The sequence below is a fragment of the Xenopus laevis genome, chromosome 1L, assembly GCF_017654675.1.
Source record: "Xenopus laevis strain J_2021 chromosome 1L, Xenopus_laevis_v10.1, whole genome shotgun sequence".
NCBI lineage: Eukaryota > Metazoa > Chordata > Amphibia > Anura > Pipidae > Xenopus > Xenopus laevis.
In genome coordinates this window covers 187,078,047-187,366,404 of record NC_054371.1, presented here as the reverse complement: position 1 = coordinate 187,366,404, position 288,358 = coordinate 187,078,047, and the positions used below count along the sequence as shown (strand labels likewise).

Below are 288,358 nucleotides of genomic sequence, written 5' to 3'. Positions count from 1 at the left end.
AAATAAGGGGGAAGGTATGTGAGGTTGGATACTGGGAATTATCTGCATCACAAGTGCCAAACATGAAGTACTTTCAGTTCCTCTATACTTGGATATCCCAGCAGACAGGCCTAATATAAAAGCACAGGTAGAAGTACTGCCATTATTAGACTCTACATTCATTTTTATCTGTGATGTATTTTTCAACAATACATATTGCACAGATGACATGCAGGTTTCTCATTTTGATCACCCGCAAGAGCTGTGCGTTATATCAATTTTGAGGAAAAAAAGCATGTTGTTTCATATAGAGAACACACACCAGATTATATATATATATTGTTTTATGAGAGTTGGCAAAAACATGTCAAGCAATTAGTGATGGGCGAATTTGGGGCGTTTCGCCGAAAAATGTGTGAATTTCCTGCAAAATTCACGAAATGTCAAAAAATTAGCAAAACGGCACCGGCGTCTAGTTTTTGACGGCGCCGTATGTTTTTTGGATGCATTCGAATTTGTGCCTGGCGGATAAATTCGCCCATCACTACAAGCAATGAGTTTGTCTGAGGCTCAAAAATTAATTGGTTTCATATGTATAAGACAACAGCTGCATTGGCTTCTGAGAATATATTACTGTTTCCACCAACTCCTATTTGTATCAGCACCACTGGCGTAGCTATAGAAGAAGCAGACCACGTGGTCGCAGGGGGGCTCGGGCCTATAGTGTTAAAATCCCCCTCCCTGCCATTTTCTTCTTCTTTAAATTGACGCGATCACACCTTAACAAGTGTGCAAACGGTGCGCGCAGGGGGGAGTCGGGGTGCGCGCAGTTCTTATGCACACCCTCTGAATAATTTTCATTTTTTACACCCCTGACCAGCACAATATAATCACATCTATGCATTTCAATCCCACATGGATCGTCATCAGGATTTTATATATGTATACAGTTTATATATATATATATATATAGTACTGCTGCCCAGCACTGGTAAAACTTGTGTGTTTGCTTCAGAATCACTGCTATTGTGTTTATAAACAAGCTGCTGTGTAACTGTGGAGTCAGCCATTCAAGTACAGGGTATATAGTGATATAGTAGATAACAGATAAGCTCTGTAGAATACCACTGTATACAACAAAACATATCTGTTATTTAACCTGTGCCTTTTCTCCTTGAATGGCTGCCACATGACAGCAGCTTGTTTATATAAACTATAGTAGTGTTTCTGAAGCAAACACACCCATTTCACCAGTGCAGAGCAATAGGAATGTACATCATATTGTCATTACTTTAAAACACGTGTCAAACTCAAGGTCCGCGGGCCAGGACCAGCCCACAAAGGGATTATCTTTAAGCTGTGACAAGTGGAACAGGGAGTCCACACTATTAGAACTGCAAGTCCCACACTGCTAGTGTGATGCAACGTCAATCAAAGGCTCACGAGTCCCTGTTCCGCTTGTCACAAGTGGCTTGTGGAGCTAGCGTTGCTCCTCTCCCTCAAAAATATCGGCTAAACGGAAGGTAGACTTTGAAAACAGGGGTTTTCAAAGAAGGTGGGAGGTAGAGTATATGTTCACTGATATGAAGGGCAAAGCTGTTTGTCTTCAGTGCGGAGACAGTGTGGCTGTAATGAAATAATATGGCATAAGAAGACACTACGAAACGAAACACTGTGACAGTTAAAAGGATTTGGACATGAAACAAAGGCGCCAGAAGGTAGAAGAGTTGAAAATTGAGATTTATGTTGTTTTATAGGAAATCACTTCTGTGCTGTGTTAGTTCCAGATTCAATATATACAACAAGGTAATTTCAAATTGTTTCTAATAAACACTGAACCTGTCCGGCCCTCGACTTGGAGCATTTTTAAAATTTTGGGTGTATTTGAGTTTGACGCACCTGCTTTAAAACAATTACATTTTTTGGTGTTACTGTTCTTTTAAAATAGTGTAATTCAACAATCTTCTTTCCAAGGTAAAGAAAACAGGAAAAATGAGAAAAAAGAGCAATAATAAAAACGTACATCTCTAACACTCGGTACCATGCTTTATAGACTGTATATCTGTTGCAGCAAGAAAGACCACAATGTGACCTCAAGGGTAAGCATTATTGATAACATGATAAGGACACTGCATTGACGTCTTTCCACAGCAATCTGGCAAATGGCAGCTCCTTTTGCAGCTGGAATCCCTGGAGGCAGATGAGTCAAATATCTGTCATATTTTGTGAATGACATGAAAGCTGGCAGGCTAACAATAACAGTACGCAAACCAAGTAAGAAATTCTTCTTAGCTTTGCAGTGTCTGCACTTGATTTTTTTCCTCTCTTTGTTATATAATAAAGTATTCAATAAATTGATAAGCATTGATAGAAAGTTCAACATTAGGTTTATTGTCATTCAAACATCTGCACCAGTGTTCTCCAACCAGTGGTTTGCAAGCAACATGTTGCTCTCCGATCCCCTTGGACGTTGCGGACAGTGGCCTCAAAGCAGGTGCTTATTTATGAATTCCAGATTTGGAGGCAAGTTTTGGTTGCATAAATAGTAGGTGTATGCCACTCCTATGTAAGGCCTACTGGCCAGAGGCCCTGGCTCTGTGAGAACCTCAGTGGGTTACTAAGGAAGGTTTGGGCCACAGTGCACCAATTAATTGAATTCCAACCCCACCATCCACTTAACCAGTTAACAACAACATACGTTTCCCTGCCATGAGGTGAGTTACACTACCTCCAATATGGTCAAAACTAGAGCTATGCTATATAGGTAGCATCTGGTAATCAACCAGTCCAATACCCTTCGCAGCCCTTAGAGCTAACACTTGCCTCCCCAGCTCACAATGGCTAGTATACAGTAGCCTAAGCTCAGCCGTTGTAACCGACTCACTCCAATTCAAATAGAAAGCTCACCATTAGCCAATGAAATAGCTGCTAACAAGAATAAAGGACTAATGTCCAAAATATACAGGATTATACAAAAGCACAAAGCTGAAAAGAGGGCACTAAAGTCATGTGTCAAGTGGGAACAGGACCTACACTGCCTAACAGAAAACCAACGTTCTCAGGCACTTTTGACCCTCTCCCGGGTATCCCTTAACTACAAGTTCAGACCCATTCAGTTTTATTTTATTCACAGAGCCTACTATACCAAGACTAGACTGCATAGAATTAATCCCACTATTTCCCCCCTTTGTAACCGCTGCAACCTGCAGCATGGTACCCTCTTCCACACTCTCTGGACATGTACAAAGCTGGAGATCTACTGGGCCAAGATCTTAGAAACACGATCTCTGCAGTTAAGGACCCACTTGCCAAAAGATCCCATGTTGTGTTTCCTTGGTATCACTACCTCTCTGGTGCTCCATTCACCACTAGTAACATATTTGCACAAAATGCTATTTTTGGCTAGGAAATGGATAACTTTCTGTTAGAAAAATCCGGACCCTCCGTCATATGATCAATGTTATAACTCTGTGAAAGACCTGGCAAAAATTTAAAAAGTTATGTACACTAAGAATGGGCACTGTCAGTCCTATACTGAAATATAGAAAAAGTGTAACACATCACAAGTCATTTTAAATGAATAATGTCTTCCTAAATTGATACTACTGTGTATACAGTATGTATGGATAAATGCCATGTTAAATTGTGAGAAGTAAACATCTGATTGCACTGTGATTACTCCTTATTTTGGATGCATGTTCAGTAATTTCAATAAACTTTCTGAGCAAAAAAAAAATAGAAAAAAGTAGCTACTGTAAGTGTGTACTGCCAAACAGAACCTCCTGTAGGCTACCAGTCCACATAGTGGCTACCAAATAGCCAATCACAGCCTTTATCTGGCATTCCCCGGTATTATTATTTTATTATTATTTGAATGTGGCTCACAGGTACCTGTGGATTACACTGTTTTGCGCCAAGTAAATTAGACACAAATTTTGTTAAGCTGTGTGATATAAGTGCCACCATTCTAACATATCATGGGGAAATTGCATCCATCCCAACTTTCAAGGGAATTAGATTGTAAGCTCCCCTGGAGCAAGGTTTGGTTGGGAAAAATAGCTATTCTTTGTAAAGAGCTGTATAACATTTGTAATACGTAAATAAAGGTAATAGTATTAAATTAATGTCAATGGTTTTATTGATTAGGACAGCTTGTCCAGCATCCACCTCTCCAACTGTTATGAACTACAGTCACCAGCCACTCGAGCTAATGTGCCCCAAGTCTGTTACCCCTGATACAAAAGCAGAACTAGTAGTCCATAGATAATATAGGGAGGACAGAAAACATAACCTACCCGCCAGCATGTTCTTCCCGCTGCAGATAAAGAAATTGAACTGCAGATTAGTAGTTATCTCACGCAGGTTTTACATTTAGTGAATCCATCGACTGAATCTATTCATGATTCCGCTTCACTTACGCCTGGCAAACGTTAAAGCGCTGCAGGCAGCGAGAGCGATTGATTATGTCATTGAAATGGCTGAAGCTGTGATTGAACTAAATGTACTCATAATGTCTTCAAAGTCAAGGGTTAAGATTACCTTAATTATCATTCAGTTGGCAATGCGTTGGTGTATTCTGTTCATTACATGGTAATTTTGTGCCATTTCACTTGACTTTCAAACAGCAAAGTGTATTTTGTTTTCAATGTACTAAAAGGTAAATTGCTGAATCCCAATGATGTCTTAATTGAATCAAAAGATTTCTCTTGGACTTTACCAGTTGCTCTGCTTTTCACTCTCCAGACAGCATGATTTCCATCTTTCAGTTTAATGGTGCTAGACATCAAGAAATGGAAGGGACAATAAAATATCTCTTGATGCTTTCATTCATTGCATCGCAAATTAGCCTGCTGCCTCATTAGCATATAGAGTGCAAGCACGTTTGCACTAGATACATGGGTCAGAATGGATGATTTTTTTTCTTTTTAGCAGATGGTCAGATATTGGCAGACATTTCACTTGTCTGGAATACAAATTCCATAACAAAGTGACTGGCAAGGATTTTGGAAACGTGATTGAGACAAACAGGGAGGGAAAAAAATATGCAAAAAGCATAGGACGTAAACAAGTGTCTAAGGGGAATGCTGGGAATTGAAGCAGAACATAATTTGATTTAATCCCTGATTTCAGTGTCTCTGCCCCACATCTACAGCTTACATTGTCTCCTTTATCGGATCTAAGTGGCTGTGTACTGGTGTCAAACAAGGTCCTTTCTCCCTAAACAAACACACAACTGTGATGATATTTGGTTGGGATATTGTTGCTGACACATATGAATATTGTATAGGTGGATGCAGACATACAAACATCCTGCTCTGTCTTTTAGCAGTGACCAAGCTGTGTCTTTTGTACAGACTAATATTGTTCCTGGCCTTCAGCTATGTTCTCTGCACTTATGGTAAGGGACTGCTAAAAGGAGGGGATGTAAGACATTTGGGAGGCAATCCTGCTGCAGAATACAGAGATAGAAAACCCTAAAATGGTGGAATATAAGATAGGAATAGGCAGGAAATCTGTGTGGGGGTAATAGATATAAATAGCTGCAAGAATGGTGGGATAAAACTGTTGTTGCTTCTAGTTTATCTGATCTGGATATTAAAGGGGTAATTCACCTTTGAGTTAACTTTAAGTATGATGTAGAGGGTGATATTCTGGGACAAGTTGCAATTGGTTTTAATTTTTTATTATTTGTAGTTTTTTTTTGTGTTATTTATCTTTTTATTCAGTAGTTCTCCAGTTTGCAAATTAACTTAGCAACCTCACATTGAATAAGAGACTGAAATATGAATAGGAGAGGGCCTGAATAGAAAGACGTGTAAAAAAAAACAGTAGCAGTAACAATAATTTTTTACCCTTACAGAGCATTTGTTTTGAGATGGGGTCAGTGACCCCCATTTGAAAGCTGGAAAAATTCAGAAGAAAACGGCAAATAATCAAAAAACTATAAAAAAATAAATAATGAAGACCAATTGAAAAGTTACTTAGAACTGACCATTCTATAGCATACTAAAAGTTAAAGGGCATGTAAAGTCTTAAATAGAATAAGGCTAGAAATGCTGTATTTTATATACTAAATATAAACATGAACTTATTGCACCACAAGCCTAATCAAACAAATAATTTATGCTTTCAAAGTTGGCTACAGGGGGTCACCATCTTGTAACTTTGTTAAACATCTTTGCAAGACTAAGACTGTGCACATGCTCAATGTGGTCTGGGCTGCTTAGGGATCGACATAAACAAAGCAGCTTGAGTTCTGCATGGCTGGGAAGTAAGGCGGGGGCTCCCCCTGCTGTTCATAAGTATGATTGTTTCCCTGCTCAGCAGTTAGGGACCATCTGACAATTCCTATCCACAGCAGTAAATGAACGGAGAATTTCACTGCATACAGTCAGGTTTCTTATAAAAACGGTACACATTTTTTAGCTGAAGTATATTGGAGATAGGTTTCTTTTTCATTAAATTAAAAATTGGATTTTATTTTTGTTGCCTTTACATGCCCTTTAAACTTGAACCATCCCTTTAACGATATCGAGAGAGTGCAGAGAAGTGCCTGTAGACTGCTAAAAAGAATTGGAAGAATTAAAATATGAGGAAAAACTGTGACGGTTAGGGTTGTTTTATCCAGTGAAAAGGTGTTTCCGACTGAACATGATAACTCTTTACATTATAGACAAATAGTAGGGGAACAAGAGGCCACCCCTATAGGAAGTGAACTTTCATTTGAAGCAGTGTAGGTGGCAGTGTTGGACTGGCCCACAGGGATACCAGGAAAACTCTCGGTGGGCCCAGGTGTCAGGGGGCCCTTGTGCTACTAAATATTTGGCCTATTTCATGGCCATTTCCTATTTGTTTGAGAACAAAGATGCTAAATAGATGGAATAATAAATTATAGTACGTAAAGAATAGAGACTAGGAGAATAGAGGCTGAGTGAGGAGAGAAATAATAATAGTACAGAGAGTGGACCCCTGGTCTATGGTTCTTTGGTGGGCCCCTGGGGTCCCAGCCCGACACTGGTAGACTGGTAGGGGGTTCTTCACAGTGAGGACAGTGGGGTTCCAGAATTCCCTGCTAGGTGATGTTGTGATGGCAGATTCTATTAACATCTTTAAGGGGGTTATTTAATAAAACCTGAATTTCTCTCATATAAAATTGGTATGCCACCAGTCCTAACTATTAACATTCGATCATTTTATCCATAGGCTGACAGTTGCCTGCATGATCACATATCTTGGGAAGAGAGATGACCAAGGCATTGCTCTCAGTCACAGGCTTAATTCTCCCCACCATTAGTATTTATAGGAGAGAGAGATTACTAAATCTCAGCATTGCTTTCACATGTAGTGATGGGCGAATTTATTCGGCAGGCACGAATTCACTGCGAATTTGCGCGATTCGCTGCCGGCGAATAAATTCGTGAAACGCCTGCAAAAATTTGCATTTTCACCAAAACAAATAGACGCCATTGTCAAAAAACGGACGCCAGTGTCAAAAACGGACGCCAGCCTCAAAAACGAGACGCCGGCGCTGTATTGAGAATTTTTTGCCATTTCGCAAATTTCGCGAATTTTCCGGCGAAGCGAGACGGCGCAAATTCGCCCATCACTATTCACAAGCTTATTCCCCCACAGTTGTTAAAAGAGAGAGGTCACACAATTTTATGATCATAACTTTGTAGCTAAAACTCGTTTTTTTAAAACTATATTCAGATACTAAATGACTAATGAATAAATAAAAGGGGACCAGGGAATGTGCATTGATTAATTCCCTCAGTTTTGTCTGCTGGCTTGGATAATATCCAAGGTTATATTGATCTCAAGATCTACATTCAGTTTAGTATATGCATATGTATGTATAGCTTTATTTATATCAGTGTAGTTGGGTCATTTGAAGAGGTTGAACATGATGGACTTTTGACTTATTCAATCCAAATGAACTATATCTACAGTATGTAGAAGGGAAAACATTTGCTTCCCAACTTCCCTTGTGGCTCACTTGCAAGTCTTATAAGGATCATCATTTCGGTAGAAATATTTCAGCTGAACAAGGCCAGGCTGTGGGCTGTGATGAGCAAGTGAAGCTGCTTTGAACTGTATTACCATCTGCATAATGTCACTGTATCTTTGCTAGGATCATTGTGATTGCCTTCCCTGACCATCTGGAATGTTAGATAGAGTAATACTGCATTTTAATAAACTTGAAATGTATCATTTCTTGTTTCTCTTCTTTTGTTTCTCCTCTGTCTCCATTTTTGTAGAGGATTTTGAGGATGTCATCTCTAGTGATGGGGGAATAAATTCGGCGAATTTCCACATTTCAACGCCAACGAATAAATCGATTGCGTCAAAACCATCATGAGTCAACATTATTCGGACACCCATTGACTTTAATGCCGGCATCTAAATTGACGCGGGAGTCAAAATTTGCGTTTCCTGAATATGTCGCCCATCATGAATTTGTCGCCGATCACTAGTTATCTCCCCTTTTGATGTTTGCTCCTTTATGGTTTATGTCATCTCCCTTCATCACAATCTTACTCATAACCTTTTCTCAAATGATTACATTCACAAGAGAAGAAAATGAAAGCCCTGAAAAAACTGGAAGAAAGATTGAAATACAATAACAGTAAAAAAAAAAACATTATTTGTTCATGGAAAAACATGTTTGTTTCAAAACGCATCAGTTAATAGTGCTGCTCCAGCAGAATTCTGCACTGAAATCCATTTCTCAAAAGAGCAAACAGATTTTTTTTATATTCAATTTTGAAATCTGACATGGGGCTAGACATATTGTCAGTTTCCCTGTTGCCCCAGTCATGTGACTTGTGTCTGCACTTTAGGATGGAACTGCTTTCTGGCAGGCTGTTATTTCTCCTACTTAAAGGGATGCTGTCATGGAAAAAAAAGATTTTTTCAAAATGAATCAGTTAATAGTGCTGCTCCAGCAGAATTCTGCACTGAAATCCATTTCTCAAAAGAGCAAACAGATTTTTTTATATTCAATTTTGAAATCTGACATGGGGCTAGACATATTGTCAATTTCCCATCTGCCCCAAGTCATGTGACTTGTGCTCTGATAAACTTCAATCACTCTTTACTGCCATACTGCAAGTTAGAGTGATATCACCCCCCTCCCTTTCCCCCCCAGCAGCCAAACAAAAGAAGAATGGGAAGGTAACCAGATAACAGCTCCCTAACACAAGATAACAGCTGCCTGGTAGATCTAAGAACAACACTCAATAGTAAAAACCCATGTCTCACTGAGACACATTCAGTTACATTGAGATGGAAAAACAGCAGCCTGCCAGAAAGCATTTCTCTCCTGAAGTGCAGGCACAAGTCACATGACCAGGGGCAGCTGGGAAATTGACAAAATGTCTAGCCCCATGTCAGATTTCAAAATTGAATATAAAAAAATCTGTTTGCTCTTTTGAGAAATGGATTTCAGTGCAGAATTCTGCTGGAGCAGCGCTATTAACTGATTCATTTTGAAAAAAATGTTTTTTCCCATGACAGTATCCCTTTAATGTAACTGAATCAGTCTCAGTGGGACTTGGCTTTTACTATTGAGTGCTGTTCTTAGATCTTCCAGGGAGCTGTTATCTTGTGTTAGGGAGCTGCTATCTGGTTACCTTCCCATTGTTCTGTTGTAAGGCATCTGGGGGGGGGGTAATATCACTCCAACTTGCAGTAATGCAGTAAAGAGTGACTGAAGTTTATCAGAGCACAAGTCACATGACTGGGGGCAGCTGGGAAACTGACAATATGTCTAGCCCCATGTCAGATTTCAAAATTAAATATATAAAAATCTGTTTGCACTTTTGAAAAATGGATTTCAGTGCAGAATTCTGCTGGAGCAACACCATTAACTGGTCCCATGACAGGATCCCTTTAAGCTACACAGTGATTTACAAGGTGTAAACACAAACGGGTATAGTTATAATAAATGAAACAGTGAGAATAAATACATGTGATACCCTGGGGGCTTTCACTCACCGTAACTCAGAAATAAAGGCCCCTGATGGTGGTGTAATTGTGTGCCGCACTTTCCCATGGCAAGTGAGCAGTAGAAACTCTTACTTTTAACAATCTATACATCACCATGCTCCCTCAACTGTGGATCCGACATGATCTTAAGCCAACCTATAAATAAATACATAATAAATAGAAGGTGGAAGGTTAGCAACCAATCAGCTGGTAGTATTTCTTTGTCACTTGTTTAAAAGTAAACATCTTACTGGTTGCTGTGGGTTACTGCCCCAGGGCAATCCTTGTGCCTTTTATTACATATGGGGGATAGAGTACCATGAGCTAATGATTAAGTGCCACTTCCAGGTATAAAATGTGTAAGGAATAGTCTTATAACATGGTCCTTTTAGTAAACCTAGTTTTTTGATCCACATTTGCTTATTAGATAAGCCTATTTGTCGTTTATCTTCTACTCCCCCTGCTACTTGTGGAAGACTTCAGCATCTTTGAGGTTTTCAGCATATTTGAGGTTTTTACTCAGATGGACATTTCTGCAACTTTAGAAACTTCAATCATTGAAAGAGAAACCAAACCAGACTGGAGCATCCAGGACAATGTTCTTGTAAGGGTATGGGACCTGTTATCCAGAATGCTCGGGACCTGGCGTTTTCCAGATAATGGTTCTTTCTGTAATTTGGATCTTCATAACCTAAGTCTACTAGAAAATCATATACATTATTAAAAAAACCCAATAGGCTGGTTTTACTTCCAATAAGGATTAATTATATCTTAGTTTGGATCAAGTACAAAGTACTGGTTTATTATTACAGAGGAAAAATACATGTATTATTTGATTATAATGGAGTCTATGGGAGATGGTCTTATCGTAATTCGGAGCTGTATGTATAATGGGTTTCCGGATATCGGATCCCATAATGTAGTATAATTATCTGATTTTTACTTTTCAATTTAGAAATGTCCTTATGGCACACATTTGAGGCAAATGACCTTACTAACATGTTTAAAAAATAGTGACCCTGTAGACACCCCCACAAAAAGTTTAAGAAAGATGGATAATGGAATAGAGCTTTTAGTAAATGTCATTCATTAAAATTATTTCAGACTTTATGAATACAGCAATGACACATAGTACAATCTAAGCATCTATTAAGGAAAGGACATTTACCAGTGGAAGAATAGTCCTCTGCTGATGATAAACAAACCCACAGTAAATGCCTGGGAGAAGCTTTTGCATATGATCCTTTCCTTGTGTTATTAACCAACATCTAATTAAGGCTGTGCAGCAGTTATCCAAATAGCAATCTATCCTCCTGTGACAAGGAGACAACTACATCAAAGAGCCTTGTACTTTCTTGGGGACCATAACTCAGTTTTTGCGATGTGTTATTGCTGCTTACTGGCTTTCTCTTCTGTAGATACACAGGATTGACCTTGCAGGAAAGTAATTAAGTCTTTGTATTTTATTATAATAACTTGGAATATGTCATTGAATATTAATGACATGGAATTTAAAGTTAGATGAGTCAGTACCGCTGGGAATGTTTTTTAATGCACCTTTACCCATGCCTCTGTCTAGTGACACCTCAAAAGTCCAACACAAGTGCAGTTACTAGAGCTTCATGTCATATTGGGCTGAGAACTGTGCAATGCTTTGTTAGGCTCAATTTAAATAGTATTGTAGACAGCACTCCATCAATTGCGCCACTTGTGACCCAGAGCGACTGACCAGCATGAATCTATGGCATCTGCATACTAGTATGGGAGTTGGACTGGTGAAGGAACATGATATAGCATCATTGTGCATTATATGCAGCTAAGTGCAATACTCAGTTCTGCATCTCTCACCTGACATTGCCTATTCCCAACCATGGGCCTGATTCAGTTCAGTGAGAAAAGGTTATGTCATGGTTTATAACATGAAGACGCATGGAAAAAATTCAGTTTGAGGAGAAAAAACTTTTCTCCTGATTCAGTTCCAGTTTTTTCCTATAGACTTCAACAGAGTTTTCACGTGATAAACCATAATATAACTTTTTAAATTGAATTGCATCTCAAATTGAATCTAGTCCATGAGTTTTTAAGTGAGAAACCTTTTTCTCACTGAATTGAATCCAGCCGCTTGTGTCTTAATTCCATTTGTAAACTCTTTTGGGCAGGGCCCTCTTTACCACTTCTAGAGGCCCATTTATCGAAGTCTGAATTTATCTCAAAATTTTATGAAAACAACTCTGACCAAATCCGCACAGTTATTTTCTCCTTACTTATTAATTCACATTCCCTAAAATTTTGTTTGCTGGAAAAAAAACCCCCAAAAATCATGAAAAAAGTAATTGTACAAATGTTTCAGATTTTCCATGTACAATTTTCCATGTTTTTTTCAGATTTTTGCCTGAAAACCACAAAATCTTCAGATTATTGCATCAAACCCAGTGCAGATCAAAATATCTTTGAGAATTCTCCCATTGACTTATATGCAACCTCGGCAGGTCTGATATGCTTGATGTTCGGATTCTGACTTTTTCCATATTTGGGGTATAATAAATCCTGAAAAAGATCCAAATATTGTAATACTGTAATTTGCTATTGGTAGCCCCTATGTGGACTGGCAGCCTACATGAGGTTCTATTTGGCAGAACACTTAGTTTTTATGCAACTAAAACTTGCCTCCAAGCTGGGAATTAAAAAATAAGCACCTGCTTTTTGGCCACCGGGAGCAACATCCAAGGAATTGATGCGCAACATGTTGCTCTCGAGCCACCGGATTAACTGTGTTAAAAACATTTCTGCAGAGACAACCAAATCTTCCATATTGCCAGCTGTCAGCTGATATAGTATGGAGAAGGAAGTTTTTATCAAGCACTATTCCCAAACCAGTGTAGTTCTTTAGCGTGGGAATATATAGGGCTCACTATTAGACAATCCTACAATAAATTAAAAAAGAAAATTGCTCTGTATTATTGCTATTCAGAGCTCAATGTAGAAAATATGTTCATACATTCCTGTATACTTGTTCCCCTAAACTTGCATATTGGAAATTCTGACTATATATTCACGTGCCCCTTTGCCCTGAAATTGTATTTCCTCCCAGAAAACCTCAAATGAGAGTTCTTGCTGGACATGCTGCTGATTGTTGCTGCCTTGATTCGTGTTGCTTTCATCAGAATACTGCAAGCACAACACAAAGATCTGTTACCTCAGCAGGAAAAGCAATCTGAATTATGTGAAACCATCGACAACTCCATAAAACATTGTATTTTTCATTGATAGCAGGGTTTTACATGGTCAAAAGCACAACGAGGGCACAATAGTTAATATATGAATGCATACATTTATTAGGACATCTGGAATGTGTTTATACATTGCATTTTTTTTGCTTCAAAGTAATCTAAAAGATCAGAAGCAATGTTCCCAGTGCCCTTTTAAATGAACTCCAGCAGTGCTCATGTTGCACACATAAAATTCACTAATGAAATTCAAAGGGATAAAGTCATTTATTTGTAGTCCATATTTGTTTTATTTGTTGTTAAATTCAATAGCAATCCTCCTTCCAAAGATTACATTTAGAAAAGACCACAAACCTACAATATGTGAGATGCCTGTCACTTACCTGCACTACTTTTAATACATTTACAGTACCTGAACTTAATATGAGAACTCCCCCACATTTATTCCTTTGCCCCCAGCTTATTGGCTGCAGTTTCCAACAATCTTAAACTCCAAAGGCTGTTAAGATAATGGAGGTCACGGAAGCTATTCAATGGCATTATAAAAATCTGGATAGCATAATAACCTATAAAGTCATGAATGACATAGGCAGCATTCTAATATGATCATGAGGATAGGAGGTTGGGATAAATGGATCTTTTCCATGTGGAATTACTGCAGAGGAGTATTTATTGATGCGCTGGTGGGTATGATGAGCAGGATGCTTTACTAATGGGGTGTTCATTCGGGCACAAATAAACACACTTTTACTCTGGTTCGCTATATAGGTTTCATATGAGGTGAACACTGAGAACTGTGGCAAGAGTTTAACACCTTGGGAGGCATTTACTATGCCCCTGGGCAAACGTGCAAGAGAACTAAGGGGCACAAGAGGGTGCTCACACCCAGAGCACTTCTGGGTAAGGTAAAGAGCACAATGTTGGGGGGTGCAGGCCTTAGTCTGCCCCTGGTAAGGACAGTGCCCTGCTGTGGCCAGCGTCCTCTGCCACTCCCTAATTTGCACCTCTCTCTTCCCTTATGAGTACACTGTTGCCGAATGCAGGCAACACTGTATTCATTAAGGCAGTCACAGGTCTCTGCGGTCCAAAACAGAGCACACAGACCTGCAACAATTCAGCAATGAAGGGGTGCAGCATGCAAAGTGGCAGATAGAGCCTATTTATTGAACTTTGACACTGCCTGGGAAGTAATAATTCCTCTTATATATCAATCAAAAGGACACTAGAATATAGTAGTTTAATGTGTGCGCCCCCCATAGATATATCTTTTTGCCAACTGGTGCTGAATCCTACAGGAAGGATATAAGATGGAAGCTGCGTTATTCTATCAAGATTTACATTTATACGGTATATACATATAACTGCATAGTTAGATGCACAGAAGAAATTTATATTGTTATTCTATGTTGCAGTAGACAACTTCACTGTATTCAGGGGGATCATGGAGAGCCACTAGAGATGGGCGAATTTGCGTCGTTTCGATTTGCCGGAAAATTTGCGAATTTATTTGCTGGCGGCGAATCGCGCAAATTCGCTGCGAATTTTCGCCTGGCGAATAAATTCGCCCATCACTAAGAGCCACCATAAACAGCACTGGGTCCCATTTTTGCACCCCCCCACCCATAGTTTAATAATCCCTGCTATGAGTGTCAAGAAGCATTAGCATTTTGTCTATTCAAGTATCCCCTTGCAGTGTGCATGTTGGAATGTAAGATATGCTTTCCGCACACTGTAAAATCTATAATATCAACCTGACCCTTATGTTCTCTTTCTTTTTGCTAAAGAAATTACAGTTACAGTGAGCAGTTGGAATGAATTATGATAAACAAGTATGAAGCCAAAGAGAAAGCTCTTTCTGGTTTTGAAATGTGATGGAACATGTTCTTACATGTCAATTTAATACCAGGGTAGATAATGGGAAAGCTCAGCAGGCTTGGCCTTCTGTCTGGAAATTAAATGATATGCTCTAATGATTACTGTCAGAAATTTTGCTCCTCAGCTCTAGTCTGTGCTGACGCAATCCACTCTGCAAACAGATTCAAGGCTTGATTTAGTGCAAGAATTATTGTGACAGTCAATCTATACCTGGTCTGCTCTATCCATCCCTTAAAAGGGTGAATAAAATGAGACTCCTATAAATCAAAGTGGACAGGGCAGGTGGGTGAAATTCAGAACACAATGTGAGGAAGTGTATCCACTTTTGTTATCAAACAACAATAAATATTAAGTCTGTGTGTAAAATCCTGCAGGGGGCGCCATGACACAGAGGTGTGTGTGTCTTCTGAGTAAGACTTTATTTGATATTGCCAGCTGCACTGATAGTAGGTTCTACTTAATCAGCTCACTCTAAAGGTGTCAATATATGGGCTGATAAAAGCTGCCAACTTAGTCTGGTTGATATGTAGCTGAAAATGAACTTGAAATCCTCTCTTCTTGATGGCCTGTCTTGGCAATAATTATGATTAAAGCTTTACTCACGGAGTGTCAATGGCGGAGCTCACCCGGACCAAAGTGCCTTCCTACTTGATCGCTGCTCTTGCGATATGCCGGTCACTCCTCACCGGCTATTACATCCAATTCTAACGCGTTTCATGCCCGATAGCTGGGCACTTCATCAGAGTGAAGTGCCCAGCTATGGGGCATGAAACGCATTAGAATTGTACATCCTCCACTGTTATCCTTTTTATGTGCGAATAAAGCTGAATCTTGATGTTAATTGTGCCGGATTCCTGATATTCTTGGTCAGCGCCTTGACAGCGGTCTGTGGTTTTGGTTTGGAACAATTATGATTAGCCAGATATTGCCCACCTTTAGTAGGCACGTTGTAGGAAAATCCACTCTTTTGGTGACCTCATTAGGTGTAAAACCAGTTTAAGTTTGTCTGGATTAGAAAGTAAAGCTGGGCCTACATTTAAAGATCTGCTTGTTTCAGGAGGCTCAGGAATGTCTTCTGGTTTGGTGCCGCCCTAGGCACAGGCCCTCTTTGTGTCCACTGGCACATGTGTGTGACATCAACGATGCACCGCGTATACACATGATGTCACTTTCTCTCCGACCCAAACCTGATACCCCTTACCCCCTCCTCTGCCATCACATTTCATGGTACTATATCCGGAGGAAGGGGAAGACATTTTTTTTTTTTGCAAAATAATTTATTTACCATATTGTCATTCGAAGACCACCCTAGGCATAGGCCTTTGAGTAAGTCTGACAAATGAGTGTATCTTTCCCTGATATGCCCACCTTGAGGTGCAAAACAATTGGATCACAATGACAGTAATGCAGGCCATTGGGACGAGGACCATTTTCAGTGAGTCACCGAGGTCCTCAGCATGTCGGGAATTTTTAAACCTGCACTTTCAACATCAAGGCAAAAATTGGCAAGATATTGGTTGGACAGGCCAGTCAGAGGGTCCCTTACACAGGACAATAAGCTGCCAAGTCTGGAAGGACTGAATGGGCAGTTTTTATCAGCCCCTGTATGACCACCTTTAGTCTGCCAATGGCTTTCTTGGTGCTGTTTTAACTTTTTATTTTAAAAAGAGTTTCACTTCTAAGTATACCATTTCCTTTATTTCTTAAGAGTATTGCTTAGTCACCAACTAACCCAGCAGGACTATTAGCTGGTCAGTGTGTGGCCACCTTAACCCGTACTTTTTATTCCTTCTAATTCTGTCCATATGTAGCATCAGCCCCTATTTCTGCATTTAGCTAGAATCTTGCCTGCTGTGACATCTCCATTACTCAGTGGCTCTTTGTGTAATTTCAGGTAGGAAGTTGTTCAGTAGCAGAGGACAGCTCTCTATGCCAGCCTTGTTAGAGCCCATTTAGAAATAATAACCATCTTTGTAATTTAGGGGGAAATAAGGCTACATAAGATTTCCTTATCAGCGACCATTTGTGCAGAGACACAGCTCCCTTTTCTTGCTGATGCAGAACACGGTGGCTATTTGCTTTACTATCGTCTTTTCTATTATATTTTTATGGATATCTTTCTTTTTTTATGGAACAACTTAGTTAAAGGGAAATACATAAACCCATAACACAGTGGAAAACATAAAAAATAATATTAGTTTTCAACTAAAAGGTATAACGCTTTTATGGATATAAAAATGGTTGTCTTGTGGAAAAGAAGCAGATCAATAGTGTTGTCGTTTCGTCATATTTATTAATACATTACTTCAGTTATCAAATATAAACCCTCATGGTTTTTTGTTCAAGGATTTTTTTTCTTACTAGATTTTGGACTATATGTAAATCTCTTAGATCTGAAATGTATTTCAACACTACGGCTCATGAGTTACACATCTCTCTGATACTCTGGGGACACACACAAAGCACAGTCACTATGCTAAGTAACAAGGTTTGTTATGTGCCCCACTATTTCCAACGAGCACTTATATGTATAGATAATTGATCAATTGCATTGAATGCAACCTCCCAACATAGTTCCCCCTGGAGACCCCTTCAATAGCAAAGCTCTTGCCTGTGTATCTACTATAGGTGTCAGACATTTAATTTATGACCATAATAGTCTATGTTTCAATCATTGGCAATTAGTGAAATAACACAAGTGAATTCAGTAGCTGTGGTGCAACTGCCTCCATAATCAACACTTTGAGTGAGGTTTATATGTAGCACTATAAAGTCATTACTAATATCCTTATTTAGGGCTTGGAGCAGCCAGTTGTACATCCTGTAAGTACTGTCTTCTCATTTATAGGCATTATGGTTTGCACGGCTAACACTCTGATAGCTACAGGTTAATTGTCCTTCCCTCTTAAAGAACCACCAAACTCAATATAATCACATACAGCCTCCTAATGCAAATCAGGCACAGAAGAAGGAAGATATCTATAACAGTAGATTTATAAATGTAGTTTACAAATACAGCTATGGAACCTGCTTTCCAGAAAGCTCTGTATTACAGATAGGGCATCTCCCATAGACCATATTTTTTAAAAATGTTTTCTTTTTCTCTGTAATAATAAAACAGTAGCTTGTACTTGATCCCAACTAAGGTATTATTAATCCTTATTGGAAGCAAAACCAGCCTAATTACATCCAAATGATGGAAAGACCCCTTATCTGGAAAACCCCAGGCGGTCTGGATAACAAGTCCCATACCTGTACAGTGATCTGGCATGTACCACTGATTAAAAAAGTTAATTTATTTTGTCTCAAGGCTCCAGGGTTTGTGGTAGACCAACGAGTAATGGGCAGGTACAATAGGACCGTGGAGACACATCACTGTTTGATCTGAAAGAATACTGCGCAAATGGCAAAGGTTAAATCAGATAGCTCAACCCAGCACAGATATGGAATCTACTATTGACTATGCTTGGGACGTAGGGGCTTCCAGAGATTTTTTCACAATCTGGATCTCCATACGATAAGGGGCCTATTTATCATGCTGTATAAAAGTAGAGTGAAGTATTTCTAGTGATGCTGCCCAAAGCAACCAATTTCAGTTAGAAAACAAAAGCAAATATCTGATTGGTTGCTATGAGCCACATCACCGGTAATGTTTTACTCCATGATTTTACAGTATGATAAATAGACAATTTCCTGTACAAAAACCATTAGATTAGCTTTTTTACCAATATCTATTTTTACTACATAGTTACCATCACGTAAAATATACTGTTATATTATTACAGAGAAAATGTAAATATAATTTACATAAATAATAATTTAAAACAGTTTGCTTAAAATTTGGATCTTTCCAGATATCAGGTTTCTGGTAAAATATCCTATACCTGCTAAGTTTTATATCATGCAAACACAATAAATGTTTTTGGCTTAGCCCATTATCAAGTGTAACAGGAACAAAAGCTTTGTGGGTATATTAACCTTTAATGTGTCACCATCATTCTCAAATTGTTTGCATTTAAAGATACAGTTATAATGCAGAATACAGGTAGGGCATTTATTATGCAGAATGCTCAGGACCTGGGGCTTTCTGGATAAGGGATCTTTATGTAATTCAGATCTCCATACCTTAACGGGGCTGTTTACCTTTAAATTAACATTTAGTATGTTGTATTGAGTGACATTCTGAGACACTTTGTACTTAATTTATTATTTGTAGTTTTTGAGCTATTTAGCTTTTTATTCAGCAACTCTCCAGTTTGCAATTTTAGCAAACCATATTATGATCAGGGTCTATATTACCAAACAACCATGCATTGATTTGAATAAGAAACTGCAATATGAATAGGAGAGGGTCTGAATAGAAAGAAAAGTAATAAAAAGTAACAATAACAATACATTTGTAGCCTTACAGAGCATTTGTTGACCCCCACTTGAAAGCTGGAAAGAGTTAGGCAAATAATTCAAAAATTATAAAAATAAGAAAAAATTAAAGTCAATTAAAATTTACTTCGAATTAGAAATTCTATAACATATTAAAAGTTAACCTAAAGGTCAAACCCCTTTTTAAATGGGTAGTTCACTTTTCAGATAGACCAGAAATAACTACTTTTTCCAATTACTTAATATTGAAATGTAAAGTGTAATTTTTCACCTTGTAAAGCAGGTGTGTGTGGGGGGGGGGGGGTCACCGACCCTGTAAACTTTTCTAAATTGATACATATAGTTGATACATTTCTTATCTTTGTCCCTGCTGAGTAGAATCTCTGGGTTTCATTACAGGCAGCTGTTAGAATAGAAATAATAGTTGCTAATACTCCAGAGATGCTGCTGAGAAATGTATCAACTCAATGTTGAAAAATTATAACAGTTTAGAGTCTGCACCTGAATTACTGAGCTGCCAGACTGAAACACCAGAGACAGGGACATTCAACTTTAATCTTAGATTTTGGAAAAACAGTAAAAAATAAATAATGGAAAGTAATTGAAAAAAGTATTTATTTCTGGGGAACAATCTGAGAGCAACTGAACTGAAAAAAAAGTGTTTGGAAGGTGAACAACCCCTTTAAGTCTAATAAAAATCATTTCAGCATGGAATAAATACAATAGGATTATTTTGCTTCCACTAGGGATAAATTCTGGTTTAGGATCAAGTACAAGGTACTGTTTGTTTATTAAAGAGAAAAAGGAAATATTTTTTAAAATAAATCCGTCTGATTTAATCTTTACTAAAGGCTCACTGAATCCTGTGCAGACACCGTTAAATCAGCAGCATAAGTACGATAAACTAACGTCAGCAGTGAGACTGATGTGCTTTACACTGATCTGAAAGGTAACACTTGCCAAGCAAGGATTTTAGCTGTTGGTTTCTGCAGATGCTGAAAGCAGTACAAGAATGGCTTTTTCTACTCTTGGCTACACATGCAATGAAGCAGCATTAGTAGCTATGGTGAGAATAAGTGCTAGGTCTTCAGACTTTGTTGTTATTAATACTTTACCCCACTAAATATAGTTATTAAAACGTTCTGCATTGGTCAGTATGCCCCCCTGCTATAATGAACCAAAAAGCCATTCCCATTTGGATATGAGGTTAAAGGGATTCACAAAGTTAAGAATGAAATCCCCAGTGTTGCCCACGCATGTGTGTGAACCACTTACTTCCGTTATGCAGTAAATCAGGCCATTGGTCTGGATTTCCATTTCCATTTGGCCAATCAGCTTTGGCACATGAGCTTTATGTGCCAAATCTATTAATTTAGAACCCGTGAGATACACAAGAGAAACTGGCTGAATTTTCTTATTTGTAGTCAGACCAAAAAAAACCATTGTCTCCCTCCAACAGCAAGAATTGAAGAGAGTCCTTCTCATCAGCGGCTGATTAAGAGTCTTGGTCCAAGAAATGTGCCCAACATATTTTAGATTCTAACTCGATTGTAACCTTTTGTATGGATCAGCAAGTGGAGGAGTATGGAGGGATTTTTTCATTTTAGTCTAAGCACAATGTATGTAATGTATATGGATGGCAAATTGATTCCCCCAAAATTCCATCATTTTGGGCTTTGAGAAGTATGAATATAAATTATACTTTAAATTTGGCTTCTTTAAGGGGACCCTGACAATTTATCAAGCAATGCAATGATTGGCGTCAATTTAGTAACGGACTGCGTAACTGTGACTTTTTGTATAAAATTATCAGAACTATTATATATATATATATATATATATATACATATATATATATATATACATATATATATATATATATATATATATATATATATATATATATATATATAATATAATTGTGGATACGGAAAATAAAATGAATTTGAACACTTGAGAATCTGGTGTGCTGGTCCATTTTGAAGGCTATATATATATATATATATATATATATATATATATATATATATATAATCTGTGTCAAGCGACCGCACTCTGTAGACCGGACTTTGCTTAATCTTTGTGGGTGCTCGGTCAAAAAAATCATATAGAGATTTGATTGCAAAGACCCGCACACCAAAGTTATTTTCTTCAAAATTAGTGATTTTATTTAGTACATAAATCCGACGTTTCGGCCCACATTTGGGCCTTGAAAAATGTGGGCCGAACGTCGGATTTATGTACTAAATAAAATCGCTAATTTTGAAGAAAATAACTTTGGTGTGCGGGTCTTTGCAATCAAATTCTCTCTCTCTCTCTCTCTCTCTCTCTCTCTCTCTCTCTCTCTCTCTCTCTCTCTCTCTCTCTCTGATATGCTATATATATATATATATGGTTGAGAGTGCACCTTACAAGACTGACTATATATATATATTTATATATATAACAAACAAGGGAAAGTTGTGCTCACCACTAGTTTCCAAAACCATTAGGCGAGGGTGCAATGAGGGTGTGACCACAAAATACATATAGACAAATACAAGATTCCTCTGCACTCAACCCATTATCAATATATTTAAGACAGCGACATTTTGTGCATACTGCTACTGAAAAATACCTTACCCTTTAAACAAAACAGGGATTGTTTGTCCATATATTGCAATATATTTAAGCTGGCCAACTACGTCAAAGTCATCCCATATCTGGCCAGTCCTATGCTCAATTTTCATCTGATTCATTAAGAATTCTATGGTTTAATTATACATTTTATAAAAGGGACGAATACGTTTTACCTGCAACTTACTAGCTGCTTTCAAAGTAAAACTCCCAAACTTGGCTGCCCTTTTATTAGACACCAGTGGGATCACCTGACTATAGTTGGAGAGGGTGGGAGCTACAACATGGAGCTGGTCACTGCTCCTGTAGAACTATAACAAACAAGGGAAAGTTGTGCTCACCACTAGTTTCCAAAATCATTAGGCGGGGGTGCAATGAGGGTGTGACCACAAAATACATATAGACAAATACAAGATTCCTCTGCACTCAACCCATTATCAATATATTTAAGACAGCGACATTTTGTGCATACTGCTACTGAAAATGCCTTACCCTTTAAACAAAACAGGGATTGTTTGTCCATATATTGCAATATATTTAAGCTGGCCAACTACGTCAAAGTCATCCCATATCTGGCCAGTTCTATGCTCAATTTTCATCTGATTCATTAAGAATTCTATGGTTTAATTATACATTTTATAAATGTATTTTATGGTCACACCCTCATTGCACCCCCGCCTAATGATTTTGGAAACTAGTGGTGAGCACAACTTTCCCTTGTTTGTTATAGTTCTACAGGAGCAGTGACCAGCTCCATGTTGTAGCTCCCACCCTTCCCAACTATAGTCAGGTGATCCCACTGGTGTCTAATAAAAGGGCAGCCAAGTTTGGGAGTTTTACTTTGAAAGCAGCAAGTAAGTTGCAGGTAAAACGTATTCGTCCCTTTTATAAAATGTATAATTAAACCATAGAATTCTTAATGAATCAGATGAAAATTGAGCATAGGACTGGCCAGATATGGGATGACTTTGACGTAGTTGGCCAGCTTAAATATATTGCAATATATGGACAAACAATCCCTGTTTTGTTTAAAGGGTAAGGCATTTTTCAGTAGCAGTATGCACAAAATGTCTCTGTCTTAAATATATTGATAATGGGTTGAGTGCAGAGGAATCTTGTATTTGTCTATATATATATATATATATATATATATATATATATATATATATATATATATATATATATATATACACAACATATACATACTGTATATATATTTATATCTTAGTTAGGATCAAGTACAAGGTACTGCTTTATTATTACAGAGAAAATGTTTGGTTACAATGGAATCTAAGGGAGATGGTCTTCCCATAATTAAGAGCATTCAGGATAACGGGTTTCTAGATAATGGATCCTATACCTGTATAAATTATATTATATAAATAATTATAATTATAATTATAGGAAGCCCCTAGACACCACGATAGAGGGAAAAACAAATAACGGAAAGCAAAAAAAAAGGTGTTGTACTTTATTATAAAAACCTTCAAAAGAGCTTGACTCCAGTTTGATATAATTTTTCCAAGCCCAGATGAGGGGTACATGTACAATGTGTTTTGCTTCATTCATTGGGAGATAGAACTGTTACCTTAAATGTTAATTTAATGACAAATCAGTCAAACCTGGAGAAACGTGGCTTGTCAAGACCTCTTAAATGGAAAAAATGAACAGCCCACATATGGGACTAACATCAAAGTACGCTTAATATAATATAAGAGATATCAGAACACACAGGAAAAGGAATATGTAATATGATGTGAAGAGAGACAAGATGTTTACCCTTAAGCTACCCCTTTCTATTCTGTACATTTCACATTACAAAGCACTTCAACACCTGCTTTAATCATGTATTCAATAGTGTCAAACTACACCAACTAACTTCAGGGCCTGTCTGTTTGCTTACTATCCCCGAGGAATATTCAGCATAGAGAATAACTAGCACTTGACTTTTTTACACCTTTATTACTCTGTGTACTGTAGTCAGGTGAAAAGCTTGGCTCCCGGGCAGCATTTGGAACTAATGAGGCTGAACTTGTTCAGGAAAGTGCATCATCAATCTGGATTTCTGCCTGGATTATCAGAGACAACAACTACACTTTGCTGATCTGTGTGTAAGTATTCAGTAAGAGATCTCATTACTGTGCATCACATCAAGCAACCTACAATACATTTGGGGGACCATTTAGCTGAGCTGGTATTATTGGGCGGTTTTAACTTTAGACTTTTAGCGGTTTTTGGATTTTTTTTTTATTTGTTTGAGATTTTAGATTTATTCTTTGTTTTCAGATCGTTCAGCATAATTTTCCATTCATACATTTTTATTCGGATATTTTAATAAATTCCATGGCATTCGTGTTTTAGAGAAAATTAGTTTAAATGTGGTTTCAAAATCCACGAAAATTTCACAGCTATCCAGAGCGCGTCTGCAATTCATTACACCAAATATTGAATCTGATAGAATTGTATTGGAATTAAAACGAGTCCCACTGACTTGCTCTAAATTGATCTAACTCTGATCAATAACTTAGGAAAATGCATCTAGGCTTCAATGAAAGTGCATTTCATCAACAATATTGATTGAATGAACTGGAAAAACCTTGAAAAAAAGGTAACATTGTCCATTGCTTTGGGGTTTTAAAACATTGAATTCCTAAAGGCTCAGGCAATGATTGATAACTATTTTATTTAAATCGATCAAATTGGCCTATTGCTTGGAATGACTTAATAGACTTTCCAACACTGAATTGCTAGAAATCCTGCAGGGTTCCCAAACCAACCTTCCAATATGGTTTCTCTTTTAACTGACTAACACAGAAATCACCTGACATAAGGGGGACCTACAAGCAGGAGGAGTTGTCCTTATCACTAAAGGTTTTGACATTTATTTAAATTTTTTTTAAAAAAATTAAATAGTGGGGGGTGCATTGCTATATTGTCATTTAAAATGTTTATTGGTGAACACAGTGGGGGTCATTTATCAACACCGGGCAAATTTTCCCATGGGCAGTAACCTATGGCAACCAATCATATTGCTGCATTCATTGTTCTACTTGCAGCTGGCTTTAAAAAGCTATTCACTGATTGATTATGGGTAACTGCCCATGGGTAAATTTGCCCTTGAAGTGCAGGCACAAGTCACATGACTTGGAGCAGCTGGGAACAGAACACTACTTCCTGCTTTTTAGCTCTTTAGCTCTTTAACTCTGAGTTAGTCAGCAATTTGAAGGGGGGGGCCTCTCAAGTCACTGATTGGTTACTGCCTTGTAACCAATCAGTCGAAACCAAGAGAGCTGAAAAGCAGGAAGTACATGTACTATTCTGGCTATTATGATTTTCCCACTTATAAACAGCCTTACTAAAATAGACCACTAAAGCACCAATTCAAGTTTCAGCTTCAAAATATGCAAGAACAATAGCACTTTCTTATATATTTTGCAACTCCTGAGCAGCTGCATTGTGGGCCAGAAACACAAAAATATAGTGCTTTGTGCCCTTTTTTTAGGAACTTTTTCCTTGCCCACCGGTAATAAATGAACCCTTCTTTGTCTTTAAAAATCCTCTGCAGTTTTATGTCATGAAAATATGACTAATTACAATCCTTGCTGCAATAAATCAAGCTCATGCAATAAGCAAATACATTGATGATTAAGTATTTCTTATTAATTACAGATCAAATAGCTGGAATTGGAATAGCTAGGTTTTTTTTAAAATAGATCTGAGCTAATTATAAAAAAATGATAAATCATTGTAATTAAGAATAACCGATAAGCCAGGAACTTTTTATCTCCACGTTTCAAATGTCTTTCATCCACAATTGGAAAGGTCAGTTTATGTATCACTGTTTCGGTTTTAGCATTGCTTTCTTTCTTTAGTGTTGCCTATTTCTAAAAATAATTATTATAATAACGTCAAAGTCATTCACACTTAGCTTGTAGTTCTGCATGTTAGAGTAATGTATCTTGCATTTACATCCTGTTTACCCATTGCCCCATTATCCTTAATGTGTTTATCAAGGATAAACCCATTGCTGTCTGTTCTCTACTTTGCTTGAGTCTATTCCAAACCCACACCCAACATGCATTATCTGGCACATCCACCAACCTCTTTTGCTTTGCTGAAATTGTCAGGTCTTTGTGCTGCCACTGGAATTGATCCCCCTTGTGTGCCCCCCCCCACGAGAAAGTCAGCCTGCTGTGACTGCTTACATTGTTCACACCTCATACAGACAGAAGAAGGGGGCACAGGCATTTTGTCACTATATATTACATACTGTTCTTAGAGTGGTAAAATAGATTACTTGCATGGTCTCCTGCCCTGCTCTGCACACTCTGCCTCCCTACATTCTATGTGTATGCCAAACTCTGCCTGCCCTATGATCCCCATATGTGCTATACTGTGCCTTCCCTATGCTCCCTGTGTGTGCCATACTCTGCCTGCCCTATGTTCCCTGTGTGCGTCATACTCTGCCTTCCCTATGCTCCCTGTGTATGCCATACTCTGCCTGCCCTATGCTCTCTGTGTGCGTCATACTCTGCCTTCCCTATGTTCCCTGTGTGTGCCATACTGTGCCTGCCCTATGCTAGTTGTGTGCCATACTCTGCCTTCCCTGTGCTCCCTGTGTGTGACATACTCGACTTACCCTATGCTCCCTGTGTGCCATTCTCTGCCTTCCCTATGCTCCCTGTGTGTGCCATACTCTGCCTGCAATATGCTCGTTGTGTGCCATACTCTGCCTGCCCTATGCTCCCTGTGTGTGTCATACTCTGCCTTCCCTATGCTCACTGTGTGTGCTATACTCTGCCTTCCCTAGGCTCCCCTGTGTGTGCCATACTCTGGTTGCCCTATGCTCCCTGTGTGTGACATACTCTGCCTTTCCTATGCTCCCTGTGTGTGTCATACTCTGCCTTCCCTATGCTCCGTGTGTGTGCCATACTCTGCCTGCCCTATGCTCGTTGTGTGCCAAACTCTGTCTGCCCTATGCTCCCTGTGTATGTCATACTCTGCCTTCCCTATTCTAACTGTGTGTGTCATACTCTGCCTTCCCTATGCTCCTGGTGTGTGTCATACTCTGCCTGCCCTATGCTCGTTGTGTGACATACTCTGCCTGAACTATGCTCCTGGTGTGTGTCATACTCTGCCTTCCCTATGCTCCCTGTGTGTGCCATAATCTGCCTGCCCTATGCTTGTTGTGTGTCATACTCTGCCTTCCCTATGCTCCCTGTGTGTGCCAAACTCTGCCTTCCCTATGCTCCCTGTGTGTGCCATACTCTGCCTCCCTTTGCTCCCTGTGTGTGCCATATTCTGCCTGCCCCATGCTCGTTATGTGCCATGCTCTGCCTGCCCTATACTATCCTTGTGTGTGTCATACTCTGCCTGTGAGAGATGAGCATGATGGGGGTTTGTTAGCATTGGAAATAGTCCCTAAGGTATTTAATAATGTTCTGGGTGAAAAATTCTGGCCCCCAGTTTCACAGAAGCTGCCTTAACAGATAGAATGAATGAAAGAGTGAGCAAATGCAATTGTATGACATTCTATATAAGCACATAATATATTAAGATTATTTTGGTACATTGTAATAACGTACACTACAATGTCATGAAATGTCATGAGTGGCATGAAATGTGATGTAGAAAATACAGTTTCAGGACTTTTTTTTTCTAGGGTTCCAACCTACATTCTGGATTCCACAATAGTGATTAATTAGTGAATTTACCATATTCCAGTACAAAGGAATTCTTGTGCAGCATATGACAGTGACACATTTAGAATTTTACAATATATATATATATATATATAATCTGAGTAGATAAAAAGACTGGAATGGGTACATAAGGAGAAACAAGTCCTGGGAATGTTTTCCTTCAACTCCATCTGTCCTCACTTGCGATAAGTCTAACTGCTCCTGGAAAGAAGCTATTAAATAGGCTCTTGCTTCTAGATTTTATGCTCTTCTGTGCCTGAGAGAATAGTTGCGCTTGTGTTCGATAATTAGTTGGTGCCCTGGGTGACTTGATTTACTAATTATGCTTTTAATTCTATTTTTGCATCTGTAAATGTCAAGATCAGATAGTGATGGAAGTTTGGAGGCCTATTTATCAAAGGTCGGATTTGAGTGGTTTTAGAAACACAACTAAACTCACTTTCTCTAAAACCACGAATGTCACATTTATTAAAAGATCCGAATTAAAAAAAAAAAAAAAAGTTTGAACAGAAAATAACTTAACGATCTGAAAAAATATGAATCCCTCTAAAAATGTAAGTTTTTCTGATAGTTTCTAGCAAAATAAAAATCCAAAACTCTCTAAAACTCCAAACTGATTTAAAACAGTTAGGATCAGCGCAGCTCCAACTGACTTCTATAGGACCTCGACAACTTTTGTATTAGAGGTTTTCGTCGTTTTTACACTAAGTAATTCTGAAATTTTTAGAGCTTTTTAAAAAAAAACAGGAAAACCACAAATGTTCAGAGATTTGTGGGAACATAAAATCGAAATTTGATTGTAAATTAATCGGCCCTTAGTGTTGATAAGTCATTCAGCAGTTCTGACCATGCTATGAAGAGTATGTTTTTCCTTTGTGCCACACACTTCCTCAATGAGGTGATTGAAAAATTTTACTCAGGCTTCAGTGCTGAGCATATTACCAGGGGCGGCAAAAAGGTGAATTTCTTCTTTTTAAAGTGGAAATTTGTGTGGAGCACACCAATGCCACACCAATATGCTGCTGGTTAAAATGCTTTGAGTCAGGGGCGTAACTACCGGGGGAGTAGGGAGTGCAAATGGGCCAGGGCCCGCACCCCTGCAGGGCCCCCCCGGAAGATCGTGCGCGCTGCAGCCGGCTGGAGTCGGCTGCAGTGGCAGAGAAAAATCGCGCAGACGAGGGTGGGGGCGGGCCTGTCTGCATGGCCCACACCAGAGCCCGCCCCCACCAAGTTACGTTACTGCTTTTAGTTATAGCTTTATAATAAGTAGTAAGTATAGTATAGTATAGTAAGGTCATCTTGTTTACTTCACAATGCATACGTTTTCTGAGGAAATGGAGGCGTTGATGGATTTTGCTGGTTGTGGCCTTAATGTTGTCGGCCGACTTTGAGAATTTGAGATTATGTAGACCTAGACATTTAACAGTGTTCACCTACTCACTTTTGTCACCATTGCTTCCTAAAATCTATGATCATCTCTTTGGGGCAGATTTATAAAAGGGTGAAGTGGCTAACGCTAGCATCAATTCGCTAGCATTACCACCTGCAAGGACATCGGCAATTTACTAACGGGCGCAGGCGCCAATTCGCTAGGGAAGAGACAGGCACTATCGATCATTTGCACTCTGTCGCCAGGCGACAATTTGCTCTGGCAAATAGACGTTACTTCGCAAATTCAGTAAAGTGCGGATTTTACTGAACGTTACCTCTTTTGCCAGAGTTGCCTTCACCACCTAAGACCAGGCGAATTGCATTAAAGTAACTAGAGCTTCCTCAATCTTCCGTCACTTACATTTTATTCTGTGAGCTGAAATTGCATCAAAGCCTGATTGCCTGCAAAAGACCTAACAAACTTTTTTTTGGGTAACTGGTTTTCCCCATACATGTGCAAACATATAGCACATTAATTTTACAGTGGGCCATTCGAATACTTGTCTATATTGTCTTTATTAAGGTTCCCTGCACATGTGTTTATAAAAGTGTAATTTGTAAGTACAGGTATAGGATCCCTTATCTGGAAACCCGATATCCAGAAAGCTCCAAATTAAGGAATGGCTGTCTCCCATAGACTCCATGTTATCCAAATAATCCAAATTTTTAAAAATGATTTCCTTTTTCTCTGTAATAATAAAACAGTAGCTTGTACTTAATCCCAACTAAGATATAATTAATCCTTATTAGAAGCAAAACCAGCCTATTGGATTTATTTAATGTTTAAATTAATTTCTAGTAGACTTAAGGCATGAAGACCCAAATTACGGAAAGATCCGGAAAACCCCATGTCCCGAGCATTTTGGATAACAGGTCCCATACCTGTATATGCACCAACATTTAACATAAAGACATCCATGCAACTTTAAATTTTCTGCTCTATGCTAGATCCCTAGATCCCTAGATCCCTAGTTTCGCTAGGCAGAAATAAACACTAGCGTATCTTCACTATCAAATGCTCATATTGCCGTAGTAACGCTAGCGATAAGTCGCCAGCGTTTGGCTCCCATGACAAAACTCTGCATTGCAGTGAATTAGCGTAGTCTGAGCGAATTTTCGCCTGGCAAAGTGTTGTGCTGGGATGCGAAGTGGATGCTGGCGAATATTCGCTGGTTAGTAAGTCTTCCCCTTTGTTTTCTCTGTGTTAAGAGCGAGCTCGTGGTTCCTGCAGTACAGAATAATGTCAGAGACTTGTTGTCTCTATCTTATTTTGTCGTCATTCAGGATGAGCCCAACCACTATAGTGTCATCTGCAAACTTGTAAACTTTGCAGTTATCTACCAAATACTTTACGCAGATAATTAGTTTAGTGAGGGACCAAAATGATCCAGCATTAAAAATAGATTATTACATATTACAACAATCAGCATATTTTCATGAGCGGTAGCACTAGTAAAAAGATACCAAATAAATTGGTCCCTTAGCTTCTTGTGTAGCTTCCTGCTCATTTCTCAGGAACCCTCAGCTAACAAAAGTGATACCAGAGGAAAAAATATGTTCAAAAACTACATTTTTTTCATAGGATTTTCAGTTCAGTTTCTGTTGGGAAAGGCCATACCAGCTTTAGCCTTTCCACAAAAAGCCTAAAATTAATTGGTCTGATTACAATGCATCAGTCATGCAAACAATCATAATAATACATCACTCCCAATAAAACTCTCTGTATTTTTTTCTGAGTATGCCCTACCAGAGCTTCCTTCATAGACATTTGCTGCATCTTGATGTGTACAAAACATTATTCTTTATCTCTTCTAGAAATTATACAATATTTCTTGGTTACAAGTGATGAATTTTCATAGCATGAACATAATGCATTGTACTCTTTCTCTTATTTCACAAATACCTTGGGAAATATAATAAATTGTTACAAGATGTCCCCTGATTGGATGAATTACCCCTATATTACAATGGGGTACAACAGAAAGTAATAATGTCCTATGTCAGAAATGAATCTACTGTATAAAGTAATCTATCTAATGTGTTCTTTTCTCTTCTTATTAGCTCTCAACATGGGTTTTAAGTAAGCACATCAGTAGAGAATCCATTTATCCAAAAGCATTTTTACAAGATCCTGCATCCCATCCAACTTTAAAGTTGGATGGGGTGCAGGAAATGAAAATGGCTTAAATGTATGTCACATTCATGTAATCTACACCTTGGAAATTCTGAATAGTTTCTAGAAAACTTGATCATTTTATTTCAAATCTGTAGCTTAGTTTGGAGAGTTAGGGGCAGGTGTCAACATGATTAAATTTATTAAAGCAAAAGTAAACCTTAAAACGTTTAACATAAAAGTGCTTTTTTAAGAGCTTTTGCAATTTAAAATTTATTTTAAATATATATTTTATTTTCTAAACTGTTCTGGTGTGGTTCTGCTCAGAAAAAAAGCCCTTTTCGTGCTGAAATTATATCACAAGAACTGACCAGCAGGTCTCAGAAGGCAGATATGGATGTCACCTTTCCACAGCTCCCTGGTGAGATATGCAGTCAAGGGTCTCATTGCGAGCCTGAGACCAAGTATTTCCAGTGTTAACTCTTATGATGCCAGAGCAATACTACCCCGGCATGAAACTTCCCCCTTCAAGAGTGCGCAAGGTTTCAAGGCCCACAAGACTAAACCAACCATCGCACTAGCAGGGTACATTAATCCATTACACAAATCCAGGTCAATACCAAAATAAATCCTTACTGAACAATGTTAGAGATTATTTTACCTTCCAGGCCTAAAATCTTTTTCCCTGGGATCATTATCTGCATGATCCAAGGGACTGTTTTGGTAAAACTTGGGTACACTTCTCACCCACCCATTGTTAGTGCGGTCACTGCATGGGTTGTCCTGTACCTCTGGGCAAACTGTCTTATTGTTAGTGGTCTTGGGGGGCAACAACTGGCACCGGTACTGTCAGCAGTCCTTCCTGGACCTCGACTACCTACCCCCCTCCCAGTACTGGTTCTGGTACTATAGCTATACCTGGCCCCAAGCTACCATAACTGCCCTCAGTCCTGAGTGCTACTATCTACAAGGACTTTACTCTGAGTCCTAACCACCTGTCCCCACACTCCTGCACTGACTCCTGAGTCTGGCCTGTCCTCTGAACCCCACTCAAGACCTCAGGCAGTCTGGGTACAGGATCAGGGATCATACTCTGGATATCCCTCACTGCTGGTACACTTCCTGGCTGCACTAGGGATACATCTAGGGAAAACCTCTCCTCCCCCTCTCCCATCCTCTCCCATCCTGTCCCCACTTTGGGACACTATTGGTTCAGGCTCTGGTTGACACTCTTGTCTGTCTCCCAGTCCTCCCTCCCAGCTACTTTACCTTACCGGTGGCAGTTACTGATTGAGTGATCACGTTCCAGCGCACCTGGACCTAGTGAGACCTGGTCATTGGGCACAAAAGCAGAGAGCACATTCCCCAAATCATTCCCCAGCAATACATCAACAGGAATTTCATTGGAAACTCCCACTTCCCTTAGACCTCTCCCCACAACCCAATTCAAGTGAACTTTGGCCACAGGCACCTTTGGGTGGCTCGCCGACTTTGTACATATTGCTACTCACCTTAAGCTACGGGCTCGGGGTGATGCACCCGGCCACCCTCTTCATTTGGTGAGTATGCTTCTTCCCCTGCTTGTATTCCCTCAGCAAGTTAGCAGCAACAGCTGACCCAGGAGCGGGACCTGGGGTTCATATACACCCGGGTCACTGTGTTCAATGGGTGAGCAGATTTTTAGTCTTGGGATGAACTGCTCTCATATATATGTATATTAAACTAATAATGCTTGCACTTGGCAAAGTTCCATAAGATGTATCAGCGGTAATCCCTTGACGATCCCTTAGACGAGCTGGACCGAGCAAAAACCCCATTTTCTTCGTTCATTGGCTCCCCAAAGGTGCCAAAGTCTTCCCAGGAATAATGTCCCCAGTGTTGATAATCTCTGGACTCACCAGAGAAAAATTAGACCCTGAGTCCCTTAGTCCCCGAGTCACTTTGTTACCCACAATCACAGATTGCATATGGTGAGATAAAATTCTGCCTTACCAGACACAAACATTACTACTGGCTGTACAGGTGGGGTTGTTCCCTTCAGTTCAGGGCAGGCAGCCCTTACATGGCCCACCTGATCACAGGAAAAACATCTGCGGGCAGCTCCACGGTCCATGTTGGCATTAGGCCCCCCAAAAGAACTCTCAACGGACTCGGTGTGCTGGGCTGAACCCCCTGTATGATGCACAGTGCTGTGAAATATGCTGGAGCTATATAAATAAATGTTGATAATGTTAATAATAAGGGAAGTAAGGTCACAAATTTAAAGGCTTACAGAATAGACAATACTGCAAGCTTTCAGGACACTAAGGTCCCACCTTCAGGCATGGTTACCCAAGCTGAACTCTTAGTTAACCAGAACAAAACCTTATAAAATGTACAAGCAAAAATAGTTTTTTGAACTTACGACAGCTGGGACTCATCATTCAGTTTGTGCTGATTATAGCTTTAAAATAAATTTTTTGGATTGATTTGCTGATTTATTATGTGCCTTAGCAAATATCAAATTTTTCAACTGAATGGAACAGTGTGATCTTCTTTACAATTGTTTTTTCCAGACTGGAGTATTTTTGTAAAAAATATTAGCAGTATTTAAAAATGTAAGCACTCTCAGGAAAAAAACAGTGAATTGCAATAATTCAATAATTGATATTTTGGCTTCCCTGAAACAGATATATTGTCAAAGGTCATTTTTGTGCATCATAAAGAATAAGCAAGATTGATTATTGGTTGTTTTTTTTTATTTTCCACAATCGTTTTTTCAAATCCACGACTGGGTTTTTTGAAAAGCCAAAAAGTTGGCCAGGTTTTAGACCGCAATCGATACATAAAAAGGTTATTCTAAACAGCATTCCAATAATCATTTAAACATTTTCATTTATTCTAAAGCAGATAAATAGCTACAGTGAATGGGTAGTTTGGGTGGGTTACATTTCATAAGGGATGTATAGAGTTAAAACATAAATAAAAAGAGTAAGTTTAGAAAAAAAAATATTTAGTGATATTGCTTGTTGGGAAATATCACTAAACAAAGCTGGAAACATATGTTTGCCTTTCTCAAAATACTTATTGCAGGCATGTGATCCCTTATCCGGAAACCCGTTATCCAGAAAGCTCTAAATTACAGGAAGGCCATCTCCCATAGATTCCATAATAATTTTAATTTTTAAAAGCGATTTCCTTTATCTCTGTAATTATAAAACAGTACAGGGATGGGATCCATTATCTGGAAACCCTTTATCCAGAAAGCCCTCAAGTACAGGAAGGCCATCTCCCATAGATACCATTTTATCAAAATAAAACAAATTTGTAAAAATAATTTCCTTTTCTCTGTAATAATAAAACAGTACCTTGTACTTGATCCAAACTAAGATATATTGAATCCTTATAGAAAGCAAAACCAGCCTATTGGGTTTATTTAGGGGGTTATTTACTAAAACTTGAATTTTTCTGGCCGGCCTTTTTGGGGCAAAAATGTAAATTTTTCATGGAAAAAAAACTTGAATTTTTGAAATTTATTATACCCTGATGCTACAGAAAGCTAGAGTCTGAAAATCCACCATATCAAACCTGTTGAGGTATGTATAAGTCGGTGGGAGATGTCCCTATCTCATGTTGAAGATATTGTGTTTTGCATTGGGTTTAGCTCGATAATCTGATAAATTCTGGATTTTTGGAGACCCGAAAAAAAAAAAATCAAGCAATTCTTGTTTTCGCTACAATTTATTTAAGTTATTTTATTACTAAAAAAGACAAAATCTGGGATGGGAGTTTGGTTGAGCTTTTTTATTTAAATCATAAATTCATATTTTAGGAAATAACTCTCTAAATGTTTAGATGATTTTTTAGTAGATTTAAGGTATGAAGAATTATGAAAAGATCTGTTATCCGGAAGAGCCCAGGTCCAGCATTCTGGATAACAGGTCCCATACCTTTACCTTGTACTTGATCCTAACTAAGATATAATTAATCAATATTGGTGGCCAAATCTGATTGGGTTTCATTAATGTAAATGATTTTTTAGTAGGTATGGAAAGCTATCTGGATAATAGATCCTTTACCTGTAGAAAAAGATCATGTTGGCAATTTAGGACTATTAATTGTATTGACTTTGAAAGACTTATTTCACACAATCCACAGTTATATTTATCAGCTGCCTCATTTTGATAAGTAGCCATGTTATAATATAACCAAATGTCACCATTTGTCCTGGATGGACTATTAGACCAGCTGAGATATGACAGCCATGTCTTATCCTAGGCACAAATACTGTTGCAGAGCATGTTTAATGTTCCTTGAGTCATTTCGAGACACATGAAGAATAACAGAAGACATACATGAATGTCAAACTGACCTCTAGAGGCTACATGCCCAAGGGTTACAAAATTATGTATGACCGTCTATGGGGAAGAGCAGTGAAGGGGACAAAACATAACCAGTCTGACATAAAGGCTAATAAATCACAGAATATCATTTTTATTGCATTATTTATTAGATGCAGAAAAAAAGATTATTGATTGTGAAAAACTTGGTTCATTAATCCTATTTAAATATGTATATATACATAATTAATAACATCATAAAGGCTGATTTATTCATTTAATTTGTCGATCAAACCTCTTGACTCCTCCATGTTTTACAGCTGTAACCCTTCACCTTCAGGAACGAAGGTTGAATATCACCCAACACAGCAGCATCTGCAAAATCATTAGAACTAGTGATGGGCGAATAAATTGGGCAGGTATAAATTCGCCACCAGTGAATACATTTGTGAAACTGGGGCGAATCCGCCACGACAAAAAATTTCACCTTTCAATTAACCTTTAACATGGTCTACACAGTGATAGTCTGAGACAATTTGCAAATGGCTTTAATTTTTTGTGTTTTTTTAAAAATCATTTTACTTTTTGTTCAGCAGCTTTCATGTTTGGAATTTTAGCAGCTATCTGGTTGTACCCTAGTAACCAGGCTGTGGTTTAAATGAACAGATGAAATATGACTAGGTAAGGCCTGAATCAGTGTCGGACTGGCCCACCGGGATACCAGGAAAAATCCCAGTGGGCCCAAGTGTCAGTGGGCTATCTTGAATCTAACCATTTGGTCTATTTCATGGTCATTCCCTATTTATTTATGGGGAAAAAGAGGATTAATAATGGAAGAATAGAGTATAGTATGTAGAGATAAAAGACTAGGAAAATAAAGAGGTTGAGTGAGGAGAGGAGGAATAATAGTTTGGAAAGAGGGCCCTCAACCTAAGGTTTCCTGGTGGGCCCCTGGCATCCCAGTCCGACACTGGCCTGAATAGAAATATAAGTAATAAAAAGTATCAATAACAGTAAAATTCTAGGGTCAGTGATTCCCATTGAAAGGTGGATAAAGCAGAAGAGACAGGCAAAGAAAAATCTATAACAAATAAAGATTAATGAAAAAGCTTTGAAAATTAGGACATATCATAACATACTAAAATGTAACCTTTAAAGGAAAAGTTCATTTAGCTATAGAGTGACAAGAACGAAAGCAATGATGCAGTAGAGTCATCTCCAGAGCAAGGTACTGATTTGAGCTAGTGCGAGGCCAAGCCTGTGTAATAACAGGGTAATTAGCATGGGCAGCTATAGCCCTTACATGGAGTGAGTGGGCATAGTGACCCAGCGGGTACCCCACTAGTCAGGGCAGAAGAGGATAGGTAGAACCAGAAAGGAAAACCTGTGAAGGGCGTGAGATTTCCACTGGAACCCTCTAGTGAGGGCGGTGTCAGGGCAAGTCCTGGGAACAGAGGAGAAGTGATGACTGGACCCCCTGGTGGGACACTACAGGCTGAGATGAGAGTGGGAAGGGACACCGGAGAACTGAGAAGTGCACCTGAGGTGCATGAGGTGTGTATATCGCCCCTGACTGAGTATAATTACTAAAGTACCATGAGAGGAATTAATGGAAGATCTGAAGTGTTCTTGCTTGTGTTGGGACAAAACAAGTTTGGTTCAACAGCAACTCCCATCATCTCGTCTTTCTACTGTAAGCTGCCTTCTCGACAAACAGCTTACACCTTGATAAAGTGAGAGTTAGAGCCATGAAAAAAAGATAAAGGGTATTGTTCACTTTAAAAATACTTTTTCAGTTCAAGTGCTTTCCTTATAATGTTTTACCATTTCTCCAAAATTGAAGTTTAAAGTTTAATGCCTGTCTCTGTGTCACGATCTGCACCCTCGGCTCTTGCTTCTGCCTAAAACACTCACTTCATTAGAAGCCCTCCACTAATTGGATGCTGCCAGGTCTTAATAAGAGAGGAGCAAAGTAAAAGATCTGGACCAGCAAAGGGGCACGATCGTTTCACCAAGGATACTGGATGGAAGGCAACACAGCTCAAAAGACACAAATAGTAAAAAAAACCTAACAAACGCTGACTGCCTCCAGTGCATTTGGCATGAAAAATAAATGCATGGAAAAAAATCCGCCCATTGGCTCCAATGCATTTGATTCGGAAAAAAGTCTTCATAAACTCGGCCACATTCAGTTGCCATTCACAAAGGCATAAGGGCCAGTGGTGTTATGACTCAACTTCTCAAGTATTCTTAGTAATTATTCGTTCGCCAAGAAGACCTTCAATGGCATTCATCCCCCACTTGAATTTCACTGGCTTCATTTGGGCTTATAGAATGGATATTCACAGAAAATGCTTGAGACATTTAGCTGTGTTCTTAGTCGGATAAAAGTAATGCTTGTAACTTCATTTATGTGTTATGTTTCATAAAGAATACTTTGTATTTATCTCCTGATTTGTACAAATAAAATTGTGCAAACGAATGTTGTATGTACAGTATAACATTGTGGTTTACTATAAACGCCATTAAATACTGTATAAAAGAAAAAGAAAGAGAAGTTCAGCTGCAAGATAAGATCTTTTAATAACTTTACTTAATTTTTCAGGATTCATTGAGATCTGGCATAATGCCGAGTGACGTGCAACTAAATTGGTTAGAGGGATGGAAGACTTAAATTATGATAGTAGACTGTCAAGGTTGGGGTTGTTTTCTCTGACTTTGTATTTTTTGAATCCGATTTAACTATGTAACTAATAACTGCTATTGTGTGATTGTACGACCATGATTAAAGACTACTGTAAGTGCCCTTTACGAAAAAAACCTTCTTTTCATCTTCCAAACTCTCATTTACACCCTTGCCTGGTTGCTAGGGAAAATTGTACCATAGCAATGAAAGAGCTGCAAAATTCTAAACTGGAAAGCTGCTAAACAAAAAGCTAAATAATCTAAACACCACACAATAATAAAAAGTTATAATAAACTTAACTTTAGACAAACTACCGTACCCCTTTAAGTAGGTGCACAGTGTTTCATAAACATACTTTGCAATAGTGAAGTTGGACATATGTAAATGAATGTTCAGAAATGCAGTTTCCTGCCAAAATCAGCTAAAAGGCTGGAAGACGTTCCGTGTTACAGATTTGTTTTCACCCATTTGATTGTGTCACATTGTATTATATCAGCTGAGCAAGATCTTTCAGAGTATGAATTGTGAAATTAATTTGTGGGGTTGCATCTCATTTCAAAGCTGACATTCCAAATGTTGTAAGAGAACACGGCCTCTTTATCATAGGACAAATCTCATTAAACTTATCGATGCTGCTTCTTTTGTTCTCAGATGATTTCATAATTAAATTTTATTGCCCCTCAGACAACAGTCACATTGCCTTAATATTAGCCACAATATTAGTCACAATGCGAAGGGAGACGTGGGAATTATGAGATATTGCAGTTGACTGTTCTTAATATTCAGCAAATTAGAATGCTATACTTTAAAAATAAATGAATAAAATGTACCCTGATACTCTGGGTGTCATAAAGACCCAGTGCATTGGTCTGTAGTGAGGGGCAAGCTGTGCATTAAAATGAAGCTAGTTTGGGCAACTTTTATTCCTATCAGCAGTAAATTCCATAATGGGAATGAAAGCATCTTTCATGCAAGTGTATATATATATATATATATATATATATATATAGGTATGGGATCTATACAATGAATCCTTATTGGAAGCTGAACCAGAGTAGTGGGTTGATTTTTACATGATTTTCTAGTATGAAGATCCAAATTACGGAAGGATACGTTATTTAGAAAACCTTTTAGACTTCTTAATTGATTGTCTCCTTACTTTCGCCAATAAGAGGTAGCCACCAGTTGTGCATAAGGCTTTAGAATCATGTATTCGAGGAACTAATTTTGGATACAGAAAAAATGCACACAGGGCCAGAACTAGGGGTAGGCAGAGTAGGCACGTGCCTAGGGCTCAAAGCTGGGGAGCGCCAGGAATGTACCTGTTCTGTAGCCTACCCCATGTCTGGTCCCCTCTTTCTCCGTTTTTGTGCCCTCTTTTCCATGCACTTCCCTACATGTGTACTCGCCAATTCACGAGCAAAAGCATGAAAATTTATAAACTACAGTAATGGGGTACATTATGCATTATAATCTACAGTTTCTGGGTGCATTGTCTTGTTTCTTAAAGATCTCTGGCTTTGCTTTAATTATTACAAAATGTGGCTGTTCTGCTTCTGTCCACCCATGCTGTAGTCTATCCCCAGTAGTCCTGTACCTGTGCTTGAATTCTTTGAATTGCTTTTTTGTACCCCTAAACCAGGACCAGAGAGTGAAAATGGGAGGGGGAGCGAGATTTGAGATTGAGGTAGTATGGAATTTAAGATGGTGGGTGTAAGGGAGGGGAACTATAAGGGAGAGAGAGAGACCATGCTAGGGTAGGGTTGCCAACTGTCTAGCTTTCACCCGGACAGCACAGTTTTCGAGAGGGCTGTCAAGGTGAAAAGTGCTAATTTGGAAATCCGAACAGGTCTTTTAAAGGAATGGTGCAGTGATCAGCCATTTGGCGATTGCCACATCATAACACTGCCTCCGACCTCACGGGCACACCCCCAGATAGGAAACTGAGCTTCCCCCTGAGGTCATCTGCCCGCCCAGATATCACCGCACGCACCCCCTGCCCAGTTTCTCTGCCAGCAAATGGTGCCAACCCTATGTTAGGGGGAGGGGGAGTAGAGATGCATCATGGTGGGGGGGCCCAGACAGAGCGGACACGGAGAGACAGAGAGAGAGACTTGAGATGGTGGGAGAGTAGGGTTGCCACCCGGCCGGTATTTTACCGGCCTAGCCGGTAAAATACCAGCCAGGGCCGGGGCCGGTATTACAAATTTACCGGCAATGTAGCTGCCGGTAATTTGTAATACCTATAACAAAAGCCCTTGGCCCTCCGACAGAAACTTACCCCTCCTTCGTCTTCTGCCCCTCTTGTGATGGGGCTCCGCCCCTTTTGTGTCACGCTGCATGTGGCTCCGCCCCTTTTTACGTCACGCTCCGCCCATTTACCCGTGACCCGCCCCTTTTTCGTCACGGCGACCCCCCATCACTGGCTGGTAAATTTTTTTAAAATAGGTGGCAACCCTATGGGAGAGAGGGGGAGCGAGATCAGAGAGAGACCATGCGAAGGAGAAAGGGGGCCGATGAGGCATCATGGGAGGGGGGAGCCAAATGGAGTAGACATGGATGAGCAGGGGGAGTGAGACCTGAGATGGAGCTACGGGAGACGGCCTTTCAGTAATTCGGAGATTTCTGGATAAATGGTTTTCGGATAACGGATCCTATATCTGTATATATATATATATATATATATATAATGAGCTCCAAACCAGGAGTCCCTTTATAATGTGGATCTTCATTTTTTATATAATGTGGTTCTTCATTTTTTACAAATTATACAGAAGTCTAACGTTTAGGTAGGTCCTCAATATGAACTTTATCAAGTTCAAGTTGATATGAACGTTATCAAGGAGCTAGTGATAAACATCTTTGATATAGGTCCAAATGAGGACAAAATTAAGGAACTGCATTATACAATGCTAAAATTTGTTGGCCCCCAATTTGGAATAAATCAAATTAAAGTACATCCACAAGCAGTGGCAATTTTTGCAAATAGTACAAATCCAAACTTTTACATTAACCCACGTAAAATGTCCCTATTAAATGCATCAATGTGTATTATAGAGACAGATAATAGAGAGTGCTACTGTGACTACCACCTTTCTATGTGCTGGAACATGAGAGAGGGAATACAAAGGCAATGTGGTAGTCATGGCTTTAAGTCACTTTGAACAAGCCGCCTTTCTGTTAGATGTGTCTCTTTTGTGCGCCTAACATTTTTCCCTTCTGCAAGCATCTGCAGTCGCCTAAACTGGTAAAGGATTATTTAAGAGCACTTGAAGCCTCTATGCCCTAAATACATTATTATTGCAAAAAGAAACCTCTTTTATATGCTTTATAACTTTTTGTCCACATTTCTCCGGCAGAAAAGATTTCGTCCTGTTTGATTATCTTTCTCTGGCTCTTTATTCCCACTGCATAAAAGAGCCTTTGAACTTAAAATTACGTAAAACACAATAATGGTTGTACAATGCAGATTAGATTGAAATCCATCTCCTCTGCAAACTGTAGAACATTACTCCTCAGGACAGAGTTATCTCGGCAAGAAGCTGACAAACACATCTGTCTTGGAGCTGGATATTATCTAAGAATGGAGAAATAACAAATGGTAAGTGTAAACGGAGCTGCTATAATATTATAGACCTAACATCAACATATAATATTATAGACCTTTATTAAGATTTTTGTGGCAGAGCTAGGTATGATGGAAAATGATATTTGTTGTTGCATTCCTATTAAATCATTGCCTTGATCTGCCTTTTTTAATTGCAAATGGCAATTTTGTTTTTTAGGTTTAATGGCTGTTTCCTAACTTAGCGAACAGCAAACCAATTTGTACTCATGTGTTGATTATAAAGCTTTTAAAAATAAATTTGCATGACTATTTGTTTTTAAAATCTTACAGACTGATTAAAACAGCATTTGTATCCTAAGCAGAACACATACACATATAGTTCATCTGTACTGATGCACCACCATATAGACCGGTGCCTCAATATTGATGGTAAAAGCACGAAATTGATATTTTAATATGTTGTTTACATATGTAGAAATGATATTTTAAACATAGTTAGCAATTTTCGATTAATGTTTTTATTTTCTATACTAAAGGGAAAAAGTATGACATGAGCTCATTGAGTTAGGCTTATTTAAAAACAGCACATTTTGAGCACAGACATAATTGATTCCACAGATTGAAAGGAAGCCATGATACTCATGACTTATTTCCCAACCCCCCTTAGGCTCACTTGTTCCATTACAAAATGAAGGACTTTGGTACTTAAAGTACTTCTGCTTTCCATAGTACATAGAACACAGATTCTCTAGAAAGCAGAGGCACTTCAAATCCCAGAACCCATCGCTTCACAATGGAGCAAGGTGGGGGAGGGGTTGCATTACACTGTGAGCCTAACTGGGAGTAGGGATCTGGTCCCAGTGAGCACACACACAGACTATCATAAATTCAAACTGTGGAATCAGGTATGTCTGTGCATCTTTTCTACAAAAGCCCAACTGAATGAACTCGTGTCACAAAGGGGTTATCGTTTAATACGAAGATGCATTTACATTTTGGTGAAGGGTGTGCTTTCTGGGGTGCTGGGGCACAACTGCCAATACATTCTTTTGGTAAAGATTCGGTAATATACTGTTGCCTAAGGGCAGAGACACACACTGCTATTTCGGGAGATTAATCACCCAGCGACAAATCACTTCTTCTTCGAGCCACTAATCTCCCCGAACTTCGGGGGATTTTGGAAAGCCGAAGTGATCCGAATGCCATCCCGCTGGCGATTTACATTCTAGCTGGCGAGAAGGCAGTTCAGGAAGATTAGTCGCCTGAAGAAGAAGTGATTTGTCACTGGGCGACTAATCTCCCGAAATATCAGCGTGTGTCTCTGCCCTAAAATGATGCCTTTCCAACTACTCTCTCGGGTGCAACATATGGTTCTAGTTAAAGAGCCAGCAAAATCGAGAAATTAAGTTAAACATTTCTAGAAAGAATATAATTTTAATATTTTATCAGTAGTTTCCTTTGGCAGCACTTTCTGGGGGAAGGCCACAAATATGTATATATATTATATACAGTTGATATGTAATAATAACTAGTACTCATGCATCAAAGATAGAATATTTACATGTCCAGGATCCAGTGGGTCAGGTCATATTAATAATTTTAAATTGTTGTGCTATTGGTCCTTTAAAAGTTCAGTAATATACTGTGAAATCCAAGACTCAACATTACTATTTATTACAGATTAAACGATTACTCTTACTCTTTTTTATATTTTACCAATCTCTTTTTTTCTGTCTCATATGTTACATGCTGCAAATGATTGTATCACCAGAGCATAATTTGGAAGCCAATTTAATTCCCCATGAGTTACAGGTAGGAAAGAAGGCATATACCCTACATTATCATCATAAAAATAAATGTTTGTAGCAAAATGTCTAGATTTGATGCCACCAACAGCAGCCCCTCATTGAGGAAAATAATAAAGCCAGCCCTAAGAGACAAATAATACAGCAGCTGTTCCTGCCAAAAACAGACCATGTTTTAACTCATACTAACACACAGCTGTTTCCTGCAGCAAAGCCGATCAATCTGATATGCAGCCAAAGCTGGACTAAAATAGAGCACAATGAGCTCTTACCCAGAAGATGAACATGACAATGATGGCTGATTTTGTTTATAGACTAAATGAATTACAATTACAGGGTAAATATAATTAAAAATGTAATTTGTGAAGCTGGCTGTGATTTTGCATCCTAGAAAAACCACTCCTACATGTTTTCTGTATTTGTGATAATATAGACTACATTAGGGGGTCTTAATCTGTGGGTCGGGTTCCAAAAGTGGGTCACTGTGCTACTTGGTGTGGGACCCCATTATCCCAGTTGATACAATTTAAAACAGCAAGGAAAGTAAGTAACTACTTATATTATCCATCTAAAATTATTATCTGGGCAGGCTGCCACACTCCGTTTAATCTGCTTGGGGCACCATCCGCTTCCTGATAGAGGACTATAAATAAAGTGTTAGACCTATATAAGAACAGGGTGGAAACTGAAATCAATGGTATTTAGCTATAACTTGCAAATAGGGTATGGTTTAGAGTGGTGATCCCCAGCCAATGGCTAACAAGCAACATGCTGCTCACCCCCCTCTCCTTTGAGGTTGCTCCAAGTGGGCCCAAGTAGGTGGTCAATTTAAATTATAGACATAGGGGCAGATTTACTAAAGAGCGAAGTGGCTAACGCTAGCGTTTTATCGCCAGCGTTGCCACCTGCAGGGACATTGCCAATTCACTAGCAGGCGCCAATTCGCTAGTGAATGGGACCGTCGCTAATGGTCATTTGCACTCTATTGCCAGGTGACTTTTCACTCTGCCGAACGATCATTACTCCGCAAATTCACTAAAGTATGGATTTTACCAAATGTTACCTCTTTTGCCAGAGTTGACTTCGTCACCTCAGACCAGGCGAAGTGCTAAAAAGAAGTCAGATCTTCCTCAATCTTCTGTCACTTACATCATATCCTGTGTGCTGAAAATGCATTAAAGTTCAAAAAACGTTGGGACTTTTCTTTTTTTTTATGCGGGATTGCCTGCAAAAGTCCTAAATTACTTTTTTAGGTAAGCGGTTTTCTCCATGGGAACAATTGGGAACGTCCTATATAAGGTATTATCCGATGAGAAGAACATGTTTTGTTCACTCTACTGCTTGCTGAAAATTATGACTATCTTACCTTCAATGTATGTAAAAGGGCTACAGAAGATTAAGGCGGTCATAAATGTATGATCCTAGGGCTATCCAAGTAAACAACAAGAGAGCCATCCATTAAAATATTGTTTGTTGTGAGATTTGACCAAGTAGCATTTTTCCAGCTGACTTCTGCTACAAACAGGGGAGCCCAAAAGGTATATCGGGATCTACCAGTAGACCTTTAGCTGGTGATCAGTAGATCTCAAGACACTGTAAACAAACAGCTTGTCTAAATCACCCTCCTGTTTAATGCTTTTCATTCTGATTATTATGTTAAGGTCACATAAGAAATAGGTATTTCTTAAATATAGCAAAATACGTTTTCCCATTTATCGGTATTTAAGTAATATTTTTCAAGTAATATTTTTCATGGAACAGAATGCTAACAATGTTTTTGTAGATGTAGATCATAATGGGGCAACGTCACTAAAAGTAGACCTCGCATTAGTACAGTATGGCCACTCCGACATGCTTTCAATAGTCAGAAGCTGCAGTGCAGAGAATGGCAAGACAGATACTGGTTTCAATAGCAATTCCATCAACAAAGCCTGCAAATGTTGAATTGCATGTAAACTGCAAAGCTGTTTAGAATTATATTTGCTTCCTTTAAGCTAAATATTATTTTTTGGTTTACAACTTAAACCAGTGTTAAGATTGAGAGTGGGATTGATGGGCTGTAGCTTGTTCCGTATTATCTGTAAGAGATAGAAATATATTGTATTAGATTACATTTTTTAATTTCCATTGAAATTTGGTTTTGAGTTACATAGGGTGTTAATATATAAAGGTCCTGCATTTGTGCACTTCCAGAAACTTGTGTAAGGAACAATGATTTACAGTAGTATATCCTTTTCCAGTCATTCATTTAGGGGCAGATTCACTAAGGGTCGAATTTCGAAGTTAAAAATACTTCGAAATTCGACCCTCGAATTGAAATCCTTCGACTTCGAATATCGAAGTCAAAGGATTTAGCGCTAAATGTTCGTTCGATCGATCGAACGATTTTTCGTTCGATCGAACGATTAAATCCTTCGAATCGAACGATTCGAAGGATTTTAATCCAACGATCGAAGGAAAATCCTTCGATCAAAAAAAGGTTAGCAAGCCTATGGGGACCTTCCCCATAGGCTAACATTGACTTCGGTAGGTTTTATCTGCCGAAGTAGGGGGTCGAAGTTTTTTTAAAGGGAAAGTACTTCGACTATCGAATGGTCGAATAGTCGAACGATTTTTCGTTCGAAACGTTCGATTTCGTTCGAATTCGAACGAATTTAACCAATTCGATGGTCGAAGTACCCAAAAAATACTTTGAAATTCGAATTTTTTTCATTCGAATCCTTCACTCGAGCTTAGTGAATCGGCCCCTTAATGTTTTGGAATAAACTGATACATGTGTAAACTTTCAATGATCACCTCAATATAATCTATATGATAAGGATTTTAATGCATATCATTATCCTTATGCAGCATTTCATTACTTCAGAACATGCAGGCAGCATAAAACATTGCTTGCTATTGCCAAACCTGTACGAGGAAATGTCTTTTTGTGGTTCCATTTGCAGTATAACTGAAGCTAAAAGTGAATTGACAACCTTAATAAGCCAATTACTAAGCCTTCCAAAAGTGTCATTAAAATAGCATCATACTTTTCTACCTCTTTGTAGACTTAAATGTACTTGATGCCTCTATGTGTTGGGTCTGTAAAATAATATAGAGCTATAGAGCAGCAGTTTACTTTCTGATGTATCAGTATATTTTGGTATGCAGAAATTCCTTAGATTGACTCTCAACACTTTAGCTGCATGATCCTAACACCACTTACAGGATTAGTGAATATATAAAAGGACTTGGGAAGCATCGCCCATTATCGGGCCATAATGGAAACCAGTGTTGACCACTCCCGGTTTTAAAACCACACCAACATTAAACCACAGCCATGTTATCACAAGGACTTTTAAGACCATATCCACATTTATAATGGTAGCACCTGCAGTGGTTGGTGCTTGCTGCAGGAATGTCACTCATTATTCATATTTGAAGAGACATACTCTTAAATACAAATGCCACCTATATATATATACACACATAGTCAAATACAAGAGTCCTCTGCACTCAACCCATTATCAATATATTTTGTGCATACTGCTACTAAAAAATGCCTTACCCTTTAAACAAAAACAGGGATTGTTTGTCCATATATTGCAATATATTTAAGCTGGCCAACTACGTCAAAGTCATCCCATATCTGGCCAGTCCTACGCTCAATTTTATCTGATTCATTAAGAATTCTATTGCTTCATTATACATTTTACAAAGGGACTAGGTTTTACCTGCAACTTAACTTGCTGCTTTCAAAGTAAACCTCCATACTTGGCTGCCCTTTTATTAGACACCAGTGGGATCACCTGACTATAGCTGGGAAGGGTGGGAGCTACAACATGGAGCTGGTCACTGCTCCTGTATAACTATAACAAACAAGGGAAAGTTGTGCTCACCACTAGTTTTTAAACATATATGGACAAACAATCCCTGTTTTGTTTAAAGGGTAAGGCATTTCTCAGTAGCAGTATGCACAAAATGTCGCTGTCTTAAATATATTGATAATGGGTTGAGTGCAGAGGACTCTTGTAGTTGACTATATGTATTTTGTGGTCACACCCTCATTGCACCCCCGCCTAATGGTTTTAAAAAATAGGGGTGAGCACAACTTTCCCTTGTTTGTTATAGTATATATACACACAGATATGGGACCTGTTATTCAGAATAGTTGGGACCTGGGGTTTTCTGGATAACGGATATTTCCATAATTTGGATCTTCGTATCCTAAGAAAATCATGTAAACATTAAATCCCAATAGACTGCTTTTGATTTCAATAAGGATAAATGATATGTTACTTGAGAACCCATATAAGGTACTGTTTTATTATTACAGAGGAAAAGGAAATCATTTTCAAAATTTTGGATTATTCGATTAAAATGGAGTCTATGAGAGATTGCCTTTCTGTAATGCAGAGCTTTCTGGATGACGGGCTTGCAGATAATGAATTCGATACACACACACACTCTCTTAATTATAGAGGCTGTGCTCATTCATACCTGCTTTGCCTAGTTAAACATAACTTTAAAATGCAGCAACATTGCACGTTCCTTTTTTAGACAGATGTTACAGATAAGTTTACTACAGATTCTGAGCAGAGGGATTATTAAACTGCTGGCAAATGTCATTTGTGGTACACAGTGAGCTCTGATTGCACTGATCTCATAGCTGGCAGACTGTGAAGATGGTACCTGCACTCAAACTCCAACTTCTGTTTGTGGGTGCTGCTGGGTCAAATTCAAATGTATAATTCTTATACTGTAGATGGACCCGCACTCTATAAGAATTATATATATATATATATATATATATATATATATATATATATATATATATATATATATAGAACTAAAAACCATATATACTTTCCTTTCCCCAATCTAAAGTTGTGCTGGAGCCTCAGTCAGGACGTCTTCACATGAACAAGTAGCAAACTGGAATGGGAATAGGATTGACAGCTGCAAGAAGAAAGAGGGCCTTGTGAGTCATTTCAATTCCCTTCCCATCCCTTCTATTTCATAAGTAAAGGATGCGTATGTCATATATTTTACAGCCTGCTGCAAAAAGCATACACAGAATATTCTAGAGACAGAAGACCTACTTTATACTGCCTGAAATATATCAGCCTTTCAGCTTCATGGCACCATGAAGAAATCAAAATTAGTTCCATAACTTATGCGTTATTAGGAAAAAATGCTGAGCAGTAATACGGGAAGGTAAACGGATACAGAGCCTTGAAGTAACTGCTGTGAGCTGAGAGGTTAAATACTTTTTTTATCCATTTGATATAATACACAAAGTAAACCTGTCAGATTGGCCACACTATAAAAATATTGGAACCATTCAATTAGTGCTTCCTTGGTTTCCAAGCTTGCAGCTGTCTCCAGATTCCAGAGCAGGATGATATACAGCAATGTGTCTATAAAAGGCCTGCCAGTTGTCACACAGGGTGAGAGCTTGCTTGTAGTGGAACTAATTAGCGTTTCAATCACTTCAACATGCTTTTCAAATCACTTTTTATTCTTTTATAAGGGAAAATGGACTATAGGATGTTGTTTGAAACAACATATAATATGGTATTGCTCTAGAATAATCTTATATAGGTATGGAATCTGTAACCCCCAAAAGCGTTATCCAGAAAGCACCGAATTATGGAAAGGCCATTTTCCATAGACTCAATTTTATCCAGTTAATCCAAATTTTTAAAATGATATCCCTTTTCTCTGTAATAATAAAACAGTACCTTGTATTTGATCCAAACTAAGATATAATTAATCCTTATTGGAAGCAAAACCTGCTTATTGGGTTTATTTAATGTTTACACGACTTATTAGTAGACTTAAGGTATGAAAATCCAAATTATGGAAAGATTCCGAGCATTATGGATAACAGGTCCCATACCTATACAGACAACCTGCCTTGCAGTGCTAATAAGCAGGTGTAGTATCAGGGCAACACCAACATAAACTCACATAAGTGAAAATGTACAATGAATTATTACCACCCATGTTTTACTTATACCAAGGTACCGACCAATCCATTTTAATTAAACTTTCAGTTGGTTTTAGCACCCCCAAAATCCACCTATTGGTTTTATCCCCTTAGATATGGTTTCTCAAGATGTTTTCACTATAAAAATCTACAGTAGGGAACAGCCTGCCCAATATAATGCAACTAAGCAGGAAGGTTCCAGCCAATAAAGAACATCACCAAAAGCAAATGGTTAGAAACATTCGTAGTGTTTACCTAGATGTGGTATGGTAGTTTGGCAATCATATCATTGTACCCTTCCTATGAGATCCCTTATCTGGAAACCCGCTATCCAGAAAGCTTCAAATTAAGGGGATGCCATCTCTCTTATAGCCCACTTTGAGCAAATAATTAAAATTTTTATAAATCATTTCATTGTTCCTAATTAATAAACCAGTACCAATATTTATTATTTCTAGCAGATTACAGGTATAGAGATCCAAATAAGGAAAAGACCCCTCGGCCCCAATCATTCTGTATAATAGATACTAATTAAAATCCATTGTAGGAGTGATATGAGAAACTGGCAGTGGCTGATTTTCTCCTTGTTTAGGATTAAAGGAAGATATGGAAATTGAAACATGGTTTATAATGGCGTTCATAATATTGTAATATAATTAAATTATGAAAAGAAAGCACAATGTGTAGAAAGTTAAATTTTGTAGTTTGTTTCCAATTGATAATGTTATAAACATACAGTAACTAAACTTTTACTAAATAGAGAAGTATAATTTAAAGTGCAACTAAAACTCAGACTTAGGGGCAAATGTATTAAAGATCCTGCTGAGGAATCTCGAAAGCGTTCCTAAAAGGTCCTCTCCCATTTTTGATGTATTAAAATGTTTTTACACAAGGGAGTACTAGTGCTCAGCGCAGTTCATCAGTAGCACGGAACACTTATACCCATCCAAAAAGTAATTCCCTAAATAAAACCGTATGTGGGGTTCAATGATTTGGACAATTATTTTGCTCACTGGAATTGTCAGGAAATTACATTTTTAAATACCAAATCATACTTAAGTGATTTATGATCACAATGCATGCTTACTGCGTGGAAGAAAAAACAATAGTTGATAAATCAGGCCTTTTGCGGTTTCAAGTCATTGCACAGAGCTTAGATATAATGAGTGTAATAAATTCCACAGAAAACTTCTCCTCGCAAGTAGCCAGAAGCTGCAACAACTAGGGACCCTTCTGTAGACCAGCGTCAAGTGCACTTTTTTTTTACAGATCTAAACTGGTAACATCTGCCCAGTGGTCTTGTTTGATTTCAACAAGTACCTTATATCCATGTTAGATGTTAAGTGCTCTGTATCATCAGAGAATTTTCTTTTAGATCTAGTCAATTTCCACCTGTGCCCTTCTATCCTGCTGAACTCAACTGACCCTTTGTTAGGTTATCGAAATTGCATTCACTACCAGATTAATATTGAGTTAATAATCTCAATTAATATTGAGTGATTGGTGGAAGAAGTCTAGGGACAGATTTGTCAAAAAGCAAGTATCCACGTTTAAGAAAAAAGACACAAAGTATGAATACTTTAGAAGATGATGAGTTTCTATAAAAGTAAATAAAATACATGGCCGCTGTATAAGGTTGCATGTGTTTTGTCAAGATTTAGCCTATTTTTCATTTTAATTATAGGTATAGGATCTATTATGCAGAATGCTTTGGTCCTGGAGTTTATCGGATAAGGGATTATACCATAATTTGGATTTCCATACTGATGTCAGATAAAAATCATTTAAACATTAAATAAACCCAATTGGATTTGTTTGTCTCCTAATACGAATTCATACAGCTTAGTTACCATCAAGTAACCTTTGATTATTACAAAGAAAATTATTTTTAAAAATTTGAATTATTTGTTTAAAATGGAGTCTGATGGCTGTCATGTAATTCAGAGCTTTCTGGATAATGGGTTTTTAGATAAGGGATTGAAGGGAGAGGAGCCAACCTGTGATCTATAGTGTCAATCCCTTGAAGCTGTTGCTTGTTCCTTATGAACACTGCTAGGGATGAGCACATTGTTGGTGTGATACAGTTTCAGGATGTAATTCACAGCTTTGCCATTGTAGAAATGTTTGTGTTTTTAAGCCATCTGTTTTGTTTCTCCGGAAATAAAAAATCGTTTGTGTGTCGGAAAAATATGAGCAAAAAATTCCAATTACATTTATTTGGTACAGGTATGGGATCCGTTATCTGGAAACCCAAATTACGGAAAGGCTGTCTCACATAGGGGCAAATTCACTAAGATGCGAAGTTGCGCCAGGGGCAACTTCGCCGCACTTCGCCGCACTTCGCCAGGCGTAGTTTCGCCAGGGCTCCGCAAATTCACTAAAATCCGAAGTTGCGCACAGGGGTAGCGTAAGGTTGCGAAGTTGCGCTAGCGTTGATTCGCTATATAAAGCGAAGTTACGCTAGCGAAGGCTAATTTGCATACGGCGCGAAATTCAAATTTCAATGGAGGAATACGTATCTGCACTACAAATGCCTAGAAAACCTTCAAATCAGCAAATAAAAATTTTATTTTGCCCTACACATGTGCCCACTGTCTAGGTAAGTTGCCATGAGTCAGGAAATGTAGGGGGGAGGAAGGGGAGCCCCAAAAATTTTTCGATCTTTTTCAGCCTATCAGTCATCATGTAGAAAACACACCAGCGTTTTTTGGGACTTAGAAAAAAAATTTACTTTTTTTTTAACAATCCCTATCTACTCTATTGCGCTTCGCCAGGTCTGAGGTGGCAAAGAAAGTCTAGCGTAAAAGGTAGCGTTCAGTACACTGCGCAAGTTAGTGAATTTGCGTAGTTTCGTCGCTAGCGAAGATTCGCCTGGCGTAAGGTTGCGAAGTAACACTAGCGAAACTACGCCAGCGTTCGTTAGGGAATTTGCGCAGTAGCGAAAATGCCAAACGCTAGCGAATTAATGCTAGCGTTCGGCGCTTCGCGGCTTAGTGAATTTGCCCCATAGACTCTATTTTAATTAAATAATTATTATTTAAAAAAAAAAAAAAAAGATTAATCCTAATTGGAAGCAAACCCAACCTATTCTATTCTATTTACATAATTTTCTAGTAGACAAAGTATGAAAATTCAAATTAAGGAAACCCCAGGTCCCGAGCATTCTGGATAACAGGTCCCATACCTGTATTTGTTGTTTTCTCCAGAAAAAAATCAGTTGTTGTGGCAGAAAAAATGACAGAAACAAAATGCAGCGTTATTAGAAATTCTCCAGGCAACGTTTTTAGCTGAAATAAAGGCCCATTGACTCCAATCAATTTGACTCCACAATGCATTTGGTGAAATCATGGCATTTGCAATTTTTGCAGGAAAGTGAAACCGGCACCATACAAAGCAAAAGACATACAGAATGTCATAGGTTTATAGAGATTTCTATGCCAGGCTGTACAGATACACTATATTATGATTTTACTTTGGAGCTCTAGGACAGACCTACCTAACTAGAGGCCCACAGATTGAATGTAGCCTTCCAATGGGTTTTATGGCTCCCAATGTGTCCACAGACTTCATGTAGGACCTTGTCATGCCACTATAAATGGAAACATGATCTATTTTAAAAAATAAAGTGCAAATTTAAAACCTCTCTAAAAATGTACAGTTAACAACATTGCAGGGGTTCTAGTTTCTACTGATCCAAATGATTTCCCTTCTGATACATTCTATTTGATTATCGGTGTATACGGCAATAAAAGAGTGGCCCCCTTTGATTCGGTCTCCTTCAGTTTAATGAATAAGAAATATTATTGAAGATATTTTTGTCACAACACAATGCAGACATGCCGCGGTAACTGTAGCTTTACTTTCTTTGACAGATAAATAAGCATCACGCTTTCAAAAGAAAACACATCCCTTTGAAATGGTTATTATCTCTGATCATCTTTGGCATTGGGTTTGCTAGCTGGCTTGTGCTAAGATGATAGAAATTAATTCTTTCTTGTGTCCTTTCATTCGCTCATATTCCCAATCAAACATCTGCTGTTGAATCAGAGCCTTTAGGGTGGATTTCCAAGCATTCAGTGGCAAATCTAAGAGGGTTAATCAGGCCGGCTGCATCTGAGGTTATTCTTGAGCAGGGTATTTTCTGTGCACACAAAAGCTTTCTAGAGGCACTTGCTTTAATATAGAAGGATGAACCTAAAAGGTCTAAATGTTGTATAATGCTACACAATAGCATACATATCCAGGAAAACACAGCTTTGTCACCGGGGGGTCGTTTTTAATGATATGAGTTTACCCTGCTCATTATGTCACGTCTTAAAGGACCACTATAAGCAGAAATAGATATCATATATTGGTATGGAAGTACAAGTTAACTCTTTCTTGTATTAATAAAAATATGTTATATGAAGCAAGAGTACTTGACTGTATTACAGTTCAGCTTCGGATGCCTCCACATAGCTTTTAAGTTGCCTATGATGCTCAGTAAGATAATGCAAAATATATTTCATGGCTTTAGTAAGAACATTTTGCCCTTTATTGGCACAAATAATATAGCACTTACGCTATATTTATATACACTTATATTGGGACACCAGGGTGCAAGGCACAGAAGCCTTGGGTGTAAGGGAGCCCTGTAATTAACACCAGCCAATTCTACATATGCACTCTGGAACAAAACAGCTGCTGTATTTTTACTACAATATTTTATGCTTAGTTACCCTTGTTCTTTTAGAATTGTATTACAGGACAAGAAGTCCTGTGGTGGGGCAGATAGATACAGATAATAAATTATAATAAAATAATATATAACATTTAGCATAAGCCTCCAAGTATATAACTGTCATACAGTTTAATCAAGATGTAAAGATACAGCAATCAGTAGAAAACAGGCCAACAACAGATAATACAGTATAAGGTCTTTGGTGTATATTCCTTTGGGGGTCCCAACCTATCATACCCGTGAGCCACATTCAGATGTAAAAAGAGTTGGGGAGCAACACAAGCATGAAAAATGTTCCTGGGTGGTGCGAAATAAGGGCTGTGATTGGACATTTGGTAGCCCCTATATGGACTGGTGGCAACCTATAGGAGGCTCTGTTGGCAGTACACCTGTTTTTTATGCAACCAAAATATGTACAAACCAGGAATTCAAAAATAAGCACCTGCTTTCAGGCCACTGATAGAAACATCCAATGGGTTGCTGAACCCATTGCTTCATGAGCCACTGGTTTGAGACCACTGATCAAGCTAATGCTGTTACTAATACTGTTGTTGGGTAGATGCTATTTATACCTGGTTAGAAATGTATTTGGGCACATGGCCTTGCATGTTCCATTTCATTCATTCCTTGGTTTGAGGTTAAAAGGCAAGCCACATGTAACTACATAACAATTCTTACTCTGCCCATGGGTCTGATCTCCCCAAACCAATTAATATAAACACACAGTGATCTCAGGGAGTAGACAACTGCTTTCTTCAGGGCGTCTCATATCAAACAGTTTAAATCCCTTTGAATACATTTGAATTAAAAGGGGGCACATAAAAAAATAAACACAAACACACCAGATGTGTGTTCGCATCTAATATATCCTCACGCAGTCAGAACATCATGGAAGCTACTTATACCAGAGACCTTGTCATTGACCCTCATGAATTGTAGAAAAAAAAAGCGTGCCAACTGAAGTGATCCTGTTTCTATAAAAACAGTCATATGCTGCATTAGCATTTTAAGTGGCAGAGGAATGTGAGGAGCCACTGAGACGCAGCTGCACTGCAACAGTTTTAATGCTAAGAATGTAAAAGTTGGAAAGAAAGCATAATTCCCGCTGGCAATAATTAGCATATTCTTGGGAGAATAAATGTTGTTGGTTATTGGTTGTGAATTGCAAAACCAGATGTTATTGTTTTAAATACTAGCTGTTTCTGTGTTCCATTTGCCTGGTGTGATCATGTTAACTGCATTGCAATTAATTGGTGATTTGGGAACAATGTCAGGGACACCATGAAAGAGAGAGAGAATGAAACTTATTTCTAGTGTATTTTTAAGTGTCTTACAAAATTCTGCCTAAAAAATATGATATTCTGTACCAAATGTGCATGAATCCTATTGGCTAACGAGCCTCAGGAGGAAACTTTGGAAATCGAATCGCCACGTGTGATTAGCGCAGGCGTTTTCTCATTTAAGCCGGGGCAGAGTGAGGGAAGGCGTTTGGGGAGATTGGTCACCGCAAAGACGAGGCGATTAGTCGCCAGGCGACCAAATCTCCCCAAAATGCCCAGTGTGGCCTTACCTTAATAGATCACATGCTTGAGAAGCTCAATATCATCAATATTTATCAAAATATACATTCTGTCCATATTAAATTGATGGGAAGAGTTAAGGAATATAATGACTGTAGTAACATCTGTTGATTGTAATGGATCTTTAGGGATTGATTATTCCACAATGCTAAATAGTAAATCTGTCCCACGTAGTTTACAGATATTAATCCACAAATTATTATTTTTCTCATTTACTTTCTACTTACCTTCTATTTTAGTTTTTTTCTTACAGTTAGTTTTTTTCCTGCTCACCAACTGTTACAGTTTGATACATTACTTACTGTAGGGTTTCATTTTATTTAGGGGACCCAAATTATGTTTGGGACTCGGCTCTGTGACCCAAAAGAATTGGTTTACATTGAATGATGCGTCTTATTTGATTATTATTGACTACTGTAGCACAATATTTCACTTTACTAAAGACGATCATAGCAATCCAATTTTGGATCTGAGCCATAAGTTAATAATTATTGAATTAAGCCCCCTCCAGCACATATTATACAAGCAGTGGCTACTGATCATAGGCAATACTTGATCCTACTGAATCCTAATAGAGCAGTTTAAGAAAAGTGGCCCGAGATTCCATTCAAAGTCTATAATTTCCTTCACTGCAGGATTTTCAGCCCTCTCAGCTATCCCACAGTCACAGTCTTTTCCCAGAGTCTATTACCCCCCCCGCTACTATAGGCACCATCTCTCCCTACTATACCTGCTATCTCACAGTCACACTCCCTTCCCAGAGACTATTATCCCACTGCTACTATAGGCACCATCTCTCCCTACTATAACTGCTATCCTATAGCCACAGTACTTTCCCAGAGACTATTATCTCCACTGTTACTATAGGCACCATCTCTCCCAACTATACCTGCTATCCCACAGCTACAGTCCCTTCCCAGAGACTATTATCCCACTGCTACTATAGGCACCATCTCTCCCTACTATAACTGCTATCCTATAGCCACAGTACTTTCCCAGAGACTATTATCTCCACTGTTACTATATGCACCATCTCTCCCTACTATACCTGCTATCCCACAGTCACACTCCCTTTCCAGAGACTATTTTCCCACTGCTAGACTAGGCACCATCTCTCCCTACTATACCTGCTATCCCATAGCCACAGTACTTTCCCAGAGACTATTATCTCCACTGTTACTATATGCACCATCTAACTCTACTATACCTGCTATCTCACAGCAACAATAAGAAACAGCCCAGTAAGAAACAGAGGACACCTTCCTATACAGATCGAGTGATGTACAAGAGCTAGCATGATGATGACATCCATGTATTCAAATATGGCCCTTGCCCACTTATGAAGCAATCTGACCACAGACCTGTTTTTGATCTGTTTAAAGTAAGGCTAAGGCCTGGCTAAAACAACTTTCCCATGGCCATATTGTTTAAGTACTTTATGAAGTTTGTAACAATTCCGATCTTTTCTTGAAATAAATTATTTTTATAACAAAACAGCCACATTGACTTTCTTTCTTTCTTGTTAAATTGTATCTAATCGCTTCATTCCAGCTTGCAATTTATAAAAAAAACTGTTGTTGAAGGTTGTATTGTAAGAATGTTGTTTCTGCCAAAATTTTTTTTTTAAATGTTTACATTTTATCCTATTCATCTAATAGTCCATCGTTCAAACCACTGCCAGCTAGCTAGGATAAAATGGACCAGCAATCCGATAGCTGCTGAAATTCCAAACTAGAGAGCTGCTGAACATACAGCTAAACAATGTAAAATACACATCCATAATAAATTAAGACTGACTGCAAAAGGTTAACTTTTGTTAAAGTTAACGTAGAGTAGAACTAAATCCTAAAAATGAATACAGTTAGGTTGAAAAAAGACCCTGCCTGCCTAACCTGCTAATTGATCCAGAGGAAAACATTTGAAGCCTCTCCAATTTGCCTCAGAGGGGGAAAAAAATCCTCCCTGATTCCAAGATGGCAATTGGACCAGTCCATGGATCAACTTGTTGCATGAGATATCTTAATCCTGTATTCCCTCATTTGCTAAAAAGCCTTCCAACCCCTTAAAGCTGTCTAATGTATCAGCAAGTATGACTGATTCAGGGAGAGAATTCCACATCTACACAGCTCTCACTGTAAAAAAAACTCCTTCCTAATATTTATGTGGAACCTCCTTTCATTTAATTGGAACGGGTGCCCTCTTGTCAGCTGGAGGGACCTACTGGTAAATAAAGCATTAGAGAGGTTATTTTATGATCCCCTTATATATTTATACATAGTTATCATATCATCCCTTAAACATCTCTTCTCCAGCATGAACAACCCCAACTTTCCAGTCTTTCCTCAACGCTGAGCTTTTAGCAGCTTAGTTGCCCTTCTCTGTACCCTCTCTAATTCTATAATTTCCTATTTGAGCGCTGGAGACCAAAACTGCATGGCATATTCTAGATGGGGCCTTACCAGTGCTCTATACAGTGGAAGAATGACTCCCTTCTCCCCAGAATCGATGCCCCTTTTAATACAGCTCAAAACCTTGTTTGCCCTTAAAGCTGCTGACTGGCATTGCTTGCTACAGCCAAGTTTATCATCTACAAGGACTCCAAGGTCCTTTTCCATTCTTGATTTGCCTAGTGCAGTCCCATTAAGGTTATAAGTGGTTGGATATTTTTAGATTCCATGTGCATGACTTTACATTTATCAACATTGAATGTAATCTGCCTATTAGCTGCCCAGATTACCAGTTTGTCAAGAGCCTGCTGCAAGGGTGTGCATTTTGGGTCATCTGCAAACACTGATACATTACAATACCCTCCCCTAAGTTAAATAAAAGTGGGCCCAATAAATTGCCCTGAGGGACCCTACTTAGAACCTTACTCCAAGTAGAGAATGTTCCATTAAGAACGATACCCTGTACCTGATCCTATAGCAAGTTTCCTATCCATGTGTAAACGACTAAAGCCATGCTGATTGCTGATCATAATGCCATTCACTAGGACAAAATTTTGAATGTGATCCTTTAACAAACCTTCAAATATTGTGCCCACCACCAGTTTCAAACTTACTGGCCTGAGAATGTAATCCCTTTTTAAATATAGGAATGATATCAGCTTTCCTCCAATCCACACGTACCAATTGAAAGCCAGTTTTAGAAAATCAGAAATAGGGGCTGGTTTAAAACTGAACTAATCTATCTTAGAACCCGAGGGTGTATTCCATCTGGCCCTGGCACCTTGCTCACATTAATTTTTACTAAAGCTTTATGAACCATATCTTGAGTCAGCCACTGACTAGATTGAGCTGAACCAACGGTGCAGCTATGAGGTGGGTCTGGGAAATCTGATTACACTGTTGTAAACACTGAAGAAAAGAACTGCCTTGTTTTACAACATTTATTATAGTGCTTTTATTCGTTAAATGCAGCTTCTGTCCCCACAAACTTGTAGTTTTTAAATGCCGTTCTCTTTATTCCTATTAACTTTACTTCTGTATTAAGCCACATAGGGTGGTTCCTGGTGCTTCTACAGTATATTTACTTATAAATAGAATAAATTCAGATCAGTAACGGTTTAATATATTTTTAAATGACAACCATTGCTGTTCTGTGTTTTTAGCTGAAAACATCATGCCCTATTCTATGCTCTGAAGGGCAGCCCTTAAGGCGCAAATAGTTGTTTTCTGAAATTCAGCATATTTGTTTCCCCCAGTATATATTTGTTTTTTGCACCAGACATTAAATACGATCACATTATGGTCACTATTATCCAGGGGTTCAATTACTTGCACATTTGCTATAAGTTTTGGGTCATTAGAGATCACTAGATCCAGAATAGCATTTTTCTGGTTGGCTCCTCAACAACCTGCACCATAAAATAGTCATGCAACAACTTTATAAACTTGTTCCCATTAACTGTCCTGGCAGAACTGTTGCCAGTATCTGGGAAATTTAAATTTCCTATTATCATTACTTTCCCCAAACTAGCAACATTTTCTGTTTGCATCAGGAGCTTAGCCTCCTCCTCACTTACATTAGGGGGTCTATAGCATACTCCTACAATTAATTTGCTGGACTCTTCACAATTGGTAAAGCACTCCACCCATAAGACTTCTGCCCCTTCATTTTCTAACATCACCTCCTCCTTTATATAAGCCTTTAAATCCTGCCTAACAAACAGACACACCTATCCTTTTCTATTGCCTCTTTCCTTCCCAAACAAAGTATAGCCACAGATATTAACTGCCCAGTCATGCGACTCATTCAACCACAGCAATCACATAATTTTTTCCCTCTAGCGCCAGCACCAGACTCCTTGCATTTGAAAACATGAAATGTTATACTGGAACCAGCGTGAGAATTTTGTAAATGTAACATATGGTCCTCGCTGTTCTTAACAGTACCCACAACCAAATCACCTCCCCCATTTTCCCTTTCTATTCCCACTACCTCATCTAACCTATCTTCCACGGAATCCTTTAGTGCACCCTTCCCCCCCCCCATGCCTAGTTTAAAATCTCCTCCAAACTTCTAGCCATCTTCTCCCCCACAACAGCTGCACCATCATCATTGAGGAGCAACCCATCCCTGGCAAAGAGCCTGTAGCCGATTGAGAAATCAGCCCAGTTCCCCAAAAACCAAAAACCCTTCTCCCTACACCAATCTCTCAGCCATGCAACTCCGAAACTCCCGATGTCTTTTTAATGTTGCTCATGGCACAGGTAATATCTCGGAGTAAATTACCTTGGAAGACCTCACCCTCAACTTTTCACCTAGTTTTTAAAAATCATTATTGAGGACTTCCCTCCTTCTCTAACTTATGTGTACCAAGACCACTGAGTCTTCCCCAGCCCCACCCAATAATCTGCCACCATATGCGAACCGTAGCACCAGGCAAGCAGCAGACTGTTTGGCATGAAGGGTCCTTAGGACAGATTATTCTGTCCACCTTTCTAATAATTGAATCCCCTATAAATAAACCTGCCCTTCCTCCCTAACAAAGCAGTATTTTAGATGCTAAACTTGCTGCATTAGCCTAAAGGATTAGCATCTCTATTATAGTAAAGATCAAGGCCCTCACAACTGTGCCCAGGAGTGCAGTCATATGTATAGGGCCTATGTATGTATGGAAGTGTGTGTGTGTGTGATTGAGTGAGTGAGTGAGTGTGAGAGAGAGAGAGAGAGAGAGAGAGAGAGATATTAATATATTATATCTGTACTTACACATGGTACCTAAGGTTTGGACACAGCTGTATACATTAATTTATACATTTTTTAGTTCCTGACTACTTCAAAATATTTTATAACCCCATGTCTAGTCTGGAGAGGTTCTTTATCATTTCAAATGGAACTAGTTGTGTAGCTGTTTAATAGTAAAACAACGTCTAATGGAATTAACTTGACTAAAAAAAATGCCTGATTAAAATGTTGTCAGAAATCCTACCCAGGTCAGTGCAAATAAAATAATATAACAATGAGGCAGGTTTGCAGATTTGTATATGGAAGGTCGGGGAATAGTCTACTGAAGGCTGTTCTCTATACAATATAACCTGTGGGCACATTCTGAAACATCTGTTACCACTTGCTATCTCTGGACTGGAAAATCTTAATAAATTGCTTCAGCTCTAGAAAAGAGTCAGTGGTAATTGTAAAATCTATATTTCACCCGCTATATTCATGGCCACAAGGAATAGCCAGCTTGGATTTTGTTAGGAGTGTCAGTGGCACTGCACATGCTCAGTGTGATCTGGGCCACTGTTGAAAAGCAAAATTTAGGAGTTGCTGCAAATCATCAAGTAAAAAATAAGGTTCACATGTAGTAGAAGCTGATGCTACAGGGCTATTCGTTAAATTCGAATGCTAATTGCACTGGATTCTGAGCTGTAATGAGAATCTGGATTAATTATCAATCAGCCTTGTATTTTAACTTTTATATTCCACATACTTTATATTGTGCATCGGTCCCTAAGATCAGGTAACTGACCATGTGTTGTGAATCAGCAGAAAAGAAGATGGGGAACTACTGTCATATTTGGAAGTAAAAAAAACTTCACTACTGAAGGGCTGTGGTTGCCTTGGGCTGGTACAAAATCCTAAAATATAAATTCAGCAGTTCTACTTCTTTGTTACACCTTTGAGTTAACTTTTAGTATGACGTAGGATGCAATTGGTTTTCATTTTTATAATTTGTGGGATTTTGGTTATTTAGCTTTTTATTCAGCAGCTCTCCATTTTGCAAATTTAGCTCTGGTTGCTAGGGTCCTAATTACTCTAGCAACCATGTATTGATTTGAATAAGAGACCGGAATATGAATACGAGAGGGCCTGAATAGAAAGATAATTAAGAAAAAGTAGCAATAACAATACATTTGTGGCCTTACAGAGCATTTGTTTTTAGAAGGGGTCTAAAACCCCGATTTGAAAGCTAGAAAGTTAGAAGAAAAAGGCAAGTAATTAAAAACTATAAATAATGAAGACCAATTGAAAAAGTTACTTAGAATTGACAATTCTATAATTCTATTAAAAGTTAACTTATAGGTGAACCACCCCTTTAAACTTTATTTTTTCCTTTAAAGGTGATCAATTCTTTTATTCAGTGGCTGGTAATATTTTGCAGTTACTGGGAAATGATAGCAACTAATGTATCAGATTGTAACAGTTTAGAGAGTTCATGACCAAGCATTCTAAATAGATGATTTTGATGACATTTTTAAAAATACACTTGGGAACAATTGCGACTTTTTCAGTTGCTTTCTGTTTGCAGTGTAGTATATGATATACGCTGGAGGTAAATGCAAAGGCTTTCTGTATGCTAGTAATTGTCTTTAACGAGATGATGTGTTTCAAAAAGTCAGGTTAGATAAGAAATACAGAGGTATAATGTAGCACAGACATTAACATTCTTTGCAGACAGTATTACTGTCTGACATGCCTCAGGAATAATTGCAAAGAAATGATATAACTAGACTTGTAGAACTATGGAATACGTCCAAAGCCAGCGCTGTGTTCTGCCAGAAGATAAATATGCTACATTTGTTCTAAAAGTCATAATATAAATGCCAGTGCGGCTGAATCAATCAAAGCACCAAAAGTGCCATAGTTCAAATAAGTTCAAAGCAACAGCATATATAAATACATAATACAATACTTATCTATATCAGAGAGGGTAAAAAAGGACATGGGCCATAATCCTCATTCATGTGCAGCGAATGAAAAACCAAGAAACAGGAGACAGAAGACATACATTCAGTATGTAGGATATTTCTATGGGTGGTTTATTTTACAAAGCTCTATTTGGTACAGGTATGCGATCGGTTATTATCGAGAAAGCTCCATATTACGGAAAGGCCATCTCCCATAGACTCTGTTTTATCCAAATAATCCAAATGTTTTCCTTTTACTCTGTAATAATAAAACATGACATTGTACTTAATCCAAACTAAGATTATCTGTTATCTGGAAAATCCCAGGTCCCGAGCATTCTGGATAACAAGTCCCATACCTGTACTTTATTTTTAATAAATGTAAATTCATAGACTTTTATATAAATTGTCTTTGAAACAGGAATCCATTACTCTTATCCACTGAATTTCATACCACTTCCCGCCTCACACGGACGACTGGAGGAATGTGTGAAAGTTGGTTGGTTATTTATTAATAACTATAAGATGAGGGATCAAGTCTAACTCGAGGAATGTCTATTTCATGAAAACGACCCTAAATATTAAAGGAGAACTGATCTCTAGAATACCCTGTTTGTGAAATGACTGGCTAACATGGTACAACAACTTTACCTGCAATGGAAATATTCTATATGCCCGAGCTCTGCATTCTAGCATTAATATTTGGAGATTCTGCTATAATACAATGAGGGTTTAATGATCAATGGGAGATGGGCAGCATGCTCTGCAGCATGGAGGTTCTAGTTTTTAATGCTGTCAGGGCACTGTCTGCAAAAAATGTGTATGTTCTCCCTGTATCTGTGTGGTTTTCCTCCAGGTACTCCTGTTCTCTCCCACACTCCAAAAGGATACAGGCAGGTTAAATTGCTAACACAAGTCATAATGTGTGTTTGAATATGACAGGGACCTTAGATTGTAAACTTCACTGGGGCAGGGCTGATGTGAATAATATATAATCTCTATAAAGAGCCTCAGATTATATCAGCGCTATAAATAATTATGTGCAGGTTCCTTTATCACTTCCATCTGCCTCCTTTACAATTCTGTTTCACTCTAAACCACTGCCAAACTTGATTTACAAATGTATTTTAGTGTGTAAAGTAAATATAATTATTCTGACGTTGTTAAATAGCCACATTAAAGACAGATACATGTCTTGCTATTTCTATTATGTTTAAAAGGACGAGTATCTCCTGTTATAGTTGCTTTACTGAATATCATTCATTCGCTCAGCTTTAAAAGAAAAGGATCAGCACCTAGGAGAGCTCCTTTCTGTTTTCTGTTCATCTGAACTGCTCAGTGGGTGTACTGTGTACTAAGTATATTATTGCTCAAAAAAGTTATTTTAAAGATATGAGAAATGCTAAAATTGTATTTGTATGTTGAAAAATTATAAGAATACCAGCAATTTTTTTTTATTAAATGTTAAATATAGTGGGTCCCAATCATGAAAACGAGTTTGTATTTATACTAGAAAAGAATGTTAAATATTTAGAAAATAATGCTAATGCATTAAAAAAAATATTTCAATTTGGAAAACGTTATCTCTTTTTTTGATTGCATAGGGAGGAACCATTATTTTGTTTAGTTACCATTCTTCTTGATACAATGTCAATGGCAATTCCAACATTTACCATATCTGAGGTTCTTGCTATATCCTTAATAAGAAAGCATGCTGTTACAGTGGTTAATAAGAATAAGAATCAAGTTGGTCTTCTGTCAAAAGTTGTAGTGATATTGATGATATGGGTTCCTGTTATTTACATCAATGGATAGAAGTGGGAGTGAGCTCAATCCAGGAAATAGGAATCATTACACTCTGTATATAGCAGTACTGAGGGTAAATAATAGCCCTGTCTAAGTTGGGTCTTATGCTGCCAGATGTAGGCTAAAATGTAGTGCAGATTGCTGTGTGTCAAAATCATCCATCTACAACGTAAACTGCATTTGATCCTTAACATGATCCTTAGTATGCAGGTCAGATTCAAAAACAGTTATGACCCATTTGGCTCCCCCTCAAATCATTGATTGGTTACTGACCAATCAACAAGAGAGCTGCAAAGTAGGAAGTTGGCTTTTATGTTAGACATCCAGTCACTCCAGCCTTTATAGGTTAAATTTTGGTTAACTTACTATATTGAAATCGTTTTTTTATTATGCACAGCCTATACATTTACCCAGTTTTTATTTTTACAGCGAACTGGTCCTTCAAAGAGGGATAATATGGGACAACAGTATCACTTTTAATAGTTTTGATAACATTAGTAGGTTAATATGTTATATATAACCATTGCTAAACAGGGTTGTCATTTTACATTTTACATTTATTTTCATCATTTATATTATTACTGTTAGCAGTATATTTAGCCCCAAAATATAATTTTTTGTGTGTGCAAGCATGCATTTTTTTAATTACATAATTAAAAAAAATAAGGAAAAAAGGGGAAATGATAGTTTTAGGTAGGGCAGAGAAATCTTTAAGTGCTAATGAACCTTGGAATTCTGTATTAAAATGCATTTTGTATGCTCTATATACAATACTTAAGTACCTCAGAGATTTACAACTACGTCAGTTTAGCTCAATAATTATTTGTAAGAATATATTTTTTTTACTTGTGCTTTCAGATATGCACAGTACACTAGGGGGGTTATTTACTAAACTCCGAATTCAAAAATCACGAAAAAGAAAAAATGTCATAATTTTTTCGAAAATGTATTAAATCCCGAAAGGATGGATAAGTCAGAAAATCCGGCATCTCAGACCTGTCGAGGATGCCTATAAGTCAATGGGAGAAGTCCCAATGTTTTTTTTAATGTGTGCTGGGTTTTCAGAGTTTTCGGGCAAAAATTTGAGTTTTCAGGTGAAAATCCAAAAAAAAACGTGAAAATAATATGAAAAATCGTGAAAATCTGATTTTTTTCAGCAAAGCAAATTATCGGGAAAATGTAATAATAAATAAGCGTAAAAAAACTGATTTCATCGCCGTCTGTAGCAGAAAATGTTGAGATAAATGAGGACTTTGATAAATAACCCCCTAAGTGACTGAATGTTCTCATAGAACCAAAACATTGCGGTTGTAAATATGGGATATAGATCATAAAACCAGACTGTAGCTATCAGAGATGCTGACCCTGATTTATTACATTTAGGTCTTACCCCTGTAAACTTTTCTGCCCTGGGTGAGAAGTTTTACCCATAACTATGACTCGACCTGGACTACAATGCCATGTCACTTATTATAAGCAACATCTTTACAGGGGAACAAGTCATTGTGGTGAGTACACTTGGGTTCATTGACTGCAACCAGTTCTATAAATATTGACTCATTACTACTGAAATAGATGCAGCCCCCCCCTCCTAAACAGGACGTGGAGCTGCCGGGCATTAATTACATCAAAACAAATCAAATTATATGTTACTGGCAAGTTTTTTGACTCACAATGCAACCGGTTCCATAATTCCTTGTAATTATGGCACCTAACACAATTGTGGCTTACATGTCAAAATTCATGTAAAAGTCGCTGAGCAACCTCAGAGGATAAAAACAAGAAAAAATATAGTGCAGCATTCTAATTAAGGTAAATACCCTTCATTGCCAACACTTGCCCTTATCAGTGCTGAGAAGCTCCCACAACATATAACATCAAATGGGTAAAAAAATAAAGGCATCACTGGCTGTGATGGAGAGGTGAGGAAGCATTCTGGTATATAGCGGAGATATGCGCAGTGAGGTCTGAAGGATACATTACTGTGGGGAATTTTAATGATTTTAAATGCAATTACAGAGATATTTACAGTAATTATTTATTGATAAACACTTCTACACATCAATCTTTATTGTCCACGATGAAAGAAAGATATTGCAAGGCATTCACCCTTTGGAAATGATTTGAGCAATTTACTGCATGTGTCTGTGAGTATAATCAACTACCACAGCTACTGTGAATCGGAGGATGGGTACCAACTATATTCTATTTCTCTCTTCTTTTTTTATGTCACTTACATCATATCCTGTCTTCTGGAAATGCATTAATGTTATAAAATTGCTGGAGACCTGTCCTTTTTTAAGCGGGATTGCCTGCAAAAGTCCTAACTATTAAACTTTTTTGGGTTAACATTTTTCCACAGACATTTTAAACTTTAACATGCTTTAACCTTGATCTTGCCTTGTCTTCCTTGCTACTCTGAACCTTGCTCTGTTCCTCACTCTGATCCTGACCTTGAATTGTGCTGCCTTGACCTTACATTGCACCTCACCCTGTTTCTGTTTTGCCCTTCAGTTCCTTGTCAGTCCCTGCCTGAAAGACTCACCCTTTTCTCATCTGCCTCCACAGCGCCCCCTACATTATCCCTTACAGGTAGAATCATACGCTGCAGATATGAGTAGTTCAGCTCCTCAAGCAGTGTTATAGGTTCACCACTTCCACAGCAGATTATCGTGTATAATGAAAGATTCACTGGAGAGCTAAGTAGTGCAATTCATTTTTTAGTTTATTGGAGATGCATAGTACAACATGTTTCGGACCACATGGAAGGACCCAAGTGGTCCAAAACATGTTGTGCTATGTATCTCCAATAAACTAAAAAATAATTGCACTACTTAGCTCTCCAGTGAATCTTTCATTATACACTAGAACCATAATGGTCCCTTGCTTGGAAATGGTTCTTTGTAAAGAAACAAACATACAAATAATAATAATTTGGTAAAGAATTTAAATTTATCCTTCATCGGGGATGTCAAACCGAGTATTGGTAAGAGTTCTACCTGGATTAACTAGTTTTTCTTCACTCATTCTGACTATGAGAAGTTTAAAATAACTGGGTGTCAGTGCTGAAATTTTAAAAATATAGAGCAAACAAAGGAACTCATAGGAATTTGGACAAAAATGTCTCAGAAAGCTAAGTTGAGGGTTTATTCATGAAGGGGCAATACAACAATGGATCAATAAACCTGATATTTACTTTCTGAAACATTTGTGTAAATTTCTGTGGGTGTCACAATTTTCTCTCTATATCATTCTCTCTCTCTATGTATATATATATCCATATATGTTTATTTGTACAAGGCCAATGCTACATTAAGGTGATATACACCACATTATTCTATGTGAATTTTCAGCAGAAGCATATGGTGTAAACTGATTCTTCAGGGTTTATAACGTTGCCCTTGTAAAACAGTTTTGTGTCTCCATTTTTAGAATGAAGGAAGCAAAGGTTGCAAGAAGAATGCGAGTGTGTGCAGTCCCATCAGCAGGATGCACCACCTGGGCAACACTTGCCTGACACAGCTAAATCACATTACAAGGTTTAGTGCAGAAGAAAATAAGAATGCCAAGCCCAGCAATAACTGGCAGTATCCTGCAGAAAAAAAAGTGCTATGGGATCAAGATCATTATCTCCCCTTTTCATTTCCCATTCACTTGCTAACACTCTCCATACATAAATTGCTGCTGTCACTTTGTCTGCTTCAGGGGTTTTCTATTCTAATGATTAATATCAGCCATGAGGTCAATGGCTCATTTATTCATATATTGATTATTGTCGTCATGCTGCGGATAATTGGCACTATGACTAATGTTCCAGGATCTTAACAAAAATGTAAATACATATATACTGTATATGATTTAAATAAATTCACTGGCACAGGTTATAAAAACCAACTGTCAGCATGGCTGCATAGGAAATTAGAATGAAACTTTTTATAGCTCCAGCGCCATGATTATTTTTACCCATTGGATCGATATTTAATAACTAGTATGGCATGGTGCAGAGCTAGCACTGTGAATCATACCTGTTGCATGGTAAGCAATATAAAGTAGGTTTCATTTAGAAATTATATTTCACTGAAATGCAATCCAGTGTTGTACTTCAATAAGCTTCTATTGTCAATTCTGATTTATTTCTGCTTAAATATCAATACATATCCTTGTACTTTGCATGCAATATATTGGTATTACAAACATGAAACCATGATTGATATGCCAGTATATACACCTTATGCTCTGAACATAATAACAGGAACATTTTACATAGACTTAACACCTTGACTGCCATGAAAGCTGTAATAGATCTTTCCAATTCAGCAGAGGCCTCATAAGTTTCAAAATTCCTTCAGCGGTATCTCCTCTGAGCAGAAAACACAGAAGGAGATGATTGTGTGATGAGAACTGTCTGCTCTGCTTGCCTAAAATAACTTTACTATATCATTAGAATCAGAGTTATACTGGCTATCAGATTCAAGGGAACTTTTACTGACAATGACACAAGAGTCTAATATAAGTCGCTATTCTTGGATTTGTTTTACTTCTGTATTGGAAACAGGTCTTAGTACCCACTGGGGGATTAGGTAACATGCATAAAGTTTGGTCCAGCAACAAATATAAACTTAAATTAAATGATTGATTAATTAAATGTTTTGATTTGTCATTCTAACTACATTAGGCTGCTTGAATGGTTGCTATGGGTTACTAGACTGGGACAATTTTACAGACATTGTTACATAGTTTAAACGGGTTGAAAAAAGACAAAGTCCATCAAGGCCAAGCCCTCCAAATGAAAACCCAGCATCCATACACACACCCCTCCCTACTTTTAATTAAATTCTATATACCCATATCTATACTAACTATAGAGTTTAGTATCACAATAGCCTTTGATTTTATGTCTGTCCAAGAAATCATCCAAGCAACTCTTAAAGGCATTTACTGAATCAGCCATCACAACATCACCCGGCAGTGCATTCCACAACCTCACTGTCCTGACTGTGAAGAACCCCCTACGTTGCTTCAAATGAAAGTTCTTTTCTTCTAGTCTGAAGGGGTGACCTCTGGTACATGATCCACTTTATGGGTAAAAAGGTCCCCTGCCATTTGTCTATAATGTCCTCTAATGTACTTGTAAGACATTCTAAACATACCCCACGCCCTGGAAGATTCACCAAGTTTTAAACAAGCAACATGAGTATTAATGACATTCTTGAAAGGCCAGAGATCAGTATTTCAAAGTAGTTCAAAAGACAAGATTACAAGCATAAATAACAGAACACAGCAGGCAGCAGATATTCGACTGTACAGTTGTTGAATACCAAACTTGTACACATATAACACCCAGTCCTCATTGTCTGTATTGCACTTTAACAGCAGTTGCATTAAATTAATTATCTCCATATAAGGCATATGGGTGTATATATATCTATATATATATATATATATATGTTTGTATATATTTTGTGGAGTTTATTTAATATTATTCTCGCACAGTTGCGCTTTCCTGAGCTGTAATTCACTCCAGCCTCTCACCGAACAGTGTTTCTTCATCAGCTACAGTATATGCTAGTACTGGTCATTCCAATTTTGTATCATTTAGTAAACCTACCAGATCTCTGGGTGTGTCTTTATCAGACAGGATGCTGGGAAAAACTTTGTAGAGTGATGCCATACAGGTGTGCCTTTTATACCTGTCCATCACTTGAATAGCAGAGATGGTGACCTTTATTTTGCAGATGAGGTAGCAAAATCTAATTTCTGGTAAACAAGCAGTCAAGGTGGACATATACTTTAAAATCTTACAAAGTAATCAGAAGTGGAACCCGAAAATTGGATTTTTGAAAACAAAGAAGCATTGTTTCATACATCAGTTGAATCTTGATTCTTGACTTATTCATTAGAATGACTAATTCATAAGAATTACCATTACAGGGCAGATTTTAAAAATGTTGGTAAAGAAAGAGAAGAGAAGGCACTTTGGGGCTGATGATCTATAAATAGCAATACAAATTTAATGAATTGTTATTCATCTGAATCTCTTATTAAACACTGTAGACTGAGCTGGCATCCGTCATATGTGGTTTGGAACTGTATTATATGTTCCGACATCAATCTGTTTGCACGTCTCACCCACGCGCTGTGGTTTCTTTATGTTTTATATGTTGCTGGTTTGTTGATTTGGGGCATTGACGTCATCGGGGAACAACCAATACTGGGTTATATATTGATTTGTGATATCTGGTGACATTGAAAAAGATGTTCTGTCCAATCAAGCATGGAGTTTAAAAGACCTGTGCGTGCTGCTTTACTAGTTTTTTCTATACGGGTATCGGACCTGTTATCTAGAATGCTTGGGACCTGGGGTTTGCCTGATAAGGGATTTTTCTGTAATTTTTGATCTCCATGCATTGCCTATTTAATATTAATGTAAACTTTAAATAAACATAATGGGATTGTTTTGCCTCTAATAAGGATTAATTATATCTTAGGTTGGATCAAGTCAAAGGTACGGTTTTATTACAGAGAAAAAGAAAATCAATTTTAAAAATCGCAATAATTTTATTAAATTTATGGGAGACTGCCTTCCCATAATGCAGAGCTTTCTGAATAACAGGTTTCAAGATAACAGATCCCATACCAGTATTATATATACAATAAGGGGCACATTTACTTAGCTCGAGTGAAGGAATAGAATAAAAAATACTTTGAATTTCGAAGTATTTTTTTGGCTACTTCGACCATCGAATTGGCTACTTTGACATTCGACTACGACTTCGAATTGAACGATTCGAACTAAAAATCGTTAGACTATTCAACCATTCGATAGTCGAAGTACTGTCTCTTTAAAAAAAACTTCGACCACCTACTTCGCCACCTAAAACCTACCGAACATCAATGTTAGCCTATGAGGAAGGTCCCCATAGGCTTTCTAGCCAATTTGGGATCGAAGGAAAATCGTTCGATCGATGGATTAAAATCTTTCGAATCGTTCGATTCGAAGGTTTTAATAGTTCGATCAAACGATTTTTCCTTCGATCGTACGATCGCAAGAATTGGGGTAAATCCTTCGACTTCGATATTCGAAGTCAAAGGATTTTACTTTGACGGTCGAATATCGAGGGTTAATTAACCCTCGATATTCGACCCATAGTAAATGTGCCCCTAAGTATACAATGAATATATACAATGAATACGAATTTGGCACTTCTCAGAGCTTTCCAAGTTTTATTTTCTAAACCTTATTTGTTAAGAAAATTGTAAGACCTGCTATAATTTAATGTAATGCACTGTGGAACAGGGCTATATAAATAAATGATGCTGATGATGATTCATGCACAATTTCATAAACGCATATCATGCCCTGGTGCTGTAGCTATGGCATAATCTCCTAGAGTGAGAAAGAAAATGGCCCATGACCATATTTATAAGTAAATTGAGATTTTTTTAAGACCTTGGTACACAGCATTTTCCCCATATACCTCTAAATCAACACCAAAAGTTTTGCTAGGAGTTGAAAGCAGCCACAATATTCAAATATAAGAAGCCTGAATCTGCCATGCACTGTGGTCCAAATCATGTTAGCTTTTTGATAGAGATTCTAGCCTTTTTTCTTATGACCATATCAATGGAATTATTGGAAAACAGAATATTAGTTGATTAAGAAATGCTTCAAGTACATGCTCTAATAAAGCCTCACCTAGTAAAAATAGATCCTGATAAATGTAAAGAGTAGATATTCGATGCTGTTTCATAAAGGGGCTCTTGTTTCGAGTTTCAGATATGGTTTATTTCCCAGCTGATGGTTTGTGCTCTCAAGATAGGGTGCTGAATAATTCACTCTGTGCATAATGAGAATACTTGAGTATAGACGAACAATTTATATCGAAATTAGCCACATCAATTTTATAGAATCCATTACCTTGAGAGTTACAATTTGTAAAAATCTGATGATATGATGCAGTAGATTTTTTTTCCCCGGTAGGTAAACAGAATTAAATTACAGTGAATGATTACTCTTGTTTATGTAGCCTGCATAACAAAGTCACCCAGAGAGGCAAGACTTGTGTGGCTTTAATAAGGGGGGTGTTTCTTTGCCCTAGATTCCTGAATGACGCACCCACTGTAATTAGGTTAAAGAGGCATCATATATATTTCTATGATCTGTTGTCATCTATATAGAATTCTCATGGATAATTATTCTATATTCCCAAAAGTATCACCTTCTTGACTTACGTTTAAGAGGTATAATGAATATTTTATTAGCAGCACACTAAGTACTTTATGGAGAATATTTCATAATCAGTTTCAGCAGCCTGGAAAGAATTACATATTATATATTCAACTCTTTAATTAATATAAAGTTTCTGAAGCAGCTTATTCATTTGATGTTAAAATGGAAATCCGGATTAAATACAAAAAAATGACAGCTACACAAGAAAAATGCGACTGTGCAAAGGCAGGTGTATATAAGTTATGCTACTTGAATAATTCTGGGAAATTGTGCAGAAACTTGATGGTAAAACGTAACTTTTGTCATTATTATTATACATTAGAATAAAAACACAAAGTATTTACATTAGCTTTAGACTGTATTCAAGATTCACGTGGCCATTATATCATATATTTATAGCAAGACTGGGTTTAGATGTATTTTGCTCGATATTACAATTACTAATATATACAAGTATTAGGAGGGATCTAAATAGCTCAAGGCCAAGACTTTTTCAGATGAGGGGTCATTAGAAAAACTTGCAAAAAACCTGACATTGATGCAACCTGCGAGATGCATCATAAATGGTCCAAACGTTGGATATTTGGGGGCAGATTTACATATGGTCAAATATCGAGGGTTAATTAACCCTCAATATTCGACTGCCGAATGTAAATCCTTCGACTTTGAATATCGAAGTCGAAGGATTTACCACAAATAGTTAGATCGAACGTTGGATAGGATTTTAATCCATCGAACAAACGATTTTTCTTCGACCAAAAAATTGTTAGAAAGCCTATGGGGACCTTCCCCATAGGCTAACATTGCACCTCGGTAGGTTTTAGGTGGCGAAGTAGGGGGTCGAAGTTTTTTTTAAAGAGACAGTACTTCGATTATCGAATGGTATATTTGAACGATTTTTAGTCGAAGGTTGAATTAGCCAATTCGATGGTCGAAGTAGCCAAAAAAAACATTCGAAATTCAAAGTTTTTTTTATTCTATTCCTTCACTCGAGCAAAGTTAATGGGCCCCCTAGTGTTAAGGTGAGGAGTTTAGCTATGGTTCTATGGATAACTGCACTTTTCATGCAATTACGTAGATGGATTATAACTAACAATAATGTATTACGTTATAACTAACATTATAGCTAATATAATAAAAGGAGCGGTCATTGCAGGCTGTAATGTTATCATAATCACATATTTAGAAAGTGTCAACATATTTCACAAAGTATAAATCTTATCTGCAGAGCCAGGCCAGACCCGCCAGGCGCCCTAGGCAACCTGGCTGGTCATGGCGCCGGCTGGGAGTGTGCATGCGCAAATCAACGCTAGTGCACTCGCACGCGCGCATGCGTGAATTGATGCTCACACACTTCAACGAGTGCACGGAAGCGCGAAATGGCAAGGAGAGAGGGCACGTGCCTACTCTGCCTACCCCTAGTTCCGGCCCTGCTTATCTATACCACACCAGATGAAAAAAGTCAATAAAACCCCACAAACAAACATAGTTGCACATGTATAAATATAATTCAAGTTGTATGGCATAGGTTCTTTATGGAAAATATTTCTCAGTATCATTGCATCAGATGAGATTATAGAAGGATGATACTAACTAGTGCTTAAATAACATCTAGTGCACCAAATGATTGCCAAACCCTTGTATGTTACAGCGCTGTAGCTACAATTTGATAGGCTACATAAAACCTTTTAAGGGCCCAGAACCAAGATGATCTTTTAAACATACAGTATATAATAATATTAATATAATAATATACATTTCTTATTAGTCAGGAGGACCCCACTGTATCCTTTATTCTCCTGGTTTCCCAGTAGCTACTGGTCCTAAAGTCTGTTTTACAATATCCATGGTACAGTGAAAGCTGGAGCACTAATTCATGGGAAAGTTTTTCTTTAAAATAAAAGTTTTAGCAACCTATTAAATGGTGCAGGTTTGGATCAGTTATCCGAAAACCCGTTATCAAAAAAAGCTCAGAATTACGGAAAGGCCGTCTCCCATAAACTCCATTTTATCCAAATCATCCAATTTTTTTTTAAAAGCTTTCCTTTTTCTCTGTGATAATAAAACTGCACCTTGTACTTGATCCAAACTAAGACATAATGGGGCAAATTCACTAAAGGATTTTTGCCAGCAACCAACTCACCACACTTCGCACCACTTCTCCAGGCGCAAATTCGTTACCACTACACTAATTTTCTATAGTGTTACTGGGCGAGCATTTCGCTAGCGTTCACTTCTGCCAAGGGAAACTTCACTAGCACTCTTAAGCTTAGGACAATTTGAATGGGGCGGGGGTACCTAAAAGTGGTATGGATGTTTTTATTAGTAAATTTTGGTGCAAATACTTGAAGTGGCCGCTTTTTCAAACACATGTACAATGAGCTATAATAAAGACAGAAGAGATCCTCTAATGCCCTAGACATGAGCCCACTTTTAAACAAATGTGGCATGCCCCTCAAATTAGTTTAAAATCTTAAATCTTTAATAGTTTGGACTTTTGAAGGCAATCCCGCTTTAAAAAAGAAAAGACGCCAGCGTTTTTTTACAACTTTAATGCATTTCTGGCATACAGGATATGATGTCACTGACATAAGATTGAGGAAGATGTTGCTTCATTTTATCAGTTTCCCTGGTCTGAGGTGGCGAAGTAAACTCTGGCGAAAGAGGTAACGTTCAGTAAAATTCACGTCTAAATGATTTTGCGGAGTAACATTCGTTCGCCAGAGCGAAAAGTCGCCTGGCAATAGGTTGAGAACGAACACTAGCGACGGTATCGTTCACTAGCGAATTGTCCTCTATGCCTGTTAGTGAATTGGCGATGTCCCTGCGAATGAGATTTCTGGCAAAATGTCGTTAGTGTCAGCCACTTCGCACTTTAGTGAATCTGCCCCAAAGAAACCTTATTGGAAGCAAAACCAGCCTACTGGGTTAATTTAATGTTTACATGATTTTCTAGTAGAATTAAGGTATGAAAATCCAAATTACAGAATGATCTGTTATACGTAAAACCCCAGGTCCTGAGCATTCTGGATAACAGGTCCCATATCTGAAGTTACAAGCACTGCCAAAGTAAATAAAGCTCAATACATTAAGCAACCACCACCAGTGCATTACAAGTGTGCCCCATGCCCATGAAGAGGTTGTGCCATTGCTTGAACACAGCACAAAACTCAAGAGCACAAGGTAGCCTTGAACTTACTACTTGTCTTAAAGGGGTTGTTCACCTTTAAGTTACCTTTTAGTATGATATACAGAGTGATATTCTGAGACAATTTGTTATTTGTGGGTCTTGAGTTATTCAGCAGCTCTCCAGTTTGCAATTTAAGCCATCTGGTTGCTAGGGTCCTAATTACCCTAGCAACCATGCATTGATTTGAATAGGAGACTGGAATATGAACAGGAGAGGCCTGAATAGAAAGATTAGTAATAAAAATGAGCAATAACAATTAATGTGTAGCCTTACAGAGTATTGTTTCTTTGACCCCCATTTGAAAACTGGAAAGAGTCAAAAGAAAAAGCCAAATAATTCCAAAACTATAAAAAAAAAAAAATAAAGAAGACCAACTGAAACATTTCTATAACTTACTAAAAGTTAACTTGAAGAAACTGCAAAAAGTACATGGCTCCAGATGCTCCAGACACCCCTTCCTGTCTGTCGAAAGACACACCATAGTGGGTGCAAGGATACATCTACTTTACACCCACGTGTGGCCACCTACATAGAGGATGCAAATTGTGCCTATCTGCCTGTGTGCAGCAAAAACCATGGTGATTTGAGCCAATACTTGGCATTTATTTATTTGTTTATTGTAGTTTGTTAGCAACTTGCTATTCTGCAACCAAGAAGTTTGAGGTTTGATTGTGCTTTGAACATATTTCTGTTTAGGTACTTCATTATTTAGCCTTGGTTCTAACACTGAAATGCCAAGTTGCTAACCATCAGAAAGGAATATAACAAAAAGTTTAAAATGTTTAAAAATAAAACTCTAAATATCTTTAATGGTCACTGTCTACATTAAGATTCAGTACAGTCAACTGATTTTAAGGTTTTGGATTCGGTTTGGCCAGGCTCTTAGATTCGCCAAATCCTGCTGAAAAATCGTCCGATTTGGCCGATATACTGTAAATCTTAAGTGGCTGGCCAGCCTACTAAACTACAATGTATTATACAATAAGAATAATTCACAGATAATAATATTTGAATTAAGAAATTGTATTCATGTCAAATGTTAAATAATCAATGTCCATGTGCAAATTCATAAAATCTTATTCAAGCAGAGATAACAATCCAATGCAAAAGCAATCTTTTATATCAAATGAAACAGGAAGGCAAAGACTGTGAAACATTAAACATTAAAGTCAGAGCAATAATAGAAAGCTCTCAGCAACATAGTGAAATAGCAATCACCATGAATGATATATAATTTCAAGCAACTTCGCAATAAACATCAATTAAAAAATATGTAGACTTTTCATGACTTTTAATGGTTTGGAACAGTTCCCTAAATCTTGCCCCCTGCTCTCCTGCTGATTTGTCTGACTACTTTGCTGAGCTGACTGACTGATGTTACTTTGTATCAGCAGCCATCTGTTCTTAGCCTGCATCCTCCAAACCCCAAAATTCCCTGCACACATGATTCAAATAAGAAAAGGAACATCACACTGCAATGCATTGTGGGTTATGTAGTTCCTGCATGCTGTCTGTAGTAGTCACAATTGTAACATCTTTGTTTAGTCCCTCCTTCCCTGCCAGGATTTCAAATGATACAGAAAGAGAAGAACTGTTAAACAGCTGGTTTTCAGCATAAAAAGTTGCATTTATTCATAATTTTTTGAAGAAACAGGTAACTGTGATGGGTATATTAGGCGTTTCTGTGTTATGTGGGCCTCTTTATCAAATTTTGTTTTGAAGCTAGAGTTCCCCTTTAAGGTTGTTTGGCACAGCACGGTTATAGAACAATATCACTCATGAAGACCACATTGAAGTATATAATTCACCATGGATACAGAGACAATTGTTGGCACTTGCTGCCTTATTTATTTTACCACGTAATTATTTTGAGATTTTTTGAAGACAGGTTTGCAGTAAGACTAAACCAGGCTTCTTGTGGGATCCTGCATAGAAAATAATATTTTATTATTTTGGAATTACTAGAGATTGTAATTTGGATAATTATTATGTTATATTGTTTAACTGAAAGGTTAACATTGAGTTTATTAACATAACATGAATTTTACACATTCAAATTAGCCCCCCCCCCCCGGAGGGAAGGAATATCTCTACCTGAATGCTTTATGAGGCACATCAAAGTTCAGTAAAAGCCAGTATTAGGTGTGCGAACTGATTCTCTGTCCACAAAGTCAAAGCCATGCTGGTACACCTTGGAAGAGCACTTTGGAGAATTTAATATTGGTAGTTACTAGACTGAATTGCACTAAAAGTGGCTGATGTATGTTTCATAGGGATTTCGACTTCCAGTGGACCAATTAACTTGAGTTTGTTGGTTTGCATTTGTTGTATAAAACTGAAAATTGCCATCTAGTGCAGAATCCTGCCATGGATAAAACACAGATCTGTTTAAAAATTAACAGGATGCCAAGGGCAAGAGCATGCCCCTTAATGCACGCCTCCATGGTGCCACTGGCTGCCTCTTTTGAATAAAATGCTGCCTTATGCAGTCCACAGGTCTGAAATGAAGTACACGGTGTGAATAGCCTGTGGCTGATTGCAACTTTTTTTTTGCAATTTGCATACTGCATGGGAAATCGTAAATTATTATGAAATATAAAATATATATTATATATTATACTAACCTAATCATATGGCTTATGGTGTATAAAAGGTGTATTTTGGCTGTCCTGCTTGCCCTACTCCCTGCAAGTGCATAGGTTCCATACCTAAAACTCATACAGATCTTAGTAGTCCCCTGCAGTATATTAAAAGAAATGTATTTATTCATAATATGCTGCACTTTGAACAAAAATTACCTTAAAGAAAAATGCTTAATTTACTGTAGAATTTACAGTACTGCACTTCACATGTGACCCAGAGCTACTGTCAACCCAGTCAAACCGACTATCTGGTACCACTAAGGCAGATTCAGAATAATTTTGTGTGTTACTTACACAGCTAGGAATTTTTGCCATGGTTTTCTCAATTTTGTCATCTAAAAGGAGCATTAAGACATGTGATATCTATGTGAATACAACACTGGATGCATTTGGCTGCACTGTATTCATGAGGGGCAAACGGTGAAAGATTATTTGTAAAAAAAATGATTGATAAAAACACGCAAAACATATCTTTTAAATGGTATATAAACCCAATAATATTTTTTCCCCTAATGAAATGAAGTTATTCAAAGCAACTATCTAATACACTATATTAGAAATGTTCATTGGTTTTAGAGTGGTTTGCTACTGAAAGCAGCATCTGACGGCCCATTTTAATTCTCCAGCTCTTGTGAATCTGACTCAGAATGTAGCAGAAGCTGTAACCAGAAAAAGAACTTTTAAACCATCGGATATATTGAATAAATATATAGTGTAAAGTTAATTTGACTGGCATTCTTGCAAGCCTTGCCTTTTATGTTAAATCTATAATACTGCAAGTTTTATGAAATGTTAATTAAAAGAAAAACATACAGCTAAAACAAAATAGAGTTTGTAGAACTGTAAATATGGACTATAATTTCTACTTTCAGCTCTAAAAAAAAAACATCTTGTGTTCGGAGTGTCCCAGTGTGTGCACACATTTGGCATCAAGCTGCATTGCTATTGACTAAAACCTGTCAAAGTGATTGACACAAGCAGCAGCAGCAGCCGCGTAGGCTGTCACAGATTCGCACTACAGATGACTGTACAAATGACTTGAGCTAGCAGGACCTCTTGTGTTTAACTGTGGGATTCTTTGCTGCTACAGCAAGAGACAATTGTTAATTCATGCAAGCAACAAGAACAAATAACACAAATGCAGGCACAGTACAAACTATGAAACTAAAAAAAGTCATATACACAATGACAGCTTGGTGTTCCTGCTCAGATGTAGAACTATATATTAGGCATGCAACGAATGCACTATTTTCGATTTGGCTGAACCCCTGAATCCTTTGTGAAAGATTCAGCTGAATACCGAAACGAATTAGAACCCTCTTTTGCATATGCAAATCAGCGAAGGGAAGCAAAAAAGTGAAATTTCTTTACTTCCTTGTTTCGTGACAAAAAGTCACACGATTTTAAGAATTCGGATTGGGTTCGGCCAGGCACACGGATTTAGCTGAATCCGAATACTGCTGAAAATGGCGGAATCCTGAATACCGAACCGAATCCTGGATTTGGTGCATTCCTACTATACAGTGTCGGACTGGGATGCCAGGGGCCCACCAGAAAACCTTAGCCCATGGGCCCATTCTTCAAGCTAATTTTCTTCTACTTCTCACTCAACATTTTTATTTTCTTAGTACTTTTCTTTGGCCCTTTGTTTCCATGAAGAATTAAGGAATGAACATGAAATTGTTACATGATTTGAAGCAGGAGGGCCCACTGACACCTGGGCCCACCGGGACTTTTCCTGGTATCCTGGTGGGCCAGTCCGACACTGCTACTATACAGTATATTATTATCTTTGCCAGCCTGATATAGTACAGCTTTATATGCAATTACATAACAATCATTATAAATCAGTACATATTCTGATCCATCTGAAGTGCTGTAGGTAGATGGCATAAGCCGAATATTGGTAAACAAAGCAATATTCCAAATCCGAATACACATGCAATGCACAAAGCTCTTAGCTTTTGCTTTGTGCATTGCTTGGTCAACTTAAAGCTGACAGCTGCATTTGTAATACTGTTAATCGTAACTGATATATTAGTATTGTCTATTCAGTTTGATGTGAGCAGACTTTACCTGCTTCATATACTGCATTCTTCGTGGGTTCTGCTAAAATAAATTATTCAGCTGCAGCTGTAAAATGGACAGAGGCGTCTGAGCACCAGCTTTAAAGGTGACGGAGAGTAGGATTTCAGGAAATTGAATCCAGGTCAGAAATTCAATTACTTAATGACAGTTATTTTGTTTCAGTCAGTGGTACTGTAGGAAGGGGTGCACTGTTTAGTCAACAGAAAATACAATTTGTTAAGAGAAAATCAGCACATGATTTGTTCATTCTTTTTTTGTTAACTAATAATTCATAAGCAATGTGGCTACGGAATATTAAGATACTCTGCTCCCTTTAGTCCTCTCATTAAAGAGGTATTGCAATCACACTATGCCCTTTCATGCACAACTTCTCTGAGCCAAAATAAAACTGCACTGCAGGTTACTACACAATTAATTTTTTTGACATGAATTGGTTTGCATTATTCGTACTTGTTCTGAGTTTATCAGATAGCAAACAAGAGTTGTGCACTCACAAAAGCTAACATTTTAAAAATAAATTTCATTGCAACTATTATGAAAATGATTAATTTGGATTATTTGCAATTAGAAAGACAGTTAAAATAAGCATTTACTGTAAGATGCAATTTTTGAGTGCAGCTTGGTTTGCAAGAAAGTTAACATTTTAGGAGCCATAAGTATAATCAAACAGATGCTTCTCATATTTTTCTATACAACTATTTCACTACAGCATGGGCGTCCACAAATAGGGGCAAGGCATGGCACTTGCCTCCCTTGTGAGTTTCTGACCTGAACTGAAGCTGTTTGAAGCCTGTTGCCTGTAGATACAATCTCAGTGTCTAAGTTCCGGTAAAGCTGAACACGTGCCAATCACTGTGCAGCTGTACACGATTGGACAGACCGGAAGGATTCACTCTGCAGTTAGGATTGCCACCTTTTCTGGAAAAAAATACCGGCCTTCCTATATATTTATCTATTTTCCCTATTAATAACATTGGGATCAGCCATAATTTTTACCAGCCAGGCCGGTAAAATATCTGCCAGGTGGTGACCCTATCTGCAGCCTAGCCAATCCCTGTGCAGCTCTACTGGGACTTAAGGTCCCCATACATTGAGAGATCCGCTCGTTTGGCGACTGGGACTTAAGGTCCCATACATGGAGAGATCCGCTCGTTCGGCGATGTCGCCAAACGAGCGGATCTCCCTCCGATATGCCCACCTTGAAGTGGGCAATATCGGGCTGATCTGATCGTGGGCCCTAGGGCCCAACGATCGGATCCTAGCGAACACAAACGGGCGGTCGGATTGCGGGACCGCATCAACGAACAGATGCGGCCGCGATCCGACGGGATTTTCAATCCCATCCGATCGAGATCTGGCCGACTTTCGGCCAGATCTCGATCGGGGAAGCCTGTCGGGGGCCCCCATACACGGGCCAATAAGCTGCCGACTCGGTCTGTCGGCAGCTTTTATCGGCCCGTGTATGGCCACCCTTAGACTGAGGGGAAGATGAGCAGTTTCTGCAGGCAGCAACAGGCCTGGAATAAGGTAATAGAATTAAAGTTTATTATCAGTAAAAACTCCTGAATCGTCCTAATCTGCTAATGTCTTGTGTTGTGTTACTGCCAAAGTGCACTTGTGTGTGTTTTTAGTATATCTGATATTTAGTATATCTGATTCTGTATTTGTGTGTCTAGACCTGACCCAGATCTCATTGTGTAGAATTCTGTGGGCTATTAAACCCCACAACCATTTAAGCTGTCCAATAGTTCTCTCTTTCAAGTGTTTTAACAATTCCAGTCTTCGATGTGTGTCTTTGCCACCAAAATATTTTGTGGACATGTAAAAAGATGAGTAATCAAAAGTAGCTGTAACAATTAATTCCTTGCTTTACAGTGCATTTGTTTTTTTAGATGGGGTCAGTGACCCCAATTTGAAAGTTGGAAAGAAGAAGGCAAAGAATGAAAAAAACAATAAAAATACACAATGAAGACCAACTGAAATGTTGCTTAGAATTGACCATTCTATAACAAACTAAAGGTTAATAGTAAAGGTGAACCACCCCTTTAAGATAACTACAACTGAAACTATGCTTCCCATTCATAAGGTTTCTCACTATTCTCCATTGGGGTGTTTCAGCAAAGCGAAGACCCTTCCATTCCAATGCATGCAAATTAAACTAGAAAAGGCATATGAAATAGCGGGTCATGCAGGAACTTAGTTTTGGAGTATCCCATACATTTCTCAGCAGCATCAGAAAAAAAATAGCAACAACTAATATGTCGGTTGTAACAGTTGCTCTGTGAAAGCCTCTGTGACAGACTTTAGTAAAGCTTGAGGAACATGCTCATTAGAGGCTAAAGCTGCTGAGAAATGTTTCCAGTACTGTATCCAACTGTAACAGTTTAGCGATTCAGCAACCTGACTACTGAGCTGCTACTGGGAAACATGAGAAGGGGAAAAACAGAACTAATTTATTTTTAACTTGCATTTTATACAAATGACAAATTGTAAAAAACAAAACAGTAACATTTTATTGGATGTATGCAGGACCATACTAGCATGTATCTTTTTCTGACCATGCACACCATTACTGGGACTCTGATTAATACTGTTCTGCCGACAGATATGATCTCAATTCTTGTAGCCACACTGAGTTTGTAAATAGCCTCTGCGTGATGACATAAATAATTCTCTATAATTTTATAAATATATATATATATATATATATATATATATATATACATATATATATAATTAGTTCAAGTAAGTGTTTTATGCCAATTTTAATCCACTGTCAACATCAAAGTTATCTTTCAACATATAGTTAGTATCCAGGGGGAGTCTTGCTATAAAGCAAGGGGGTAAAATCTATATAATAAAAAAAACACTTCCATAAGACAAAGTTGCAGGTGTTCCATGACTGCCCATTAGCTTTCACTCCATATGTAAAGAATTGACCCATAGAAGAAGGCTAACATCCCCTGGGTGCTAAGCAAAAGCCTGTAAATAAGGTACAAAAAGAAAAGGTTTATTTACTCACTGGACTCATTAAATTACAATATACATTACATGTAAAATAATCTTTCATTTAGAACAGTGAACTCTTAAAAAGATCTGTACTGATAAAGGCTCACTGTTGTAGAGGGAGCACTGATATTTATCCATTTATACATAACATTGCTTTCTTTAACAGTCTTGTGAGTTCAGACTTGTATACACTGTTCCTTTTAAAGGTAATGTCAACCCCCAAAATAATTTTGGCCTAATAAAAGAAAACATAATTCTAAGCAACTTTGCAACATACATTCATTACGATTTGTCTATGTTTTTTAAGTTATTTGTATATGTTATGCTATTGAAAGCAGTGTTTATCCCTTTCTAGTTTCTGCCTTGGTGGCTCAGACTGTTGAACAAGACAAGGCAGTTGATTACAGACCTGTCTTTGCTGGGGAACGAAGACTTCTGCAACATTTAAGAAGTAACATCCAGGTGTTTAGTAAATTCTGCTTTCAAAAGCAAGTGTTTTTGCAAATCACTTTAAGGGGCAGATTTATCAATGGTCGAATTTCGAAGTGATAAATACTTAGAAATTCGACCCTCTAATTAAAATACTTCAATATCGAAGTTGAAATATTTTTCACAGATTTTGGCCGTTGAACGATTCGAACAATTTTAGCGTACGATCGAACGATTTTACTTCGATGTGTGAAGACTTAGAAAAATAGTCTAGAAGGTCCCCATAGGATAACATAGCACTTCGGCAGGTTTAATTTGGTGACGTATTGAAGTCGAAGTTTTTTTAAAGAGACAGTACTTCAGTTATCAAATATTCGAATATTATAACTATTTTACTTCGAATCGAATTTGAAGTAAATTCAAAGTCGTAGTATCCTATTCGATGGTCGAAGTCTCCAAAAAATTACTTCGAATTTTTTTACTTTGAAAATTCCCTTGAATTCTCTTTGACCCTTGATAAATCTGCCCCTAAAAGTACTGCAAATTGTTATGAAATGTTAAATTGGAAAGTTGCTTTGAATTATGTTTTCTTGTATTAGGCAAATTTTTATTTTGGGATTGATTTGCCCTTTAAGCAGTGCTTGCTCACACACATATTGAGGACAGCAGAAGACACTTATGACTAAGTACCGGAGGGTATGATTATTGGATTATTGGAGGGTCAGTATGTTCCATTTTTTTTTACTATGTCTACTGAATAAAGATATTCTTAGACTTTTATATTTAGAAGCTTCTGTAATGTATTTATTTAGCAAAAAACAAAACAAAAAGATGATGTAGCACTTAATAAAAACATACACAAGTTCATTTTGCGCACATCACTAACTAAATAAGTGCTGAAACAATTAATTTAAGACAAAGTTGTAATGAAGCCCCTATCCAGAGGAATGAAAGAGATGAATGTAGGAGTTGCAGTTCAACAATTGCAGGGGCACAGGTTACACCTGTCTAACTGGTCTGTTAGTTGCTAGACTTTGCATTCTGTTCTGTTGCTGATACTATAACACAATTATGGTGGGTTTCTTGCAGGTGCCTCTGTCTCCGGCTGCCAATGGGATTATGAGAAGAGAAAGATGAGGTTGGAAATGGTGAAGGCCCAGCATTGGATTTGGCAGCAGTGTGTATGACTTCCAGCAGGATCACACACAAGAGCAACTCTTGCACCAAATAATAACCTGTAAGACTGATTAGCAAGGACTGACATTAGACATCAGATGTACACGCGGCCTGTGTCCTGGGCAGCACCGAACCTCTCCTTCTAATGCAGTGACCTGGGCTGCAGCTGTACTAGCGACACCAGAGCAGACATGAAGGCTCGAGCAAGTCTCCTGATCAAGAGGCCACGGGCAGCCAACAGACTCTGATAAACATCTCCCGGACAATGAAGCCTCCAGCCAGTCACCCAGTATCAAACAGTCGCTCCCCTTTCCTGCCCACTTCCATGGCGCCGCTGCATTTACTCTAATCCGACCTGAATGCATGGAATCCCCTCCGGGCAACAGGCTTGGTCCCATGGCAGCGCTGAGCAGTCTGAAGGATCTCCCGTCCCCAGGGATTCCGGAGGTGGGGGCAGACGAGCAGGCAGAGTGCCCGGGAAATGCTGGGGGAATCCCCTGTCCCCAGTAACCCTCCTCCCGCCACAGCAGCCTGTCAGCACCGCTACTCTCTCTCTCTATCTCTCTCTCACTGAGGCACTCCGCTTCTCCCTGCCCAAGCGCTGACGTCATGCCAGTTGTTTTGGTCCGCCCGACCAATCGGACGCGCTGCCTGGATTCTACGGGTGCCGACATGGCCCCTTCCTCTCGGGTTGATGGCTTCGCCTTCCCTAGCAGCGCGCATTACGCTGGGCTCAGTGCCTGGCAAGACTCCTGCAGCTTTAACAGATCTGACATGGACACATCGCTGCAGTTCCAGCGCGGCTTCTCCCCAGAGCAGCAGCACAGTCTCCCCCGGCCGCAGCACCTGCACTGCCAGAGCCCGGACGAGCAGCTCCTGTTCCAAGCGGACGGTCCTTGTGTGCAGTGCAACAGCTGCTCCTTCCACGGGGATAATCTGCCTCTTCTCCGCACTTCTTCCCCTATTGCCGGCGCTTTCCGCACCGGCTCCTCTCCACTCTCGTCCGGCTCCTCCAGGCAGGGCAGCCAGCTGAACGTCAATGAGCTCACTCCTTCCAGCCATGCCAGTTCGTCCCGACACCCCCAGTACCAGTCTCAGTACCAGTGTCAGTACCAGTCCCAGTACCACCAGTGCCACAGCCGACAGCAGGCGAGTCCGAGCAGCAGCAGCCAGCGCCGGGAGAGTAACGCTTTCACTGAAATAGCCATGAGCAGCTGCAGGTACAACGGCGGGGTCATGCGACCCCTCAGCAACCTGAGCGCGTCCCGGAGGAACCTGCACGAACTCGACTCTGAGTCGCAGCCCTTACAGCCGGTGTCTAGCGGCAGCGCCGCTCCGGAGATAGTGGTGTCCAAGCCCGAGCACAACTCCAACAGTCTGGCCCCGTATGGCTCCGGCGATCGGTCAGATGGGCAGCAGAACAGCGGGTCTAAGTCTGGGAAGAAGAAGAACCAGAACATTGGCTACAAGCTGGGCCACCGGAGGGCTCTGTTCGAGAAAAGGAAACGACTGAGCGACTATGCGCTTATCTTTGGGATGTTTGGCATCGTGGTGATGGTGATAGAAACCGAGCTCTCGTGGGGAGCCTATGACAAGGTAACATAGTAATCAGGCTTCTCTGTTGGGTCGAAACGTCGGCTGCAGCATGGGTAAGATGGTTAGATGTCTGCAGGGATCCTCAACCCGTAATGCTCCAGCTGTTGATGAACTGCTGTACAACTTCCAGTTGAGAACCTGGGAGCTGTAGTTCAAGAACGGCTGGTGAGCCACAGGTGGAGGCTGCTTAGTATTCTACAGCTACTGCTTTGAGAACAGTTTAGAGAATACAATATGTAATGCATGCCAGTATATTCATCAGCCTTATTATTTACATTACTACCACTGGTAGCGATACTATGTCCCTTCTCCAAGTCTTTGCATAAACTTTCAGCTCTCTTTTCTAACATTTGCTACTGAAGCTAGCATCTCCCTAGACTCGTGAAATTAGGATATATTAATTCAAGAAATGTATTTTAACTGTTGCTTAAGTAGAAGTAGCCGGTGGCAGTGTGGAATGCTGGGAGCTCTAGACGAACAACAGCTACACCTTCAAGTGCTGCAAACAATAAATAGTTTGGGGGCATTTTGTTAATTTTAGTCTGTTCTAATGTACATGAATCTGCCTCAACAAGACCTCATGTACTGAGTTTGCCACCCCGTCGTTCAGGTGCCCACCCCTCCATTCTAACTAGTGACTCACAAGATTCCATCATCCTTGCCATGACTCAACTTTAGTCAACAGATAATCTAATGGGATGCTAAGTAAGTGCACCATCGCTTTGGTTTAGTATTCCCATTGCACAGAAGCACACCTTCAGCCTCCCTCATCCCAGCTTGTGGCTTATAAGTAAGAGCTCACTCAGCCTGTGCAGTTAGTCTTTAGTTTAGGCTGCCCAGGTTGACTTATTTTCTTTAAAGTAAACTCTCAATATTCTGACGCAAACTATTTCTGTTGCAGGGATCGCTGTATTCATTAGCTCTAAAATGCCTTATAAGCCTTTCCACGATTATCCTGCTTGGTCTTATTATTGTGTACCACGCCAGGGAAATTCAGGTAAAGTGTATTTTCTTTTAAATTTACTGTGCCTGTAAGGATATGCAAAAAGTGTATAATGCATATAACAAAGATTTTTGTGGTGATATGACTTGCCCTTTACTGGATTTTGCCACGTGAAATTGAGCTGTCAGTTTAACTACAGTTTTTGCGATAATTCTAATTATTAAACTATATCTGTAGTTAAAACATATCTCAGAAAGTTGCATTGCTAATTACACTTTAAGACTAAGTGGGTGATTTGCAGCTGACAAGTCCCCAAACCAAACTAACTGTTAGTGAGAAGTGACTGATGCCTCTGTAGCTGCGGATTGTGTTGTGCTGAAACATTGATCTCTGTGCTCTCACTGTGAAAAACACTCCAGAAAAAGAAGCGTAGCGAATCTGTTGTTTCACTTACAGCCAATCAATGTTAATTTAAAGGACACATTAAATCATTTCATGCAGAGAGCAAAGTATGACCAGTGGTGAAGTGCGTCCATGTAATATAATTAGTGTTGTACTAGGTGTGCGTGCGTTAGGAGATGCAGGTACACAACAGCCTTGGTCGGTTCGGCTAATATAAGTCTTTAGTGTCATGGTAGAAATCGATTGGTTACTTCGAAATTACTTTGGCACCTCTAATCTACTCATGCATCATCTTTACACTTACGGCTCAGCAGAAGATGGATCTTCCTTTTTAAATAGTTTATTATTATTATCTTAATGCCATGGTTTATTTAGCTGGTTTTACAATCGCTACGTGTGCATTTAGCTGGGCAAACGAAAGAATCAGCCCTGCAGAAATGCACTCATCCTAGACAGTCAAGGTGACACCGGCCGTTTTAAGCCACGATTGGCATTTTTGCTTCAATGTAGCAAAAAGCTCTAGGACTTTCTATATAAAATCCCTGGAAATGCCTGATTGCGCCAGACCCAGTGTCACATTTGTCCTGTGGCTTCAGTTCCTACTTATTGATAGCCATTGGCATGACATAATCTATCAGCGAGTTTATGTTACAAGAAGACTCAAGATATAGGAGTAAATGATATTGTCGTCAAGTAGAATAAGAAACATTCTCGACTGTGAGAAATATTTGCTGTAAACCCTGTAAATCCCATTATTTGGGGTTTCAGTCACCCCGTTTATCTGAATCTCATCAAGCTACCAGCATCGATCAGAAAAAGCTTCAGATTTCACTGGAGTAGAGAAAAATACAATACAGATAATTTGAGGCAAGGTCCTAGTTATACTAGGTGGTTTGTTTTATAAGCGTTATGTACAAAAAACAAAAAAAACTGAATTATTTACAACAGTAAAACCAGTGTAAGGCTGTTAAAACAGAATAGTTATCAGATCTATTCAGGAAATAAAAGCTAATTATGAGGCTGACTTTTTTTTTTTTTGCCCACTTTATCATATTATTTAAAATGAGATTTACATATGCACCGAATAATAAATGCTCTGGCGGCGCAAGTGGGGAATTCCCAATGCATTTGGGCAGACTACCATAGGGACACACGTAGTGCTGTTCATGCGCTGCATCAATGGGGAGGAAGCGGCGAGGATTTCAGCACCTCGGAGAGCTCCCTGCATAGAAGCCTCGCGCTGCCCATTCACTCCATAGTTACAATGCGCCGCGCATTGATCCCCTGATGTTGTTGTCACGGTGACTGCTGCACATACACGTTCCCCGGTACAAACGCTGCACACAAACAAGGATCTGTGGGGATTCCAAAAGCAAATTAGCTTTAGCAGGAATCCTCAGAGGTTCCCTCGCGCTGGAGCTGCTGCTCTTGCAATAAATTCGCGTTTCTATGTGGATGAAATGAAAGGGGGAATCCCTGTGTCATTTCCCACTACACGGCCAGGCTACAAATCCACGGTACCCCCCATTTACTTACAGGTCTTGCATTATTAATATTCCGAAGCTAAAGATAGCTACCAGTCTTTGCCGAGAGAGCGGGATTATTAATGAGCTCAGAGGCGCTTTCCGGGGTTACCCCAGCTCGGAATCACCGGCTCTTCCAAACTCCCAGAGACGATGGTGGTGCGCATGCGCCGGCCGCAGTGCGTGGGTGGAAAACACCAGAGGCAGCTGAATGGCTGGGAGAACGGGGCGAGGGGAAAGAAGACGCTGTAGCTGTGCATGGAAGACGATCGAGGGAATATCCCGAACTGTAATCATTTTTGTACCTATAATAAGCAAATGTCATGTAAAACAGGGGTTCCACGTGCTTTGTGGCATGGGATTCCCTCTGAATACACAGGAGACCCAGATGCAGCTTAGGAAATATATGTGAGACAGTGTCGGACTGGGTTACCAGGGGCCCCACAGAAATATTGGGCCCATTGGCCAAGCTCATTTTCTTCCATTTCTCATTCAACCTTTTTATTTTCTTAGTACTTTTTCTTTATGTGATATACTCTATTTTCCATCTATTTGGCCCCTTTGTTTCCTCACATAATTGGGGAATGAACATGAAATTGTTACAAATACTCAGAAGCAGGAGGGCCCACTGATACATGGGCCCACCCGGAGTTTTCTGCTGGGCCAGTCCGACACTGTATGAGAGGCAAAGAAAAAAACATGTAAAAACCAATCTGATACACATTGGCTAGCCTCTTTATTTTGCTTTCACTCTATGAGATGCAGTTACATGGAAACACCCTCTAAGTTTGACAGGCTGGTCTTATATACAGAACAGTCTGGACTCATGGTTTCATGCTCTCTGGATTGATTTTTACCCAAATCCTCTTATTTGACAGATGTTTATGCATAGAAGGCATTGATATTATAGTATTACATGCAATTAAAAAAACACACAGAGGGATTATTTACATATATACACACCGATCTGTATCTGGTTTACAAGGCACACAGACTTGGGATGGAGACAGCAGAGAACATACAGTGTGCATTGCTTTTCCTCTCATTCTGGATATGTTAATTCATATGGCTCTGTATTTACACTAATGCTTCCATATTTATATATCTTTCAAATTGTGAGATGGGTGTGTATATTTTCAGCTTCATACTGGGTTTGTACTTAGTGGATTCATTTGTATGCCCCAGGGAAATGTATTTAAATGTTAATCAGACTCTTAACAGTTACACGAATGCACACAAGCTGGTTTAATATCTAAAATGCATCTTGTGAAAATAAATGTCAAATTATATTGTTGACAGTTTTTTTACACAATATACATTAGCTGTTAGCATTAGCGTTTTCACGTGGTTTCATTTTTAGCATATGATCCAAATACGAAGCATTGCCTTTCCTTCTCTCTTAGCAACAGTGACAGCTGCATCCTGACTTATTATATTGGAAGTCATTTATTTCAAGCAGACAGCAGGTTTTTGTAAAATACTTAGTAAAAAATCATTTGTTTGACTTCAGCAAAGGGAATTGAGTAAAATAACTAGTAGGTTAGGAGTTGGAACCCACCGACGGTGCACAGGCTTTTTCAGATTCTGATAATGTATTATACAAGAAACTGATTTGTGTGTGCTTTGCAAACACCCAATAAACAAATTATTATGTAAATAATGCAAAGCTTAGAATACTTCCAGTCTGAATCTCAGATAGAATAAAAAAAATAATAGTATACAAATCTCAGAATGCTTCTTTCAGTGGAACCATATGAACAAAAGGGCTTCAGGAGCTACGCAAGGGTTAAGCACTATTGATGTTTTTTTTACTTTTTCTGATGTAGGAGCTGAGCACAATACTAAGAAAGAGAAAAATCACATTTACTCCCAAAAGCATTCATAATAAGGAGACCGATGGTAGATTTTACATCATCCGAGTTGGCTTTTTCAGTGCTATGACCAGTTGCTAATAGTTTCAGCCTTTAGTGAAGTCTACATGTTTTACATCTGGGCTTAAATAATGAAATCCCATTGAAAAATGAGAGTTAGATGTTGAAGCGGCTAAATTTGATACCTAAGCTAGGTTTTTTTTAGGTCTTCTTAATGTCACTTTTTTGTTTTAGCTAATAACGGCATATAGTTACCATTATTGCAGCACGTATATCATAGGGATGTGGGAACATTGATGATAACTTGGTACCACATCAGAGGGCTTATTTATGAGCATAGTTACTAAAAAGCACAAGCAAGTTGCCTCTAGCTACTAGTCAGCAGTTAGTTTCAACTAGTGTATATGTATTTAGAGAACAAAAGCACAGGTCTGATTGGTTGTTTTGGGCCACTGCAATGGTGCAATATAGCACATATCTTAGTATATCAGCCCCCGTGTCACGTCTGTGCAGGGGCCTCCGTGTCTGAGGTAGTGGGCCTGGACATGCCATTCCAACCGATAGGGAATGTGGGGCTTACTATCACTCGGGCAGGAGATGAACATTTATTTTTCTGTTAATTAAAAGAGGCTGAACACATTTTCAAGACAAGCCATCAGTACAAGCAATTTTATACCCCTTAAATAATTCATCATTTTACCTTTTTTGTCTCTTCCCCAATACTGTATGGCCTCACAATTTATTTATTTACTGGCCTCTGTTGTATTAGGGTAATAATGATAATTTGATAATTTCAATTTGAACTGATGGAAATAAATTCCTATGCAAGGAGTGCTTTAAATGTTGATGTATTGGATTTACTGAGTTTTGATATAAATATACATATGAACTGGAACGTACAGCATATTTTATTTAGTGGGCCTAATTATATAATTACATGTTTTATTTTATTTGACTATTTGTATTTAGTGTGTGAGATTGTTGGTAGGCTATTTGGCTATTGGTATCTGTAATACATTATAATACACAAAAGCCATGAATAATTTGTAAATTATATCTTTATAAACGGTGAGTTCTGATGTCATCAGTTATAAACGGTGAGTTCTGATATCATTTCTGTCACATGACTCACTGAAACTTGTGTATTATAATAAATAAATTACCCCCAGTTGCAAAATATGAGGATATTAGAAGTTACATCGGAGTTCCATGACCTCGGCCTTCGGACTCGTGTTTTTATATGGTTATGAAACTCCTCGGTAACTTATAATATGCTTATATTTTACAAGAGGGGGGGTTTTTTACTGCCCAAATTTATCTGCCTTGTGCATCAGTCTATTAGTAAACACTAGAAACCAGAAAATCCATATTACTCTGCATAAACTGACTGTTATTTAACCAAATACAGAAGAAAACATCCCTATGAAGGCAGCTATTATTGATATGTTCTGCTTATCATTTCCATGATCTCAGCTCTAATACGGGAGTTGTAGAATTCTGTTAAAAAAAATGAAGCAGGCAGAAGATGAAACCCCACATCATGTTATACCGCAGTCTAGCCATGAAGATAGCATTAAGCAGCAGTTTTTAACAGTCATATTGTATCACTCAGGCCTTAATGCATTTTGACTATTGAAGTCACAATTAGTAAAATATACTTTATCTTCAATGAACATGAAGAAAATTCCGCTGGAGTGATTAAATTGCTAACATATTGCCATGAAATTGCAAAGCTACTTCTGACTAAAATACAATTTTCATTGGAGTGGGCACACAACATGTCTACATCCGTAGCCTAAGGATTGTAGTGTTTCCAGTCCAAAGTTTATTTTCCTCTGTTTGTCAATGTATTTAGCTCTGTTTAAAAGCATCCTTTAATCACACATATACCCTTTTTATTATATTATTGTATGTCCAGTTTGGTTGAGATGGATTATGAGATGGTTAAATTGGACTCCAACACGCAAGGATGGTCCTTCTCTATGTGGAAGTGATGAAGGGGAAGTGTAGTGAAACTACAACTTACTTATGCTGTATGCTAAAAATAAAATAAAGGAAGACAATCCTCAGGGTAAATACTTATGGACAGATGAGGCAAAGTAGCAGCAAAAAAACGGTAAAAGTCAAGATAGTCTCAAAACAGAGACAGCAGGATGTGACACCATGTGGAGACAGCTTAGAGAAGTTTAAGATAAACCTTCAAGGGTTTCAATATATCATGTGATCTGGTTTCCATAATACAGACATGGACCAGCGAGAAGATTATGCATGAATCCCACGTCAGTAATGCAGTTCCTCTACTTAGGCAAGCAGAGCCTTGGGTAGAGCTAGTCTCTGCTATCAATCCTTGTTGGAGCACAGGCTGCTCTTACTATCTAGATCAGGGGTCCCAAACCTATTTTTACCCATGAACCACATTCAAATGTAAGAACAGTTGGGGAGCAACACAAGCATGAAAAAAGTCCCTGAGGGTGCCAAATAAAGGCTCTGATTGAGTATTGGTAGCCCCCATATGGACTGACAGCCTACGGGAGTAGGGATGGGAGATTTTTTTCGCCTTGTTTCGCCATGGAAATGACGCCCATAGACTTGTATGGGGTTGTGCATCAAAAAAGTCGACGACTTCAATGGGCGTCGGCGACATTTCACCGGCAGCAAATTTTTGGCGAAATGAAAAGGGTCAAATTCGCCCATCCCTATACAGGAGTCTCTGTTTGGCAGTACACCTGGTTTTTATGCAGCCAAAACTTGCTTCCAAGGAATTAAAAAATAAGCACCTGCTTTGAGACCACTGGGAGCAACACTCAAAGGGTCAGGGAGCAACATGTTGCTCAGGAGCTATTGGTTGGAGATCTATCTCACTTTACAGTAGAATAGTGCTGAATCTCTGAGAAATCTGTAAGGTAGCCAAGGAATACTAGTGAAATAAACATACATCATGTAAAACAGGTTTGGGCAACCATTGATTTTCTGGCAATCACTTTTTCACATAAGCAGGGTTCTCAACATTTCTTTGTATTGTTTCTGTTAGTTCCATAGTGTATAAGTTTCAAGAGTAGAAGTGTCTTAAAGAAGTATTTGGAATTTTAGGGAGCAGAATAAACAATGTCTATCAATATTAATATAATTCCACTTGTAAAGCATACATTTAGTCCAGCTATACAGATATGCCAACATAACAAATACTTTCACAGTCAAAGTATCAAACATTTCTGTACTAGAACCAATCAATATGTGACCTCCTATGGCTTAGCATACTCTTCTGCCATAATGCTTAGGTTGCTTAAGTGTCTAATCGCTCGGCTTGAGACCTCAGAATCCTTGTCTGGTGAAGCATTGCATACGTTTACATTTGGTTACTTCGGTGCTGTTGAATAACTCAAACAGGGCAGGATTTACATAGAGGGCACCCCTAGGTCCACTGCCGTCTGTTGCCCCTGTCCCGACCCCTTTATTGGTGCAAATTTTCATCATCGGGACTGGAGAAATCGGGATTGGCGCATGGAAAATTAAAAAAATTATTGTATCTCCTGCGCATCCCCAGTGTTTAATTTGGGTGTGGTTGGGCAGCATGCTGCCCCCTGAAATCCTGCCGGCCTATGCCCGGGATTTGGTGGCCTTTCCACAAATCCGGGCATGAACCCAAGGGAAACTAGCCATTAATGAATCAATATTGAAACACAAATGTTGTCTAATGGAATGCCAGGTGCTAACCATGAACTCCACATATAACATGATGTTGGTAGAATCTAACTGCTACATAGAACCAACATAAGTGTTTCCTAGCCCTTAATGATATTGATACCCTTCATAGCATCTCTCTGTCCAGGTTTTAGTTGTGTGGGTGTATTCCCTCCCTCTAGCTCACTCAGTTTAGTTATCAATTTTTGTATTTTATTCTTTCGTGGGACCACTGTTTCATTTAAAGGGGCCACCTTTACCTTTTCTCCTGTATAGAGTGTTAATAAAGTTAAACATCTTTTTTTTTTTATTTTAAGCAGCATTTACCATATAAAAGAGTAATCTACAAGTATCGGAATGTAATTAGATAAAGGAGTTTTTGGAGGTTGGAAGCTGTGTATCACAAATTTAAAGAAATAAATTAAAGGTGTATTTTAAGACCAATGTATTCAAAAAAGTATATAATTTATTTATCAATCTGAATTTTCAAAAACTGGCTGGCCAGGAAACAATAAATAGATAATCAGTACAATTACATAAAAACAATTATCAAGTTACTCCAGGTGGGTAGTCGCTCATTTAAATTTTAATAATACAATATTTACTCCTTGGTTATGAAAAACAGAAAACACAAAAAACTTTTCTAAGTTGGAGAACTTAAACTCACAGCCTTCCTTGCTATTTCATTATTGGGGCAAGCACTAAATAACCAAGGAGAATATATTGTATTATTAAAATTTAAACTAGCGACTACCCACCTAGAGTAACTTGATAATTGTTTTTATGTAATTTTACTGATTATCTATTTATTGTGTTTCCTGGCCAGCCAGTTTTTAAGAATTCTAATTGATAAATTAATTATATACTTTTTTGAATACATTGGTCTTAAAATACACGGACGAACCAATATTGAGCAGGCACTCAAAAAGGCAAAACTTCCACCAGGCAGATGTTCAAAAGTGAAGAGTTTATTGTGTCAAACAGCCTGACGCGTTTTGTGTTCCAAACACTTAATCATAGGCTCATCGGTCTTAAAATACACCTTTAATTTATTTCTTTGACTTTGCATTATCCTCAATAGGACCTTGATGATTGAGGGTGTTTTTTTGAACAGTGAGAAACTTTTTCCTTCATACCACAATGCCTCAAATAATAATTGTTTGTATCACAAATTTAGTTACAGAAAATGGGAAGAGCATTTGTAAAGGAAAATTAAGCCTAAAATATTTTTATCTGGCTATAATTGAGCTTTGTTAATTGTCTTTTTCCAACTTCCACGGTTCTTATATTCCTGGTTTTATATTATGTACAGAATCGATTTGTAAAGATATCTATTCAAAGAAACAGTTTTTCCTCATATGAATGTGTGGTACTGTTTCCTGCAACAGCAATATATATATATACACATATGCATTCTTGCACCTTCTCATGCAGTTTTCTCACTCTCATAAATCATTTAGAATATATCTTTTAGAATACAAGTTATTTTAAACAATAGCAGCTTGCCGAGATAAACGTGATGTTTAATTTATTTTCTTATGTTCCATTCGTCTTTTTATACAGCTCTCAGGATGCTTTACTTAAAGATCACACCATTCATGTGGCAGCAATCTCCAAGCCATCTCCCAAAGGAAAATACTTTGTGTCAGCCTTGTTTTCCTATTAATAGCATGTTTCCTCTCTGACATGCTACAGCAGGTTAAATACCACAATTGATTTATTTCCTTTAAAGGTTGAATGTGAAATATTAGAAAGTCCAATATAAAACATCACTTGATCACCCAGCTTTTCCCCTATTCTGTAGCTGTGCAGGAAAACTATCTGGGTGGTTTTTATTACAGAAAATACAGCTTTGAACTGCACTGATACCCATTTAAGTGTGCCACCTTTAATCTAATTCAATTAATGGGAAATACAACATTTAACTAAAAAAAAAAAACGATTATATTTTCCCTAAAATTATACATACAAGGAAATTAGCAAATTGATGCAGTCCTGACAGCCTTCATTGGCAGCCATTATGTTCTGGTCGTTTGCCCAAGGACCTGATATAGCCGAGCTCAAGGTGGGCATATCAAAGAAAGAGCCACTCGCTAGATGACCTCAACCTCAACATGAGTGCAATGAATAGGGCTTGGAATGAACATACTCCTTACCTATCAGGAACAAAAATCTATGGTTTTTGCTATTTCTTCAAACAGGGAACATGAAGCTAGTGTATGTTTGGCCCTTGCAAGGTAGATAATTAAATTACCAGCTCACAGATAATCCCCCTGCATAACAGACTTTTGTTTATCTGCGCACTGGTAATCTATTTATGTTAATCTAACAAAACCACAATTCTACAAAAACAAATGACATGAACCCGATAAAAGTCTGCGGAATAATTGGAATATTTTATGTATACACCATAATACAAAGGCTTGGCTTCCAAACCTCATTTATACCAAGGAAGATTCAATTAAAATTAGGCTAGCATCCAGATGGATATGAAATAAATCCAATAATTAACACAATACCAAGAAATTTGTGATCTGCAGTAAAATTTAAATGTGTATAAAATTTCTTTTTCATTGATTGAAATTTTAAACCATTAAAGAGTCTTGGTTGTAGTTGCAAATTGAGGGGATTATAAAGGTCTCATAGTTACATAGTTAGAAACTATATCAGATATCCTTGTCACAAAGGGGCCCATTTACTAACAATCAAATTTAGCTTTTTTTTTTTTTTTTTTTTTTAATTGATATTTATGAAGTGATAATCACTAAACCTCTAATACAAACCTTTGCTATTTAAAAGTTGTTAAGGTCCTATAGAAGTCAATGGGAGCTGTGCTGCTCATATTGGACCGCTTGAAATCAATTAGGATTTTTAGAGATATTCATATTTTTTTCCAATAGGAATTGTCCAAAAAACTCGTATTTTTTTTAGTATAGAGTTCAGTGTAACTTTCTGTTCATACAGTTTTTTTTTAGAGTTTGTGACTTTAGTTGTGGTTTCAAAAACCACTAAAACCGCAAAAACAAGACTGTTGATAAGTAGGCCCCTAAATGAGGAATTCTTTTTTTTGTTAATTTAGGAGGAATATATATATATATGTGTGTGTGTATATAAAGGTAGGCAACAATAATAAAAAAAAATGTGGTATTTTAATATATCATGCATTGCCACCCTTACGGCATAGTAAACCAAGTAAAAACACTGCAGTTATAAATCTGTCTAAAGAATTTTGGCATATGTGTATCATTCTGCTGTTAAAAATAGGTGTTTGAAAGAAAGCTGTGTAAAAACAGCTTTTTATTCCATCATTTCTTTGTCACTGGCTTTTTAAGAGTTACACCAGGTCTGAGAAGGTGTAACATAATGGTGTACATGATGGTTTTAGTTTGATGTAAATTCAAATCTTATCCTTTTTAAATATTGCGATTAGTTCTGTATGGAAATGCATGGTATAACTTAAAATGTTATGAGAAAAACACAACTTTATAAATGCACAACCATTTATATACACAATTTGTACACTTATTTTTTTTTGTGTGTGTGTGTTTTAAGCATTTTACAGAGCTTTATAAATATGCCCCTGAGAGTTATTTATCTCCTGGTCAAATTTTGTAACCCAATTATAAATAGTGGTTTAGTATATAAAACAAATGAGAAATGTCCTTCCAACAACACTATAGTTTTTAGATATCTTGATATTGTACCTACTAATTCAGCAATAATCATACAGGCTTTAGTTCCTACTCCGGGTAGTAATTTCTTGCCCCTCCTTCAGGATGCTTCACTATCACTTGTGCCCTCACTGGTTTAGCCTTGGCTCTTAAGCCTCTACCTCCTCGTTTGGGTCTCAGCTACCCGTGCTAGTTATAGCCTAAACTAGCTGAAGTACCTAGTACTTTACAATGAGAGCCCTGTCTTTACCTACATCCAGAGTAGAAAGACCCTCGTCCCAGGTGTGTCATCCCCTTAAATACCTTTTCTTTTTCTAGCTCCCTCTAGTGGCCGGGCAGGGACTGCAATTAAATAAAGTTATACTCTACTACCCCCTTGTGGTGACACTCACAAATTACACTCCCATTTAAAGATAATTTTCAATCATTCCAATTTCACAATCTTTACATTTCACACAGTTCACACTCACATTTCCATACAACACCTGGAAACACTCTTACACACGCAGCTTTCTTAATCCCCATGGCATAGCTCCCAACACTCTTCATAGTGTGAGCACACAAAAGTCCTCCTTTACTGGACTACAGCTCCCTGCACTCTCCATAGTGTGAGCACACAAAAAGTTGAGCTTACCAGGCTTTGGGGTCCCCTACCCCACACCCAGCAGGGCTATCAAATAGGGATGCACCAAATCCAGGATTCGGTTCGGGATTCGGCAAAGATTCGACCTTTTTCAGCAGGATTCGGATTCGGCCGAATCCTTCTGCCCGGCCGAACCGAATCCTAATTTGCATATGCAAATTAGGGATGGGGAGGGAAATCACGTGACTTTTCGACACAAAACAAGGAAGTAAATTTTTTTCCCCTTCCCACCCCTAATTTGCATATGCAAATTAGGGTTCGGATTCGGTTCGGTATTCGGCCGAATCTTTCACAAAGGATTCGGGGGTTCGGCCGAATCCAAAAAAGTGGATTCGGTGCATCCCTACTATCAAACTCCTATAAGCCCTACATCTTGCAGCAGTTCATATTCACTTTATCCTCAGTGAAAGTGAAAGCAGCGATGGCTCTGAGCACTTGGCTCTAGATGTATCAATCAGTTGCGCAGCAGCAACACCTTCTGATACCCTCCGGTATCTGCCTCCCTTCAATTTAGACTGGACAGCTGGACAGGCAGGGGATTTCCCACCATTGGAGATTTCAGACCATAGGAGAATTAACCCAATGGATGCCTACATTAGCATATTCGCTTTTGTGCAAATCATTTTCATTTTGGATAAAGGAGTTTATCAACCCAAATGTTCAATTGTTTTTTTATTTAAAGCAAAGTCATTTGAAAAATCTCCAGATGTAAGTGCTAAAGCACTAAGGTGCACAAAACTGCACTTACTGTAACTTGGGCTGGTAGGGGGGTGGGGGGAGAGGAGGACATATGACTCTCTCTCCCTGCACCTCATGAATACAGCTCTGTTGACCACAGCTTTCTATTCTAAAATTTGTACTTACAAGGGCTTTTTTTTTTTTTACAAATAAAATTTCATTTAATGCAGCATCCCACCCCCTCTCCAGCATAATTGTGGGTGCATGCTAAATTGTGTCGACATCAACGGTACACTATGCCCCAATACAGATGCAAATTAGCATCAATTTTAGTTACCTGTGCGCAAGTTGTAGCTCATGCTATTTCCTTAGATTTTGTGTTGTGATAGTGTGACTTTTAGCCACAGCATTAAAATGGTATTTATTGACACAACCTGCAAAAGGAAAGCCTGGAATTACTGCCATGTCCAGACTGCCGTATTTCCAGGGTTCCCTCTTGTCATTGTGGGTGCTTGCATGTAATTCATCAGATGCACTGTTCTCTCTGTAATTTATAAAGATGCGTGCATGGGCATAAAAGCTTTCTGAATGGCCTCATTGCATGGTCTTCAAAACATGATCCAATTCGTTTTTATACAACAGCCCCCTTTTGAACTAATGTATCACATCATCTAATTTGGAACCATAGGCAAGTTTTCTTCGGTTCTTGTATCTTGTATTGTTATAACTTTCCATATTTTTTTCATTCTCACAAAATAATGGATGTAATGTGTGAGCATTACAGTATGAACCAATTTATCTAATCTTATAACTGCTGTTATTATGAAAATGTTATTATCGAAATTGTACTTCAGCGGCACACCATTGACTTTTAAAAAGATGTATATTATTCCTGCTGTGAGGCTTTCCCTTCTTTAAAGGCCTTTCCGTTTCATTTATAATGCCTATAAAAGCTTTAAAAAGTATGCCTTAATTATAGAAACCTTTATATTGTTTCCAAAAATCTTAGGGGGTTATTTATTAAAGTCTGAATGCCAAAAACTCAAAAAAAAAACAATTTTGACTACAAAATCCAAATTTTTATTGAAAAAAACGCTAAAGTTTTTCAGTATTTATTATACTCTGAGGATGGAAAAAGTCAGAATACAAAAATCTGGCATCTCAGACCTGCTGAGGTTGTATTATATATGTCAATGGCAGAAGTCCTGAAGATATCCTGATCTGAGCTGGGTTTTGTGCAATAATCCGAAGATTTTGTGGTTTTCAGGCAAAAATCCGAAAAAAAACGACGTTTTTCAGGCGGAAAATCCGATTCGAGTGCGGGTCCTTGAAAAATGTTATATATATATATATATATATATATATATATATATATATATATATATATATATATATATATATTCCACTCTCGTCACTCTCGATAACAGCATTAAATGTGCCTGGGTGCAGAAACAGCAAAATAATCGCAATATCTCCAGAAGGCCTTGGGTTTGGCCAAAACGTCAGACTGTAGTTCTAAAATAAAACATATTCTTTATTTGTAAGTCCTGTGAGTGCGGATTCTTCCGGACATATATATATATAAAATCTATCTTTCTTAATTTGGAGTTGGTGTTGTCTTAAATATTCTGTTTCTCTCAGATGTGAAGGTCTTTTATTTTTGTTTTGCACTTTCCTTCTGGTTTAATATGGTTACCTTTAGAAAAGGAGTTTAGAGAAACCTTTTCAAAATATTTTCTCTCACTGTGGCTGTATGTGTCCATGACAACAATCTTTGAATCTCAATGGGCTGCTGAAGAGAAGAGCATTCAGATAAGTGGTTTCAAATAAAGAACTATTTTCCCTTTAGCAGGCACATCATGTTCGCTTTCTTCATAGTACAAGCTGAATACAATATGACTGTGCAATTAGAGATGGTTAGATGGTTATTCAGCATACCATTTCTAACTATAATAATACATAATTGAAACAATAATTTCATTTCAAATTATCCAATGTATTGAACTCACCTTTTTCTCAAATGTCGTGTGCTTGATACTTACTGAGCTGCATGAATCCATATTGGTGGGAACCAATCATATTTGGTTTATTTGGGGTTATTTATCAAAGGTCAAGTTGTGTTTTCCAAAAAAATTTGAGATATTCAAGGGTAGTTTTCAGTCAAACATGTCCTGGTTTAAAAAAAACATTCGAGATTATTTCAAGATTTATTATACCCCGAAGCTGGAAATAGCTCAAATCAAAAAATACTCCAACTAAAACCTGTTGAGGTCATGGAGAAGTCAGTGCAGAGGTCTCTTGAACCATTTGAAGATGTTAATAGCCTTCATGATGTTTGGGGTTTTTGAAAACTCGATTAATTCGAACAATTCCAGTTTTTTCTAGAGGAAAACTTGATTAAAGGGGACCTGTCACCCTAAGAAATAATTCCAAATAACTTTTTATCATGTTAGTTGAGCAAATTAAAACTTACTTACACTATATATATTATTTAAATTTTGTTTCTTTCAGTTCTTGGAATTACACAATTATAGCAAGCAGGCAGGAGCCATTTTGTAGACACTGTTATTAAGACAAGTTGTGTATCACCCCCAAAATCTTGTGTAGGTGCCCGAATGGGGGACTTAATGCCCATACACATTGCACTACACAATTATAGAATGTGAGGAGGGAGAGGGAATGTGGGGAGAGCAGTGACATCTAGGAAGTGCTGAATGGAAAGGGAAAGTAATTGTCTGCCCCGCCTCTATGCCTTAGGCATAGAGGCAGGGCAGGTAATATTTGATTGACAGCTCAGATATTTAAACACATTTATAACAGGTATGAATGCTTTAATAAAAAAAAAAATTGGGTTTCATGTTTAATTTGCAAAGGACTTTCATTTTACATATTTTTATGTGTAGGTGACAGGTCCACTTTAATTCGAGTTTTCAAGTTGCTCAAACGGAATTTACTTCGAGTTTTTTCTTAAATCGGAAAACGTTCGAGTTGTGAGTTCATTAGAAAAAAAAACCTTACAAACCTGTAAAACTCGACCTTTGATAAATAACCCCCTTACTGTTTAAATGATTTTTAACAGACCTGAGAAATGGTGAGCCAAATAACAAAAAGATCTCTTATCAGGAAAACCCCAGGTCCTAAGCATCCAGGATAACAGATCCTATACCTGTAAAAGGTCAAAGAATGAGGACTATATTCCCCGCTTGTGCTCTAAAGGTGCATGTGCACATTGTAAGCAAGAGCAATGCAATTTTCCATTTTGCATTTGGGTCTTGTGGGAAGCCGTTTCGTAAGAACCGTTTCGTAAGAAAATTGGTCTTGAAAAAATTCTTTTTAGATAAAGAAACGGATAAATTAGTAGAAGTTGCATCTCCCATAATTTCGAAAGCTGATGAAGTGGATAATGTACAAAATGTAATATGGAGTTTTAGGGAAGAAGTAACCATATCACACTTAGAATCCCTAATAAATGAAACAGAAGGATATGTAACTACTAAAGAGGGCATTAACAAACAAGATTTGGATAAATTAAAAAAGAAGTCCGAGTTCTATCCAGTACATTTTAGAGGTAGTGCAGTTGAAACCTTTCAGGAGGTAGTGGAACTAGAACTCACTAAATTAGCAAATGAAGTTACCAAAAATAAAAATAAAAATACATCGAACTTAAATAAGACAGAACTAGAAGCACTACAAACACTAAAGAAAGATGAAACTACAGTGATTAAAAGAGCAGACAAAGGGGGGTTGGTAGTAATACTAAATACTGCTGATTATGTGAAAGAGGCAGAACGACAACTAGGTGATAATACCTCCTACCAAGTACTAAAAGGAGACCCTACAGCACAATTCAAAAGAGAACTGTTTGAGATTGTAGAAAAGGGCCACAATCTAGCAATATTTGGGCAGGACATTAAATCCCCATTAGTACCAGAAAATCCAATACTACCAATCTTTTATCATCTCCCTAAAGTCCATAAAGGAATATTTCCGCCTAAAGGGAGACCCATAATATCAGGGATAAATTCATTAAATGAAAAACTTTCAGAGCTAATTGATTTATATTTACAACCATTAGTAAAGCGACTCACCTCCTATCTAAGAGACACAAAACAGGTATTACAAATTTTTAAAAATTTTCAATGGAACCCAGAATATGTCTGGGCAACTGCCGATGTAACAAGCCTATATTCTTGTATACCCCACGAAAAAAGTCTGCATGCAATCAGATATCATTTGGAACGATATAGTAATTATGACACCGACACTAAAGAATTTATTTTAGAAGCAATTGAATATTTGTTAAAACACAATTTTTTTAAATTTGACCAAACACATTACCTTCAGATATGTGGGACCTCAATGGGTGCGAAATTCGCACCCACATACGCCAACCTTTACATGGGTTGGTGGGAAGAAAAACACATATATGAAGGTAATATAGAGGACACGGGTGCAATTATTATCTATAAACGCTATATAGATGATTTGATTTTTGTATGGAAAGGAGAAGGGAAGACATTTTTAAAATATTTAGAAACACTAAACAATAATGATTTAAACTTAACACTAATGGGCACATTTAGTGGCACAAATATACAGTTTTTGGATTTAGAATTGTCTCATGAAGACTGTGAGGTACAAACCACAGTATACCGTAAAAAATGTGCAGGAAATTCATTGTTGCATGCAGACTCATGTCATCCGAGACATGTTTTTCAGGGAGTACCAATAGGACAACTCTATAGGCTTAAGAGAAATTGTAGTACAGAAGCAGACTTTCTGATCAAAGCTTGTAATCTAAGGGATCAATTCCTAAAAAGGGGCTATCGAATGCAAGAATTAGAAAGAGCATTTAAAATAGCTATATCAAAAGATAGAGAGGACCTGCTAAAAACGAAAAATTCAAACAGACATCAAAAAATAGATAAACCATTATTTATTACCTCATACAGTAGACAATTTACTCAGATAAAACAAATAATTAATAAACATATACCAATGCTATATAATGATAGCAAACTGAGAGAGGTACTAATAAAGGGATATAACTTTGTAAGCAGAAAGGCACCAACACTGAGATAGATTCTATCCCCAAGTGAATTCAAAAGAAAAGAAAAGAAAAGAAAAATAACTGGTTAGAAGTCGAAGGTACATACTGCTGTGGAGCATCGAGGTGTGTTACATGTGCACAGATGCACAAGTCAAAAACATTTGTAAGTACAAAAACACAAAAAGAATACAATATTAATTGCTTTATTAACTGCAATACAAGTTATGTTGTGTATCTGTTAACAAGCACACACTGCGGCATTCAGTACGTAGGGTGCACCACTCGCCCCCTAAAAAATAGAATGCGTGAACATATAAGTCAAATAGGGGCAGAAAGTAGTGCTACCACTGTATCTAGACATTTCTCCCAATGTAATCAAGGAAATGTCTCCTACTTACAAATTCAAGGAATAGACAAAGTGAGGAATTGGAGCAGAGGGGGAAATAAACAAAAAAAACTTCTGGAACTAGAAGTGAGATGGATCTTTATATTAGATACACGAGAACCTAAGGGGTTAAATATTAGATGGGATGTGAGCTGTCATACGTAAACATAAAGGGGGAAAAAAACTCTTTCATGTATATATAATAAAAAGAAAAAAAGGAAAAAAAAAAAAGTTTTAGTAAAAATATATTAATACATTAGAAAGAGACCTGAAATCATAATCCAGAGAAAAAAATAATAATAATTTAAAACAATATAAAGGAGGAGATAACGCAATATAAATGCCCTTCATTCCAATAAAAGTTTCAGAACTACCGAACAGTGTTGCAATTTATAAACGTAAAGTTAAACATAGTTATAACAAGTGAAACAAATTAATTGAAACAATCCAGTTTTTTGACAAAAAGCATGCAACGATACATTAAAATATGATACACAATGTTGGTAGAGTTGAGAAAAATATAGACTTTAATGGTTATAAAAAAATAATTTATAAGAACCTTATGTAAAGGAAAAATAAATCTTTAGAACACAACAAAAAGTTTTGAAAGAGTTAACAGTTCTCAAGGAGGAAGTACGTCTTAGATGACCAAAACTTCCAATGCTTTTTAATCCATGTGAATGTAATTGTTATTTGATGCCTATGATTACGTGTGGTAACACACAAAACGCGTTAGGACGATACATGTTTGTGCAATAAAGTAAAGCATTTTTTTACCGCTACCTGGAGTCCTGCTGAGTGCGTGCCAAACTGCTAATTTCCAGATCTTGTGGGAAGCTGACAACATCCCTGATTTTAAATAAATAAATAAATACAGTATGTTGGACATTCTGCCCCTCCCCAGTGGAACACATTTGCTGGCAGCTCAAAAGTGAAAATCACGAACACAAAAATGTACATTTCCTGTTCCTGTAAAGAACCAATAACACAAAAAGTGACTTTTTTTTTTTTAACACACATATCATTTTAAAAAATGTGTTATGTAAAAAATGCTGAGTTTGAACTATAGGTTTTTCCACTGCAAATTGTCCTATTGTCTGTAGACAACCATTATCTTCTATATATATATCTATATATATATATATATATATATATATATATATATATATATATATATATATATATATATATATTCTCAGGTCTCTATTTTTTCAGCAGTGCTGTAGATAATTCAGATTCATAAACTGTGCCTACAAAGGGAAAGTTAAAGTGATTTTAAATAATGATTTCTAGAAATGATTCAGTATTTCCAAACATTAGCAATGAACATGTGTACATATCTATTTGCAACATAACACAGTATTTGGTGCTATTGGCCATACATTTGGGGAAGAGGGTACTTTTTTAAAGCATTAAGTGTCCAGTTTCCCAAGAGTCCATAAAGATTATCATGGGCCCCGTACCAACAGCATCCACTTGTGGCAGTTAATAAATTGTAATGTTTATTATAGCCAAAATAGAATGTGTTTTGCCTGCCAATCTGAATCAAACTACAAACTGTACTCTGTGCAGTGTTTATTGTTTTTTTCTCTAAATATAACAACAATGGAAGTTTAAAGTTAGACCCATTCCAACTTCTTGGTCTGTACAAGCACAATCAAGATAAATCCGTAATCTACTGAGTAACCCACTTAATAATAAACTGCTACATATCTCAAATCCTTGCAAAACTGCAACTTGGGGAAGGTAGATGTTTGTTACAGTGGCTTCAAACCGGAGTAATGATTTGTTTTGACTGTGCTCATACAAACAAGGAAGTTGGAATCGGACATATTTGCAATGTCCATTTTTTTGTCATGTTTAATGCCAGAGATAACAAAAACAGATTGTTCCAAATTAAAACAATAGGCAAAAAGCACAAGCCCTATTCACTCTTTATTTCACTCTTTATTGAACAATGGAGAGTAGCTACCTCTTTTCATAGAAAACCCCAAGTTAAGCCCCTCAATCTTGACTGTCTAGTAGTTCAAAAACAAATGATTATTGGTGCTGAAATTCAAAATTAATATAGAGGAAAATGAGTTGAGCTGCTGAGAGAGGTACGAACTCAATTTACTGAAATGGAATGAGTAATATGAGACTTGTCAGCAGAGAGGGAAAAAGATAGGTTTAATACTGTTTTTGTGTTTCCCCTTCAGATAATTGCAAGACTCAAGATTATTTACTATTAAAAAAAAAAAAGTCCCTTTTATATTACTCTGGTGATCAATTCTTCTTCTTTGCATTTTTTTTCAAATTGTTTAACAATATATAATTTTGTTGCCTCTGCATAATTGGCTGTGAAGAGTCAACGTGGTTTTATAATGGATTGCATGAGCCAATCAGATCCAATTAACATAAGAGGAGGTGAGTAGGCAGTACAGGCAAAGTCTTGATATTGCTAAAGCATCTGATACTGTTCCACTGCACAAATTAATAAAGATGAAATAAGATAATACAGGTATGGGAGCCGTTATTCGCACAGCTGTTATCCAGAAAGCTCCAAATTATGGAAAGGCCATCTACAATAGACTCCATTTTATCCAAATAATCGAAATTTTTAAAATGATTTCCTTTTTCTCTGTAATAATAAAACAGTACCTTGTACTTGATCCAAACTAAGATATAATTATTCCTTATTGGAAGCAAAACCAGCCCAGTCCAGAGCATTGTGGATAACAGGTCCCATACCTGTAGTTATAAACAAAAAAAGCATGTTGTAAATGGGCCAGAACGATAAGCAAAATATAAAAGGGATCAATACTAGTCTTGGTCATTAGTCTGATTAATAATGCCCCTATTGTGTGTCTAGTATAAAGGTTGTCAAATTTGTAAAGCTAGGATTAACAGTGCTCTAGACAGTAATAAAAACGTAATAAAGAGGTGTTGCCAGCTGCTTACACAAAGGACAGGACAGCATGGATCAAAATGCTTGTATTAAAGAATGCAATTTCAATGGAAGTTCAAAACTGATGTTCTGTATCCACTTAAACAAAGGTCTCATTTAAGGGCTCATTTACTAACACAAGTGTAATACTCGTAATTCACTGTTTGATGTAGTCTCCTTATACACAGAATGTTTCCATTTAACTAATGACATTTTTGTCACTACAGTTTCCCTGGTTCTATATGCCAACACTATTCAAGGCTTAAGAGGCTCATATTTCTGAACAGGGCTGTCTAATGAAATTGCAAGTAAGGCACCTTATCCAATACCCAGCAAAAGACCTCTGTGGATTCACACAGCTACTTTTAAAGGGCAATTTCAAATGTTCCTTGTAATCAATTAAAACAAAACTTTGCTATGATGTCCACCATTGCAGAGAGACGGATAAGGAACATCCTGCTTTACTGTTTATTTCATTGCTAGAACTCTGAATTGATTTGCATATTTTCTTGTTGGTTTTCTTGGGTTCAAGATTGTGCTAAGAAATTTATGATCAGAAATCGAGTACAGGTATGGGATCCTTTATTCAGAATGTGCCACGTATGGGCATTAGTTTCCTTTTTCACTGTCATAATAAAATAGTACCTTGCACTTGATCCCAACGAAGATATTATTCATCCTTATTGGAAGAAAAACAGGCCTATTAGGTTTATTTCATGTTTAAATGATTTTTTAGATATGGTGATCCAAATTATGGAACGATCCTTTACTCAGAAAATCCTAGATCCCGAGTATTCTGAATAACAGGTCCCATACATGTATTGGCCTCTGGTTAATTTCACCCAAAATTTGGTTGACACAGGAGCTCATTCACTGTACAACTCTCTTTTGCCAAAAATCTATTGCATTCAAAAGGCACAATTTATTTTTTTGTTGGAATTATCCAATTGTTTGCTCAAACATAGCAAACGTAGGCACTAGATTTCCTGTATTTTGGTTTTTGAATGCACAATCTCTCTCCGTTTAAGATATATCAGTAATGCCAAGATAAGAAATAGATCTGTTCTGAAATGGTTTTACTGAGCACAGCACTGGTGGTTTTAGTGGTCTTTGATCTTATTTTCAGACCTATATGTATAAATCAACAAACCCAGGTGACAAAATGTCTGTAGTTTCCTTCTCACTGGCATTAATATGAGTCGCCGTTGGGAAAACATCAAGAGGCATCTTCGGGATACTTTGGAAAGCGTCATGTTTTCCCACAAGCAATTCACTAGTGATTCATGTTTTTACCTACTGCTCTAGCTCTGTTACACACGGTGTAGAAACAACACTAGGTGCAGAGGATGGCATGTCCCTGTGCCTTCCTATGTTACACACACAGTATACTGTTCACCATGCTGGACAGATGTATGAGTAACTTGTCTTTCCTATTACATAAGCCTGTGACGCAGGTTGTAGACACCGTGTAGACATTGTATAACACTGTCATTGTTACTGATGCCCTTGTCAAGATGGCTTAAATGTCACGGTTCTCGAGGCCATTCTATGGCCAGCATGTCAATCATGGCTTCCTAAAATATCTTTTCACAACAATTGTATCATAATTAGTATTCACCAATCTTCTTTCATTTCCTCAGTTCTTCTTGTCATTTTGATGACTTCATAGTCAATGTTTTGAATTTTTTTTTGCTGATTCCACATTGCCTTACATTTTAAGGAGGGTGGTGTTGGTGAATGGAAAGCTTTGCAAACTCTGGATTCAAAATCAACATGAAATTGCATAAAAAGATAGAAAAATCTATAATTTTTTTTATGTTGTGTTTATTGTCCATTAAGTCTCTCTGTAGAACAACACCCATGGGGCAGGCAGAGAAGACAACTGGGCTACTCCCATAATACTGCTTTCTGCACCTAGTGCTGGTTTGTAACTATGTTTGTTAAGTGAGCACTAAAGGGAACACTTTTGCACCTCTAGCACTTAAGGCTGGGGATAAGTAAATATCCCCTAAGATGTTTGCCCCCATTCTTGGGGTGAATGACACTAATATAAGAAGAAGAAGAAGAAAAAAAAGAATCATCATCAGGTCTGCCTATGAAATATTCCCTGAAGTCATGTAGTCAGTCACTGTGGTCAGTGCCATAAGATATATTCAATGGAGATAGATACTCTCTACATTTCACGTCTATTTCCAGACGTGTTGATATGTGTGTGTTTGCTTTAGTCAACACCTGGCTGCTCCTGAAATGTGGTTAAGCACAACTGTGAGTGTTTTTGCAGCAGAGGCACAGTTTCACCTAACAAATAAAACTATATAACATATTTACAACTCCCTCAACTGGCCAACACGCATCATTTCTTAATTTTTGTCTTGAAGTGCTCAATTGTGCATTGACCGGTAATCATTCCAAGGGTCCATAAAAGTATTTATATTTTTTTATGATTTTCTACTCCACTTGCTGGCAAATGACATTTGTTGTAGAAATGAGAATCAATGTAGAAATAATACAGGCTTCTAAAATAAGACTTTCTATGTTTGCAGCTGTTCATGGTGGATAATGGAGCTGATGACTGGAGAATAGCCATGACCTACGAACGCATTTTCTTTCTTTGCTTGGAAATACTGGTGTGTGCAATTCATCCCATACCAGGAAATTACACGTTCACGTGGACAGCACGCCTTGCCTTTTCTTATACAACCTCCACAACAACAGCAGACGTGGATATTATTTTATCTATACCAATGTTCTTAAGACTGTATCTTATTGCCAGAGTTATGCTTTTACATAGCAAACTTTTTACTGATGCCTCTTCTCGAAGCATTGGAGCACTAAATAAAATAAACTTCAACACACGTTTTGTAATGAAGACTTTAATGACAATATGCCCCGGAACAGTACTGTTAGTTTTTAGTATCTCACTATGGATAATAGCTGCATGGACGGTCAGAGCCTGTGAAAGGTAAGATCTCCCAATTTATACATGGAAAAATAGGGATTGGTTGTCATTGATCTTGCCAGCACTAACATTGCATTTATGGATGGACTGAGGTTCTCACGCCAGTAATTTAAGATCAAGGTAACTTCTAGAGTCTGCTGGTGATTGATGAAGTTGGAGTTATTGACACTGCATTTATGGATGGGTTATGGTTTAACTTTAGCCATTTAAGATGAAGGCACTACTTGTGTTAGTTGATTTACAACTCCGATCATCAGCAACATTCTGCAAGTTGTATATGCAATACTATCAGTATGTGTTCAGGGGTTTTAAACAGACCTATGTGTTAATACCGATGGTTTTATAGTACACGGATAGTTATCTGTTATCCGGAGACCTGTTATCCAGAAAGCTTCAAACTATGGTACAGCCATCTCCCAATGGCTCCATTTTAAACAAATAATTAAAATTTTTAAAAGTGATTTCCTTTTTTCCTCTGTAATAATAAAACATTACCTTGTACTTTATCCCAGCTAAAATATAGTAAATCCTTATCTGAGGCAATCCTATTGGGTTTGATTAATATTTATATGATTTTTTAGTTGGCTTAAAGTGTGTTGATCCAAATAACAGAAAGACACATGCCCCAAGCATTGTGGATAATAGGTCTCATATATGTAATATTATTTGCTATGCCTTGGCTCCAGTCCAAAGTGATTTAAATGGGAGAGGTTGTAGTGATTTTTATCCAGTGATAGGTGAAGAATAGTATAGAACTGTTATTGTATGTTTAATTGCCTTCTATAGAGCAATCATCACTGCTCTATAGAACAATGTAGGACTGGATAAGAGGGTGTTTCAATGGAAAAATCTCTGGTTAATTATATAGATTTAAATATAGGCATCTTGAATAGACATTAGAATATACATGTGCAAGAAGCAAAGGCAATGAGTGAGGAATCTCAAAGTCCCAGGCAAAGGGTTTGTGTTTCTCCTTGTTTTTACCCGTGTAATTGGGTGGAAACATATGCCCTTTTGCAGAGAGCAGAATTATAGGTAATAGGAATTAACTAAATAGACAACAATTTGGCTATTACCCCAAATAGTTAAAAAATACATCATTTTGTAAAGCAGTAAAATCATAACATATGTTCAAATAGTTTCAAAATGGTTATCTTTGTGACCTTTGAGGAAGATGAATAGTGAATCCAATCAACAGAAATAGTACTTTCTAGTCAATGCGCTGTTGTGTATTTAAATCTATATACTTGGAATGTAGTGGTCACTAGTGATCTGATATGTAAATCTTTGGTAACTGCACACACTGCAGATAGAGTAAGGGTAGGAATACAGTATATTCCAAAGCATCTTGGTGACTCTCTTTTGATTTTATTTCATTTAGTATTAACCCCTAACTAATCGCAGACAGGATGGGCAAACTGGTGGTCAGACATATACTTTATGCCCCCCAACATTTGTGAATCCCTTCAGTTCATTCTGTGTTTACAGCAACCAGCCATCTTGTTCAGGCATCAAAAAGATGATCCCGACATGATTCTAATCTCATACAAATTTGTTGGACAGACTTAAGAATTCATTAAAAAATCCTCTGCATCTGCAGATGTAGTTCTTGAGCTGATCTTAAAATACAACTCTTGGTTCACAAGCTGGACTTGTCTGCCTTATACCAGCCCTTTGACTGGAACTTGTTGGTGTAAAAGGGCCATTACAGCAAATATAATCCATTTTGATGCTTTTTTTATGGAAACCTATGAACTGAAGTGTGAAACCGCTAGACCAGAGTGTTTGTTTCCACTCAGGGTAATGGTTCTTATGTGTATTAGGCTTCCACACACTAAGACCTGCAAACGACCATGTCCCCTGTCAGACATTTCCCATTAGTCTGAATGGTTAATGCTCACTCTGTAGTGGACTCTTCTGCTGGGAATTGGCTATTGCTCAGGAACAAGCAACATGGCTAAACCAACCTATCAGCAGTAGTGTCTATCATAGACATTGAGATGAAAGATACATGCCTTTCCCTTCAATAAATCTTGTGTTTAAGCGAAAACAAACATATACAATATTTCCAATTCAGGACGCTGAAGGTAACAGACCCCTGGAAAACATTTGTTTGAAGACATATATTAAGCAGAGACAAATTTCTTTAGGCTATAGCTACTAATTTTGTACCAGCTTGCAATGTAGTTCTCATAAAGCTTGGATTTGCACATAATAACACCACCTGCTTTTTGGCCTGCTACCAAATTTCACTTTAAACATCTCCTGTTAAGTAAGCATGCACATTATCTGTGATTCAGGTTACTGGCAGCTGGTGCAGAGTCTAGTTACAATGCACATGTTTCTAGAAGAGCAACCTTTTTTAGACTCTTGGCTTACAGGTTCACTTTTTAAATGAAAAAAAAAAAAATACTACTGAAACAAATGCCAATATCTTTTTAGGTTCCAGTATTGAGTGTTTCCCAAAATGCCATCAGTTACACAAATATAGGAATAAATATGAAAATAGTTTATCGGTTATGAAAAGCAGTGACAATTGGGGTTCACACAAGTTTAATGTTCTGGTTTTCTTTGATGCAAAATTGCCTTATGGAGAATTGAGTTCAGTTTTCAGTTGGTGTATCAGCCTGACATGAGCCTGACATGAGCTTGTCCTAAAAATGCTTTCTCGTGCAGTATATTTTAATAAGTAGCGAACTACCGAACATGTTTGTAGAAAGCGTTTAATGCACATTGGAGTGGCGTTTGCCACAACTGCTTTGATGTGTGAATGAAGTATCCTGAATAATGAATGTCTCCGAGTGAAATGATGCGGAACAGGATGCAAATGTTTCTGGAAAAGGTGAAAGGAGGCAAACGAGTAAAAATGTGTAAAGACACATGAATGGAAACCGGCAAGGTCACTGAAGTCATAAACATTTGTGGACATGACACTTTTCTGTGTAGTATTTCTAGTGTCTAAAATGGTCTTTATAAATAGTTTTTTTTAAATATACATTTTTTTGCAATTAGATGAGTTTTTTTAGATCTTCTGTTTAGCAGGGGTCTTCCTTCACAGAGTTGCTGAGTGTAATTATCTGTATAAGTTATAGATGTAAGTAGGCATGTGTGTGTCATGGGTAGAACACATTCGGTGCTTGCACGGAAGGGTTATATATATATATATATATATATATATATATATATATATATATAACAAACAGGGGAAAGTTGTGCTCACCACTAGTTTTTAAAATCATTAGGCGGGGGTGCAATGAGGCTGTGACCACAAAATACATATAGACAAATACAAGATTCCTCTGCACTCAACCCATTATCAATATATTTAAGACAGAGACATTTTGTGCATACTGCTACTGAAAAATGCCTTACCCTTTAACAAAACAGGGATTGTTTGTCCATATATTGCAATATATTTAAGCTGGCCAACTACGTCAAAGTCATCCCATATCTGGCCAGTCCTATGCTCAATTTTCATCTGATTCATTAAGAATTCTATGGTTTAATTATACATTTTATATAAGGGACGAATACGTTTTACCTGCAACTTACTTGCTGCTTTCAAAGTAAAACTCCCAAACTTGGCTGCCCTTTTATTAGACACCAGTGGGATCACCTGACTATAGTTGGAGGGGGTGGGAGCTACAACATGGAGCTGCTCACTGCTCTTGTAGAACTATAACAAACAAGGGAAAGTTGTGCTCACCACTAGTTTTTAAAACCATTAGGCGGGGGTGCAATGAGGGTGTGACCACAAAAAACATATAGACAAATACAAGATTCCTCTGCACTCAACCCATTATCAATATATTTAAGACAGCGACATTTTGTGCATACTGCTACTGAAAAATGCCTTACCCTTTAAACAAAACAGGGATTGTTTGTCGCTGTCTTAAATATATTGATAATGGGTTGAGTGCAGAGGAATCTTGTATTTGTCTATATATATATATATATATATATATATATATATATATATATATATATATATATATATATTGTGCAGGTAGGTGGAGAATGTGTAAAGCCAGATAAGCATTGCTGGTCAGTAAATGGAGGAAAAGTAAATATTATTATGATAATACTTAGGGGCTGATTCACTAACTTCGAGTGAAGGATTCGACGTAAATAAACTTCTAATTTCGAGTCGTTTTTTGTGCTCCTCGACTATCGAATTGGTGTAAATTCGCCTGAGTAGAATGATTTGAATAGATCGAGCGCAAAAACGCTGCAACTATTCGCCATTCGATAGTCGAAGTACAGGATCGAGCGCAAAAACGCTGCGACTATTCGCCCATTCGATAGTCGAAGTACTGTCTCTTTTAAAAATACTTCGACTGCCTACTTCGCCACCTAAAACCTACCGAATTGCTTTAAAAGCCTATGGGAAAGTCCCATAGGCTTGTTTTTCAAGTTTTTGATCGAATAAAAAGGCATTCGATCGAATGAAAATCCTTCGAGCGAATATTCGCCAATTCGACTATTCGCCAGCGCGTAAATTCGCCCGAATTGCCTTTTCGATTCTATTCGATTTTATTCCCCAGTCGAATTTCGAGGGATTTAACCCCTCGAAATTCGACCCTTGATGATTTTGCCCCTTAGAGATTACTTATAGATTTTATATATCTTAGGGAGCTGGAAGAAGGAGCTATAAAGCAGTAGGAACAATGCAACTTATGTGTGTATCTGGTTGGCTTTACATTGTACAGAGCACAGTTGTAATCATTTGGCTTGCTTATGGTTTACTAACGAGTCAGAAAATTATCCTGCAAAATTTTCTTTACACTTCAATATTAGAAAAACAGTCACAAATAGAAAATGAAAAGTAATTGAAAAAAAGTCTTTATTTCTGATAGACTAGTCAGGCAGGATGTATTAAAAGTAAAGTAAATGTTTATACTCTTTTTTTGTGATGTCATCAGAAGCCTTTCAATATTGACCTGATTTTATAAATAATATGTGTTTTCAAGGTGCCATGTAACCATAACCTTCAAATTAGCATTGACAGAGCATCCAGCCAAGATTTCTCTAATTAATTTATGATGCTGTTCTACAGAAAGCTTGGGTCGGCAGTTTTCAATTCACTCTTCCCTTGTGCTGTAACACGATGTCAAGTACATCCTGCTGTGGAGCAGAAACCTACAGAGCACGTTTTTTTGGGGGGTGAAGTTTTTGATTCATTTGCATTTTTTTTTAAAGTTCTAATCTGAATATGTTTGATGTTAACATATCTGCAGGATGCTTCCTTCCCCCCCTTTAAGCCATAATTATGGTGTGATCTTTTCCCATTTACTCACTATGGTGCCCAAAGCGGTGTGGGCTGCTTATTGTCATTATCACTTTAACTCTATGGGCTACTGTTATGAACGTCTCAAACATTTAGTTACCTATATCAGATGTTTGCTTTCAAACAGGCTTGGTGAATGCTATGTTTGTGACTTTTATAACACTACCATCCCAAAAGGCTAATGTCACACTGTATAAATGTACTAATGGGAGGTGGTGGCATTGGGTCTGCTAGCGCCTGAGGCAGGATAAGTCCTGCATATGAAAACTGTTTTCATGTTGATGCGCATCTCTAAAGCATCAGCTACAGGAATAAGTGCAATGTAGGTGCACTGTGGAAAGCTTCATGTTACCTTTAGGATTCACAGGACATAAGGTTGTCTACAAGGGGAAAGTCCCCTTTTATGGTCCCTTGGGTTCTTGCTGTTTTCTTCTTTGTTTTGCATCACTGCTCTTTTTTGAGTGTAGTCTTATCAAGTCTCTGGTGCTGCTATGGCCCTCCTGGTGTTAAACTATTCTCTGATAAGACATACCAAGCCATTACTGATGTGACTATTCTCTGCTCGCCTATATGGGGGCTTTACTCAAATTCCATAGTCTTTTCAGCTTCTACCTATAACAGCCGCCTTTCGCTTCAGGAGGAGCCCTCCACTACTCTGATGCCGCCAGGTTTTAAAGTGACAGAACCAAGGCGAGAGTTCTGGGCAGACAAGGGAACCATAACATGAGACAGAAGGAAACAGGCCGGGATCAATAATCAATCCATCAGTGCAGTGCAGAATCAGGATTTGGAAGACTAGTCAGAAAACAGGCAATGGTCAGGTCAGGCAGAAAATCAGCAAGGAAGAATGTGCACGAGTGTGTAACTCAGGAAGAAGGCTGTGGGCGTCTTCGCAAAGGGAAGCAGTTGGCGTCCCTGCTGCTCCACTAGACCACCAGGTATGGTTACACAAGCACTGTGTTTAAAGACAACTGGCTGGCTGTCTAGTCACAAAACTGAAAGCACAAAAAAAACCTGTAACCCGCCCCCCCGCACTTAGTGCTTACTAAACAGCTGTAGCCCATCCATTGGATCTATGAGTGGCTTTCCACACAAACTTTAGCTAAGCAACAAAATTTGAACAATTTGTTGTTTAGTGGAATGAAACACACCGCTCACTCTCTGTCTATTTGTACAAGACCCTGAGACCATACATTTTTTGTGCAAGAGACACATCTCTCTAAAGCTAATAATTCTTCACACCAAGCTGCAAAAGCCTTTAAAGCAGTATATTGTCCATCTATATCTAAACCAGATATTTTGTTATGGTATGTAAATGTCTGTAGATTATCTTTCTGTGTGTTAATTTAGATGGGACAGTGCTCCAGAACCCCTGGCTAGTATTACAATCAAATTCTCTGTATATCAGGTTTGGCCAGTACACCAGCTGACTATCTCTTTACAATGCCCATGTGTTGACCTGATTTTCCAGGTAGTGAGAAAGAAGGAAAGCGAGGAAATACAAGATGGTCATACAATCTCGAACAAGGAAGAACTTGCCAAACGTTGCCCTAGGTTTATGTGTTTCGTGCATTTTTTCAGATGAACAGTTTTAGTCCCATCACATGCTAGATATTTATTGCAGGCTAAAAATGCTGTCAATCATTGGATTTGTGGAAGGCCATTGTTGATACAGTAGAATGGTGCTTCAGCTCCCTCCCACTGTCCATGCAATACAGTTGCTTATCCCATAATATAACATATTGATTGTGCTAAGCTAAATAGCACACAATTGTTTAGTGCATGAACCAAACAACTGGAATGCCCAGGAACTGAACTGTGTTTGGCTAGTGAAAATTTAAAATGCAAAATACTTTATAAACATCAAAAAGATAAAAGTATTGTTATGTGTCCCTGGTTAAATGGGAGGGGGGTCCAGTTAGTTTACTATCAAACTGCAAAGTTAATTGTTAATCTGATTTGATTTGTTGTATGTATCCAAACTGCCTCTCGGTCATGAGAAACAGTTGGTCTAACGAAAAAGATGAACTGACAAACTATAACTACAGGTTGTTGCACCTTCTTTTTGCCCTAATCAGCAATCCACACCACACCCAATACTTCATCCTATAATGAAGTTAAGTTGAAAGTTATTTTTACCAAATTAAGATGATGTAACATCATTATATGATTCATTCTGAACATTTCTTTCTCCCTCACCTATGAAAACACATAATAAGTAAACCAATAGGTTTGTTATGGCTTTTTAAAGCTAAATGCTATGTCTGTATCAGTGCTGGACTAGGCTGGCCAGGCTTCCTAGGCAACTGGCTGGTTACATTGCCTCCTACCCCTGATGCACATAAAACTCCATTCCTTAAAGGTACTTGTGTCAAAATGTGTTCCTTGCACTTGTGGTGCTGTGCCTGTTGATGCAGAGCAACCCTGGTGCTACTTTCACCTTTGTATTAGGTGTCAATAGGTGCAGCACACTTGTGTCTAAAGAAATGGACAGACAAATCACTCTCTCTGTGCAAAATCGCCAGATTTACATTGAAGTAAGGTGCAACTCCCCCCCCCCTAAAAGAACAGGGTCTGACTGTGCAGCTTCAGGGGTCCCCCGGGCCCCCCAGCCACAAACTATTCTATGCCATAGACACCTCCTCCACTCCCTCCGAGTGCGTGCGATGATAAGTTTTTCCTGCAGAAGAGGGAGTGCAGGAGAGGATCTGGGACCCCCAGGTACAAACTATTGAGTGCTGACGATACTTCCTGTAACCCCCTCCTCTTGAGCATGCATACGCCCATGGATGCTTGTACGGTTTTCCTGCAGAAGAGGGAGTGCAGTAGTGGGTCTGGGCCGGCAGGGCCCAAAAGAGCTTGGACCAACCAGGTTTTTTCCCGGAGTCCCGCTGGCCCAGTCCGACCCTGCAAGTGCAACTTTGTTGGAATTCTGAGGAAAGCTGCTGCATTATGGGGAAAACATTATGGTTATGATTAAAACTTCACTCTTTGTTTTTGCTGACGTAAATGACCCCTTAAGAGAATGGGAGTCCCCTAGTCTTTTTCCAATTTTAAAAATTTAGTGAGGGTTGCCAAAGCACTAAGAAATAAGGGCCTAAAGTTTAAAACTAAAAGAAATAGTCTTTGTCTTTTTACTGTGTTCAATACTGAATACCGCAAAGCACCTCCGTAACTTTATAGTGACTAGTGCAGGAAAACTATGTCCCTAAAGAAAATAAATGAGTCCTCACTGCATTGTTAAGAAGAAAGAGGATGCTCTTTTGCAGTTTGTTTCAAGGAAATGACATGACGACGTGCAAGTATTTTACCTAGAGTAATGGATGTTGGCAGGAAAGCATTTCTGGTTTGGTTTGCTCACATGTTTGTTAAAAGTGCATTATATTAATGTCCAACTACTGTTAAATATAATTGCTGAAAGAATGACAATTTTCACATAGAACACAAAGTACAGGCAACGTTACAGTAATTGTGTTATCAGCCCTTATTTTATACTGCTGTAAAAAATAGCCATAAACCAAGATGTACGATTTTGGTGGTTATTTATTAAATGTCAAGTTGTGAAATCTTGAAAGATTCTAGTTTTTTTTCACTAGAAAACTCAAATTTTTAGAGAAACAAAAAATCTTTTTTCAAGATTTATTATACCCTGATGCTGTAAAAAGCTAAAATGGTGGACTGCGATGGGTTTAGCCTGGTTTAGACTTTTTCAGGGTTTTCGGGCAAAAACACAGAAAAATAAATTTTCGCTCGATTTTATCAAGTTTTTACACAATCCAATTAAAGCAAGTTATTTTATTAATAATAAGCTAAAATTGGGCATGGGGGTTTGGTTGAGCTTTTTTTTTTATTAATATTATGAGATAAATTCGGATTTTAGTAAAATACAGATTTATCAAGGTTCGAGGTGAAAATTAGAATTAAATAGTTCGAATTTCAAGCTAATTTTTGTAGGGCATAGTCCAAATTCGATTCGAATTTGAAAAAAATTTGAAAATTCAAATTTCATCATGTACTGTCTCGTTAAAAATTAGACTTCGACCATTCACCATCTAAAACCAGCCGAATTGCTGTTTTAGCCTATGGCGGACCTTTTTTGTGAAAAACTTTGAATCGAACTATTTGAATGCGCTATAACTTCAATTTGTACAATTCAAATTCAATTAGAAACTGACCTATTCGGCCAAATAAACACCGATTTAATTTTGATTGGTCTTTTTGAATACGAATGTCTAAGTTTTTCAAATTCGAAATTCGATCCTTGATAAATCTGCCCCTTAGTGTAATTATAGGTTGTTTATAAACAAATGACTTTTATTATATTATATCATTTATTATTAGCCCTGTTTATGCCATGTTTTGTGTACATGTAACTAATCGTTAATTTTATAGCCATGGTTCGTAGTATAAGTATCAGTTGTTACTGTCTGAGGAGATTGGTAATTGGTGCTCGTTAAAACTCAGGGAAGTCTTTCCTATAGGGCAACTAAAGCTTTAGCATAGAATTGACTTCTAATGGAAGTATTAATTAGAGATGCACCAAATCTATAATTTTTTGTTTCTGCCTAAAAGCAAATTCTCTGCAAAAGATTTGTTGTATAAAGAACCCATTTTTAAATGTAATTTGCATATATAAATTTGAGCATCCTAAAAAATCTGTATACATATTCACGAAATATGAATGTGTTGCCTTGTTCAATACTTTAAAGTCACAAAGAGATGGAATTCATATGAATCCCAGCACAGCTTGTTAAGATGCAGTCACGAAAAATTATACCATAAATGTCAAAAATCAGACAACTAGTCTTCAATAAATAGGGACATATTAATGACAATTATACAACAAATAGATAAACAAATAAACCAAGCAGTGTAATACTTTTGCTGTACATGAGTCTTTTGGGCAGGTGTATTATGTGGTATAAAAAAAAACAGTGCCAAAATTCACCACAAAATTTTTATAGATGATAATTCCAGTTTACAGTCACACAACCATCCCTAAACTCATTGGAATGGTCACTTTCCCCAATTTCAAACTTGTGTTTTTATTAACCACTTCTTGTTAGCTAGTCAGTGCTTACCCAAAACTTTTGTTACATGCATGTGGGCCCCACTTCAGCAGATTTACAATAACTGGTGAATAACATAGTTACATAGTTAAATCGGGTTGAAAAAAGTCCACGAAGTTCAACCCCTCCAAATGAAAACCCAGCATCCATACACACACCCCTCCCTACTTTCACATAAATTCTATATACCCATATCTATACTAACTAAAGAGTTTAGTATCACAATAGCCTTTGATATTATGTCTGTCCAAGCAAGGGCTCCTCCATAGTACACAAATATTTTTCCATAGACAGTAGCACAATGCAACATTTCGAGTGGCACCCCACTATCAAGCACTCTTGATAAAGAGTGGGGTACACTTGAAACGTTGCATTGTGCTGCTGTCCTGCTATGCAAATATTTGCAAACATTAAAGACGGTTTTATCTAAACTGGAGTGCTGTCTATGGAAAAATATTGGTGTACTATGGAGGAGCCCTTGTGAACAGGCTTAATGACGTGCACCCAGACATACTTTGAGATGAAAAAGTAAGTGCGGTTTGCTTGGAATCATTCATTTGTAATTAGCCTATGGAGGGATCGCGCTGCCCCCACTTAGTTGCCACTTTGTAATGGATTACACAAGGTCTGAAGCAGTCTAAAATAACTGCATCAAATACGGCTTTGGGATGGCGTAAAATGAAATGCACGCCTTGATAAATTCTCCATTTATTTTACACAGCTTCATACACCATTATTTCGGCGATATTTGTATTACGTAGCGTAATAAATAGGCCCTCAAATGCACAGTTTTTAATAAATACTATATTGGTAAGTTTCTATCCCTTTTAGTATGTTTTCATTTGCCATTAAAGATTGAATTTCTCTACTCAACCAACACAGAGCATATAACTATCACATAGAGCAGCAGCTTTTTTATTTCCTTTCACTACTGGTAATAGCACTACTAATAAGGAACTTCTATTCTTTTATTGACTAAATAATGTGATTGTGCTCACTTGAATAATGGCAAAATTATCATAAAAGCAATAATTGTATTGTTCATAAAATCAAGTGAAGTCAAGAATAATTACATAAGAACTTCCTGTGAATCAATTGCATCTTCAGATGTTTTGTTAATAGTGAGAAAGGGGTAGTTCACCTTCAAACCTGTTGTTTTCAGATAGATCACCAGAAATAATGACTTTTTCCAATTACTTTCTATTTTCTATGTCACCGCTTTTGTAAAGTGTAAAATGTAATTTTTCACCTTGTAAAGCAGGTGTGGAGGGGGGGTCGCCGACCCTGTAAGCTGTTCTAAATTGACACATTTAGTTGATTCATTTCTTATCTTTGTGCCTGCTGAGTAGAATCTCTGGGTTTCATGACAGGCAGCTGTTAGAATGGAAACAATAGTTGCTAATACTCCAGAGATGCTGCTGAGAAATGTATCAACTAAAGGGCAGATTTACTAAGGGTCGAATTTCAAAGTTAAAAAAACTTTGAAATTCGACCCTCAAATTGAAATCCTTCGACTTCGAATATTGAAGTCGAAGGATTTTTCACCGAATTTAGCGTTCGAATGATCGAATAGAAATTGTTCAATCGAACGATTTAATCTTTCGAATCGACCGATTAAATCTTTCGAATCGAACGATTAAATCTTTCAAATCGAACAATTAAATCTTTCGAATCGAACGTTTTTTAGCGGTCGATCGAAGGATTGTCGAAGTACCCAAAAATTTATTTCGAAATTCGAACTTTTTGAAATTTGAACCATTCACGCGAGCTTAGTAAATCTGCCCCTAAATGTTGCAAAATTGTAACAGTTTAGAGTCTACCCCCGAATTACTGAGCTGACACCGACTCAAACACCAGAGACAGGGACATTAAACTTTAAACTTAGATTTTTGAAAAACAGTACAAAATAAATAATGGAAAGTAATTGAAAAAAAGTCTTTATTTCTGGGGATCAATCTGAAAACAACTGAACTGAAAGAAGTGTTTGGAAGGTGAAGAGCTCTCCATATCTTTCTTTGCTAGGAATGTTGCTGTAGCATTGATAGTTCTATCTTCTGCTTGAGATTGTGTGTATGTGTGTATATATGTTTGTGAGTGTGTATATATATTTATATACTGGTTTATTAATGGTTTATTAAAACTAATACAAAAGTATCTGACACCTGAACAATAAAGAAATTACTGTTCTTGCTAAAAAATCCTGGGAATTGTAGTTTCCAAAAGGTTGCAAACCGGACATGCTGGTTGCTGTTGGTTTTTCTGTTACAGGGCAGTAGTGATGACTTAAAGCCTTATTCAGCATATACAATACTTGAAAGCAGATTGTCGGGAAGCTTCTGCAAAGGTCAATGTCAGCTTACCATGATCATTCTCTTCAGGGTATATTGAATGAGCCCACAGTGCCATTTCTACAGATCAAGTTTCTACAATTACTGTAAAAGTACTTATTAAATATTCATTAAGACAGGTATCAAGCTGTTTTGCTGTCATCCTGATTTATGGCTGGGTAAGGATATGAAGGGTGATGTATTAGTTCCAACCAAAGTTTCAGATGAGTAAAAGTTAATTGGAGTAAGGTGAAGCTTAAAATCTGCTGTTCAATGATTTATATATAATATACTTAAAAGACTGTGTAGCGAAACACAAGTTGCATGGTTATCTCAGGTTATAAGGGCACAGAAAAAAGAATACATGGTATTTTAAAGAGAATTAATTATAGATGTATACTTTGCTATATTTACATTTAACTACAGTATAGGCTGTTTAAGAACATACTAAACTCCACTGTTTTAAAGTGTGCTTTATCTAAGGATATATTCTAACATGTCATCGCTTAAAAGATAAATAAATAAATGGGTTGAATAATCCGTTTAAAGGGGTTGGTCACCTTTGAGTTAACTTTTAGAATGATGTAGAGGACACTATTCTAAGACAATTTGGAATTGGTTTGAATGATTTATTATTTGTAGTTTTTGAGAAATTAGGGGGCAAATTTATCAAGGGTCAAATTTCGGAGTTTTTTTGACATCCCATAACTTCAAAATTCGAATAAAAAAAGACCAACCGAAATTTATTAAATAAATAGAAGTTTTTTTTTGTGGCTGAATAGGCTGTTTTCGATCGATCATTCGAATCGAAGTAAGATCGTATTTGATCGAATTCGAATCGAAGTTTTTTAAAAAAAAAACATAGATTTTTCAAAGTCCACCAAGTGACTCCAGGTAGGTTCTAAGAGGTCTCCCATAGTCTAAAGGTTTTAGATGGTGAATGGTTGAAGTCAAAGTTTTAAACAGACAGTACATGATAAATTTCGATATTCGAATTTTCAAATTTTTTTCAAATTCGAATAGAAGTCGGACTATTCCCTACTCAAAGTACACAAAACAATAGCCATCCCTTTAAGTAGAAATCAACTGACCTGCTGGGAAGAGAAAACATCTTGCATATTTTTGTGAGGTTAATTAATGTCTTTTATGGAAGAAAAGATCCTGTTGGGGAGAAGGAAAATACTGTATGTGTTAAAAGAAAAGGTCGTAAAATGTCAGTTATATAGTCTAGATCCTATTGAAAAAGTGAGCATCATCATATACTGTATCAAATATTACAGTGTAAACTATGTCTAAAATCTTGCCACACCAAAATGTTTATTATCTTGATGAAGAAATAAGATGTAAGTACAACATACAACTTTCCCCTATAATGAAAGGGTAAAGGTAAATGAAGATGTGTAATCTACTCAGTGAGAGCCACAGGAGGTGGTCAAGGGCACTCTTCAGTAGGCTCACCTTGGTCACTCTGTCCCTATTTATACCAGCCTCTGAATTTCTCTCAGTTTTTATTTGTATTTGCCCTCACCAGTACATCAGAGTCTTCATCTCTTCTCTGTCTAAGGCTATGGACACACAGGCTGTTGTCAGCATTTTCGGCCTGTGTAATTGTGTAGGACCTCAGCCTGTATGTGACCACGCACATGCTGATCAGGTTTAAATCAATGGAGCAGGGGCACTGAGCAGATCTGCTTCATTCAGCCTGCAAAATTATGCAGACTGATAACAGCCACTGACAACAGCCTGTGTGCCCATAGCCCAAAGGAATCAGTGTCTTCCTTCTGCAATTTTACCGCTACTAAATACTGCTACTAGATGTCAGCTTCACATGCATTCTCTCCCAACCGTCCCTTATAGTGATGGGCGAATTTATTTGGCAGGCGCGAATTCGTTCGATTCGCCGCCAGCGAATAAATTCGCGAAACGCCCGTGAAAATTCGCGTCAAAAAATTTGCCAGCGTCAAATTTTTTTTCGAAAAACGGACGCCAGTGTCAAAAACCGGCGCCGGTGTCAAAAACCGGCGCTGTTTCGCGAATTTTTCGGCGAATCAAAACGGTGCAAATTCGCCCATCACTAGTCCCTTACCTTACCCAAATTATCAGTCTCTGCATCTCTTTTCCTATCACATTCTCAACAGCTTCTGCCTCTCTTTATCTCTTTCCTAACTAAATCTGCCCCAGCATCTCAACCATCAGATATATTAAACAAGGCATATCTCTTTGTCAAACAAACAAGTAAAGAACCTGTCCATCTTCTTTTCTGCCAGACCATAGACGCAAAGATCCGATTGTTGGAATCCTCGAACGATCTGACTTCCCCATCTCCAGACCTGAATAGGCTGTTTTCGATCGATCATTCGAATCGAAGTAAGATCGTATTTGATCGAATTCGAATCAAAGTATTTTAAAAAAAAAAACATAGATTTTTCAATGTCCACCAAGTGACTCCAGGTAGGTTCTAAGAGGTCTCCCATAGTCTAAAGGTTTTAGATGGTGAATGGTTGAAGTCAAAGTTTTAAACAGACAGTACATGATAAATTTCGATATTCGAATTTTCAAATTTTTTTCAAATTCGAATAGAAGTTGGACTATTCCCTACTCAAAGTACACAAAACAATAGCCATCCCTTTAAGTAGAAATCAACTGACCTGCTGGGAAGAGAAAACATCTTGCATATTTTTGTGATGTTAATTAATGTCTTTTATGGAAGAAAAGATCCTGTTGGGGAGAAGGAAAATACTGTATGTGTTAAAAGAAAAGGTCGTAAAATGTCAGTTATATAGTCTAGATCCTATTGAAAAAGTGAGCATCATCATATACTGTATCAAATATTACAGTGTAAACTATGTCTAAAATCTTGCCACACCAAAATGTTTATTATCTTGATGAAGAAATAAGATGTAAGTACAACATACAACTTTCCCCTATAATGAAAGGGTAAAGGTAAATGAAGGAAACAGAAGATAGAAGAACAGGAATAAATCTGCACTCACCTGTGCATCCTTGATATTTACATGCTGTTTACGATCTGATCATAGAAGTATTGGTAATAACATAATTAACGTTGCTCTGGTTGTCCAGTAACCCATAGCAGCCATCAGATATTTAATTATTCTTTAATTATATTAGCTGAATTGATATCTACAATGCTAACTGCTAGTTGGTTGTTATGGGTTTTTGAAACAGTGCAGATTGACTTGTATGTGTAATCTACTCAGTGAGAGCCACAGGAGGTGGTCAAGGGCACTCTTCAGTAGGCTCACCTTGGTCACTCTGTCCCTATTTATACCAGCCTCTGAATTTCTCTCAGTTTTTATTTGTATTTGCCCTCACCAGTACATCAGAGTCTTCATCTCTTCTCTGTCTAAGGCTATGGACACACAGGCTGTTGTCAGCATTTTCGGCCTGTGTAATTGTGTAGGACCTCAGCCTGTATGTGACTGCGCACATGCTGATCAATGGAGCAGGGGCACTGAGCAGATCTGCTTCATTCAGCCTGCAAAATTATGCAGACTGATAACAGCCACTGACAACAGCCTGTGTGCCCATAGCCCAAAGGAATCAGTGTCTTCCTTCTGCAATTTTACCGCTACTAAATACTGCTACTAGATGTCAGCTTCACATGCATTCTCTCCCAACCGTCCCTTATAGTGATGGGCGAATTTATTTGGCAGGCGCGAATTCGTTCGATTCGCCGCCAGCGAATAAATTCGCGAAACGCCCGTGAAAATTCGCGTCAAAAAATTTGCCGGCGTCAATTTTTTTTTTCGAAAAACGGACGCCAGTGTCAAAAACCGGCGCCGGTGTCAAAAACCGGCGCTGTTTTGCGAATTTTTCGGCGAATCAAAACGGCGCAAATTCGCCCATCACTAGTCCCTTACCTTACCCAAATTATCAGTCTCTGCATCTCTTTTCCTATCACATTCTCAACAGCTTCTGCCTCTCTTTATCTCTTTCCTAACTAAATCTGCCCCAGCATCTCAACCATCAGATATATTAAACAAGGCATATCTCTTTGTCAAACAAACAAGTAAAGAACCTGTCCATCTTCTTTTCTGCCAGACCATAGACGCAAAGATCCGATTGTTGGAATCCTCGAACGATCTGACTTCCCCATCTCCAGACCTGCCACTAACCGTTCAGATCAAAAAAAGTAGTAAAAGAACAGATCAGCCGATGTTCTGCCCTTGACAGTGATCGTATGAAAGTTATGTCCAACAAAGCTGGTGACAGTCTCCTACTGATATTTTGCAGAGATATTATCGGCAGCCGACAGAAATCTTTTAACCTGTCCGTTTCGACCAAACGACCGATCTCCATGGGACGAAAAATGTCGGGACTCTCCACATACGGTCCGAAAATTGTACAAATCGAGGATTCGTACCATCTGATCTTTGCGTCTATGGCCAGCTTTACTCTTTGCGTCAGCCATTATTTTGCCTAGTACATCAGCCTGTGAATCTCAATATAGACCAATCATATCAGTTTGTCCATCTCTATCCTCACTTAAAGATACATCAGCATCTCTATCCTACCCAAATACATCAGTCTTTGCATATTGCATCTCTTTTTCATGCCTAATAAACAAGGTGTTTACCATTCCTCTAAAAGCTTTAGAAATGCTCAAGCCATCAACTACATTGGTCTCTGCATGTGTCGCTCTACCAAAAGTACATTGATCGCATCATCTCACTGTCCACCAAATGCATTAGTGTCTGCCTTCAGCATAATGTCAGTAAATAGTAATTGTTCTTTCTCTGATTCATACTGACTATGCATTCATCCTGCCATATTTCCTAATAAAAACTCTCCATAGACTTCACTAGACTTTCCCTGTCACTGAGTATAGCTTGTGCTGCCTCCTATCCTGTCCACAAATCTGCTGACACCTTTACACATTAAATTCATTAACATAAGGAGAATGCAGGTCCATATTTTACTGATTAGCTATGGCATTCCTAAGTTAATTAGTATTGTAAACTTGATGCCTCACTTCTAGTCCACATGTTCCTCAATTTAAATCAGTCTTTGAAGTTCAGGTAGACCAGGTATTTTGTATCAGCGCGTGAGATGCTTTTGTCCCATTTTGCATCATCCTGTGTGGAGCAAATAGAGCAATAGGGGCTAGCCTCATTTGCGTGCAGCAACCAGGACTGAACATTATGTAAAAAATACACACAAAAAAAATCATTATTTTAAACTGTCTTACCTTTTAAACGTTGAATTGCATACTGCAGATTCATTCATGACTAGTTCAAGCAGAAGAGAGGCTATAGCTTAAAATGTCTTTTTAATACTATGGCAAAGAGGAAAGGAATCAATAGATACCACAATATTGTGGGACATTATCTCTTGAACACCATCAGTACAAAATAGGTTTGCATGGAGCTCAGAGAAACAGTGGAAAAAAAGGCCCAGTAATTTATATTTCCTTGTCTAATCTGACTTCTTTAATGGATAAACAAATAAAAATGGTTCTTTTCAAAATGCCTATCTTCCCTGTCACTTACCTTTAATCTTTTTGCAAGGTTTGCTTCCAACCCAAAGACCCTGGTACAATGAAAGTTTATAAAATAAAAATGTATTTGCAGCAAAGTGTGCATGTTTGTAATAAAAACACATTATGCTAAGTAAATATCTATCTATCTATATCTATCTATAGATAGATATAAAAGAGGCAGCGCTATTATTTTGTTATGGTAGACCTTAGTATCTTCGGTCTGCTTGGCGTTTTTTACTGGGCAGCGTTACTGTTATTACAAATAATAAATAATTTCCTAGTTTACACTTGTAATAATGACTAGCAAAATGGACCTAAGCTTTAAGGAAGAGCCACACTGGATATTTTCTGCAGTGGTTGAGGCTGCTTTGCACCACTCACCTGGCCACTATTTGCAAGGAGTTTATTTGTTCTTTCCCTGTCTGTGTGGGTTTACTTCTAAGTTTTGCACACACAAAAAAAATCATGGAGCTGGTTAATTTGCTGCTGATGAAAGTGATCCTAGTGGATGTATTTATGTGTTTGTGTGATAGGGAAACTAGAAGCTCCCCTGGGACAGGGACTGATATAAATAATTAACAAGAATAATCACTACTGACTTTATGGAACACCCTATAGAGTTGATTGGACTGTAAGAAGCTATTGCCTGGTATAGCAAGACTACATGAGTCACCTTACATTGGTTAGATCTATCACTGAAAAGCCACTGCACATGTCTCTGAGGATCCTTGTGACGTCCTAATTGAATAATTATGGCTTGAACACTCTAAACATATATTAAAACATAAGAGTGAACTTGAAACAAGAAGACGGCACTTCTGGAATAGGATTTATTGGGGTTACTGCTGTAGAACCTTACGCGTTTCGGGAATGAATCCCGTAATCATAGGGTACCTGTTTTAGAAAGAGAAAACCAATTTCCACTGGAAATGAAAAACAATGAAAAAGCTAACAAATATTACAAGTAGCAACCAACAGGTGAAGACACATTTAACACAGGCCAAGCCACAACCAACTGCTTGTAAACCTATGGCACATGCTAGCTGCTTTCCAGTGACACTGGGGGATTCTTGGAACACTACAGGCATAACTATTTGCTTTGCTGAAAATGGCCAACAATGCCATGTTCCTTTCAAACAATATGCTACTTTGATATATCAACGAGTGTGTATAGACCACAGTGCCTTTGTGAACAGCATCTTGCATCCATATTTGTACTTTGCACTTGTGATCATAAATGAGCCTTATAGTAGTCCACCAAAAGTACAGATCTTTACTCTAGTTCGTGCCAAAACAGTAATATTTCTGCACTAACCTGTTCTCTGTAACCAAATGAAAAGCCTTAGCGAAATCCTAATAGAGCATATCAGTTGCCTTGCCCTGATCCAGTATGCTACCTACCTCCTCATAGAACCTAATCAGATTACTATTACAGATCCTGTAGCTGTAAGTTGATCAATGGCTGATAAAGAGAGTCTTTGGTTATGGAGACTTTGAGGTAGCTGGAAAGAGGGAAACTGACATTCTTGGAGTAACAGGAGGAAGCACAAGAGTGGCAAGTGAATTGAAGAAGACAGTAAAGATGGGTCAGTGGTGGAAATGGTGAAATATATACTTTTTAATCAGACAGAGCATTTTTGCTAAGAACAAATACAGTAGATGTCATTGTGAGTCATGGATGCAGATTATATAAGGAGCTAAAGAAATAAATATAGTCTTGAGCTTTTACAGACTAAGGAAGGAATTGCAGTTGTTTGTTTAAAATGATTTTTATGATCTATTGTATCCCACATGCTTGTTGTTGAATCAGGCATAGAGATTCAGAGAATCCCCAACCCCAACTCATCATCTTTGCCGAAGAAGATCTACAGCATCACATTCATGCAGTTTTTGTAGAGTTAAAGAAAATACTTGTCAAACAGAGTTCATGAATTACCATTGCACCATCACTATCACTATTTTTACTGCTACAGTGGACCTTTAATTTCTAGTTTAACTATTAGCGGTTACAACATTTACTGGCACAATAAGACCTCTCGCAAAGCTTTAGTAGAAGAAATTGATCGTTTGGAAAAGATTGTCTCTTTTTGATTGTCTGGCTTCCATCAGCCTTTTTAAATTCTTCAGTCAGCTTCCCATATACGTTAATGGAAATAGCGTCACATAGTATTCTGGGCGTTGTTAGCTGGAGATCTATAGGCTGTCTGTCTTTAATATACAGTTTCCATACAATTGATGCTGTCTTCTTGACATCATGCAGCCATATCTATTTAATTGTTCATATTGGTCAAGAGTTTCTGTATCCATGGATACAGGTTGCCATGCCTTCCAAGGATTCTTTCTTGCATGTTGAAAGAAGTGAATGGCAATGTTATTTTTCTGCACTGATGCAAGAAGGATACAATATTATTTAAAGAAACATGAAAGCAAATGATTGCAAGTAGCTGTGTGATGTACTGATAAATGCTGATCCTATATATATATATATATATATATATATATATAATCTTCAAAAATGGATCCGCACTCCAAACAATTCAATCAGAGTGATTTTTATTAGATTATCACTCACGTGTCCAATGTTTCGGCCCACATTAGGGTCTTTATCATGTCATAAGCTTGACCCAGCACCCACCACCAGAAGGGATTGAGTGCAGGTACTGCATATATATATAGTGACATGGACCTGAAGTTTGTGTTGTGGGGTTTGGGGTTTGATTCAGTCTGGGGTTTTGATCAGATTACCCTTCTCTATCAGATGTACCCTTCTTTATTCAGCTGACTTTTGCTAGTTTAGCTAGTACAATCCTGTCTTGCCATTTTCTCATTTTACAATTCTATTCTTGTATCTGATTTTCTCGCTTCTCTTGGCCCAAGCAACCTTATTAAAATGACAAATTACATCTTTACTGTCAAAGAACATATTTTTCATTTATCTTTTCTTTGACCTTTCAACTGATGTTGGCAAATACTTCTTTTCCTCTTTTGATCTCAAAATTATTTTTGTTTTTTGGTTTTATTTTATCTACGTTGTAACAGTGCACTTGCCCATAACAATCAATCGGCATTTAGTTTGTGAAGTGCAAGTTAGAAAATGAAAGCGAAGATTTGATTGATTGCCATTGGCGACTGCCCTGTATTAATTTAGAGCCCAGGTAAATTAGATCCACTGTTTCTTATTTTTATTCATTATCTTAGGACATTCTTTTCATATTAAAATGGCATTTCCGTTAACTATGGCATCGCATTTAGTTCACCGGTTGTATCTCTCTGTGTGTAATTGATTTTTCTTCCAGGGATTGTTCTTTGAGAGGTGGCCTGACATTGTGTCCCTTGGCCTGGTGCAATGGAAGGAGCTGGCAAATAGCCGAAAGAGGTATCCTGTGTCAGTGTTCTTAAGGTCAACTTTTATACGGTTGGCCTTAAAGGGGATGTAAAGGTAAAAAAATAAAATCCCATTTTTACTTTCTTTAATGAAAAAGAAGCCTATCTCCAATATACTTTTATTAAAAAATGTGTACCATTTTTATAAGAAGCCTGACTGTATGCAGTGATATTCCCCCTTCATTTTACTTGCTCTGACTGCTGTGGATAGGAAACTTCAGATGGTCCCTAGTTGCTCTGCAGGGAAAGATCATACTTAAGAACAGCAGGAGGCAACCCTCCCCACCTTACTTCCCAGCAGTACTTTCCAGCAGTGCGGAACTCTTCCCTGTAGAGAAGTCGGCAACTGTGTAGAAATTCATATTGGATTTTATTTTTGTCTTTACATCCCCTTTAATGTTTCCAGGGACCAAAATCACGGAGTCAGATTTAAACAGATAAACTGGGATTCTATTTGGAACCACTGGTTCTGCAGAATTGGAGAAAGTATGTATTAAACAATACAAAAACTATAAAATCCATATTAGATTACATGACAACACAGGCCCCAGTGCAGTCTGCATATTCTGATTATTAATCAGTCTTGCTGTATCGGCTTCTGGCAGATATTATTTGACTTGTGCTGTTTTGATTTTGAACTTATGATGATCCCTAAGCAGCAGCCTAGACTACACTGAGCATGTGCATGGTCTTGGTCTTACAAAGATGTTTAACAAAGTTACAAGATGGTGACCCCCTGTGGCCAACTTTGAAAGCATAAATCATTTGTTTTATTAGGCTTGTAGTGCAGTAAGTTTATAGTTATATTTAGTATACAAAATACAGCATTTCTAGCATTATTCTATTTTAGACTTTAGTTTCCCTGTAATAGTCTATTATTTATAGTTGCTGGATTATTTGGCTTACTATATTTTGTTACTCTCTAAGGTTAAACTTAATGTGAAATGTAGATATATTAGGCAGGAGCTAGGGACTTTCTCTTTTGCCTGATAATGTCAAGAGACACTACAGACTTTAGAGCTAGACCAGGTAGAACTTTCAGTGGCGTAACTACCTGAAAGAGCACTCACTCGCCCCCCCTTCGTGTACTGAATGCACTTTGAATGCTTGCGCAAAAAAAAAAACCCTGCCCTCCGGCCAGCAATTTACCCCCCCCCAAGGGGGTGTGGGCCTGGCTGTGACCGAACCCAGTAGCCATGCCACTGTTGACTTTAGATCACACACATCTTCCAGATCATATGGGTTTAGTGCAACATATTTCATTTTTACATATATTATATATATATATATTATACACTTGTTTTTCTATAATTAAGAAAGTTAAATTCTTAATTCTGTTTTACAATATTTCTATTTTACACTTATAGATACTTAAAATTGTCCCTATAATGTTGGCCCAAAGAATTATAATTATATTAAATTAGGGACGCACCGAATCCAGGATTCGGTTCGGGATTTGGCCAGGATTCGGCCTTTTTCAGCAGGATTTGGATTGGGCTGAATCCTTCTGCCAAATCGAATCCAAATCCTAATGTGCATATGCTAATTATGGGTGGGGAGGGAAATCGCTTGACTTTTTGTCACAAAACAAGGAAGTAAAATTTTTCCCCCTTTCCACGCCTAATTTGCATATTCAAATGAGGATTTGGTTCGGTATTCTGCCGAATCTTTCGCAAAGGATTCAGGGGTTCGGCCAAATCCAAAATAGTGGATTTGGTGCATCCATATATTAACTAGTTAAATGCACATACTGTACTATCTAAACTTGAACCCCTGAGACTAAGTTTGGGTAAAGTGAAGATGTTCCATACTGTTCAGATACTGAAGCAGTCAACCAAACCAGTAATATTGCTTTTTCCAGATTTAGAAAAAGCAATAGTTCAATAATGGAAAGCTTAACCCATTGTCTTGTATCCACTGGTGGAGGTGTCAGGTGCTTTTTATGTGAAGGACCCCTTAAAACATCCATATCTGTTATAAACTCATTCTTAAAAAAATCTTAGCTGTCAATTATATTGCTAGGGCCAGTGAGCCTAGTGCTAGTAATATCTAAATGACACTTGCGGGGTCTAGTGAGACATGGAACAAGAAGCTTACTATTATACTTACAATAAACTGCAGTAGAAATCTAAAAACATACATTAGATATTAGGTACATTATGGATGTGCATTACTATAAGGACCCTTTACGGTAATGATACATTTCTTCTTCTGGTAATTCATTTGTTACAAATTTCCATCCAGTGATTCTTCGGCCACTGTTAAACCACAACTGCTGTTACTGCTATATCATGGCATCATTAAATCATGATCTGTTTTGAGGCAACTCCACATTTCATCTGTATGATGCTTCCTTAACCATCCTTGTAAAATCAGCCCATTGATTTAGATGTATCATAGACACTTCAAAGGTTTTAGCAAAGAGCATTACCTCAATGTAGATGGCTTTTTGCCAGCTCTACCATAACAATTCTCTTATGGCCTCTCGCGCCCCGTCATTACGAGCAGATACAACATTTCTCCAAAGCTTCTACTGTTATTTGGAATGGGTTCTCCCTATCTACCATAAAAAAATCAATGAAAACATACTTTCTCCTTAGCTGATCCCCATCCTTTCAGCTTTCTTCATCATAATCAAACATAAATATAACGCATTTCCCCTAAACACTTAATTCTTTTCTAACCCATCTAGTTTTTAAGATGCAAGATCTTCTCCTCTTCTACTTCAATAAAAACACTACCCACTGAGCTCTTCTTTACAAAGTGTATAAAGTTCGTGTACAAACAGTGATGCTACTAAATTGCTGATTATGGTACATATTTACAGGGTCCTATGGGGGGAAATTTACTGAAGGGCAAAGTGGCTAACGCTGACCATTTTCGCCAGCGTGACGTCATTTCGGCACTTCGCCGATTTACTAACGGGCGCTGGCGTAATTATGCTAGCGAAGGAGATAGACTCTAATGCAACTTCGCACTCTAACGCCAGGCATATTTTCGCTCTAGCGAAAGAGTGTTACTATGCAAATTCACTAAGTTTTTGTTTTTACTGAACATTACCTCTATCGCCAGACTTGCCTTCGCCACCTCAGACCAGGCAAAGTGCAATAGAGTAGATAGGACTTGGTCCAAAAAAAGTTGAAAAACGCTGGCGTCTTTTCCCTTTTACAGGGTGATAGGCTGAAAAAGATTGTACATTTTTTTTGGGTACCCTCCTTCCCCCCTACATTTCCTTACATATGGCACATAAACTATACAGTGGGCTCGTGTGTAGGGCATTATAACAACTTTATTTTCTTTTATTAAGGTTCCCTGGGCTTGTGTACTGTAATGTATTTGCTGCTACACATACGTCCATTTAACTTTAACTTCCCGCCATATGCAAATTATCTAACGCTAGCGCAACTTCGCTATGCTTGCCGTGGTAATGCTAGGCAACTTCACAAGCATTCGGTGCCGGCGAAGAAACTTCACAACTTAGTGAATTAGCGGTGTCTGTGCGAAGTTTCGCTTGGCGAGTGGGGCAAAGGCGGCGAAGCCTTCGCTGTCTAATTTTCACCCATTAGTGCATTTCCCCCTATGGCTTTTACAATCACCAATTTTTGGTTTCCCTGTCTTTAAGCTTTAGTTAGCCTAATGTTCCCTGAATTTGTGGATGTGATTGCATACTTATTATTTTAAACATGTACATAAAAACATCCCAATATAGTTATAGAACTCTAATTAGGTCTATGTATCAAATGAAAGCTCTTTAATATTCAGGGAAAACAGCAATGTGAAATAAATGAATGATTTATAAAGGCCCAGCAGGCTTAAGAGATAAGTATATAAATCTCACATCTGCTTTATAGCCGCAAGTAAAGTGTAGCTTGCTGGGTAAAGTGTGCCCTTTTATACAACCCTGTACTCCATGCACATAAAGGGGGCATGTTTAACTATATTAGAGACCAAGCAGCAGCATTATCCCACAACCTAACTACCCATTGTGTTGTAGCAGAGAAGCTGTACTGCATAGCAATAACTTTGACAACATGTCCTTTTTCATAGATTGTTTTATTTCCTTCTTAGACTGTAGTAACTTAATCTTTACAGGCATTCAACTCTACCAATGTTCACAGTTGCAGTCTGTTTTAAACACAGACCCATATTAACTGCTTCCCTATGCAAACTCTGTTTTCTCTTACAATAAATTGTTTAATATATTTTGAAAGAAAAGAGCTTGTGCTAAACCTACTTATTTGCATTAATTATGAAACATCTATGGTTTTGCTATTTCTTCAGCAAAACAGAGCTTCATGTTTGGTCCTTCCAAGGTATATAGATTAACAGATAACCCCCATTCATGACAGAGTCTTTCTAACAAAACAGTCACAACAAAGGGTGAAGGGGAAGTTGTAAACTGGTAATCTACATTATAAGAACCAAACATTGAGGAGCTTCAGTTCCTTTATTTTTCCTGACTGGCTCAAGAAATAACACAAATTTATTTTGTGACTGAATTATTAATTTACGCCCTAGCCTATATTTCTGCTATAATCTCCAAAAAAACTCATGCTCCCAATGCTTTGCTTCTGCATTTTAATAAAAACTCACACTTTTATGTAGAAGGCAGTTGAACTAATATACATAGACACTGATATAGCAGGTTGCCGTCAGCCATCTAAGTACAAGAAACAAGACCTCCAGGAGCAAAACTGGGCTATTTTTTAAAAAATATCAGTGCTCATATACTGCAAATTTCATCAGGTTTTTCAAAAAGGCTTTAAAAACCTGGTGAAATTTGCAGTATCTGAGCACTGATCTACATGATCATTGCAGAATTTTATAAAACAATGGCAGAAGTGGAGATGACATCAGAAGCAGGCTCAGTAAAGCTAGAAACATCACATTGCCAACCTTCCATACCACAAGTCTGAGAATGATTGTGTACATCTACTGGCCACAGAAGATTTCAAACTATGACCTTCTTACTGTGTCGCCTTAGGACATGACTACCACCATAATGTGATGGAGGTTTATTGGACATGTACTAAGACGATGATCCCGAACCAGTAGCTTGTGAGCAGTTGCTCTCCGACCCCTTGATGTTGCTCCCAGTGGCCTTAAAGAAGGTGTTTTGTTTTTTAAAACCCTGGCTTGTAGGCTAGCTCTAGTTGCATAAAAACCATGTGTGCTGATGAACAGAGCCAAGTGTAGGCAGCCAGTCCATATGGGATACTAAATAGCCAATCATAGCCCATATTTGGCACCCCAGGGACTTTTAGAATGCTGATGTTGTTCTCCAACTTTTTTTAACATTTGAATGTGGCTCGCAGGTAAAAAAGTTTGGGGACCCCTGTACTAAGGTGTAATACATACTCAACCACTAACATTGCCCTACACAGGACACCAGATTGGAAGCGGAGGAGAGGCCATTTTAGAGTAACATGGTGATGTACAGTTGAGTCATGCAAAAAACATGGGGAACGGTCACATAATTGACCAAAAACATACAGAAGTGGAAACCATTTGTTGCGGCCTTACAATGCAGTGGGTGTAATAATTGATCTGTATGAGCATGAACATTACAATTTTGACCACTTTTAACCCATTTATTTGCCAACTCCCCTCCTCCATCCCAAGTCACTGTTGTTGAGTTACACCCACTACATTTTGTGTGTGTGGTCCACTTTCTAGCATCCCTCTTGATGAGTATGAAAGGATTAAGTAAACTTTAGACTCAGAGAGGGAGAGACAGGGACATTTCTCCCAACAATTTCACAAAATATTACAGAAATATCACCAATACAAATTTTGTAATCCATTTCTGTTGTATTAAAGATGCAGCAATTAAAAACATGCTAAACTGTGAATTTTCTATTTAAGTTTTGCTTTAAAAGTCCATTTAAATTGGCCTCTAATCCTAGTTCTGAAAATGCACATTTCTTTAGCACAGGGTACGTTTCTTATCTTATCTAAAAGCCATAGCATTTATACAGAACTATTACAATTGCTACCCTCTATCCAATGAGAATAAAATAGCATCAATTTAAAAGTTTAAGTTCACTTTTATTTTTAGAATGTGTTCATTTATCCTTATATATCAAAAGATAGAAATACAGTATGATTTTTCACAACACAAAAGAGAAATATTTACATATTACAATTATTTCTTGTTTAGAGAACTTTTATCTCAAATATGTTTTCTTACTTTGCTTAACTAATGAGATCTTTAAGTTGTTTTTTATTTAGAGCTACCCATCCACTACCTAATATTATCCAATGCTTTTCTCATATTGATCTATTCAAACCACTCAGCTGATTAGTCCATTAAATGGAGTGGAAGTAAAATTGGATAGTTAAGTACCACACCGCGAAGGCCATAAAAGTAATTAGGTTGTATGGGGGATGCTATCGTTTTTCTAGTTACAAGCAGAATAGAGCAGTCACTTGCAAAAGAAGCCTTTTCTCAGTCCATAACTAATTTTTGACTAAGAGATGAATAGGGTGAATAGGTAATGAGCAATATGTTGAAATATGTTATAGAAACCGTAAAGCTATTATAATACAGTGGCATTTTTAATTTTATATATATATATATATATATATATATATATATATATATATATATACACACAAAAAAAGAAATATAACCGCTCTTAAGCTCAAGGGTTTGGGATTTTTCCAGATTTTGGACAAGGTAGCATGCTTCATTCCACTTTCCTTGTCCCTTCTAACACTGTTCTGAATGGAAGTAGGAGTTTTAACTTGAGAATTCATCATCCAATTCTTCAGCATTTGCTAAAATAGATTATATGATAATGCTGTGAATAACAGAAAAAAAACGTTATTCAGAAAGCCTCAAGTGTCTAGAATCCCAGTCAAAGTATCCCATAAGTGTATAAAGGAAATACTGTACCATGCAACTTTGCAGTGGGTGTTTAATTTTACTTTTTGGTGTAAAAAACATGTTAGCTTGCAACAGAGGTCACTAATAAAACTTTATACATGGGATGTGTCTAAATGTGTTTGGATGCCCCTTCTAAAATCATATGTCATCAGGTGGAAAGCTGACAGCTGTTCCAAACTGTCTCAAGATGCAAACTCAGCACTAAACCTATATGTCGGAAACATGGGTTTCTCATGTGTGAACAACTATATACAAGTCTACCATCACCCTACCGCAAAGTGTCAGTTAGAGGTATGTAAATGTCATCATCCATAGTCAATCGAATGGGCTTCCGCAGGGTCGGACTGGGCCAAACCTGAACACCGCTGGCTTTCCCCCAGGCCACAATTTTCCTCTGAGGGCGGTGGCAGTGGCCCCTGTAGGGGGTGTGAGGGGGCCCCTGTGGCGGCAGCCCTGGTGGGCCCTGCACCCACCAGTCCAAGCTTGCAGGAAGATTCTGAGATCAGGAGCAATAAAGATCTGGGACCAGCATTGTACTGGGGGGTATGGGCCCACCTGGGCTGCTACATCAGGGGCAACTTGGATGCTGCCCCCTTAAGGCTCGCTGGAGACATGGCGATGCTGGATCAAGGACGAAATGTAAAAGTGTTTGCATGTTCAAGTGTATGAAGAAGGGGGGAGAGTTTTAACTTTACTGGTCAGTTGATTGACATTATCCTCTGCATTGGAAACCATGAGTGGGTAGATAGGACAGTAGACATTCATATTCCTACAGTCTCTGGCTATGTCAGAGGTTGAAGTCTCAGATTCAGAGTCTTACTTTTGCTTTCCATTGGTTATTGTTGCTGCTCTTTCATCAGAGGCAGGGGCGTAACTATAGAGGAAGCAGACCCTGCGGCTGCAGGGGGGCCCAGGAGGTATAGGGGCCCCACGAGGCCCTAATTCATATACAATTTCAATAAATATTGGAGAAACAAGTCAACCTCTAAACATTTTGGGGGCCTGAAAAATAACTTGCTGTGGGGCCCAGTAATATCTAGTTACGCCACTGATCAGAGGATCATTTTATAAGGACAGATGACTCACTAAGGAAGTGAGTATAAAATAACAAAATAGATTAGCAAGGTTCAAATAACTCTTGTATACTGCAAGCATCTCAATTCCTTTAACCCACAAATGAAGGAAGCAACTTGTCACATCAATGTTTCACAAAAGTAAACTGGTTCATTTTTAGCTGCACTGAATTTCATTAAAATGGTCTGCACAATCTGCTGGCTATGAGCTCAAACCACTATTGGCAGAGGGATATATTTTCTTACATTTCATTGAATTTAATTTGCAAAACAATGTATTATATAGCAGCTCTATGATCTTGTGCAGACCAACAGTCAACCTAGTGCTCTATCTGCTTAAGGAATTTAAACTGTAACATACAGTATATCCCAGTGTATTTTCTTTAAACAGAGATTACATTAATGCAGAGTTTATAAACTGATAACTGATAAACCTACTATTCCTAGGGAAATATGTTAGCTGGCACTGCCCCATGAAAAAAGTGTTGGGATTTAGACACAGGTGTACACAAACCCCTGACACTTTGTCCAGGCACGTGTGACCTGACCATATAATAAGCACACCAAAATATCAGTAAATGTGCTCATTTCATGAATATGCTTCATGAATATGCCTTGGGCCTGTCGCTACAGCCAATAGCCAAAAAGGAAGGCACTTTCACCAACACCTCCTTTGTCACTAGAGAGCTCCAAATATGAGCAAATTGGGGTTGGGGACACAAAATTAAGAATATAGCGTAACTTTCATAAATATATAAAAACAATTGTTTCTCATACTTTCTCAGTAAAAAATTAGATCCAAAGGAAACTTATTGTCAGGGACCCAGAGACGCGAAATTATACCTCAAAAAAATTATTGTGCCACACATTTGTCAAATACCAGTTTGATTAGTGACCACCTAAGAAATAACGATAGGTATTCAAGGATAGAATGTTTTCTATGCTTAATAGGGAGTCTATGTAACTGATTCCTGTAGATCCAGGCTGAGCCAAAGGGACTTGCCCCAGTTCCAAAGGCACCCACAATATACTATAAATATATATCCAAGGTATATGTCCCAAGGCTCAATTCTTAGTTATAAATGTATTATAAATCACATTTAAAATGGTACATACTGACCCCACATGGCCCACCTCATGCATTTCATACCCTCCGGTACATAGTAATGGGTGTCTTTATCAGTAGCATGTTAAGCACAGAATTTAAACCCAGGTGATCCCACCCATTTTTACTTAAAACCAATCAAAAACCGAAGGAGTTAGCCCAACCCCCTTTTTTACATGCATTATGCCTATACAGGGTACTAGTACCATTTCCTTTATGTTCTTCATTATTATTTCAAATGTAATTCCAGTAACATTGTATCCCAGCATTCCAGTAATTTGAATATCTTAAAAACTTTGCACGATATGCACTGTTAGAAAAACATAGTGAGAAGCCATCAACCTCATTGATGTGCTCTAGGACATATAGGGGCAGATTTATCAAGGGTCAAATTTCAAAGTTAAAAATACTTCGAAATTCGACCATCGAATTAAAATACTTCAACTTCGAATATCGAAGTCAAAGTTTTTTCTCATCGAATTTGGGTATCCTGTGGTCGAAGTAAAATCGAACGATTAAATCCTTCGAATTGAACGATTCGAATGATTTCAGTGATCCACAAACTTCGAAAAATGCTCTAGAAGGTCCCTATAGGCTAACATAGCAGGTTTCATTTGGCAAAGTATTGAAATCAAAGTTTTTTTTTTAAAGAGACAGTACTTTGATTATCGAATGGTCGAATATTTGAATGATTTTACTTCGAATCAAAGTCGAAGTCGTAGTATCCTATTCGATGGTCGAAGTATCCAAAAAATTACTTCAAATTTTCGTAGTTGAGTCCTAATGGCAGGCTTGTTTTTAAATGGAAAATCCAAAATACCTTTCTCCTCCCTAAAAGGCTTAAATGATCTCCTCACTCCTAATTTTACCCTTTATATTCCTTGGATCGAAAAGAAGTTTATGTCAACCCCATTACATCGTGTGAATTGTCCAGTGATGTTACTTTTCTCTGCTGTTCAGGGGTTTCTGATCTGACTCATGTGTTCTCTCGCCCCCTTTCCTTTAACCTTTTACTCGTACACCCCACATACTGCTTATAACACTTCAAACATGTGATCAAATAGTTCACAAATGGGACGTTACAATTAATGTATCCTTTAATATCAAATTCTTTACCTGTAACTGTTGATTTAAAGTTCTTAGACACTTTCATATGTTTAATACATGTAATGCATCTATGACTACTGCATTTATAGTTGATGTAAGTGGCCCCCAAATCTTGTTTAGAACACTCCCTTTTAAACAGGCTAGGTGATAACATATCTTTCAAGGTATGGGCTCGTTTGGGAATTACATTTAAGGTGGCCATACACGGACCGATAAAAGCTGCCGACAGACTGTGTCGGCAGCTTATTGGCCCGTGTATGGGGGCCCCCGACGGGCTTCCCCGATCGAGATCTGGCCGAAAGTCGGCCAGATCTCGATCGGATGGGGTTAAAAATCCCGTCGGATCGCGGCCGCATCTGTTCGTTGATGCGGTACCGCGATCCGACCGCCCGTTTGCGAGCGCTAGGATCCGATCGTTGGGCCCTAGGGCCCACGATCGGATCAGCCCGATATTGCCCACCTCAAGGTGGGCATATCGGAGGGAGATCCGCTCGTTTGGCGACATCGCCAAACGAGCGGATCTATCCGTGTATGGCCACCTTTATTCCCGAGCTCAATACCTTAAAATAGTGCTCATCACCATATAGAATGGGTAAGAACTTCTTTATAATTCTGGAAACCTCAAAGAATTGTTTGCTATATCTGGTAGTGAAGACCACCTTTTCTGACCATTCTTGACTTTTCCCCTTATTCCACTTCCTCCACTTTTGAGTAGGTCCCGTCTATCACTTCTTTCTGCTCCCTGAAACGCTGTTTTTTTGTGTAAAAATACAATACACACACATCTAAAGTATAGTTACAATACATATTAGTCCTTAATGTTAATGAGCAGTGTCGGACTGGCCCGGCAGGACACCGGGAAAATACCCGGTGGGCCCCAACCCTTAATGGGCCCCCACCGGGCCAGACACCTCTCCAGATATCTGTAAAAAAGTTTTCCTCCCGCAGCGCCGATCAGTGCAACGCCATCTGCGCATGCGCCAGGCGCCTTCACGCTGGTGCACCGAGAGGCGCCTTTGTGTGCGTGCACTCGGCGTGTCACAGTAGGGGGCGGGGGGGGGCGGAAGGGGCCCTGGACAGTAGTCGTACCCTGTTAATGAGACAAAAGAATGGAGGTCTCTGCATATGAGGTATGAACAGTACAGGGTTTTAGGGGTGTGAACAATAGAGGTGTTATAGGTGTGAACAATGCAGGTAAGAACAATGCATGAACTTTTAAGGCCATGTCCACATTAATGATGGTAGCATACCAAAAAACCAAATGATTGGTGCTCACTGCGGAGATATCAGTCAACCATCACTCATATGTGAAAAATTGAAGCCATATTAAAACATACCCTTAAATCCATATGCCTCCTCCTCCCCTGTGGATAAAACAGCACCCCAGCACATGATTAAACACGTTAGGAGCCCCTAATAGCAATTTCCACATGCTAACAAACCCCCAAAACAAACCCTACTAGGCTCATGTCCCACGGGGAGCATAGGGCAGGCAGAGTATGACACACACAGGGAGCATGGGGCAGGCGGAGTATGGCACACAGAGGGAGAATAGGGCAGGCAGAGTATGGCACATATATGGAGCATAGGGCAGGCAGAGTATGGTACACACAGGGAGCATAGGGCAGGCAGAGTATGCCACATACAGGGAGCATAGGGCAGGCAGAGTAAGACACACACAGGGAGCATGGGGCAGGCGGAGTATGTCACACACAGGGAGCATAGGGAAGTCAGAATACAGCAGGAGACAGTGAAACCTATCAGGACAACTGTAAAATGAACAGTTCATACTGTGCTACATACAGTGACACAATACTGGTGCCCCTCCAGCAGTTAATATGAGGTGTGAACAGGTGAGCAATATGGGCAGTTTCAGTCTGGGTCTGAGGGGTGAACATTACAGGTCTTTAGGGGTGTGAACAATAGAGGTGTTACAGATGTGAACAATGCAGGGGGGATTACAGGTGTGAACAATGCAGGATTCTACAGTGTTGTTTACAGAATTTGAGGTATAAAAAATGCAGGGGCCAGTTAATCTCAGTACTGATACCTTTTAAAGGATAAGTAAACCTTAAAAATAAGTGAATGTTAAATTGATGAGGGGGCTATTCTAAGCACTTTTGCTATGTACATTCATTATTTATTTTGTTTTTATTCCAAGATATTAAGGGATACATGTACTGTTAATATGAATGAATTTTGTTACAACAGCGCCACCTGCTGGCCAGTTTCCCACCAGTTTGACCACCAAGTAGTCAAGGAAGTTGTCAGGAGAAAGAAAGAGGCTGCTCTGATGTTCTTCTGCTTAGGAAAGATGTGAGAAAGGTTTCTAATTTTTTTTTCCTAAGCAGAAGAACATCAGAGCAGCCTCTTTCTTTCTCCTGACACTTCTTTGACTACTTGGTGGTCAGACTGGTGGGAAATTGACCAGCAGGTGGCGCTGTTGTAACAAAATTCATTTATGTTAACAGTTCATGTATCCTTTAATATCTTGGAATTTTATAAAAATAAATAATGAATGCACATTGCATAAGTGCTCAGAATACCCCCCTCATCAATTTTAAATTCACTTATTTTTAATGTTTACTTATTCTTTAAAGTTTATACAAGGTAAGCAGTCAGAGCAGGAAGACTTTCATGTGGGGTCACACAAGAGGGTCGAGGGCCGGATGTGGATGGCAGAACACCAGTTGGACAGCACTGGAAGCTTTCATACTGTTGTTTGGGCTGATCTGAGCAATTTAGAACAGGTAACTGACATAATAATGCCCTTGATGAATCCACAGAGGAGCAATATTTGTCTAACATACTGTAATTGCAATTTCATTTTAGCCATCAAGTCAGTGAAATGCTGGCACCAATTTTCTGATCCCCTGATGTTAGAAATACTATCAACATAATGTGTTCCTCCTCTTAAGAGTAGATTGAAAAATGAGGGTTGTCCTGTTGGGGCACTTACATAGTTTGTTTTTATTTCTAATATCCAATAAAACTAATTACAGTACAATAAACGTCCTCATAAAAAGTGATATATGAGATGATTGCTAAATTGCTTAGATTGCAAGACTACATAATTCACACATAAATATAGATCTAGGAATAATCCATTTGGTATGCTTCCCAGTTGAGCTTGGCAGGCTACATATATACCTGTAAATTCTGCACAAACTTACAGCCCTTCATCTGTTCCATATGTCTTGAAATACCAAGGAATGTGCACTACAGAGTTTTGTAAAAATTATGTGGCCAAAAAGTATTGAAATACCAAGGAAAATGCTAATTTGTTCTTTAACATGTTCATGGTTTGTTTAAAATTTTTACTTTTTATTTGCTTTGTTCAAAACATTTTTTTTTAAATTGAAAGCTTCCAAACTGGAATCTGGTGAGCATTTTATTTTATTTTTTGAAAGTGATAAACAAAAAAAAAAATACAAGTACCTTATATATATAGTACCTTATATATGAAAAAAAAAAAGTACCAAGTAATTCATGTGTTTTAGTTGTATAAACACATTTACTTTACAGCGCTGCAAAATATGTTGGCGCTATATAAATACATAATAATTATAATAATGCACTTAGTAAAACGATACATAAAAGTGTAAAACTTTATAGCAGATCATATTTAAAAAACCGTATTCTGAACTTGAAAAATTTTTATTGATGCAATGAAATGGGTTAGTACTGAAATCAGTTATATCTTGCTGTCTGTGGCTGAGCAAGTAATGTTAGTGAGTCCTGCTGACTTGAAACAGTTCATTCAGTTTTCTTATCCATTCTGATGGTGATGAGATCAATATCTCTATTTTCGATCCTGTAGATGGACAGTAAAAATATCAATGGCCCTATTAGCTCAAACTGTTGATTGGTCAGACTATGACACCAAGCCTGTAACCTGTCCTGTGATTTAAAGTATTAATGTTCACTACAATGTATGAACAGACCACGGACAGGATAATCTTTCCTTCCACCTTTGTCTCCAAGACATTGAGCACATTTGAGACATTTTCCCATGGAATTAGTATGAATTAAGCAGAAATTACTGAAAAGCTTTTTCTAGCTTGTGTGGCCAGCAGTGTCTGCTATCATGATGTTTGTGATATATTGCATGAATTATTGATACTGAGTATACAGCAAGAGTGTGTCATACTAAGTTGAGGGAGGAATCAAGTTTCATTATGCATTTTCTTTGAGTTATTTAAGATGGAAAAGGATCTTTGATTTTATCATATTACACGAGAACTAGTGATGAAATGGGAGGTTTTTAGACCATTTTGAAAGCCTGTCTCCACTGCAGATGGGGAACTGGCTCTCTGATACCTTGATTTATTCACCAGAGGATAGTAAAATATGTGCTTTTATTGCTAAGTGCAGTCTTTTTGCTGTGCTCATTAATTTTCTCAGAAAGAGGATCAGTAAGAAACATTTCTAAATCTAAAGGCTTTACAATATATCTGCCATCTATCTATCTATCTATCTATCTATCTATCTATCTATCTATCTATCTATCTATCTGTCTATCATCTATCTATCATCTATCTATCTCAATATTTATCTATCTATCTATCTATCTATCTCAATATCTATCTATCTATCTATCTATCTATCTATCTATCTATCTATCTATCTATCTATCTATCTATCTGTCTATCATCTATCTATCATCTATCTATCTCAATATTTATCTATCTATCTATCTGTCTATCTATCATCTATCTATCTGAATATTTATCTATCTATCTATCTATCCAGTTATCTATCTATCATCTATCTATCTGAATATTTATCTATCTATCTATCTATCTATCTATCTATCTATCATCTATCTATCTATCTATCTATCTATCTATCTATCTATCGATCTATCTATCTGTCTATTATCTATCTATCTATCTATCTATCTATCTATCTATCTATCTATCTATCTATCTATCTGTCTGTCTATCATCTATCTCAATATCTATCTATCTATCTATCTATCTATCTATCTATCTATCTATCTATCTATTTGTCTATCTATCTATAATCTATCTATCTGTCTATCATCTATCTATCTATCTGTCTATCTATCTATAATCTATCTATCTGTCTATCATCTATCTATCTATCTGTCTATCTATCTATAATCTATCTATCTGTCTATCATCTATCAATCTATCTATCTATCTATCTATCTATCTATCTATCTATCTATCTATCTCAATATCTATCTATCTATCTATCATCTATTATCTATCTATCTATCTATCGATCTATCTATCTGTCTGTCTATTATCTATCTATCTATCTATCTATCTATCTATCTATTTATCTATCTGTCTATCTGTCCATCATCTATCTATCTCAATATCTATCTATCTATCTATCTATCTATCTATCTATCTATCTATCTATCTATCTATCTATCTATCTCAATATCTATCTATTTATCTATCTATCTATCTATCTATCTATCTATCTATCTATCTATCTATCTATCTATCTATCTATCATCTATCTATCTATCTATCTATCTATCTATCTATCTATCATCTATCTATTATCTATCATCTATCTATCATCATTTATTAATATTCATATTTTATACATAAATATACTCTTTGCCAAAATTAAATCCCTGTGTCACTGAGCCTTACTCAAGTGTAAAAAAAAGTTGGTCTAATGAAGACACAGTTGCAGGTATTCTAATAGAAATTTATAAGAATTAGACTTCAAAAACAAAAATGATTAAGTACAGGAGGATATCCAAGAGTTTAGCTGTCCCAATGGGCACTGTCAGTTTAGTTATCAGCAAGTTGAAGCTATATGACACTACCCAAACACTGCCAAGAAAGGTCTCTCAAAACTCTGTACAAAGGAAAAAGGAGCCTTGTGAGAAAAGCCAGAGAGGCCAACTATCTCTTTTAAGGAGTCACAGAGCTAAGTGGCTAAAACTGGATTATTTTACTATCCAACCATATCAAGCACTCACACATTTAGAATTCGACAAAAAAGGTTGGGGATTAAATTGAACCTGTTGTGATATTGCAAAATGTTTTGTGTTCAAATAAGACAAGGATAGAACTTCCTGTCAAAAGTTCAAAGCAATCCAATCAAGCCATTGTCCACACCTTAAACATCATCATGTAACGCTACCTTGGGCTATTTACACCAACGGTGTTAACAACCAGAACAAACAGTACTCTCGCATACTCGGCGCCGATCCAGGACACCATGTGAGGACAACAGCGTTCGTGTAGAATTTTCTGCTTTATTTCAACAAACACACAGGTAAGGGTGCAGCGGTGGGTGTACAGGGCTGACTAATTAGTTAATTAGCTGATTAGTCAGCCCTGTACACCCACCGCTGCACCCCTACCTGTGTGTTTGTTGAAATAAAGATGAAAATTCTACACGAACACTGTTGTCCTCACATGGTGTCCTGGATCGGCGCAGAGTATGCAAGAGTACCGTTTGTTCTACATTGATTACCGGCATGGAGTAGCTGGCGTCTCGCAAAGGCAGCGGCTGGGAAGACTCAGCATTTCCGGGTGAGCTACGATGCGAACCACATCATTCTTGTTCATTTAACCAGGTGTTAACAACCAGCTAGTTTACTAGAGCATGGGTTACACTGGACTCTAACACTTAAGGTAAGGCCTTCGAAAAGTGAAAGAAATGAAGGTGCGGTGTAGTGAAACTACAACTCCCACAAGCTACTGTGCTTTAACTAATAAAGAAATGGGCACCAGGAGGTTCTTGCATTCAAACAGGACACACTTTTACTGTCATAGACAAATGATCCACAGGGTACTTACATAAGTACAGAGGGGCATTTGCAGAATATATTGGCACACAGCTCAGAGGTAGATGCAGGTGCATTTCCTGAGGATGTAGTCAAGGCAGTACAGCACCTCTAGGCAGAAATAATTCATACATGGTCTGGCTCTTACCCAGTGGAGGGGTCAGGGAAGAGAACCTAAAGCCTGACACCCTATCCATTGTGTCCCTTCGCTGCTCTTTCTCTCTTTCCTCACTGTCTTACTCTCCTAAAGAGTCTATAACAATTATATTCCTGCCACTCACTATCCTCATTCATGGGGTCCCTGCTCCCCAATTTATCTCTCTCTAGAGGTACTGGTCCCTCTAGGGCAAACTGGCTTACTGAGCCTTGTTGTACCCAGGCTCCCTGGAAACATCCAGCTGGATCAGCAACCAAAAGCCAAAGAGGAAGATCCACTATACCAAAGTGTGACAGGAAGTGGTCACAACACCGTTTGGCCAATTAACTGGGATATGTAAATTACATCTAGCTACATAGGCATCTGCCTAGCAACTAGGGAGATCAGGAAGTGTAGGGATTTAAAGCCATAGGGGCACATTAACCCTGTGGGTCCCTACAATCATACCTAAAGTATCGGTGCAAAATGCAGGGAAATAATGCAAAACAATTTGCTACAGTCTGATTATAAAAAACAACAACAAAGGTTTGCAGAATTTTGCAGCCTTTCAAATGGATAATTCATTTATATAAAAAAAAAATTGGATTCAGATCTTTTATAATGGCATGCAGATTTTTTCAGTAAAGTAATATAAACGAATTGGAAATAAGCCGTCACTGTATAAAATGTGTGTGTAAATAAACCCTATAATTTTTGGAGCCAGGGCCGGATTTACATAGCGGGTGCCCCTGTGCCCACTGTCATAAGTCGCCTCCTCCCCTCCCTTATATTTGCTCTTCTTTTCATCAGAACTGGAGCAATGGGGATTGGCACACGGAAAATGTAAAAAACGATTGTATCTCCTGCAAATCCCCAGTGTATCTGAACCAATGTGAGTGTGGTTGGGCAGCATGCCACCCCCTAAAGTCCTGCCGCCCTAGGCCTGGACCTGTTTGGAGCTGCATCACAACCAAAAAAGGAAGTCTGGCTGCACTTCACCTCCCTATATTATAAAAGACTCTCTAAAATAATTAATGCATATTTTAAATATAGTTTTTATTGTATATATATATATATATATATATATATATATATATATATATATATATATATATAAATATATATATATATATATATATCACAATTAAATGTTTCTTAATAATAATTAATTCTTAAATAATTATTATGAAAATGCCTATGCACAACAGGAGGGAAACTTTCTAGAACAGATTTGGAAGTTTACCCTCAGATTTGTGCTTGCACAGCTTTATTCCATCTGGCTTCAACAACCTTACCCCTCTCAAATCACTTGAGAGCAACATACCACTGTGTTTCACCAAACATTATACAAATCCCTTATTATTTCATTGTGGTCTTACAATGAAATGCATATTAAAGAATATTTTTAAAGAACATTTATTTTCTTTTAAAATTAAGATGAAATCTTAAAACATTGTGTTCAAACATTTACCTCTCTAGGGGCAAATGGCATAATATAATCTTTCCTGTAAAAGCAAATTGTCTTAGTCATTTTAAAAACTGCTTTAGCCAACCTCACTGGTTCTTACTCCCTTTCCTTCACTGGAACAGTGCCTAATTCTGTAACTGATGGTTTTTCTGCCAGAAATAAGAAATGTATGACAAAAATGAAAGATCTGAATTATTTATTATGCATTAGAAAACTTGCTTCTGGGGTAGCTTATAATTTATGGCAGACATATTTATTTCAGAAAACTGGTACTGAAAAAGGCCTCCCAAATGATTTATTTGCTTGGATAAAATAAGTACCATTTGGTTTTTGTGTATTTTAGCTGAAGTTTTTTCAGCTAATAAAGTATAAGCAGTAAAGCCATACAGCAGAAGTGTTTTTTAATGTATGATTCTTATACCCCATAATTATCATCTGAATTATGTTAATACATTTTCATGTTGCTCAATCTTCTGTGCAGATAATGAAAATACTTGTGCAAAAATTGAGGCCATTAATCAAAACGTTTGGACAAAATAAATTAAAGGGCCAATTTATCATTTATCTCCATCCTTTTCAGAGCAGTACCAATGCATAAAAGATTTTTTTCTATGTAACAATATATTTTCCACTATGGATTAAATCATTTAAACTTGGAAAACAATTCCCCCTTCCAGCAACCACCAGAAATATATAAAGTACATTTGTATGGCTGTGGTACTGTTATTTGTTCTAGGAACCTTTAGGGGCCCATTTATAAACATTCACATATTAGTGGTTTTCAGAAGTATGAATAAACTAAAATTCTTTCTCTAAAATCATGAATGCCGTGTCATTTATAAAAAGGTCCAAATATAAAAAGCACGAAGTGAAAAATAAAAGCAAAATGATGAACTAAAAAACAAACCTTTTGGACAATTACTAGCAAAAAAACCCTGAACACCTCTAAAAGTCCAAATGACTAAAAAGGTCCAATAGCATCAACTTTTAGAGTTTTTCTAAAAAAAAATTTGATTACTGAAACAAATAGAAATTTGAATGTTAGTAAATAGGTCCCCTTAATATCAAGTTGTCATTTTGCATTTATTATGTTATTTTGGAGCATTGAACAGTAAAGGGCATATTTATCAATGGTCGAATTTCGAATTGAAAAACCTTCGAAATTCGAATTAAAAAAGACCAAGCGAAATTAAGTTTTTTTTTGGTCGAATAGGTCCATTTTCGATCGAATAGGTCCGTATTCGGCTGAATTTGAATCGTACAAATGGAAGGAATAACGCATTCGATCGGATTCCATTCGACGTTTTTCCCCCAAAAAACTTTGATTTTTAAAAGTCCACCAATTGACTCCAAATGGGTTCTAGGAGGTCCCCATAGGCTAAAACAGCAATTCGGCAGGTTTAAGATGGCGAATGGTTGAAGTCGAATTTTTGAAGAGACAGTACATGGTAAATTTCGATATTCGAATTTTCACATTTTTTTCAAGTTTGAATTGAATTTGGACTATTTCCTAGTCGAAGTAAACAAAAAATAGCTTGAATTCAAATTTTTTTCATTCACCTCGACCGTTAATAAATCTGCCCCTAAATTGGTACTGCCTTTGTACTGCTAATTGTTCTGGGCACTGCTTTTCGTTTATACAGCTGTGTTCTGGGGTATTATCATAGGAAGTGGTATGTGGGGGGCATGAAACAATGTTGGCACTGCGTTTGTATTTGCGCACTGGGGGCTTTAAATGTTCAGTTGGCACTGCTTTTAAACTGTGATGAATTGATTCTGCTTTGTTTTCTGGGTATTAGAAAATGAACCAGGCACTGCATTTATACTGCTACATGTTTTAGAGGCATTAAACATTACTGGCACTGAGTTATTCTGCTATGGCTTCTGGGGGAATTAAGCATGACATTGACATTGCTTTTATTCTTCCAGGTGTATTGGGTGCACTAAACATGAAGCTAACACTGTATACATTTCTATATCGTTTTTAAATATACAGTAGGCAATGAAACATACCTTTGAAAAATTGCTTGGTTGTATTTTTCTGTTTTTGTGGGGCAAAATGCTTCAATTTGCATGATACTACAGCCTCAGTGGGAAATAAATAGTAATAGTAATATGTGGCTGTGACATTTAGTTGCTAGGGTTAAAAGTAAATTATCACAGTCAGTGTGATCAGACTTTACTTCGAGAATCTGGTGACTTTAGTAAATTTGCAGATATAGAGATCTTCTGCTTTCCCACTGAAATGATACAGCTTTTTAAATAGGTTCTTTGTATCTGTGAACACAAATCTGCCATTGAAATGAAATCTGTTAATGCCTTAAAGAAACATGTCTGTCTCGAGTACATTCAATATTGCACAGAGGGATTGGCAGGCACTTTGGGTCTAATCCTGAAAGAAGGGTTTGGTGAGTTTTGTTATCTGTCTGGAATTCAATGCTGCTCGGAGGTTGATCTTTATTGCAATTTTATTTACTGTACAATATAATGTGGGCAACCATATATAGCGTTAATGGGCAGTTGCTGTTCTCCTTACACTTTCAAAACAACCCCTGCAGTAAAACCTAGGCATGATTTTCAAAAGATTTACCCTCCCTGCAGTCTATTTCAGTGCTCTGTATCCACCACTTTACAATAGCTGAATGAATAGGTCTCATACTGAACATACTTTTGGCCTATTGTTTTATTTAAGATATATCTATGATTTCTGTTATTTCTGGCACTAAACAAGAATGTGAAACTAACCCAACCATTCGAAATTGAAAAAATTAAAATTTTGGGTGAATAGGATCGACCTGCAAACTTGAATCTACTTCAATGCCCATAATTTTCAATGAGTCTACCAACTTACCAAAAACTTTTGGTTTTTCAAGTTATTTTGCTCTTAATACATCTCAAACATTTTATTTTTGGAAACTCCAACTTTTTAAATTTGGATGAATAGGATCGACCTGCAAACTTGAATCGAATTCCAATCGAGTTTTTTCACCGAAAAATAAATCAATTTTCAAAAGTCCACCAAATTACTCCAAATTGATTGTAAAGGTCCCCCATAGGCTAACACACCAATTTGGCAGATTTTAGATGGGGAATAGTCAAATTTGAATTCCTGATGAATTTCTAATTTTTTTTAACTTGAATCGAATTTGGACTGTTACCTAGTCGCATTACACTAGAATAAACTTGAAATTTGAATTTAAAAATTCGACTTTTCAATTAAACACTTGATAAAAATGTCCACTGAAAAGAATCCTATTTATAAAAAATCTAAACAGAATTTTTCACATTTCAACTTCAAAACTTTGAATGAATTCTACTCAAACAGTCATATTTATCAGAATTCTAGTTTGTGAATTTTTTGAGGTTTTGTCAGTTTAAAATACTCGAACTTTGAAAACTGGAAAAAAAGGAATGCAGCAAAATCACTCATCATTTTCAAGGAGTCTAGCAATTTTAAAAATGTAAACAAAACCTCTGTGAACTCTGTTAAGTGAAAGTCACTTAAGTTTTGCCTAAGACATCTTCCTTTGACTTCTACATGAACCTGGCAGCAATTTTTACATTTGAGCTTTTTAACTATTTTGCACTTAATAAATCTGAAATATTTGAGTTTTGGTAAATATTTTTCAAGTTCATGGAGTTTACCACAAAAAGAAAACCTTGAATTGCGGCAAAAAATTGAATTTGAATAGTGATAAATCTCCCCTATAATTTTCACTGAGTTTGCTAACTTACCAAAAACCTGAATTAAAAAAATTGCATGAATTTTGCTAGGACAACTCCTATCGACGTATACATGATCTGGGCAGAGATGCAGAATTTTTACATTCAAGTTTTTCAAGTACTTTGCACTTACTATATCTCAAAAAAAATTGAGTTTTGGTAAATCTAATTTAAGTTCAGTTTTAGCACAAAAACAACTCAAATTGCAGCATAAACACAAATGTAAACATTGCTACATCTACCTCATAATCAGGGGCATAACTAACTGAAAAACTTTAATAGCCTATTGGAGGAGAATATCCCCTTAAAAATGTTAAGGCAGATCAAAAATAGATAAAGGCACCCATAATAGTGAATGCACAATAGTCCCCAATATATATATATATATATATATATATATATATATATATATATATATATATATATATATATATGTAAGTAACTCATTTATGTGCCCTCTAAACTGTAAATATAGCCTGATTTCACCTTCTAGAGTTATTATAATTGAAATTATGTCAATTTCCCTTTCTGTGAAAATAGAGGATCTAACTTTTGGTCCGAGCTTGTAACTGTCTTCCCATGTCTGTCATTAGGATGTGATTTACATTCTGATATTTCAAAAAGCTCTTGGACTCAACATCAGATTCGGTTTCCAATATAAATTGATTGGTAGATTATTGTGGCCATTAAAAACAGTTTTTACGGGAAAAACGTGTTCTGTCAATTTTTAAGCAAAACTGGAAATCTTTATTGCGCATAATGCACCAAGAAAGCAACAATAATCCAATTATGTGTAGTTAACAAGAAAGGAAATAGATTTGTGGAATGATGTATCAGTGTAGTTTTACATTTTGAGTAAAATCAAATTCAATAGAGTTTATAAAAACTCACATGAATTCAAAATTCGATTTTCAATAAATATGCCTCCACATGTTCAAGACTTTTCCCCACTACGGGGTTCTTACCATACAGGGTGGCTTCCACACTCTGGAAATTCTGGGCTTCTCACTTAGCCCTACTGACTCTCCTTTCCAGGGAAACCAATTCACCAGCCTGTGGCCCGTCTCACCTTCTGGCTTTCCTCAATCAGACTCTCAATCACCTGGTCATGACTCCCTCTGCTCCTTGCAGTTGCATTCAGCATCCCCAGCCCCCCTGGGAGTTCCTAACACAGACAGGTAACATTTCTGTTCAGTGCCCTGCTCAGAGAGACCTTCCTAACACTCTCACTACAATTAAATACCTTTCTACAGGACAGCCTTTCCTATAGAAAGTGAGCTCCAACATGCAATCTGGACCAGTGGAATGGATTGTCTGGCTTGCCTGTTCCTTCCATAAAACTATAGCTTCCAGGGCCAGACAACAAAATTCTTTAAGCAGAGATACCTTGCTCTGTTTAGCTTGCAGCTTACATTGGGGAGAAATTAAAGGCAAAATTCACCTTTTGACACATTTCTTTGATCACTCTACCACAGTATGTATTTATTGCAATTCTGATCTATTCTGGTCAGATTAGCTGTATATTTAGATATGTAATTCAAATTTGCAAATTTGTTAAGGTCCAGAACTAGGGGTAGTCAGCAGTGGCACAGTCATTTATCGAATATAGGATGACAAAATTCCATAAAATATATTTATAGTGGTATAGACATGAGTGTACTATTTAAAGAGCACACAAATGAACCAGCTCCTGGCCTTTCATCACCCTTCATGTGTCAGCTTTTCTGTGCCCACCATCTCTTAGACAGGTGTAATGGTGTGATGGGATCATGGGGCACACATAGTCACCATTATCTTGGCAGCTAAAGCCATTTGGACCAGCCCTCAGTGTATTCTGTACATAATGGATACTATCATTGCACAAGTGTTTTGTGCCTTTGCAGGTTGCATTCACTGATCTCATGTTTAAAAGCAAACATCTTACGGGTTGCTATGGGTTAGTGCCTTTAACCAGAGTCTGTGCCTTTTATGACATATGGGGAATGTGGTTTACAGAAAATTATTTGTATATACTCCAATTTGTTTTGTGCGCTGGCCTCAAAATTTGCGTGTGCATGGATTATAGGGAACATTGCCCTGCTCGGCTGCTCCTGATCCACCCTAGTGTCTTTGCCCACTCCACACTATACAGCCTTAAAGGGATTCTGACATGGGTAAACATGTTTTTTTTCAAAACACATCAATTAATAGTGCTGCTCCAGCAGCATTCTGCACTGAAATCCGTTTTTCAAAAGAGTATTGAGTAGGAGAAACAATAGCTTAGCCGAAAGCAGTCCCATCATGAAGTGCTGGCTCTTTCTGAAAGCACATGACCAGGCACAATGACCTGAGATACCTACACACCAATATTACAACAAAAAAAATATACTTGGTTCAGGAATAATATTTTATATGGTAGAGTGAATTATTTGCAGTCTAGGGGGCATATTTATCAATGGTTGAATTTCGAATTGAAAAAACTGCGAAATTCGAATTCAAAAAGACCAACCGAATTTAAGTCGAAGTTTAGTTCAGTTTTTGATCGAATAGGTCCATATTCGGCTGAATTCGAATTGTAAAATCAAAGGAATATCGTATTCGATCGAATTGGAAGTTTTCCCCCAAAAAACTTTGATATTTCAAAGTCCACCAATTGACTCCAAATAGGTTCTAGGAGGTCCCCCATAGGCTAAAACAGCAATTCGGCAGGTTTTAGATGGCGAATGGTCGAAGTCGAATTTTCCAAGAGAAAGTACATGATAAATTTCGATATTCAAATTTTTTTTCAAATTCGAAACGAATTTGGACTATTCCCTAGTCGAAATACACAAAAAAATAACTCGAAATTCAAATTTTTTGAATTAGAAAATTCACCTCGACCTTTGATAAATCTGCCCCTAAGTGTAATTCAGAAATAAAAACTACAATATACAAATCATGACAGAATCCCTTTAATGAATGGGCACTTTTATCACATAGGTGCATCTATCAAAGTTTCTAAATGTGGCAGTTTAACACAATTTACTAAACTGTTTAAAATCATTTGTAAATCATTGTAAATCTTGGGATTTTTTTTTTATTTTTTTTTATAGTTGTTGGTAATGAAAAAATTACAGAGCAACCCTAGAATGGCCCGTAAAATTTCTTAGCATTGCCCAAAGGGTGTTTTAATATTCATAAATTGATGATGTGGTCTTTATCTAGAAACAAACTAAAATGTTCATTTGAAGACCTTTTTTTATCTGAGCAAAGGCACCCTAAACGATGGCAATGCAAATGGCTGTTTAAAAACAGGTCTGTTGAGAATGTGACTTTTTCTTATGATCCTAAAGGTAGAAAATGTGCATGTTCTTCTCAAGCTTTCCTAAAGCTATGGGAAATGTTATATCATTCAAAAAAAATTCAAAACAGGTCACAAAGAGATTTGATTTTTCTAGGAGTATTATAATTGATACTGCTGTACTCCCTTTTCCTTCATCCTATCCACCAGTTTGTACAACTGTCACACTGCAAATCATATAGATGGAAAGAATACCCTCCAGGGTCGTTTGTGCTCATTCAAGTATTCATCTAGCATGACCTATAAAAACTAGAACTCCCTGCCTTCTTGTGCAATAACTGAAGTGGAATGAATTGCACAAAGGATGCCAGCACATCACACCAATGAATGTAAACAGTCTGCAAAAAAAAAATAAAAAATACTCCGAAATATTACTTCCTTTATTAACTGTTTAGCAAAACTCTTAAAATTGTGGAATCACTGAAAGCAATATTTATTCTACCAATTTTATTCTGTTATAAAGCTTATGTATAAAATGACCTGTATAGTTACTTTCCATTTTGCTTGGTTATACATTTAGCTTTAATTTTTTTCATTTTCTTGTTGGTGCATAAACCTTTATTGGTTTTTGTGAATGTATTTACAATATAATCGATTCACTGATTTAAAGTGTTAAAATCGCAAGATACTTTTCATACGCAGATACTTAAACAAACAGTTTTATTTCTAAACTATAATAAGGATGAGGTGTGGGGTTGTGTGCAGATATAGGCAGTTGAAATCACAGGACAACGGAAATAATATTTTTATATATATTACGTATTAAGGTGCATTTAAAATTGTTTACATTTGTATTTAATTTATTATATTATGGTTTAATGGTCTTTTTAATTGTATATATAGGGTCAGATTTATCAAGGATCGAATTGAAAATTAGAATTTTTGAATCCGAATTTTGAGTTTATTTTATTGTAATTCATCTGAAGAATAGTCCAAATTCGATTTGAGTTTAAATAAAAATCTAATTTCGAAATTTATCATGTATTGTCCCTTTTAGAATTCAAATTCTTCTATTCACCATCTAAAACCTGCAGAATTGGTGTTTTAGCATATGGGGGACCTCCTACAATCAATTTGGAGTAGTTTGGTGGACTTTTGAAAAAAAATAGTTTTTCGATTCGAGTTTGCAGGTCGATCCTATTCACCCGAATTTAAAAAATTTGAGTTTTTCAATAAATTTCGATTGGTTGGGGGCACATTTACTAAGCTCGAGTGAAAACTTTGAATTTCGAAGTATTTTTATGGGTACTTCGACCATTGAATAGGCTACTACGACCTTCGACTTCGATTTGAACGATTCGAAGTAAAAATCGTTCGACTATTCGACCATTCGATAGTCGAAGTACTGTCTCTTCAAAAAAAACACTTTGACTACATACTTCGGCAGTTTAAACCTACCGAGGTACAATGTTAGCCTATGGGGACCTTCCCCATCACTTTTCTAAGCTTTTTTTGATCGAAGAGAAATCCTTAGATCGATCGCTTAAAATCATTCGAATCAATTTTTATTTGATCGTAGGATTTGCGCTAAAATCCTTCGAATTCGATATTCGAATTAAAAGGATTTTACTTTGAGGGTCAAATTTGAGGGTTTATTAACCCTCGATATTCGACCCTTAGTAAATGTTTGAAACGTCTGATTTTTTTTAAATCTTGATTTTTTCACAAATATTCCCGTTGAGTGCAGTAATATATTAATATATATATATATATATATATATATATATATATATATATATATATATATATATATATATATATATATATAGATATATATCATATATTTATCATTAAAGGAACAGTAACACCAAAAAATGTAAGTGTTTTAATGGAATGACAATATAATGTAGTGTTGCCCTGCACTGATAAAACTGATGTATTTATTTCAAAAACACAACTATACTTTACATAAACAAACTGCTGTGTAGCTATGGGGGCAGCCATTCAAGCACTTTATACACAGTAGATAACAGATAGGTACTGAAGAATCCCATTGTATACTACAGAGCTTATCTGTTATCTGCTGTTTGACCTGTGCCTTTTCTCTTTTTTCAGCTTTGAATGGCTGCCCCCATGGCTACACATCAGCTTCTTTATACAAACTATGGTAAAGTATCTCTGCATGTAGACAATTTCTCAGGTCTTTTTTAAAACACAATACAAAAATATTGAATGGTCAGCATTCAGTCTCCACGTACAAATTTGTTCATATTAAAACTAAGGGCAGCTTTATGTACATTATTAGAATTCAGCATTTTCTGAAACTTACATTTTTGTTTGAAAAATATAAAAATTCAGCATCTGAAAACTGGCAAGTTCATGTAAGTCAACTGGAGTTGTATTATAAAAATTCAAGCTATTTTTCAGTTCGAGTTTTTGACATTAGTTTGAAATGTGCCGGACTTCATTTAAAATGAGGGGTAGAATGTGTTTTCACTGCGTTTGAGTTGGTTTTTCATGTTTTCATGCAATCAATTTCCAAATTAGAGAAAAACTTGATTTTTTTAATAAATTGGCCTCCCTGTGTTACCATCATTTTTCCAGCCTTTTTGTTTTAAATCTTACCCAAAATCCTTTACATGAAAAGAATTATCTTAAAGGCGAACTATCGTGAAAAATTTAAAATAAGCTTCATCATACTGAAATAAGAAACTTTCTAAATACAATCAATTAAATATTCTGCATTGTTTCTGAAATAATCAAGTTTATCTACAGTATTCCTCTCTCAGCATCTGTTTCTCTCCATTCTGTCTTCATGCAGGAGTTGGGTGTCAGATAATAATTGACAGTTGCATCCAATATATCTTATAGGGGGCTTCCTTTCCTAGTAGATAAATTAGAGCTCTCTTAAATAACTGATTCCAGTACAGGTATGGGACCTGTTATCCATAATGCTCGGGACCTGGGGTTTTCTGCATAACGGATCTTTCCATAATTTGGGTCTTCATGCCTTAAGTCTACTAGAAATGTATTTAAACATTAAATAAACCCAATAGGCTGGTTTTGCTTCCAATAAGGATTAATTACATCTTAGTTGGGATCAAGTACAAGCTACTGTTTTATTATTACAGAGAAAATTTTGCATTATTTGGATAAAATGGAGTCTATGGGAGACAGCCATTCTGTAATTCGGAGCTTTCTGGATATCGCGTTTTCGTATAAGGGATCCTATACCTGTACAAATAAAATGTAACAAAATTACTGCCTTTTGCACAAATTCTGCATGTAGAGAGACAGGATGTCTGGTGATTTTAATAGAGTGAGCTCTAATACATCTTCTAGGGAAAAAGAACCCCCTATAATATTAGATATTAGATCGAACTGCCAAAAATCCTGCCATAATCAAACATATCATAATGCTGATGTTTTGTGCTGCTTATAATGTTAGTGTTGATGTGTAAGTGGACATGCACCGTGGTGGACTTTGCATTTTATCCATGGAGTCCTTGTGGCTATGTTCTGTAACCCCTCCCCACTTTTGTTTGTTTTATCTTATATGGGATTTTCTAGTGTTGACCCAAAAATCTCTTGCTACCTCTTGGCAGCCTGTCTAATCACGCTTGTTTGGTTTGCTTGATTAGAGGGAAGCCTTGATGCTCACTCTTTGGTTTTCACATTCAAATGCATTACTTGTAATCTCCTGCCATTATGGACTGTGTACTATAATTTCACATATACAGAGCAGAGAAACCTGGCTGTTTGAACTTAAGGGTATTTTTCCATTTTACAGAATTGTTTTGAAACCTCAGTACCACAACATGCCATCACACATCATATTTGCTTGTTGACAATCTCTTTGTAGGATTGCTAGCACAAGCCTGACAAATATATTTTCTTAGTAAGTTCCAAATTTTGAAGTGTTCAAAGTTGTTGGCAATATCCTATGTTAACTTCTATTATTCGCCAAATAATATATATATATATATATATATATATATATATATATATATATATATATATATATATATATATATATATATATATATAATAATATATATATTTCTGTTGTACTTGGTATAATTCAGTGTCAATAAAATGCTTGTTATCAATTGTATAATATAAGGAATAGAGTAATATAGAAAACAGAGCAACATTGCTGGGAAATACTGATTTATGCTGTACGAATTATTTTGTTCCATAAGGTGCATAATATTGCTGTCATAACTGTAGGGCAGTGTTAACATTTATGCTTGTAGCATGTGATGTGTGATTATGCGGGTCAAATTCAGTGCGTTTCCTCAAGCACTTTGTATTTTACATGCAGCTCATTAAGGCTAAATATGTGCTAAAGAATTGTGCCTTGCATCAGTAGCATGAACAGCAGTGGACAGTTTTTGAAATTAATTTTGATAATAACATTAGGAGAAAACATAATTATATTCTATAAAGGACATACATTTTACGGGTATTGAGCAGGACTACATTCTGGAAATGCGTCCAGCAATCTGCCAGGTATCATGATGTCCACTGATCCAAGTTCTATCTCCAGTTATTAGTGATTAATATAAAAGTCATTTTAACTAAGCAATAAGACTATACTATTTCTCATTAGAGGCCTTAAAACCTTCTCAGTATCAGAGTATCATTACTGATGATAAATTAAATCATTTGATTATCTTCTATTTATAGCAGCAGAAATTGCCTATATACTGTGAGGGATAGGTTCTTGTGAGCACATCACATCTCTTCTATACATATTGGCATTTGTACATATAAATGGAAACGACACATTATTTGCATTCTCTGTACAAACAATAGCAACACCATCCCTAACGGGCAAAATAATTATGTTTTTGCTACTGAATATCACATACTGTGATATGTTACTGTATTATTAGAGATGTGCCATGCATGATAGTTTGACACTATGGGACTGATTTATTAACAATTGCATTTTGTTTTCCCATGATTCTCTAAACATTTGTGGTTTTGCTTTTTTTTTTTTTAAAGCTCTAAAAATTGTTCTAAAAATATGAAACTTTGCCAGGTAAAAATTGTTTAGATCCTATAAAAGTCAATGGAAGCTGCACTGACCCTATTGGACCATTTATATCAATTCAGACTTTTTGGGGGTTATTTATCTCAATATTTTCTGCTACAAACTCAGATCAAATCCGCTCAGGATTTTTGCACTTATTTATTATTACATTTTCCTGAAAATTAGCTTTGCAGAAAAAAAATCCGATTTTCATGATTTTTACAGATTTTTCCTCCGATTTTCAAGTTTTTTTCTGATTTTTCACCCAAAAGCTCAGATTTCTTATGGGTTTTGCCCGAAAACTCCGAAAACTTCAGGGTATTGCACAAAACCCAGCACACATCAAAAAAATCATAGGGACTTCTCCCATTGACTTATATGCAACCTCGACAGGTCTGAGAAGCCGGATTTTCAGATTCTGACTTTTCCATCCTCGCGGTTTAATAAATTCTGAAAAAGTCAGATTTTATAAAAAAAAAATCACAAATTTTTCGTGATTTTTGTTTTCGTGGGTTTAGTAAATAACCCCCTTAGAGGTTTTCAGATATTTTTTTGATAGGAGTTGTCCAAAAAACTAAAATTTTTAGAGGTATTTGTATTTTTTTCAGATTGTTCAGCGTAATATTATTATTAATAATGTTCATACTTTTTTATTCTGACCTTTTAATAACTTTCATTGCATTCATGGTTTTAGAGAAAGTCAGTTTAGTTGTGGTTTTAGAAATTTAATAAATCGGCCTCCATGATATATCCCGTAACAGGCTCCTAAAAAAGAAGTCTATTGCAAAATTTGCATATAATACAAATAAGCAACTTTTCACCCCAAGGGGCAAATTCGCTAACCTCCATAAATTTGCCAACGACGGCTTCTCTCACATCGCAACACTTCACCAGGCATAGATTCACCAGGACAACTCTAATTCACTAAAATCCGAAGTTGCGTCCAGGGCGCTGAACTCTGGCGAAGTAGCGCAAGCGTTACTGCGCCAAGCAAAGTGAAGTTGAGCTAACATTGGCTAATTTGCATACGGCTGGAAGTTAAAGTACAATGGACGTATATGTTGCTGCAAATACATTACACTACACAAGCCCAGGAAAACCTTAATAAAATGAAATAGAGTTGTTATAATGTCCTACACATGTGCCCAGTGTATAGTTTATGTGCCATATGGTATGAAATGTATGGGGGAGCCCGGGTATCCAAAAAAAAATTTACGTACTTTTGCAGCCTATCACCCTGAAAAAAAAATAAAAGATGCCAGCATTTTTGGGCCTTAGAAAAATTTTCAACTAAAAATTGAAGAAGCCCTATACATTCCATTGCACTTTGACTGGCCTGAGCTGGAGAAGGCAAGTCTGGCGGAACAGTAAAATGTGCATCTTAGTGAATTTGCGAAGTAACGCTCTTTCTCCATAGCGAAACTTCATCTGGCGTAAGAGTGAGAAGTAGCGCTAGAGTCTATCTCTTTCGCTAGCGAAGTTATGCCAGCGCCTGTTAGTAAATTGGTGAAATACCGAAATGACGTCACACTGGCAAATTTTCGCTAACGTTAGTCACTTCGCCCTTTAGTAAATTTGCCCCCAAGTCTGTTATCTTTGGCAGAAACCTTGATTTTCCCATAGATAGTTAAGCAATAGATAGTTGGGAGACATATCTTTACATGACACTGTCCTCCAGAGAGCAGAAAGAAAGATGTTGCGTCACCCCGTAATGCCTGTTATTACTCATATAAATGTGCTAGCTGTAGAAAATGATGGGGTCCATCAGGGGCCCAGTGTATTCCCTGTTAAATGTGTGTGTCATGGTTTATTATTTTAGGATACAAACACATTTATCACAATTATATACTAATAGCTTCAAGTGTAAAAGGAAATGGAAACCATTGAAACCCCTTCATTTGTGTCTTGTCAAAGTGAATGAGTGAGCTGAAAAGGCAATTTATTCAGCAGACTATTAAAATCAGAATTTGCATTATGTATTTACATTATGTATTTACTGGACCTTGGGGAGGTGTTGTGCACATTGTGGTTAGCTGTCGACATCAACTTTACCAGCCTTATCATTGTCTTTTCTTTACCAATGGCAAATACAATGCCCTCATTTTACTGTATAAATCTGCAGAAGTAGAGCTGTGATTTGCAGCCACAAATTAAACTGTTTGCAAATGTTCCCACCTATGAAAAAACTCATAAAATAGTCCAAAATTCTGCTGGCAATTTGCATTGTGTAACTCACTTCGGTTCTCTGCAATAAAGGTATGTTCAATTAGTTTTGCTATTTAAAATGAATTATACTTATGAAATTTAAGTCAAAAGCCAAGAAAATTTAAATACGCTGAGTACGAGTTGAAGACCACCATGAGTGCAAGTCTGATGCTCCTGGTATTTAAAGGGATACTGTCATGGGAATTTTTTTTTTCCCAAAATGAATCAGTTAATATTTAATTTTGTCAATTTCCCAGCTGCCCCAAGTCATGTGACTTGTGCTCTGATAAACTTCAATCACTCTTTACTGCTGTACTGCAAGTTGGAGTGATATCACCCCCCTCCCTTTCCCCCCCAGCAGCCAAACAAAAGAACAATGGGAAGGTAACCAGATAGCAGCTCCCTAACACAAGATAACAGCTGCCTGGTAGATCTAAGAACAACACTCAATAGTAAAAACCCATGTCTCACTGAGACACATTCAGTTACAATGAGAAGGAAAAACAGCAGCCTGCCAGAAAGCATTTCTCTCCTAAAGTGCAGGCACAAGTCACATGACTTGGGGCAGCTGGGAAATTGACAAAATGTCTAGCCCCATGTCAGATTTCAAAATTGAATATAAAAAAATCTGTTTGCTCTTTTGAGAAATGGATTTCAGTGCAGAATTCTGCTGGAGTAGCACTATCAACTGATGTGTTTTAAAAAACAAACATGTTTTTCCATGACAGTATCCCTTTAAGGAGTGACCTTTGGATCACACTTTCCTTTTAGTCTTTCCTGTGTCATTGTTTATTTTGAAATAAAGGACTATCTTTCATCTCTGTGTAAATTGATAAAAAGGTCCCTAAGAGGAAGGCAGTATCTTGTTCAAGTTGAATGTGACTAATGAAGCTGGCGGTTGCTGCTTGAGGTGACATTTGTTCTTGCTTATTAGGGATAATATTCTGCATGCTCTGTTTGGTGCTCAAACAGATAAAAAGTGTCTCTTGGCTTTACGCTTGGATTTGATGATACTAGATGTACCAATTCCATTTTAAATATCATTTTATAAATCTTTATTTTTGGCCCTTTGCTCTCATTGAGATGATAAGCCTTTTAATAACCTATATCAATCGAAAGCATTGTGAAAGCTAAAGGGAAAGTAAATAAATGGCATTATAGCATGCACCACTGCCCATCCAGTTACATTTACCTCTCTAAATTGCACCCTTAGCCAAACTAATTGCTCTATGTCAGGCAAATATTTAAAATGTGACGACCTGAAACCACGTTTGACAGAATGTCTCTGCTCTAAGTGAAAGCTCTGCAAATTACTTCCTCATTGTCTCTTAAAGCTAAATTGCATTATAGTTATACTGTTTTCAAAGATTATAGTTATCTTGCTGCATCTTTGCTGCAAGTCTGCTGGAGTAGCACTATTAACTGATGTGTTTTGAAAAAAACATGTTTTCCCATGACAGTATCCCTTTAAGTTTGTTTGTTACTGTCTGTATTCCCAGGCTTTCTATTCTCTTGTAGATTCCCCAAACTGCAGTGTAGAATGCAACACCTCTTTTGTTTATATTTCCTCTTTTTTGGTTCAAATTATTCACCAATATCTGTAAAGCCAATAATTGATGTTTACTGAAGATATAAAATTAAACATGACTTGTAAAATGAGAAAGTGACCGCAAAAGGTTGTGGAAATGATTTAGGTTGCGATTAAAATGTTTAAATTTACTGAGTATTTTCACAGTTTTTTTTTAAACAAACCCTTGAAAATATGTTTGTGTTTCCTAGCAATATAAAGCCAAGAGTCATATCCATTAGGCTCCTCTGAAAAGACCTTGCTTGTTTTATGGGAAACTTGATGCCCGATGAGCTTCAAATATTTCACCCCCAGGATACTGACATTTTTTTAATGTTTGTCCCAGATTTAGAGAAATTGAATGACAATTTCAGTAGCCCAGGGTATTTTCGAGCTTATAATAATATGATTACATTTTATAGACAAAAACAAGTATGGAATTTATTAACCAGAATAATTAGGATCTGAGCTTTTCCACTCAAGGAATGCTTCAATAATTTGGATCACTGTATCTTAAGGCTGCAAAATACATTAAACAGCAATTTTTAAAAGCCAGAGAAAAGCCATACCGGTCAAAATGAGAAATTGTAAGTTACATACAGGATATAGATTTCCTTTTTTGGAAATAGTTAACTATATAATACACACACACTCACACATATATATATATATATATATATTTTTTTTCTTTTCAAATTATAAATTCACCTGATAGTAATACCCTTCTGATACTCTGGCAACTGCTTTTCCTGAGGCATCTTCAGTAAGTAATTGGTTGATTACTTTTTGTCCCTGCATCTCGTCGGTTTAATGAGGTGAGATTTGTATTTTTCTGATTTTCCTCAAAAATGACGTGATTGACAAAAACACTGCTCTCTTTTGCTCTTGTTCCTTTTCTCCTCCTTTCTATTTTGCTCTCCCCCTTCCCTTTTGCTTTACTTAACTACATGTTTTTCACCTTTTCTTTTATTCCCTAGAAAAATGGTGTAAAATAAATGGCAAATTTATCATGGTGAGTGTTACTTTATGCCACGCGAATGCCAGATTTTCCGCCATTATTTTACATTGCTTCAAACCTTTGTAAGTCCCAGCAGAAGTTGCTCAAAGAAAAAGCATGTAAAAAAATGACACCTTTTTCTACACAGCGATGCCTGGTGATGTGTGGAAAATTATTAAGCTGTTTTTAACGTCACATAATAAATATGCCCCTATATCTTCTTGGTTCCCTCAATTTGTTCCCTCATTGTTTCATTCTCCCATCGCCTCTCTCATTTTTCTTTCTTTTACATTTTTCAAAATGATTGTTACAGGAAGTAAAGTATGTTCTGAAAATACATAAATCTGATGCAACCTTAAAGTAGAACCAAACCCTTGCTAATAAAAACCCCTACCCTACATAGACCCCCCTCCCTGCTCCCCCCAGCCCAGGTGGTACTTTTGGTAAATGCCCCTAACTCTTTACTTACCCCTCGGTGCATCGGAGTTCATGGTACCCATCTTCTTCTCTTCGTTAATCTTCGGGAATAGATCGGTGTGCTGGTGCATACACAGTTGGAGCTATCTTCTGTTTTGCGACAACTGCACATGCGCCCAAAGTCACGGAAATTGCCGAAGCGCCAGAAGAAGACCCGAAGATTACTGAAGAGAAGAAGATGGTGTCTGTGAACTCTGATGCCTTGAATCTGCACTGAGGGGTAAGTAAAGAGTTAGGGGCATTAACCAAAGGTTCCACCTAGGCTGGGGGGAGCAGGGGGTCTATGTAGGGTAGGGGGGTAGGGGTTTTTATTAACAAGGGTTTGGTTTTCCTTATCCAGTAGATTTCGAACAAACCCACCTTCTTCATCATTCACTTTATATAGAAAGGGGCAGTGATTTAGTTATAACTGCATCTGCTATTTCATGGCAGGCATTTATCCAACCAATGAAAGATTTTTTTTACACCTCCGTGAGTAGCGAATTTCTGTTCTGTCCATTCTCTGCTGTAGGCAAAACCTAATCTGCTTCTCTGTTATATGATGTACTCTTGTCAACAGCACTGTCACAGGGATTAAAAGTTTTTTAGACAAATATTTGTATTGACAGATTGTCTGTGTGTGCAATATAGTAGAACATGGGAAGAGCATACACTTATAAACAAAAACTGCAGCCTGGGTGTCTGTAAAATACTATACATGTAAATACAGGTATAAGAACTCTTATTTGGAATGCTTGGCACCTGGGGTTTTCCAGATAAGGGACTGTTCTGTAATTTGGATCTTCATACTTTAAGAAGCAGATTTTACAAAATGTAGAGGTTACCACAGAAAAACTCACTCACTTTCTATCCATTCCTATGGGATGTTTAAAAGCATATTTATCAATGATGAACATCACTAATAAAGACGTTCATACGACTTTTATGCACCCGCCCTATTCAAATTGACCTTAACCTAAGAGTATTAGCGAAGTTTTGCTAGGCAGAAATTAACGCTAGCGAAAATTCACTATGAAATGCTCACACAGCCAAAGTAACGCTAGCGAAAATTTGCCAGTGTTCGGCTGCTGAGACACAATCTTGCATTTTAGTGAATTAGCGTAATGGTAACAGATTTGCTCCTGGCGAAGTGTGGCGCTGGCAAAAATCCCCCCTTTAGTGAATTTGCACCCTTGTGTATAGAATATTACATTACATTTCACAAAATATATCACAATTCCTGGATATATTTCCTGAAACATAACTAAATATTCTGCACATGACTAATTCAAATCATCATATGCAGAACCCTTTTGAGTTTAATTTACAGTTCATATTTACTTTACTCATTTGTACCATCCATAAACATTTGTTAAATTGTCACAGAAAATATAAAGGACATCTTTGCATCAATTTGAGACATTTTAAACCTCTTCAGCTAGAGCAGCGTGGCGTGTGGGACTGTGCTGTACCAGCAAACCTTCCTGGAAGCAAATTGAGAGATCTGTGCTTCTGACATTTAAGCCTACAGCAGTCACATGACTTGATTCAGTATTAGGGAAAATATTCCCTATATTCAATAATCACTGATGACATATGGGGACATATTTATCAAGGGTCGAAGTGAAATCAAGGGAATTTTCGAAGTAAAAAAATTCGAAATTCAAAGTAATTTTTGGATACTTCGACCATCGAATATGCTACTTGGACTTCGACCTTCGATTTGAAGTAAAATCGTTTCAAATAGTTGACCATACCATAATCGAAGTACTGTCTCTTTAAAAAACTTAGGGGCCCATTTACTTAGCTCGAGTGAAGGAATGCTACTTCGACCATCGAATTGGCTACTTCGACCTTCGACTATGACTTCGAATTGAACGATTCGAACTAAAAATCGTTCGACTATTCGACCATTCGATAGTCGAAGTACTGTCTCTTTAAGAAAAACTTCGACCACCTACTTCGCCGCCTAAAACCTACCGAAGTGCAATGTTAACCTATGGGGAAGGTCCCCATAGGCTTTCTAATGTTTTTAGGTCGAAGAAAAATCGTTCGATCGATGGATTAAAATCCTTCTAATCGAACAATTTGAAGGATTTAATCGCTCAACCGAACGATTTTTCGTTCAATCGAACTATTTGCGGTAAATCTTTCGAATTCAATATTCGAAGTCGAAGTATTTACATTCGGCAGTCGAATATCGAGGGTTAATTAACCCTCGATATTTGACCCTATGTAAATCTGCCCCTTAGACTTCAATACTTCTACAATACAATAGTGCTATGTTAGTCTATGGGGACCTTCCAGAGCATATTTCTTGTATTTTTTTTGTATTCGAAGGAAAATCAGACGATCATACGATAAAATAATTTGAATCGTACGATTCGAAGTACGATCGTACGACCAGTAACGTAACTGGAGGAGGGTGGGCCCTGGCGTGAGATGTGCAGCCGGGCCCCCACCCCCCTCCGTACCAGATTATATGCCCCAAAATCGGCTGATGCGGCTGGAAATCAGCAGTGCGCAAGCTGCCGGGGGGCCCTAAGGGGGTGCGGGCCCTGGCCCAATTGCACCCCCTGCTCCCCCGGTAGTTCCGCCACTGCGTACGATGATCGGAATAGTATTCAATTCGATGGTTGAATTTCAAAGTATTTTCCAATTCGAAATTCGACCCTTGATAAATCTGCTCCTTACATTTTAATAAGGAATTAAACTGGGGAAGTGAGTGACCCATGAAAATAGTTAAGTCGAAGGACATATTTTATTTCTTTAAATTATAAAGTCACATGTATATGCATAATTTAGCTAAATGGTCTCTTCGCATAATATGTTTTGTTTTTTTAGATATTTATGTGTTTCTTGAATTAGATTGGTGAACTGCACTTAACTGAAGTTACTATAATTTATTTATCCGTCTGTGAAATGGTATATTGGAAGATGAGGCTGACATGATAATCAGACAAACCTATCTTAGTAGTAAATATAGTAAAATGATACTAAGGGAGTTATCTATCAAAGGTCGATTTTGTGAGGTTTGTGAATGTTTATTTATGGAAAAACCTGAATGTAAAGAACTCAGATGAATGCAATTGGGGATAAAAATTGAATACCTCAAATTGATCGAGTTATAGGCTAAAAAACCTTGAATACCGATATTGATTGAGTTTTTGAGTGCAAACCACTGTAAAAAAACAAAATCATTAAGGCAAAAATCATCTTCAAAAGGTTCAAGGCACCTCTGCCAATGGCTTCTATGTGACCTCGACAGGTTGTAGCTGGACTATTGTCGGATTTGGGCTTTTAGTACCTTCTGGGCTGAAAATTCAAGTTTTTAGTGAAAAACTGGAATTTTTCAGGAAAAACACAACTTGACCCTTTAATAAATATCCCCGTTAGTATAAAACCCTTTCCACCATTCTGTAATGAATAGGGATGCACCAAATCCAGAATTTGGTGAAATATTAAGTAAATCCTAGCATTTGTTGCAGGATTCAGTTTCAGTGCCTGGTCCAACCAAATTCTGCACGTTATTAAAGCACTGGAAAACTTCAGACAGCAGATTTTGTTTTTCGATGCTCATTTTTTACAGATATCTGAATATGCAAAATAGGGTTAAGGATGCAAGATGCCTTTGAATCTTTGGTGGGGGATTTGGGATTGATCCAAATACAGAAATTGTGGATATGATGCTCTAGTTATAAGTTGCCTAATACCTTATTAGTTTAACAAAAGCAAAAATGTTGCCTATGAACAGATTTAAAGGGGTTGTTCACCTTCCACTTTTTTTCAGTTCAGTTGTTTTTTAGATTGTTTTCCATAAACAAAGGATGTTTTCAGTTGCTTTCCATCTTTTATTTTTACCATTTTCCCAAAAATGTTAAAGTTTAATGTTCCTGTGGTGTTTAAGTCATGCAGCTCAGTGATCCAGGAGCAGATTCTGAACTGTTACAATTTGCTACACTTAAAGGGATACTGTCATTGGAAAACATGTTTCTTTGAAAACACATCAGTTAATAGTGCTGCTCCAGCAGAATTCTGCACTGAAATCCATTTTTCAAAAGAGCAGACAGATTTTTTATATTCAATTTTGAAATCTGACATGGGGCTAGACATATTGTCAATCTCCCAGCTGCCCCCAGTCATGTGACTTGTGCTCCGATAAACTTCAATCACTCTTTACTGCTGTACTGCAAGTTGGAGTGATATCACCCCCCCTTCCCTTTTCCCCCCCAGCAGCCAAACAAAAGAACAATGGGAAAGTAACCAGATAACAGCTCCCTAACACAAAATAACAGCTCCCTGGTAGATCTAAGAACAGCACTAAATTGTAAAAGCCAAGTCCCACTGAGACACATTCAGTTACATTAAGTAGGAGAAATAACAGCCTGCCAGAAAGTAATTCCATCCTAAAGTGCAGACTCAAGTCACATGACTGGGGCAGCTGGGAAACTAACAAAATGTCTAGCCCCATGTCAGATTTCAAAATTGAATATAAAAAAATCTGTTTGCTCTTTTGAGAAATGGATTTCAGTGCAGAATTCTGCTGGAGCAGCACTATTAACTGACGTGTTTTGGAAAAAACATGTTTTTCCATGACAGTATCCCTTAAATTAATACATTAGTTGATATATTTCTCAGCAGTATCTGTGTATCTCAATTGTATAATTTCTAGCAGCTGCATTTAATGAAACTCAGGGATTCTGCTAGCGCAGGGACAAAGATAACAAATGTATAAACTAAATGTATCAATTTAAAACAACTAGAGTCGGCGACCCCCCTCCCAGAGCTGCTTCAGAAGGTGGAAATTGAAACTTTACACTACAATATTAGAAAAAGGGTAAAAAATAGAAAATACAAAGTAATTGATGCTGCTGACAAAGCAGTGTTGACACTTTTGCACATATTAAATCTATATTTGTATTGTTGCTACTTTTCACAAACCTTGTAGATTTCTTAACTATATGTACAGACTTCTTTAATACATCATCTACTGCTAATTTATTTGCGCAATTCTAAAGGTTTACACATGTATATATCCAATTTCTGCCAATATACTGCTCGTTTCAAATGTTTACATATTTATTGTGTATTTGATGTGCCTTTTTGTGATATGTACTAGCTGGAGCCACGTCGTCTCGTCTCAATGGGTATTTGTATACTGCTGAGATGACAATAAAGTTTTCTTTGACTAAAATATAGGCTAGTAACTGTCATGTCTAGTAAACCTGCTTAGTGCTGGGATGAAGTTATCCTTTTTTTTTCTGGATAAAACTGGATATGCAGTATTTGAAAACTTCCTCCTGATTAAAATGAGATTGGTGACAGTTATAAAGGTATCATTGACAAGTTATTCCGTTCAAATAACCATTATGCCTGTAGCACACACCTTAGCTGGTGGGGACAGCAGACCCTTTGGTTCCCCTAATAATTTTTCACCTTAACTTGTCTCATTTAAGCACCAGACAGTTGATGGTATTCCTTCCTAATGAAAACTATAGCTTTATCTTCCACTGTGACATGTAAGACACTATCACACTACGGGGCAGGTTTATGAAGGGTCTAATTGAAAATTCAAATTTTTTAATTCGAAATTCTAATTTCTAAATTTATCATGTAATGTTCCTTTAAAAATTGGAATTCGACTATTTGCCATCTAAAACCTGCCGAATTGGTGTTTTAGCCTATGGGGGACCTTCTACAATAAATTTGGAGTAATTTGGTGGACTTTTTTTTTTTTTTTTTTTGGTGAAAAATTTCCAACCGAATTCAATCGTTTGTAGGTCAATGCTATTCACCCAAATTTAAAAAATTCCAATTTTTTAATAGATTTCGAATTTTGAGTTTATTGGAGTTTTTAGAAACTCCCATAAACTCGAAATTCGACCCTTGATAAATCTGCCCCTACATATCAGAAGTGTTTACTATTTGAATGATTCAGATGGAGCTGAAGGCCGTTAAACACAGCATAAAGCTGGAGAAAGTAGTGGATGAATTGCTTGAGTTCAACCACCTACCAAATCCAGGTTACATAAATCATAGAGGTGTAAAGTTTGTGCTCCTCAATGTCCGTTATTTATAACTCATCACTCATTAAGGCTGTGAATTTTATAGTGTCGATATTAAAGGGATACTGTCATGGGAAAAAAAAAAAATTTCAAAATGAATCAGTTAATAGTGCTGCTCCAGCAGAATTCTGCATTGAAATCCATTTCTCAAAAGAGCAAACAGATTTTTTTATATTCAATTTTGAAATCTGACATGGGGCTAGACATTTTGTCCATTTCCCAGCTGCCCCATGTCATGTGACTTGTGCCTGCACTTCAGGAGAGAAATGCTTTCTGGCAGGCTGCTGTTTTTCCTTCTCAATGTAACTGAATGTGTCCCAGTGGGACATGGGTTTTTACTATTGAGTGTTGTTCTTAGATCTACCAGGCAGCTGTTATCTTGTGTTAGTGAGCTGTTATCTGGTTACCTTCCCATTGTTCTTTTGTTTGGCTGCTGGGGGGGAAAAGGGAGGGGGTGATATCACTCCAACTTGCAGTACAGCAGTAAAGAGTGATTGAAGTTTATCAGAGCACAAGTCACATGACTTGGGGCAGCTGGGAAATTGACAATATGTCTAGCCCCATGTCAGATTTCAAAATTGAATATAAAAAAATCTGTTTGCTCTTTTGAGAAATGGATTTCAGTGCAGAATTCTGCTGGACCAGCACTATTAACTGATTCATTTTGGAAAAATTTTTTTTTCCCATGACAGTATCCCTTTAAGGTATTGCCCCCATGGCACTGTGCCTAATATGTTTTGTGGTAGCTGGTGTTATTTACATAAACATAAGAACTAATGTCATTGCTAATTTTGGTGCTTGTAAGTAATTTTGACACCAATTTACGTCATACCTTGATGATTTATTTGGTGCCAAAATATAACAATTTAATTATCAATACATTGTATTAATAAAGTTTTGATAACCAGATTACATGAATTATTATTATGACAATATACTGTATGTTAGCAATTATTTTTATTTTTTATGAATTTAATAGGTCTTATAAAAAGCTGATATCATATCTCTCCCTGTAGACAATTTTTGACTCACATAATGGCTCTCTCGGTGGCAAATTAACTTACCTTCCAAGTTGCACCATAGTTGGCTTCGCCGCAATTCGCCAGGCAAAGTTCCGCCAGGGCGCCGCTAATTCACTAAAATTGCGCTACCGTTAATTCATCAAGTAAAGCAAAGTTACGCTAGCGATGGCTAATTTGCATACGGCACCAAGTTAAGTACAATGGACGGATATGTAGCAGCAAATACATTACACTACACAAGCCTGGGAAAGCTTCATAAAATAAAATAGAGTTGTTATTTTGCCCTATACATGTGCCCACTGTATAGTTTAGGCGCCATATGTTAGGAAATGTAGGGGGGAATGAGGGTACCCCCAAAAAAATTTACGATCTTTTTCAGCCTATCACCCTTAAAAAAGTAAAAGACGCCAGCGTTTTTTGGGACTTTTTGAGCAAGTCCTATCTACTCTATTGCACTTCTCCTGGTCTGAGGGGGCGGAGGCAAATCTGGCGTAAGAGGTAACGTTCAGTAAAATGCGCAAGTTAGTGAATTAGCGTAGTTACGTCCCTTCGCCATATCGCAACTTAGCCTGGCGTAAGGGTGCGAAGTAGCGCTAGAGTAGGTCTAATTCGTAGGCAAATTTACGCCAGCACCCGTTAGTAAATTGGTGAAGTAACGAAATGACATCACACTGGCAAATTTGCGCTAGCATTAGCCGCTTCACGCTTTAGTAAATTTGCTACTATGTGTGACAATAGAATTTGGCATCCGTTTAGGGATTTTGGCATCTCCAGGTGATAATTTTGCCAATAGAGTTTGCTACCCTTGTTCTTTTATTGAAATACAATTATCTCAATCTTTCTAAAATATTGTGTATATTTTAGAATTTGTGTTCAGTTTAGAATCATTCAGTGACTTAACTCTGCTTTTTTTTTTTTATACCCCTGTCTTTCTTTACTGAGTTTAATATCGTTTATACAGTTCTTCTCACTGAATATCTTCTGCCTGTTTCAGATATCATGATCAGCAGGATGTCACTAGCAACTTTCTTGGAGCAATGTGGTTAATTTCAATTACTTTTCTATCAATTGGATATGGCGATATGGTACCGAATACATACTGTGGAAAAGGAGTGTGTTTACTTACAGGAATTATGGTAAGAATACATCTTTTTATTGCAGCTATTCTATTTTTTTAAGCTCACTGCATGATGATGATTATGATACTGCATTCAGTGGTATCAGTATTCATAGGTATCCTGGGTATATTACACAAGAGGTTTTGAATTTGAAGGACAGCTCTGAAGGTTGGGTGGTACAAACTGCATTTCCCTTTAATGCTAGGATTGCATGTTGTGTTTACCTTCCAAAGTGACTTTAACAATCTAGATTTCTCCACTGAGCATCATGCTACATCTTATGGTAATCTCCTAGAATGGACCTGGGAGGGGTGGCTATTTGTTAGCTAGTGCCACCCCCACACAAGTTTTACTCCATCTGATTACTCATACTGTTTGTATTGTTGATCCATAAACTTCTCAGCTAAAATAACTCTTCACCTCTTCCAGGCAACTGGAATCTATATCAAATCAATAGCATATATCTGTTGTCTCAGGCTGAAATATATTAAACCTAATATTTGATAAAGTTGCTCTATCTACTTTGGACTTAGGCACACCAATTACTTGAATCTTCACAAATATCCTTTCATCCGTTTGATAAAGTAATAGAAGGGAGTGAATGGTGCTAATTTTTGCCTTCAGGTTTCTTTGGTTTAATAGGTGACTATCCAGTGTTGGACTGGGATGCCAGGGGCCCACCAGAAAACTTTTAGTCCATGGGCCAACTTTCCAAACTATTATTCCTCCTCTCCTCATTCAACCTTTTTATTCTCCTAGTCTTTTACATCTGCTTACTATATTCTTCCATTATTAAGCATTTCCCCCCATAAAGAAATAGAGAATGATCATGAAATAGGCTAAATGGTTAGAAGCAAGAGGGCCCACTGACACCTGGGACCACCGGGAGTTTTCCTGGCATCCCGGTGGGCCAGTCCGACACTGTAGCAGCCAGTAGTAGTAGTAGTAGTAGTATCAAGGAACATATCACCCATATTATCCATATTCTTGAAAAAAATACTTACCAGTCCTGCCTTCCTTTTATATAGCCATACAATATTGAGGGAAATTACATTTTCTACAGAACTATTGACTCAAATTGAATTACAGAAATTGAGGTACAGAAATTGATCTGCATGATATGTGAATATGGTTCACTGGCACCATAGAGTTCATTTATTTTTTCCTTTTATAGTTTTAGATGCTTTTGTCGAGAATAAAAATGCCAAGAGAGTAATATTTTCCAAATATGTTGGCGTTAGCAAAAATAAATAATGCACTATAGAGGATTCATTTTCATTGCTCAGATGTGTGCCAGATGCTAGCAGTACCTATTCCATCCCTTGCCAAACTCACTGTAAAATTAAATGTAAACATGTATTTTAGTAAATAAATACTGTAGGAAGTGTATTGATCATCCATCCTATTGTCAATGTGTACCCTAGCAGCCAGCTAATCCCCAACCAAATGAAGCATAAAACATATTGAATATAAAAATGTGTAAATAGAAGCTGTGCAACAACCATGACCCCTGCAGATGCAGCATGTATTACAATCCGGTTAGATGAGCTTTATGGCTAAATCTAAAAATTTTATATACAACTATACTTGTTCCCCTTCATCATGACAGTAGTGCAAACACAGTGCATAAAACTCCTTTTCTGTGTATCAGAAGCATATTTTTGGTACTTTGCACACCTGCCTCATTACCCACTGCAAGTAGCTATGTCTATTTACAACCTTAAGAGCAGTGAGCAAAGTAATAATTTGAACGTAATCATAATTTTTTTTTACCTACAATGCAGCCCCCCCAGAATTGCAGCCTTGTTGTGGTCACCAGGTGGAGTTGTGATTGATGAAATACTGTATTGGCACATCTTCACACTTCAGTGTGAATTTGAACATTTGTGTTGAAAAATCTGATTGACACTATTTCAGTGTGCAAATGACGTGTGCCTTTTCTTTTGGTGCAACTGTGCTGCGGGGACTGACACAACTCACTCTAGGAATCCTTGAGCTTTTTCCTGGTTCAGGGGTGGTGGTAGCATCAGGGCCCCCCTATGCCAATAGACGCAACTGCCTTGATTTGGAATAGGAAGCATGAAGGTCTGAGTGCAACTATATAGAAGTATGTCATAAGTTATCCCTTATAGTGCAATCATCAACACTCATATTTACTCCCCTACAATATAATGTACTGTATATAGCTCAGTGCTGAAGTGGTGATTTTCCATTGATGCACTATAAAATGCAAAACAGTCTCTTATACTTTTGCAGGGGACTTCTTCACTATGTCCATGTTCATATGGATTTGTATTGAATGAAAACAGTTTCTGAGATGAGTTGATACTATAACCAATTTTCTCATAGAATACACATTACACACAATTGTTTCCACTAATACAACAAGAAATGGTATTTCTTTGCATCAACCCAAGCTACTTCTCCATGCCCAGTATGAGTACCTGGTATTCTCTCTTTTGCTCTTCTCTTGGGTGATTGATGGTTTCAAAGGTTCTTCTTATGCCACTGTCAGTTCTGTTGGTACCCTCTAACTGTTTGTTTATCGTTACTAACATTTCCTTCCCACAAAACATGATGTAGTAATCATACTTGTACTAATTAAATACTCACTTGACCTCACCAGTCTTAAATCCTCTAAACCCCCTTGTGTGCCCCCCCCATATGAAAGTCTGCCTGCTGTGACTGCTTACATTGAGTACATTTAAAAAATATCAGTACTGAGATTAACTGGCCCCTGCATCTCAAATTCAAACTGTAAACTCCTGCATTGTTCACACATATAACCCCCTCTGTATTGTGACACCTCTATTGGTTACACCCTAACCCCTGTACTGTTCAAACCTTAGATCAGACTGAAAGTGCCCATATTGTTCATCTGTTCACATCTCATACAAACTGCTGGAGGGGCACTAGCATTGTGTAACTGAATGTGGCCCAGTATACACTGTGTGTGCCATACTCTGTTGCCCTATGCTCCCTGTGTTTGCCATATTCTGCCTGCACTATGCTCCCTGTGTGTGCCAAACTCTGCCTGCCCTATGCTCCTGTAAGGCTAATCTGACTAGGCAGACCAAAAAGGGGTTAATGTCCAGCTGTTTGTGGGAGCATTGGTTACATATGACTCAAAACACTTCAGGCTAGGGCCTTCACTACATGGAAGATTTCACTTGTGGAGTAGTATAACTACAACTCTCACACTACTGTGCTACACCAAATAGAAATAATGGGTGCTAGGAGAATCTTGTGATGAACCAAACAAATAACAGTTTATTTGTACAAGACAAATGAGCCCAGGGTTTACTTTTAGAGGTCAAGGCATACACAATGCCACACAGCAGGCTGAAACAGGTTACATGACACAGTAGAGAACAGTGACTCCCATCAGGCAAGGTTGTCAAGTAGTTCATCCATTTTCTTCTACAATATACCTCAAAGTGGTCCCGCTCCCACCCAGTGGAGTGGTCAGGGAGAACACCTTCTAATCCTGACACCCTATCCACTGTGGCCCCTTCACTCTAGGCAATTCAAAAGCCTTGGGAAGCTACTCCCTGCTACAATCCTCAATGGAGCTCCAGCTGCTCTTACTATCTGTCCTCTCTACCTTAATCTCCTATAGAGTCTATGACAGAACTAACCCTGTTTAGCTAACCTCATTCTTGGGGTTCCCTGGTCCCCGACTCAGACACTAGAGGACCCGGTCCCTCTAGGGCTAACATTTTACTGGGCCTTGTTGTACCCAGGCTCAATGGGAACAGCCAGTCGATTAGGACACCAGCAGCCAAAGAGGAAGATCCACCCCTTCTCTCTCACTATACCAGAGTGTGACAGGGTGTGGTCACAGCACCTACTGGCCAATAACCTGAATATGCAAATACTAAACTAAATACATGAGCTTCTGGCCAGTAACTGGAGAAGGAAATACAGCCATAGGGGCACATTAACCCTATGGGTCCCTACACTCCCTTTGTGTGTCATACACTGTCTGTGTGTGCCATGCTCTGCCTGTGGGAGGTTAACCTGGTGGGGGTTTGTTAGCATTCGGAAATACTTGTTAGGGGGTCCCCAAGGTGTTTAAAGTAGAATTCAACCCCCCACTAATAAAAAACCCTACCCTACATAGTCCCTCCTCCCTGCTCCCCCCCCCCCCCTGGCAGAGGTGATACCTGTAAATGGCCCATATCTTTTAAATACCTTTTGTTGCAGAGTCAGCGCAGCAGAGCTCACGTGCACCATCTTCGCCGCTTGAGTCTTCTCTGGAAAGTAAGAGCCGTATTGGTGCATGCACAGTTGGAACTTCTTCCGGATTGTGACAACTGCGCATGCACGACTGAAAGTGACAGAAATTGACGAAGGGAAGGAAGAAGACTCGAAGAATACCAAAGCCCCGGAAGATGGTGCCATGAGCTCTGCTGCGCTGACTCTGCAACGAGAGGTATTTAAATGATATGGGGCATTTACAGGTGTTATCACATATGAGTGATATCCCTGTAGTGAACACCAGCCATTTGGCTACCACCATTAATGTGGATATAGTCTTAAAAGTTCTTGTGGTAACGTTTATGGTTAAAGTGGGTGCGGTTTAAAAACAGGGAGAGGTTAACACTGGCTTCCATTATTGACCCTCCACCATGTAGGCCAGAAAAATTCCAGCCCTTGGTAGCACAGAAGTTGGACAGCACTGCTCTAAACTATCTTCTATTGCCTTTTATCATCTAGTTCCCTAATTGGCTAGTGTATAACCATTTGACCTGCTTTGTTTGTGAACACTTGTCTATTTGACCTGTACAGTCTTGCATTAATTCATAGAAATTACTCTCACCGGAATCACCAATGACTAGATGACTTTTACTCACAGGTACCAGTAAATAATGTTCCCGACAGAACTTCACACCTCTTAAAACACGTCTTCTTCTGACTAAAGTTACCAGTTTTGAGAGTGAAATGCAGAGATAACACTGGAGATGAAAACACTTTGTGCAGTATAACTACAATGCCAACTTCATGTTTCATGCCCCCATAACATATAGCAGTATAAATGTAGTGCCTGCTTCTTGTTTAATATTGATTTAGTTGAGCTGGTCCAGACTGCCATCTCTGGTCAAAAATCTGTGCCACCAGCTAAACATTAAATAATCTGCATACCTTCCAGACTGACCACAATGCCAGGCCTACACCATGGGGCAGATTTATGAAAGCTTAAATGGGGATTCCTGTAGGATTGGTGCACAATTCCTAACCATTTGATCTTGGGTAAAATAATGATTGAATTGATTAAATTATCAATTTGAAATCAGTAGGTCAATTCAATTGATTCCATCAAAACTAATATTTAATATGCCTTGAGCCTTCAATATTTTAGGCCCAACTAGTTTGAGGTATTGAATCCCATTGTAGGATATGGCAATTTTAAATTATTTTGAAAAATATATCAATCAGTACCAACAATTAAGCTTCTCTGGGCCATAATTGCTTAATGTATATGCTATTTTGGTTTTATTCTTTGTGCTAAAAAACATAATATGTCATCTGATTTTGCTACAAATGTGTGTGGTGCATCCAAATAGAAAATTAAATGCTCTGTTCAAAGCAGGCTCAGAGTTAGAATGGACAGGAATGTTGCTAATGTAGAAAATGTGGGATTCTGCAATTGGCAGTTCCCCATAGACAGTGCCCATTGTATCTTTTTTCAGTTCTAATTATAATAAAAGTATTATTGTGTTGTTTGTACCTTTTTCTTCTATTTACTTTTTCATATTGACATGTGATGTGCACATCAATGGCAGAAATGAGCCTTACAGAACATCCTGGGTTAAATTCCATAGATCAGCTTTAATACACGAGAAGCAGATGCATTCTCAAGATTGCCAAACAAATATAACTACATATATATTGAATTCATATTTTCTTTTTTGTACCAATTTGTACCGTTTTTAGGAATAGTCTTCATACAGCTAATGAAAACTGATATGCTGTATTTTCATTGTGCTTGCACCCAGTAAAAAGAAGACTTATGAAGAATTTATTGTTCACCTAGAATGATAAAAAGGATGATGGATGCTTTCCTTAAGCTGAGCATTTATTCATGCACGCTCTGCCCACTAAGCTGATTAAATAATATTTTAGTATGCACGCATGAATTTCTGTCTTTCTAGTCTGTTTGCTTTTAGATCTTGAAGCCAGTTTACATGAGATATTTAGCACTCTGAATAAGTTACTGCTGGGTTAAAGTATTAATACTCCAATCAACCAAAACAAATTTTGGTGAATTAGATTGATCCTTAAGGCTTACATTAAACTTGGGACACCATCAATGCAAGGCAGGATTACTGTCAACTAAGTCACAGTGCTGTCCTGTGTTATTGCTTTTTTATTTATTACCCTCTCCTATACATCTCTTTTTGGTACTTTGCAGTTTAATTAGTTTATTAATGACCTGGAGGTGGGCATTGAACATACTGTCTCTGTCTTTGCTGATACTAAATTGTGCAGAACTATAAGTACCATGCAGGATGCTGCCACTTTGGTGTTTTGTGGGATTCTTTAATTGAGAAGGATCTGGAGATTTTTATGGATAATAAGCTGTGTAATTCTAGGCAGTGTCATTCTGTAGCTACTAAAGCAAATAAAGTAACTTGACAGGAAAAAACATAGTTTTGCCTCTTTATAGGGCCCTGGTAAGGCCTCATCTGGAGTATGTAGTGCAGTTTTGGGCTCCAGGCAATAAGAAGGATATAAATGAGCTGAAGAGAGTGCAGAGATGTGCAACTAATCTGGAAAAAGCAATAGAAGAATTAAACTTTGAGGAAAGTTTGGGGTAGTATTCAAGGTCTTGGTTGTTTTCTCTTGAGAAATGGTGCCTGTGAGAGGACATGATTACCCTTGACAAGTACATTAAAGGGCATTATAGACAAATAGCGGGAGATCTTTTTTCTCCAAAAATCAAAGAACCAGAGGCCATCCCTTTAGACTAGAAGCAGAGCAGGTGGTTCTTCACAGTGAAGTTGTGGAAGGAAGTGCCAGGTGATGTTGTAATGGCATATGCTATGCCTTTAAGAGGGGGCTTGGATGATTTCGTAAACAAGTATAATTTCCAAGGCTATTCCGATCTTAAGATCTGCAGTTAATTAGTATAGATATTGGAACAACACAACTTAAAGGACAAGAATAAGATAAGATGTGCGCATGCTCCCAAATGAAAGAATATCTATTGCACATGTGTGTTTTGGGTAAAGTTATTGCTATACTTTATTGGCTAAGGATCTTTTAAAAGGAGCCATGCTTCAGTGAAATTACTGCACTGTTAGCCTGCAATTAGGTATGCCTTTCCCTGCACTCCTTATTGTTTTTAGCCTTTCTTTGTCCTTTAATGTCTAATGTAAGTGAGTCCACAGCAACAAGAATTCCCAAGTGGAAAGATTCAGGACTACAAATTATAAAATAGCACACAAATTTCAGTTGAACATTGTGTTAAAATATCCATGTTTGCAGCATACTGAAAGTTTATTTTAAGGTGTATATTGCTGAACATACACCCCTACAATTATACTACAGTTGATCAATCAAGACAGAGAAGCGTGACTAAATTGTTGACTGAATTTGTTGGCCAAAAATTTCATTAACCCTGCATTTCTGCCAAGTGACACCAATGACCTGTCTGATCAGCACAATTTGGGTTTAAATATCTCGGTATCCAGGTATTTAAATATCATGCTCTAAAGGTCGAGTGTAGCCTTAGGGGAGTCGGCTATGGTAAAGTCATTTAGGGCATGGACTGGCTAGAGTGTATTACAAAATGCTATTTTACAAAGTAGATATAATGTAATGGGAGGTAGAAAAGTTATGTTTGCAGTGTACTATAAAACAGCTTTACATAAAAACGTGAAATTATATTTTGTGAAATGAACAGTTTGCTTGTTGTGAACTGAATGCTTTTCTTTTATTTCTTTCAGGGTGCGGGGTGCACTGCACTTGTTGTTGCTGTGGTTGCCAGGAAGCTAGAACTTACCAAAGCTGAAAAACATGTTCACAATTTCATGATGGACACCCAGTTATCTAAAAGAGTAAGTTTTTGCTGCGCAAACATATAACTATATACATGTGCAATGTTTACAAATTTGTAACAACAAAGAAAAACTGTATCTATAACAAAAATGTGCACTCAAAAAAGTTATATTTTTTTTTATTTTTTTTAATTAATAGTGTGTATTTATGACCTGCAGGGGTATTTCTCGGAATGGCCTTGTATTTCTTGGAATGACCTTTCTAGTGTAGGGATGTGAAAATCTTAGACACCCTTGCACTTTACAGACAGACACATCCCTAGTAATATGGAAACCTTAGTGGGTCCTTATTTGGACCTTGTGTATATGTAACCCCTGCAGTTCACACAGTGTACACCAGATGGCACTGTGCCAGAGTATAAAAGGTTTAGGAACCATGTGCTCTGGGTCCATTGCTTTAGCCCAACCAAGCAGGCTGGAAGGGAATGGGTAGTGCTGACCCTAGGTGCCTTGGCCCTAGTAATTAGACAGCTATACTCGTTTTATAGATCACTCTAGGAGTGATAGAGAGGTTATTTAGTTGAGCAGCTAAAGGCTCCTTCGAGGAGATTAGAGGGATTAAGATCCCAGGGTATTACTGACCCAGAGTAGGGAACCAAGTGTTGAGATAGGGATGTCAGGAGTTCCCCTAGTCTGCCACTGGAAGATATCCTGAAAACTGGGCAATACCCATCACATGCTGTCAATTTACTCTCTGCTGTATATTCCCTAGTCTGTGGGGATTCAGCCTATACGTGCTGTGAGTATATGCTTCCTTTATGCTGCTGTGTATGTTCTATACTCCATTGTGGATCAATGTGCTAAATGATCTCTGTGCTATAGTTCAATAAATACTGTTCTTGGTTCAACTGTTAAATAACTACTGGCGCCCTCAGGTTACAGTTACACTACACCCTTGCCTCCACCCCGCTGCGAGGGCTTACCCCTGAGAAAGAGAGCTCATCGGTGGTCTTAGCCCACCAAGGAAAGTAGCTTAAACTGCCCTAGCACAAGTCAGTTTACTATAGCGCTACACTAGTAAGGAGTTTTATATCATACACTGGTTCTATCTATAAAATGTACAGTATTTATTAATGGGTGATTGATTTTAGAAGTTTATATTTCAATGGGTGGAAGTTATTCATTTCTAAGTGCAAATCTAAACATCAAATAGGATCTAAAGGCAGAGAGAAAAACATCCACTTAAAAATAAACTCAGATAATGTAAGCACCAAATCTGACAGGGAAAGAAATTAATATACTGTTTGCATGAAAGAGTATAAAAGGAAAGCAGAAAGTTGAGTTTATATAGTGGGATCAAGCTAAAAAATATGGCCTGTTATTTAGTGAGTGGGCTTTGTATTGAATGGAAATAAGCAAGCAAATGATCCTTAGTCCATAACGGAGTAATGAAAGACATTCATCTTTTATTTCTCCCTGTTCTACTCCATTAATATGTTTCATACTCTATCACCATTAAAATATGTATTACTTTTACAATTGCACATTGCACCCTCCACTTTTTATACAAAGCTCATTCTCTTTGTCTTTGTAACATTATAAAAAGAATCGGGAATATATTGTGCTACAGTCATTACAAAGCCACACAAGCAAGGAAGCAACAATGGCAAGAGGGCCTGTATTTAATGCCTGGCCATGGCAGCCTTTAAAGGAATTAAAACTAGGTAAATAGATAGGCTGTGCAAAATAAAAAATGTTTCTAATATAGTTAGTTAGCCAAAAATGCAATGTATAAAGGCAGGAGTGACTGGATGTCTAACATAATAGCCAGAACATTACTTCCTGCTTTGCAGATCTCTTGGTTTCCACTGATTGGTAAACAGGCAGTAACCAATCAGTGACTTGCTGACTAACTCAGAGTTAGAGAACTGAAAAACAGGAAGTAGTGTTCTGAATATTATATTAGACATCCAGTCACTCCAGCCTTTATACATTACATTTTTGCCTAACTAACTATATTAGAATTTTGCACGGCCTATCTATTTACCCAGTTTTTATTTTTACACCGAACTGTTCCTTTAAGTTGTAGCCAACACCGCTGCACCTGTGCAAGCTATTGTCTGAGTCACAAGTGCTCTCAACATGGACAGTAGTGAGTGAACCCTAGTTTGTGCTGCAACTGGAGAATTATTGGATGTCTTTATCTTTCTATACATTTTTCAGATTTTATATTTTAATCTCTATTGGAGCAGGCACTTGTAAAGATGTAATATAGCTTATCCGTCTGTATGTTCTGAAGACAGATATTGTATTTTTTGCAGGCAAATTCTGTATTTTCAGGGAGATAAACTCAGGCAAATTATAAATTTCATATCTTGTCCAGACTAGTGATTCTCTTTTCTATTGGTTATTATAGAGGAATAACAATGTAATTGTCTGGTGTAACTCAGAAACACAAGTACAGCATGTACGAGACCTTGATTTGGCTTGTTTCCTAGGGACGAGGAATCAAATGGTTCCCTTATCACTAGTATGCATAGTCATCATCAGGACAAAGTATTCCTGGAAAAAATGTGTGAATAAGGTCTGTTTGTGGATATATAATTTGTAAGAAGGAAATTAAGTGCTACACAATGATGGTGAGGAAGTCACTTGCTTGTATCCCAAAAGTAGCGCTTGGAACTTGAGTCTCTGTGGGGAGATGCCAACTTAATGCCACTTCTAACATATTACATAGTAGTCAGTAAGATATTACAACTCAGTGCGGGCTTGTCAGACAGCAGATGGATAGAAGAGCACATACAGTCATGCTTTCTACCAAGGAGCTGTTGTGGTACTTCTTTAGGAAGGAAGGGCAAGTCGTGTTCTCCAGTTAAAACTTTGTATTGAGTGTAGGGAAGGCCTCTGGTACATGCCATGAGATGCAATGTGTGAATATACACCAAGAAACTGTAGAACCAGTAAAGCATCAGTTATTTGAAGTTGTATGTGTGTGGCCCGAAATGTTCTTTTCTAGTTTCTGAGGCCTGTTACTTGTAAAAGGCCTGGGATCACATGATCTGCCCAGCAGAGACTAGAAGGAGTGTAATTTAGAGTGAAACACATTACAAATGGACATGTATCATATTCAGCAACCATAACAAATACAGAATTGCATAACTAGAGCTTCCATAATTCTGAAAGTTTGCCTGTAGGAAATCAGAAAATTGTTGTCCAAACTTTTCCATACATCTTCAGGGAAACAGTTGTGAAAATGATACTGTCACACAATGAAGTTTATAAAGCCATTGGACAGAAAGGGGACCATAAAATACCAATGTATGTTCCTGGTCATCAGACTGAAACCAATAGGAGCTTCATGCATACAATTGCATTCACATGCCTTTTTATCTGTTTGGGATATATTTTTGCTGTTAATGTTGCTGCAGTTTCTGTGACATATTGGAGGGCCCATATTAAGTTTAGTTTCAACTCATACTATTCTTGGTCTGTGAATTGGATCTGTTATTTGGAAAACTATTTTTAAAAATGATTTGCTTTTTCCCTTTACGAACTCCATGTCAGTACTAACTGGGTTAGCCCCTCCCCCATGCTCCCATCAGAAGGACCCTCCCCAAGTCTTTAAAGACCGGCCACACCCACCTACCGGCGTCTTTTTTTCCTTCTCATTTTGCTCTCATCGGAAGCAAAAATGGTTTTCTTTTAACCTTGGGAAAGCATAGGCCTGCCCATAAGGCGTCCTAGGGACAGGGGTTTTTGGTCCATGGGACCTTTTGTTCCCCAGCACTCGGCCTCATATCCTGGAGTCGTCTGTGCTTCAGCTTCTGGATCAGGTAAGGCACTGGTGTGCAATGTTTGCTACTCCTGGTCTGCCTGTGTTTCAGTTGCGTTTCTGTATTGCTGTCAGAGCATTCGACGGCAAGTGCTTGTCCCCCCATCCGGTGTGCCCTCCTGACCTGCCCAAAAGGCGTCCAGGGGCAGTGGTGTATGTGGCCCCTACACACCCTTTATTTTTACGGATGGGCGAGGGAGGCGGCAGTTAAAGGGTCAGCCTATTAGGCAAAATTAGTTAGGGGCCTGAGCCTTACTGCCTCCTGTTTTTCTTTTGTTTTTCTTGTCTTTTAAATGGAGGGCAGGTTCCATGGCCAGCTGCCTCCCTCAGCAGACTTTCCTAAGGTGGAGGTCATTTAAAAAAAAAAAAAAAAAAAAATGTCCGCCTTATAGGTTTCAGCTAGAAACGGTGCATGGCTCTGTTAGGCGATACCAATTATCCAATTTGCCTCTGTGTAACCACAGCAGTTGCTTTTGGTTACCTGCTTCTGCAGACAGCACCTGAGTTTAATCAGCGGGTTCCACTGGTAAAGTGATCCCCCCATTGAACACAATTATGGGATTCCTCTGTATGTGCAGACACCAGCTGAGTATAATCAGGTGATTCCTGTGCAACTGCCAGCTATAGCAAGTGGAGATGGCCCCGCCCACTCTCTAACTCTGCAGACTGGAAACTCTGTCCAGCAGCCTCAGGTAAGTACTGCTATCAGTAAACTTGTGAGGCCTGTTAACAATGAACCTGGTGTCCTGCAATATGTGGCATTAGAGACCTACTTACAGCCTGGCATTAGGAGCTACAGGTAAGGAACATGTTCATATTCTGTTCTGAAGTGTACTGAGCTAATCCTTTGCTGATCTGCACTGTGCAAGGCTCTGACCTTTTGCTCACCTGAAACCAGCAGTGTATGCTGAGTTCTGGCTAATTGCTCACTTTATTCCAATAGTTCTAGTGGCTAACACTATCCTATGCAAAACTACAGTGTACTGAGTCCTGTACATTTGCATACCTGACAACAATAGCCCTAATGAATGCTGCTATTTGTTCTGTGAGGTGATGTGCTGAGGTTTTTGCTATTTCTGGAATCAGTATTGCTCTCCAGTATTGCTCTCCTGGAACCAGTAGCCCTTATGAATGCATCCCTGGGCTGGCGGCTAGGCTTTGATATACTGTATGCTTGCTCTAAACAGCAGCTAATTCAAACTATGTATAACATGTTGCTGTGATTGTATCTTTGCTTTGCAGGATCTAATACACTTACATCTGAATGTCTTATAATACAATGCATTCTTCTATGTTAAGGTATTATTTAATTCAATTAAACATGGAATTGTATCAGGTTGATGTTCTCCCTGTGCTAGGTGAGTTTACATATTGTTTCTGATATACACAGCAGGAACGGCTAAGCCTGTCTGCTATATGGATTACAGGTATTAATTGTACAACACAATGTTTGGGGCCCTTCTCTGCAAGTTTTTCCCTGTTTTGTGTTGCAATTCACTGTCGGCATTACTGGAGGGCCAAGGCAGTTTGCTCCTTATTCCGGTCAAATAGGCAGTATTATTCAATATCCATAGCTGGAGCTCTGGGGTTGGTCAGTATACTCTCAGAGAGCAGTATCTCTAGGTCCTCAACAGAGGCCTATGTAATAATCTGCCATTACAATACATGTGGCTTAATACATGCTAGCACCATGGCTCTACACCCTGTTGGTGGTCTCTAAAGGATCACTTATGGTGGCTTTATATAAGACTAAGTCGTCTAATCATCCGAGAAGTATGCTTATCCTAAGAAAGCCAATACCTTCAGAATGAATGCTTAACCAATGGTTAACTGTAGCGTGTAAGTGTTCTGCATAAGAGTCTTACATGTGTGCGTATCATGCGTGTGTGTGTGTGTGTATATATGTCAGTATATATGTATACATATATGTATATGTGTATGGGCCATCTGCATATATGTGCATGGCTAATGCATGTTGAGATAAAGCATTATTTTGGCCTCATGGGGCCCCTATGCCTCCTGGGCTCCCTGCAGCCGCGGGGTCTGCTTCTTCAGTAGTTACGTCCATGTCTGTACCTGGAGGTCCAGACCCGATTGTGCCCTTAGCTGGATAGCTCCTTAGTCCCTCCTAAGGGCCGTAGGTGGTGACTGCCACACAGAATTATGCATTGACACATACTACTAATAAACCTACTGTCATAACACACACATCACACCCCTCGGAGATGACCTTTGTTCAGTCACTAGGGTTGCATCGCTAAGTTTAATTGTTATTAAATCTTACCTATATAAGCTCTCCTGGCAGTTAGATTGCCGTGGTATAAAATATGATACAGGCTGAACATCGCTGTTGTGGTTTAAGTCATACTACCAGCAAAACAGAACATCTCTGTGGCCCAAAAGCCAGGTTTCTGCTCTGTGTCTAGAAGACAGACTTAGTCAGTTGTCCATTTGTTTGTCTAGTCTCCTAGATAAAAAAAAAAAAAAAAAATGGAGTATCCATGTTTTGAGGCTAGCTGTTCTGCATACCATATGGGTACTGATTTAGACTGCAAATGATGGAAGCATCTAGTGAGTGTTGATTCTTCCCTCTCTTTATATCGGTGTCCTCCTGAACCACCAGTATGGAATCTGCATCGTCACGGTTACATACCTACAGGTTCTATCCATTTTATTGCCTCACAACAGAACATCTTAAAGACTGTCTTAAAGATTTTATCAGTCTTGCATTTCTTGAGGTGTGTGCACTTCTCTTACTTCTATTTCATTGGTGCATAACTGGGGAAATTAAGTCATCGGTACCGAAATTGTCCCAGTTCAGCGTGTATAGCGTGGGCATAGTTCACAGTCTGCATGTTTCACCTTTCCCGGTAGGATGGTTCACCTTTCCCGGTAGGATGGTTCACCTTTCTCGGTAGGATGGTTCACCTTTCCTTGTAGGTCTGGTTCACCTATCCCATTAGGTCTAGTTTACTGGACCTAGTATCTGACCCGGCAAGTCTCGGTCATCTGACAGGAGGTTCATTCATCTAACACAGTAGGTCTAGTCTGGTGGATTGGAAGCCTTCTGATGTTACTCAAACATCCTTATGATCAGTCCAGTCCTAAGTACTTGAGCAATTGATGCCTACGCACATCCTCTGCATGCCCAATGGTGGGCAGCCTGGTACTCAAGGTAAGAGGATTCAGCTACCTCAAATATAGTCAATGTGAGGAACACACTGACACAAAAGACATATGGCTGCAGGGCTAACCCCTGCCATTTTAATAATGCAGAACATTGAGGAAGTTCGCATGATATAGGATGGTTGAATTTCCTACATCTACACATGTTCCTTTGCTGGAAGGAGGAAATCTGATTGGTCTCATGAGACTCTGAGCATCTCTCCAGGTTACTCTACAACCTGCCTATGTGAGTCTTGTGGCTATCATAGTATTGCTTGGGTTATTTTATTCTGACTCCGAAATCCTCTAGGGGTTACCAGTTCTATGTCTCACAAGGCTATGCTCTGCCATCCAACTGGGGTTTTATTCTTCAGGTAATTGCCCTGTCTCCATCTGGCATTATCTTCTAGTGGTTGGTACCAGTGTTTCCATCGTAAGGATCATACACGGAGTAAGTAATTCTCACCCCAGATAAGTTTCAGGTTCCCATGTCCCTGTTCTCTGGGTTTGCTTTCCAGTTAGAGCAGATCTAATTGCTAGCCAATCAGATAGTTAGGCATTATAGTACATGCCTCAAGTATGCCTCATTGTGCATTTTATGCCCGGCACTTTTGTTTATATTCTAAACAGGCCACACATACATAGGGGTCTGTTTGGGATTCTAACTCCTACCAAGTGTTTTTTTACAGGTGCTTTACAAATCTGCACTGAAATTAAGCATACATGTGATGGATGCTTTCTGGTGAGTAGGAGAGTAAGTACATGCCTCAAGTACATCAAGTACATGCCTCAAGTATGCCTCATTGTGCATTTTATGCCCGGCACTTTTGTTTATATTCTAAACAGGCCACACATACAAAGGGGTCTGTTTGGGATTCTAACTCCTACCAAGTGTTTTTTACAGGTGCTTTACAAATCTGCACTGAAACTAAGCATACATGTGATGGATGCTTTCTGGTGAGTAGGAGAGTAAGTATTTTAAACTGTTGAGTTTGCCAGGTGAAGGGAGGTCTTCATCCCTCTCTCTCTTTTTCTTCTGGAAGAGTCAAGCTGTTATGGAATTCATCTTTTCCTCACACTGACGCTGGGCTAACGTCTCTTTTTCTGGGGTATAGAGCCTATGATATAAGACTATTCTTATCCCTGTCACTTATTCTTGAGCTTTCACCGGGAATCTTAACATTCACTTATAGAAGTTGCATGATTGGTCTCTTCAAAGTCTTGCCATCTATGGCTACAGATTCTTGTTAAGAGCCTATTACCCTCCCACTGGGAAAATACTAGCTTGCTACGTCCCAGTTAGTACTGACATGGAGTTCGTAAAGGGAATAGGGAAGATTGTAACATACTTACCGTGATCTTCCTTTCCTGTACGAACTCCATGTCAGTACGGCCCGCCCTTTTTCAAGTGATTTTAGAAGCTTGTTACAAAGACGCCGGTAGGTGGGTGTGGCCGGTCTTTAAAGACTTGGGGAGGGTCCTTCTGATGGGAGCATGGGGGAGGGGCTAACCCAGTTAGTACTGACATGGAGTTCGTACAGGAAAGGAAGATCACGGTAAGTATGTTACAATCTTCCCTATTCTCTGTAATAATAAAACAGTACCTTGTACTTGATGTAAACCAAGATAGAAATTACTAAACCAATTAGCCTATTGGGTTTATTTTGTTTTTGAATTATTTTTAGTATATGTACTGTATGGAGATGCAAATTACGGAAAGATCCGTTATCTGGAAAACCCCAGGTCCCGAGCATTCTGAATAACAGGTCCCATACCTGTACTGTACTTCTAAGCACAGTGCATTTCAATAGTATTAGTGACGCTACAGAATTAACACTAACATGACACATTGTGTAACAAATACTGTGTTTTGGCTGACTTCAAGGAACTAACTTTTATATTCATTAACAATAAATGGGGAATTTGGATTAATGGAAGTTCATGTGGCTCTCAGGCTAATTCAACTGAGGAAGATGGAAGAAGAATTTCCGTGGTTAAAATTGCATTAACTGACAAAGAATCTGTGAAATAATGTTTTAGAATTTGTTTAATTTGGGTGTGATTATGACTGGATACTTGATGAGACTGTATTGGCGAAAGCAGATGTACCATGAAATTGCAAGGTGATCAGTTTAGTGCTTTTAATAGCTAAGCAATTTAAATGTTTTGAAGAAACGCCATACTAAGTCATGAAGGTCAAACAAGTTTTGTTTTTGTTTAAATCTCTTTCTTCCCTTGTTTGTTTTGTTAGAAACATCAGAAATATCAAGAGCCATATAAAAAGCCAGTTATACTGTTTGTTTAACCATTAACCACTATTCGGTGCTGATCCTTCTCACTTAAAGGAAAACTATACCCCCCAAACAATGTAGGTGTCTATTAAAAGATACGGAGTAAAACAGCTCATGTGTAAAACCCTGCTTCATGTAAATGAACCATTATCATAATAATATACTTTTTTAGTAGTATGTGCCATTGGGTAATCATAAATAGAAAATTGCCATTTTAAAAAATAAGGGCCGCCCCCTGAGATCGTACGATTCACTGTGCACACATACAAACCACATGTAAGGTCAAATGAGCCAATTAACAGACAGAGTTCTGCCTTTTGCTTCCTCACTTCATCCTGTTACAGTTAGTGTTGTAGTATTTCTGGTCAGGTGATCTCTGAGGCAGCACAGATAGAGTCACAAAATGGTGGTTCAAGGCAAGAGATGTAAAAGGGCAATATTTATGTAAATATATATTCCAGTTTGGTAAGATTCTTTAATATGTCATTCAATTTGATATAAACTATCTGTTGCTTAAGTATTCATTTTGGGGGTATAGTTTTCCTTTAAAAGGTTCCTTTACATTAATCTTATATAAGAACTGTGTACGTCATTTACTTAAGCCCTACCTTGTAATCTAAATTTCTGCAGGTCTTTTGCTCCTGAATAGTTCCCACTATGAACACAGAGTGCTGCTTGCTCTTAGTAGCTTTGTATTCATGAAGGGTGGGTGGGGTTGGTGCACATACAAGTACCCCCTCCCATCCTTTACTTATTGTTGAGGGCAGGCCTCAACACAGCCTTGTATTTTTAATCTAACACAAGGTGCAGAGCACACATGACGCAAGTCCAAAACGAATAAGCACTAGGGGCATGCTTTTTAACCCCATAGCAGTGCAGGCACTTGCAGCAGTGGCAGTAGTAACTGACCCGTTGTATGTAATGTTCTAACTGGCTGTTTTTAGGTACATAAGATATATAAGGTAGCTGAGTCCACAGCCCTGCATGATCCTGTAGAAACCACTTAGGAAATATTGTAGCGTCTGATAAGATCTAAACAGGCTCAGCCTTTTGGGATACAGGAGGATAACCTTGTGGTCTACCCCCCCCCCCCCGGGGTGCCTGCTGTCATCCACCTCCCTATAATAGTTTACTAGTATGCATTGCTGCTGTTGCTGCCTGCCCCACTTTCTCTAGCAGGCAGGAAAATTAAAGGGGACCCGTCACCCAAAAAAATTATTCCAAATCCTATTTTATCACATTAGTCAAGCAAAATTAACTTTAATTACACTATATAAATTATTTGAATCTTGTTTCCTTCAGTCTGGGAATTCAAAATGATAGCAAGCAAGCAGCAGCCATTTTGTGGACACTGCTTTTAAGGAAAGCCTTGCGTCATCTCAGAATCTTGTTTGTGCAACCGGAATGGGGGACCCGATGTCCATCCCCATGCACTGGTTATACAATTACATGTTGAAGAGAACGGGGAAATGTGTGGAGAGCAGTGACATCTAGGAAGTGCTGAATGGAAAGTGAAAGTAATTGTCTGCCCCACCTCTAGGGGAGGGGCAGACAATATTTGATTAAATGAGCTTACAACAGCTATGAATGCTTTAATAAAAAATAGAAATTGGATTTCATGTTTAATTTGAAAAGGACTTTTATTACACAGATTTTTGTGTCTGGGTGACAGGTCCACTTTAAATTCATGCCCTCCTTCTTGAGGCATCCTTGTGGCTGGTGTGCCTGCCCTGACAACCCTCAATTTAGGTTAGGCTACACAGGTGGCTGCAGTGCACATGCTGAAAAGCTGAGAGGGCTTAAAAGCTGCTGCAATACCCCCCTTTATCTAGCTCAGAGCTCTCAGGTTCCACACATTCACTAGTCCTCATCACAGTTAGCAGATGTTGGGTGGGTGGAAGCATAGCATAACAGACATTGATATTAAGCAATATTTCAGGACCACTTTAATACAATTGGACCTCTGCTAGCCATATACATTAATACTGCTCAAGGTTATAATATGCATTTGAGTTATAAAAAAATAACACATGAATAGGTTCTATTGTATATTAAATTGAGATAATAGAATGTTCAAATAAGCACCTGCAGTATTAAGAATATTAAAAAAATTTAAAATTTATGTTGGAAGGAGTGTGCAACACAACAGTGAATGGGAGATACTGTACATAGCAACTCTATCTATATTCCTAGTGCAAATGATTCCCATAGCAGGCAGCAGCTGGCCCTTATTTTACACTAGCATAAGAAGGTTCTTCCTGTAATAAAATGATCTTATTACACTAGAATGTAAATATGGATCAATGTGATTTAGTTTAGTAGATTCTGTCTCATGCAAGGTATGCAAAGTAACACAAGATGATGTTGTTGAGTTGCCAGTATGCTATAAATAGTGATATACTGGGCAAGCAGAGAAACAGAAGCAATGCCCTTGTTTGATATCACAAATGTGCCAAATGCTTGGTTTGATGGGTATCAGCTTGAAGGCATCTTTGATGTCAGCTGGAAGTTTAAGGCATGCACACAATTATTTTCTTCCAGCTTCAAAGGGAACACTTCATAGACTTTAATAAGAGCATTGTACATGGGGTCAAGCTTCAGAGAACTTACAAGTTTTCAAGTCTATAAGTCAAAACTTGAATAAGGGAGGTAAAAAAGCAGATACAGAGAATTTTCCTTCTATATAGATTGTATATTTTTAATCTCTCTCTCTCTCTCATAATATTTCTCATAAACCAGTTAATATAGACTTTCAGAAATACATGTGCACTGTTCCCCAAAATGAAATATTATTTTAAATGGGAAGGGGTGCTTTTAACCAGATAAAGATAAAACAAAGGGGACATATTCCGCGTTAATATGTGAATAGGGTATATTTTCCTCTTAGCTTTCAATAAATGGTTTGAGGGAGAACATATTATCTAGAGAGGGAGGCAGTAATGATGCATCCATCAATCTTCTGCAAAGGAATATCATTACAGTACAGTGGGAAAAAATGGTGTCATGTTGCACTATGTTAAGGAGAAGAGAGCACTATTAAAAGTGTTCTATCTGTATGTATAATCTATAGGGTTCTTTAACTGCTTCTACACAAGCAATATTGCAGCTTAAACACATGAAAAGTAAAATCCAAATACAATATCTCTGTGACAATAGAAAGTTAAGAAAATATACTTTTTGTTAAAGGAAAGTGCAGGATAGAAAGCCATATTAAGACATATTTAAAATAAACCCTAAAGGCTACATTTTCCTTTTCACAACAAATGGTAGTATTTGCACAAAAGTGGGTGGAGGTGAAGATTTGGTTGTCTAAGGGTGTGACCAAACCTAGTAGTCCTGATTTTTCAAGACGGATTGCTGATGGTAATATGAACTCATTTGGGATACTTATGCCCAAAGACTTCTGTATATTTTAAGCCATGTGATCATATTATGTAAATTCAGCTTACAATTTCAAGTAGTCATTTGAGTTAGCCAGCTCTCCTTTGGTATTTGGAAAAAGAATATATTGCCACTTTAAATAAGTCTGATCATTAAAACTTGCTTTAAAATAAAATTTAAAATTAGAAATTTTTGGTGTAATGTCCCCAACTAATAAACCTAGAGGGGGAGTGAGGGAGTAAGTGAAGTTGCTGGTTATAGATGTAAAGATTTTTAAAAGATCTTTTCATTATCGAAAGACCGAGCTTATCTTGAAACGATCATTTAAATGTACGATTTGTCCATCAGTTGAAAAGACCATTTCAAGCAATGTTGTCTAGTTGAAGCCTGGAAAACTGAGGATAGCTGCCTGCTTAGCCCTGCAAACAATTGGACAATAGATAGATTTCACTGTGACTGATGAAAATTTTTAGAACCTGGCCGATCAATTTTCTGACCAATGTTGGATGAAAAATCGTTAGATGCACAATCGTTCGATTCCCACTAACCTCATGATAATTTGACGGATTGGTTGGTTTGCACTAAAATCGGTCGTTCATCAGAGAAAATCTTTGCGTCTGTGGGGGCCTTAAAAGGCTGTATGCAAAGGAAGAGCAGATAAAAGGGAACGTTTCTTGTATCTTCTCTTCCTCCTAAACACGGAGGTGTTCTTCTGTAGTTGTTGAGGGCTATTTGGGGCGAAGGTTTGACCAAAACATTACTTTTTCATTGGCCCAATATATGTTTTTGTTAAGTAAGCTCCAAATGGTTGTCTAATAATTACTTTTTATTTTCTTACCCTTAAGTAATGTTAAACTTAATGCCCTGTGATAGCTAAAGGAATTTGATGGAGAAGGGCTCCTTTAAGTCCTAGCCTCACAGACGTCTCTGTTTTCGACTGGTGTCAGCCTGACCTACGTACTTACAAGATTGCATGGTAGGACTTGTATCTACTGGCATGCAGCTGGAAATGAGTTCTTCAATGTGATGCAACCCAGTCTATTGGACCTCTAGTAATCATTTAGTCCAACACTAATGAATCTAATGGTATTGCCAAAACTAACATCCAAATGCAGACTAGTAAATGTTAATAAATGTACATTATTCCATGCCATGGTTCTATTTTGGTTAGACCTAATATGCAGAAGTACATATGCATATGTTTTTAAAGAAAGGTTCTCAGCACTTACATACAGTATATTGCTGATTTCTCTTTGGCAGACAATGTTTTTCACATGGGCAGTTTTGGAACAGGAACAATCATTTCTTTCATGCTGCTTTTGTTTGATCGATCAGAACAGCTGTAAATACAGATGCCAGAACAATTACAACATCATGTATGATACTATCTTTTTGTATAGCTTGAGTTCTCAAATGTTACTTATTACTTATTCTCTTTGGCTTTGAACAGGTGAAAAATGCAGCTGCTAATGTTCTCAGGGAAACATGGTTAATCTATAAAAACACGAAGCTAGTGAAAAAGATAGACCACGCAAAAGTTAGGAAACATCAGCGGAAATTTTTGCAGGCTATTCATCAGTAAGTATGTTTTTCTACTTTTGATTATAAAATTCTTTTCAATGTGTGTCTATTATATGTATAGTACGTACTACATACCCCATACACTTAAATGGCTTGAACAACCCTCAGTAATTGTAGCAGGTTCTTTATAAGTGCCACTGGGCCCAGACATGAGTATGTTTGATAAGCACCACTGGAATTGAAAGCCAAATTTAAGTCAGATATATCTTTATTGACTTTTAATTATTTTACTTTCCAAAATTGTGTTTTTTTTATATTTTTTGTACTGTTAAACAACAAAGCACTACTTCACTCCTCTTAGTTCTTGTGAATTTCTTATGCCTACCTAGTAGCAGCAGGAACTTGCTCCCTTACCCCCTCAAAGCACAAAAATACACTCCAAATTCCAATATGCTTTTTAATTATGCACAAACAAAACCAAATAAAATATGAAAGTGTAAAAGTCACACATAGTAATAGATACTGACAATAGCAAAGGGAATCAGAAATGGCACAGTTATATTAGCAGTGTGGAACAGTAACTAAGTAGAGCTGTTTCATAAACTGTTTTATATCAAGACATGTGTAAACTGGCCATTGTTAAGTACACACCTATGCAAAAAAAACCAAAACTGCTGTTCATCTTGGAGACCTAATTGATACCTATATAGAGACACTATTGCTGGTCTGTTAATATTTATAATAAACATTAAATCATTGTTTTAAGAACAATTGAGCAGCATTATGTATCTAAATATTGGACAATACATAAAATACTTTGGCTGATTCCAGCATTTTTCAGTATTTTGCAAGGAGTCCTAAGGAAGGCAGATATTCCAGGGTTCCACTGGGGATTGCTGGCACCTCAGTGATTGTATTCCCTTAACTTATTCCCCAGGCTGGGGCTCCTGTTACCAGAGAAACCCTGAGCCAGTGCAGTTTTATGTTACAAGGAGCACCATCCCAGGGTATCAGGTAATTGAGTATAATCACTGAGGGCCCCTACCATTGGCACCAACCCATGATTTACATGGCTATAGGCCTTTCTTCCATATAATGCTTTTCCGATATACTCATGCCCCATTTATAAGTCATTTGGTATGTCCCATTCATAAATTGCCCCCAGCAAGTTACTTGCTTCCTTATGATTATTGTTTCTGTGCAGTTTTCTGATGGTTGCACCACACAACTATGTGATGTTGAACTTTATTCACACTTGCATTAAATGATACAATACGTTCAATACTTTAACTGAATTTATTTAGACAACAAATTGCTGCCACAGTTTTCTGCTGCAAATTTCTGTTAGCATTAGTAGTCGTGCTTGGTTTGTTAGAAAAATGACAGCTATTGAGCATTATAGAGTAAATAGAGCCATTATCCTAGCATTTATACCTCTAGGAAAATATAATGAACTGCTAGTGTTCCTGTTGTTTACAATTCCCAGAATGTGATGCCAGAATGATAACTAGGTCTCTTTGACTACTGGTCCGTGGAGTACTCTGCAGAGATGAAAAATTGGTTTTGCCCATTCAATGTGCTGAGGTGAAGCCAAGATTATATTTCCAATATAAAGGCATGCCTCAGTCTTTCATGTCCTAGAAAGCAGTGGAAAACAAGCTGCTTTGATAACAACCTTGTTCTGTGGCTAATATTAGCGGAGGGCCATGTTTTGTATTATTCATAATAAAAAGAGATTTAAAGAAAATCACGATTATTCTTATACCTTGTGTGTGGTTCAACAGAGCTAACATAACTTTCCTTTCTGTTAGCAAAATGATGTGTTTCTTTTTGCATTTGCCCTAACATGTATAACAATTACTGTGAAAAGATAAACAGTTCTTCTTTTGTTTTGTTTTGTCTTTTATTTTTCTTCAAAATGAAACTAGAGCACGGAAGTAAGTTACACTGGATGAGCTGCTCTTTCACTCTTTGAAGACCTGTTACAAGTGCATGCTGGACTCTAACTTTATTGAAATCATTAACTTATTCTATACTTGAGGGGCCTACAACACATCAGAATGTGTTACTGTCCTCCCAACTAAATTCTGGGTTATTTAGATGAACACTACCATGGGACCTTGTAACCTACAGTCATGATCTTTATCTGTGATAAGTGAAATTCACTGGCCAAAAAGTTACAGTTGTTTCTCGGCCATTGCAGCTAAATTGATACTTTCTTGAAAAAATATTAGAATTATTAACAATATAACTTACTTATTATTGGCGGTCCTACCATTTAAAAATGACAATCATTCTGTCTGTGTACTGTACTGTACCTTTTATAGTATAATCTATAGGAAGGTGATATACAGAAAGGTCTTGAATTCGAAAACATCTTTAAGGTTTGAGTTCAACTCCTTTATTATTGAGTACATATAACCCAATATATGAAAATGTAGAGCTTAATAAGGAGCGACAAATGTATTGATAGGGTAGACATAGTAGAATAGAGATAATTTACCAAGGGGCCAATTTACTAACAGTTGAATTTCCTTTTTGTTTCACAGATCAATCTTTTTATTTCTCTTAAACTCTAAAAAAAAAAAATTTAGATTTATTATGGGGCCCATTTACTAACAATCAAAATAATTTTTTTTCCCACAAATCTCAAAAAATTTGTGGTTTTCCTACTTTTTTTTTTTTAAAAAAAAATTTTTTAGATTTATTAGGGGGCACATTTACCTAGGGTCGAATATCAAGGGTTAATTAACCCTCGTTATTCGACTGCCGAATTGAAGTCCTTCGACTACGAATATCGAAGTCAAAGGATTTAGCGCAATTCGTTGGATCGAACGATCGAAGGAATAATCGTTCGATCGAACGATTAATTCCTTCGAATCGAACGATTCGAAGGATTTTAATCCATCGATCGAACAAAATTCCTTTGATCAAAAAAACCTTGTAAAGCCTATGGGGACCTTCCCCATAGGCTAACATTGGCCTCGGTAGGTTTTAGGTGGCGAACTAGGGGGTCGAAGTTTTTTTTAAAGAGACAGTACTTCGACTATTAAATAGTCTAACAATTTTTAGTTCAAATCGTTCGATTCGAAGTCGAAGGTTGTAGTCGAAGGTCGAAGTAGCCAATTCGATGGTCGAAGTAGCCAAAAAAAACATTCGAAATTTGACGTTTTTTTCCTCTATTCCTTGACTCGAGCTTAGTGAATGGGCCCCTAAGTGTAAAACAATGAAAATCTATAATACTTCACCAGTTAATAGTTGTTGAGGTCCTATAGAAGTTAATGGGAGCTGCGCTGATCCTATTGGACTGTTTTAAATCAATTTGAACTTTTAGAGGTGTCAAGATTTTTCATCGCTAGAAATTGTCTGAAAAACTTGAATTTTTAGAGGTTTTAGAGGTATTTGTATTTTTTCCCAGATCATTCACATTAATTTCCGTTTGTACTTTTTTTATTCGTTTCTTTAAATAACATTCATGTTTTTAGAAAAAGTGAGTTTAGTCGTGGTTTCAAAAACCTTTTAAACTCTTTAAATTCAACCTTCAATAAATAGGCCTCCACAGCTAAAACTATGAAAAACTCGAGGTCCCACAGGAGTCAATGGTAGCTGCACCAATCCTATTGGATCTTTTTTATTAACCATTCAGACTTTTTGGATTTTTTTACTAGTAATTGTTTAAAAAACTAAAAAATGTTTATATTTTAAAGAATGTAATATTTATTAGCCCCTTGTTTAGCTTTTTTTTTATATTCATACTTTTTATATTTGGATCTTTTGATAACTTTCACGGCATTCGCAGTTTTAGCGAAATGACGTTTAATTGTGGTTTCAAAAAGCTGCTAATACCACTAAAAGTCGACCTTTAATAAATGGGCCTCAGAGCCAACATTTATATATTTTCAATGTTTATGGTAGAAATTCCAATAGGAATACTTGGAGAAAATAAATTCATCCAGTATCAACTTGACCAAATTATAATATGGTATGTTTTACCGTAGTGATAAAGAGCCAACTAAATAGCCCTTCATTTTAGCCACTGGTCAGAGAAAAGGATTATTTCCATAAAACTGACTCTCACTTATCACTGTTCTTCCATCAGGTATCAACAAATGCTAACCTAATCAATCCATCTCCGACTAAAACAGGGCTAATAGTCATACCATGACATGTAGACAATGGAAGAGTATTTGCTTGCAAGATTTGTAATACCAACAGCTGTTGTATATGTGCCATGTCTACATTTTATGGTAGTAACATTACAGGAATGTTTGCTTTATTTCCATTCGAAGAAAGGTAGATAATGTTTCTATAATTAGCTAGTGTCATTATGAACTTTACTATGGAGACATCACATTATCTTACCCTCTGCTTTCTTTTTTTGCTGTGATAAAGAAGCATGCAATTTCATTCTACCAGAACATAGCAGAAATTACTTAATTCGGGACATCTCTCATATAATTATTTGCTGTTGCAACTTGCATGCACAGTTTGACATACCTGAACTTCCTTATAAAGCTTCTAAAACTCACGTACCTTTTTTTTTATTAGATTGCGCAGTGTGAAAATGGAACAGAGAAAGTTAAATGACCAAGCAAACACATTGGTGGATTTAGCAAAGGTTGGTGAATGTCAATGTCATTGTTGGCCATTTAGAGCACATTTGGAGCACATTTATGAATGTGGGAAGCCCATTATTTGTATTTTAACCTGTTCTTCCATGCAGTCCCTATTGTAAGAACTTAGCAGGTGGAGGAATGCAGAAGCTTAAATAAACCATGCTGTTCAGTCTCACATTTGATCATTCAGCTGTAAGGGGGTTATTTATCAAAATCCAATCTCATTATTTTCTGAAATATACACACGGGTATTTTCCCCTTATTTATCAATATATTTTCCGGAAAAATTTGAAAAAATTGTGAACATCCTATGAAAATTTGAATCGTACGAATTGTTTGAATTTTCCGTCTGAAAAATCTAATTTTTTGGATTGTTGCCAGAAAACCACAAAATCTTATTGCACGAAACCCATCGCAGATCAGGATATTTTCGGGACTTCTATTATTGACTTTTATACAACTTCGGTGGGTCTGAGATGCCGGATTTTCAGATTCTAAACGTTTCAATCCTCGGGGTATTATAAATCCTGAAAATTCTGATTTTATAGTAAAAAAAAACCCACAAATTTTTTGAGTTTTTGGCATTCAGACTTTAATAAATAACTCCTTAAGTGTAGGATTTACAAGTCACAGAAGTTTTTATATTTTTTGTGTCCTTAACCATTTTTTTCTCCCTGTTTTTTAGCAGTTTAGATCAGTTGTATAAAAAAAAGTATAGAATTCCAGATAATCGAATTCCTATATATATATATATATATATATATATATATATATATATATATATATATATATATATATATATATATATATATATATATATATATATATATATATATATATATACATACTGTATAGACTCCTCCAAACACTGGTATTGCAGGACACACTGGTGGGCCATTGTCCATTCCTCCCATTCCTCTTTTTATGTTTTTCACTATTTTTGTAAGCTACATGTAACCCTTTTGACAACCCTTTGTCTGTGTTACACTCCACGTCTGGCGCTTACCTGATGACATGGGACAAATCTGAGCCACTCCGCAGTGGTATTGGGAGTGACTGGATACCTGGTACTTACAAGCACAGTGCCTCCACCTAGTGGGATCCAGGAATGCACCTACGGTTGGCCCCACTAGGAATACAGTAATAACACACACACACACACACACACACACACTATTGGTTAAACTAAATAACGGTTTCTATAAAATAAATGGGCACCTAATACATGCAGCACTCCTAACCGGTGGCAATAGGGCCTCACTTACTAACTTGCTAGCACAATCTGTCTAGCTAACTAAGGAAAAAGGTAAAGTCCTTTAATGTCCTTTAATACACAGTCTGTTTATCTTCAGCGCTCTTTAGGGTACTGTCCCTTTAAACAGGATACTCACAAATCCTCTTTGGATACTTCAGAACTCTCTTTAGGTGAATCCAGCACATTCAGGCATACAGTGCGATTACCAGCCCCTTTGGATGCTCAGATAGGAATCTCCTGCTGTTTGTTCCTCCTGTCTGTATTTCTCTGACACTCCCTGCCTTTCCAGGCACAGTATGTGGCTTCCCTGTGCCAGCCCAATCCAAATGAATGCCTTTGGTGCAGCCTCTCAGCTCTCTAGTCCCACCAGCAGCTCCCTGGCCTCTTTCTCTGTTCACCACGCAGCTCTCTATGCCAGGCTTTCTTCTTTTGCCAGTCTCTGTGACTTCCTTTTCCTGCCTGCCACTCATTAGCTGCTGTGTCACTTCCTACTGCACTGAATAGCTGGTTGCTAGGTAACAGCTTACAGCACACAGACACAGGCTCTCTGCCCTTACAGGGATAAGTGCAATGATTTTGCACGGATTCCCTACATACAGTTCTCCAGATTGTCTTCCTTAACTACTATATTAGCTGATCCAAAGGAAGACAAAAAGATATTTATCTGAAGCAGTATCCAGTTTCTCATAGTAGTAGAAAAAACAGTTTTGACCCTCAATCAACTTTCCTTATGTTCCCTAGTGTTGTGCACTGAAGCACAAGATATCTCAAATGATTACACAATTTATCCCTTTCAGATGGATTTTCCCCAGCATTTTCTAAGATACATTCCTAGGTTTTTATTTGGTTTAGATGAATACTTTTGGCATAAATATTCCAAGCCATTTATTATACCTTGATCCATACTGAGAATAAGAGAAAAGCATAAATACCTTGGGTTTATATAATCTTATATTATATCTTTATATATTCTGATATTTTTTCTAAGGCATTATTCTAAGGCATTATTCTAAGGCTTTATTCCCTACCTTAATCTACTCACTATATTTGCTTGTATAATGTGTTCCGGGACTCCATTCCACATACACGCACTAATTGGGATCCTCTCTAAGTCTTGTCTTTGACCTTTTTTGTCCTGAAATTCATTAAATGACAAATGTAACTCAGAATTCTTTATGGATGAATATTTAAATATGAATATTAAAGCTTGATTTCTTGTCTGTGAGACTTAGCTGCCTTCCCAGTGCAAATATATTCCCAAAATCAGAATAGTCATGGCAGTAACTCATGTTTCCTCTTTCCTCTTAGACACAAAACATCATGTATGACATGATCTCTGATCTAAACGAAAGAAGTGAAGATTTTGAGAAGAGAATTGTTGTCTTAGAAACAAAGCTAGAGACATTAATTGGAAGTATTCAAGCTCTGCCTGGACTGATTAGTCAGACAATCAGCCAACAACAAAGGGACTTGGTTGAAATTCAGCTTCAAAATTATGACAAGCATGTTGCATACAGTGCTGAGCGATCGCGGTCTGTGTCAAGGAGAAGAAGGTCCTCGTCCACAGCACCTCCAACTTCATCAGAAAGTAGCTAGAAGAAAGCAGGTTAACCAAAAAGACTTTTTTTGCCATCATATGGTCAATAATTTAGCTTTTATTGTAAAGCCCTATGGTTCTAATCAGTGTTATCTGGGTTCTGATGTCAGAATCTTGGAAACCTGAACACAAAGTTTTAGGCCAAATAGAGTGAGAACTCTTTTATTTCTTTCAGATGCACAGTGAATGCACCTATCATACTATATAGATTGTTTCTCTGTAATTTCACTAACTTTTTATTCTTGCACTTCAGACTTTACTACTATATAGTATAATAAAATCTTAATTTCTGAAAAGTGTTTGGTTATTTTAGTTGACACTCAGGACTACCTATTAGCCTTGTGTTTGTTATGATACAATTATGGATACACTAAGGGGTAGATATACCAAAATGTGAGATTAGAGCTCATCACAGAAAAAAACACTCACTTTCTATCCACGCCTTTTAGAATTTTATTTATCAAAGAGTGAACTTTAACTTTCACCCACTGATAAATATGATTCTAAAAATCCCTTGAAAGGAATAGAAAGTTAGTTAGTCTGTGGTGAGCTCTAATCACACACTTTGATAAATCTGCCCCTAAATTTAAAATTCTCTTATTCTGCAAAATTCAAGGATTTTTCACAGTGGATTTACCAAATTCTTAACATGAAAATGAACCTAAACCAAAATATTGTTTTCATTTAAATATCCAACACTAAACTAAATAAAGTATATTTTTCCAACATAATCTGACATTTTAATTGGTTAGGATAATTGCAGCCAAATTGTAATATGGAAATAATAGTATTTTGGGACAATTCTTTTGTGAAGGATTTGAAAAATATAAACATTATTTTTGTGCTTCCTTAGACCTAAATAATTAATTCTCTAGGAAACTACATATCTAAAGATGAAACCCACTGCCATTAGCCATGTCCTTGCAAGCTGTATGTGCATATAGTCACTTATACTTGTCAAGTTACATTGAGCTAAGTCATAAGTGAGTGCCTCTGCTGCACATAATTGTCTGCTTGACTGAATAGGGTATTATTGGTCACTCTACAGGGACTGTAATTACTACTTATTGAAAACACAAAATGCCCTAATACATTTTTGTTCACAATTACCATGCCAAGTGCCCAGTATTCAATCTTGCACATGTTTGGGGGCCAGATTACAACAAACGATGATTTTGTACAAAGAGGTCTATGTAGATCTTTGGAAGAATGTGGGCTAAAAAAATCATCTTTGCGAGCTATTCTGTCTGCTGACACTCTTACCTTAATATGGTGTTTATCATTGTTCAGCAGCCAAATCACTATAATTTCTGGACGTGTCATATATTGTTTATATTTAATTACTATTTTGATTTATTTGAACTGATTCTGATCAAATTTGATGCCATTTTATGACTTACATGGGAAACGTTAAAAAAAAAAACAGTGCCTTATTCTGTGAACATTCTATTTATATTTTTTCTACTGCAACAGCTTGAACAACAACTATTGGTATAAGGAGAGTTCTGCCAAGCCGTTTTCTATCTGAGAAGACAAAAAAATAGTTTTACATATGTCACAACTGAAACTACAGAGATTAAAATGCTTAATAGCAGGAAATGCAAATCATTCTTTATATGTATTAAGCATATTTTGTGGATATACATTGCTTTTAGCATAGGATTCTAGTGACATTATTACATCAGCAGTTAATGTAGCAGTTAATGCTAATTACATTTACTTTTTCTTTTAAATCTCTATTCTAAAAAGGCTTTTAATGTTATACTTTACAATGCCTTAGGGGCCAGCTCCAGTCCAATAAGACCTAACCTCATTTTCTGAAACTTGTATTATAGTCATGTTTTTGCTCTGTTGTTAGGAAGAATTAACTTTGGATACACAGACTTCAGAAATCTCCCACTAAGTGAGATTAATGTGCACCGACATAATCCTGCTTTAAGATGAGTATGGTGCTTTTGAGTGCTGTCTTAAACCTTAGAAATGTTCACAATATTAGATAATTTTAGAGGATATTTGGTGTATATACAAATGGGAAGATGGTATTCAAGCATTCTAAACCAATGTAATTCTGAGATGGGTTCATGGAAGCTCAGGACTGTTGCCTGTGTGTAAATATGACATGGGCACCATCTTCAAGGAGTCTGCTGTTTCCTCAAAGTATTGTAGGTGTCTCTCATACTCCTAAAACATTGAGACAGGCTCCGTGTATGTGTATGATTATTTGACAAGGACTGTTGTACTATTAAAGTTTAATCATTTTGTGAAGGTTGACTTTGACCATTAAAAGTTTGCTCTATTCAGAGGCATATTTTTGTTTATCCTTGCTTGCCCTGACTTAAGTCTTAAAAATCAACATACACATGAAAAAAATGTCACTCTCACCAACTTGGCACCATAGATTTATTTGCTCTATTGTATCTGTATCAAGCAAAGCAGGAAAATAATAAAATGCTTTGATAAAATGATATAGGCTGAGTGTACAGGTATGGGACCTGTTATCGGGATCTGGGGTTTTTCAGATAATGGATCTTTCCGTAATTTGTATTTGTACCTTAAGTCTACTAGAAAATCATGTAAGCATTAAATAAACACAATAAGCTGCTTTTGCCTCTAATAAGTTTGGATCAAGTACACGGTACTGTTTTATTATTACAGAGAAAAGGGAAATCATTTTTAAAAATTAGGATTATTTGGATAAAGTGGAGTCAATGGGAGATGGCCTTTCCATAATTCAGAGCTTTCTGGATCATGGGTTTCCAGATAACGTATCCTGTACTTGTACAACTTAATTTGCTTGATAACTTCCATTAAGTTTATAAAAAAAATTACAGTAAATGTTCAATGAAATTTACTAAGGTTCCCCTTGTAACTAAAATAGGAGGACGGGAACAAAGGAAACTGTAGCCTCGTGTGTAGCCTCATGTGAAGGAGGTGAAGGAACATGTGTTAACATTAGATATTCTAAGACTGAACATTAACCATGTAAAACACAAAATAATCCTTAAAACCAAAAAAAATTAAAAGGAACAATAATAAAAGATGAAAGGAAAACATGGTTGAGCGTTACTGTGTATTTCAAGGCCTCCCACTTTCAAAAATATTTTCCTGTGAAATTAATGATTTTAAATCTTAATAAGACTTAAATGTATTAGTCTAAACGTCATCTGATCTAATAATAAATCAGCCAAGGTTTGTGAATGTACTATACAACATATTTGTAGACGTGTTTTTTAAGGGTTAATTCTAAGAATTTTAGTATATAATTGCAGACTGATGAACATAAGGAAGACTTAAGATATATTTGTTTTCTGCACATTTTAAGGATTTTGGCATATTAAATGATCCGTAATAATGGGCTTATATGAAGTGAATATGAAATGTTTTAGCTGATTGTTCTTCGTCTTCTGGTGCATTTACGGTAGGAACATTTACGGTACGGCTCTACTGCGCATGCGCTGAATGTCACAAAGTTTTACTTTGTGACATTCGGCGCATGCGCAGTAGAGCCGTACCGGTAAATGTTCCTACTGCGCATGTGCCAGAAGACGCCGGTCAAAGCAGGAAGAAGACGCGCGTGGGAGAAGATGGCGACTGTGAACTCCGTGGACAGGACCTGCGCAGAGGGGTGAGTAACAAGTTAGGGGCATTTGCCCAGGGGGACAGGTAGGCCAGGGGGGAGGAGGGAGGGGGGGCAACACAGGGGAGGGGAGGGGTTTTGCGCCCAGGGGGTTTCCTTCTCCTTTAAGGTGGCCATACACAGGCAGATTTATCTTCCCATGTATGAGGGCCTCTGACGGGCCTACTTGACCAATATCAGAAAAATTCTGGCAGGCCTGATTTTCGTTAATGTTAAATAATCAGTTCTCTGAGTAAAAATCTTTGTACCTTATTTTTCAAGAGTTATTGAGAACTCTTAATTGACTCTACCATTAGTCAATATATCCCTAACCCTACCAATGCATGAAAAGCTTTTTAGATTTTTATTCTTACATTTCAAATACTTCAAATATTTAAATATAGTTTTGAATATTTTTTGAAATATATCTCCTAACTATACTAATTTTTTATCAGGTGTGTAAAAGGTTTACTGAAAAGGGTGTAAAAGGACATGATCTGTTCAGACAGTCCAAAGTCTGAAAGTATAATGATAATAAATAAGTATGTACCTTAATTATTCTTTATATTATGTGTTTTTCCACCATGCTTTTTGATGGTGCAGGAGCCTTCTTATTGACTCTATTGGGTTGTATTCTCAGTCTAAAGATGGAAAGAGAGCTGATAAAATTAATCAATTAGCTCCAAAATGTGACATGCTGTTATTGACTGCATCCCTGGAACACATAATAATTATAATCAGTTCTGAAGTAGACACATCTTGAGTGTCTGATTTTAGCAGCTGTTATCATTTCATCACTTTCTTACTTGTCGGAACATTTGTTCAGCCAGTATTTTTATCTCCTTGCTCTGGTCATTCTACACTCTGACATACTGTGTTTGTTAGGTTGTTTATTCTGTGTAGCTCATATGAATGGCATTATAGCAGACCTGTGAATTTGTCTGTAATTATATATAAAATTACATTCAAATAATTAAAAAGTATATAAACACGGTTGTTCAAATTTAAAATTAATTTCCATGGCCTTCTATGATCTTTTCTACTATTTTCTCCCATTAATCTGTTTCTGGTGACCTGAGAGCTACAGGTATTGCCCCTTAATTTGTCAGATAAATGCATATTTTAATGAAGAATATTGCATTTAGACATAGTTAGATGTTGAATGTTGATATTTTGCTTGATATGGTTGTATTAGTGTGGGGAAAATAATTTCATATTGAAATGAATTCCAATTGTTTCCCTGCAGAGGGAAGATAGATCTTAGTTGTACAGTTTTTGGGAGAGATGAATGCCTGGTATGGTGCTTTCTTTGATCTGACTCATGTGTATTAAAATTTTCCTCTAAAATGAAAACACTGAGCATATCCTGGCAATGAGTTTTAACAGAAAACAAATACCTAAACATGTATTTTAAAGGGTATTGCATCATGAAATTAATATTTAATAAGCAATATTCTTAGACAAATTACAGTTGGCTCATTTCTTATTTTTTGTGATTTTTGAACTTTCTACTCAATTTCTACTCAATACTATCTATGATCTCAACAGAGATAAAGCATGTTTTTCCTAATGCTATTTCTAAGGCCATCAAAGGAGAAGGAAAGGGTAAAATAAAGTAAGCTTTATCATAAAGGTCTATATAAATACACCAGTAATGCTGAGTCCTCTGTCAAAAAAAACACAACATTTCTTTCCTTCTATTTTGAAAACATGGGGTTCTGTATCAGACTTCCTGTTTTCAGCATAAACCTCCAGGGCTAGGGCTTGAGCATGCTCAGTTTGCTCCTCTCTCCCCCTCCCTCCCCCCTACTGTAATCTGAGCCCAGAGCTATAAGTGAGCAGGGAGAGACTCAGGCAGAAAGTGATGCCACACCAAGCAAATATGGCAGCTGCTATCCTAAACAAACAGAGAGAGCTTCTAGAGCTGTTTACTCAGGTATTATAAAGCATTCTGCAGAATAAATATAGTGATATAGCTTGCACTATTGTTGCTAATCTATTGGCAATATACTGCTTTGGTAGCTTTCCTTCTCCTTTAATGTTTGTATCACTTATCTTTCTATTCTTACCCCCTGCTATACATCAGTCAGGCTGTAATCCAAACTACTGTCTGGTTAAGGAGGAATCTAGTAACCAGGTAAATTGCTTCAGAAGACAAAGAAGTTAAATATTTTTTAAAAATCACAAGGGATAATAAAGAGTAATTGCTAATTGTCCTAGGATGTGATTGTCTATGTGATGTTAATTTCAAAAATGAACTATCCCTTAAACTTACAAGCTGATATGTTGCAAGGCAACAATACAAATCAATCACTGCCAGGATAAATATTCAGATAATGTATCATAGCTGATAAAATGTCTGACCCCATCAAACCTTACCTTGACCTTCCTAGGGATTATGACCGACAGACTCCCTGTTGCAGCCGATTATATGATTTCATTGTAGCTCAGCCTGAGAAAGCATATTACTGATTTTTTTTTTAAATCAAACTGTTTCTAAGCAGGAACACTGCATCTTAGAAACACAGTACAGTTAAGAGAATATTTTTCGATTGAAGATTCATCATGAGCCAAAATAAAAATGTATTGAATTAAATACTTAATTGTTATAAACTAAGAAGAAAAACAATGAAAACTTTTTATTCTCTGCTGTTTATTGCCCTGTGGTTATTTTAACCACTTAACTAGTGATGGGCGAATTTATTCAGCGGGCACGAATTTGTGGCGAATTCCCGCAAAACTGCCGCGAAAATTCGTTTGTTTTTTTGGACGCCGGCGCATTTTCGCCAGCAAATTTGTGCCGGCGTAAAAAATCGCAGTATCGCAAATTTTTCGCTGTTTCTTGAATTCACGTGAAATTACAGAATTTTACGGTGAAGCAAAACGCCCCAAATTCTTCCATCACTACACTTAACCAAAAAATTTTTTCCATCTAAAACATGCTGAGGTGCCATAGAATCCAGAGGGAAGTAAATCTTCTGTATTCGGTTTGACGATCAAATGATTATTTTTTTTACGCAGTTGTAAATCAAGTACTTAGGGGCACATTTACCTAGGGTCGAATATCGACGGTTAATTAACTATCGAAGTCGAAGGATTTACCGCTATTCCTACGATCAAACGATCGAAGGAATAATCGTTCAATCGAACGATTAAATCCTTCGAATCGAACGATTCAAAGGATTTTAATCCATCAATCGAAGGATATTCCTTCGATCAGAAAACTATTAGGAAGCCTATGGGGACCTTCCCCGTAGGCTAACATTGGCCTCGGTAGGTTTTAGGTGGCGAACTAGGGGGTCGAAGAATTTTTTAAAGAGACAGTACTTCAACTATCGAATATTCAAACGATTTTTAGTTCGAATCATTTGATTCGAAGTCGAAGGTCAAAGTCAAAGTAGCCCATTCGATGGTCGAAGTAGCCAAAAAAAACATTCGAAATTCAAACTATTTTTCCTCTATTCCTTCACTCAAACTAAATAAATGGGCCCCACAGTCTTAATAGGAAAACAATCCCTCTGATACATCTGATTTATACCTAAATTAATCTCTTTTTTAGTCGTATGATTACTCTGCTTCCAAACTCTGTTCCAATGTGTGTGCGTGTATATCAACACAAAAAGGAAGGGGTTGTAAAGTAGAATAAACCATGGGATTGGGCATAGCAGGGAGTCCTATTTATCAACAGTCTCATTTTAGTGTTTTGCAGAAGTTTTTGAAACCACAAATAAACTCACTTTCTTGAAAACCACAAATACGATGGAATTTATTAAAATATTGGAATATAAAAAGTATGAATGAAAAAAAGCTGAACAATGCGCTAAAAAATATAAAAACCTTGAAAACCTTTAAAAATGTTAGCTTTTTCAGACAATTCCTAGTGAACAAAAAATCCAAAAACCTCTAAAAGTCAAAATTGATTAAAATGGTCCAAGAGGATCAGCGCAGCTCCCATTGACTTTTATATGAATCATTGACAACTTTTACCTGGCAAATTTTTGTATTAGAGGTTTTTGTAGTTTTTACACTTAATGAAACTTGAATTTCTAGATTTTAAAGAAATACAGTAAAACCACATATTTAAGAGCTTCATAAAAAAATAGAAATTCAATTGTCAGTAAATAGGCCCCCTCGTTTTCTGCACTTTTACCGGGTTGAGGTTAAGGGGAAGTCTTTAGAGTAACTGGAAAATCATTGAAAAACTACTAGTGCCACTGTAAATATGAGCTCAGTGCTTTGCTGAATCTCGTCTAGAACAGCTCAGTGATTAGTCCTTGAAGTAAAGAGACAATCAATCTGTCATCATTAAGAACATTTAACTGTCAATTTAATTATAGTATTAAATGAATCAATAGACACTAATAACCTTTACTTTAAAAGTCTCTCAGAGCTGTGAAACCCTGACCTTTAACTGACATTTTGCAATTTTTAAATCTATATATCTAATTATATGTTTACAATAGGTTGGCCTAGAAATGAATCATCTAAGTTCTACAGTTCAAATAATTTTAAGTGCATTCATACAATGAAACGGTTTGTTCATACAAATCTAGTAGGAGGCCTTTCAACAAATATTTAATTAGCATATACAAATATAACCCCCGCCTTTTGACATGAGGTTATGCAGTTGAGTTATGTAAAACCCACTGTAGGGACCCATACTGGGTAATCTGCCCTGCAGCTTTAAGGCCCCACCTTTTTCTTAGAGTGATCTGCCAGAGAGAATGACACTCCCCTGCTACACTGCTATATAGTGTGTGTAGGGAGTGGCCACTTCCTCTTTGGCCTGTGGATGGTGATCCAGCTGGGTGTGCTCAGGGGAGCCTGGGCACAGCTAGGCCCAGAAAGGCCCATGTGCTTTGGAAGAAGAAGTCGGGGACCAGGTAACCCCCGTGAATGAGGAATAGTTACACTAGGGCAGACTTGTTATAGTCTCTCTAGGAGAGAAAGGCAGAGAGGTGAGAGAGAAAGAGCAGCTGAAGCTCCAACAAGGATTTGCAGTAAGGGAGTAGCTTCCCAGAGGCTTTATGTGTTGCCTCCAGTCAGGGACCTCAGTGAAGAGGGACTGTAGGGTACAAGCTGCTTTCCTGACAACTTCCAGGAGGGAATGTGTGTGAATACTGCAAATGCCTAATGGAGACCTTTCCTCTGTGAGAAATGCCTAATGCCTGCAGCTCTGTGTGACAAATGTGCTATTGCCTCAGCTCCTGCGTGAGTACTAAACCTGTGGTCACTTGCCTCGTGCATAGTTAATAAACCGTTTCTGTTTTACTGCAAGAACCTCCTGGCGCCCATCTTTTGTTGTATGCACAGTAACCTGGGGGATGTAGTTGCACTACACCATAGAGGGAACACTTCCACATGGCGAAGGCCCTGATCCTGTTGTGTGAAGTCGCGTGTAACCCATGCTTCTACTGCTAGCTGGACAGTTTAACTATTTGTGTGCTATGCAGCCCAAATAGGTGTTACATATGGCGCCCAACGTGGGGCTCGATTCCCTAAAACCAGGCTGTGCATTGTTTTGTTCGAATCGTATGGATTTCCTTCAAAGTATTTGGCCGTGGGTTCGGGCTTGGAGGTTCGCCCCGAATTTCACGAAGGCCTGCGGATGTCAGTTGGATGGGAGGAAGATGGATGTCCCGGATGGAGCCATTTCCTGCTCATATGTGATCCTGGATCATGGATCTGGAAGAGGAGAACCTGGAGGATGGATTCTTCTGATGTTTGCTACAGCTCTTCTATGGACTCCTGCAGAGTGAGATGCCTAGAGTGCTGCTTGCTTGTTTTTTTGTGGCTGGAAGGACTGCTGGACTAAGTGGGTTCTAATTCAGGACTATTGATCCCCACCACAACTCTTCTGCCTTGTTTCTGCACTTCAAGGATGACCTGTGTGGACCCTTGGGAGGAAAGAAAGTTTTTGGCATATAATAAAGTTGACCAACTGCAACTGTTATTATTAATGTTGATACAGTATTGTGTATGCTGTGTGTGTTTCCTTTACAGTGACCATTGTTACCAGGTATGCCTTAGGAGAGGATACCAGAAGTGGATGTGATGGTACTGTAAGTTGATATATGTTGGGGATGTTTAAACCATTGTCGGGACGAAATGGGTTTTTCCCCCGGGTGTATGTAGGGACCCCTACTGGGTAATCTGCCCTGCAGCTTTAAGGCCCCACCTTTTTCTTAGAGTGATCAGCCAGAGAGAATGACACTCCCCTGCTACACTGCTATATAGTGTGTGTAGGGAGTGGCCACTTCCTCTTTGGCCTGTGAATGGTGATCCAGCTGGGTGTGCTCAGGGGAGCCTGGGCACAGCTAGGCCCAGAAAGGCCCATGTGCTTTGGAAGAAGAAGTCGGGGACCAGGTAACCCCCGTGAATGAGGAATAGTTACACTAGGGCAGACTTGTTATAGTCTCTCTAGGAGAGAAAGGCAGAGAGGTGAGAGAGAAAGAGCAGCTGAAGCTCCAACAAGGATTTGCAGTAAGGGAGTAGCTTCCCAGAGGCTTTATGTGTTGCCTCCAGTCAGGGACCTCAGTGAAGAGGGACTGTAGGGTACAAGCTGCTTTCCTGACAACTTCCAGGAGGGAATGTGTGTGAATACTGCAAATGCCTAATGGAGACCTTTCCTCTGTGAGAAATGCCTAATGCCTGCAGCTCTGTGTGACAAATGTGCTATTGCCTCAGCTCCTGCGTGAGTACTAAACCTGTGGTCACTTGCCTCGTGCATAGTTAATAAACCGTTTCTGTTTTACTGCAAGAACCTCCTGGCGCCCATCTTTTGTTGTATGCACAGTAACCTGGGGGATGTAATTGCACTACACCATAGAGGGAACACTTCCACATGGCGAAGGCCCTGATCCTGTTGTGTGAAGTCGCGTGTAACCCATGCTTCTACTGCTAGCTGGACAGTTTAACTATTTGTGTGCTATGCAGCCCAAATAGGTGTTACACCACTTCCAAATATAAATACACATTGTTATCCATATACATACAGTACCTGATTCCACAGATTCAAAGGTGTAGTAAACTCTGCCTGTGTGGACATTTTGGTTAAGGGCATTCCTCCTGTTTAACATTTGTATTAGAATTCTCTATCCTGTTTCCTACTTCCTGTCTAAGCTGAGAGCAGGCCAGACTTACCTAACATTTTATAATAAATGTACCAGAAGTTATTGTGCTTGTCTGACTGCTTCACCTGAACCAGTGGCATAACTACATGTTACTTGGACCCACAGCAAATTCAATTTAGGGCCCCAAAAGATCTGCAATTTGACGTATTCTACCAAGTTTGAATTGCTAATGTTTCAGGACCTCACTGGGCCCCATTCAATCCTGGGCCCCCTGCAGACGCAGGGTCTGCTTCTTCTGTGGTTATGCCCCTGAAATGAACCACCACAGCAGACTGCCACTGGGAAAGTTCCAGCTGATGAATTTGACTCTTATTTGGAAATGTTATCCAGGCAGTTTATCACAAAAGGAAACCATAATCGTCTGTTTGTGCTGCAGAGACTAATTTCCATCCTCCAATAGGCTAAGAGTGAACCAACTCCTATCTCTGCTTTCCAGAGAATCTGTGCATCACCCACTATGAAAAGCAGAGAATCCAGAATCCATCACTTTATGATGGAACAAAGTGAGGGACGGAGGAGTCTAATCATAAAATCTAACACCAATGTAAAATAAAAAGAGATACTCCTCACATAGTAAGGAATCAGTATATAAAAAGAGTTAGGTACCGCCCAAGGATCCATAGAGAAACCACTCACTCACTAACAAACCCATGTTTCTACAAACTCCTAGGGGGTTGTTTATCAAAGTCTGAATTTATCTTAATATTTTCTGCTACAAACTTCCGATCAAATTTGCTTAATTTTTCAGACTTTTTCATCCGATTTTTATAATTTTCACCCGAAACTCTGAAAATTTAGGACTATTGCCCAAAACCCAGCGCACATCAAACAATCATTGGGACTTCTCCCATTGACTTATATACAACCATGACAGGTCTGAGATGCCGGATTTTCTGATTCAGACTTTTCCATCCTCGGGGGTTTAATAAATTCCGAAAAAATCTGGGATTCTTTAAAAGTCACATTTTATTAAAAAAAAAATCACAAATTTTTCGTGATTTTTGCATTCGGAGTTTAGTAAATAACCCCCCTAATGTCTAGACGCAGTAACACAGTCCTTACAACTAGGGGTTTTAAAAAAGAAGAGCAACACACAGTACTTCTTCAGGGGGCCTTATGTTTTGTGCTCTTTAGCAGGGAGGCTATATAGATGGTTACAGTAGCTTCTCACCTTCTTTTCTGTGTGTGTGTGTTTATATATGTATATATATATGTATATAATGATGATTATATTGTATCATTTTTGCACAGAGATATATATTGTGTTCTAGTCTCTCGCTGGTTAATTTTATAACTTGAAAAGCTGTAATTTTCCTTGTCAAATGTTATCCTGATTTACATTCTTGTTTTAATTTCACAGCAGGGGTTAAAATATTCAATCCAAATCAGCTTATTGAAACCAAGCAATGCATTGTGCTTTTCTTAGCTATCAGATCAACTTAATTCTCACATTTAGTCTGCTTTCACTCTTGCAATGCATCACAACTAATCTTTTTTTTCTTGCCTAGAATTACGTTGCTTGATCTTCACTGAAGCAATATAATCTTTGTTGCTCTTCTGTTATAAAATTGTTGACCGGAATTAACTGCAAGAAACGAAAGCCCTTGTGGGTTTTGTGAGAGTAACATTTTCCGTCAATCCAAGGAGCTGTGTTTACTTGTAGGTTGTTTTTCAGTTACTGTGATGATTATATGAGCAATATACCGTCGTACATAAGAAATACAATGAAAAGAGCACACCTGATCTCATTAAGGGAATAATGTTATAAAGAATTTTAGGGTTGAACTGAAAGAGAAACGTATTGGAAGAGCAAAAAAATGATATAACTGTGTAGGAAAGAAAACGTTACAAACATTTCCATATTACATATAGTAAATAATAATGATAACATTGTCAGTGTGCTTCAATTTCCTGTAGTGTTCCAAATGCCCCTTAAAGGAGACGTCAACCCTTTAAGAAATAAACCCGTACCCCCCGCCCCACATAGACCCCCCCCCTCCCTCCTTCCCCCAGCCTATCAGCCCCCCCCAGTTTCTGGCATGCGAGTTCCGCGCAGCCATCTTCCGGGTCTTCAGCAAGCTGAGTGGGAGATCGGCGCATGCGCAGTTGGAACAATTTGCCGGTTTGCGACAACTGCGCATGCATCCGAAACTCACGAAAATTGCTGAAGCGGGTTTATTCCTTAAAGGGTTGAATTGAATAAATGGTTGAATTCTCCTTTAAGCTGTCTGGAACATGGTTTATATGCGAGAAACATTCAACAAAAGTAATGTCTGCACAAATAACACAACAATTGTGCCCATAGTGTGGTGTACAGTTCCTACCTTCTCATATGCTATACCTTCAAACACTTCACTGGTAGAAAAAATGGAGGAGTTAACTATAAGCGAAGACTGTCAAAGTTGGGGTTGTTTTCTCTGGAAAAAAGATACTTGCAAGGAGACATGATTGCTCTTTACAAGGACATTATAGGCAAATAGCAGAGTATTTTCCCCCATAGAAAAGGTCAAAGAACCAGAGGCCACCCATTTAGACTAGAGGAATAGAGCTTTCATTTGAAGCAGTGTAGGGGGTTTGAGGACAGTGAGGTTGTGCAATGCACTGCAGGGTGGTGTTGTGAGGGCTGATTCTGTTAATGTCTTTAGGGCCTTAGATTATTTCATAGATAAGTATAATATCCAAGGCTATTGTGATCCTACGATCTACAGTTAGTTAATTTAGATATTGGTAAATATAGCTTATGTGAGAGGCAATGCCCAGCCGACTATGTTGCACGAACAAACATGGAAGAGGATGCTTGCAAATTCATGCGCCAATTATACAGGAATTGCTGCCGCAGGAGGGGGGACACAGGGGTCTGAACTAGGTGAAGGTGGCATAAGGGGTATGTGCCTGGCACCCCTCTACCTTTGTGTCCTAGGCATGTGCCTCTTCTGTCTACCCCTAGTCCTGGCCCTGTATAGAGTCCATTTGAAGAAAATGTTTAAAATCTTTGATATTTTTTCCTTTTTTGCTGTAATAATAAAACTGCAGTTTGTAATAGAGCTCAACTTAAACTATATAAATCCATACTGGTGGCAAACAATTCTTTTGGCTTTATCTAATCTTTTATAGCAGACTTATGATATGGAAATACAAATAACAGAAACACATTATTCTCAATAATAGATCCTATACCTGTAACAATTGACAAGTCCTTATTCATGGTATCCTGCACCAGGCTCAGAATCGACATTGTCTCTCAAAAAGAGAAATCCCAGAGACTGAACATAGATCCACCACCATTACTTTATACTAGCAGAAAAACCACCAATTATATGTGCTACCATATAGCATCTACATCAACAGTGAGGTTACACCAAACTCTCCTACTAGTCCTACCTCAAAGTAACAGCTTAAAGCTAGTTATAAAAACATTCACCTCTGTTTTAAATAACACTATAGTTTTATTTCATCACAAGAAAAGATGAACTGCTATACTGCTCCCCAAAACTAAAGGAGGCATAAAAAAACTCTCCTGGGTCAGAAAGGGCAAAAACAGAATTACTCATACTATTGAACTGCTCCAGGGGATAATGTTTGTTAAATGCTAGCTGTCTTTAATGCAGGGTATAATAAAGTGCTGCAGTTCATCTCTGCATGAGCTTGTTATTAACATCTATTATTTTGAATAGATTTACATGTGTCTATATTGGTGGGTTGTTTTGCTGCGTGTTTGACAGTCAATATAAAGTCAAATGTTACATTTATTTTCCAGTTCTCAAAGTAAAAATATGCTGCAGACTGAAATGACGTGGCTATTGTTCTTTGCCTGCAGGTAGATATACATAATGCAACCTTTCCATCTGCACTGACATTGACGCCTCTTAGAGGCAGATTTATCAAGGGTCGAATTTCGAAGTTAAAAATACTTTGAAATTCGACCATCGAATTGAAATAGTTCGACTTAGAATATCGAAGTCGAAGTTTTTTTCAGCGAATTTGGGTATCCTGCGGCTGAAGTAAAATCGAACAATTAAATCTAACGATTCGAAGGATTTCAGCGATCAATTGAATGATTTTACTTCGACTTTCAAAAACGTAGAAAAATGCTCTAGACAGTCCCCATAGGCTAACATAGCACTTCGGCAGGTTTAATTTGGTGAAGTATTGAAATCAGTTTTTTTTTAAAGAGACAGTACTTCGATTATCGAATGGTCGAATATTCAAACGATTTTACTTTGAATCGAATTCGAAGTCGTAGTATCCTGTTCGATGGTGGAAGTATCCAAAAAATTACTTCGAATTTCGAATTTTTTTACTTCGAAAATTCCCTTGAATTCACTTCGACCCTTGATAAATCTGCCCCTTAGTGTTTCAGTTAATAAAAATTATTTCAAGTTCATGTAATTAACCTTTATTTATACGTATATATGTCTATTGGCCAGTTACTGTAAATATAAGGAGGGCATTTCTAAAATGTACTTTAATAGAATAACATATATAGTATGTAAAGATTTAAAAACCAACAGAAACCAAGCCAAATCCTTATATGGTGTTTCTTGGTGCAGTGGCCAATTTTTTCATACTATGTAGTGTTCCAGGTATATCAGGCAGTAGTGCCACTATGTGGTCACGTGTCTGGTTGTGGCCAGTGTGGCATGATGCACTATTTATGCTGGGCAGTGCCCCTCCTTGGAAAAGACTATGTGCTGCATTCATGGATTAAATGTGCCTGAGTGCATTTAAAAATAGGATAATCTTTGCTGTGCATTTTCATGTGATGCATTCGAAACATGTGAAACTAGTGATGAGCGAATTTATTCGCTATCCATGGATTCACGGCAAGAAAATTTGCAGGGAAAAGGACTCCAATAAAAAAAAATCACCCATTGATTAATGCATTAGGAGAAAAAAAGTCGCCTTAAGACTTTAAGACTTTAATGCATTTGGAGAAAAGTCGCCCTAAGAAAAAACGCCCATTGACATGAGCAAGGACAAAAAAAAGTCATAATAAGAAAAAATGCATTAGCACAAAAAAAAAGTCGCCATAAGAAAAAACCGCGCATTGACTTTTATTACTGCATTAGGACAAAAAAGTCACCATAAGAAAAAACGCCCATTGACTAAGGCATTTGGAGAGATATAAATTGTCACAAGTGTAAAAATTGTTGCTCATAAAAACGCCCATTCACTTTAATGCATTTCGCGAAAGTTCGCCATTTCGCTCATCACTTATACATGTCAGGATATTTGGCTTTGAAACTACATCTAAGAATGGTTCTTTGGTTTTACTGTACATTTGCACTCTGTCAGTGATATTAAATTATGATGGTACAAGATGCAGTACAATTTACTAGACTTGTAAATGGGTAATTGCCATATATGATTAATGTTCCTCTTCATAGCAACAAAGAAAGAAGTGAAGATAAAGAATCATACTTTGGTCACTGATTTTTCAAACAACAAACATCCCTCTGAGGGAACCTTCCCAAGCAAGACTCTCCAACATTTGAAGCTGATGCAGAACCTTTCTGATGAAATCATTTATGGTGGCATTAGTGCAAATCTCTTAATGTTGCTGGATTTACAGGAAATCTCTCAGTTCATCGGTGGTGAATTATCCAGCTTCGGTCAGTTCTACAGTTTTTTAAAGGCTTAAATGATTGATTGCAGCGACATCAATCATACCATCAAACACCCTATGCCTATAGTTTTATTTAATAATTGACCTCTACAGTACCATATGAGTTATACAGTTACTTACAGTTATATTTTGCACACCTGCCAGATTGCACAAGTTTATCCAAAAGCCACCTCAGTGTGGCTGAATTGTCATTCTTGCCTAAGATGATGCTCCTAAACTGTTTCCTGATTTAAAAAACAAAGAAGGGGTTGGTATGCTGAGGCTTATGCTGATGTTATTTGGGACGTTGACAGATGCAGAGATGTCAACCTCCATGAGATGAATTCTGGTTTTGGCCACACTTCAGAACTTCATGTCCATGCCAGCACCTGCCCAGGTTGCTCCAGGTAAATCCAAAAGGTTTGACTGCTATGTAATCCAGACCTGTCATTGCCGACATTACATCATACAATGATATTCTTCATAATACAACAGTTTTAGAAAGGTCCTTTCCTGTCTCAGCAGTATAATAACCAATTTTCTCAGTAAGGTAAATACAGAAATGGTGTGTAGCAATGAGCAATTGGTTGATCTGTGTTTCAAATGTATATTTATTTGCTGTTTCATTTACACCTGGGCATTGATAGTTGTGTTATAGCAATCTCCAGCTCATATTGGTAGTTTGACCCCTGAACACATACATGGGCAGTTCCACTTATACCATAATTACCCCCAGCAGATACTGAAAAAGTTACATTACTTAAAGGAGAAGGAAAGCTACTAAGGCAGTTTATTGCCAATAGATTAGCCACAATAGTGCAAGCTATAACACTATATTTATTCTGCAGCATGCTTTACCATACCCAAATAATCAGCTCTAGAAGCTCTCTCTGTTTGCGTAGGATAGCAGCTGCCATATTGGCTTGGTGTGACATCACTTCCTGCCTGAGTCTGTCCCTGCTCACTTATAGCTCTGGGCTCAGATTACAGCAGGGAGGGGAGGAGGGAGGGGGGAAAAGGAGGGGACAGAAGGAGAGAGGAGCAAACTGAGCATGCTCAAGCCCTAGCCCTGGAGGTTTTAGCTGAAAACAGGAAGTCTGATACAGAAGCCCATGTGTACACAATAGAAGGAAAGAAATGTTGTGGGTTTTTTTGACAGAGGACTCAGAGCAGCATTACTTTGAGGGTTTATTGGTGTATTTATATAGACCTTTCTGATAAACTCTACCTAGTTTTAACCTTTCCTTCTCCTTTAACATCTACTTGCACTGCTCTGTAACCAATAGTAATGTTCAAATACACACAGAGTTACTAGCACACATCCATCAATGATACGCTGGCATACACCGGGGCTACTGTTTTTGTTATGTATCAAAGGAATAACATTTGTTTATGAAGTTATAGGAATGTCAAAGTCATTAATCATGTAATAATTGAAATATTTCTGCAATCCTCTTATTCCAAAGTTATTGAGGAAATGAAAATATCAGTGGCTTCTCATGTTTTCCTCCTATAGAAAATTATAGGATTTTGTCAAGTCGGAGACAATGTATAAATATCATTTCTTGGTCGATATCGTTTCTAATAGCAGGGGCAAATGCATGAGAATCAGATATTATAATTTTTTTTATTCCATTTGAAGTTTTACAGACAATGATTTCAGAACATTCTGCAACTTTGAAAGGCCCTCTAGGGGGCCCTTTCTCCAACTTTTTTTAAATACAAAGATCTTAATTATAAGGGATCAAGTGCCAAAAAGATGAGAAATTGCATTCTGAGTATAGCAGTGTTAAATTAAGGGGCCCATTTACTTAGTTCGAGTGAAGTAATAGAATAAAAATAACTTCGAATTTCAAATGTTTTTTTTGGCTACTTCGACCATCGAATTGGCTACTTTGACCGTCGACTACGACTTCGAATCAAACGATTCAAACTAAAAATTGTTCGACTATTCGACCATTCGAAAGTCGAAGTACTGTCTCTTTAAAAAAAACTTCGACCCCCTAGTTTGCCACCTAAAACTTACCGAAGTCAATGTTAGCCTATGGGGAAGGTCCCCATAGGCTTTGCAATCTTTTTTTGGTCGAAGAAAAATCGTTCGATGGATTAAAATCCTTCAAATCGAACGATTTTTTGTTCGATCAAACTATTTGTGCTAAAACCTTCGACTTCGATATTCGAAGGATTTACATTCAACAGTCGAATATCGAGGGTTAATTATCCCTCGATATTCGATCCTAGGTAAATCTGCCCCTAAATGTTATACACCTTGACCCAGGACATAAAAAATTAAAACAATTTCCTGGGGCAAATATAAAAAATTGCTTTGTCCCCAAAAATAAAAGGGAAGTTCACAGCTCTCAGCTAATGGGTTATTATTTCAGCGTTGCTTTTAAAGTAACTAATTCAACAGAATCTCATGTATGTACAGTAGAATTTAGTCTTTTGTACAAGAAATTCATAGAAACTTCACTGGAAGCTTGTTCTAAGAATTGCTTTGATAATGTGTCAATGGTGCTGCCATTGAATTCATCACTGACATATTAAGCTCACATACACAGCTGCTTTTCTCTGGCTATTTTGTTTCCTATTTAATTTCTGTGTTGGTTTATATTTCATGGCAATTTTTGGAAAGATGCATATGCACAGCTGGTGCATATTAACAGACATTTATACTTTTTTAATTATTCACTGATCTCCTTGCAGAAATACTATAGGGCAGATTTATTAAAGGTCAAAGTGCAAATTCTAATTGGATTGTGAATTATCCAAACTCGATTTGAGTTTTAATTTGAATTCAAATTTTGAGATTTATCATACTCTGGCCCTTTCACTATTCGCCACTGAAAACCTGCCGAATTACTGTTTAAGTCAATGAGAGAGCTCCAGGGATCAATTTGGTGATGTTTGTAGCCTTCCTGACATTCTGAGAAAAAAATTTGAATTGAGTTTTTTAAATTCAAATCGAGTTCGAATCAAGTTTTTTTAATTTCGAATCTAATCCTTTTTGAGTTTTCAGGTCGTTTACATTTGCTTTAAAATTAAAAAATTTGATGTTACTAATAAATTTCGACTAGTCGAATTTCAAATTCAAGGGAGTTTAGTGGAGTTTGAATAAACTCACATGAATTTGAAATTCGACCCTTGATAAATGTGCCCCCCCGTGTATGGGTTAGAGTGAAAACAATCAGTGTCCTGATCCTGCTACTCTTCTTACTCTTAGAATGCAGTGCAAAGTGAACACCCAGGCTAGTAAGTGCTGGAGGATGCAAGGTGCTGCAATGTCTTGTATACAATATATATTTAAGTAAATCTTGGCCTTTTACATCTCCTGCCTTGAACCACCATTTTGTGATGGTCTGTGTGCTGCCTCAGAGATCACCTGACCAGAAATACTACAACTCTAACTGTAACAGGAAGAAGTGTCGAAGCAAAAGACAGAACTCTGTCTGTTAATTGGCTCATGTGAGCTAACAAGTATGGTTTGTTTGGTATGTGAATTGTATGATCCCAGCACAGATCACAATATCTTAAAATTATAAAAGGGATATCTGCCCTTGACTTCTACGTTACCTCAGAAGGTTTGAGATGGTGGATTTTCAGATTTGAACTATTAGCAGCTTCGGGGTATAATACATTTCGAAATATTCAAGTTTTTTTTTCCTCTATAAATGATAGTTTTTGCCCAAAAAAGCTCAACCAGAAAAAATCAATGTTTAGTAAATAATCCCGTGAATGTCCTCATAAATCAGGAAATTATCTTTTTATTGCAAATGTCCCCAGATTCAAAGTTGGAGCCATAAGCAATTTTTATATGATCTTCAATTTGATAAAGAAGTATATGGATCCACAGTGAAATTATATCACTAACTATTACATTATTGTAAAGGATTACATGTAAGGATGGGCGAATTTTTTCACCTTGTCTCGCTGCGGAAACGACGGCCATAGACTTGTACGGCGGCGTGTGACAAAAAAAAAAGCCGCATGTAAAAAAAATTTCGCCACGCGTCAAAATTTTTTTGTCGCCCATAGACTTTAATGGCCGTCGGACAAAATTTGCCAATCCCTAATTACATGCTGTAGATAAATAATACAGGGATAAAACTAAGTGAGGGGTGTAGGTTTAGAATATGATTTGCAACCACTTTAAGACCAAGAACAGAGAAAAAGACTGAAACTAGTTCCCAAGCTAATCACCATGCAGAATTTTTCATATTGAGAGGAATGAAAGTTACAGATTCATTATATATCTGCCCCTGTCTTCATCTTTCACAGTTCAATAGACAGGCTGCTAATACTTTTCTCTATATCAAGATGTGATCTATGGATAGACAATGCTATGTCTGTATAACAAGAATCTAATTGGGCTTGACCAAAGTATGAGTGTTAATGGCATTAATTCATAGGGCTACATATCTCATATTCTCTAAGATGGACCTACAAAAGTAGCCCCATAATTACCAGTAAACTTTTATCTTTTTCTGGTCTTGACATTGCCAGATGCAAGAAAAGATTTGCAGCCATAACCAGCATCTCCAGTCATCCAGCACATGGATCTGGCACCAGCTGAGTTATTCTCTAAAGGCATAAAAACTAGAAACAAGACTTCCCAGTCCCAATGCAGGAAAAACATTCTGGACTTGTTTATCCTTGTTTTTGTTCTGGATGCCTAGCACTGTATTCCCCATGTTTATGATGTTTATCAATTTCTCTTTATTTTTTACAAATATATGCAAGCAATAGAGAGTACAGGATACACCCTTTACTCTCTATTGTTTGCATACATTTGAAAAATCTAGATGTGTCCTGCTACAGTATGCTACACCAGAATTTATATGTACTGGAGTACACATGGCAGTAATTTATAAGTTATTCTCTGAAAGCATAATAACTAGAAGCAAGACTATATAACAGCTTCTTCCTAAGAGCAGTCAGGCTATTCGCTAATGAGTCCTGATGCATCCTCCTTATTTTCCTCTGACTGCATTGCAGTGAATGTCACATTTTTATGATGTTTATCCATTTATCTTTATTTTTTTCTAATGATATATCCTTTACTAGCTATTGCTTGTATACATTTGAAAAATCGAAAATGGTCCTACTACAGCATGCTACACAAGAATTCCTATGTCCTTGAGTACAAATGGCAGTAGATTGCTACTTGGGTTTACTTTATTTATTATTTAAGCCCAAAGCCTATGTGATTAGAGGGCTACGATGCTGGCCTTTGGATTGGGTTTCGTACAGTATCTAGTAAAGCAACTAACCAGTCACACCAAATATGATCGCAACCAGTCTTTTTAACCCAAATTGGACAAAGTCACCACTTCAACCACTGCTTCAGATTCTTGAATACTTTCATACTTTAGAGTTAATGGCTGCTGTTTGGAGGAAATAAATACCTGAGCCTGATTCTGCTGTAGTGTTATTAGTGTGTTACTCTCCAAACTATAAAAAAAAAAAAGCTTACACACAACGCTATTAACTATAAACAAAGTAAACTTTAACCCTGCAGTACTTTAGACACACGATTGCAGGTAACTACAGGCTATTTTTCTGCCTGAAGAGTGCTTTCTATTACTCCATCTTGTTTTTCTTACTGGCTCTGGATGGGAGGAAATTTATTCTGCTAAAGATCTGCAAAAAAAAAAAAATCACTTTATATAATTTACATAGTAACATAATATATGAGATTAGAAAAGAAACATGTTCATCAAGTTAAACCTGTTTGCCCTAGTGAGACCTGCCTAACTACTAGTAGATTCAAAGATGGTGGAAACCCCATCTAACATAGTAACATTGTAAGTTAGGTTGAAAAAAGAGACATGTCCATCAAGTTCAACCTTTTAACTTTTTTTAACCTGCCTAACTGCCAGTTGATCCAGAGGAGGGCAAACAACCCCATCTAAAGCCTCTCCAATTTGCCTCAGAGGGGGAAAAATTCCTTCCTGAAATGGCAATCGGACTAGTCCCTGGATCAACTTGTACTATGAGCTATCTTCCATAACCCTGTATTCCCTCACTTGCTAACAAGCCATCCAACCCCTTCTTAAAGCTATCTAATGTATCAGCCTGTACCACTGATCTGCAGCCTCCCCAGTCTTCCTTCTTTACTTCCAAGAGGGTAGAACCAGTCCCTGGATCATCTTTGTACTTTCCATATCTTTAATTTTCTCACTTTCTAAAAAGGCATCCAACTATTTATACTATATTATACTGGTATACTATAAAGTACTGGTAATACAACAGCCTTGGTGGGGTAGGAGTATTGCATTGTGAATTTTAAAAAGAAGCCAGACATTTTACTACTTTAGCAAATGAGCCCTCATTACTTGAAGTCATTGACTGGGACCTTCTCAGAAAAATACAAATCAAAAATTATTATTTTTTAAACTGACATTAAAGCATTATTGTTCTTATTGCATTCCCTCTGGAAAGATATGTGGAAAATGTAAGGATCCAACTTACAGTATGTGGCTAAACCTAAATGCAAGAGAATTACTAAAAAACAAAAGGAAACATTTTCATTTCTAAAGTCAGATGTGACACAACATTCGAGACCTGAAATATTACAACAGATGTTTTAAAGCATCAATCAAGGAACTGATTGCTTCATTTGCATAGACCACTCCAAAAAGAATTTAAGAAATTTAGGTTGAGCGTAAAGGTTTTGTTTACAGGGGATGTTGAAAAGGCAGAAGTGCTTAATTATTTCTAGAGGAGCCAGAGCTGCAGGACTTATACTGTGGTATTGTAAAGCTTATCCTAAACAGTCAGTGGCTGACACAGGATATGGATGGTTCTTAAATATTTATAAAAGGTTAATGTGAACATGGCTCCAGGGTCTGCTGGAAAAAAACTACAAGTACTTCACAGAGCTTAGTACAGTTTTAGTCATGCTATTATTTCTGGTATTCATAGATTCTTATAAATTACAGTAATGGGTGCATAATCCTTTTATATCTTCAGCACATGGATTCTCATGGAGTAGGGTAAACTTCATTATGTGTTAATGATTGACTTTTTGTTTACACACAGCTTGGAGGCACAATCTACCTGCCAACTAACATATTTATCCATGTGACAGAGATATTGCTTTGTGACTGTTTATAAGCAATCCTATTTTAAAAATAACATGATATTCCATAGTAATTTGAATTCAAACAAGAAACACAGAAATCAAACTCACCCTTTTTGTTAGTTGACGACAATCAGACCAGTCAATGGATTTACTGCATTCAACGCTTTCTTGAAACTATCTAAAGTATCTTTCAGTACAACTGCTTCACAGAAAAAAATTATAAAACAGTTCTGACTGTAAATAAAAAACTTTTTTTCTGATGGTGAATTATGCATCATAGAGTGTATTGCATGGGCTCTTTGTATATTTGTATATAGTTATCATATTCCCCTTAAGGATCTCTTCTTCAGTGTAAACAATCCCAGCTTGGCCAGCCTTTCCTCATAAATTACACACCTTCCCATCCCTCAATAAACGTACTATATTTGGACTTTCTCTATCACACTCATATCCCTTTTGAGCACTGGAAACCAAAACTTCACTGCATATTCTAGATGGGGCCTTACTGAGCCTATAAAGAAAGGAGATTGACCCACCATTTTGCTGAGTCTATCTATACTCCTTGTTTGTAGGGATGGGCGATTTTTTTCGCCTTGTTTTGCTGCAGAAATTATGCCTATAACCTTGTATGGCATTGTGGGTTGCGCGACAAAAAATTTAATGAGCGTCGGTGACATTTAGTCAGCGGCGAATTTTTGGCAAAACAAAATGGGTCAAATTCGTCCATCCCTACTTGTTTGTCCTTCTGCTATTGAAATTAACCCCAATATTGTTCTCAGTCTTCTTTTCCTGTTACAGTAAACCCGTTCTATAATCTGGCCAAGTAGCATCTGATAATTGTACCTTGGCTGTTGAATGACAGGTTGGCCTATGGGCTAATTCTGACATAATTCTAAGCCTTCTCTCAGTCTAAACATTGTTCTTATATTATAGTTATAGTCTTGATGTTATCATTTACAACAGAAACTTTAATCCTTTTTAGTCCTATTACATTTCCAGAATTTATGCACAGATATTTTTCCTCCTGTCAATATTGGGTCTTGAGTTCTCCCTCTTTTTGCCTCTGTTTAACCTACTGTTCAACCACTGTATCTCTGCCATTTCTATCTCTTTAATTTTTACCTCTATCAGCCTACCACAATGTGTACTTCTAATTCCAACATTTGTATATGTTTTGCCACTCCTCTTTCATAGCCCAACTGTTTCTTTCCCTCTTTGATCTAGTTCTCTGTTCATCATGTAAAACCAGGACTGTGTGGCCTTCATTATCATTTCCCCATCAGTTATCAGTACATTTGATTCTTCCTTTCTCAGTTTCCCAATAATCTCCTGCCTTCATCTATTTTTATCTTCTCAGTGTGAAACCCTCTGCAAGAGCCAATAATATTTGTCATACCTTCCATGTAACTGATGTTGTGACTTTTTGAAAAGTTTTTGTCACCTATTTAATTTCTTCTTTAGAAGGGCTTTATCAGTATATAAAAATGCTTCTGTGATGTTAGGGTCTCTTGTTTGTATAATAGTTATTCACCACATCAAGGAAGTGGCCCGGGTGCACCGCACTGAGCCCTCAGCATGGGGGGGGGCGGACAAACCGACAAACCAATATGGAGCAGGCACTCAAAAAGGCAAAACTTCCACCCGGCAAATGTTCAAAAGTGAACAGTTTATTGTGTCCACAGCCTTTGTCCCAAACACTTAATCATAGGCTAAACTCATAGAGCCATGCCTCAAATATTTATACAAAAGTGACCCAATCAGATAAACACTCAAATTACCAATCCACCCAATCCCAAATGACTTTACACAGGTGCATCAAATGAAACTCCAACCCAGTAAAGATAAAAATAAAGGTCAGTATAGGGGTCAAAAGGAAAAGGCCATTGGTGGCCATTTTTGTACACCCCTAGTTGAGTGGAGTGACATATTGATACACCCTGGTTTAGTTTAAAGTGCTGGTGCCATATAAATACAAAGTACAAATTGCATAAATACATAAAAACAAGTACAAATAGTAAGCCATGAATCTGTGCAAAGACATAAATGCAATAACTATTATAAATATATACATATATCAAACTACTGCAAAAAAGGTGCAGTTTTATATTTATTAAATAAAGTGTCACGTTGAGTGAACAATGCTCTTTTCAATGCTTTCAGTAGAATGGGCATTTTATAACCTTGGGCTAAAAGTCGGTCTCTCAGCTCACATGACTTCTTTACAAAGTCTTCCTGGTCTGAACATAACCGCCTTAATCTTAAAAATTGCCCTGTTGGTATATTCTGAATGAGATATGCAGGATGAGCCAATGTCACTTTTACAATTGTATTGCTAGTGCATTCTTTCCTATATAAAGCAGTGGTTATAGTATGTTCATGGGCATTGAGAACTACATCAAGGTAATGAATAGAGGTGTCATTCTTGCATAAGTCTTAGATCATTGTTGTTTAGATATGTAAAGAAATCATTGAAATTATTCTCCCTGGTGTTCCAAATCAGTAAAATGTAATCGATAAATCGTGGATAGTAGTAGATATTATGTTTAAATGGATTGCCACAATTGAAAAAAATTGCTCGTCCCACCACCCCATATAGAGGTTGGCAAAGGAAGGAGCAAATTTTGCCCCTATCGCCGTGCCACACCTCTGTAAAAATCTTTATCGATTAGAAAAAAGATAGTGTATGGCAATTAGTAGGAACTCTTTCAATGGTTCAGAGTTGGTGCTGTATTAAATGATAAGCGATAGCCTTCAAGCCCAAGGCATGTGGGATACAGGAGTAAAGTAAACATCAATTTTGACCCACATATATGAAGACTCCCAGTGTCCCCTTGGGATCACTGGTACAAGGCTGTATGTGATGTTCAGTCTATAATTTTCTTTATTTTTATGCTGTACACTCACCACGTTAAACAGGTGCCTGGGTGTTTAAAACCCCAGGCATAACATATAGTGGGAGTGGAATCAATTCATGTGGAGTGTCCAAATATATACTCTTAAGGGTTAAATTGCTCCAGTAGCTCACATTCAGTCTGTATTAAACATATTAAGTATACATAGGTGAAGAGTGGAGAGTGAAAATAAAGACTCAAAGTAGTTTGCCCAAAGCATATACTAACAGTGTTAAAGGGATACTGTCATGGGAAAAACATTTTTTTCAAAATGAATCAGTTAATAGTGCTGTTCCAGCAGAATTCTGCACTGAAATTCATTTCTCAAAAGAGCAAAAAGACATTTTGTCAATTTCCCAGCTGCCCCTGGTCATGTGCCCCTATTCATTTTGAATAGAATTTTTTTTCCCATGACAGTATCCCTTTAAGTATAACTAAACAAATGAAGTGTATAGCCTGTATATTTGTAAGTAAATAAAGAAAGCCCAATAAGACTAGTATAGGTTACTATATGCACCAATAAAGTGAGCCAAGAAATGTATGTATGGCATATAGGTTTAATGCTTAAAACTATGGGTGCAATATTGTTAAATAGTGACAAAACACAGCACCACTAGCAAACAGTCCCAGTCATAAGGTACGGAAAGGCGCAATAAAGGAGCAACACTTCGCCGTTAGGAACACAGCAGAACGCCGCCCAATGAAATGCGCAGCATCCAAAACCATCAGCAAGGGCAACCCAAAGGAAACTGCTATGACAGATGTGGAGTGGGAAATGGTGCTAATCATATAATAATATAATCATATAATCAGTATATAATTCTTGACACTGAAATCATAAATTCTCATCTTGAGCAGTTTTTAGTTTTCACTACTGCACTTTTCCAGATACAGTATAATTTGCCTTTTTTTAAGTTTATTGATTCATTTCTAGGTATATTGTACTTCCACTCCTGCCTTCCATTAAGGCCACATCACATACAGCTGTGCTTGTCATTCAGATTAGACACTAACCTTTAGTGCACCTCTTCATGAAAATAATTTTTAAGCACTTTTAGGCATCTGTCTCTTCCTTCCTTTAAGGGTGCCTGTTACCCCCAAATGAAGCCTGCACTCTGGTTCAGTGGAAACAATAGTTTTCTTCCAATGTAGGCAGGTCATGTGTGGCACACATGTACTTAATGAGAGCTTCTGCTTACACATACTAGTGACATCATATCACATGCATGCACATAATCAGTGAATGCTGTGGCACAAATTCTCAGTGCCACAAATGGTTGCCCACACTGGAAGCTCGCTCCAGCAGCTTTGTGCTCGCAAGGGGTCTTTTTTTTTAAAAATTGTTTACCCCAACTGGAGTGCAGGATTTATTAGCCTACAACTCCAGACAGGGTCGGACTAGGCCGGCGGGACACCAGAAAAAAAACCCGGTGGGCCCCCGGCCCGGATCCGCACCCACATCCGCGATATGAAAGCAATCTGGTTGCTAGGGTCCAAATTATTCTAGCAACCATGCCTAGATCTGAATAAGAGACTGGAATATGAATAGGAGAAACATTAGTTATAAAATGTAGCACTAACAATAAACGTATAGCCTTACAGGGCATTTGTTATTCAATTTGAAACCTGGAAAGAGTCAGAATAAAAAGGCAAATAATTAAAAAGCTATAACAAAAAATACAAATAATGACGACCAATTAAAAAGTTGCTTAAAATTGACCATTCTATAACACACTAAACGTTAACTAAAAGGCGAACCACCTCTTTAACTTTGTCAGACAGAAAAATGATAAGGGTGTAGCCACCATAAAAAACCTGCACAGAAACTGGAGTAGTTAATAAAACAGCATAAGAAACTAGCAGAGTTTATGTACTTTTACTAACTACACTGATTTCTATGCATATTGCAAGTTTTGAAGAAAAAAAATAACGAATAAACTCTCTAAAAAACACTCTAAAACTTATAAATGAAGCCATATTATCAACAGCTGCTCCTTGCACAAAAAGAAAAAATTTAACCGAACAAGAAATATTGTGCTAATGCTAGCTTGTGCATTGTCCTGAATATGCTGATTCTATTTTAGGGATTCTAGACTTCCCAAGCCCTGGAGCACTAAGTGTTCAGTCTTTTATGTTTGGCTAAGGAGTAATTCTGTCCCATGAGCAATAGGGAGAAAGAAATCCAATATTAGTTTTGAACAAGAAGCGAAACACTCAAGCCAAAATCCATTCTAAAGCAAAAAAAGCAGCATCTACTGTCAGATGGATAACATAAGCTACGACTCAAGACCAAAACACTGTTAAGCTTTTCCGCTTTATTAATTCTTGTTCCGGACACAAGAATTCTGCACAAACAGCATGTGATGGGCTGGATTTTATATTACATATGTAAGGCTAAAGGAAAATGAGCGCCACAGTTATTGTCACTGTGAGCTTTACCTCAACATGCTCCTGAGGAGACCTATAATTCTCAGGGGGTAAGCCCTTGCAACGGTGTGGAGGCAGGGTTTAATACACTGTAAGCTGTAGTATTATTAAAGAATGGGTGCCAGTGGTTCTTTGAACAATATCCAAACTGATTTATTTAGGACAGATCCACATAGGAAAATATAAAAATGATGAAGAGCAAAGTCATGGAATAGTCAGATACATACTCACAATAAAGACCAATGGCAGAGAAATCCCTCCAATGTAGCTTGATAGAGGGGTGTATACAGTTCACCCAGAGTTTCTCCTTTTTCCTCTGGGGACACCTTTTAGTGGAACCCAGGTAGGAATCTATTTAGCCCATATAATCTGTCTCTGGATCCCTGAGTAGGCAGCAATGCCCTTGGAATTGAATCCCTTCTAATATTCCTCTTGCTAATATAGGTAGCCATGATCTGTCTCTCTCACCTAGAGAGACTGGTGACGGGATCTAGCTGTCCCTTACTAGTCCTGCACTAATGATGGCTCCACAGGTGATGCTAATCCACTTAGGAGAGACTCAGGCAAAAGCCTCTGGCAAAAAGCCCTGAGAACACATGGCTCATTCAATGTAAATTTTTACACAGTGCCACTTAGCAGCTAAAATTGGAATTGCTACGGACCCAGGAAGGGGAGAACTACTCCCTCCATTTGACTAAGGGCCTCTGTAGTGGTCAAACCTTACGGTTATGCACTATTAATGGGGACTTAATTTATCATAGGAGAAAAGGTGCTTAAAAATTGTCATGTACAAATACTGCATAGCTATGCCCCAACACTGGCCAAGTTTACCAGTAGACTCATCGCTTTGATAACCAGTTTCTGAATGATAAGTGTAGACTCATCACTTTGATAACCAGTTATTGAATGATAAAAGTAGACGCACCACTTTGATCACCAGTTATTGAATGATAAGAGTAGACTCACCACTTTGATAACAATTTATGGAATGATAAAAGTAGACTCACCCCTTGATAACCAGTTATTCAATGATAAAAGTAGACACCACTTTCATAACCAGTTAATGAATTATAAATGTAGACAACACTTTGATAACCAGTTATTGAATGATAAAAGTAGACTTACCACTTTGGTAAACAGTTATTGAATGATAAAAGTAGATGCATCACTTTGATAACCAGTTATTGAATGATAAAAGTAGACGCACCACTTTGATAACCAGTTATTCAATGATAAACGTAGACTCACCAATTTGATAACCAGTTATTGAATAATAAAAGTAGATGCACCACTTTAATAACCAGTTATTGAATGATAACAGACTCACCACTTTGATAACCAGTTATTGAATGATAAATGTAGACGCACCACTTTGATAATCAGTAATTCAATGATAAACGTAAACTCATCATTTTGACAACCAGTCATTCAATGATAAAAGTAGACGCACCACTATAATAACCAGTTTTGAATGATGAGTAGACTCAGTGAGTCCCGGTGCACATGCTTCATGCATTCATCTACAGGAGATATCAGCAATCATTTCTTGGAAAATTCAGGCTGGCACAAACTGGACCTCAGTCAGAAAATATTGATTATACTATATACTGTATTGAAGCAATAACCTAATACAAAAACTGTTGAGAAGCCCTTGAATAGTCTAAAGCCCTAAAAGTAAATATATAAGGGACTATATTTGTAGATACTTCCTGTATCGGTCAGTAAGGGGGTTGTTTATTAACATTCTTATTTTTTTTTCCTGCAAATTAAAAATCATTGATTTGAATAATGGTATAAAAAAACATGAATTTTTGATATTTATTTAGTGAAAAAAATGCAAAAAACTTTTTTTTGAGCTTGTCCACTCATTAAAAATTATAAATGTGTTCAAGGTATTTGTATTTTTACGATTCAATTGCATTTTTTATATTTAGGTTTTTTTATATAAATAAATAAATAAGCAAATATTTCTTTCTTCAGAAAATCTTCTGACGTTACACAAATCTGAATTTTGATAAATAGTCCTCTATGTATAGTCCTCTATATGTATTTGAAAGGTTGATGTATATGCCCTTGTATTGTACAGTGCTGCAGGATATGTCTATATAGTGGATAATGCACCCCTCCGCTATAATTTATAAAGATGCTTCATACACACACCATTTTTGATTTTGGCTAAACTGACAGTGTCGACTGTTTTTATGGTAATTGTTGAAGACTAATTGGCAATTTAGGGATCCAGAAAGCTCTGAATTATGGAAAGGCTAGCTCCCATAGGTTCCATTTTAAGGAAGTAATTATAATTTTTAATAATTATTCTCTGTCATAATAAAACAGTACAGTGTACCCAGCGCTTGATTTTTTACTAAGCAGCAAAAATCCCTATTGGAAGCAAAAAAAATCCTATTGCATTTAGTTAACTTGTAAATTACATAGAGATGTCCGAATTACCGGTACATAAAGATGTCTTATCCAGAAAACCATAGGCCCCCAACATTATGGATAATAGATCCTATATATAATTCCTGTGTGGTCATTCAGGGACTATAACATGCTTTCCTTGGTGAGTCATTAGATGACTGTTGATATCAGCCCTCTTTCATTTTAGCAAGAATCAGCACAGTGTTTTCATTTCCACATGAGGCTCTTTGAAACATGCTCCGTATGCTCCGTTATCCAGAAACCCGTTATCCAGAAAGCTGTTATCTGAAATCAGGTCCCATACCTGTACAAACAGAAACATACATGTCTGATGGGACATAACTCCCATGATAATGATTAAGAAATATAGCCAAAGTCAAAGGAGAAATCTTCATTTTTCTTATCAGAAAGGAAAGAACCATATTACTTAAACCTATCCGTAAGGACTACTGCAGCAGGTGTATTCTTGCTCTGCCATACAGTGGTTTGGGTTTGCCACTCATGAAGAGATAGAAATCCACTGGCAAGGTGGTTCAATGCAACAAAGTATTAACATTTATTTAGAGATGTATTTGCAAAGCACTACATATTTCAGACTACATGAGTCCTTCCTCTGGTGCAGATAAAGAAAAAAAGGAGAAAGGAGAAATCTTGATTTTTCCTTTCCGGTAGGAAAGACTCTATCAAATGCTTGAGAGAGAACAAGAACCAAAAAAGCTGATTTTGCTGGAGTTTTTTTCTCATGTAAAAATTAAACCCACTGGACAGTATTTCCATGTAACTAAAAGGTTTCTATTTTGGTAAGGTAGATGTCAGTACAACGTGAAATTGCTAAATCATGCACACTGTAGCAGCAGTAATTACTGCCAAGTCCTTCTCCATTAGGAACTGACCTAACAGACAAGTACAGTATTAAATAACTGGATGGATGAGACACCTACAAGAATATTTCCTTTAGGTTTTATACCTTCAAGTATCTGATGTTACAGCTAAAGAATTAAATTCACTTTTACGACCTATATCTTGAATATTGCACCGGATTCTTTACAAATTCAGTTTTTGGCATTTTGGGAAGTAGGATAATGTAAATTTGACAAAGTTACAAGAATATAAAGTCTCCAAATTTTGGGAGGAAAGATATTGTCCTCTATTTTGCAGTACAAGGATATAAAGACTCTGAGACAGAAAGTCTCATAATGGCTGCTTTTTATACATGTGTTTTTTTTCTGTAGTTTGCAATTTCTAATAATTTGGTTGTTAGGGCACAAATTACCCTAGCAACCATCAATTGAATAGGAGGCTAGAACATGAACAGGAGAGGGACTAAATAGAGAGATGATCAATACAACAGTAGCAATAACAATATATTTGTAGCCTTACAGAGCATTTGTTTTAAGGTGGGGTCAGTGACCCCCATTTAAAAGTTGGAAAGAGTCAGAAGAAGACAAATAATTCAAAAACTACAAAAAAGATAAAAGTGAAGGACAAGTAGCCCATTTTTACCTTGCCCTCCCCTTTTATACGCTTTTCTCTGAAAAAACCCGAAATGAACTTGTATGCCTTAATGCTATTTCTCTTTATACTTACATTGCAATCATGTTTAATTATCTATACTCAATTTCTCAAATTATGTTGAATATCTAGGCATATTTCTTACCAATTTGTATGCACTTTAGATGTCAGGTTAAAAAAATATCCTAATGCAATAAGTTATTAGAGAAAATGCCATTAATACTAACCCTGCTTAGCTTTCTATTATCTTTGCCGGCAGTTTAAAGTGCTAGAATAAAGAATGTTGTACCTTTTTCTGTTACATTGTGCTTGGTGAACTTTTTGCTGCATGAAGAAAGACAAATGCTACTTTCAGCACAACACCCCTTCCAGCTTGCACCAAAGCCAGCATAAATCTGTTAAATCAACGTCTTTTAATATTTCCACATTAATTTTATGAAAAACATTTTTTCCACATGTATTATTGTGCTCTCCCGCTTCAGTACTCCCACACAGCAACCTTTCTTGATGTTAAGGTCCTTTGTCGGGTAAAGAAAGGATCTCCCTTTCAGCAGTCTGTCACATATTGGCAAAAGGTATGATTAGCTAGTGTTAAAGAATTTCAAGGACAAAACACAATAATAAAGCACAGGCATCCAGGCATCTGCAGTCAAATAATTCATGCTGGTTTAAACCTGCTGGGACAAATTAGTGCAGGTTCTGCCCATATCTGCAAGTCACATTCCCCCCAAAAAGATGCATGAAAAATAATAGATGAAAAATTGGTTAAAAATAATAAAGCATTTTTATTTAATAATATGCAGTCGTCTTTGTTAGCTTCACAAACAGGATTTGCAACAATATCTGTTGAGAGAATAGTCCCAGTATAACTGGTAGGCAAGTAACAACTAAGTGGCGTTTTTATTAACATTCTAGACAAATATTACCGGTGATGTTGTCCATAGCAACCAATCAGTAATTATATTTGAACAGTCACCTACAAGTTAGAAAACAAAAGCAAACATCTGATTGTTGCTATGGGCAACATCACCGGTGATGTTTGTCTCCAGTGTTAATAAATATGCCCCTAAGTCTCTCTCTGTCACTTTTACAGGGAGCAAATATTTCTAGGCAGAGAAGCAGAGACGGAATTGCTGCAGTAGCTAAGTTACAGCTTGTTACAGTGTGAACTTGCTGACGATACTCAGATCTATCTCTCATCTCCTAATCTCAACCCAGAACTCCAAACTCGCGTTTCCTCCTGCCTGTCCGCTATCTCTACCTGGATGTCGCAACGCTACCTCAAATTAAACCTCTCTAAAACTGAAATGGTTCTCTTTCCTCCAACTAACACCAGTAACATCCTGGAAGTATCCATCATAGTTAACAATTCCACTATCACCCCCTCTCCCCCGGCCCGGTGCCTTGGGGTTATCCTAGATTCTGCTCTGTCATTCACTCCTCATATCCAATCACTTATTAAATCATGTCACTTCCACCTAAGGAACATATCCAAAATACGATCATTTATCACCCAAGATGCTGCCAAAATTCTTATTCACTCTCTCGTCATATCACGTCTAGACTACTGTAACTCTCTTTTAATTGGCCTTCCCCTCCAGAGACTGTCACCTCTCCAGTCCATAATGAACACTGCTGCGAGGCTCATACATCTCAGCAACCGCTCCTCCTCTGCCTCTCCATTCTGTCAATCCCTGCACTGGCTTTTGTTACCGTACAGAATCAAATTCAAATTAATGACACTGACTTTCAAAGCACTTCATAACTCTGCCCCACCCTACATCTCTGAACTCATCTCTATATACTCACCCAACCGCTTACTACGCTCCTCTACTGACCTGCTACTCAACTCTTCTCTCATTACCTCCTCACATGCTCGCATTCAAGACTTTGCAAGGGCTGCACCCCTCCTCTGGAATTCTCTCCCACGGTCTGTCTGACTTTCTCCCAACCTTTCTGCTTTCAAGAAATCTCTTAAAACGCACTTCTTTCGAGAAGCCTACCCTCACTCTGCTTAACTACCAAATGCAATACCACATATAGTACCACATTTCTCACCCACTTAATTTGATCTTGCCCACGCCCACACCTTGTGTATTACTCCCTTCCCTTTAGAGTGTATGCCTATGCATAGGGCCTTCCTCACCTTTTTTGTACCGGTATTGATTGTGATGTATGTAACTATATATGTTCTATGTACATAATTCATGTGATTTAGTTGTATTATCACATTTACTTTACAGTGCTACACAATATGTTGACGCTATATAAATACATGTCAATAATAATAATAAGAAATTAAAATAATTTGCCATTAACCTATGGGAAACAACTGCATCTATATTCTAGACACCACATAGGAGAACAAAGCTGCAACCGCCAGTGACTCTCTGCAACCTGGGAAACTTAAATATTATTATGTGGGATGGTGGTTCTGAGACTGTACTGTTGCTCCAATGTCTAGTGATCAGCACCTTGGACAGTAGATTTCTTTACTGTTTCCATATACTGTTATTATGGCACACAAGAATTGGGTGATAATAAATAACACACAATGATAAAGTGCATTGCATGATAGTATAAGTGCATGTTAAATAAATGGTTTTATGTGAAGGGCCCAGGAACTTTATAGAGCTGAGAATTACTTTGCTAAACGTTAAGGGTCCTATGATTGCCCGAGCTTTCATGCTGAGTCAATCATAAAGGAAACCCCAAGTAAGTATACTAATCATGCAGGGTTTTGTGCTGAAAACTGTTGGCAATCTATTAGTTTGCCTAAACGGGCTTTTGTTATGACATTTCCTTTTTCAAGGTACTTTGATAGCAAATTTATGAAGATTGTCGACCTTCCTTTCAGCACACACCCTCCTGCATGATTAGTTAACTAACACAGGGTTTCCTTTATGATTGCCTCAGCATGAACTTGACGATCATAAATGAGCCACAAAAAAAGAAAGGTTTAGGGCACACTAGGAAGCCACATATAGATCAGACCAAAAATAGTTGGTTTAAAAAGTAGAAAAACATCTTTATTTAAATAATCATTTTGAGCCTTATGTGTCCCTAAGACACTTAATCACAGGTTTGGACATTTACAACACAATATCAGTATTTAAATACCCAAACACCAATGGGAAAAAAGGGGAGGGGAAACTGACAAGCTTTAGTGTTACATTTACCCAGCTACGTTAAGGACAGTGGACACATAGTCAGCATTATAAAAAAAAAAATCTATTGGCAACAGCATTTCAAGTAGGCCACAGTAGATGTAACTGACTTATAAGAGCCATAAAAACTCCATGTTGTTCGCTTTTAAAGAAACGTCCTTCTAATAACCCTTATAGATCCAGACAGAGGGAGTCAGGAGCACCATCATGTATTCTTACATTTAGTCCTCAATTGCCTTGTATAAAACGCATCATTAACAAAGATATTCCTATGCCACACACAGATTAAGGGTAGAGGCACACCATGCTATTTGGGGGAGATTAGTTGCCCAGCAACAAATCGCCTCTTCTTCGGGTGACTAATCTACTCGCAATGCCTTCCCGCTGTCTAGAATCTAAATCGCCGGCGGGATGGCACTTGGAGCGATTCATTTTCTGAAGTTGTCCGAAGTTTCCTCGTGAGGCAACTTTGGACAACTTTAGGGAGATTAGTCTCCAAAAGAAGAGCCGATTTGTCGCCTGCGACGAATCTCCACGTGTGTCTGTGCCCTAAAGCAATCTTGGGCTCAGGATGCAGATATGTAACCAGAAAGTGCGACACACTTGGGAAAAGTTTATCCACAAGTGTGATTTTTGATAAAGAGAAAAAAAACACCTACCTGGCTTTCCTATCGAGGCACTTTCAGATGCGTTTCCACACGCTGTAAACTTTGTTCCTTTGTACATTACGGTGATTGTTTTAAAAAACAATAGTATAATACATTGTACTAATAGACTGTAATAGGAAAAATGTCATATACCTAATATACTTAATTACAGAGAACACATTTCTGACTATGGGAAATTTAGATTTCTTTACATACAAGGAATAGAGAGGGTTATAGTTCTTTATAGAGGTGGTGATTTAACGCAAAAAATACTTAAACGTGAGTTTTTTTGCATATTCGCTCTTCATCAGGGGCGATCCGTGGGCTGCTGCCTCCTGAGGCAGCAACCCCGATGCCGCCCCCTCTCAAAGTTACATAATTACATAGTTACATAGTTAAAAACCGGCTCTTAAAATTACAGGAGGCGGCTTTTTGGCACCCCTTGTAACTGGCCTTTCACTGTCGCCTGAGGCAAGGCGCTCACATTCCCTCATGGCAGGAATGGCCCTGCTCTTGATACCAGGTTACCGAAAGGTATGAATTCAGTTTTGGGTGTGTCCTGCTACTATCACTAAATGGGTACATATTTATATAACAATTTGTATATATTTTTATTTCCATAAAAATGTATTTCTCGTTTGCCTATTGTACTCAACTGTACTTAAGATATTTTTTAAACATTATGGAAATCATGTGTTTCCCTATTCAAATGTCTGACATTACATGTACAGTATTTGTATACATACAGTAAATATTAATGTTGATGTTACGTATATACATTCATATGTATGTGGGATCCCGCTCTTTATACATACCATTTTTGTTTTTTACATTGTTATATACAAAATATACTATTTTTTTGAAACAATCTCTCTAACATTCTAATATTTTTAAAACAATTTTTTTGTACTTTCATATTTATGTCATTTCACTTGGTTTGTGTAGCCGTCCATTTTCGGTACGCAATGTCTTTAAATTTGTAACTGGATTTGTCAGTTTCCCCTCCACTTTTTTTCCCATTGAAAAATACTGATATTGTGTTGTAAGTGTCCAAGTCTATGATTTAGTGTCTTAGGGACACGAAATGCGTAAGGCTCGAGATGATTGTTTAACCAAAAGATTTTTTCTACTTTTTAAACTAACTCTTTTTGGTCTGATCTGTATGTGGCTTCCTATTGTGCCCTAAACCTTTCTTTCTTTGTGTATGGATTGTCCACTCTCCTGAGCTGAGGGACTGGGGCAGGAGCACCTGGGCCACTATTCTAATTTGGTGAGTTATTTTACTATAAGTGGATGTTCTTATGCTTTTATATATATATATATGGAATCATACATGAGCCCCCAAGGTTTGCTCCTTCTCTTTTATTCTCAAATCAAATTCAACAAGGGACCCTTCTATTACAGTAAAAAGAAAGGTATGGTAGTTATGTGTGGTTGAGGAAGGTCTGACGAATGGAAGCAAGGGCAGGGCTTGTTGAGGAGCTGCAGCAAGAGCACAGAGTTTCCTGAAGACAAACACTATAAGACTATAGGTTCACAAAGCTGTTTCTAGGCCTGCATTATAAGTAGTGTCACGGTCGGTACCCTAAACCAGAACTAATGCCAAGCTCCCTGGTCTCGGCTCGGCTTCACCAGTAGTGTGACCGCCTTTGGCTTCGGGAGGAGCCCTCAGTGTACTCAGATGCCACCTGGACTTTTCGAGAGGAGCAAGGCGAGGAGTTCTGGCAAGCAAAGGGGCACAACAGTTAAAAGTCAGTTAGGCCGAAGGTCGCGGTACAACAGGATAAAGCAGAATCGTAGTCAGGCAGGCTGGGTCGAGGCAAGCGGAAAACTAGGATCGTCAGGCAGGCAAAGGGTCAAACCGGGTAATCAATCAGAATAGGATCAGGCAGAAGGAGTAGTCAAAATACAGGCTGGGTCGGAGTACGGATATCAGGATGGTCAAAAACAGGCAAGGTCACAGCAGGAGATCAATAACAAACAGGAACAGATGCACAAGGCTCAAAGGCACCAGGAAAACTAGTCCTATCACGGGCAAAGAATCCAATGTAATGGCCCTTTAAATACCCAGAATGCTTCGTGCCATTGCTCGCTGACATCACACGTCAGCGCGCCTGCGCCTATAAAAATAGCAGAGGCTCGCCGCGCGCCTCCTTAGTTCACGTCGTATCAAGGAGAGAAGACCGGCGTGGCTGGCATCCCCGCCCAGAGCATGGCGGGCGTCCCCGCCGGCCCGCTAGACCACCAGGGTATGTAGTTTTTATTACAAGTAGGCTGAAAAAAAGTCCCTCTGCCGATAGAATAAATTGTATGTTTTAGCTGTAGATTATAATGAATAGTGTACCCTCTACTAAAATGCATAAAATACAGTAGGGGCTACATTATCCACTATATAATATTGCAGAAGTAACTTAAACTGGTCCTGTTTTTTAGTTGCTTGAAATTACAGTCCCAAAACAGCCTTGAAATCACTCAAGTAAATACTTGTCAGACAGTAGTAGCCTGGAGTCTCTTGTTTCTAAAGATTTTCATTGGAAGTGAAAACAAGAATTAATTTAGTTTCATTTTTTTACATGATTCTCTCTCTGTTAGCAAGATATATGTGTAGGTTTGTGAATGCTATAAAATACAAAGCCATCTCTAGGATTACCAGGACTACAATAACAGCTCAGACTGTAACACGAGCTGGAGCAATACGGCTATTCATGACTATTACTATTACTAATGTTATTGCACTGGTTCAACTGACAATGGCACCTATGAAGCTATTAGCAAAGAAGCAAATGAATTAAGCGAATAGTAAAGAAACAAAGAAATTAGTGCTGCTTTGGTGTATTCTCTGTGTCTCAATAAATGTCACTCAGGTCGCTGGCCATGCAGAACTGAATCAGGTAGTAATGTCAAGCTTCACAGAAGGGGCACCTGCTCTGTATCATGAGAATAACGGCTTGTCGCTTTTGTTACGCAGTACTTTATTCCTTTCATGCCAAGTGTATTCATCCGAAATGCTTGGCTTCTTACTTACCTTTGATGCAAGGTCTGGTGTCGTCTGTGCTGGAGAACATTACTACCCTGATAAAGGAAACACCAACTTCTCAAAATCAGAAATGCCTGTATTTCTTGAACAGTAACATATAATAAATGGGAATCTGATTATATATTAATAGTGTGTCAAAAGGAAAGAATATTTTCCAAACTTTTTCCTGCCCTGTATTTTTATCATTATTTATTGGTAAATGTAAACAGTTTATAGTCAGTTTCCCTATCACTGATATACAGATGCACCCGAACTGAAGTGGATGACTTTTCACAACTTGGATTCCTTTTTTATTTACTTTTTGATCTGTTAATGGTTGATAGTACTCTTCCTCAACTAAATATTTTTCTTATTGTAGACAACTCATGCCATGCTGTATGGCAGTAATGCAATCATCCAGGGCTGGGTTTATTTAGCAGGTGCCCCTAAGCCCACCGCTGCTCTTCACCCCATCCCCCGCTTACATGCGCACAAAGTTTTCTTCACCTGGTCTGGAGCACTGGAAATTGGAGCACAGGAAATTTTTAGAAAAACTACCAGAGCTCCTGTGTGTCCCCAGTGCTTCAGAACCAATAGTAATGTGGCTAGGTGTCATGCCATCCCCCTAAAATCCTGTCACCCTAAGACTGGGTCTTTGTGGCCTTCCCCTAAATCCATACCTGCACTTATCACTGACTCATCCTGGATTCAGCAAGTTATTAAATACATATAACTGGCTGAATATAAAAGTGAGCACATCACCACATCAGCAGATAGTTATGTACAGATGATCATAATGTTACTTAACCAGTTCATGAGTTCTACAGGCTATTAAAGTGCAGATAAGAATGTGTGTCAGCCTGTAAAAAAAAGTTTTCTTAGTCTGTTCCTGTCACGATCGCCGCCCGGAGCAGGACCAGGAGCTCCGGGCGGCGCAACTACGTCCTCCGACGCCGCTCCCAAAATGGCGGCGCCCATGGCCGCCACGTGGGTAGCGGCGCCGGCGCAGAGACGCCTGCGCGCAAGTGCGCAGGCGCGAAGACGTCACAACGGTGCGACGGACGCAGACGCAGCGCGTCGGTCGCAGACGTGCTGACGCCGACGCAAGGGCGCCAAAAAACCCCTTTAAAAGGACGCCCGAGACGCCAAGATGGCGCCCGAAAATAGGATCTTGTTCCTGATTGATTCCTGGGTTCCCTGTTGCTGTTATCCCTGTGTATTCTATTGATTGATCTCTTGTTGTTGACCCCCTGCCTGGACTTTGGACTCTGTTTATATTCTGCCTGCCTTTTGACCTGTTGCCTGAACTTGATTACCCCTTCTGCTGAATCCCTGGATACCACGATCCTGATCCCTCCTGAGGGGCTTCCTCCTATATCCGGACAACTCCCCAGAGGGAACTCCCGGTTCCCTGACATTATTTTCGGGCCATGGATTCCTCTGAGGAAGCTCAGCCAGATTTCGGCAGGGCCTTTCGGGGCCTACATTCCCGCATGGAGGCGTATGAAGCCCGGCAGAATTACGTGGGACACACGCTGGAGGCGATCTTGGAAAAGCTCTCCTTGTTGACACCAGCGACCCCCCTGCCGGCACCTCCTCCGCAAGCGGCTGCTGCCAAGGCTACCCAGCCCTCTACCTCTGGTCCACACATTCCTGCTCCGCCTCTTTACGATGGCGATCCTCAAGCCTGTCGAGGATTCGTGAATCAGTGCCAGATTCGATTTGCCCTACACCCCACTGAATTTGACTCTGAACGTGCCAAGGTGGGGTTTGTGATTACTCGTCTGGCAGGGAAAGCTCTCGAGTGGGCATCTCCACACTGGGAGAAGCAGTCCCCACTGATGGATGACGCGGAAGCATTCCTCAAAGAATTTCGGATCGTTTTCGATGCTCCCGGCCGGGTGTCATCCGCTGCTTCCCGTCTGTTCCAAATCCGCCAAGGGAGTCGCAGTGTAGCGGAGTATGCTATTGAATTCCGTACACTTGCTGCTGAGACGCATACCATACTGCATTTTATAATGGTCTCTCCCTCCGCATCAAAGATGACCTGGGCTCCCGGGAATTACCCACGCAAGTTGAGGACCTTATCGCCTTGGCTGTTAAGGTGGACACTCTTCTGAGAGAGCATCAAACCCTGAGAGATCGTGTCAGGAAGTTTCAACCCACGTTGGCACCCCGCTTCCAGAGGCCTCTCCTGCAGGCTCCTGTCACCCCGCCTGCCCAAGCATCCATTTCTCTCCAGGAGGAACCCATGCAAGTGGGAAGAACTCGCCTCACTGAACAATAGAGACTCCGCAGACGGACGTCAGGCCTGTGTATGTATTGTGGCGGACATTCCCACTTCGCTAATGCCTGTCCTGCAAAGGCTAAGAGTTTTGTACCCCGAGGTATGTCTATGGTAACTCATGTAGGGGGCACGGCTCAAAAGTCTCGTGATTGGTCTCAGGGGAAGACCCAAGGAAACTCACACAGGTTTCTCCTTCCCTTCCAGATTCGTCTGACTGATAAGACCATCTTCGGGAATGCTTTCCTCGATTCCGGAGCCGGGGGCAACTTCATGGACGCTCTCTTTGCTAAGTACATGGGAATCCCCCTATTTCCTTTGCCTTCTCCCATGAGGATTTTCGCCATAGATGATAAACCCCTGGAGTCTGTACTCACGATGACCACTGGCGAACTACTTGTGCAGGTTGGGACCCTGCATAAAGAGAGACTTTCGTTTCTTATCATCTCTTGTCCCGATGTTCCTGTTGTTTTGGGTCTCCCCTGGCTGCGCCTGCACAATCCCACCATAGACTGGTCCACAGGGCAGGTTTCTCGTTGGAGCCCATTCTGCCTACAGCATTGCCTTCCTGATAAACCCCTCAAGAAGGTAACTATCTCCTCAACCGAGTTAAAGTCTCTGCCCTCCTGTTATAAGGAATTCTCCGATGTGTTCTGTAAGAAGTCTGCGGAATTCCTTCCTCCACATCGCTCTTATGACTGTCCTGTCGAACTCCTGCCAGGAGCCATGCCCCCCAGAGGCCGCACTTACCCTCTCTCTCCTGCTGAGACTTCCGCAATGAAGGAATATATCCAAGAAAATCTCCAGCGGGGGTTTATCCGCCCTTCTACCTCTCCTGCAGGGGCTGGGTTCTTCTTTGTGGAGAAGAAGGACGGAGGCCTTCGGCCATGCATAGACTACCGGGGCCTGAATAAAATCACTGTCAAAAACAGGTACCCTCTGCCCTTGATCGTAGAGCTCTTCGACCAGCTGAAGGGGGCGAAGATATTCTCTAAGTTGGATCTCCGAGGGGCGTACAATCTCATTCGCATCCGTGAGGGTGATGAATGGAAGACGGCATTCAACACTCGTGACGGGCACTATGAATATCTCGTTATGCCCTTCGGCCTTTGCAATGCCCCTGCCGTCTTCCAGGAGTTTGTTAACGATGTATTCCGGGATCTCCTAGGAAGGTTCGTAGTCGTATACCTGGACGACATCCTGATCTTCTCTAAAGACCTAGAAAGCCATCGCTCCCAGGTGAAGGAGGTACTCTCTCGTCTGAGGAAGAACTCTCTCTTCGCCAAGTTGGAGAAGTGCGTCTTCGAGGTGTCTAAGATTCCCTTCCTAGGATACATTATCTCTCCTGAAGGTTTTGAGATGGATCCCGTGAAAGTGTCTGCCATCCAGGAGTGGCCTATCCCGTTGAGTACCAAGGCAATCCAGAGATTTGTCGGATTTGCTAACTACTATCGGCAGTTCATCGGGGGTTCTCTTCCCGCATTGCACCTATCCTGGCCCTCATCCGGAAAGGGGGTAAACCCAGCTTGTGGCCCCCATCTGCCATTGAAGCTTTTCAGTCTTTGAAAGAGGCCTTCACGTCCGCTTCTGTCCTCCGACACCCCAATCCTGAACTACCCTTCTGCATCGAAGTAGATGCTTCTGAAGTCGGAGCCGGAGCCATCCTGTCTCAGAGACATCCCGCTGATGGGAAGTTGCATCCCTGTGCTTATTTCTCCAAGAAGTTCTCGTCCGCAGAGCAGAACTACGATGTCGGGAACCGAGAACTCTTGGCTGTTAAACTTGCCCTTGAAGAGTGGCGTCACCTCCTGGAGGGTTCTCTGATTCCTGTTCAGATTTTCACCGATCATAAGAATCTCGAGTTTATCCAGTCCCTCAAGAGGCTAAACCCCAGACAAGCAAGGTGGGCTCTCTTCTTCTCTCGGTTTAATTTTATCTTGACTTATCGCCCAGGTTCCAAGAATCAGAAGGCCGATGCCTTGTCTCGTAGCTTCACTCCGGTGGACCGCTCTCCTGAGAGACAAGAGCCAATCATCCCTCCAGTCAAGATTATTGCCTCCCTGTATCCACAGTTTGCTGACCAAATCCTGGCTGGTCAGTCTTCTGCTCCTTCAGATACTCCCATTGGAATGGCATTTGTTCCTCCTGAGCTGCGTCTGCCTATTCTGCAACAGACCCATTGCTCCAGGCAAGCCGGACACCCTGGTCCAGCTAAGACTCTTGAATTATTACGACGCCTGGTCTGGTGGCCTGATATCCGCAAAGATGTGAAGGACTTTGTTGCTGCTTGTAATGTTTGTGCCACATCTAAGTCAAGCCATTCCCGCCCCAGTGGGTTACTACAGCCATTGCCGGTTCCTTCCCGTCCCTGGACCCACCTGTCCATGGACTTCATTGTCGAACTTCCTCCCTCTTGTGGGAACACTGTGATCTGGGTTGTCATTGATCGATTCTCCAAAATGGCCCATTTCATCCCTCTGAAGAAGTTGCCCTCTGCGGTGGAGTTGTCCCAGCTATTTATCCAGTACATCTTCCGCCTGCATGGTTTCCCGGTGGAAATCGTCTCCGATAGAGGCACCCAGTTTACTGCCAAATTCTGGCGTTCCCTATGCAAAGACCTGGGAATTGTTCTTCAGTTTTCATCCGCATACCATCCGCAGACGAATGGGGCAGCTGAACGTGTCAACCAAGCCCTGGAACAGTTCCTGAGGAACCACGTATCCCTCTGCCAGGATGACTGGTCTGATCTCCTCCCATGGGCAGAATTCGCTCATAATAATGCTTGTCATTCCTTTACAGGAAGGTCTCCGTTCATGTCGGTGTATGGGCAGCATCCTCAAGCTTTTCCCCAAGACTTTGTACTTTCTGACGTCCCGGCTGCTGACGATTCCGCAGCCCATATGTCTGCTATTTGGGCTGCTACCAAGTTGAACCTAGAGAAGAGCGCTCTTGTTCATAAGACTTTCGCGGATCGTCGTCGAAGATCCTCTCCTCCCTACAAGGTGGGTGATAATGTCTGGCTCTCTTCCAGGAATATCCGGTTGAAGATCCCATCTCCCAAGTTGGGTCCAAAATTCGTGGGTCCATTTCCCATCTTGGAGATAATCAACCCTGTGGCTGTCAGACTTCAGCTTCCACCAGAGATGAGAATCCCCAACGTGTTCCACGTGTCTCTGGTGAAACCCGCTATCACCAACCGGTTCTCTGGTGGTCAATCTCCTCCTCCTGCCATCTCTGTGGAGGGTCAACTCGAGTACGAGGTGGAGAAAATCCTAGACTCCAGGATCTCCAGAGGGTCCCTTCAGTACCTCATTCAGTGGAGGGGCTTCGGTCCTGAAGAATGCTCCTGGGAAGGACATCGTGATGTTCACGCTCCTCGTCTGGTGAGGGATTTTCACGCCAAGTTTCCCCAGAAGCCTTGTCTCGGTGGTCCTGAGGCCCCCCGTGAGGGGGGGGGTACTGTCACGATCGCCGCCCGGAGCAGGACCAGGAGCTCCGGGCGGCGCAACTACGTCCTCCGACGCCGCTCCCAAAATGGCGGCGCCCATGGCCGCCACGTGGGTAGCGGCGCCGGCGCAGAGACGCCTGCGCGCAAGTGCGCAGGCGCGAAGACGTCACAACGGTGCGACGGACGCAGACGCAGCGCGTCGGTCGCAGACGTGCTGACGCCGACACAAGGGCGCCAAAAAACCCCTTTAAAAGGACGCCCGAGACGCCAAGATGGCGCCCGAAAATAGGATCTTGTTCCTGATTGATTCCTGGGTTCCCTGTTGCTGTTATCCCTGTGTATTCTATTGATTGATCTCTTGTTGTTGACCCCCTGCCTGGACTTTGGACTCTGTTTATATTCTGCCTGCCTTTTGACCTGTTGCCTGAACTTGATTACCCCTTCTGCTGAATCCCTGGATACCACGATCCTGATCCCTCCTGAGGGGCTTCCTCCTATATCCGGACAACTCCCCAGAGGGAACTCCCGGTCCCCTGACAGTTCCGAAGCAATGGGAATTGGCGTACGGGATTTTTTTTTTTTTAAAAAAACCCTGATCTCCTGTGCATCCCCACTGCTTCAGAAACAATATGAATGTGGCTGGGTGACATGCCCCCCACTAAAATCCTGCCATCTTAGTCCCACCAAATCGTCACAGACTCATGCTGGATTCATCCAGTTAGGACATGTGAAATGTGTCAGGGACTCACAGGTCCGGATTTGTGTCCAGGCCACAAAGGCCCCGGCCTAGGGCGGCACAATTTCAGGGGTGCATCTTATTCTTACCGCACTGAGGACTAAGCACACAACAAATTTCTCATTTATTTACCCGTGCATGTTCAGTCCTCAGTGCCGATGGTGGTGGTGGGGGGTAAATGCACACCTGGATTGGGTGGGGGGATCAGGGGAGCTGACATACAGTGGTGGCCTAGGGGCGATGAAAATAGAAATCCGGCCCTGATTGTGTTGGTTGCAACTGGAAAAAATGTTAAATTGAGCTGCTCATGAATATATTTATATATATATATATATGAACAAATTTAAGAAAAATAATCAAGATTATTTGGGAAACAGATTCATTAAATATTGCCTACATTTACCTGTAAGTGCATTTTTTTTTTTATAATACCAACCTTCCCCTTTAACAGTAGAATTAAATGAAATGGAAAGTTCTTTATTTTCATTCTTCCCATTTGAATTGAGGAGGGAATTAAAGGGGACTTGGATGACCCAGACTCAATGAAAATACTGAGAATGGCACATCTGTCGCAATGCAACTTTCAACCAGCAGATACAGGCTGTTAAAGAGCAGATAAGAATGTGTGTCAGGAGGGTTTGTGTATTTTGTGATAAATTTAAGGAGAGATGTGGCATGTATTTTGACAGTTTATTACAATTACTTAATGCATATCTCTTGTATATAGGCTGAATTGTGACAGTGTTTGTCTCCTTGCACATATTGCACATTTTACTACAATATAGGCAGCTGCTAGACGTTCTCAGAGTTACTTCCAAATGCACCTCTCCATCTGGCAATTTCAGGCTTCCCATCTAAGCAGCATTATTATTGAGGCACCCTTGCATCTCTCAAATTGATCAGGTGAAATTGTGTATTGGCAAACTGTCTATTAAGGCAGTTCCTCCTCAGTTATTGGAATTAAGACTGTCAGCCTTTCACCTTGACCCCCAGTGTAAGTGATGTTAGGGTCTGATATCAGATAATAAACCCAATACTAATATGTTGGGAGGTGGTGAACTCAATGCTTAAACTGCATGTGTATGTTGAGTCCACTCATAAATATAAGCCAAAAAGCCAAAACATCTTGAACAAGAAGACCATCAAATCTGTATGTTAGTGTAGGGACCCTGAGATTTGGACACCTAAGGGTCCTTTAGTTAACTCAGGCAGCTATGTCCCTTGCTGGATCCACATAAGTTCATGGAGTTTGTCCACTAGGTGGCACTATGTGATAATATAAAGGGGTTTAGCACCATGTGATCTGGGTCTGTCCTGGGACTTTGCCTCGCTGAGAGGTACTACAGGTCCAGGTCTGTCGGTGAAGTTTGTTAAGTGTGAGATAGTGATAGTAATACAGTAATAGTCACTCTAGGAGTGAAAGTCAGCACAGGGTAGCTAGAGAGCAGATGTAGCTCCACCGAGGAGAAATAGTGGGGTTAGGACCCAGTGGTATTTGAACCACTAGAGCAGGGACTACAGTGGGTGACTTGAGGACCAGATAGGGTACCAAGACCCCAGGCTGAACATAGTGGGTGAGGTGAGGACCAAGTCCGGTGTCAAGATACAAGACCCCAGGCTGAGAAACCCAGGTTTTAGTGCTCAACCAGAGGGATAGTGCCCAGTGAGAGTGGTAACTATTTCCCAAGTCTATTGTTGCTGATTTATATTGAATTCTACTCCATTTGCTGTACCTTGTACCCCCTGGAGGGAATATTGCTGTTGGAAGCTATTCTATGATTACTGTGAACATCAAAGTGCTTGTGAACTATGACCTTGCCACTGTTCTCTGTTAATAAACAAGTTATAGTTCACTGCAAAGAAACTGTCTGGCTGAATATTCTGCTGCATTGATCTATACACAGCCTTAATACACAGCAAAAGTACACTCAAGGGTGTGCTACATTTGGGGGCTCCCCCGGGATATCTTTATTGAACTGTATGCTGTGTGAGAGAAAGTGTGGCAGGCGCTGCAGTGCCGGACCAGAGAGGAAAAAGGCATCTGGGGCCTAGCGCAGCTTGCAGCCTGAGTTCCGACCGCACTAAATTTACTGTGGCCTGAAGGAGGAGGCCAGCCGGAAAGACCGATACCCACACTATTAGGTCAGTGAAGGGCACCAATCAGGACTGTGACAATTGGCGCCAAGGAAGAGCGCAAACTCTCTGGTGGGTGATGTAGGTACCCACGTCAGTAGCCTCCACCCTTTTTGGCCTCTCCTCTCTGATCGCCGGAATACGCTGGGGGCCAATCAGGACACGGGACAGTGGCTCCAAGGGAAGAGCGAGGAGTTAAACCGCTGACATCACAGGGGCCATTTTGTAAGGCATTGTGAGAGCAACCTGAAAAGTGAGTGGACGCATTCTAGAGAGCAGCAGATAACTCTCGTGACCAAAGCACCATGTCAGTTAGTCACCCTGGCAGTGCCTGCTCCTTACCGGAAAACCCCAAAGATGGGACAGCCCATGACACCGGCTACCGGTATGTGTGGAAAGGGATCTTTGTGGAGAAAGTAACCCAGCATGGGGACCTGATTATAGTGCCCTTATGCGGAGACTGTGGGTGTGAGGCATATGTGGCCATAGGTCTGGCCGAAGGCCGATGCAATGGGTGCCAGGAGATTTGCTGGCTGGGCCCACTCAAGGATGAGGTCCGCTACAGGGCGCCGGTTGCAGTGTTAGCCTTGGTGGCTGCCCCCCACAAAAGTTCTAGGACCGGATCCATCCATGTGTCCACTCTGTCTATGAACTCTGAGGTGGAAGAAAGGGAGGCCGCTGCCACGAGGAAAATCACCGCCATGCTGGCGGAACCACCCGACAGCTTCCTAGAGAAGCTGGCTGCTCTCCCTGAGCTTGTAGAAGGAGTCGCATTGGACAAAGCGGCAGAAATAGCGGGGCCGACAGAAGTAAGTGCTTCCGTATTATCCCCCACGGAGGAGGGCGAGGCCATCTCAGGAGGGCAGGAAGTAGCAACGGGGCCCGGCAGGGAGTCTGATCTAGTGCCCACTGATAGTGGGGATGGTGTGGGTCCAGAGGAAATTTCCCCCCCCCCTCCGTACCGTCAGGCCATCCAAAAAATGCCCCCTGCCTACCCCGAGAAAATGGGGACCCCACAACAGTCTCAAGGGGCTGGATCTGTTTCCGACTGGGAGGAGGACATGGCGGAGGCAGAGCAGGACGGAGCTACCCACGAGCCACTTTTTCATTTACCCCACAGTTTTTGGGTGCCCCCTAAGATCACCAAGGCAGAGGAGAAGGACTTTTGGGTCTTACCAGGAAAAGCGTACCCTGATATCTTTTGCCGCGTGTCCCGCATACAGCGGGTAATAAACTTTTGTGTGTTCCGGCTGTGGGGCTACTACATGCCGTATGCCCCCCTGTGGGTGTACGATAAAATGGAACATCTGGTGGATGACTGGGTGGTGGAGGACATCTGCTCCAAGGAGAAAAGTATTGGCAACTCCCTGACCCACCCTGATACAGTAAAGAGGATGGCAGCCTGGCGGTTTGTTCGCTCTATTGAAAAAGAATGGTGCTGGGGATGCACTGTACTGCGTCATCGAGTGCATAGTTGCAGACGCAACAACCCCAACCCTCAGTTATTCAGCATTGACGTGGCCACACCAGGAGGGCATAGTAGAGAAGCCTCACCCTAAATACGATGTCCCATATGAAGACCTGAAGTTAAGGTTTTCCTGCATGGTTTAAGAACTGTTCATCGGGACTGTGGGTTTTTTTTCTGTGTTCATTACACCCAGGAGGGTGATGTTTACAAAGTAGGGGAAAGTGAATTAACAAGTACCCCGAAAGCCCTAAATTAATCCGGAGGAGTCCGGGTTGTTTAGTTTGTTTGTGTTTTTTTTCTTCAAGAGACTTCAATGATTGGAGTTTTTTTGTTGCCCCTGGGGGTTTGGGAGCCACTCAGGTGGATGGAAACGCCCTGGAGTCGGGACTGATAAAGAAAAGAGACTCAGGTCTGACCTGCAGCATGGACTGAAACCCACGTTGGACTCTGTAGTGGTTTTCTTTATTTCTTCGCAGTCTAGGGGTGAAACACGCCCGCCTGGAAGGAGGACTTGGGCAACAATCCGTGGACTGTAAATAGTTAAGGAACATTTGTCCTAAAATCCCAATTCCGTTTTTTCCTTTCCAAGTTGCGTAAATATATTACCCGGACCGGTTGTTAAAGAAAGTAAAATGGGAAATGTTTGTAGTGTTGGTAATGTGTAGGGGTCATACCCGAGGTATCAGGAAGTGGACACAGTATTTGGGTTTGAAAAAAAAAAATTATTATAATAAATGTTGATTGCTAAGTACATAAGAGCTGTTTGCTATGCTTTCTTTGTTTCAGGAACCATTGTACCATGGACAGTCATCAGGAGAGGCTGTTGAAGTGTGATGTACAAATGGTAAATGTTATTTCAAAATGTGATTATTGTGTTTTGAGAGTAACTGAGTTTAGTTTGTCAACGAGGACGTTGACATTTCTAAGTGGGGGGAGAGTGTAGGGACCCTGAGATTTGGTTTAAATTACTCAGGCAGTTCCCCTTTAGTATTTGGACACCTAAGGGTCCAAATAAGGGTCCTAGTTAACTCAGGCAGCTATGTCCCTTGCTGGGCCCACATTAGTTCATGGAGTTTGTCCACTAGGTGGCACTATGTGATAATATAAAGGGGTTCAGCACCATGTGGTCTGGGTCTGTCCTGGGACTTTGCCTCGCTGAGCGGTACTACAGGTCCAGGTCTGCCGGTGAAGTTAGTTAAGTGTGAGACAGTGATAGTAATACAGTAATAGTCACTCTAGGAGTGAAATTCAGCACAGGGTAGCTAGAGAGCAGATGTGGCTCCACCGAGGAGAAATAGTGGGGTTAGGACCCAGTGGTATTTGAACCACTAGAGCAGGGACTACAGTGGGTGAGTTGAGGACCAAATAGGGTACCAAGAGCCCAGGCTGAATACAGTGGGTGAGGTGAGGACCAAGTCCAGTGCCAAGATACAAGATCTGTGAACATCAAAGTGCTTGTGAACTATGACCTTGCCACTGTTCTCTGTTAATAAACAAGTTATAGTTTACTGCAAAGAACTGTCTGGCTGAATATCCTGCTGCATTGATCTACACCAAGTACCGGGAGTTGCAGGGAGTTGGGGTCCGGGGCACACTACAAGCAGTTTTAGCCTGGTTACACACAGCCGTAATACACAGCAAAAGTACACTCAAGGGTGTGCTACATTATTATGGAAGCACTTTTTTTGTATACATTCTGCGTTGTGTGGTGCTGCCTTGTGCTGCTATACTATTATCTTTGTACATTTTAGTGCAGATTTTCCTTGCTTCTTTTTCATCAAGGGTTGGACCAAGCTGAATATTCTGTGCAACCATCTAGAATAATGTTCTGTCAAAATGAATGTGTCATTTTGCTTCTGAGTTAATAAAGTATATCTGTATGATCTCTAACGGCCTTTGCCCCCTCTGATGAGTGGCAGACTCATTTACTAAGCAGATATAATCTCTCTTTATTTCTCTGTATTTGTCAACCCCTCTACTTTTTCTTTTTTTAATAATATAGGCGCCTGTATCTCATTTCAGTAGAGTCCAGTGCATAAGCACGACATTATCTGTGGATAGTAGTGTTACATAAAATATAATAACATTTATCAGCGTCTGATAAATGTCTCCACAATTTACTCCAAAATATTCTTAACACACACATACTTGTACAATCAATCTGGGTACTAAATAAAAACACGTTCTTAAAGAATTGTATTCAGAAAGAACACTGTAAGAGGCTATACAGTAATTAATATTGTATCTCACTTATTTTGTAGACTACTTTACCTTTCATTTTATGAAAGCGAGCACTGACAAAATACTTTATCACTTTAAGTGGTGGTATGTGTGTCTAAAACCGGGTTGGACTGGGCTGGCTGGACATCTGGAAAAAACATGGGTCCCGCCAGCCCCGTGGCTAACAAAGCCATCACTCTTTCCTGCCGCCGCAAAAATAAATCACAGGCATTGAAGAAGGTACGTGTTGGCAGCGGGAATGAGGACAGAGGGGGATTTGTGCTGGGAGCCCATGGAGGTGGTGGAAGGGGGGGGTCAGGGGCCCTGAGATGTCAGCCCCAGTGGGGCTAGACCCCTCCCCCAGTCAAACACTGGTCTAAAACCACTTTCATTACAGGCGCTTGTGTCCAGATGCACTCTTCACACTTCCATTTAGCTGTGCTGAGCACCACTCAGTCCTTCCTTCCATTCTGAAATGGGCACTGTTGTACCTAATGAAGCAGGGTGCTCAGGGAACCTATAAAATCTGGATGCAGACAACGTTTGCACACCACAAAATGGAAATGTTACCAGGCAAACTTCTGAAATATTCTGCTGCCAGTGTGCCGAAACGCCCACAGTTGCACTTGAGACGCCCACAGTTGCACTGGAGGCACCGCAAATACATCCAATTCAACAATTCAACAATTTGCACTCAAAATGATAGTAAAATTCTGGGGAATTGTGGGGGAAAAGCATGGCTATTGTTCTCAAAAAATTTGCCCGAGTGACTTTAAATGGATTGTTTTATTGTTACAATTTCTTAACATGAAAGTTTTCACCTTTGAATTAACTTTTAGTATGATGTAGAGTAGGGTTCCCCTAACTTTTTGAAGCCATGAGCAACATTCAGATGTAAAAGGAGTTGGAGAGCAACACAAGCATGAAAAACGTTCCTGTGTGGTGTATAACAAGTCCTGTGATTGGCTATTTGGTAGCCCCTCTGTGGATTGGCAGTACACTTGTTTCTTATGCAACCAAAACCTGCCTCCAAACCAGAAATTAAAAAACAAGCACCTGCTTTGAGGCCACTGGGAGCAACATCCAATGAGTAGTGATGGGAGAATAAATTCGCCAGGTGCAAATTTTTGCTGTGAATTTCCATGTTTCGCCGCCTATGAATAAATTTGTGAAAACTGAGGAGAATCTTCGCTGGGCAAAAATTTGCTGTGTCAAAAAAATTTGAGCGGACGTCAGAAAAGTTCGGACACCCATTAACTTTAATGCATTTGGACAAAATAGGTGTACGTATAAAAATTGTTGCAGGGGTTGAAATTGAGGCTCGTCAAAATAATTTTAACGCCCATTGACTTTACAAATACAAATTTAGCAGGAAATTCGCTAATTTTTCGGTGAAGCAAAACAGGACAAATTCAGCCATCACTACCAATGGGTTAATGAGCAACTTGTTGCTCATGTGCCACTGGCTGGGGACCTCTGATTGATATTCTGAGACAATTTGCAGTTGGTTTTCACTTATTATTATTTGTGGTTGTTTTTAGGTATTTAGCTTTTTATTCAACAACTCTCAGGCTGCTATTTCAGCAATCTGGTTTCTAGGGTCCAAATTATCCTAGCAACCATGCATTGATTTGAATAAGAGACTGGAATATCAAGAGGAGAGGGTCATTCTATACTAACGGAGGGTGGTAATTAAATTAAAGTCTCAAAGAGCAAAATAATTTGCACCAATAAGAATAAAAATCCACATCTCCTAATGTTATATTGTTCCTTAAATGGTAATTGGATTGCAAATTTTAATTGCGCATTGCGAATGTTAATTGCGCTTCTTAAGAAGTGCTTGAAGGTGTCGTAATCTTTTGGAGCAAACATAACAACTTTTTCAGTAAGAAGTTTCATTACATTTACTGCGCATTGGCGCTAACCATAAAATTCGCAAACTGTCTTCCACTGTCGGAAGTGGTCGCTAAACAGTTTCCGGGTTCGCAAGAGCTATATTCAATTCGCTCAAAGCAAGATTTGTTCGCGCAAAGGCATAACTTTTCGCATTGCGAATAGTTTTTCCATTACTGACTTTTATTGCATTCCCCGATAAAAGTTAACTGAAAGGTGAACCACCCCTATAAGGAACACTGCTGAATTAATACAAATAAGTTTGAGATACTTCCCAGGTACTACGTACTGTATATTTTTGCGTGGGACTATAGTATTATGTACATTTCACACACATAAACATACACACACTGATAGGACATGGAGGATTATTAAAAAGGCAATCCAGGCAGTCATCTAAAGTCCGTGGTTTTCAGGGGCAGACAAAGTTGAATCGGGAGACAGACATGGCACCCCCAGGGCCTTCCCAGAAGTTAACATGCCCCTGTATCCAGCAGAAAGTCATCATAGGTTTTTATCATATACAGGAGCTAAAGTAAAAAGTTAAAGCACACATTTTATTAGAATACAATTTTTATTGACAACATGTAAGTAATCAGTCAAATAAATGTTTAAAGAATGTGTAAATCCATTACATTGATGCTAACAATAGCACATCAGCTTCATAATCGAATGATCTTGAGAACTGAAACTGAAACGGTTGTAAAATGAAGATTCCGGTTGATTCACAGTGACACTTTCATCAGTAGAAAAAAATAGAAAATAATGTTGTTGCAACATTTATACAGCTTTATAAATGAGTTAGGGCAAGGAATATTTTATGGATTCATATGATGCTTAAGTTTAGAAATGATAGGCAAATACAAATGATAAATAACAGTGCTCTATGGGAAACTGTCAGCAATACAAAGAAATAATAAAAGCTAGTGCTGAGAAATACCATTAGAATTTCATCATTTATGTATTACAGGTTTTGTGCTACCACTAAAGTTTGCAAACTTTTTCTCGTGCTCTCCCACCTGTGTCTGTTATCCACCAATTCCTGGAACTTAAAGGGATACTGTCATGGGAAAAAAAAAATTTTCAAAATGAATCAGTTAATAGTGCTGCTCCAGCAGAATTCTGCACTGAAATCCATTTCTCAAAAGAGCAAACAGATTTTTTTATATTCAATTTTGAAATCTGACATGGGGCTAGACATTTTGTCAATTTCCCAGCTGCCCCAAGTCATGTGACTTGCGCTCTGATAAACTTCAATCACTCTTTACTGCTGTACTGCAAGTTGGAGTGATATCACCCCCCTCCCTTTCCCCCCCCCCCAGCAGCCAAACAAAAGAACAATGGAAAGGTGACCAGATAACAGCTCCCTAACACAAGATAACAGCTGCCTGGTAGATCTAAGAACAACACTCAATAGTAAAAACCCATGTCCCACTGAGACACATTCAGTTACATTGAGAAGGAAGAACAGCAGCCTGCCAGAAAGCATTTCTCTCCTGAAGTGCAGGCACAAGTCACATGACATGGGGCAGCTGGGTAATTGACAAAATGTCTAGCCCCATGTCAGATTTCAAAATTGAATATAAAAAAATCTGTTTTCTCTTTTGAGAAATGGATTTCAGTGCAGAATTCTGCTGGAGCAGCACTATTAACTGATTCATTTTGAAAAAAAAAAATTTTCCCATGACAGTATCCCTTTAAGAAACAAATTGCCAGTTCTTATTCTAACCCATGTTGGCCAGGGGCTAGAGGCAGCCATATGCCAGCACACACTCTAACCTACGTTCTGCAGCTGCTAGAAAATATATACAGCAATTATTTGCATGCAAACTGCAAATAAATATTTTGCATTGCACCATGTGTAAATGTATTAACTGAAATGTTTAAAAAATGTGGTCTTAGTTACTACACTTTGGGCAAAATATAAGCTAAAAAGCCACACCAAGGCTCTATTTACTGTCAGGGATACACAATCTTAAAGGGGAAGTGTTATTAAAATTAAATTTTAATATAAGCTTCATCATACTGAAAGCTTTAATTTACCATTCTGCGTTTCTCCACTTTGGCTAGTTTAAGGACACTAGAAAACTGAGTGGTTTGACTACCAGTACACCTTCTGCGCTGGATCAACTCTTTATTCATACTTGAACAATTCTACTGGACTACAAAAAGAAATCCAATATCCATATTAAAGTGGGAAAGTAAGGGGAAAAGGAAGTATTGTGTAAATTAAAAGAAACAATATTTTACACAATATAAAAGACTGTTTCTAACTTAATTAACTCTCCCTACCCTCTGTCTGACCATCATCTACTCTCCTTTCAGATACTGCTTTCACCTGCACCTTCACAACCATCTCTCTCTACCCACACGTACAGAAACCTTAATGCCTTTGAACCACAACAATTATCAACAGTATCAGCACCATCCATATCTCATATTAATACCCTCTCCTGTCCCAATATGGCAGCTTCTCTCTACAACGATGCCCTTTCAACAGCACTTGACTCCCTTGCACCTTCTACCACCCGTCACAGCCGGCCAGCTAGACCCCAACCCTGGCACACTAGTGTAACACGGTACCTCAGAAGATGTAGTAGATCAGCTGAGCGACGGTGGAGAAAGTCACGAACTGACCCTGACTTCATCCACTTCAAATTCATGCTCTCCTGCTATAACCGAGCTCTATCATTAGCCAAAGAACAATACTTCTCTTATCTAATATCTACTATGTCCTCCAAACCACAGCAGCTGTTTGCCACATTTAACTCACTCCTATGCCCCCCTCCACCTCCTCCACCTATTAATGTTACCGCCCAAGACCTTGCTCATTTCTTTAATGAAAAAATCGATCTCATTAGGCTGAGCATACCGTCCGACAACAATCTCAGACCAACGTGCAGTCCACTCACATCTACTTTGCACTCCTTCACCCCTGCAACTCTAGATGAAGTTAGCAAACTTCTAGCCAGCTCAAAACCCACCACCTGCTCCCTTGACCCCATACCCTCTCGCCTTCTCCACCCAATCTCTGATACACTCTCTCCTGCACTTACCCACCTATTCAATCTTTCACTCTCTACTGGTACCTTTCCATCATTATACAAACAAGCACTAATCACTCCTATCCTCAAAAAACCTTCCCTTGATCCCAGCTCTCCCACTAACTATCGACCGGTCTCCCTTCTTCCATTCGCATCCAAATTACTAGAAAGGCTTGTATACAAACGCCTGATCCAGCATCTCACTCACAACTCCCTTCTCGACCCATTGCAATCTGGCTTCCGCCCATCACACTCGACTGAAACTGCACTCACCAAAGTAACCAATGATCTTCTATTGGCAAAGTCTAAAGGTCATTATTCCATTCTAATCCTTCTAGATCTCTCTGCAGCCTTTGACACAGTTGACCACACACTCCTCCTTGACATTCTACACTCAGCTGGCATTCGGGACACTGCTCTTTCATGGTTTACATCTTATCTGTCTGACCGTTCCTTTAAAGTTTCCTTCTCTAACTCTACTTCTACTACTTTCCCACTCTCTGTTGGAGTTCCTCAAGGCTCTGTTCTTGGCCCCCTACTGTTCTCGCTCTATACAACTTCACCAGGGAAACTCATTCAGTCATTTGGACTTCAGTATCACCTTTATGCTGATGACACCCAGCTCTACTTGTCTACTCCTGATCTTTCTAGTTCTGTCCCTTCCCAAGTCACAGACTGTCTCTCTGCTGTCTCCTCCTGGATGTCACAGCGCCACCTGAAACTGAACCTTTCTAAAACAGAACTCATCATATTTCCTCCAAGATCTTCCCCTGTCCCTCAGATATCACTCACCGTAAACAACACCACCTTTCATTCCACCACACAGGCACGCTGCCTAGGAGTCATCTTAGACTCTCATCTGTCTTTTTCACCACACATTCAAACACTTGCAAAATCTTGCCGTATTCAACTGCGCAACATTGCTCGAATATGACCCTATCTCAGTTCAGAATCAACTAAAACACTGATTCAGTCTCTCATCATCTCCCGCCTTGATTACTGCAACTTACTCCTCACAGGTATTCCAACAAGTCACCTTTCACAACTCCAATCTATTCTAAACGTGGCCGCTAGACTCATTCATCTAGCTCGCCGCTCAACATCAGCTGCTCCCATATGTATGTCCCTTCACTGGCTCCCAATCTCTTCTAGAATCAAATTCAAATTACTTACACTCACATTCAAGGCCCTTAATAATGAAACCCCTCCCTATATTTCATCTCTAATCTCCAAATACACTCCTTCACGAAACCTACGCTCTGCTTCTGATCTTCGCCTCACTTCTCCTCTGGTCACTTCTGCCCATTCTCGTCTACAAGACTTCTCTCGGGCTTCTGCTTTTCTCTGGAACTCTCTGCCACAAGCTGTCAGACTTTCTCCTTCCTTCCAAACTTTCAAGCGCTCCTTAAAGACCCATCTGTTTAAAGAGGCCTATTCGATGTGCCTTAATTAATCTGTATCAAAAATGACAAAGTGTTTATACAATCCTAATGTCTCAATTGTACCCTAACCTTTTAGTTTGTAAACCCTATTGTACTCTGTAATCCTTGTCTGTTATCCACCATTTATTCCCTGTTTGCTATAACTGCAGTAAAGCACTGCGTATCTTGACAGCGCTATATAAATAAATGATGATGATGATAAAGGGGGCATTTGGCTTTATGTGGCTGATAATGTTCCTGACTCAGAAAATGTACTTTTCTAAATCCTTTGAACGATGCTGTTATTGTACTCAGGCCAATTAAACGCACACATCAAATAAAGTCACTAATATTTTAACATGAGAATTTGATATAAGCCATTTTGTGCCGACAAGGTTGACATTTAAGGGGAAGTATGAAAGTTTTGACTTCCCTCGCTTTGAATCTCTCATCAAAGAGCAGTTACTTCTGTGCAGAGAGTCAATTAAAAAAAAACAATGACAGCTCAGTAACATTACACTGATAGAGTGACCCTCCCCAAAATGTTCTTGTAAACCTTCTGTGAAATGAAGAATGAAAATAAAGCTGAATATACTAAAGGTTATATTTCTCAAAGTGTGGTAAAGGAAGTGTTTGTTTAGAAAAGTCACACAAATATCCACTTTGAGAGCCACCACTTTTTTACTCCAGAAATTCTTCTCATTCTCGAAAAATCAACAACCAAATACCACTTAATATTCAGTTACTCTCACCTTGTCTAATTTAAGTAACTATACAATAACAGTACATCCCCTTGTTCTGTAGTATTATACTTTTTTCCTTTTTAATCTTTTTGGAGTCCACAAAATCTATAAAATATCTTAAGGGTTTGCACTGCTTAAACTCTTGTTAGCTTTTTTCCCTGAGGAAGATCACTATAATGTGATGGAAACGTTGGAATTACCTTTGTCTGTCTATTAAAATCAGTTATTCTAACTGAGCCTGTTGAGTGTGGTATTTTTTTGCTATTCTGTACACACACATATATATATATCTATATCTATATATATATATATATATATCTATCTATCTATCTATCTATCTATCTATATATATCTATATATATATATCTATATATATATATATATATATATATATATATATATATATATATATATATATTATATATATATATATATATATATTATATATATATATATATATATATATATATATATATATATATGTAGTGGGTCCTGGATTTCCTGACCCTGAAGGTTATTCAGTTATGTTTGCATAAAGAACAGGTCTTCATATTAATTCACTGATCTAATTCTGGCCCATTGTATGCTGCTGCCACCACTAGGTCCCGTGGAGTTTAACCCCTTGTCCCCTAGTATTTTCGCCACCGTCCATGTTGCTGAAACACATTTTTTTTAGATGATAATTGTTCCTCTAATGCTCAAACCTTACTAATGCAGGGTCTACTTTTAGTGATATTGTCCCATTATGATCTACATCCATAAAAGCATTGTTAGCATTGTTAAAAATTAACTATACAGGTATGGGGCCTGTTATCCAGAATGCTCGGGACCTGCGGTATTTCGGATCATGGATTGTTCCATAATTTGGGTCATTGTACCTTAAGTCTATTAGAAAGTCATGTAAACATTAAATAAACCCAAATAGGCTTGGTTTGCTTCCAATAAGGATTAATTATATCTTAGTTTGAATTAAGTACAAGGTAACATTTTATTATTACAGAGAAAAAGGATATAATTTTTAAAATGTCATAGTCTCTAACAAACAACACTTCTATACTGGGTAACCTGAGTACTCAGCTAGTGCCCAGCTTATATCCATTTCTAGACTTGCAGAAAGAAGCAATAAGAAATCCCTATCTGATATATGCATGTGAAAATATTTTTTAGTCTCTGATGCAAAGACAAGACTATAAAAGAAACCTTATTTAATTCATGGGAATTATTTTCTGTACCTGTTCAGAGCATCTGTATAAGTTCCATGTTACAAATCTAGGTATGAAAACATAGGCAGGTGGTTGAGAATAGCCATCTGTCAAGCCATTTCTGCCATTTAAGTTGTGCACTTTTGTGATCTATTTTTGATTAGAGAATATTCAGTTCCGCTCTTTTGTTATTTTCATGTATTACATTCATGGAAAATAAATTAGTAATGTTTGTTACTGTAGAAGTTGCATTTGCAATGCAAAACAGGAGAACACCAGCCTGTCATTATATATAAGTGCAACTGTTCTGAGTACTCTGTTGTACAAATCATTGCCATAAACACCCACTACCTACAGATGGAGCGTGGGGTATCGCACACTAGCCTGAGGAGTGCCCAGAATCACTCACTGATCTGCCTGTTTTGTTTACAAAAATTTATATTTCCCTGATCAGTAGTGCAACGTTCCACCTGAAATGGTATGAAGCATGAAATTCCCAAATTCTCTTCACTGGTACACTTTAGAGGCACACCTTTCCTGGCCATCCCCCCATAAACATAGAAAAAACTGATGGGTTAAACTCCTGCTACTCCCAGCCTGGACAGAAGAAACAGTTAATTTTTAATTCTATTAAGCCCTCCCCTTCCTGGCTCACAGTAGTCTTTTCTTCTGTCCAAGCTTGGGTGCAGCATGGAAGAATGTACGTTGCTGGCTATTACCTTAAGATTACTGGGCACGGTTCTTTGCATACTGTTCTCTCTGCCCATAGCCTGCGTCCTAAGTGACAACTGCGTTTTTTGGAAGGGGACCCTGTGCTGGCGCTGATCTGCTTTGCCCTAGTTGTTGCTGACATTTCTCACGTTTCAGCTATACCTTCACCTCTGCCTCTTTACCAGACCAAGAGTGCTTAAAGGGATCCTGTCATTTGGAAACATGTTTTTTTCAAAACGCATCAGTTAATAGTGCTACTCCAGCAGAATTCTGCACTGAAATCCATTTCTCAAAAGAGCAAACAGATTTTTTTATATTCAATTTTGAAATCTGACATGGGGCTAGACATTTTGTCAATTTCCCAGCTGCCCCCAGTCATGTGACTTGTGCGTGCACTTTAGAAGAGAAATGCTTTCTGGCAGGCTGCTGTTTTTCCTTCTCAATGTAACTGAATGTGTCTCAGTGGGACATGGGTTTTTACTATTGAGTATTGTTCTTAGATCTACCAGGCAGCTGTTATCTTGTGTTAGGGAGCTGCTATCTGGTTACCTTCCCATTGTTCTTTTGTTTGGCTGCTGGGGGGAAAAGGGAGGGGGTGATATCACTCTAACTTGCAGTACAGCAGTAAAGAGTGATTGAAGTTTATCAGAGCTCAAGTCACATGACTTGGGGCAGCTGGGAAATTGACAATATGTCTAGCCCCATGTCAGATTTCAAAATTGAATATAAAAAAATCTGTTTGCTCTTTTGAGAAATGGATTTCAGTGCAGAATTCTGCTTAAGCAGCACTATTAATTGATTCATTTTGAAAAAATTTTTTCCCATGACAGTATCCCTTTAATGTTTTGGATTATTGGATATGTTGCTTTATTGGAACTGTTGCTTTACCTCTTAAAGAGACAGTACTTCCCATTTCTGGAACTGCAGCAAACAACAAGGAACCTTCAGTGCAGTTTTCTTCTGATGATAATTCCTCATCTGAAGACGGGGAAGATGAGGAGGAAGTTTACATTTTTGACCTTAAAGGAAAACTATATCCCCCACACAATGTAGGTCTCTATAAAAAGATATTGCATAAAACAGCTCATATGTAAAATCCTGCTTCATGTAAATAAACCATTTTCATAATAATATACTTTTCTAGTAGTATGTGCCATTGGGTAATCATAAATAGAAAATTGCCATTTTAAAAAATAAGGGCCGCCCCCTGGGATCGTAGGATTCACTGTACTCACAAACATACCAACAAACCATACATGTTAGGTCACATGAGCCAATTAACAGACAGAGTTGTGTCTTTTGCTTCCACACTTCTTCCTGTTACAGTTAGAGTTTTTCTGGTATTTCTGGTCAGGTGATCTCTGAGACAGCACAGAGACCATCACGAAATGGTGGCTCAAGGCAAGAGATGTAAAAGGGCAATATTTACTTAAATATATATTCCAGTTTGGTAAGATTCTTTAATATGCCACTTAATATGATATGAACTAACTGTTGCTAAAGTGTTCATTTTGGGGGTATAGTTTTCCTTTAAGCATTTGGGTCCCCTGATTAAGGCCATTAGGCATACCTTAAATCTTGATGAGAATGAATAGCCAGCTGCTTCTCATCTTTTTTCTAAAAAGAAAGATTTTAGACTAGCATCTAATTTTTGTCTTCAGGCCTCTTTGGATCTTATTCAGCTTTTAGCAAGTTCTATGTCCTTAGGAATAGAAGCCCATAGAGCCCTATAGCTAAGGTCTTTGTTTGTGGACACTGCCTCTAAGAATTCATTCTGCATGATAACATATGAAGAATAAAGGCTGTTTGGAAAAGCTCTAGACAATATCATATCTAAGTCGTCAGGTGGAAAAAGTACTTTTCTTCCCTAATCTAAACAATTTCGAGACAGTTCCAAAAAGCAAGATTTCAGGTATGGAAGAGAGTATAGAACCTCTGCCTGGCATTCAGGACAGAGCTTGCTTAAATCTAAAGCTAAGCTCCCAAGATCTCCTAAACCCTCCAGCAAAACGCATTTGCTGTAGTTCCATCTAAGGAGCAAAGTAGAGGGTGTTATTCTCCTCTCTTTCTAGTTACGAAAACTACAGGTGACTTGCATCCTATTCTAGACATAAGAAAGATAAACACATTTTTGAAAAAACAAACATTCAAGATGGAAACTATTTCAACAGTGTCCAGGAGACTGGTTACTGGACTTAAATAATGCTTATTTACATGTCCCTAAAGCCCTAGAACACCAGAGGTTTCTTCGTTTCTCTCTTCAGAATCAGCACTACCAATTTTGCTGCCTTCCCTTTGGCCTAGTCACCTCTCCCAGAACAAGCAAGACAACATAGAGATTAATCATTACTTAGATAACCTACTCCTTGTGGCAAAAGATCCTTGTACTCTACAAACCAATCTCAGAAAAGCAAAAGAAGTTTTGGAGAGGTTCGGTTGGCTCATAAATATGCAAAATTGTCAGATGGTTCCATCTCAGAGGATAATATAATTTGGAGGCCAATTAGATACTCTTCTTGGCATGATTTCTCTTCCACTTCAGAAGATCCATCATTTAGTCTATCAGGCTTGTTTTCGAAAAAAGCCATTCATGTCAGCCAGGAAGTTCAGGAACCTCCAGGGTCTCTTGACCTCAACTACAGGTCTAATCAAATGGATCAAATGGAGGATGAGATCTATCCAACTGTCTTTCCTGAGGCAATGGAACGCAGTGAATCAGAACTGGTCAGATACGGTTCAGATTACCTGGGACTGCAAAAAACATCTAGCATGGTGGACAGTACCTATCAATCTCTGGGCAGGTTTTCCTCTCAAAAAAACCACCATGGATAGAGATATTCACAGATGCCTCAGGCCTAGGTTTGGGAGCGCATCTTCTAGATCTACATGCGCAGGGGACCTGGTCCAGGGACCTGTTCAAGACCCCTTCCAATGTACTGGAAATCATAGCGATATTCCAGGCTCTTCAGTCATTCAAGAAGGTACTCCTAGGATCTGCAGTGAACAGACAATGCGGCAGCTGCAGCATACATCAACGAGCAAAGGGGAACAAAGAGCAAGACTTAATTCAGGGAAACAACCCAATTATGGAATGGGCTCAAAGTCACCTTCAGGCTCAAGATATTCCGGGAGTCCAGAATGAGAATGCGGATTCAGTCAGCGCCTTGTACTTTTAGGACAGTGGGAGTTGAACCAGAGGATCTTTGTGTGGATAACTTCAGTTTGGGGTCATCCACAGGTGAATTTGATGGCGACAGATGTGAACTCCAAACTACCAAAATTCTTCTCCAGAGCTCCTTGTCAAGGCATAGCAGCTGTGGATGCTTTCTCTCAGAGTTGGGAGAGCCTATTTGCATATGTTTTCCCTCAGGTTCCAATAATCCTAAGAGTCTTGAGGAAAATCTGAATAACCAAGATGGAAGTCATCGCTATTCTACCAGATTGGCCGAGGAGACCCTGGTATCCACTTCTGAAGAGCCTTCTGGTGATAGAACCATTGCCACTTCCACTATCCAAGAATCTTCTTCTTCAAGGCAGATGGAAGCATCCGAAGTTGAAGAGTGTCAGACTAATGGCCAGGAGGTTGAATGGAGGATTCTGAAGGAATACAGATGCTCAGATTTAGTTATTGATACACTCATCAGAGACAGAAATTTAATACAGTGGCTAAGTATCATAAGGTTTGGGATCAATTTTCTTCCTGGAAAACGCCTCAATCCATTAACACCTTTGGTTGTTGACATTTTGGAATTCTTTCAGTAGGGCCTCCAGAAAGGTATGAGCTTAATTACACTTAAGGGTTTCTGCCCTGTCAGCCATTTTAGAGAGGAGGTGATCCAATGACACACTGATGGAGAGATTCTTTAAAGCAGTTCTCAGAATCCAACCTCCTGTCAAGGCTTTTTACCCAACCTGGGATCTCCCATTAGCATTAGTTTTAAAATCTCTTGTGGGTCCACCTTTTGAACCTCTGGAGATGGTGTCTCTGTGGCTGTTAACATTAAAAACCTTTTTTTCTTGTAGCTCTTACATCAGCGCGGCAGATTAGTGAACTCCAGGCTCTCTCTGTGGATCCTCCCTATACTATCTTTCATGATAAGAAAGTAACTCTTAGACCGATCCTCAGTTTCCTTCCAAAGGTTGTCTCAAAATGTCATATAAATAAGCCCATCGCTTTACCTGTGTTTGAGCTGCCTCCATATTCTCATGAAGATTTATCAACATTATTTGTTAAAAGATGTTTAGAAATTTGCATTAAAATAACAGCTATTCATTATTCTGGCAGGAAGAAGAAAGGGAGAACCTGCTTCTAGGTCCACTTTAAGTTCCTGGGTAACCAAGACCATATACAAAGCTTATCAACAACAGGGCAGAGCATTACCTGAGGGAGTTAAGGCACATTCCACACGAGGTGAAGCAACCTCTTGGGCAGCAGAGTCAGTAACCTCCTCCGAGGCAATTTGTAAAGCAGCAACCTGGGTTACTCCTAATACTTTCATTAGACATTACAGAATAGATATTTTGTCTTCCTCAGAAGCCCAGTTTGGGCAATCCATTCTTTTGTCTGCATATTCTGCAAAATAAATGAATCGGCATAAAATTGTTCTCCCTCCCGTTTTTATTGATTGCTTGGGTAAAACCCATCAGTTTTTTCTATGTTGATGGGGGGATGGCCAGGAAAAGAGAAAATGAATATCCTACTTACCAGAATTTTCTTTCCCTGGCTATCCTCCCCGTCAACATACCCACCCTATTTGGCTTTATAATTGACTACTGTGAGCCAGGAAGGGGAGGGCTTTATAGGATTTAAAATTAACTCTTTCTTCTGTCCAGGCTGGGAGTAGCAGGAGTTTAATGCATTTCTTTGTTGATAGCCAGGAAAAGAAAATTCCGATAAGTATGATATTAATTTTCTCTTTTCATGGTTCAGCTCCATGTGGCTCAGTTTTTTGATAAACTAGTTTCAAAGTATGTGAAATCCAGAGACAAATATACACATTAAACATAGGGTATTGCAAGTAAATGTTCACTGGAACACACACCCCAATATGAAATTCCATCTCTGGTGGCAATAAAAGCAATGTGTGGCTAGGGGCCTAATTCCATGCATGACATATGCTTTTGACTGCTATGCCCTTTAAATGATTCACAATCTGAGGTGTCTGATATCATTTATTGATATTATAATCTCGTATATATATATATATATATATATATATATATTTCACTTCCCAATAGCCCCCCTTTTGTGTTGCAATCCTCTCATAAGTAGCTAATGAGACATGGCCAGGGTGGTTTGACCTCATGGCAGGGGTAGAGGGTTGTCCAACCAAATAAGGCTGCAAATTGATGTCTCAAATACAATTAAAGCATTTAATAATGGCCTCTAGAACAAAAAGCTTTCTTGGATGAACTCACTTACAAGAATGAATATTGACCTGAGGCCAGAATGTCTGAAATACTTTGCCAGCATCCCATAAATATTGTTCATTTGCCAAAGAGCAGATTTCCAGTTGATGGTTAAGTAAATGTGTAACCTTGCCAAATCGTTATGCACGTAATTGACTATATAATACAGTACAAATGTGAGAATGTAAACCTATAAAATATGGATTCAATTTCTCAACCATCCATTTTAAAGTTTTACTTGTGACAAATATTAATGATAAATTATGTCTCAGCTGACTCTTTTTATTTATCGATTGATTATAAAAATCCTTTACCTGTACACACTGAATCTTGAAGGTTTTCATAAACAGGGAAAAGCTGCTTGAGACAATTCCCTTTGATTTCAATAGAAACTTGTCAACTGTTTTGACAAGGCCATGTAGAAGTCAATGGCAGAGATCCCTTGAACCATTTGAAGATGTTAACAGCCTTTATGATGTCCTTAAGTTTTTTTCGGTGGGTTTAGTTTGAAAACTATATCAATTTGAACAATTGTAGGGGTTTTTTTGCCAAAAACTTTATTAATTCGAGTATTTGAGTTTTTCACATCGACTACACTGATTCGAGTTTTTTACATTAAATTTTCTTCTTAAATTTGAATCCGCGTTTAGAACAGATTGGAGTTGTGAAAGGTGACATGTTGGAATACCTGTGAGGAGTAAGTTGCAGAAATCAAGGCGGGAGATGATAAGAGACTGAATCAGTGTTTTAGTTGATTCTGAACTGAGATAGGGTCGTATTCGAGCAATGTTGCGCAGTTGAATACGGCAAGATTTTGCAATCTTTTTTTGAATGTGTGGTGAGAAAGACAGATGAGAGTCTAAGATAACTCCTAGGCAGCGTGCCTGTGTGGTGGAATGAAAGGTGGTGTTGTTTACTGTGAGTGATATCTGAGGGACAGGGGAAGATCTTGGAGGAAATATAATGAGTTCTGTTTTAGAAAGGTTCAGTTTCAGGTGGCGCTGTGACATCCAGGAGGAGACAGCAGAGAGACAGTCTGTAACTTGGGAAAGGACAGAATTAGAAAGATCAGGAGTAGACAAATAGAGTTGGGTGTCATCAGCATAAAGGTGATACTGAAGTCCAAATGACTGAATAAGTTTTCCTAGGGAAGTTGTATAGAGCAAGAACAGCAGGGGGCCAAGAACAGAGCCTTGAGGAACTCCAACAGAGAGTGGGAAAGTAGTAGAAGTAGAGTTAGAGAAGGAAACTTTAAAGGAATGGTCAGACAGATAAGATGTAAACCATGATAGAGCAGTGTCCCGAATGCCAGCTGAGTGTAGAATGTCAAGGAGGAGTGTGTGGTCAACTGTGTCAAAGGCTGCAGAGAGATCTAGAAGGATTAGAATGGAATAATGACCTTTAGACTTTGCCAATAGAAGATCATTGGTTACTTTGGTGAGTGCAGTTTCAGTCGAGTGTGATGGGCGGAATCCAGATTGCAAGGGGTCGACGAGGGAGTTGTTAGTGAGATGCTGGATCAGGCGTTTGTAAACAAGCCTTTCTAGTAATTTTCCCTTCTTTTTTGCAGCACTAGGGTCCTATGTTTGTTTATAGCCAGGGTGTAATCTCAGAAGGGTTTGTACACAAGTGTAACCATAAAGGAAGCAGACCCTGAGGTTGGTGGGGGCTTGGACTGTGGGGACTGCTTTGTAGAAATCCCTCACCTCCAGTCACTATTCTACCTTAGAATCTTGAGTGTGAAGCAGGTGGTGGTGATGGGTAGGAGAGGGTTGCTGTAGTTACACTATGGTCTCCCTATGTCTGTGTAGATTCTCCAGACACTCCATTTTCTTCACACACTCCAAAAGCAGAGGGGATGGTTAAGTTTAACACCTGAAAGATCCATGCATTAAAGAAAGAAGGTTTTTTTTCTTTCTTCATGTGTCACTTTTTTTATAATTAGAAATATGCATGCAATATGCAAATAATTCTGAATTTCATATAATAGTGCAGTATTACTCATATAAAACATTATACTTAGTGATAAATCCCCATGTGGCAGGATAAAAGGTCAGTATTGAGATTCATTATACACCATACATTCTTCTCTGTCTGCAGAATTTCTCACTTTAACTAGTCTGAAATTGGCAGAAATATTAACCCCTCTGCATGACATCTACAAAATACAAGGTCATTTCTCTCAGTCGATTAAAATGAAATCATCAAAACGAAGGGTAATCCAAAGTTTTATTATAAGTAGATAATGAGCATTTGCTTCTGGGAAAACTAAAACACAAATTTTCAAAATAACAGCCAAGATAAAAAAAAAATAAAAAGGCGCAACACTGAAAAAGGAGAGAATTATTCATGCTGAAAGGATTGGAGAACTGCAGGGATAATGTAACTCAAATTGAATGACAGTATAGCTGATTTAATTACACAAGTGCATTTGCCAATCTAGCAACCAATCAAAAGTTAGTTTTGATGAGTTATAAAATGAAAGTAAAGATCTGATTGGTTTAATTGGCACATATGCAATTAAAAAGCTATGTTAGGAAACTGCCCCTTATGAGTATATTTGCTAAAAACAGACTTTATCCAGTTAAAAGCTTATTCCAGGGCTCCAGGAGAGAAAGGTGAACTTTTTGTTTTGAGAGCCTACTTATAACAAGACTTTCAATTGGAGAACTTATAACAATACGTTGCAGTTGATCTGTTTTGCTAGTGATGCACTGGATACACTATTTTAGAATTAGTCTGAATCCAGAACTGAATCAGAACCCTAATTGACATATGCAAATTGGGGCAAGGTAGGATTAAGAGGAACCGTGTGTCTCATGGTTTTTAGGATTCAACTTGGCCAGGCAGTCATTTTGGTAAAATTCTGCTAAACAAAAACCTGCAAAGAAATTTAAAAAAATTAAAATACTATCAAATTGAGTACTGGCTCGCCAGAGTGTTGTGTACGTCCTCCATTGCTTCTTACATATATGTTTGCACTGCCCAGTATGGTAACAAAAAAAACAATTAAAAGTTTAAGCCATTTATTAGGACAAACAGGTGAATGTCTAACTCGTTTCGTGCCTGTTGGGGCTCTTACTCATAGGCTAATGAGCACACTTCTAGACATTCCTTTTAAAGGGGATTGAATTTACAATTGAAGATACAATTGACAAAAACAAGTGTCTATTTACATACAGACTAGTCCACTCACAATGGTGGACACAACAATGTCACTTAAAAAGTGTCTGTTTACATATAAGTGGTAACAAAGAGCACGCAAAAAAAAAAAAAAAAAAAATATATATATATATATATATATATATATACAGTATAAAAATAAACAACGCAAAAATGGAGAATACTAAACAAAAAAATAAACAATAGAAAAATATAAATTGGAAAATGAAAATCAAAAGATAAAGATGAAAAATTGAAGAGGATGTGGAATTATTATAAAAGTAAAAAATTATAAATAAGTACTGCAGTTTTTTTCTTTTTTTCATTCACTAGAATGAGCCAGAGGGGGGTACTCAGGGAATGACATATAATATACATCTAAAAAATGGGAACATGAATATGTCGATTTGTAATATATAAATTGTGGTCCCATAGTATTTGCTAGTCTCATCCAGTATAATCTGAGTAGTATGGTCAGAGACTTTAAAGGAGAAGGAAAGGTTAAAACTAAGTTAGCCTTATCAGAAAGGTCCATCTAAATATACCAGTAAACCCCCAAAGTAATGTTGCTCTCAGTCCCCTGTCAAAAGACACACTGCATTTCTTTCCTTCTATTGTGTACACATGGGCTTCTGTATCTGACTTCCTGCCTTCAGCTTAAACCTCATTGCCCTGGGCAAGAGCATGCTCAGTTTGCTCCTCTCCCCCCCCCCCTCCCTTTTCTACTGTAATCTGAGCCCAGAGCAGGGAGAGACTCAGGCAGGAAGTGATGTCACACCACATTAATACTGCAGCTCCTATCCTAAATAAACAGAGTTTCTAGAGCTTTTTACTCAGGTATGGTAAAACATTCTACAGAATAAATATAGCATCCTAGCTTGCACTATTGCAGCTAAACTATTGGAAATAAAATGCCTCCGTGGCTTTCCTTCTCCTATAAGACTGTCCACAAAATTATGATATAGGAGATTAAAATATTTATGGGTTTTCTATAATTCCCAAATGGCATTGGTAATCCATTATTAAAAATAAACATGTGACATCAAAGTCACTATTTCTAGTTTGTAGGTAGAAAATCCACTTGGTCTCTGAACAGAGTAATTTTGGAATGATCACTCCCCCACATTTTCCACTTATTATCCTATTTATGCCTATGGAAACTGTGGGGGAGATATCATTCCATGTTGTTTTGTAGATACAAAAAAGAAGTCTTTGCTTTTATGTGGGGTAAGAATACCATATATTTTAGTTATTTTATTGGCAGGACACCGATTTAAAGCTTTACCAGACACACTGAGAATGATATTAAGATTACCCGAAAAAGACAGCAAGTTATTATTAGAAGAGTGTGTGTATATGGCTTGCTTTTTATATGATATTTCATTATTATTCTGTAACTGTATTTTTTTGTCAAGAAATGACAATTCCCACAGGAAATTTTTTTATTATTTGAATTCATTTTAATTGCATCAAAAACATTTAAAAGATAACAAAAAATGTAACCTGATTACACCTGTGTATCATCATTCATGTAAACGTCACTGGTAACATGTTTTTACGTAAGCCTTGTCTTGTATGGAGGGGGCAAATCAATTACATATGAAAATATGCATACTGAAAAGGCCAAATGCCTTTCGAAGTTAACTGAACCAATAGCAATGTTAAAATAATAGCAATTATGTCTAAACTGGTACAATCCAAGCTCATTGAACAGTATTGGCCATGATAAGGAACAGGAGTGCAAAACAGACTTAGAATATACCATCAATTTCAATTGCAGCCAAAGCTTCAAACTGGGGCTCCCAGTGCCACCTCAGGGGTACCCACATACCCTGGGACCCTCACGCATCAGTTGTGGAGTCCTCCACTCACTGGCGCCGCAACCCACCCTCCTCCCCCTAGGCTTACATTATTCTTTTACGTTAAAGCCGTGATTGGGGGGGGGAGGTAAAGGTGAGCGGCTATCATATTATTGGGTCTGGCGCAGTGGGGCCAGGGTCCGCTGGGTTTTTTCCCATGTCGCACCAGCCCAGTCCAACCTTGTGCAGATATATCACAATAGTTGCTCCATTTCTCTGTTTAGTGTGTAGTATGGTTGGAGGGTATAAAGAAACACTGGGGCTGCCAGTCCAATGCTGGGGGCCCCTAAGGAAAAAGTATAGTCTGCATGATGTGTAAGTGCTGCCCTATTCAGGAGGAAATCTTTTGTAATTTGTACTTTGTACCTGCTGGAGGGCAGAGTATAAACTGAACATGGGGTCAGCACTGTACTAGGACCCTACTTCTTAGGTCAGGGACTTTACTATTGTTGTTAAAAACTACATCTCTGATATCCATAATGTTATTTTATTTGTAATAAACAGTATATCACAATGCCAGGGAAGACAGTGAGTTTGTGTGCTGTATAATTACATTTTCTAAAACAAAAGTTCATCTGTAAATTACATGTCAGTGCATTGTACTATTCAATTGGTAAAGCAGATCACTAGCTGAGTTCTACTGAGGCTGCAATAGTATTGTTATTAGTTTAATATGTATCTGTATATTCAGGCTCTCTCCAATTTCTATTCATCTTCTATTGTGGTATTCAATTCACTGCCTCATTGCTCGAGTCAGTTTAATGTCAGACTTGAGATCTACATGAAGTGGTTAACCACATCCTACTTATAAGTAACTGTACATGTGGACATAAGGTTACATATGTATTGGGGAGTGGTGGAATAGTAGATAAGATTAAGACTAAGATTCACATTGCAGTGTCCCTATGTTGTTTGGATGATGATGGATGCAGCCATATAATGCTGAAAGATATACTGTAGATATAGGCGATCCATCTGAAATTTGAGAGCTTCATAAAATGCAGTGCGGGGGTTAAAACTGACAGCTGACTATCTGTGCCATTTGGCATACACACTTTCATCGTTTGTTGATGTTATTGTCCTAGCTCATTTACCCAGTGCAATATAAATAAACATTTGTGGCATTAACTTCCCTAACTTTCTCTGTTGAGCCCAATTACTTAATATTGTTGTTTTGCCCCAACCCTTGCAAAGAATACAATTCTAATTATCATTTTTATTTTTTTAAAGGGGAAATTTGAATAATAAATCCCTCTTGAAAGATCCAGCATTTATATACTCAGAAGTCAGGTCCTTCCTATTATTATGTAGAACTTGATATGTGCATCTAGTCAGACGAAACAAAAGACTGTGTGTGGAGGGACTATGGGGCTATAGTTTTTGGCTCTTTCACCCAACATAGATTTTCTCTTGCCTCACTAACTAAATCATGGATCAAATCATGGTACATTAAAGTTAGATCACTTTTTTCATTTTACACACACTGACTAATGTTCTTCTAAAAACAGAAAAGACACAGTAATTGTCAGCTTGTTGGCAATTACTAGTTAATAAATAAGCATTGTACTCTGACTTTATGGTATTTTCTAGACAAGGAGAAGAGCCATCAGTCTTCACCAGAAAACCACATACAGTAAATTACAGGCTAAACTGCAAAATGCTATAACACGAATTGGCCTAAATATTAAGTGACCAACCTTTGACATGGGATCTCATGCTAGCGACCCTCCTTCGATCTCCTTGTGACCCTGGACAAGTCACTAAGGGGGTTATTTACTAAACCTCAATTTTTTCTGGTCAGGGTTTTTTGGCCAAAAACTGGGAAAAAAAATCATGAATTTTAGAGTATTATCCAAATCCGAAAATCCTCCATCCCAAACCTGCCGAGGTCATTTAGAAGTCAATGTCAGATGTCCCTTTTTTCAATTTGAAGATATCATGATCTGTTCTGGATTTTGTCCAATAATCCAAAAAAAAAACCGAGCGATTCAGGTGTCAAATCCACAAAATTTGTACGCTTGACTTTTTTGAGTTATTTTATTGATAAACAAGATAAAATTGTGGGTGGGAATTTGGTTGAGCTTGGTTTAATAAAAATATGAGATAAATTTGAGTTTTAGTAAATAACCACCTTAATGTCCTGGAATACTTACTGCCCCTGCCTCTATTGCTATAAAATGCCTCAAGATATCAGTTGCAAGGACCATATCTGCAGATTCTTCTCAGGAACAAAATAGGCCACCATATCTAGGTATCAGCTTTTTCTGTAAAAAATATTAACAAAAAATACAGGCTAAGAGCCCTGCTAAGACCAATTTAACCCTTTATGTCCATCACTGTAGATTCTTCATTTCTGGATTTCAATTTGATCTAAACAGCACTATGGGACATACTGTATGTATTAATGAGTAAAATTAGAGCTTGCCATAGTCTGTGAAATTTTGACATTCTTCATTTCTATAGGGTTTTTAGAGAAGTATTTATGGGTGAAAATGAGAGTTTGCAGCTTGAAAATTTCCACACTTTTTTCAATTCAGTTGTTTGTAGATTGTTCCCCAGAAATAAAGACTTTTTTTCAATTACTTTCCATTATTTATTTTTTTACTGTTTTTCCAAAATCTAAGATTAAAGTTGAATGTTCCTGTCTCTGGTGTTTTGAGTCTGGCAGCTCAGTAATTCAGGCGCAGACTCTAAACTGTTACAATTCTGCAACATTTAGTTGATACATTTCTCAGCAGCATCTCTGGAGTATTAGCAACAATTGTATCAATTCTAACAGCTGCCTTTAATGAAACTCAGAGATTCTACTCAGCAGGGACAAAGATAAGAAATGTATCAACTAAATGTATCCATTTAGAACAGTTTACAGGGGTCGGCGACCCCCCTCCCAGAGCTGCTTCAGAAGGTGAAAAATTACACTTTACATTTCAATATTAGAAAAACGGTCACATATAGAAAATAGAAAGTCATTGGAAAAAGTCATTATTTATGGTGAGCTATCTGGAAACAACTAGTTGTTTGAAGGTGAACCACACCTTTAAAATATAATGAACAGAGAACAGTGCAATTTCACTCAGACACAGACTATGGTGAGCTCTAATTTCACCCTGATAAATATTCCACCAAGTGTTGTCTGGCTACACACAGTGGGAAAACACTGAGAGGGTTAAAACATTATGTTAATTGTTAAGGAAGAAGCCATGAAATCAATGGCAGTAATTGCTGAACAAGCCTTCGGCAAAGTCAATAGGAAATGCATTGACCACATAAGGGCTCTTCGACCTCTGCCTAAAAAGTTAATACAACATGTCATATCATTAATCTGTTACTGTGGCAAAAATCAATTCAATGGAGGAATTATCCCATACCTGTAATGAATTTGGAAAGAAAGATTGTCCCATTTCTTTGGTATGCTCTGTGTTAGCAACAGTATATATGGACAGGAGAATTCAAAGATCTTTGGTAAGGTGGAAGCTCCTCCAGATGTTTTGGAACTGCAGCTTAAAGACCCCCCCTAACAAACTTTGAGCTGTTATTGTGATATTGGAAATTGTAGTTCAGTGAGGCCTAAAATGATCTACTGAATGAACAAGAATTGCCTGTACTCCCTTCTAATTATATCTAAAGAAGAACCCTTACTTTCAGAATCATGATGGGCCCTGTGGATTTGGAAGGCTTCGCTGTTGTGGAGCAGGCACTATGCCTAGGGTTGCCACCTGTCCGGTTTTGACCCAGACAGCCCAGTATTTTGAAGGGCTGCCCGGGTCAAAACTTCCGATTTCCTTGATTGACACAGCGATCAGCCAATCGCTGATCGCCGCATCATAGCCCCGAGCCTAATGTCACAGCCACTCCCATCTAAAACATGGTCCTGCCCACTGACATCATGGCCATGCCCCCTGCCCAGTCTCAGCCGTATGGAAAGGTGGCAACCCTAAATACGCCTGTGTCTGTCTGCTGTAAACTGTTGCCTAGCAACCAGCTGCACAGTGATCTCAGGGCTGCAGGAAGTTACACAGATGTCTGAGAGTGGTCAGCAGGAGGAGGAAATAGGAAAGCCTGGCAGAGAAAGCAATGAGGTGGAGAAAGACAGAGACCTGCTGGTGGGCTGGAGAGTTGGAAGGCATCACCAAAAGCAGTCATTGGAATCAGACTGGCACAGGGAAGCCAGTCTTACCTGACAAGAGATTTACAGTATCCTAAGAGCTTGGGATGTAAGTATTGTCATTATCCATAGCAAAGGAGCATTCAAAGATTTCTTGAATGTGCCTCTATTCTAATGCATGCTGATTGCATTCATCACTTTTGGTTATTTTTAGTGCAAGCATGTTTTTGTAAATTCAGCATGCATTTCTCTATATTAATTGAATGAATGAAATTGAATGAAAATATGCATCAAATGCATAAACATACTGCATCATGTATTTAAAAAATGCAATGGAGCAAATATTAAAACAGAGATCTAATCACTTGTGTGGCAACCAGGCAGAATGCAATTCTGTGCTTAAACCTACGTCTCAAATGTATATCAAATGCATGAAAAAATAGGGCTCATATACCCCCACACATGCAGTTGTGGCTGCACAAAAATGGATGCAGTCGGTGAGCATATTGATATCTTTCATTAAAGGTACTTGTGTTTAAACATGCTCCTTGCACTTCCCCATCGTTGCACTTGGCACGAATCCTGTTGCAAATTGTTTGCAAGTGCAGTACTGACACGGGAACCCTGGTGCGCCTGCCAACTTTAAATTGGAAGTAATTCCAGGGTTCCCACTGTTACTTGCCTCTCTACACTCAGTGGACTCTCACCGAAAGAACCACGTGCAGATTTCAAATGCCGCCATGCTGGCATAAGACACTGACACTGAGAAATCTAATTGTCATAATTCAGCGCCTTCTAGATGATGGGTCAGCAATGGCACATAGGCCCACAAGAGAGGTAGGACAAAACCTACCACCTATACTGGGGTGGATCAACATAGGAAGAAGGTGCAGCAAATACAAATCAATTTAAACATCTCAGGAAAAAATATAGATGAATAAAATTGATTGCCTGTTGATGTAGTGTTATAATATGTGCCCCTCAGGTGAGCAGGCATTCAATATAATATTGAGGAAAGGGTGTCTGGTGTGAGTGTATGGTCTGGCCCTTTGTTACTTGGGATTCTGGTTCTGTGTGTCCTGCGGCCCATGCCGGCCTGCAGTGGCAGATTACCATAATGGCAGCCCTGGCAGTCAACCAGGCCCATAGTTTGAAGAGGAGCCCAGTGTCATGTAGAGAGGTAGATTTTGGGTGGGGTAGGGCACCACACAGGGCCATAGTTGAGGTTAATCCACCCCTGCTGCCTCCCTTCTGTTTGGCACTCCTTTGTGGCCTGTGCACCTTTAGTGAAATTACATTTTGCCCATTCATATTGTAATGATCGGACACTGAACTTAAATAATCAGATAGGAGCCTGTATGGTGGTGAACCAGGGGTATAATTAAAAATAATGGTACAGAGTCTTAAAGAGATGGTGAAGGAAAATAAGGATTAATGAGCCAAAACCAAAACAGGTGGTTGATGAAAATATTAAATAATATACCAGTACGTGGTCGGGTCAGGCAGCAGGCAAACAGAGTCCAGTAATCAGGCCAAGGTCACAACTGGGAAATCCAACAAGACCGGTAAGGAGGGAACAGGAGAACTGGAGCAAGACTGAGAATCAAGAACAGGAATCCAGGAACAGGTAACAAGGAACAGGAATCAAGGAACGGAATAACAAGATCAGGACTAGGATGCAAAATGACCAAGCAAGGAGCTGTAGTCATGGGCAGGTATATAAGGGGTTCTGATTAGGGGGATGAAGAACACATGAGACTAATGAGGTGAGTGGAAGCAAGGGAGCAGTCAGAACACAATAAATATGAAAATAGGACTGATCAAAAGCAGCCATGAAAGCCTCCAGTGGCTCAACTGGAAATTGCATAGTTCCTGGAACAAACACCCCAGAGTTTGAAACTCAGCTCATCCTGACACATTTGTCCAAAATGGAGTCTTGTGCAGCAACCGCTTGTTCTCTTGTATACTGCCAGGTATTTTGCCCTGAATACTGGATTTGACTCTGACTTAGCCTGGATTTTGTCTGTGATTATGTTATTCTGCTGATTTGTGGAAAAAGAGCATTACTGAACATTAGTAATTGCAGGGGCCACCAAGCTACCAAAAGGCTCAGCCTGACATCTAACAGTCTCCTACCTACAGAAGGATTTTCTGTAAACAAGCAGCTAGGCCTTTCTTATATGCACTCTCCTACCATAGACTCATTTGAGTCATGTTGAGCTTGAGAATTCTAAGGACGACACCTGCTCGAGGTTTTGATGCTTATCTATATGGGAGCCATAAGAATGCTCATTTGCAGCTGCTCCATTTCCCACAGATTTTAGAGAAGAGTTTCTTTCTGCATAATGTCTCAGAAAATATTAATATTAAATCATCATTATGAATTTATTTAACGCTAGCAATATATACAGTGCTTACAGAGCATACAAGAGCTTACAATCTAAAATAATTAAAAGTAACTGTAAATAGCATACACTTACAAATTATTATACAAATAATCTGTGCAAAAAAAATTAGACTGCTCATTAAAATCCCAGACATAGTAAAACTTCAATATTTCCATATTTAAGTTCCTTGGAATTGCCTGTTTATTAAGGATCAAACATTTTTCTCAAAATGTGAAAGTAACACCTGTTAATGTAGTAATAGATATGTCAATGATGTAGTAAATGTCTTTATGATGCTATTAATTCAAGGGGTTTCAATGACTTTCAATATATGGATAGTAAAATACTGTATCAGCGATGCACTGGCAAAACAGAGATTCTTTATCCTCCCACGGGAAATAACAGGACTTCTAAGTAGGCAAAGTAATTTCTGTGCTATTGTAGCTAAAAGGGATATCAAAGTGGCAAAGTGAGAAAAGGGTTAAGGTCAAGGTTGTAACAAAGATGAAACAGGCAGACATTTCTATCTATGCTGAAGAATTAAAAAATGACAATAATTTTGAACTTCGACGGTTCCCCAACTCAACACAGGGCGGCCTTATTATACAAAATTCTAATTTATGAGGTTTTGAAGGTTTACAGATTAATGGAGAGTCCAGCTATATGTAAAAAGCGTCCAACAAAAGAAACATTATCTAACATTCTTTTACATGCTATATAGATATGGGATCCATTATCTGGAAACCCATTATCCAGAAAGCTCAGAATTACAGAAAGGCCATCTCCCATAGTCTCTAATTTATCCATTTTTAAAAATGATTTTTTTTCTCTGCAATGATGAAACAGTAGCTTGTACTTGATCCAAACTAAGATATAATTAATCCTTATTGGAAGCAAAACCTGCCTATTGGGTTTGTTTAATGTTTACAAGATTTTGTAGTAAAAATGATTACATATTTATTAAAAGATCTAAATATAAAAAGCAAAAACGAAAAAAAACTCAAGTACAAATAAGAATTTGAAAACCTCAAAATCCACACGAATGTTCATGTACTTACAAAATAACAAAAACCTGAAAACCTCTAAAAATCCAAGCAAAGAAACAAAAAAAAACACCTTCCACGAACTTCTACATAACCTCTACAGCTTTTAGAGGGCAAACTTTTGAATTAGAGTTTCTTGTGAATTTTACACTTTTAATGAACATCAAATTTTTCATGGTTTTAGAGTAATTAGTTTTAGAGACCTGGGGTTTTCCAGATAACTGAGTTATCCGTAATTTGGATCTTCAGATCTTAAGAGGATAATTTACTAAAACGAGTTTATCTCATTTTTTTATTAAAACAAAGTCGACTGAACTCCCATCCAAGAAGCTAACGCGTTTATTAATAATTGGAGCAAAAAACGTTGTGATTAATTCATGTGTCAATTCGAATTGTAAGTTTGTCATTCTGAAAACTCGACTCGAATTGTCACTGTTAAAACTCGTATTTATCGGATTATTGGACGATAACCAATGTGGATCACAATGTCTAGAGACATCTTCAAGGACATCTGCCACTTCTACATGACCTTGACAGGTTTGAGATGGAGTATTTTCAGATTTGGATTTTTAGCAGCTTTGGAGTATGATAAATCTCAAAAAATCTAGTTTTCCCCTTTAAAAACTTGACCAGAACAATTTCAGGTTCAATAAATGAGCCCCTAAGTCTACTACAAAATCTCGTAAACATTAAACAAACCCAATAGGCAGGTTTTGCTTCCAATAAGGATTAATTATATCTTAGTTGGGATCAAGTATAAGCTACTGTTTCATCATTGCAGAGAAAAAAAATCATTTTTAAAAATGGATAAATTAGAGATTATGGGAGATGGCCTTTCTGTAATTCGGAGCTTTCTGGATAATGGGTTTCCAGATAATGGATCCCATATCTGTATAGCATGGAAAATGTTAGATAATGTTTCTTTTGTTGGACTCTTTTTACATATAGCTGGACTCTCCAATCTCTTAATCTGTATGTCCTACACCAGTAGGAGGTCAGACAGGATAGAGAGTGACCAGTGCACAAGCATAAAATTCCCCATAGTCTCATATATTTCACTTACTTCAGAGCTTTTGGTCTATAATGTGAGGTTAAAAGCAGAATGTGTGAAAAAAGTAGACAAAGAATAGAAAAAAGGATTGATGTAGACTTGAGACTCTCAAAGGATAAATGTGATTCACTGATTTAATATGGTGGAAATGACAATACCTAAAAGATAGAATCTAAACAGTACCTTGTACTTGATGGTAACTAAACTGCATGAATCCATATTGGTGACAAAACAATCCTATTGGGTTTATTTAAAGGAAAAGTAACGTGAAGAATTACAGTGTTTCATATATTATGTACTTTTGCCCTGCACTGGTAAAACTGGTGTGTTTGCACAGGTTAAATAGCAGATAAGCAGATAAGCTCTGTAAAATACAACAGATTTAGTTCTTACACAGGAATCCTAACAATGAATTTCATGGTCATGAAGCTAATTCCACATCTTGACCTGAGAAAAGAGAAAAATCTTAAGAAGCCCTGCTCTTTAGTGACATATTACTACATATTGTTTTAAGGAATGAATCAAAGGGCAAAATGATCTAATTCTAATTACTCTAAAGTGACAGGTTCATTTGGCAATTCAAAGTACTATCCATTATAATTAATTATAACAAATCCAACAATAGATCAACATATGCAACATATACAACAGATAAACAATCATTAGACCTTAAAAAAAAATTTAACGTTATGTCATAATTATACTGAACTTGATTTTCCATTTACAGTGAACGTTTCCATATGTCACCGCTCAGCAGGCGGCTCTGGAAATGCAATACCCAGTTGCTCTTGTCTGGTACATTCCAAGAGAGCCTTAAAAAATGTCATTAGAAAGCCTATCACTCAGCACGCATAAAGGGCTGATGACGTTTAATCCTGTAAAAGGCTTATTTTATATTTAAATCACATAACGGGAAGCAACTCTGCCATATAAAATGCCAAAAGTGTTGGTTAATTGTTTGCATAGTTCTCCAATTATATACAATTGTTTTATTTCAAGATCATTTTTTAGGCTGCTTTATCTTTAGATTGAAGTTATTTAAAGTTCTCCTGATAATGTATTTTTATAAGTAAAGTGTAATTCCGATATGAATGGCAGCCAGGTCAAATTATGAGCAATAAGGTTAAAACTCCGCCATTTGTTATTTAGCCTTTCAACGCGTAACTATTACTGGTTCATATTTTTGACTGATAAAATACACAGGATATTGTTCACTTAATATTTATATAAATAAAGGTTTGAACAGTTTTTCATGAAGTCAAGACTGAACTCTTCATAACCACCAAAAGT

General features: G+C 38.2%; 1 protein-coding gene across 1 annotated transcript; it reads left to right on the top strand.

Annotated features, from left to right (window-relative positions):
* Positions 1–85,378: 85,378 nt before the first annotated feature.
* kcnn2.L (potassium channel, calcium activated intermediate/small conductance subfamily N alpha, member 2 L homeolog) lies at positions 85,379–207,526 on the top strand. The gene is made up of 8 exons (XM_018264317.2): positions 85,379–87,258; positions 88,160–88,255; positions 111,575–111,993; positions 177,446–177,587; positions 185,522–185,632; positions 199,692–199,819; positions 204,311–204,380; positions 206,942–207,526. Exons 1-8 carry the CDS (start codon positions 86,272–86,274, stop codon positions 207,227–207,229), a joined length of 2,241 nt encoding a protein of 746 aa, XP_018119806.1. The 5' UTR covers positions 85,379–86,271; the 3' UTR covers positions 207,230–207,526.
* The last annotated feature ends 80,832 nt before the right edge of the window (positions 207,527–288,358 follow it).

Bases quoted from the DNA above. Each gene is read 5' to 3' on its own strand.
- kcnn2.L (XM_018264317.2), top strand. From the start codon at position 86,272: ATGCCAGTTGTTTTGGTCCGCCCGACCAATCGGACGCGCTGCCTGGAT. The intron at 111,994-177,445 runs GTAAGATCTCCC...TGCCTGTTTCAG, and splicing joins ACGGTCAGAGCCTGTGAAAG to ATATCATGATCAGCAGGATG. The intron at 204,381-206,941 runs GTTGGTGAATGT...CTTTCCTCTTAG, and splicing joins CATTGGTGGATTTAGCAAAG to ACACAAAACATCATGTATGA.